General features: G+C 43.2%; 4 protein-coding genes and 1 non-coding gene across 15 annotated transcripts; 2 read left to right on the top strand and 3 right to left on the bottom strand.

Annotated features, from left to right (window-relative positions):
• Window positions 1-4,064: 4,064 nt before the first annotated feature.
• FAM83A (family with sequence similarity 83 member A) lies at window positions 4,065-17,787 on the bottom strand. 3 transcript variants are annotated; one of them, XM_031044437.2, is made up of 5 exons: window positions 17,299-17,748; window positions 16,506-17,109; window positions 13,460-13,627; window positions 11,277-11,401; window positions 4,065-6,201 (listed from the first exon to the last, which is right to left on the bottom strand). In XM_031044437.2, exons 2-5 carry the CDS (start codon window positions 17,073-17,075, stop codon window positions 5,655-5,657), a joined length of 1,410 nt encoding a protein of 469 aa, XP_030900297.2. In that variant the 5' UTR covers window positions 17,076-17,109; window positions 17,299-17,748; the 3' UTR covers window positions 4,065-5,654. The 3 variants fall into 3 exon arrangements, with proteins under 3 accessions (XP_030900297.2, XP_005143915.4, XP_030900298.2); XM_005143858.4 differs by having other exon boundaries at window positions 17,294-17,748; XM_031044438.2 differs by lacking the exon at window positions 4,065-6,201 and having other exon boundaries at window positions 11,273-11,401; window positions 17,294-17,787.
• Window positions 17,788-19,150: 1,363 nt separating this feature from the next.
• On the top strand, window positions 19,151-19,223 carry TRNAM-CAU (transfer RNA methionine (anticodon CAU)). Its single transcript has one exon. It is a non-coding gene; the product is annotated as a tRNA-Met (tRNA).
• Window positions 19,224-20,533: 1,310 nt separating this feature from the next.
• TBC1D31 (TBC1 domain family member 31) lies at window positions 20,534-46,411 on the bottom strand. 2 transcript variants are annotated; one of them, XM_031044439.2, is made up of 22 exons: window positions 46,257-46,411; window positions 44,205-44,351; window positions 43,625-43,740; window positions 41,702-41,880; window positions 37,291-37,442; window positions 36,716-36,875; window positions 36,267-36,467; window positions 34,916-35,089; window positions 34,001-34,080; window positions 33,752-33,898; window positions 33,355-33,488; window positions 32,237-32,370; window positions 31,485-31,664; window positions 30,257-30,489; window positions 29,489-29,641; window positions 28,211-28,346; window positions 27,183-27,275; window positions 24,928-25,068; window positions 23,665-23,859; window positions 23,087-23,237; window positions 22,062-22,178; window positions 20,534-20,908 (listed from the first exon to the last, which is right to left on the bottom strand). In XM_031044439.2, exons 1-22 carry the CDS (start codon window positions 46,331-46,333, stop codon window positions 20,772-20,774), a joined length of 3,237 nt encoding a protein of 1,078 aa, XP_030900299.2. In that variant the 5' UTR covers window positions 46,334-46,411; the 3' UTR covers window positions 20,534-20,771. The 2 variants fall into 2 exon arrangements, with proteins under 2 accessions (XP_030900299.2, XP_030900300.2); XM_031044440.2 differs by lacking the exon at window positions 33,752-33,898.
• Window positions 46,412-46,579: 168 nt separating this feature from the next.
• On the top strand, window positions 46,580-63,441 carry DERL1 (derlin 1). The gene is made up of 8 exons (XM_005143835.3): window positions 46,580-46,911; window positions 48,481-48,592; window positions 52,352-52,416; window positions 55,199-55,225; window positions 57,251-57,346; window positions 58,016-58,068; window positions 59,208-59,318; window positions 60,770-63,441. Exons 1-8 carry the CDS (start codon window positions 46,759-46,761, stop codon window positions 60,906-60,908), a joined length of 756 nt encoding a protein of 251 aa, XP_005143892.1. The 5' UTR covers window positions 46,580-46,758; the 3' UTR covers window positions 60,909-63,441.
• Window positions 63,442-77,985: 14,544 nt separating this feature from the next.
• ZHX2 (zinc fingers and homeoboxes 2) lies at window positions 77,986-153,310 on the bottom strand. 8 transcript variants are annotated; one of them, XM_031044441.2, is made up of 4 exons: window positions 153,126-153,310; window positions 121,122-121,193; window positions 84,623-87,314; window positions 77,986-79,257 (listed from the first exon to the last, which is right to left on the bottom strand). In XM_031044441.2, exon 3 carries the CDS (start codon window positions 87,123-87,125, stop codon window positions 84,627-84,629), a length of 2,499 nt encoding a protein of 832 aa, XP_030900301.2. In that variant the 5' UTR covers window positions 87,126-87,314; window positions 121,122-121,193; window positions 153,126-153,310; the 3' UTR covers window positions 77,986-79,257; window positions 84,623-84,626. The 8 variants fall into 8 exon arrangements, with proteins under 8 accessions (XP_030900301.2, XP_005143891.2, XP_033920745.1 ...); XM_005143834.3 differs by lacking the exon at window positions 121,122-121,193; XM_034064854.1 differs by lacking the exons at window positions 121,122-121,193; window positions 153,126-153,310 and adding an exon at window positions 152,476-152,550.
• Between the last annotated feature and the right edge of the window lie 135,048 nt (window positions 153,311-288,358).

Consider the following 288,358-nt stretch of genomic DNA (forward strand, 5'->3'; position numbering starts at 1 on the left):
GCCTGAGGGGCTGGGGATGCTTTTAAGACTTAACTTGTGTAAGTTTTCAGCAGAGACTGTCCATAATGTGCTGTAAATTAATGATGATGTTGGAGTCAACAGTCAACAATCTTGCAGCAAAGACACAGCAAACATGGAAAGCTTAGTGCCGGATGTGTCAGCAAACAAACGGAGCAGGGACTTCTCCTTTTCTTATCTGAAGGTTGTAAGTAGCCACTTAAGATGGCTCTAATTTGTTTTGCCACAGCTCTTAAGTAGGTTCAGTTCTTACGACACCAGAACACAGCTTTTGTGGAGCCAGGTCTGTATAGATATTTAATGGGAGCTCACCACATGAGCTTGCTTCACGGTTTAGAAGGTGGAAATAGCGTTGATGCTATTACAGCAGCAAATTAAATGCTTGCCAAATGCCATCAGTTTGTGACAGAGGTGTCCAAAGTACACAGTGGTCTGGAGACTCTTTGGTGTGCGTGCAGTGTTTGACTTGAGGTGGTGTCTCTGGCTGGGAACACAACAGTTAAGTCCCTGCTGGCTCTGCAGTGGAAGGCAAGCAGCAGCTCTTACCAACAGGCAGGATTTTCTCAAACATAACAATAAAGCAGAAATGTTGGGTTGAACTACTGCAAAGCAAACAACATGAATGGTGTTCTGAACGTGGTGCATAGTTACTGTCCCAGATAACCAGTGCTTATTGCACTGTGGCTATGAAATACTCCTTTGTTCCACTTGTGCCTGGCTATCTCTCATCTCAGCTACTTCAATTCCTCCTTTTTTGGCCTGCTCCTCACTTCTTTGGCATGCCACTTCCAGCGCCAGTTTTCTGTTTCTGGTCATATCTCACGAGGGGTTTTGTGTTTCTGTCTTGCATTTTGAATGCCTCATCGTTGCTTCTGTGTGCTGCATAATTCTACATCTGCCTGCAATAATTTCTTCATGTTTCAGCTCTTATGAGCCCAAATGATCTATGATTGCATGGTTATTGGTATTTGTACACAAACCAGTGCTCCGTGCTGAGTTAAATGGGAAATTAGAGTATTACAGATTGCAAGTGAGAATCCATGGACAGTTCCTGAGGTTTGATTTTGTTAGTTTAACACTTGCTCATGTTACAGATGCTTTGGGAATGACCCTCTGACGCTGGTTGTGATGCTTCTGAAATGGTTTCTGTGTACAAATACAATCTAATTGTGTCTTGCTTTTGAGTCTTTGAATGCTGCTGGCTTTGAGGTGAGGGAACACGACAGTGCTGTAACTAGTGACATTAACAGTTTTCTCCATCACAGAATCACAGGTTGGTTTGGGTTGGAAGGGACCTTAAAGCTCATCCAGTTCCAACCCCCGACCGTGGGCAGGGACACCTTCCACTAGAGAAGGTTGCTCCAAGCCCCATTCATCCTGGCCTTGAACACTGCCAGGGATGGGGCAGCCACAGCTTCTCTGGGCAGCCTGTGCCAGTGCCTCAGCACCCTCACAGTGGAGTTTCTTCCTAACGTCTAATCTTAATCTCCACTCTTTCAGTTTAAAGCCTTTCCCTCTTGTCCTATCACTGTGTGTTGAATTGACCATGACTGAGATGCTCTATCAATCCTCCTTCTCAGCACAACAGGGAATGAAAAAGTAAGATGAAAAGTAAGACGGGTTGAGATGAAGTCAGTTTAATACAGAAAAAAGCAAAGGCTGTGTGCTGAAACAAAGGCAAACAAAAATCTTCAACCCATACTTCCCAGCAGCAGGCAATGTCGTTATAAAAGTACAACAGTAGTCCTCAGTTTGCTTATCAGGAATGAAGACTTACAGCACAGGGTCCTGCTTGTATCCCCAGCCAACAACCACCTTTATTGCTGGCCATAACAAGGGGGTTGAGCTAGTGCCAACTTTGCCTTCTTTACAGTACCTGCACACACACTGGAAGAAAACAAAAACATAAGCAAATCTGAGACAGGACCTGGGGGTCTGCAGAGCCCCCTTCCCGACTGCAGCTATGGTGCAGGGGTGCTCAGGAGGGTAATCTGGCTTCTGCACAGGCCCCTGCAAAGCCTGGGTAAGGCCTCAGGGCACTCTGGAGGGGAATTAGCATCTTTTGTAGGTTGTGTCCCCAGAGCTGGATGCAGTGCTCTAAGTGGGCTCTCGCAAGAGCAGAGTAGAGGGGCAGGATCACCTCCTTCGACCTGCTGGTCACGCTCCTTTTGGTGCAACCCAGGATAGAGTTGGTTTCTGGGCTGAGTGCATGCTGCTGGGTCATCAATGACCCAAAGTTCTTCTCCACAGGGTTACTCCCAATCCCTTCATGCCACAGCCTGTACTGATACTGCGGATTGCTCCACCCAGGTGCAGGACCTTGCGCTTGGCCTTGTTGAGCTTCACTGTGCTCACTTGGGCCTGTCCAGGTCCCTTGGACACCATCCCTTCCCTCCAGTGACTCAACTGCACCACTCAGGGTGGTGTCACCGCAAACTTGCTGAGGGTGCGTTGTGCTGCAGTGGTGTTTGAGCCCTTCCCGCACGGCAGAGGGATGCAGTATGTCAGCATCATCAGCATGTATCAGTGCAGGGCACTGACCCTCCTGCCAGTTCATTCCTGTAATCACTGGGTGTTCAGCCTTGTGGGGGCTTGCTAGGGGTTTTGGCACAACTTGCTGAAATTGTAAACTCGCTGTTTTCCATCCCAAGTGAAATTCCATTCATGTCATGTTCAAGTTCAGCCATCATCTGAACTAGCACAAGCTGTATCCCTGATTCAAGGCTGAAGTCAGCTCTTCTTCGTTCACCATGTGGCTTGTTAGCTTGTCCCTTACCTACTTTTTATTAGCTGTGTTCTCCAATGTGCCTTGTAGGTAAATGATCTTCCCCCACAGAGATTAAGATAGAATCATAGAATCACAGAATAGTTAGGGTTGGAAAGGACCTTAAGATCATCCAGTTCCAACCCCCCTGCCATGTGCAGGGACACCTCACACTAAACCATGCCTCCCAAGGCTTTGTTCAGTCTGGCTTTGAACACCACCAGGGATGGAGCATTCACAACTTCCCTGGGCAACCCATTCCAGTGCCTCACCACCCTAACAGGAAAGAACTTCCTCCTTATATCCAATCTAAACCTCTGCTGTTTAAGTTTTAACCCGTTACCCCTTGTCCTATTACTACAGTCCCTAATGAAGAGTCCCTCCCCACCATCCTTTTAGGCCCCCTTCAGATACTGGAAGGCTGCTATAAGGTCTCCACGCAGCCTTCTCTTCTCCAGGCTGAACAGTCCCAACTTTCTCAGCCTGTCTTCATATGGGAGGTGCTCCAGTCCCCTGATCATCCTCGTGGCCTCCTCTGGACTTGTTCCAACAGTTCCATGTCCTTTTTATGTTGAGGGCACCAGAACTGCACACAACACTCCAAGTGAGGTCTCACGAGAGCAGAGTAGAGGGGCAGGATCACCTCCTTCGACCTGCTGGTCACACTCCTTTTGATGCAGCCCAGAATACGGTTGGCTTTTTTGGGCTGTAAGCGCACACTGCAGCTGGCTCATGTTAATTTTCTCATCAACCAACACCCCCAAGTCCTTCTCCGCAGGGCTGCTCTGAATCTCTTCTCTGCCCAACCTGCAGCTGTGCCTGGGATTGCTCCAACCCAGGTGTAGGACCTTGCACTTGGCATGGTTAAACTTCATGAGGTTGGCATCAGCCCAGCTCACAAGCGTGTCAAGGTCCCTCTGGATGGCATTCCTTCCCTCCAGCGTATCAACTGAGCTAGTCTCCTAGTCTCATGAAGATCTCCTTCATGAATTCCATGCTTCATAGGCTGCAGAAATTAAGGCTTCAGTGGCAGTGGTCTGCAAACTTCTCCCCATATCCCTTTCCCTGCCACCACCAGTTTGGCCACAATGGGATCAGTGAACTGAGCCAAGTTTAGAAGAATCTTAATTAGGCCGAGGGAACTCATCTGTTTAGTTCTGTTTCTGTTGATTTCAGAAGCAAACTGTGTTTCCTCTTCACCTGGGCTCGGACTTAAACTCATTTTGCTTTTGGAAGAGAAGAGAGTGGGGTGCATGAGTCAAGAGAACATGAAGAAACAAAGTGATTCTCAAAGGGATTTTAATGAAAGTCTCTTTTATTTGAATGCTTGCCATATTTAGATACTGAAGTAGAATTGTCACAGGAATGAAAATCAACTTCCCCTTCTTCCCAAGGAATCTAAAAAGTGTTTCTATGTACAGAATTTACAACTATATGCAGTAGTTTATTGTTACTCTGGACTCCAATATTTGATTTCAGAGGTAAATCCATGCACACCAAAGCTAGAGCAGGAAGTGCCCATCCTGTTCCTCTCATGATGTTCTGCCAATGTTACTGTCATGCTTTCAAAATGATTGCTCTTCCAAGGAAGAGAAACTGTCCTCACCTGAGACCTTGCTGCTGCATACAATAGTCATCACCCACAGCCTCAGTAACTGCCTTCCTTGAGCAGGTGAGAAGCAAGAGGAAAGATGTGCAAATGTGTTTTGGTTCCTGTTTTCTGTTGGAGTCAGATGAAAGATGATATAAAGTAGGTGTAAAAAAATAATCTACTGACAGATCAATGGATGTGAGGCATCTAACTACGAGATTTGGGTGGAAATCCTTTGTTTCAGGAATTTTCGTACTATTTTTTGCCTTTTACTTACAGACGCTTCCTTCGTTTTCATGGATTATTTGGTAGAAAGTTTCTCTGGTTTGGTTCAAGCTGCTGAACCTCTGTAATTCCCTCTGTAACTGTATTCAGTGGGCACTACAGGCACTCAGCTTCTCTCTAAACATCAGAAACCTCGAAGAACTCTGAAATACAGCACTGTTGCCTCTAATTTAACCTTCAATCAAATTACCATTGAGAGGTTTCTAATATCCACATGCTATTAAATGAATTGGAACTCAGTCCTGGTGTGTTACTTGTAGGACTTTGCTTCTTCACTCAGCTTCATTTTCCAGTCTGGATCTAGACAGCTACTCTGCAATAAGGAAAACTGCTCTGAGCTGGTGGGATTGGAGGTGGTAACAAAGTGAGCTGAAGGCACAGAGTGGAAGTGAGCTGCAAGATGTAACCTGAACTGCTGGGCTTGTGTTCACAGACCCTGTCCTAAAACCTCACCAAGAGCTGGCCTTGCTGCTGTACCTCAGATGGTGCAGAGGAACAAACTCCTTCCCCATCAGCCCTCAGGAGTCCTCCAAAATCAAGGTGCGATGACAGCACGGAGGTAGTAGACTGCTGCTGCCAGCACTGCCTTGGTTTGCTGCATAACCAAGCCTTCAGCCTCCTCATGCCAGTGCTACGATGCACAGCAATAAACTGTGCCTCACCCCATGCCTGGCCACCTGAAAACCAGTGACCAACTGAATCTACTGCTACACAGGTACGCTACCGAGGGCAGGGGATAGGCGGCAGCAGTGCTGCACTATGAGCAGCATTATTTAGATGTGTTCTTCCTGGGGTCATGATGCACCCAGTTTACACATTAGCAAGGCTTGGCTTTTTAATTAGGGAAACGAAGCATCCGTAAGCAGCAAAACAAAAACAGGAGGCTTGAAATCATCCTCATTTTGTATTATATAGAATTTCTATATTCATCAGTACAGGAGCGATTGCTAAACAGGTCCTCACTAGGCTTACTTGCAATTCAAACCAAGGTGGTTATTATGTAAACAGGTTAGCTTGGTGGAGGCATCTCCAGGGTGAGTTTAACCCTGTTCTATTTGCTTCTTCTTGTCTAAGTCTTATAGGCCTGTAAACGTTCATGTTGTTATACAGCACTGCGGAGTTATCAGCCACATAGGGCGGCTGGTAGTAGTTACCCTGGATGGCCTTTTGTGGTGATGAGGGTGTGAATGAGACATAGTTGTGGAAGGAATTAACTCTATGCAGAGGTGACTGTGGGGCTAAGTTGCTGCTGAATATGAGGGCTGTTGGATTCTGCTTGTTCTGGTGGTTGCTGCCATTGGAGAGGCTGCTGAAGGGATCAGACAGAGTGTTGGTGTTTTCCTCGTTGCTGCAGGGGAGGCTGCGCTGGGGGGCCCAGCTCCTGTTGAACAGGAAGGGCATGGTGCGTGGCGGAGAGTTTGGGCCCCTCACGGGCTTGGACAGAGCGTAAAGGTGTCGGAACTCTTCATCAAACAGCTCCACAACTTGACCCGTGAATTTGGAGAGGAGGTTGCGGTGAACCTGGCCACATAACCACGTGAAGCTGGAGGGAGGGACAAGGTAAGGGACAGCGTTAACATCAGCCACTAAGGACTGGGCATCCCTGCAGGGGTGGTGCGAAAGGCAAATGTGCTTTACTGCTGACGTTCTTGACTAAACACAGCATGAAGATGGTGTCACAGTTAAATTTCAGGTCAGTTTGCATCAGTGCTCTTTGGCTCGGATCAACCTTTGTTAGTGCAGCTGTCTCTAAGCCTTCCAGAACCCTTGTCAGGTTACACAACCTCCTAAAGCAAGCGGTGATCCAGATGCACTGCAGGTCTAAAAGTCAGGTATAGAACCCAAGGTTTGTGTGTCTGTTCCATGGAAAGGAGTTCAGACCCCACTTCTGGGTACCAATCTTCCAAGCACAATGCTTAAAGTTAGCTCTTATCATGTCTTATCTGCATACACATACATTGTACCTTCCCTGCAGTGCCAGGTGTAACTCTCACCCACTCCAAACTGACGTTAGAAAGACTAGTGCAAATAACCACTCATTGTTTCCATGTTGCCATACTTTTTCTGCACTGGTCAAGAGAAACATGTGAAGACCCAACCTTCCTGTTACATCCACTTCCACAGAACAAACCACCACACCTGGCAAATGCCCATTTTCTTCACTACAGAGAAAATGAAGTTATAAACATTTCCTACAGCCTTTCCAACAATAAAAATACCACTTTGCTATAAAGGAGAAGCACCACAGTAGTTTTCATTCTGGTAGTCCAGAGACACACGTGAGGATATCCCACAGCTTTTAAATGATTTTTCTTTTATGTGCTTTCCTAATCCACTTGGCAAACATAAAATCATGCTCTTTTACCAAACCACAAGCCAGCCTGATTGTGGTGTGCAGGCTGCCTTGTCAGAGCAGCAGCAATAAAATGAGCACAGTTGAGAAAATGAAATGTAATTACTCCCTGAGCTGATGGGGCTCGAGCTGTGCAGCAGAGGATACAGAGCAGCACTGAACTCAAACCTGAGGTTATTCTGTGTTTCAAACCTGAGGTTATTCTGTGTTGCCAAACTCTGCCCAAGTTATTCCTGCGTGACTTCATTAGCTACGCTGGATTTGCACAAGGATTTGGCTGTAGGTGTGTGCACTTCACATCTTGTGCTTGTCATGTTTTGACAAGAGGCCTTTGAAGCTCAGTGGGACTGACAGCCTGAGCTGATGTTCAGGGAGCAAAGCCAGAGGATTTATATCTGCCCATTCAGAGCATTCTTACACTGGGCTGGGTTTGGGGCACACAGTGGTTTTATACCGATGGCTCAGGGGCAAGTGGAGGAGTGAAGAAATCACTAATTCAATGCCACCAGCCACCCCTAAAATATACACTGTACATTTTATGACTGGACATGAAAATGTGCAGTAGAATACAGCTTCTCCTCATCCAGTTTGTTCAGCTCATTCTAGATACGGACAAAACCTTGGGAACCAAGGTGAACAGCCTAGAAATGTAACTCCCTGCTGTGTGGGTAACATAGAATCATAGAACCATAGAATAGTTAGGGTTGGAAAGGACCTTAAGATCATCCAGTTCCAACCCCCCTGCCATAGGCAGGGACACCTCACACTAAACCATATCACCCAAGGCTTCATTCAACCTGGCCTTGAACACCACCAGGGATGGAGCATTCACAACCTCCCTGGACAACCCATTCCAGCTCACCATTGCCTGTATTCACCAAGAACCACTCTCTAAACCATTGCATGTCCTTTGTCTGACTGTTCAGGAGATAATAAGCTAAGACCAAATACAAAACCACACACAATTAGTCTGGGATATCTTCATTGAAGGTTGTGATCTCATGAAAGGGCTGAGGTGTGGAGTGGCAGGTTTACACATGATGTGCTAGAGATATACCTAGTTTACAAAAGAAAATTTAGAGATAAATGAAAACCAATTACAATTATAAATGGCTTTTAAAAACCCCACAAAATCAAAGGAAAAACCTGTTGAGCCCAATTTTGATAGTTTACTCTCAGGGTAACTTCCTGGAGTACCTGGCAGACAGATACTCATTTGTTGCTCATTGACCTTATCCGTAACCCGAGTAAGCTGAGAAAGCTGGATCCAATCAACAGTCCAGAGATTCTCCATGGACTGGTGGCAATGGATCAGTTGCAAAGTAACGAGGTGAGACCTGTGTGATTTTAGACAAACTCTGTGTAGTGAGTCACAGCAATTTACATGCTGTGCTCTTTGCTGGAGAACAAAGCAGAACCTGAAATAAAGACTTCACAGGTTTCCATTGGGTTAATTTTATGAGGAATGAATTCATTGGTTAGGTTTTGCTCCTTGGTTTACAATTCCAAGTGCTCTTCAGGGAAAGGCTCACAGAAGTCTGTTGTTGTCACTATCTGCCCATAAGGAGCATTTTTGTACCAGGCCCCTCTGAGTGAAGCACATCAGAAAGGAAAGTACAAAGAGGTCCTGCCCAGCTTTGGGCCAAAGCTGTATCACAAATTCAGTCATTAACAGGTACATCTCAGCCACCTTTCCTTTTTGTTCCCAAACCTATCTGCTGTTCTGGATCCTGTCATTCAAGATGGTCTGAATCAAACCCCACCTCTCCTGTCCAATCTCCATTTGTGCTGGACTTGTTTTTACCCCTCTGCACCACTGCAGCTGCAGTTATTAGGGATGCTCCCATCCCGTGTGTCTACAGCGCTACAGCAACATGCAGTTACACACATTCAGCTTGAAACTGAAGGAGCAGGATTTTCAGCTGAGCCCAGGGTTGAATTAACCTACACCTTAGTGTTGCCTGCTGGTGGGATAACCTCATCATGAGAAACCTGTCCCACCTGAACGGAGGCTTTCAGCAGGGCACCACAGTGTTAGATGTTAGATGCCAGCCTCTGAGGCTTTCAGAGTGTCTCAGCTGCCCCTGGTGACCAAGTCCTGTGCTTTCTTCTGCTCTCATTCTGCCTTCTTTAGGAGCAGAGCTCATGCACTAACTCCAATTAATTAAAGAAAATGGAATAACAGTTACAGAGGATGGGGCAGAGTAACACAGAGACAGCAAAAAGAAATACTGCATCCAAACCCCACACCAGACATTGCCAGTAAAAAATCAGAGGTAAAACTGTAACTTAAAACACTTGCTCATGCCTGCACTTGTGCAGACACATGGGTGGAACAGCCTTCAGAAGCTTCTCAGCTCTGGTGTGCCCTGTGAAGCAGGACCACGGTTACCCACACTGACCCAAGCAACAGCTTTTTAATGTGGTTTTAAAACTGACTCCAGAGCAGGAGGTGCCACAGACTCGGTGTTTCCTTTGCCTCTAACTAGTTGACAGCTTCAGTCCTCTTTGTTGTCCATTAGGCAAATATATTTTGTCCCCAGAGAGCTGGGCAGTGAGCCAGGGTCCCTAGTAGAGCAACGTGTCCTAAAGGGCTGTTTTATTTCCTCAGCTTGTTCCCCTCACTGATACTACAAAGTCATGCAGAGCACAGCACTGATTAAATTTGCTGCTATAGTAGTTTTAAGATATTTTGATTTAAGTTCTAAGATCTGTTCCAGTTTGATTTTCAACAAAAGCATTGCAGAAGAGTTTGAGACTGTTTTACTCAATGTCATTCTTGTTCTGCAGCAGCTGGTGGATAAGGTATAGGGATAAGAGAAAATCTTCAGACTGATAAAGTGAGAGCTAGCAAGCCTACAGAAATGCCACATACTGACAGCCAGCCACAACCCATGTGAATATGAAAACTAGTGCTGAGCATGCTAAAGTTAAATAGTGTATAGAGTTGTTCCTCACCACCATCTCTGCTTACTTGTTGGATAAGGGATTATGTACTTTGACAAGGCTCTTGAGGTTAGAAGATACTGCAACAGCAGGAGAGAATGAATGGTGGAAGTGACTGCACAGGACTTCAAGGGGTTTTCTTTTTCAGGATTGAAAGAGAAGCCAAAAGGAAGCTAAAGAAAATAGATCTTGTTCTGTCCCTCTTCTCCCACACATCCCTTAGTTCTCCTCTCTCTCTAAATCTGCTGTTGGATTCCTACATATTTTTGGTGAGGGATTGAAAAAAAACCTGAAATACCAAGAAAACCGATAGGAAATCACTGAGTATTCACTCATTTTTGTTTTGAGGGTTCATTTGGAAACTGGACAAAAACTGGATGCCCACCTCTGGGCAGCCTTGCTCCTGCAGCCTGTGCTAACGTCATGTATTCACTTTCACCTTTGGTACTGTAGTTATGGCATCTTCCTGTGCCACAGTTTTATCACACTAGAGGCATTTAAGCTTCCAAATCATAAACTGGGATTAAGAAAAAATAATCTCATCCTTTTAATTAAATAATCACTTCTTGTCTTTTTGTATATGGATTTCCAGGACATAGTCATTTGTGAAGCTTATCTACATAGCCATGAGACTTAGGAACTTTATTTGATGCAAGCTCCGTCTCCTGAAATTCCCTGACTGGAGGATTTTGGACTTGAATTTAAAACCCTGTTGTTGAGGTACAACGTTCTCTACCTGAAATAATTATAGCAGCCCAAAAGTGGAGAGTTAGAGACTCAGCTCACAAACTGAGGAAACAAAAGGGAAGGTACAACAGTCATGTAGACACACACTGCCTACCTCTTAAACACAAGAAAAAACAGTAAATCTCTGAAGTATTTCTGTTTTACCTTTAATCACTAAACTTGTCACATGGAGAACAAATCCTCAGGTAAGCTGAGTGACATGCTACATTAAGGAATCCTGAGGGAGATGGAAATGTAGCATGTCTCATGATCACAGCATTCGAGGACCCAAACAATGAGAAAAGCACAATACTGAGCTCTATACATTCCTAGTGCTGCTCCAGGGATGCACCAGCTGTTTACTCCAGTTTCTAAACCTTTAAATTAAATACCAGGCTCCATAAAAAGCTAACATCAGCTTTAAAGCAAATTAAATGGATTATTGAGAAATGGCACCTACTGGAAAACCTGAGGGAGTTGTGTTCAAAAAAACAACCTCACCCATCCAGAAACTTCCATGGCACTCTTTTGGTGAAGGAATATTCTAAATCATGAAAGAGCAGCCGGCTATGAACTGCAATGGTTTATCTCACCTGTAAGAGCCGGAGAGCACGTATTTCCAGTCAGAGATAAGGAATTTTTCTCGTATTTGTCCTGAGAATTTCCTGCCTGATTTGGCACAGTAAACCTCTCCAGTAACGCTGCGAACTGAGATGTTCTGCAAATAAAGAAAAAGGAGTGGATGACATTTGTTTTCATATTAAATCTCCAAAGGAAAGGGCCCCATCCCCCTACTGCCCTTAGCTCTTCACTGTCACGGTGTCTGTTATGAGTTCTTTATGGTCTCTCTAATGTCATATTTGAAGATTTGGGGCTAGAGGAAACCCAATCAAACTCTCTCACCTGCGCCAGGGTTACTTCTTTCAAGAGGAATACAGAATCATGGAATAGAATAGTTAGGGTTGGAAAGGACCTTAAGATCATCCAGTTCCGACCCCCCTGCCATAGGCTGGGACACCTCACACTAAACCATGCCACCCAAGGCTCTGTCCAACCTGGCCTTGAACACTGCCAGGGATGGAGCATTCACAACTTCCCTGGGCAACCCATTCCAGTACCTCACCACCCTAACAATAAAGAACTTATTCCTTATATCCAATCTAAACTTCTCCTGTTTAAGTTTTAACCAGTTATCCCTTGTCCTATCCCTACAGTCCCTCATGAAGAGTCCCTCCCCAGCATCCTTTTAGACCCCCTTCAGATACTGGAAGGCTGCTATGAGGTCTCCATGCAGCCTTCTCTTCTCCAGGCTGAACAGCCCCAACTTTCTCAGCCTATCTTCATACAGGAGGTGCTCCAGTCCTCTGATCATCCTCGTGGCCTCCTCTGGACTTGTTCCAACATTTCCATGTCCTTTTTATGTTGAGAACACCAGAACTATACACAATATCCCAAGTGAGGTCTCATCAGAGCAGAGGGGCAGGATCACCTCTTTCGACCTGCAATATAAACTTGTGCTGTGTAATGGTAACTGATGCTAGCCTGACTGAAATGAGAAGTGTTCATAGCTGAACAGTCTGTAACCTCTGCTGACACTGAAGAGACACTTTGCTCTAGCTGTAAGCTTTCCTGTTTTTACATTAGGTATGGCACAATACAGCAGGGCAAAACCTCTGCTCTCCCTGTCCACCTGGGCCTGCAAGGTGCTGCTCTTCTGGTGCAGCCCAGATGAATGCAGTCCTGCAGGATCTGATGCAAGAACATGTGTGAGTGGAGAGGCCCATGCAATGCTCTGCACTGTCCCTGTACGTCAGCAAGTGCACTTAATGCAAGCCAGGCACGCAGACCTGACTCTGCTGTCCATACAACACATTGCAGGGCCTTAGTAAATGAGTGGCACCAAGGATTTGGCTCACCCATCATTGAAGCCTGTGTATTGCAGCAGCATACTTACAACAAATAGCACAGGCTTGTCCTTCCTCAGGAGTGTGTTTACACACATGCAAACACTGTTATGAGCATGTTTTATTAATTTCAGTTTCTTTATAATCTGGGGAGGAATTTGGCTGTTGAAACATAAGTGTTTAGTGCACATAAGATGCTCTCAGGTCTATTGTCTGCCCTCCAGCTGCTGTTCCAGAAGTCTGTTGCCTCTGTGACATCAACCATCCCCACAAAGATGCCACAGGTGCCCTACAGCATCTATGCAACAACTGAAATGGTCCCTAGGAAGTTTAAGGTCAGTTCCCTCTGGTAGATATGATCCTATGGTTGATTCTGGCAGAGGCGAAGATGGACTAAGCTAGCAGCCAGCTAAATTTGAGATATGATCTTTAAAACAGAACTTCAATGTGTTTTATAAGAAACCACTTAGTGCAACCAAGGTACTGCCATGCAAAATGGTTTGTGTGCCTGCTGCCAGCACTGCCAGACCATAGCTGCTGCACAGTAATTAAACAGAAACAACTGTAATGGTAGATAACTAGTTGCAATGTTAGAGAGCTCTACTAGTGGACTTCAATTCTGTTTTAAGATTTCAGGGACTAGATTAGATTCATCTAAGGACCTATGGAAATGCTTTACATTCTTATAACATCCACGGGAAAATGGAGGCTTCCTCAGAGAGGAATTAAGTGCACTAACCCTACCTCTGGAAATCCCTAGCTCCCTTTTAATTACAAGGTGGACCTACCCTCCCACAACCACGCTTGTAGCTCATAGTGCCTAAAGTTGTGCAGCTGAATCTGAGCCTGAATGCTCCACAGAGCCACAGTACCTTGAAGAGATCCTCAGAAACCTGCAACTTGTCGCACATCTCCGAGAAGAGATTGATACTGCCATGGTCAAGCAACAGGTAGACAAACACCATGCGCTTGTTGGCTGCCTCCAGGAGGTCACAGAAAATCTCAGTGTCTGTGAACACATCCATCACGACAGCTAGCACCTAGGGAAAAACAGCAGAGGCGTTATGAGGCCTAATTTACATAAGGTCGTCTGTGAGGCCACTGAAATGTAGTTTATTTGGTTTGTAATCATATTGCCACCAAGAGACATCTTCAGAGGATATTTCTTCTGGTTTTCTCCCTAAGTGCCTGAATCAGGAAATCGATGAGACACGTTGCTGCTTTGTTTTATTGCTCATCTAAAGCCAATATAACACACAACTTACGCACTTCAGTTAAGCTCTTTTAATCATAAAACACAAGATGACCCATGAATTTGCAGGTGAGATTAAAGCACTAGGAACAACATTGAAACCCTAATCGGGAGAATAATAAGGGCATAGTTAAAATAAGAGACTGTAGCCTGACTAGCTTTTGTGAGCCACATGCATTCAGCAAGAATCACTGCATCACGCTTACTGTTAGGACTTATACCTGGAAGGGTCCTGGCTGTAAATCCCCACTCTGTTGTTGGGTGGGGTGATGGACTGCAACAGCTCCATCTGTTTGGGTTTTGGTTTTTCTTTTGTTAATACTGACCTATAAACTGTTTCCCTGTAGCCATGCATCCATGCTTCTCAAGTCACAGCTGGCAGGACAGCATGTAAAAGTCTCAGGACTGGGCATAAAAGCCCAGCCAGCTACTTAAATGCACAGCCTTCAGCCAGTGTGGATCCAGGGAACTGTAAATGTGATATAAACCCACCTTCATGCTCCAGCCCCTATGCTCAGTGCTGGGCATGGCCTCTCAAAGGTGCTGGTGTTCTTCATTGATATCTACTGTTGTCCAAAGAAAAGGACATCTCTCCAGGGCAATCCAGCCCAGCTGATACCTTATCTTCAGAAGGTGCCTATTCCTCGACTGATGGAAAAGGGAACTCTTGATAATTGCACTCACTGGATATTACCTTCAATCAAAACAAACTTTACAGTGTCTCTGCAGATCTGTCTTACTGTTTACTTCCAGCCTGCTCTGAATCTTACTCCAAAGCCTCTTCCTACACCTGCCAGCAAGCTTTTTCCCTTTACCACCAATGGAAATGCTACAGGACCAAGCACATCCTGTGTGGCCAGCATCCTGTTCAGGCAAGCCAAATTATTCACAGAGAGCTAAGGATCCCACACCTTTCTCCTGCTGCCAAAGCATGGTGCTTCAGAAAGGGCCTTGCCAAGGCCAGGTAAGCGGCATGAGTATGTCCAATAGCTCACATCCGCTCTTCCTGCTGACTCACCTTGTCTTTCTAAACAGCACAGTCCTGCATTAAACCTCACTGTAGCCCCAGAGCACCCTCTCCAGCACTGCTTTTGCACCAGCTATTTCCAATTTGTATTTCTGCACCTGACTTTCCTCTTTCACTTGCAGAACTTCTTGCTGCTTTTGCCTGAATTTCATTTCAGGATTTCTGCCTGTTCCACAAATGTGTTAAGATTATTGTAACCACTCACTAGTTTGATATCATCCCCAAACACAAGTCTTTATTCTGTTGTGTAAATTGTTAAGGGATATATCAAATCCTAGGATATCCAGGATGGGTCCATATCAGATACTTATTAAGCCATGCTACCATTGAAAAACTGTACTCAAAAAGCAGTTGCCAAACTTATACAGTAAGTGCTGCTCCAGTTCACTCTTGTAATGTAAATTAGATGGTTAAGAAGGTCATGAGAACCATGGATTTATATTCCATTTCTCATCTTTTTCCCTACAAGTTTTCTCCTCTTGGGACAGAAAATCAGCCTGGGTTGATACTTTACCTAGTGCTTATTTTATTATTCCAGAGACATTTCTCCTGCTACTGTATCTTCCTGATGCTGTAATTTCAAATGACTGATCTAATTCCTCTGATGTGCCGAGCACTTGTGTCCTTTGACAGGGCAGTTGCCAGTGGGGATTCTTCTCCCCTGCCATTACACTCATCATCAGACCCAGCACTTGCCCTCGCAGGGGAATAATACAGTGAAAGTTCATAACTGCAGTGGGCTCTGCAGCCTGTGCTGGACAGCGGGAAGTACAGCCTGGTTTTGTTCCCGGCCATTCCCTGGTAAAGCTGCTAGTGCTATCTCAAGTTCATCCATGAGGAAACCTCCCAGATGATCATAAACACACCCCTGCAATGTTAAATAGTTTTTTCCAGGAAAACAGGGAACTGCCAGAACACACAAGACAGAAGCTTTTTGTCCCACTCCAGCCGCTCAGCTTCTGTTTTCCCAATGTGTGGACACCCTGGCTTGGACCTGGCACCTCTCTGCAGCTCCCCATCATCTGTCTGTCATCAGGGGCATGATCTGCACCTTCCCCATGTACCAAGTTACCCTGCAGTTTTCATACGGAGCCCATATGGCATTTTTAGTGACACTGACAGCATATTATGGATGAAAGGCCTTTTCCCTGAAAGACCATTCCCAGACATACTCAGGGGATGGCTGCTGGCATACCAGACACACACGCCCTTCTCTGGACTCCCCTTCATCCACATCCCACATGGATCCCCATGAACAACTGCTAATGGCTCAGAGCTCACTTTAGCTTAACTCTCATTACTGGTGCAGCAGGCTGAATGGAGCTCATCTTGCTGGTGATGCACAAGAGGGAACAGAGGCCATCTGCCCTTTCTACAGGACATTTGCTCTGCCGGGTTAATGTGAGTTTAAAAGGAAAGGGAATGCTTTTTTTCCCTAAAGTCACCAACATAAAAAGGTGTAGGTATGACTATAAAAGAAAAAAGCAGCACTGCCTGTGTTCAACAACAGGCTCTTTACAGCCACTTTCTAGAGCAAAGCTATACTACAATGCAAAAGGCTGGCTCAGATCAAACACCCTGTTTACATGATCTTTTTTAAGACAACTGGGTGCAGAGGGAACAGCAATTCTCTCCGTACCTGAGTGGTTTTGTTGATGTACCGGCGTATGATGTCTCTGATGTTGTTGTTCTTCTCTGTCTGGAAATACACAGTGGCAGTGGATTTTTCCTTCAAATAGGGCTTGTCTGCTGTAATCCATGTGTGCAGCAGAGCTGGCTCGCTGCTGTCAGAAATGGTGGGGAAGTAGGTCCCTGAAGGGAGTGACCCAGCATAGTTCTGCTTTGGCGCAGCCGCCCCATCTGTGGCCAGGGACTCCTCCGCATAATAGGACTCCCTGGCATTATCCTTGATGTACTGAGCTTCCACTGAGGAGAGGAAATCTACCTCACCTTCCTTGTGTAAAGTTTCCAGGTAAGAGTCTGTCCCACCATCCAGAAAGGCATCAGTGGCCAACCTTATGCTTTCGTTGTGGCTGAAATCCGCTTTTGTCAGCTTTGAGGACGGGCTCTTGATATCCTCCAGCCTTTTCCTTATCTTGCCCAAGTGTCTGGGGTTGTTCATGGCTCTTTGTCGCAGCAGATCTGCCGGGCAGGCACCATGCATATGCACGGGGTAGGCAGCCCAATCGTCCTTGTTTAGACACTGCATTGTGGCGTGAAATCACCTCTGCTGAAGGAATTAACTGTGAATAAAAATAAAGAGATCTGATTACCTCAGACAAATGCACACTCCCCGATTTCCTTGGTACAATTAGCTTTAAAAAAACCCGAAGCTCAGTTCTCAAGCGGTGTACTTCAACCACAGTATGTTTCCAGATAGGGCGCAAGAGCAAAACCGATTAGATCGCTTATCTGACAGGTACCCACCTCACCTCCAGGGCATAGGATGGATTCGAGTCCAATCACCAGGGCCGTCCGATTCGGTTGTACTTCTCTTCCTGTCGCATCCTGTGCGATGTGAGCGAGGAAAGCACTCAAGCAAAAGCAGGTAGGCTCCTAAGCATCGTTGCATAATCTTCAAAACAGCTCCAGGCTTCTCTGTCTTCCCATAGTATTCGCTAGGGAGCAAAAACAACTCTGACGTTGAACTGGGACAGAGACAACAGCCATGTCCATAGCTTCAGAGCAGCAGAAAGGGGCACAGGCTCTTGTCTGCACCTACATGCTACCAGGCATGCTTAAAAATAGACTTGAACTTCGTCACTGTGCCCCGTTCATAGTATGTTGCTATTACCATAGGCGATTCACTCATTTATTTCTTTAAAGCTTTGTGACTACGCCATCCTATTAAAAGAAAAATACCCCTTCCCAAACATCCTGAATAATACGCGGAGGGAGGGTTGTGAGCTGGCCTCAAAGCATCAGAAATACAAACACTCATCACTTGATTGTGCACATTCAGGGCTGGTTGGTTGGTTGTGTGTTTTTTTTCCTTCCCCGGCTGCAGCTCCTGCAGTCACGTTGTCCCTCTGGCAGCTCGGCTGCTGTGTCATTAGCAGGGCAGAGGCGCAGTTCGCAGCGGGGTGCGAGGCGCAGCGCCCCGGGGAGCCAGGCCGGCCGGTATGAGTGTGCGGGGGTGAGGAGGGTAGGGTGGGAAGGCTCCTGCCCGAGGTGCACCGTAAATACCTGTGTGCATGCCTGTACGCACAGGCACGTGTGACACAGTCTTCTCACGCAGGTTGGGTTTGTCCTCACCCTGTGTCGCTCTGTCTCCATGCACCGGTGGCCCACGGCTCCAGGGGGAGGGCAGGGTCAAGGGACATGTCAGCCTCAAGGGTTCTTGGATGGGGGTATGAGCTGCTGAGCGGGGAAACGGTGCTAACCAGTGCGCTCAGGATCATGAATGTCTTCAGCGCTGCACTGAGTGACACAGGCACAGGGTTTCCCAGATTCTGGGTCTGTGTCTATGTCAGATGCCTTATGGGGAGGCAATACATGTGGAGGAGACAAGTATGTAACAGATGAAAAAGGTCTGAATCGGTTTACTCCTGGATCCAGAGGCCGGGAAGCACCCACAGGGGCGCTGGGCAGAGGAGGCGGCAGGGCCCGTCCCCAGCTCCCGGTGTGGGGTTAGGAGCTACCCGTGCCCCCCCCCCCCCATCCGCCCACAGCTGTCAGACGCGGCCAACAGCCACTAATTATCCACTGACCTGGCTCTGCACAATTATGCCGGCAACGATGCCGCCTCATTAACCTGCCAGGCAAGATCGCGCCCCGCCAGCACCGAGCAGCGCCTGCCGGGGCCCAACAGGGCCAGCTCCATCACCTCGGGTCCCACACAGACCACCCAGTGTCCCACCATGGTCACAGCAGGGCCACCAGAGCTTGCCACCGTGGGGCTTCACACTGGCACCACAAGGACCCCCCATTGTCACTCTGGAGTCCCACACGGCCACCACAGGCTCCCACACCGTCACCATCGGGACACATGGGGTCACCCTGGAGCTCCGCGGTCACCACAGAACCCCACTCCGTCTCCACAGGGCCCCGCTCTGCAGCTGCGGGGTCCCACAGGCGCACTCCGAGGACCAGGCCGTCACCGCGGGGCTCTCCGACACGGAGGAAGGGCTGTGCCGTGCCGCGCTGGGCTGTGCCGTCCGTCTCACACCTTCTCTCTTGTGCGTGGGGCTGAGGCGGCCGCCGGGCCCTCAGCAGCCATGGCGGGGACAGGCGCCGGGTAGAGGCGCCGGGTCGAGAGCCGGCGGGGTGAAGTTGCATACAGCCGCCTCGTTAGCGCAGTAGGTAGCGCGTCAGTCTCATAATCTGAAGGTCGTGAGTTCGATCCTCACACGGGGCAAAGGCGGGCAGCTCTTTTGTTGTCGCGCTGGGACGGGCTGCTCTGATCTGTGACCCCCTCGCTTTTATGTGGGACAGAGCTGTACAAAACCGCACTCTTAAGCCCTGAGCAGTGTCGTGTCTGTAGTGACATGAGAAGCTGTAGTTTCAGGGCGGGCGGCTGTGTTTCTTGGTGTTGGGTTAATGTACATGTTTGCAATTTACAGTGTTCAAAATGTGCTGTGGCAGAGGCCTGTCTGCAGCCGTGCCAGCTGCAAGCCCACTGAGGTCTCGGGGATGGCGGCAGCCCCACTCCTGCAGTGGGCTGTGGGCCCCACAGCCAGACAAGGGGCAGGGCTGCCAGAGCCACAACAGGGCACGGGCTGTGCCTGACTGGAACACTGCTTTATACATTTACAAATGTAACCTTTTCCAAACCTAAGTGTGTAACACAGGGCCCAGTGCTGGCCAAAAGCTTCGTGGGTTTTCCCCTTTAAACATAATCATGTGCAAGCTCTGAGACAGTCATCCGAAAAGGATCCTCTGCTACTTCTACCTCCCTAAGACAATGGTTGCCTGTTGTGTTTTATTCTCTTTGAAAAGGAACAATGCTGAGGGTTCTGGTGAGATTTCTGTGAATCATGGCTGTTACTAATGTGACCGTTTCTGGTTCCAGACACAGAGGATGCTAATGTGAGCGTAACTAACCACGGCTGCACATTTAAGTCTTTATGTGATAAAGATCTGCTGGTTCAGAGCCACTGCCTGCGTCTGGCCTCAGCATGGTGCTTCAACACCCATGGGCCACCACAAGCAGTCCTGCTGCAATACTGCTGCCCCAAGGAGCTTCAGCCACCCCCCCCCCCCCCGGAAGTAGAACGAATTAAGTTCCAGGTCCTTGTATTTTTACACAGCAGAATCTACTCTGGTATCAGCATCATGTGGAGCAATTGTGATTCACTTTTTACTCTGCCTCATTCTTTTTTAGTGTAACACCACATAATGTTTTACTCTTGGTTCAGAAGCATTAGCCAGCAAAAATCAGCCGAGCAGCAGTGTCTTGATCTCCTCTCCCCTCTTTCTCATGAAACAGACCTGCCAGTACGTGCCACAACTGTAGGTTGCTCCAGCCATGAAGGCTCCACAGGCTCTCTGGGCCTTGTTCTCAGTGTTTGACTCTCAGTGGAAAGGATGCTTTTCCCCAATTGTAAATTTCCTTGCTGCCGCTCGTAGAATCCACTTAACAAATCACTGCGAAAACCAACTTTTTAACAGTGGTTTCTTTCTTCAAGTCATGGCATCTACCAGGCGAAATGATACAAATACCACAGGTGTAATAACTTGATGGCAAAAAATGAGTTTATTTGTAAGTAAAAATAGCATTATAGTTACTAAAAAAATTAGGTTACAAACAACACACATTTTTCTAGTCAGCATTTTTATTTTTATATAAAAATATTTCTGAAGGCCTTTATTATAAAGAATGTCTGATTCTTAACTGTACTATACACATTTAGCATTCCACTGATGAATAATTTGAATGTACAACTGAGGTCTGGAGCAAACCATCTCAAGGCGTCCATAGTGTAGCTGGGAGTCGAGCTGGAGGATGTCTGGTTCTAGCCTGTGAGGTCAGCCTTTGTCTGAGCCGTCGGACTTCTGCCATCAGTTCCCACTCTTGGCGTGCCAGGTCTTCTTGTCTCCTGTCTAAATCACAGAATGGTTTGGGTTGGAAGGGACTTTCAAGATCATCCAGTTCCAAAAGCACTGCCACGGGCAGGGACACCTTCTGCTAGACCAGGTTGCTCCAAGCCCCTTCCAACCTGTTTTTGAGCATTTTCAGGGGTGGGATGTCCACAGCTTCTTTGGGCAACCTGTTCATGTGTCTCACCACCCTCACAATGAGAAGTTTCTTCCTCATAGAATCATAGAATAGTTAGGGTTGGAAAGGACCTTAAGATCATCTAGTTCCAAACCCCTGCCATTGGCAGGGACACCTCACACTAATACCACCTCATATGTAATCTAAATCTACCCTCTTTCAGCTTAAAGCCATTGCCCCTTGTCTTTGGGACCATGTAAAAAGTTCCTCTACAGTTCTTTTGTTGGCACCTTTAGGAATTGCAAGGCTGCTCTAAGCTACTTCAGCCTAGAGAGGAGAATGCTCCAGGGAAACAAGAAACTCAAACTTAACATTGCAAGTAATGATTTTTCACAAGTACTGTGAATGCTTATTGGAAAGCAGATATTTCTGGCATAGCAATGTTGTTTTATTACTACCACTGAGGTGAAACAGCCCTAAGACCTGTAAAAGCAAGTTCTTTGAAAGCAGTGACTCTCTTTTGTTCCAAAAAGGTCTGATACTGGGGGGGGGTCGCTCGGGCCAGCCATAGATAACATGTTTCCTGTTATATACAGAGCTTCGTACCTAAGACACATATGGCTTAAAATTGTGCTTTCATTGGCCAGAGCAGCTAGGACAGCTCAGAGGTAATGACTGCAGACTCTAACTCTTACTAAGACTTCGATGAAAGATAGTTCTACATTTCAACATCCCCAAACCACACATAACTATGAAGACAAAAAAAAAAGCATAGGCAAAATGATCTGATCAGAAAGGATTAAGCTGGGCTGAGGTTTAATAGGACTGATGTGACACCCTTCAGGCACTTCCTATCTGTGCTGCCCCTGGTAGCAAAGACAGCTTTTTCAGAAGTGGAATAGAACACAACAATAAACTGGTTTACTATCCACTAAACACCTACACAACTAATAATGACTCAATTGCACAATGAGCTGTTCCAGTCATGCTTCTGAAATGAAATGTGAAAGAAAGGAGGGTCCTAACTTAGGAACTTACCATGTGATGATGACTCTGATGAGGACAAATCATTCAGACAAATGTTTCCAGACCTTGGCACCTGCTGGAGTTCCACCCCTCTCTCCATATGTCCAGTCTTTAAACCACGCAGTCTTTCTGTGGGAAATGGAGAGAAGGATCCTTCGTAAATAAACTGAAAGTGTTTAAATTTCTAGTGAATTTTTCTAGCTTGGGGTGAAACAGTTTTCCTCCAGGAAGCAAAACTGGAACACTCATTCACCCCAGCTAATGGTAAGTACAATTTGCTCAGAATTAAAAGTCAATGTTCCTACTCCATGGGTCAAAGCTATGCATCACTGCATTTCATTTTCAGAAATTATGGCTCCACATGTGCTGTTTCTTCCTGTGTAATTAATCTTCTGACAGAGATTATGCGGAATATGGCTACTCCTACAGTTTTAGGAGGAGACACCCATTTTAATAATTTCCAGTTGCAAATTGCTCTATAGTAAAACCATTAGGGAAATAAGGGCAAAGTCTGCAAATGTTCACCCAAAGCAATACTAATCACTAACTATTAATCACCAGTGTTGTGTGAGCCTTGTGGAGATGGGGGAATAGTAGAAACATCTGCAAAACCACACAAAATGCAGCATTTGAGAAGGATGTGCTGGCCAATGCTGGAAGCACATAAGTGTTTTTTCCCTGTGAATAAACACTTGGCAAAGTCACTTCTTGTTATAGTACTGTATGTCAGTCACCACAGGAGAATGTTATTTGACAGAGGAATTTTAAAGGATGTGATCTTACATTTGGTGTAAGCAGAGCTGAACCTGTGCTCCTACCAAAAATGCCATTTATATTGCTGCAACCAATAGATACCAAATTGAGATTCTTTTCCAGTTCTGGCTCTTACACTGGTTTCATGAAAGAATACTGCCAAAAAAGTACTTATGTAAAGGAGTTAAGTTTATTCCTAATATTGGACACTCAGTTCGTATTCAGTTGCTGAATGCTTCATGCCAACACCCACACAGGAGAACTGCCATTATCTATATGCACACCAAAATAGCCATCTTCTCTTCGCAACTCTTCGGCCACTTCTAATGCCTCATTCATTTTGCCTTCTAAAAACTGCTTCCTGTGCTCATCTGCAGCAGCAGCAGCCTTCTGCTCTTCTTCCAGTTGAGCTTTTTTCTGTGTAACTTCTTCCCACTGTGCAATAGAGAGATTAAATGTGTCTTCAACAGATGTGTTGCAAGGAAAATGCAACAAGTAAAACCATCTAGATTATTACAGATTACACTTCACCTTTCAATCAAAATATATGTTATTAAGCTGAGTGAATGTTTCTTTTTCAAAAATTTCTCATTCAAACACCTAGAGAAAGGTAAAAGGTCTTGGGTCAGAGAAAAAAAGAAAAAGAGAGGAACTAGGAAAATTAGCAGCGTCTTTTCTAAGTCTAAAATATCCTCACCAATTTGTTCTAGTGCCTCCAGACATTTCCAGACAAAACAGGAAAGGAGATTGTTAACAAAAGGTATTTCTTCAGTACCTTTCAGGTTTATGCACTACCATGTTATGGGCCAAAGACAGTTACATTTGTGTCAGTCCCAGCTAGAAAAAGCAATAATGCAAGTACCTTTTTTGATTCTGCTTCCTTCATGGCCTTGAGCAGTTCAGCCTCTTTCACCCTGTTGTCATGCAGGAGCTTGGCTATCTCTTCATAACGCTTCTCTCGGGCCTGGTCATCATGCCTTAGCTTATGCAATGCCTGCAACCTCCAGTTGGTGTCGAGGAGTTTCTGCTCTGCTTGGGCTAAATTTTCTTCAGCCACCTAATAAAACATCCTTCTTACCATCAATCCATTTAGTTTGTTTCAGATACACAACCTTACCTACAGATAAGGTAAGATGAACTGATATCTTCTCCCGTATCACTGTTAGATGCCCCTGCTGGGAGACTGCACCTGCTGTGCTACTCCTCCATTCACTACCGCAGGCTGTCTCATCTATCAGGGCTTTCTTCTGCTGCTTCATCCTTGTTATTCTTTCCCTTACTAATGGGTTTTGTTTTGTTCTGCGTTTTGTGGGTTCTGGGGTATTTTAAAATCTTTTGGAATAAAGCATCAACTTTCTCTGTGATTTTGGGAGTTTTGCTTTCTGAGCATGGATTTAATATGACTTCCAGGTGCAATTAACATAAGACTGATACCTGGATGCCAATACTTCCACCCACGTCCATCTGCTTCCAAAAATCAAAGGCTGTTTACAAAAATTCAGACCCATATGCTTATTTCTAGACAAAATATAAATGCAGATGCCAAGCATATGGGCAGTGGGTTAGCTGCAACTATTTTTCCAACTGTGCAGTTACAAGTTCTGAGCTTGACAATCTGAACAATTCCTAATGTCAAGCTAAACACATTCATTACTGTGATCTAGAAGACAGCTGAATTTCTACAGCTGAATTTCCTGCCAAGTACTACCAACTGAAAGTTCCTCTGAGGCTTACTTTTGTTTTATTATGGTTGCAAATAAAACATGTTCCTTAACAGGATGATGTCTTTTTTGAAAAACACTTCTGAATCTTACTTCTATATGCCTTATATGTCTTACTTACAAGGCCTTCTAAGTTCTAAGTAAAGTCAATATTCATGGCAGGCCCAGAGAATTTCAGTATTACATATAGCTGTTTGGACACTTCATTCAGGTCTTTGAAAACCTCAAAACTTTAGACGTATCATCATAATCTATTAGTGCAGGTATCTGGAAATGAAATGCCTTTAGAAAATATATTAATATTACCTTCAACTAGTTAATTGCAGTTACGATATTACCTACTACTACTTGTACAGTTAGCATACTAACTCCCCAAAATACACATTAAAACCCAATCATCTTACCATCTGAGGTTTCTGTTTGTCTTCTCTGTGTATTTTCATCAATCTCTGTACAAGATGATCTTCCAGATCCACCTTTCTTCGGTGGGCATCCACCTCTTCTTTCATTTCCTTTTTAGCTGTCTCTTGATCTTTGATTAGATGCTGCCAAACACACAAATGTAAGTTACTGTTGCTAAGCTACTAACTCATGTAATTCTGCCTCTTTAACATTTATTAAAATTTCATTAAACAAGTATTTGAATATATCCACAAATCTCATCCCACTACATATCGTAACTGTACAAGACAGTGATAGACCCTGCTGCTTTATCCACTTGGAATTACACTAAGCCTCAGTCATCACAGTGGTCTTCGCAGGTTGATACTGATGTAACTCCATTCCCTGGATTATAGTAGAGCATAAAAGCAGAATTCCAACTTAAATGAATTAGATTCATTGTGAAAATATTCTGCACTTTTATGGTACACTTTAGCCAAAACCTCAAAATGTTTCACACATACAAATCATGTTTCACGGTAGGAGGCCTTATAATGAACACATCCACAGCTTGAATGTAGATGATTTGCCAAAGTAGCATGAATCAGCAGTAGATCTAGAAATAGAGTTTTAGCTCACACCACCTTTTCTTCTCATTCATTTGGACATAATCTGCACAGTTTCCTGGAGAAGACACAACCCTTCTAAGGCCTGCAGGAATCTATTGAGCAGTGTCAGCAGGGTACTGAAGCAAAGTTAGCACACTCGGCCTTCTAAGCCTGAATACAGCTTCTCACTAACGGCAGAGAAACAGTTCAGGATGGGGCAGGCAGTGCCTGAGTACCCAAACTCTTGTGGGCAGATGTATATCCTCAGTTAGTTAAATAATTGCTACCTTTCTAACCTAAAGAGTACGATCACTGGAAAACTAGTTCCCTTAAACAGCTGACTTTACATGTACAGGAACACAAAGGAGTTCAGTCTGGTTTGCATTATGTAGCCACAGTGCAGCTGCCTGTGTATTTAATAAACACTAAAAGAAATTTAGCCCAGCATAGGTTACAAAAAGTCTACAGCCAAAAGCTTTAAAAAGCCAAGTAGAAACAGACACATTTCCGTATGAAGACAGGCTGAGAAAGTTGGGGCTGTTCAGCCTGGAGAAGGCTGTGTGAAGACCTCATAGCAGCCTTCCAGTATCTGAAGGGGGCCTATAGGGATGCTGTGGAGGGACTGTTCGTTAGGGACTGTAGTAATAGGACAAGGGATAACGGGTTGAAACTTAAACAGGAGAAGTTTAGATTGGATATAAGGAAGAAATTCTTTCCTGTTAGAGTGGTGAGGTACTGGAATGGATTGCCCAGGGAAGTTGTGAATGCTCCATCCCTGTCAGTGTTCAAGGCCAGGCTGGACAGAGCCTTGGGTGACATCATTTAGTGTGAGCTGTCCCTGCCTATGGCAGGGGGGTTGGAACTGGATGATCTTAAGGTCCTTTCCAACCCTAACTATTTTCAGAATACAGGTTAGCTATCTGTATATCTGCCTGCATTCTATTGGATCTATACATATGTGAGAGGGGCACATGTGAATGTGATTTTGAAACATGAAACTTACTGTTTCAAACCAAAACAGACATTACTAAAGCCTTCCATTGGCAGCCTTGCTTTTTAGTAATTTATAATAATTATTTATAACTAGTATTTAACTTTAAACAGTATTATTGATTAAAACCCTTTACTACTCGTTATATTTCTGAATTATAAGTCAGTCCTTTGAGAAAGGAACTGCACATTCCCCACAAGCCATCCTTTCCTTTTTGCTTAATGTTGTCAATTTGACATTTTTTCATCAACTACATCAATCTGCTATACTGTTCTCTCCAGAAAATGTAGACTATCTGGATATCACAGATGAAAACGTGGGAGTTTCTGGGATGAGGAACATATTGTTCTAGACTTAATTCTTATTTACGTGTTCCTCACTTTTCTCAACCAGCTTAACACACACCTAAACCCTGCAACAACCATGTGGTACCTGTGCACAAGAGAAGAATTAAATAGGGAGGATATGGGCATTTTTGTCTCAGAAAAACAGGTAACAGTGAGTTCTACCAATGCTTTTATCAGAGGGTTTCTTCTAAAAAAGGTATCGGCGAGGAAAGGGGGGTGGGGAAGGCCCCCTTTGTCCTCACAAAATCTGGTTGAATGAATACAACTGAATCTGAGAAATGTAAAGGAAGAACCATAAGATATAAACAGCTGTAAGGTTCCCTAATAATTACCTGCTCAAAAAGCTGTCTTTGTGATTCAAGTTCCATCCATCGTACTTCTACATCTTGAACAGCAGCAGCTGTTTCCTGCTCTCTCATGGATGCCTTCAGGAGAAGAGAAAACACATGAAAATACAGTAAAGGAGAAATTCTCCCTTAAAAAATAGCATTGGGGAGAATATCCAAAATCCCAAGCTATACCTTACTTCCAAGTTCTAGTTTACTGTCATACCATGAATATGTAATGGAATATATCGCATATCAAAAGTGCAGGGCAAGATGGGGAAGAGGCACAGAATAGTTTTGCATCCAGCCAGGCATGTTAGGGAAGTATCAGGCTTGATCTAGTGCTAATAACCTGCTAGATGCAGCTGCAAACTGAATAAGGGGTCTCTGAGCCCAGAATGCTGTGGAGGGCAGTACACAAGAGAGGGAAGTGGCCACTCTGCACGTGGCAAAACCTGTGCTGAGTTGGAGCTAATGAATCCTGTAGTGCCCTCACTGCAGAAACAAGCACACAACTGCACTGTGCTCTGCAAAGTGTGGTGCTGAAACACAAGGAATGGCTCTGCAAAGACTCAATTTATGCCCATGAGGTTAACTTCCATTCTCAGCATCTGCATGCCACGACACCTGAGCTGGTAACATGGGAGCAGAGCCAAGGCCTGGCTAGAGACCGCTGCGGAGTCTCACCATCAATGGCAGAGTTAATATTCAACCCGGACATACAGCCCACAGGCAGCTGAGAATTCACTAGTCCTTTAAAGATCTCATTACGCTTTTTATCACTGCCAATATACAGATGAATCTGGCTTTTCCCAGGAACTCCGCCAGTTAAAGCAAGCCAGTAGAACACAGTTAAGTGCCAAATAAAACTGTTAAATTATGTGTTTACCACTTAAAGCATTCCATCTGATGCTAAATACACCTCTGAGCTCACAAATCACAGCACATCAACTGAAATTTTAGTTATGCATTTTTTTCTTGCTTATTTTAACTAATAAAGCTTCAAGAAAATGGCTGCTTGAGCAATACTCAGCTTTTCTTATGATTTCATCATTAAGCCGGTTCAGTTCCATTTGACGCTGATCTTGCTGGTATTTCAGAAAACGCCTTCTCGAAGCATCTAGAAGTTGTAGTTCCTTTACTTTTAGTTCTCGTTTCACAGCAGCTAGTCTTCAAAGCAGAAACAAACAGAAACAAGAGAACTTGTATATATAAAAGGTCAGTACCACAGAGCACAGACTTGCACTGCAGATATCCATTAGTTAGTATGAGCTAATCTCTGGCTTAGAAAGCTTAGGACAGTTGCTTTCATTCTTTTAAGCTGTTCAGTTTCCATTTACAAGACAAAATTAAATTCACAGACACACATATCCTCTAATAGCAATGTACCTAATAAGCTTTAAGATCTGTGCCCTACTTTTGTTCTACTTTAATAAGCACTAGTTTACTACTTCAACCATCCAGAACTAGAAACAATTCCTTAGAATAATTGCCAGTGCCCTGGTATCTCTTTCTGCATAAAATTAGTCCTAACTTTACTTGAAAAATATCAAACACTTTCAAAGAACACAACTACAAACTCAAGCATTAATCTGCAAGAAAGGCTCACTGCCTTTTACAACTTACTCTGTAGGTTACAGAGGTTTAAGAGAAGCACTTGTAGACATAGCACTTATGGACATGGTTTAGTGGTAGAGTTGGTAGAGCTATGTTAACGGTTGGACTTGATGATCTTAAAAGGTCTTTTCCAACCTAAGTGATTCTGTGGTTATGTGCAGTTGATCTAAAAGTCTATGGAGATGTTGAAATTTCCTTAAACCTTTACAATTGCAAAATATACAAACTAACAGTTCAGCTTCAGAACTATAACAACTCTTTACTCAGCAACTGACACATAAAGCAGTGTTCTTTCTAATTCCACTAGAAACACAAGGACGTGTACAAACACTGATACTGTAAGGGACTCCTATATTTGCAATGTGAGTCTGCCCACAGTATGAGGCTTAAGTCTCAGTGTGCAAACACACAGCAATTGACTGTTTATGAGCTTTCACAATCCAAGGAGACTGACAAAAGGCTGCGAGCCAAGACAAAACTATGAAGTGACTTGGCCTCTAATCTGGTGTATTCCCTCAGGCAGGGCAGTAATACAACCCAGATCACTTCATTCCCACACCAAAATCTGACCCACCAGACCACACTGCTTTCCCACATTACAATTTATACAAATTGGCATGTATTTCTTCTTTACTCATGGCTAAAAATGTAATAACAGGGTGCAGCAGCCAGGCCCCTACTACTTCTTATAATACCTCTGTCTCTGTTCTGCCAGCTTCTCTTCTTCTTCCAGCAGAATTTTTCGTCTCTGTTCTTCAGCTTCTCGAAGCATCTCCTGCTTTCGGTACCAGGCTTCATCTTCTGCTTTATGTTCCTGCGCTTTAACTTCTAATTCATGTGCTAATTGTCTAAATGGAAGATGACATTAATAATTCAAGCCAAGCATCAAGAACTTACTTGATTATTTAGAATTTGATGACTGTACTAGCAAAGAATTGCTGAAATGAGATGTCATGAAGGGCTATGGCATCCCCTTTATGTACTGATAAAGTACATGAGAAAGAGTTACAATACTGACTGTTAGAGACAATGGAGAATTTCAGATTACTTCAGATATTTTCTTCTTCGCATTTGTAACAAAACCTATTTTCTAAAGGTGCTTTGGCATCATGGTACCCACTGATGTCAATAGCAAGCTAAAAACTCCAGGCCCTTCACAAAGTTGAACATTACAAGGAGAACAGTGGTTTAGGCTCTGACTTATAAGCTTCAAAGTTTAAAGACTTGTGGCCCAGTATTTTCTGGGAATTAACAAACAGGTTTTGTTTAAGAAAAGATTGCCAATTTAACCTAAAAAATGTGCCAAATCAGACAATTCTTAACCTTTAACAGCTATTTAAAGTCATCTTCCTGAATTTTCTTAATTGTCTCTCTTCTCAAGCATACACATTACAACAGAAAAAGGCAATTGGGTCCACTTGTCCCTCCCAGTCTGATAAGGTCTTCAACTTTCCCTTTAATACCTCTCTCGTAAGTATTCGATTTCATCCTGTCTGATCCTTTCCCGTTCCTGAGTTTGATAGTCCACAATGAACTTTGGATATTTATTAAATACAGGGTACTGTCCTTTTGTAAGTGGTATGAAGTCATCAAGCATACGTTGTGGATGGATATCTAGTGGTGTAGCCTCCATAAGATGATAAGCTTCCTTAATCACAACATTAATATCCAGGTTGTTACGATGATGAAAGAAATACTGTAAGAGACATGCTTACATTTACATTCTGCAGAAGATTAAGCAAATTCTTAATATGCCTGTATGGGAATAATTAGGTGAATTAGCAAGTTCTGTATTTCAAAAGTTGATTTAAAAGGGTTTATTGAGTTACCCCTACTACTTAGTAAAGTATCAATGGTTAAAATTACTTCACCTAAACCTCTTCAAATTGTAAAAATATGCTCTAGTTCTTTACTTTCTCTTCAAATCGGAGTTGCTGACGGGATCAAGAAAACTAAGTGTGAATTTCGAGTGTTCAACTGCCTGCAGAGACTCTTCTGCCACTGAATAAACCTTCCTCAACTTTTGGTGCTCAAACAGAAAGCTTCAAAGTTCCTCTTCTTGCAGGACTTCTCTTCCTGTCAATGACCTTAATTCACCTAGAAAATCTTTAAAGTAACAATAATGTTGTCTGTTTGACGTCTGTCGATGACAGACTCACAAGCACAGTTTGAAGGTGGAATCCTTTGTTTTGCCTGCAGAGATGTTTCGTATGAAAAACACTCCTCCTCCCATGTAAGGCTAAACATAAGCAAATATTTTCACATAGCTTCAGAGAATGTCAAATAATACTGTCTAATTTTGCAAATCTGGCAAAATAATGAAACATGACAGAATGACACTGCCTTGTCTCCATGGGCAGAGTCCCAGCAGATCCCCAAGACAAGGCAGAATTATTTTGTTGTTGATGAACTACTGATGTTTACAAAATGGCTTTCAGTGTCATTAGAAAGCTTATGAAAGCTTTTAAATATCTTGTTGCATGAAAACTGCAGGAAATTGCTCAACGTTTTACACAATTATTGTATATTTGTTGGGTACCAGATGACGTTACTTGGTATAATGTAATAATGTCCTTCTGTTGCGGTTACAGCTGAACCAAGAACACCTTCTCACCTCCATAACAACAAAGTTACACATGGCTCTGTAGATACACTTTCATATGGCTACTTAAATAGGAAAAAGATTTTTACCTCAAAATCTGCTGTTTGTTTACAGTGAAGCAAGGGAGCTCTGGAACATATGATATAGGCAACGACAATCATTAGAAAGTACGAAGGATGGTTGGAGAAGATATTGTCAAAGACTTTCAGCCATTCTTCTCTTGTTAGAACCTCAGAGAACAGCGTTTCTAGAAGAGGCCAAGCATAAACCTGCATTATTTGGGAAAATTGACAAAATAATCCATTAGTATATTTTTTGCCATTCCATTTAAAGAAGTAACATGATTTTTTCTTGCCTTGTAGCAAGAATGTATCAGTTTATTACAGAAACAGGAACTAATTTAGAATATTTGAAGAAAAGTTATATCACCCACTGCAAACATTCAAAATTAGCATGAGTAGGTTACAAGTCATTTTTTTATTTCACTGGATGTCTAAATCTTCCGTTTAGATTTGTGAAGCTGAAATAATCCCTAACGATAAATAAGGATTACAAAATTAATTCATCACTGTCCACTTAAAAAAATACAGTTATAATTTGATGAAGAGATTTTCAAGCGATGTGGACTCAAAAGCAAATGACTTCTATGATAGCATGTATGAGATTTATGATCACGGAAAATGCGAAGCTGCAGAAAGCAATGATGTATTCTCTACACTCCTATATAATCCACTGTTATTTAATGAGAACTCTCTCAAAAAGAACTATGTCAAAATCAAAGACTAGTGCACTATCATTCACTGCAGTCTATTGCATATACAAAAGTTGGTTAGAGTATTACCTGTGAAGTCACATTGTATTTTATTAAATGCTGAAGTAGTTCTTTGTCATGATGTGCCAAAACATTTTCCATCATACCAAGGACATTAACTGGAGGATTGGGAAAATACTCAAACCAGTGTTGACAAAAATTAACTGAAAGAGAATAAAAAGCCCAACACAATCCACTGTAATCCAGAGCAATAGACTCTTGACAACCTTAAAGTTTTGCTATAAAAGCTATGAATTTAAAAGGTGGTTTTAGGCAGCAAAACCTACTTAATTTACTCCCATCTCTCCTCTTTCCTTGCATTTACTCCTAAACCATGCCCACAGTTCACTGCTCCTCCAGCTGCACTAGCATGGGTGTTTATGTCAGTTCACTGTGAACCAGACTGAGGAACTAATCTGGCTCAAAAATAAAACTAAAAGAAGTCTGTGTGCTGTGGGACAAAGTGGTTGGAGGCAGATGGGAATACTTACACTGGTATTTGTGTCTCATGAAACTACAGCCTGGATCAAGTAATTTTTAACATCCTAAGAATAATTTCAGTAAACTTGGATACTTACTCACTAACAGCATGTGTTTGCAAAGTGGGTATGGATACTTGGCAGCACATATCTTCTGTAGACTTAGCAGCAGCTGCAACAACTAATTTAAGTGCAAAGCACTTTAATTTAGAATGTTTCTTCAGAGCACAGCCATAGCCAGCTTTCAGCCAAATGTCTAATTCGGAGTTACCACATGCTTAGGACAACTAAACACAGTAAAACCTTAACTGAGATCATTCCCTTTTGACTAAGAGCGGGTGAGAAGGTGGGTGGGATTACTTTTCCCACATCTTAGGGATTGCAGTTATTATAATTATACCGGATACACTTCGTTTTGCTGATCAGACTTTACAAATACTACTAACTTTTTTGCTAGAAACATTGCAAAAAGAAGCCTAATGTTTTGATTTATTTATAAGCAGAGTTTTAAGCATACAGTTGCTACATATTAATTCCTGGCAACACTTTCAGAAGAGAGTCCAGTGACCTCTTAGGAAATACCTCATTCATTTCATCAGGAAAAGCTCTTTCACATGGGAAAGCTTAAACATGTTGCAGCATAGTTGAGTTTTTTAAATCACTGCTTACCTACTACTGTAGCAACAACTTCAAAGCAGATCAGCTGGTTGTTCTGGAATAATTTTACAAATGGGAAGGCTAGCAGAGGAATATAAGGTGTCTCAGCAAAGACAGCAGACCAGTGAGCTAGAGCTGATAAGGTCCTGTAGGCAAAAGCAAACAAAGATATAGAAAACATCGATCCAAAACCAAACAAAATATAATATGCATTTTAGAACCACAACATGGAAAGACTGTGTAAATGACAAGGTAGATGCAGAATTGTATGAGTTACAAAACCAAAATTGCATAAGCACACTACTAGTTCATTCCAGAATTTTCCTTACAGCTGATTCCAGCTATTGGATACATTTCAGATCAGTATAACAAAAATCTATATTTAAGTAAATCTAAATATATATTTTACCTTTGTAAAACTCTCAGAAGTTTCCTATTTTTGATGGGATACTCATTCTGAATATTCACAAATGCACTGTGGATACCCTTATCTACTAGGCTACTGAATGCCAAGTGGTTTTCAGGAAGTTGTAATAAGGAACGCCAAACAAACATCCTGCAATTAAAATGCACACTTAGTCAAGCAACTTCTCTTTCATACGCCAGTAAACACAAGCACTTTTGTCTTGTGCAAGCATGAACACGCACACAGAAATACCTGTACTTCGCTGGATATTCTCCAAATCCTTTCAATAAGGCCTGCAGGCGTTTCTTGTTTAATCCACCTGGCAATTCATTCTGCAATACAGGGGATTGACAATAAGTGTAAAGATTTCTATCACATAATATCTTTGTTCACACTCTAATCCATGACAGTAGTTAAATGCTAAAGTTCCTAACACAGAATCATAGAATAATACAGATTGCTGTTATGTAACTCTAGGTATTTCAACAACAAAAAAGATAATTTATATCATTCACCTACTACTGGACTCCAAGAACAGCTACCACGGATTTCAGTTAGAAGCACGTTAGACCCAAGTGACTAAGTTACACATTACTAAATAATGGATATAGCCAAACCAATAAGGAATACTGACAAAAAGAATAGATCATATTGCAATGAATGTTACAAGTAGATATATATAGATACAGATATGTGTCTGTATAAATATATGTGTATATACATGAGAATATAGCTACATGAGATGCAATATAAAGAGAAGATGGCACAATGATGACAGAAGGGAAATAAATGTAACAGAAATGCATCTTCTAAATAATTAATAAAAAATTTAATGGCTTCTAGGCAGACATTTTAGAGGTGCCAGTTCACTAGCAGTGCATCAGATGTGATCTAGCAAATATCCAAATATATCACAGGCTGCTTGAACAACTTCAGAGGTAGCACAAGCTGACTGGAGGCAGCCCTGCCTGTGTCCTATAATACAGGAGTACGGGCTAAACAGAGAGAATAAAAGGTACTAAAACTCCCTTGATTCCCTCTTTGCTCAAACATCCAAGTGAATAAGTGCCTGAACTTACTCTTTAAAGTAAGAAACTACATACTATTTTTGCAATGAATTTTAAATACTGCAGACTGGAGAACAATATAGCCACAGCTTCTTCTCACCTCTTTATTTTCAAGTGATGTGTTCATTTGCAGTTTCATCACTCTGGTTTGAATTTTGCCTCCTTTGGATTTACAAGGCCTCTTCGACCTCCCTGAAGTCACTCTCATGGTCAATTTATTTGCCTCTGATGTATCCTTGGACCAATCTTCTACTTTGAACACGGGTGGTGAAGGCTAATATTGAGTGAAAATACCTCTGTTAAAATATCTCCACTGAAATCACTATAATTTGATGTTTATTCTATGTTATGCCATATTTTTGAGCTTGGTGGCCATAACAAGAGACACATTTATACCATAAATACATATATATGGCCCCTATACTCCCAAATATTATGGCAGAGAATAAAACTGCTGTATTAAACTAGAAAGACTGTGAGAGTTTTTACAGAGCTTCCAAACCAACCCAAACATCATGTTATTTCCCCGCTTAGCAAACAAATATAATTTCAGTGTGGTATAAATGTGTACCATATCCTCTTCAGGTTATTTACTTTTATTGTGTTTCTCAAGATCACTAAAATAGTTTGCATTTCTATAGCACCAGTTAAAAAGAATACAAAAGCCCTTTACAAACTTTAATTAGTCTCCAGTGTCAGCAAGGCATTAATTCAGTGTTGGAGATTGGGAAAGCAAGTAAGTGGATATCCCAGTTCATGTCAAACCGGCAGCAGAAGTGTAAATGGAATGCATGTGTGACATCTTTACACATCCTTCCCCCGCTCCAACTCCATCATTATCCAAAACTGGTTACTGTTTACTTCAAAGGCATGGTGATTAAAGATACATGGAATTCTGGATTTAGAAACCCGACTCCCATTAATAAATTACTTTAATAAAATAAGAACTGGTATTTAGAACATTTGTTACTTAGGAAGGATTAGGAGCATGATTGTGTCATAATGATGGATGCTGGTATCCAATAACACAGTAAGAACAACAAAATCATAGTGACAAAAGCACCATTCATGCCTGTGGTTTAAAAGAGCACCAGTTGCAAAACACCTCCTATAGGAAACGGAACAGGAGCAGCGTAATTATGCCGTTTCCATCTCCCACAGAACTTCTTTATAAAGATAAAGTGATCCATACAAATTGCTGTAGAAAGAAATACCATCTCACCCTCCACCCAACACCAGAAATTCAGTGATATATATACTTTAAAACATCATATTACTTGACAGGCTGAAGTAACTATGAAGGAAACTCTACAAACCACTTTTTCTTTATATGTAGTGTTAAATATGGCACTCTAACACATCTGCAAACTACTCCTGATACAAAAGCTATATAGACAAGTATCAACTTTAATGGGATTTACTGCTGTTTTAAGAAATATAAAACACTGTACCTTATTTCCTTCTTGAGTCAAAGCTCGGACACTGTATAAATTCAGGCTACCATTTTCCATTACTGCTGCAATATACCGCCCATTGGAGCTAATCGCTGCTGTACTAATTCCCTCTTCGTTACTCCCAATGTCAAAAAGAAGTTTGCATGTTTCTATGTTGATAAATCTCATAATATTATCTTGACTTAACACTCCAAGGACCTATAAATTAAAAGGATTCATCGATTAATATTGTCAATGTAAAATAAAGAGGAACGCCCAATTCAGCAATGACATTCCATTAAGCTAAAAGAGCAACTGAGCAAACATTTCACACAGGGAGTTTCTTTTGGCATGGTAAGGGCCCATATCCCCAGCATTCCCCAAAACTCCTCAAAATATATGCATTGAATCAACTATAGCCAACAATAGCCAAATATCCCAGTGTTAAGCTTTGTACATACACTGACCTGATTTGAGCCCCCATCAAAACTGTCAGGGAGGAATTCCAGATGACGGACAGCTCGTACTTTTGGAGGCATTTGGATTATTCTTGTCAGCTGTTTTGATTCTAAACACCATAAGTGAAGCTGATTTGATTTTCCACCAGCTACAAAAATCCGCCCATCTCTGGATCACGATGAGATAAAGTTTCCATCAGAACACTATAATTCAAGTTCATATTAGCCAAAAAGAGATTGTACATTTTCTTCTATGCCCTCAAATCGCTTTTGCATCTACATTATTCCTGTCCTACTCTCTTGAAAGAACAAAATAGCTCCTAAATAATAAAATTTGCTTTTGCTAAGGATAAACTTTATTTTAGTGGTCACTAAAAATCAGCTCACTCTATTTTGACTGCTATGGGACTGTAAAAAAGCTGCTATTGATCCATGCTGAAAATATCAGTCACAGCAGAATTCAAAAGCTTATCACAGTATATAGCTCCATACTTCCACAAAACATTACAAGAAAGGAAAGAAAACCTGTTCTAAAACTACAATTTTTGTAGTCTGCCTTTAGAACATTAAAAACAGCAATTTACCTGGTAACTGCAAAGGCTTTATAAAGTAATGCAGAACCTTCTACAGGAGTTGGCAAACGGTATTTACAGTGAAGAGTATCAAATTCCCATGCAAAAACAGAGTTATCTTTGAAACAGCTGAGGATGGTGTTACTCAGTGGAAGAAAAAAAACCTGGAAGAATACATAAAATTTAAAAAAAGAATGGAACATATTGTCAAGGAAATACCCTTTAAATTGGACCAAAGTGCACAGCAAAATAAAACAGTGAAGAACCATGACAGTCTGGGTATAACTGTAACTGTGCAATGCAGCTGCAATGGAAGGCTTAGATCTCCCCTGTCACAGCCTAGACAGACTCACTCTCCCTCACACTGGTTCAGATTTGTACCCTCTGCTAAGCCAGTTTAACTCAGAAAAAAATGGAACATATCTTTATCTGTATTATTTTTATGTCTGTTAAACTGTCTTATGGAGGTTTCGGATGAGTGCCAGAGAGGGCATAATATAAATAGGGGGAACATGAACTCAGGAGAAGTGAATGGGAAATGTGAGCCAGAACAGCTCACTGAATAACTGCTTGTTGCGTCCTCTATAAACCAGCTTCAGCATTCAGATACTGCCAGCAGTCCGTAAATGTACTCTATGAAGCATTCATCTTTAGATTTTAACTTCTTAGTTTTACATACAACTATTAAAAGTAAAAAATGTGGTAGAAAGTTTAGCAACATATCTCCAACTATGAAATGCAGATTTCACTGAGGATGAATGAAGACAAAACCAAAAAGCTTGTAAACATATATTCCTTAAATTAATCTGAATATGTTTATTGCTTGTGTGTAATCTGTTTCAATAAGAAAAAAAAGGATTATTTACATTTTTGGATGTCAGCAGATACATTCTTGTTTAATGATAAGTTAATGGTTTAGATGAGAGGTTCTATTTTGGCAGCAGCACATGCAGCTTCAGCAAATTCCTTGTACCTATAATTCCGAAGGCTAAATTGGAAATGTCTTCTGCTATGTGAACATTAAGGGCCTACCAGAAGTACTTACTGGCTGAGATTAAGAGTCAGTGCTATGAAGTTCAGAATTTTGGTCTGAGTGGTCTCTTGGGCCTTGAAAATCTGTAAATCCGGTTATGTGGGATGGGATTCATCTCACCGAATGTTAGCGACTGAAAGTTGGATGTTCAGTCCAAATTAGTCACTTGACAATGAGCAAAAGTTATCTGTGGGGAAAGAGTTACCTTATCTACCAGAGCCATTTATCTTCAGACAGAGCTGCCTGTCCTCCTGCAGAGACCCTGAGGAAGTCTAGACAATGAACTGAGAGCAGATGCCTATCATGCAGATGGATGAAGTTTGAATTGTGATAAACAGGAGTACTGAACAGTTGCTCATTTTCTGCTTTGCCCTACAAAAATATCACAGGATGTTTTCAAGCAGCTGTTGAATAAGCAGTGAAGCTTTGGAACTGGTCATTGTAAATGTCTTCTTAGCTCTCTGATCTCATTTTTTTTCCCAACTGCTATTCTTGCAGCATGCAGCCCAGTTTCTGTCTTTTTAAATTAGCTTTGCCCTGTGCCAGCTTAACAGAAGGTGTATGTTGGAGTGCAACTGGGTTTAAGTGAAGAGGCACCAAAAAGTACACTGTAGAGATTGATGTGACACTACTATGACAGCTCAGACAGCAAGCAAGAATCCAACTTTGGGCAGTTGAGTGTCAGGACTGTGGTTTAATAATGCAATCTTCAATAAAGCATTTATCTGTATGTCTTAAATTGTGGCATGGAAGTAAGTACCATTACTTCTCTCTACTCTGCTCTGCTCTCGTGAGACCTCAGTTGGAGTACTGTGTACAGTTCTGGTGTTCTCAAAATAAAAAGAACATGGAACTGTTGGAACAAGTCCAGAGGAGGGTCACGAGGATGACCAGGGGACTGGAGCACCTCCCATATGAAGACAGGCTGAGAAAGTTGGGGCTGTTCAGCCTGGAGAAGAGAAGGCTGCATGGAGACCTCATAGCAGCCTTCCAGTATCTGAAGGGGGCCTAAAAGGATGGTGGGGAGGGACTGTTCATTAGGGACTGTAGTAATAGGACAAGGGGTAATGGGTTGAAACTTAAACAGGAGAAGTTTAGATTGGATATAAGGAAGAAATTCTTTCCTGTTAGGGTGGTGAGGCAGTGGAATGGGTTGCCCAGGGAGGTAGTGAATGCTCCATCCCTGGCGGTGTTCAAGGCCAGGTTGGACAGAGCCTTGGGTGGCATGGTTTAGTGTGAGGTGTCCCTGCCGATGGCAGGGGGGTTGGAACGAGATGATCTTAAGGTCCTTTCTAACCCTAACTATTCCATGATTCTATTCTAAAGACAGGGAAATGAAACCTGGATAAACTGGATTATTTGCATAACCAGAAATGGTAGAGCAAAACAAAAAGTGCAGAGTCTTGGTTCCTAAACAGTCATTTGTCCATTCAACCACAGTCACTATTGTTTGGATTTAAAGGTTGTTTCCATACTGTAACATCCTGATCATATCAGATTCCAAGAGCTACTTATCAATAAGAAGTCCCTACACAAAGACAGATACTGAGCATTAGGAAAATCCTGTCCACTAAAGAAATGCAGCATCCTTGGAGGGAAGACATAATTATTTTAGCAATGTGCACTGCTCAACCCTTTAAATAAAACAAACAAACAAACAAAAATTGATTCATCGTCTTCCACAGTAATTGTTAGGTGACTATTTCAAGGTGACAAAATTTCTGCCTGACCTAGAACACAGTAAAGACACTTAAATGAATAGCCTTGTTCTGTGCAAAATCAGCATGGCTGCTTAGTGACCAGCAGGGTGAGAACTTTGGTTTGAAGTGGTGTTTGTAAGACTATTCACTGCAGAGCAGCACGCGTGTAAGCAAAACTCAGGTGCTGCGTCAGTATTTTCTGTAGTACTTATGCCAAAGTTTGACATGTGGTGGCGCAGGTAGACCTGTTTAAAGCAGCGTTAGCACAGACTTACTTAAACCACTCCCTGACACAAACATGTCACCTTTCTCAGCTGCTGTGTTGTTCCAGTATAAGCATGATGGAAAGAAACCACAAGGCTGAAAAGCAGTTATTTCTTTTTTGCTGAGTTACTTTTCAGCTTTGTTCCCATGTCCAGTGTTTAGCATGCATAGAAAGAAGAGCAGCTTTGGAACAAGCAGCTGAATGAGGTGAGGTAGGTGATGGTGACTGTCTGAAGTCACTATTATGACACTAAAACTGTTGTTTTGTAGTGTTTTTGGTTTGGTTTGTTTTTTGTTTTTTTTTAACAACACCCTTAAATCCCAGTATCATTTAGATTGGAATCACTCTCTGGAGGTCCTCTAAGACCACCACTGGTCAAAGCAGAGTCAATCAAAAAGACATCTCCAGCTTCCAGATTAAACTGAGTTAGTCAAGGTCATCCTACAGGGATCTACTTGGCTGGGGAGCAGCCCTGTGGAAAGGGACAGACAGCTCTGTGGAAAGGACATCTGTGGGGTCCCGGTGGACACAAGCTCAAAATGAGTGAACAGTGTGCAACTGTAGCCAAGAAAGCCAATAGGATGCTGAGGAACATCAACAAAAGCATCATCAGCAGAGATAAAGATACAAGTTTCCCACTCTACTCAACAATTGTCAGGCCACACCTGGAATACTGTGCTCAGTTTGGTCCCTGCTATACAAAAAAGATGTGAACAGGCTGGAGAGGGTCCAGAGAAGGGCCACAAAGGTAGTCAAAGGACTGGGAACTGAGAAGCCTGCCCTATGAGGAAAGGCTAAGAACTGGATTTATTCAGCCTTGAGAAAAGGAAGTTCAGGGGAAACCTTATCCCCATGTTCCAGTATTTAAAGGGTGACTACAAATAAGATGGAGGCTCCCTTTTAACAAGGAATCACATGGAAAAGACAAGGGGTGATGGGTACAAGTTACTTCTGGGGAGATTTCAGCTGGACGCGAGGAAAATTTTTCACAGAAAGAACAGCCACTGGAATAATCTCCCTCAGGAAGTGACGGATCCCCCAACACTAGACACTTTTAAGATTCAGCTAGGAACAGTGCTGGGATATCTAGTCTATGCTGTGCTTTACCTAGAAAGGTCGGACCAGAAAATCCTTGAGGTCCCTTCCAACCTGGTATTCTATGATTCTACGATATCCAACCAAGTTTTGAGCATCTCTAAAGATAGAGGTTCCTTAAAATTTCCCAGCAGATCTCTGCAACTATTGAGTCATGATTCCAGTTATCTGGGTTACATGACAGGATGAACATTAAGGAAATATACCCAAAAAACCAGAAAAGATTCAGCTGTATTTTAAAGAATATTTTCAAGTACTGGGATTTTAAAATGCAGTGTTACTCTTCCTGAGGTATGTTTGTTCACCCTTTAGCAACTGCTCTTTACTCACCTTCTGTATGCCCACAGACTGACGAACATTCAGCTTTCTTTTTCTTTGAAAGGTGTCTAGGTCCCACAGTTGTGCTGTATCAGTGGACGTAGTGATGGCATACCTGCCCGAGCCATGAACAGAGATGGAAGTCACTGAAGAATCATGACCTCTCATCCAACTAACCAGCTCCTTGGTTTCTGCAGGAGTTGATGAAAAAGAAATGAAAAGAAAGTCATTCAAAGTGAATGAAATTTACTCTTGATTGACAACACTGCTGTGAAAGAGACTTTTAAGCGTACCTCATATGTGCGCATTTACCATCACAGACAAGAAAAATATATCAGTCTTCATATAGCTTTAACACCTCAGAGAAATATAACCATCTCCTCATCTCCAAGTAACAATTTTCATAAATTATTCTCAGTTTCACACAGGAAACCATTTTTATAGAATCACAGAATGCTTTCGGTTGGAAGGGACTTTAAGGATCATCCAGTTCCAACCCTCTGCCATGGGCAGGGACATATTTAGCAAGATAAGGCTGCTCCAAGCCTCATCCAACCTGGCCTTGAATACTGCCAGGGATGGGGCAGCCATAGCTTCTCTGCGCAACCTGTGCCAGTGCCTCATCCCCCTCACAGGAAAGAATTTCTTCCTAATATCTAATCTAAGTCTGTTCTCTTTCATCTTAACACCATTCCCCTTTGTCCTGTCACCACCTGCCCTTGTAAAAAATCTCTCCAGATTTCTTGTAGGCCCCCTTTAGGTACTGAAAGCTGCTCTAAGGTCTTTCTGGAACCTTCTTTTCTCCAGGCTGACCAAGCCCAACTCTCGTGCGCAGACTTGTTTAATTTAACCTAAGAATCACTCTTCAAAAATCATGAACACTGTGATCAGGTAAGACTATCAGATTACCCACAGTAATCTTTAGAAGGTGAGACTGAATGTTCCAGTTAAAATTCTCCACTTGTTTTTACTTGTGGACAATATGTATGTATTTACAGGTACAAGGAAGAAAGGTGTAATGACAATGGGCTATGACTTTAGGAAGGCACAGTCAGAAAGCAACACCTCATTAATTCTTTTAGAGTTCGAAACATTTTTATGCTGTATATTGCATACTAAGGAAATGGTTCTTCTGACTACATTGTCTCCTATTTGTGACTGCATGACCACTAATCTTCCCTCAGCAACCAAGCTGTATTTGTGGCAATTACACTATTTACTCTGGGTAGTTTGTCTGACAGCCCATGGGGTGGTTGCAGCTGACCTGCTGCTGTGTTTAAAGAGAACTAAGTCCTTGAAAATATCCACCCAGGAGGCAATGACGTGGGATTAGAGAATATGGCTTCTACAGAAGGGGTTAAAGCCCACCAAGTAAGCATTATGTAATACACCTCTAAGGATAATTCATTAATTTAACTTCTAATCGAGACAGAGAGACACAGCTGGCCTGTAAAGTTCATTTTAAATATCTACAGTACTTAGAGAATACAGATCTACTTGCATATTGCCAGTTCTTTTAGTGTATACTGCCTCTTTTATTCAAATATTTTACTGTAAATATAGTTAATAACTGGTTCAATTGCAAACTAACATACTTCCAACTGATTTAGGGTTGATTTTACATGTATGTTTGCTCATTCTAAGCAAACATACCCAGAATGACTTAAAAAAAGGTAACATACATAATTGTGATCCTGTGCTAGACTTTAGTTAACCAGATGCCTGTGTGACTCAAGAAACTTTGACAAAGTAAAGGGCTCATTTACCCTCAGGACTATAACCCTCATGGGCTCAAACTTTTCTGGTTTTGGACAGATGGCATAAAATGCACAGTAAGCTTTCCATCAAAAATCTTACAAAAAATTTGACATAAACACTAAAATTATACATGTTTTTGTAGCAATCCAGATCATAAGCCTTCAAATATCTCCTTACCTGTATCAAAGCACTTAACAGAATAATCTGCCAAAGCCACCAGGAATTCTGTCTTTCTGCGAAGATTAAATGCCAAAGCAGTGCAAGCCTGCATTGTTCTCTGAACAAGGCTGAACCTATTTCAAAATACACATTCTCATTGCGTAAGGAAACTCTGGTTCATAACATCAAGTGAAGTAATAACTTAATCAGTTTCAATACATTTCACTGAGAAAAAACTCAAAAGGGAGCAAATAAATCATATCTCATTGTAATAAATCTAAAAATCAATGCTAATGTTTTAAAACAGTATAAAATTGAAAAGACTGATTAATATATTTCTGTAAATGGCAACACTAGGTCTAGATAATTAGTTCATGGCTCATAGGTACCATCCAAAGAATAACTTCTTGTGGTAAAGTTATATAAAATTGTCTGTTCAGCTTAAAGTTAGAAATTTCTGATCTTTTGGAGCAGCTATCTCCATATTCATGGAAAACTGAGGGGTAAACCCAGGCCTGTGGCATGATACCCAAGCAAGTTCCATGCCCCTGAATGTTACAGATGTCAAGACAACATGTCATGATAGAAATGTTCTTACCTGTTTCCACTCAAGTCAAAAACATATATATTCCCTTGGTAGTCTCCAGCAAGTAGAGAATCTCCAGCACTGTCAAAAGCCACATTCAGAAAACGTATTGTTTTTGAATGGTATCCTTTGACACTATGAATTATGTTTACTAGGACTCTGTGAAGAAAGCAAGCAAAACAACCATGGTTAGAATTGGTTTATTAGTATGTTTCTCCAAACCTAGGATTCCTAGTTATGGGTTTACAATTCTAACTATTCAGAATGTTCTATGAAAAGAAATCTTCCTTGAAAAAACACATATTTTAACATAAAAAATATACTGAACAAAGGAAGTTATTCACTGTATTAGACAGTAGTTAGGAGACATGTAAAGCAGATAGAGGAAATCCACCATTCACTATTCTTTTATGTGGTGTCTGGTTAGTAACAATAGCATATATGCTGATGTATCTTCTACCAGTCTAGAGGCAGACCCAATTCAGCACTCTGGAACCTGGAACAACAAGGAGCCTGGCTCTTCACTATCACTGTAAAGAAATCCACTAGAAAACTCAGAAGCTATAAATTACTGCAAGAAACCAGTTGGATTAGATGTGGGGGAAATCAGTTTTAAGTCCACTTTTTCCCCAGAGTCATCAAAAGCATGAAGAAAGGCTTTTTTATCATTATCCATCTAATGTAATCTGAGTTGCTGGTTTTTCTCATTCTATCCTTGTAGCATGCTGTCAGCATAAAGTGGAGCCTGGCACAAGAACCAAAGCCCATGTGCAGGCTAAGCTGTGAGAAGTTTTTTCAAGGAAACAGCACATTAGGATTTGGGAAATCTGCTACTCCTGCATTCTTCTGCTAACACTGGGAAAACCAATTATTTTCTATCAGCACTTGCATATTTAGTTATACTCTGAATTTACATCCAAAATGGTACAGGACATCTGCAGGCTGATTAAAGATTGCAGGGCTTTTGCCAAATACTGTGACCACAGCTATATAAGATGCTAATAGCTGTCTGAGACACCAGTTTCTAAGAGGGCAGAACACACAACCCAGCACTTGCATGAAACTGTTGGTGTATACTACAGAGTGTGAGTGAATATGGAAGAAGGGCCATGCAGCCATAGAAAACTAATAGCACCTCATTCTCTTAAGCCCATTCCTACCTGCAGTAAAAGGGAAGGGCCATAAAACTGAAATTAGAAAGATTTTAAACTACTCTAAATTATAAAGTTTAGCAATGCTAGGGTCTTTAATATAATAAAAAGCCACAAGTGAAGCATGACTTCTGAGTTTAAAAGTATCCTGAAATGCAAGTTTTTATCAGTGTAGCTACAGCATCTCCCAGGACTTTCTCAACATCACTCTCCGTCTTTCAAAAGTTCTTTGACACTAAACTAACCCAGGAGAATAAAGTTAGGAGTTCAGAGCAGCATCCAGATTCCCCAGTTCAAACAACATACAAGTACCTCAAAGCAACATTCACACGACTGCTCTTCAGCTTGAGCCAGACAGTATTTTAATTTATTGTCTAAATCACAGAATGGTTTGGGTTGGATGGGGACTTAAAGCTCATCCAGTTTCAACCCCCTGCCACGGGCAGGGACACCTTCCACTAGAGCAGGTTGCTCCAAGCCCCTGTGTCCAGCCTGGCCTTGAACACTGCCAGGGATGGGGCAGCCACAGCTTCTCTGGGCACCCTGTGCCAGTGTCTTCACCATCCTCACAGTGATTAAAGTCTGGGAACCCACCAATGGCATTTTGCCCAGTACAATTAAAAACAAAACAAAAAATAACTGGGATGACTGCCCACATTGTGAGCATCTCTGATTGCAGCCTCATTGGGGACCTGCTCCGCCTTCAACGGGAACAGCCTGCAGAAACACTCAGGTGGGCTCCGGACAGCCCTGCCCGCTCCGTTCCCTGCCCTCGGCCTCTCCCCTGCAGCGCAAAACGGAGAAGGGCCCTGGTTGCCGGCAGCCCCGCGCTGAGCCCCAGCAGCGCCGTGTGAGACTGGCCCGGCCCTGCCCCGCACCGCCCTCCCATGCCGTTGCCCTCCCATGCCGTTACCCCCGCGGTGCCGCCGAGCTGGCCTTGCGGTGCCAAATGGAGCCGTCCTGGCGGTCGCCTAGGTCGCAGCTCTCCATGCTCAACTCTACGCTACCGCTACCACTCCCGCGCTCGCCGCCTTTCCTCAGGGCTCCTCTAAGGGCCGCTACATAGGGGGGACCGCACGCATGGTACAGTCCGCTCCCGCTTCACTAATGAGAGCAGTAGGAAGGAAGCAGTAATTTCCCCCCTGCCGGGGAGTGGTACCGGCGGGATCGTCACCCGGCAACGGCGGTCCCCATCCTCCTGGAGGCGGGACTTCCGGCTCTGCAGTTGCCCGGCCGCCGAGGGGCAGGGCCGGAAGTGGCGGTGGTTCGGCGGAGTGCGGAGGCGCCACGTCTGGCGCAGGGCTCCCCTCCCTGCCTGGGGCGGCGGCGGGAGCAGCGAGGACGGATCCTCGGCTCTCCCTTCCCTCAGCGCTCTGTTCTAGCGAGGCCGCGGCGGCGGTGACAACGGCAGCGACATGTCGGACCTGGGGGACTGGTTCCGGAGCATCCCGCTCATCACCCGCTACTGGTTTGCTGGCTCCATCGCAGTGCCACTCGTCGGCAAGCTGGGCCTCGTCAGCCCCGTCTACCTCTTCCTCTGGTCCGACGCCTTCATCCACCGCTTCCAGGTACGGGCTGCACTACAGCTCCCGGTGTGCCCCGCGGAGCCCGCGCCGGGAAGGAGCCCGGTCCGGGGCGCGCTGGGTGTTCTGGGGGTTGTAGTAAGCGGCCTGGCCAGGGCTGTGGCGGCGGCTGGGCCCTGGCCGCGTCGCTGTCGCCATGGAGGGAATCACCCACCGAGCACCCCGTTGGAGGCACCGCGATCATCTCCAGCAGGAACCTGGGTTACTGCATAACCTACATAAGGCCTGCGGCTGAGCCCCGGCTTTAGCTGTTCTGTCTCTGCAGGCCCAGGGCTGCACACCAGGGTGACAGACGGTGGTGCCTAGCTCTGCCCGGGACCCTGGGTGGGAGAAAGAAAGGTTGGGGCCCTCCAGGGGCCCTGTAGTTTGTCGTCTCAATCTAGCATGTTTTTTCCCCCATGCTTTTAGGGGGCATTGTTTTGGCTGGCACTGGTGGTTGTGCCAAGGCATTCTCCAATCGTAAAATCTGTGGTTGTGACTTCAGGTGACTTGCCCAGCTTCTGCTGTGTGATTGTGAGTTTGAGAACAAGGGTTACAGGCAGACGTGCAACGGTCCCAAACCAGTTGCTCTGACACTGCTGAGGCAAGGCTAAAGAAGAGCATCTTTTGCACCGTCTTGCTGGGAATTTGAAAACGCTTGTGTGTTTGGGATTGTCAGCTTCTGTGCCTAGCTATAGTTGACATAAGCTAACAGCTGAAGTCCCGAGGTTTCAGATGTGCAGTGTTTCTGGGTGTGTTAGCAGATCAGAAGTGGTCACAATCTGGTTATAGTCTTCTTCCTCACACTGAGAGGTTACAGGTGCAGTGTTCTGGTTTGCAGGAGTGTAGGGAGAGAGCACCCATTGGTGGCCTGAAAATGAAAGTGAAGGAAGATAAAAGATTCCAACCTTTAAAATATATTATATGCATTCATTATATCTTCAGTGAAAAAGGCTGAGTGGGAAAAAAAAAAGATAGTGCTATCTGTAGTTAGTTTCACATACTGTCCCCAAAATTTATTCCTTCTGAAACTGTGAGGATCCCAGTATTCTGTCTGGAAGTGTTGCTGCTTAAAAAGCTCAGTCATAAATGGCCGGACATGTTCTGCCCTTGCTGCATGCTGCCATGCAGTTTGCTGTGCCCAATATTGATAGCTGGGAGACTCTCTAAAGCAGTGTGTGCTGTCTGGAATGGACCACTAAAGGCTATTGTGTGAATTCTTGGCCTCTTTTCAACAGGTAAGGATGGGTTCTGTATGGTTGCTTTTAAAACAGGGTAGCATCCTTGCAAGCCTATCCGTTTTCCACTGCAGTAAAGTCTCAATACTGAAGATGTGATGGAGGCAGTATGGGAAGTTGTGTTTTAATAGCTTTGCTTGTCAGATTTAAAAAACCCCGATCAACAGAATAAAAAGACAGCTGTAAAAGCTGCTGAAGCAGCAATAATTGATACTTGGGCTGTTTTAACCTCCTCCTTAATCTTCCAAGTAATTGATAGTGAATGAGAACACAAAAGCTATGCATATGTGTTCATTCTACAATATATAAATGCATCTTTCTGCTTTGATCTGGACAGATCTGGCGGCCGATAACTGCAACTTTCTTCTTCCCAGTGGGACCCGGAACAGGATTTCTCTACTTGGTGAATTTGTATTTCTTGTATCAATATTCATCACGATTAGAAACAGGTATGTTATCTGTTAAGTTGTATGCACATGCTGAACTCTGTCTGGAGCTGATAGAGACTATGTGCTATCAGAACTTCTGTTGGGAACATTTGTGGCTATGGCATTGTGGCTGATTTGGGCAGAATCATGAAAAAGGTGACTCATCTTTGTGCCTGCTTATGTTGGTCAGTGGGAAACTGCTCTGAAAATGGTTTTTCTGTGACTGGCTCATTCCCTTTGGCAGGGAGCCCGTTCATTTAGGATCTGAACTTGATACTTCTAGAATCATAGGATGGTTTGGGTTGCAAAGGACCTTAAGATCATCTAGCTCCAGCCCCCCTGCCACAGGCAGGGATGCCTCACATTAGACCGTGTTACCCAAGGCTGTTCAACCTGGCCTTGAACACTGACAGGGATGGAGCATTTGCTATTTCGTTGGGCAACCTGTTTCAGTGCCTCACCACCCTCACAGTAAAGAACTTCTTATATTTAACCTGACCTTCCCCTGTTTAAGTTTAAACCCATTACCCCTTGTCCTGTTGCTACAGTGACTGATGAAGTCCCTCTCCGGCACTCTTGTAGACCCCCTTCAGATACTGAAAGGCTGCTGTGAGGTCTACATGCAGCCTTCTCCAGGCTGAACAGCCCCAACTTTCTCAGCCTGTCTCCATACAGGAGGTGCTCCAGTTCCCTGATCATCCTTGTGACCTCCTCTGGAGTTGTTCCAACAATTCCATGTCCTCTTTATGTTGAGGACACCAGAACTGCACGAAGCTTCAATAGGAGGGCCTGGTGCTTTTTGTTGTTGGATTTCAGAAAATGGGTGGGGGAGGTTAAAAGATGACATTACCTCTTGTTTTCTTGTGATTGATGTCCTTTAACAGAGAAGGATGACAAAGCAGATATAACAATGGATATATCCATCTTGAGAAAATAACAATGTCATTTTTGTCCTTCTTTTAAAAGGGCTGCTTACCTGTGTTACTCTGTGTGTTATGTGTATGCTCTGTCAAACAGAAATGTGAAAAAGCTAAGGAACTAGATGGATTTTCAGTTAGGGGGAAAAATTAAAGAAAGAAAGAAAGGAGACCAGATAATGGATCATTTCAAAAAAAGGATTGTTGTTATAAGGTAGCTTTAAAACTGGTTTCATTTTGCATTGCATAGTTCATTAAAGCTAGAGAGAATTTTTTTCAGTGGAAGTAAATAATTAAATTACTTGCAAAGCCAAGCTCCTCCTGAAAGCCTTGATGAACAAGAATTTCACTGTAGTTCTAATGGCGTTTTAGAACTGATGATGTAAGTGGAAATGCATTGCACAGTGATGTTTGGGAAGTCCCACCATAGAGAAGAGATCCCTGCTAAGCCTGTCATCCAGACAGCATTGTAGAATCCCATGTAGGCTGTAATAGTAACAGTGATAGGGAGGAGTGCTGTCAGATTGTATTTGGTTGTTTTCTTAGTTTAAGTAAGTAGTAGTTTAATAGCTAGAAACAGTTCCTCCATTTCTGCAGTGTATTGTGAACACATGAGGGTGCTGGCTACTGTGCAAAGCTATGTGTAGTAAGAGTTCTGAATTAATATAAGCAAACTATAAGACATCACTGCTTGTACATATACTTACAAAATGCTCTGGTTGTCTGTGCTGTGGCAGAAGGCTCATGAAAGGAAGTTAGTTCTTTCAGCAGTAAATTGACATTCCTGCTGTACAATGCATCTGGATTTTGAAACCGGGAAGTCAGCTGTGTTGTTGTTTGAATCAATGCATTTCTTTTATATTATAGTCATTTTTCTGTGTATAAATGAAGTTCTTGATTAGATCAGTCCTCCCCTCTAAAAAGAGGCTTGAATCCTTTTGAGAGTGGGTGATGTAGAAGTTGCTGATAATATGTTCACAGGTGGAAATCAGCATGGATGTATGGGTCTATGCCTCCTTTTGTCTGTGAAACTGAGGAAGTGAAACTTCTATTTTCAGGGTTGCACATGGTTTTGAGCATACACTGGTGTTGCATGCTAGCTTCAAATATAGCTATCAAAAATACCCATATGGGTTTGTACTGTGCTTGTGCTTTCTGAACAAGCTTACCTGTAGCTTCCTGAGGAAAAGGAGTGTGGTGGGGTTTTGTTTTGTTTCTGTTGGAGCAGAACATAACAAATATCAACAGGGAAAGCAGAGTATGCACCTCACTCCCCAGCAGTATGGATGATGAGGTTGTGAGTCTGCAGCTTGCCCCTGATGACTGGATTATACCCTGGGCACTATTGAAGGACCTAGTGGGCTAAAGCTCACCTTGCCCTTTTGCTCAGCTTTTTGGCAGTTTGTAGCTCAGTCTTCTTATAAAAATATTGGAAAGCCAACTTAAATAGTTTGTCCAATATTATTTTTAGTAATCTCCTAGGTAATGAGAAGTGAAAAACTTTAAGGGGATAACATTTGCTTTGATTTCTTCCTGTTCTGGAGGAATTCCTGTGCTGAGTCTCTGTGGGGTTAGTTAGCTTCCTTTTTACTTGTTTCTATTTGTTGCATGGCAATGGTAAGGGAAAACTTCCAGTTTATGTAGTTCTTCAACTTTAAAACTTTTCAAATAATATTTTTGAAACGTTTTGGGTGGGTTTTTTTTCCTCCTGTCATGTAACTTACATGGCTGAACTTAAATAATAAAATGACTAAAATATGAATTTTGATTTACATAGGCTGAGTTCCTGTAGTTATTCCAAAAAGCTAATAAAGGTAGATTTTTCTTTAATTTTTGGGAGACATGTAAAATACCTGTAGAAAGTCAAACAGTACTAACATTAAGCAGTGGCCTTCTTCCTAGGCATTTTGTTTCCTTATTAGCACATAATTCAGCTTGTTTGTAGTGTGCTGAGTTTGCCACTGAGTGCTTTTTCAGCGGTATTCTCAGGCTTTCCTTGTCTGTGGGGGGCTATGTGGCAGTTGGTAGGAGTCTTGATCGGATGCTGAGGTCCATGGTGCCCTTTGCCACAGTTTGCAAGACTGAGAGCTTATGATTTTCATGTTTGCAAGGAGCTGTTGGGTGTGTGTTTGTGTGTGTGTGTGCTTAACCCTTATCTCTGCCAGGTCCCAAACTCTCCTGAGCATCTAAATGTAATTTCATGAAGTATGACCTGCAGGGAATGTTACTCTGGTTTTTGTCTGTGGGTGTTTTTTATATCTACTGTCCTGAAAAAATTTGACACACATTTGAAATAGGGAATGAAGCAAACAGTTCAGCTTAGAAGAAGGAACAGAATGATCTGCATGTGTACCCTCCTTGTCATGTACATGAATTTTTCTGGAGTATGAAAACTGTTGTATCTCTTGAGTCTGAGCAGATGATGCAAAGGGGATGCAATTTGCCTAAGTAAAGACTGGTTTTCACATGATTCTATTGTTAAACGTGGTGTCTCTGCCTTTGCTGTGCAAGTGTATTTCTTTATTGTGTGCTTCTGACTGGCAGCTTCTTACAAAGGATGGGGTCCAACTCTGTTTTAAAGTTCTATGAAGTTAAAACCACTTATCTCCACAATTAAAGTGTGTTCTTTTTTAAGTAGAAACACAGTGCACTTAATGCAGTAGGCTGAATATCTTATTTTTTGGTCTGTAGGTTGTTCTATTTTAAGGCTTTAAAAAATTAAATAGAAACCATAAACCACAGACTACATGCAAAGGCACAACTGTTATTAGCTGAGCTTTTCTTAGACTCCCTACAGTAAAAAAACCTCTTTTTTTCTTATCAAGATTTCAATATCTTTCCTAATAGTTCTTTTTATTTACAGGGGCTTTTGATGGAAGGCCAGCAGATTACATGTTCATGCTGCTGTTTAACTGGATCTGCATTGTTGTATCCTTCTGCTCATCATCAAACTTAGAATATTTTGGTTCTCCTGTTTCTGCCTGAAATATGTTCAAAGACCAGGTTTTAGCAACTAACAGTTTTGTAATGTTGCAAACGTTCACAGGTGAGTTTTTCATCTCTGGAAAGGTAGCAAGTGATTTGCAGAGAGAATACTAATACATGTGCTAATACAAGTATGTGATCTGGGGTGTAGTGTTCTACTTACATAAAGTTCAGCTTGTGTTGCATGGGATTCTGTGGTTATTCGCTGTGTTCCTTCATTTAACTACTTCTAGGGATTGCTGCCTGAGTTAATTTAGCATGTTTAAGCTACCCTGTGCAAATAGGTCTGATCTCTGCTATTCCCTGAGTTGGAAATTCAGGTGGCTTATGGAGAGATCCTTTACCTGCTGGGTACAAGTCAGTTGAGTTTGTCAAAGGAGTGCACTGAGCCAACTTCCTGAAGAAGCGGGGCTTGTTGGTTTAGGACTGTTGGGACACAGTTTTTCCATGAACTTTGCTGTTTTGCTGAATTTTCTTTTCAGTTCTGGATACCAAAAACTGGGAGGAGCTGTTGACAGACCAGATGGTTGTGGGACCTTTTGAGGCTGGAGAAATATGTTGGTAAAGAATCTCATGAAGCTTGGTAAAGGGAAGTTGTCCTGTCCCTGGGGAAGGGACAGCCCCAGGCATCAGGAGAGACTGGGGGACTGACAGTCTGCAAAGCAGCTTGGCAGAAAAGGCCCTGGTGTCCTCCTGGGCACCAAGTTGACCCTGAGCCAGCAATGTGCTGTTGTGGCGAAGGGGGCCACTGGCCTCATAGGCTGTATTAGGCAAAGCATTGCCAGCAGCTTGAGGGAGGTGATTGCTCCTCTCTGTTCAGCCATTGTGAGATGTATGGGGTGGCTACATCATGCTCCAGGTTCCCAAATACAGGAGAGACATGGACATACAGGAGTGAGTCCAGTGGAAGGTCACAAAGGTGATTAAAGGGTTGGAGCATCTGTAACATGAGGAGAAGCTGAGAGAGCTCTGGGATTGTGCAGCCTGGAGAACAGGAGGCTCAGGGGTGTCTTACCATAGAGTAGTTTGGGTTGGAAGGGACTTTTAAAAGTCAGTTAGTCCAAACCTCCCACCCCCTGCAGTAAGCAGGAACATCTGCAACTAGAGCAGGTTCTTCAGAGCTCTATCCAGCCTGGCCTTGAAGTTTCCAAGTATGGGGCATCTACTACCTCTCTGTAGGTGGTGTTTCACCACCCTCATCATAAAAGACTTCTTCCTTAAATCTGGCCTGAATCTGCCCTCTGTTAGTTTGAAGCCATTACCCTTTGTCCTGTTGCAACAGGCGCTGCTAAAAAGTCTGTCCCCATCTTTCTTGTAAGCCCCCTCAAAGTATTGAAAGGCTGCAATAAGGTGTTCCTGGAGACTTCTCCAGGCTGAACAACCCCAACTCTCTCAGACCTTCTTCATAGGAGAGGTGTTTCATCCTGCTGATCCTTTTTTGTGTCCCTCCTCTGGATCAGCTCCCAACAGGTCCATATCTTTCCTTCGCTGAGGACTCCATAGCTGGATGCAGTACTCCATGTGAATAAATACCTAATGTGGGAGGAAGTAAAGGACATGGAACCAGGCCTCTCTCACTGGTGCTCAGTGGTGGGACATGAGAGAACCAGCACAAAATGAAGCTCAGAAAAATCAGTTTAAATATAAGGAAAACTGTTTTTACTGTAAGGACAGTCCAGCACTGGCGTGGGTTGTCAAGAGATGTTGTGGGACCTCCGTCCTTCGAGATGCTCCCATTCTGTGCTGATGCCACTCCCTTGTAGCAGTTTTTGGTGGCACAGCATGTGGAAAAAAAGGAGGGGTGATGTCAGTGTGAACTGGGTAGAGCCAGGAGAGCTAGCCTGTAGAAATGCTGTTGCTTTTATCAGTAGGATAACTATCTCCAGTTGCATTCCTCTGTATGGAGGGAATTGCTGCTCCTGCTAGTCCTGTTGAACCACAACAGTAACCGGGCAAGCAACATGTATTTAGTTATGTAAAAAAAACCTACCAGCTGCATTGTGATTGCAGGCTGTTGCCTGTGAGCTATTAAGTGAATCTGATTGTGACTTGACTTTCAAAATGGTAATTCAGAAGCTTCCAGTTGCTTGTTCCCTATACGATATAAGGAGCAACCTGGAAACATGATCTGGAAAAATGCTTTGTGCTATTTTATATGCATTCATGAAGTGTTAAAAGCATTCTGATCATAGCAAAATTCTTCAGCAGTTGTTTCTGCTCAGCAGTTACTACAGCAAGTAGATCCTTTGGGTTCCAAGGTAGCAGAGTACTATTAAAAGCCTTCAAATTATTTTTTTCCCCTGTGACTCAGTGTCAATATATTGGTATTTTTTTAATGATCTGGTATTTCTTTAGTTAGAAAACCAACACTTTAGTCTTTAAAAAAATGAATGAAAGAATCCATCTGTTAAACTTGTAACATGCTTTTATAGATGGACTGATTGAGTTTGCAGTCAGCTGATTTCATCAGGGAGCAAAGGCCAGTCCATCAGCCCTTGGAGTAATGACTTAAGGTAGCTTGAAAAGCTGCTGAAAGCAGTTACTGAAACTAAGTGTGTAAATCTGTAGATCATTGGAGGTTTTGCATTTTTTCCAGTGGTTAACTTAATACTATACAGTTTTAAACATTAAAGGTTTTTGCATGTGTGTTCAATGTGTGTGCGCAGCTTTGTTTTGTTCTAGTCTATCAGGTTTTACTGCATTTTCCTCAATGGTGCAATGATAGATAACTGGCTTGGCAATGGACATGCAGGTAAGTGTGGGTCAATTTCTTATATAATAAGCTTATGGAACTTTCTGGCTGCTTAATGACTTTATAGAAGGCATTATTGACATAATTGTGGGATATAGTTAAGCTGGGCTGGTTTAGTTTGTATCAGAACGGACTGCTGTATGTGTATTGTTAGCTTTTAAGTTTGGGTCAGCCTCAGCTGGCATTACAAGCCTGTATCTGACTGCCATTCCTAACTTAGTTTGGGACTCAAGGAGTGAATACTGGCCCTTTGTACAATCAGGAAGCATTCAGTCTTTTACTAAAATGGACACAAGATGTCACCTATGCTCTGTTTCTTCTGTTGAATGTAGATCTGCATTCTTACTTTTTTATCTAAAAATGATTCTTGGGTTTCTTAGTCTTAAATTTAGTGTGCCTTTTAGTTGCCAACAGAAGATCTTTTTGGGGAAAAATGCAGCTTCAGATTCAGATCAGAACTGTGAAGTGCAAAATCCTCACAAGAATGATTAAAATACTAGTCTAAAGAACCAGTTTCTGTGAGGTAGTACTTATCTCCCCAGATATTAAGGGGGAAATGGAGGAGTGTTTCTTGGACACAACAGAGTATCAGATAACTGCATGTCTTCAGCCTGCCTCTGCTGTTCTCTCCTCATCTCATTCTGTCCCTGTCACTCAAAGCCTGCACTAATACCTTCAATATTCTGTACAAAATTATCTTAGAATTTATTAGATCACCTCTCAGGCTCCCCTGGTAGACAGAAATAGTGATTGTGCATCTGCAGTCAGCACTGAGCTCTGGTAAGGGCTGTTCATAAATTCACTGACCTTTTCTGCTGTGGGGAAGATGCCACAAAATTGTTTAAAAGTATTCTGAAGCCACCCATGTGTTGCATGAATTTTAGACTGATTGTATTGATTTGTATTTTTTTAAAGGTACTTAAAATGGTTTTATATCTGCATACAAAGTATTGCCTAAAAGAGAATTAGCTGATTTATGTGCAGATGTGCTTTTCTTCCAAATAAGGTTTTTTTATCTTGTATTGAGCGGCTTGCTTGAAAGTGAGAAGGTAGAGTAGGATAGCTGGGCCTCTGTTTCCATCTCTAATACTTTAAGAAATTAGATATTACTTTCTTTTCCCAGTAAAATAAAAATGGTTTAAACAAAGACCCAAAGGTGCTTGTGTGATGAGTCAGGCTCTTGGTGCACTGTAGGGTGTGGGGAAAGCTGGACTGGTGCCCATGTGCTGGCTTTAATATGAAACCTGTTGAATAGTGGCACCCCTGAAGGCATGACTTTTAACCTCTCTTCCAAACACATCAGCTGGCTCATAGCATTAAACCAGTTCACAGAAATGTTGCTGGCACAGTCTGTCTTCAGTTCAGAAATCAGCAGTTTAAATAGTGTTTTATATTAATTTCACTAGAAATAGCCCATCAGCTAATACATAGTCACAGTAAGGAGGTGTTTGAAATGGTCTCATCTCCTTGCATGGAGCATGGGCTAACTCCAAGCTCTTCAAGGTGGCTTTGCCAAGGCTGGCTGCAGTACTCTGAAGCAGTGATTTATGCATGCACCTTCCCTCTGTGGTGCCCTGAGGGGGACATAGCTGGCAATTTGGTGGAACAGGACTTCATCTGGTCTATTAGCTTAGCCCCAGATGAGTGTGTTTGGGTTAGTGCCCTGGGTTGTGATGGAAAGGATTGCGGCACAGGCACATCGCTGACTCTGGTGTAGGTATGCTATGAAGCAGCTGGGAGCAGAGTTTGCCACAGCTGCTCTTTCACTGGGTGCAAGTTGGAGCCCTTTGCTTTGGCATGGTCTTGCAAAAGAGAATGACCAAGTAGGTTCTTCCACTTAACTTTCTCAATACCTTTTGAACAGATCCATGACACATGATGGCAGAGATTCTGGGGCAGTCTTTAAAGCTTTTGCTGATGTATCATGCTTATAAGTAATTTTGAAGCTTATAGCTCCTGCTGTTTAAATTTCTCAGGCTTCTGTGAAAGTAATGGTAACTTTTTCCCTTGTTTTTGACATTGTAGTTGCTGATGATTCCACTCATCATGTCAGTACTTTATGTGTGGGCCCAGCTGAACAGAGACATGATTGTATCGTTTTGGTTTGGAACAAGATTTAAGGTACGTCAGACATGGTATTGGAAAGGTTTCTGCCCAGAAGATGCACATGAAGATGAGGAGTAAAACATTTATATTTTCTCTTATTAAAGATGTCCCGTGCTTTCACATAGCTGTATACTCCTTGAGATGCAACAAAGATGAAATTTCTTCATGGTCTTCCATACAGTGTGGCTTTACTGAAAGATGTCCTGACAGCTGAAATTTATCAGTCTGGAAAGAGGGAAAAAATTCCTGATAAATATTCAGCTGGATAAAAACTGAATATAGTGACACCAAAGTGACAAAATGTTGATACTTAAAATTGTTCCTGTGCAACCTCATCTGTTTCTGTCAGATCTTCCAGCGAAGTCTTTTGATCGTTGTTTCCAGGCCTTAAAATCAGAAATGTTAGGACTTTGAGATGTAAGTGTGCTGTGGAACATAGAGTGCAAAAGAGGCATGTACTTAAAACTTTTAAATGAGTGATATTTGTCTGAAAATGTTAGTGGTGGCTCAGTTTGGAATATCCTACCTTGTTAGATAGAATCTGCTTAAGTTAATATAAGGGTTTGTGTAATGCCTACAACATTGAGATGATAATTACACTTCTTAGTGCAGTGGGAAGTTGAGAGGGTTTATATCCTTAACGTGTACTTACAACTTCTCTGTCTTCATTACTTTCTTTTTCAGGCCTGTTACCTTCCATGGGTTATTCTGGGATTCAACTATATCATTGGCGGATCGTACGTATTTACTTATATGGCCAGATTGAAGTTATAAAAGCTTTTATGGCTATTGAACGTATTGCTGAGTTTAGAAGTGATATTAAAATAAGAGGCTCAGAGCTGTATAATCTGACAATGCTTAGTGTTACATGGTGGTCATTTAAGATAAAAGCAAAGAGGAGATATGCATGTGAGAACTACAGAATGTAGGTGAGGGGAAAGTAATAAAAATTTGGTTTGTTTTCTAGTAAGTTTGTGCATTAGGCCTTTTTCTCATTAAAAGAGTACTGGACAGTAAAGAAAGATGTCACCTTGTATGGCTAGCCATCATTACTAGTTTTAGAAACAAATTTAGCTTGATTCTGATAGTGCTGTTACTACTTTTCCTCACAGTCTTGCCTAACGTGATGTTTTTATCAGCTTGTGAAGTAAGGAAAAATGGCAAGAGTGCCATATTAGCACCTGCTGAATTCATTGCTCTGTCTTGGGTTTCTTTGACTAAACTCCATGGTGCACGAATCCTCTCTGTGCATGGTCTTTCTTATTGGTGCCCTCAATTGGTTTGGGCCTCTTGGTGCCGCTGTAACACAATTAGTGACAATAACAAATTACGTGATTGATTTATAAAAGGAGGAGATAGTACAGCAAAACCAAATTCCCTTTTCTGGCTGTGCCTCCTACTGACTCATCTGTCACTTGAGAAAACTGCTTGCTGTTAGATACCTACTGTTTCTATGCATGACAGAAGATACTCAGGGGCCTCCATTCAGCAGTGTCTTTGCAGAACTGGGAACAAAACGGTTCAGTACAGCAGGAGACAGGTTGTCCAGTGAAAACAGTAGTAACTTCTCAAGCTCAACAGACTATTATTTGAGACACTAATAGCTGTACGGTCTAATTCCTTGGTGTAAACAAGTATTTAATTGCATTTTCAGTGCAGACTGTAGAGAAGGCTTGGAAGGAAGGGTGGAACAGCCTGTGGATGTGTTGGCACAGAAGGTTGGCTCTTCTGTAGAAGTGGCTGTAAAATGCTGAGGGAAGGGAAATTTTCAGCAATGCCCATGGCAGGTGAACAGTAGTAACTGGCAGAAGATGGGCACTCATTTATTTTCAGAAAAGACACTTTGTGAAACAGTTCTTTTTCTTTTGCCTTGCAGAGTCATCAATGAGCTGATAGGAAATCTGGTTGGACATCTGTATTTCTTCTTAATGTTTAAATATCCAATGGATTTGGGAGGAAGGAATTTTCTGTCCACACCTCAGTTCCTGTAAGCTGGTTTTATTCTATAGCTCACTGTTTCTTTGGTCCAGTTGTCTGTGTTGTTCTTCAGACATATTTGCTGGGATTGTAAGGTGTGATATACTTTGCTGAATCAGCCTGCTTCAGGCTGTCATATTGACTGTATTGCTGAGTCATGAAAAATGTTGAGTTTCTTGTAAATGCCCCATGTGAGAGTTCTCTGTTACCTCTATGGATGGCCTGTGTCCTTTACCCACTCTGAAGAGTGAGAGTAAAAGTCATAGTTCTGCTTTTGAATTGAGCTGTAGTAAAGTGAACTCCCTAACAATTATCAGATACTACCATAAAACCTCCAGTTTTCTCCTGTCAGTGATCTTTTATCTGTATGTCCATGTATCATTACAGTAGCTACCAGTTCAGCAACCTGTAACAATAGTAGGAGTCAGCTGTAGACTTGTTCAGGTCTAAAATATGTATTCTGTTTTGCAGTCCTTACCAGTCACCTTGGGTGAGACTGCTTGTCTTGGTTTCTGAAGTGCTTTTTTACTCTTCTGGCATTTAAGGACTGTATCAGAAGCCAAAGTTTGTAGCTTCAGTTGCCCTTTTGGGGTTGTAAATATTCCTCCTGTACCAAACTTTACATAGCAACTCAGTTAACCCTTTTTTATAACGTAAACAGGTAGTTTATGTTATAGAAGGTGCAAACTTGAATTACAGTCATACTTTTTGTACAGGTTGTAGTGAGTAAGCAAACTTCATGCTTGAGTTTTCAAGCCCTTCTGGTAAACCACATTTTCCATAAAGATTAGAAGACAAAATGATTTTTTGAAATGTCTTTCAAGGTAATAACAGCTCTGAAACTGCCATCAATCTTGTTAGTGATGTGCAATTTTCTTGATTCTTCATAGGTGTATTTAATTTTTCTCTGTATTTGAGAAGCAGGAACAGAAGTACTGCAAATACCTCTACAAAGGGATAAATTCTGCCTTTGCACTCTAATGTTTTGTTAAAAAAAAGATGCTGTGATGAATTACAGATACATTTAATACAATAATGAGCAACTTCTATACAAGAATATTTTTCTTGTATAAAGGAATCTGGGTTTTGTGTGTGAGCTGCAGATTTTAGGGGTCAAATTCAGCAAGGGATTTGCAGGAGTTCGGTGTGTTGTAGAGCTGAAATGACTGCATTGGTGGCATCCCATGCAAAATGCAGATGTATGTTAGATCACTGTTTTTTCCCTTATGTTTGGATTATTCTATCTAACCATATCCCAGAGATGGAAGTTCCCCACAATTCTCATTTCTCATTGTGCTGAGGGCTTAGATTTGGCAAGAGTTCTGTGGTGAATTAAACTGTGAAAAGCCAGTATTATTGTGAAGTCTAGCAGCTAAAAGGAAGTGCATGGAAAAGTAGCCTGGCATTTACGCGCAGGTCACATTTGTTTCTCAAACTCTCTCCTCTTCTGGCTTGTCCTAGGTATCGCTGGCTGCCAAATAGGAGAGGAGGAGTGTCAGGGTTTGGTGTCCCACCTGCTAGCATGAGAAGAGCTGCAGAAGACCAGCAGGGTGGCGGAAGACACAACTGGGGCCAAGGTTTCCGGCTAGGTGACCAGTGAAGAACTCCTGCTCTTGGAAAACAGCAACTCTTCAGTTTTAATTGGACGTAGAACCGACCCTTCTTGGTGCAGAGCATGCTTAAGAACTGGGCTCTCTGTAGTACTGTTGGATTTAACTGATTAAAAAGAATATTTCTGGTTCAAGAGAAAATAAAAATCTCCAGAAGGGAAAAATGTAGATCTTACTCCGGGTTAGCTAGTAGTGTCCAATTTGATTCTGCCATTAAAAAAAGCCTTCTTTATAAAGTTATTGTCTGTGTCACAACAGACATCCATTATGCCATCTTATTCTGTGATGGGCTGGAACAAGCTAATGGTATGTCTCACTTGGTATATTGAAAGCTTTGTTGACTGGTAGGGTAAGAATCCAGTGTGAGGTGGATGATTCAGTCTGACCCCTGAGTTTAGGAGGCTGACTTATTCCATAGCTGTACTGGAGTCCCAGGGTCTTTGGAAACATTATTTAAGTGATATCTTCTGCATTCATAAAGCAAAGTGCTAATGTTTCATTTCTACTGTTAGGCTGTGTTTTGAGGGGAGTCTTTTTTCTTGCTGTACTGTCCTACTTGCTACAGCATGGGCTGGGCAAGACTAAGGATAAGACGGCTTTCATTTGAAATGGCAATAACATATTAACAGGACTGAAATCTCTGAACTCTTCATGGCATATTATAAGGCTTGCTCTGTTCACAATGAAGTTAGCTGGCTTGGTTTTTTTTCTCCTAAGATCTGTGAATTCTTGGCTTCAAGGTTTCTGTTTTGATTGCAAAATTGGGTAGCACAAATACTCTTAAGCTAGAACATGTAACATATTGTGGTTAATGTAAAGGGTACTGACTGCAGCATTATGTTTGTTATCTGAATCTTCAACTTTCTCTTAAAAGCTTTAAGACATCAAAGAATCAAAGCTGGAAATAATTTTTTCCAGGGTCAAGATACAGTAGAACAGTTTTTTTACTTCAGGACTCTTTCATTGTCAAATAAGACATCGCATACATTGTTTATTACTTTTGGTGAAACATTTTGACATGGAAAAGGGAATGATTCTGTACAGAATAGTTTTCCTCGTAGTGGGTTCCATGGGCAGAGCACAGGGTGAAGATCCAGGAAGCTGCAAGGTGAGGTTGTTACTGACTCGCTGCATGGACTTGATTAATTATCTCAGTTTTCTCAGCTGTAAGAAGGATTCATGCATGTCTCATGGCATTCTTAAAGGTAGCTGTCCTCAACTCCCCTAGGTGGGAGCTGCAAGTGAGCAAGCTAAGGCTTAGGTTCACATAAATGACATCACTGAAGGCAGGAACACAATTACTCTGAGCTTAACCAAGACTTCTGAGTTGGAGTATAGTTGGTTACTTTTTGGTTTATAGTTGCAGGAAGAAGAGCACTCTCACTAGGATGAGATTCAGATTTCCCTTTAGCAAGGTTGTTTTACTGGGTAGGCAGAGCACAGAAAGCTGTTCTGCCTCAACTTAGGTGTCTCAGGTATCTGTAAGTAAGTGAAGTGAATCTGGGCCAAAACATTTTTATTACTGCTTTGTTTCTTCGGTAAACCTGGGTTCTGAAGGTTGAAGAATGTGTCAATGCAATGTGATACAGAACTGAGTGAAAAGCAAGCAGTTGGCCTGGAAGTTTTTAGGTGGCTTGCCTGAAAAAATGCATGCTCCATTTCTTTATAGCAGCTCAAGGTTTTGATTTGGCTTCTCAAAAAGTGTAGAAGACTGGTAATGATCTCATTGTGTGTTTAGATTTTACAGAAACTTGGAGTTCAGAACTCACCTGCAATTTTTGTCTATTCAATTATGAGTTTTAACAATGCTCTTGTCCCTGTATAAAATGTAGGCAGAAGACTCCATAGTGTTGTAAATACTCATCAGTTATTGACCAACAGCTGTCATTTGATGCTCGAAGTGCAAAGTTTGAGAACCTTCGCTTATATAGGAGTTATGATGCAGCTGGTCATTTTAGTCATAGTAATATCACTGTCTCCAAAGCATTTGTCTTCATTTTGGGTCAGGACCTAACTGTTACAGGAAGATGCAATAGTTTATGACTCAGCTAAACCCCTGGCACACTCAAATTGCAGAACACTTTTGTAGAGAAGGCCAGAGGGAAGGTTTGAGTGGGAGGAAGCATGGCAAAAGTCATTGTTCTGGCCCAGTGCACTGTTCTGGCTCTTGCTTTCTAGCACATCCTGCTTCCCTAAATCAAGAGAAAGAGGTTTGCAAGGAAAGTAGACTTCTGATAAGTCTTGATTAGCTTTTGAGCTGCTTCAGGTCAATTTACATTGGTTTATGGAAAATTCACTGTGGAATTTGATATCATGAGCTTGGTTCATTTGTTTCTCACTTGTCACTTGACCTGAAGCACTGTTCATCCTCCAGTGTATTCTGACAATTATGGTCTCTTGTTAAATGAGTACCTCCTTTCTTTTGTACAGATAATTTCCCTTTTTGTAATCAATTTTTGTTGGCAAAGTTTTAAATTAAAGTTTTAATCTCGGTTGCTGTCTCTTTCGCTAAATCATATTTCAGCTGAAGTCAAGCCTTGTGATCTTTGTCTCTGGGGAGTGCCTGGCAGCTGCACTGTGACACCACCTCCTGCTGTTGAGAAAAGTACTCAAGAAAATGACCTGCTTTTGAGTGGGAGCAGTGTCTTCTCTGATCAGTTGCAAAATTGTAAAGGCATTTTCTGTTTATCACCATGGGTTTTGGCAGTCTGTGTCCTTCCTGGGCTTTTTACATTTTACAGCTTTTTTGTACACTTGATGATTCATCCCTTATTGTCCCCTGGGAGGAAACATCCTTCTACTCACCTCCAGACTTTGTGGGAATGATAGAGATCACTCACTTTTCCCGGCATAAGCTTGGTATTCTGCAGTATGCTCTCTCTGTCCAGCCAGATGTGCACAGCTGCTAGAATTCCTTTTGAGGTTCTTGCCTGATTTGGAGACTCATTGAGCATCCTCTCAATGATTGTTTTGGTACTCATTGTTCATCTGACTCCACTTGTCCAGTTTAATACCATAGAGTCACCAAAAAGAGATTGTGGACTTGAGCTTCTTGAACTGGAAAGTCTTTGTCCATATTAAGTACACCAGACAGAACAGTGTGGCATGTATGTGCATTTTGATTTTGATCCAGCTGCATAGAGTCAGAAGAAGAGCCAGGAATATGAAATCAAATGCTTCTAAAATGCTTCGTCTCTCATTCTTATCGCTCTGTCTTGGTGACAGCTTAACTTGGTAATGTGGTGTTGCCAGTGACTTCATGAGAAATGGAACCTGTTGCTTCATTCTGTCATCTAATTGTCACACTGGGAAAACTGAGAGGCTTTAATTTGAAGAAATGCATATTGTTTGAAATATAAGATTTCTTCTGTGTTTATATATCACTGGGTACCTTATTGGAGGGGGGGGAAAGCTGCTTTGCCTTGATGGTTAAGGTAGTGAGCTGGAGAGGTACACACTAATTTACAGTCTAAAGCCTCTGCTATAACAAGTCACCTAATGGCTTTGTAATTCTCTTCTGCATCCATAAAATGAAGATGATTCATAGTCTCCCTTGTTCCGTGCTAGGCTTAGGATGATGGATTAATTTGTACTTGCTGTAGTATGGCAGAGCACTAATTTTGGTGAAGGTGTTCTTCACCTGTAGTAGTAAATGGCTTTTCTTGTTTTGTGCTTCCATAGATTCTTGTTTTGCCATGGATGATAGTAACAATGTGACTTGGAATTCAAAATTGAGTCTATTGTCATGATTTTGTTCAGTTAAATGTGTAATACGTGCATATTAAGCAGTACTTAACATCTAAAAGGTGATACGTTGTTTTCTAGAATTTGAAAGATGAAAATGTTTCAGCTGCTTGTATTTTTCAAGCACATTTGGTTGGTGAAAGGACTTCTGTTCACAGCAGTGGCTCACCCTTTTATCACCTGGAACATGATCTAGGAGGAGAGATTACAGCACTTGTGAGCAAAAGTTGCATAAAAGGAGCAGTAACTGTGGGATGCTGGCAAGGCCTCTGCAGAATCTTCTTGATGTTGGAGGGGAAAAAGTGATTATGAAACCTTAACTGGTGCCTGAAGGTGGTTTGGGTCTTTTGGGTTTTTTTCCCCTCTCTCAAGCCCTTGTAAAATGCCGCTAAGAGCTCACATCAGCTCTGAAGGCCAGGTTTCTCTGCACTGCTAACCAGGCGTAAGTGTACCATGATGAAGACCATGGCAACTGGAGGCAGTGTTTAAATCAAAACCACCACAAGCAGTTTTCTTTCATCTGAATGTTTACATTTGTTTCTTAAAAGGGATGTGTGCATTTACTCCCTGGACCAGCCATGGATTAAAGGACAGTGGATGAATCACTGTGTTGATGGTTTCATTGACTTGTGGTAACTGGATATGTGAGGATGTTGCCTGTTGTCATGGATGGAGTAATGCACTTCACTCGTAAGAGAGAAGCAGCAATATGATGTAAAACAAGGTTTGACAAGATTTAGTGGCAAGGTACACTTGAGTATTTGCTTCATAGAGGACAGAGTCAGACAGAACTGTCAGGGAGACCCTCCTGTTGAGTCCTGAGATTCAGAAAGGAATGTATGTGTGTTGGTGGATGTATGAGGTAGGGAAGCCTAAGGTAGTACTTTTTGGAATAAAATATATTGTAAATCAATCCGGAAGGGGTCTAAAGATGCTGAGAAGTTGGTTTTTAACTGCACTTGAGAATGGGAAGAAAAAAGATTCTATCAAGGACCATATTGATCAAAGAATGTTCTGTGTTTTTCTGGGTGCTTTTTTCCCTCCAGTATGGGCTCAGAAAGTGGCAGTCTCTATTCAGGCTGAAAAAAGAAGCAGTGCCTGATGCTCTGTGCTCATGTACTGAATCCTCAACCCTACAGCAGGTGGAGGGGCTACATGAGACACTGTTTACTATTTGTACCTGCAGCTGAACTGTGGATAAACCTTTCTCTAGAAGGAAGTCATGAGCACCTGTCTGTAATGCTGCTTTGCCTGTTGTTTGTTGACTCTGTACTTATTGTTGTTATGAACTCAAGCAACTGCCACAAGAAAATGGCAATGTGTGTACCTTGGGAGTTGGCCTTGTTTGGTTTAGGGGCTTAAGCTGAATTGCTAACTGTAACCAATGTTAATGTCAGTATTTCACTTAGGAGCTTTTATGTACAATATGATTTTCTTTAAAGCTGATTTCAAGCCTGGATGCTAGAGAGTTTGGGTTTCTTTAATGTATAAACCAGTAGCTAAGTCAGTCTTGTCCTGTTCTCTGCTCCATCTTGCCCTTCGTCCCCAGGGTATGTAATTCGAGATAAAAATACAGATAATGTTGGAATAGTACAGCAAGATTTGGGGGCATTGAGAAGCTTGAACACCCTGAAGATTTATGCAACTGATGACATAAAGAGCTTGTATTGTTATTTTAGCCCTTGTGTTGTGTCAATTCAGAAAACATGAAATCTTACAGGGACTGATAGTCTTAGAAGGTCCTGGTCAGGTTCAATGAGCAGGAGAGCAAAACTGTTGCAAGAGTTCAGACTTCTGCTGAAGTCAAAGTGCTCTGCGTTATGCAGTACAGCAATATGTACTTTGCAGCTCTGTCTTAGCAATGCTCAAACCCAAGTGCAGTCTCCACTTGTTCACAGCAATGGATGTGCTCCTCTCTAGCTGTGTCAGCATCTGGTTTGGCTTTAATAGTCTAAGGTGTATGTAGCCAGGGGCTCCCCAGGGAGACCAGCACACCTACACACAAAACTGTGATCTGTGGGAACTGAGTTAATAGGAAAGAGAGTGTCAGGTGTGATCTGACAGTCAGCTTGCTTTATTTGAGTTTCCTGAGTTGGCTGTGTTGAGCTGATGAGGTTGCACAACCCAGAATGGAGTAGGACAGACAAGGATGCATATGTGGTCGTTCAGCACCTCTTGGGTGCAGACTTTCCCAAGGAGTTTCAGGGAAGCCTCTTGGGATGTAAACTGCTGTTCCTGAAGGCTGTAGAGGGGAAGGTGACTCCTAGTGTGAAAACAAGGGAAGATTCCTAGCAGGAGAGCAGACTTGTGTGTCCCGCACTGGAACTGTGTGTGTAGGGGGCAGATTTTGCAATGTGAGAATATTTCAATTGGATTATACTGGTGAGAATTAAATGCTTCAGGTTTTTACATCTAAAATAACTTTTTCAGCTAGGTTAGAAGATACAATGGGTTTTCTGTTTGCTTTTAGAGCTCAAATCAACCCTTAAAATCTGAAATCAGAGCCTGCTGTTTTGACTGGGGCAAAACACTTCTGCAGCCTTCCTTTCCAGAAATGCTGTAGTGGTGTCTTTTCACTGCAATAAATAAATCAAACATATATATGTGTCTCTTTCCTGAGATGGGACGTGCATGTTGGATCAATGTCAACAGGTTTCTAACTCCTTTGCTCTGTGAGCAAGGAGAACCTGGAGAGATTTTAGAGCATATAGCTTCTGGGCAGAGTTTCTGCATTCCTGCTGAAAGCTTCCTAGTGTGTCTGCTGCCCTCATTGGGCTAGGTACAATCCCACTTTCAGTTTTCCTGTATATTTTAGTTAAAGCAGTATTATTTCATTTAAATCTCCCTTTCCTCTTTCTGATCTGAAAATGCACTCAAAGAGTTAAGGCCAAATTTAATGTTTCTCAATAGCACAGGAGGAAGAGGGGTGTTTTCGGCTCTACTGCATTGTACCTGCACCCGCTGCGGGTGTTCTGCGGAGGCAGGGAAGACTTACAGAAACCATCAGATGCACCTGCAAAATGTAAATCCTCATCAATTTAGAAAGCCTGAGCAGGCTGTAACAGGGACTCTTCATCCATCGCCTCCTGTGACAGCCATGGTATATAAAGAAGCGCTCCAAACCATATTGAGAAGTTGGGTCTTGGTACTTAAGATCATGTGCCCAGTAGCAATATTGGTTTTATAGCAATTTATAATCTTTTCTTGCTTCCTCTGTTGGCTGTCATACAGGCAGTAAATTGCCAGTTCTTCTCTCTCTTCTCCCCCTTTCCTCCCCTGCAGGTGATAACCAGTTTAATACCTCTCCATTGCTTACATCCATCTCTGTTTTCCAGATATCAGCTATTTGCTCTCTCCAATGGCCTGATGAATGTAACTAGTTAAACTCAGTGTAATTGTCCTCAAATGCCATACGTCCTTTTAGAGCCTGTTCCTGCTATTTCAGAAGAGCTTTTGTGCTTTCAGTCTTGCTCATTTTTTTTTCTAGCTGTGTTAACTGAATGTCTAATGCATTCTTCATACCTTCTCCTTGTTTCTGTTCCCCAGAGTCACCCCATGAAGATGTGTATGAGCTGTTTTGGGAACAGAGGAGAGAGTGAAGGGCCATGGCAATAGCATGTCATTGCAAAGATGCCACTGTTCCCAAGCAGAGGGGACGCTGTTGCTAACCAGTGACCTCTGCTTGCTTCTTCCCTGGACTGTCTGGCACTAGGAGTTCCCATCAGGCTGTGGAGTCCTTGGATGGACTGTTGCCTTCAAAAGAGGTGGATTTTTGGGGTTCAGAGAGCCATGTGTTAAACAGCTTTTCTCATCTCTAACAATGCAGCTTCCCCTCTCTTGCACCCATCACTCTGCCTTTTTCAAACAATGAGTTCTCTGTAATGTATAATTTTAAAACAGAAGAAAAGGCAAGAGCAATTGATAACAATTTGATGTCATTTAACGTTCCTGGGCAAGGCGATGGAGGATTTTTCTCCTTCATTGCTACTATCAGAGGTGTACATGGTGTGGTGATAGTGCACGTGAAGGTTTAAATCTCTAAGAACCCTATCAGTCTAACTTCTTCAAAGCAGGCAGATAACAATAGGCCCTACAGCTGTATTACTTGGTTGAGTAGCTAAGTGGATAGTGGCATGCTTTAGCTGGATGCAGTCCCTGTGCTGAAGGATCTCAGATAGCCCTGTAGCTGCTATTAGAGCACAGCTCACTGGGACCAAATAATTACTGTATAATTTAATGCCAATGCAAACAATGTAAGCTAATGCATTTGCTCCCCTATAGAAATGTTTTGTCCTCTAAATATGCTCCTCAAAGTCATTCTACAGCTTTGCATGTCCCCTTGTGCATCTTAAATGAGATCAATAACTTCCTAGGCTGCCTCTAGTGGAGTGGCTCGCTCCACAGAGCTGCTTTCTGAAGCTGAAAGCAATGCAATCCCAAGGAAATCCTGCTGAGTAAGGAGAGTTTCTGTTAATGTGTAATCAAGTTGTGATAAGACTAGCTAATAAAGATAAGGTTCTCAAGAAGTGGCACGGGACAATGAGCAAGGAAATGGAGTATGGAAAACCCTGTGATTAATCATGACCCTTGGCTGCATTGTTCAGAGGAAAAAAAACACTCCAAAGAGGATGTGTGGGCATGTTACTTAAGGGGAGGGAAAGCAGGGGGAATCAAAGGGAGAAGAATAGCAAGCAGAAAAGCAGCTGCAGCTCTGTGACCCTGGGGAAGGCTGTCTAAGGATGCCTCCATAGTGGAAAGGCCAGAGGGAATTCAATCACACTCATATGGGTTGATCTGGGCTTTTAATGCATGGAGATGGGGTTGTTCCTGCTTTCCCTGTGGGGTTTCAGTGGGAGGTGAGGGGCCGGGCAGTGGAGAGGCTTGAGAGGAACACCCTGCCATGGAAGTGCTGGCATTGGCAGGGCCTGGAGCAGCAGGTCAGGGCTGTGCCTCTCCCTGCAGCCAGAGTAAGGGCAGGACAGTGAGGAGCCATCTCCTTTGTATTTGGTGCTCTTTAACTCAGCGCTGTTCTCATGGTCAGGATCACTCACACTGGGTATGCACCTTGCTGTATTGCTGCTGTTTGTTTGATCCAAAGTGAGAATTAATCTGTGGGTGAAATCACTTGCTATCTGGCCTAAAACGCTTTAATCTTTTCCGCTTTCAGAGGAGTGTCTTGAAATTGCAAGCTGTGTTAAAGTAAGTGCTTGAAGGTAAGTTTACTTACTCTTCAGTGTTCCTTGCTGGGCAGGGAACAATTGTGAACTATGTTGCTCAGATGAGGGCAATTCTGTGGGCTTGCATTTATTTCTGAGTATGCCACTGTGTGTCAGGCTTCAGCTTTGCTTCGTTTGCCAGAAAACAGCCACTGACTGGCACTGCAGCCGCAGTAAAGAGCTGGTGAACATGGGTGGGAAAGGAGAAGACTGGAAGAAAGTAGCATATTAATGCCCTGGATCTGCAAGTCCTCTTTCTGAATAGCAGCTGCAACAGATAGGATGGGCATAATTTCCTCCTCTCCCCCTGTATCTCTGTCTTGCAACCTGAATGGTGATGGGTTTAGGAAGCTGGTAGTCTGGATCATATTTGAAACATTGATCTAATGTGCATCAAGCATTAATGTCAATTAATGAATTATTATTTACACATGGTAATTCAGGAAGAACATAACCCAAAGAATGGCTGATCTTTCTTGTCTGTGAGTTTGTTTCTTGATTTGCTTAGGTGCTGGCGGCTGTGGTGCAGGAGCAGCACGTTGAAATCAGTTATGCAAGGCATGGGAAGTAGGGCAGTTCTAGCGTGCATCAAAAGATGGATGGTAAAACTTCATAAGCTCTGAGTAACTCTTATATTTAGTCTTATGCTTGTTACATTAAAAAAACCCGATGCTGTGAAGATGAATTAAGAACTTCCATGCAGGATGTTGAGGAGATACCGGGTTTGGCTCCACTGTTGGAGAACTGAGATGGGGCTTGCTGAGTGTGAACAACAGGCGAGCAGGAGCTGTTCGTGTATGAGCTACCCCATGCCTGTGTCCTTCAGTTCTTTTGCAACTGTTCAGGTAAATCAGCAGTTTCTGCCAAGAAACTGTGACTAGGAGGAGAGCTTGGAGTTATGACCCTGGCAGGCTGAGGCTGCAGATGGCCATAGGCAACGGCTCTGGGAGAAGTGGGAATGGCTCTTTTCCCAAGGAGGGGGTCAACACTGCAGTGAAAGTTGAAGCACAGTGTGAATTTTGCCTGTTGAAGGTCAGTACGGCAGCATCCACAGCTATTCTGAATTGGTGGGTGGTGCTTGTACCGAGCAAAACCATTTCTCTGCTGCCAAGGGCCACCTGGAAGTTGTGAGCAGCAGAGGAAACCTTCTGCACCCTGTATGACTTCAGTTCCCAAGGCACTTGAGTTAAAAAACACACAGGCTATTTCTAATCGAATAAGGGCTGAGTGTATAAGAAACCCAGGAAAGCAATTCAGCCCCTGAAAGGCCAAACACCTCATCAGTAACCCTGCTCTGCAGCATGACTTGCCTCTGCCCAGCAGAAGACATCCTTCAGTGCCACCACCCCACTGCCTGCTTGCTCAGAGAGGGCTGTACTTGGTCTTTGTTTACATGCTGAAATGCCCTTGAAAGCAAAATCCAATGAGAGGAGGTGGCTTGGAGATAAATCTGTGTTTGGGACTGCAATGTGGCAGTGTGATGGTAGCCGGCACTCTGGGATGGTGCTTAATGCAATTAAGCCACGGCCAGCACTGAGCGTTCTTCCCTCACACAGCATAAAGTTGATGACCGTGAGTCCAAAAAGAGAGCGGCACTGCCCAGGTTCCAATGCAGGCCAAGTACAAAGAAAACAAAACAAATCCTCAGCACCTCCTGTGATTTAAATGGGCAAAACTCCTGTGCCGGAGGCCAAAACCACGCTCTTTGGATAAGCGCTTATCGTTCCTGAAGCTGGCACAGCAGAGCAGAGCAGCCCATGCTTCAAAAAGCAAGGTAATTAATTCTCCTTGCTCCCAGCAGCAGCAGTCTCCATTGTGCAATGCTGCACCGCAACCAGGCATGGAGAAACTTTCTTTCCAATCAAAAGAAGTATTCATTTCTTTGCTCTGACAGAGCAGGGTTGGTCTTCCTTTCAATATTACTGAAGACAATGTCTGCCTTGCCGTTCCGTGACCTTCAGCGTGTGGCTGCTGTTGAAATTTCCATCCCCCCACGTTCCAATACTGGCATTAAAAAAAGAAAAATAAAAGATTAAAATTCCTTTTGTTTAAATCCCTAACAGGGAACCTTAGTGCATGCTGCCCTTCAGAGGAGGGGATGTGTCTTGGCTTCTTACACTGCTGGCACTGGGCTCTTCACCTGGGCTGTTTTGGCACTGGGGAGGTGGGTCAAACCCATGGACCCCCCAGCCCAAGTGCTGTGTGTCCCCTGTGTACCTAGTTGTGGTTGAAGTCTGGTGGTAGCTGAGTTTGGGCTGGAGGATAGCACTGTGGGTCCAGGATACTTCTAGTCACCTTCTGTATAGCACAGATAATGGTGCCAAAATCTCTGGTATTCTGTTTCTTTTGCAGATGCTCCAGATGTGTCCCCATGCTCTTAGCATGTGCAATGCCCATCCCCATCTCCAGATGTGTCACAAGTAATAACTAATAACTACATCCGTAGATCAAATTCAGTGGTGGTTTAAATTCCTGGTTGCAAGGAGCCTTTTTGGCTTTTATCTCCCCAGCTTTTGTGGGTACCATGGGGGGAACATGGCCCTCCAGGTGAGGCAGCAGCCAGCCCTTAGGGCTCAACAACTGAAGCTATAGCCAACCCAATTGAAGGTTGATGTTCAGAAGTGCCTTGGGAGAGCTTGGAGCAGAGCTGTAGACAGCAAACCCTCAGAGAGCATCCAAGTAAACCTGAAGCTGTGTGAAACCCCATTGCAATGAACAGGCCCTGGGGAAGATCACTTTATGAAAAGGTTTAACAGCTGGTGATGTGATGCTGCTGTTTAATGGGTGTCTAGGGAGCAGGTCAAGGCAGGAGGCAAAGGTGAATATTTCTGTGTCACTGGAGAACTGCACCATCATTCACCCAACACTGAGGTGGGAGGGATTGCCGTGGTGAAAACAACCCCAAAATATGTCAAATCTGAAACATTTAGGTACAGCTGTATGTTGAATGCCACTGTGTGGCAAAACACCTTTTGGTATTAGTGACTTTGTATGAATGGTTCAGGGAGGCCATAGAGGCTGAACAGCTCCATTCCTCTCAGGCTGAAGAGATAGCAATGTTCTTAATGCCAAGAGGGATTTAATCACACATGCGTGCTAATGTGTTATAAAGCACCCTGGGACACGCCACGAGCTCCTGCTTTAAAGAGAGGAGAAATTCCCACTGTGGGAACAGAAGAGCAGCTGCAGCAATGGGCAAAAAAAGCCAGCTGGGCTGGGGTAGAGTTAACTTTCTCCACAGTAGCTGGTATAGGGCCATGCTTTGGATTTGTGCTGGAAAGAGTGTTGATAATTCAAGGATCTCTTCCTTACTGCTGAGCAGTGCTTACACAGAGCCAAGGTCTTTTCTGCTCCTCACACCACCCCACAATGAGCAGGGTGCACAAGGAGTTGGGAGGGGACACAGCCAGGACAGCTGACCCCAACTGACCCAAGGGATATCTCACACCATATGGCATCTTGATCAGCATATATAGCTGGGGGAAGAAGAAACAGGAGGACATTGAGAGTGAAGGTGTTTGGCTTCCCAAGTAACCACTACTAGAACCATAGAATCATAGAATAGTTAGGGCTGAAAAGGACCTTAAGATCATCTAGTTCCAATCTCCCTGCTATAGGCAGGGATGCCTCACATTAGACCATATCACCCAAGGCTCTGTCCAGCCTGGACTTGAACACTGCCAGGGATGGAGCATTCACAACTTCCTTGGGCAACCCATTCCAGTACCTCACCACCCTCACAGTAAAGAACTTCTTCCTCATACCTAACTTAAATCTCCCCTGTTTAACTTCTAACCCATTACCCCTTGTCCTATCACTACAGTCCCTAATGAATAGTCCCTCTCCAGCATCCCTATAGGCCCCCTTCAGATACTGGAAGCTGCTATGAGGTCTCCACGCAGCCTTCTCTTCTCCAGGCTGAACAGCCCCAACTTTCTCTGCCTGTCTTCATATGGGAGGTGCTCCAGTCCCCTCATCATCCTCGTGGCCTCCTCTGGACTTGTTCCAATAGTTCCATGTCCTCTTTATATTGAGGACACCATGATGGAGCCCTCCTGTCCTGGAGATGGCTGAACACCTGCCTTAACATGGCAAGTGGTGAATGAATCTCTTGTGTTGCTCTGCTTGTGTGTGTGGCATTTGCTTTACCTATTAAAGTGCCTTAATCTCACCCCACAGGTTTTCTCACTTTTACTCTTCTGATTCTCTTCCCTATCCCTCTGGGGGAGAGTGAGAGAGCGGCTGTGCAGGGCTTAGCTGGGGTGAAACCATGAGAACCCCCAAAACAACAGTCACTGGAGATGGGAGACTGAGGGAAGGTGTTTATGGACAGATGTAAAGGTGAAAGCTTTGCCCAAAGACCTGCGCTGGGTAAGAGGGATGCCCTGGTGGGATCATGCAGGATGCAGATCCCTGAGGACCTGCAGTCCCAGCCTGCTCAATTCTGCCCTTATGTCTTTGCCTGTTGGAAAGGGAAAGGCTTTGGGTGAAAGAGTAAGAAATGCCAATGAAACAGCGATGATTTGATACTAATATAAAATGAATCTTCCCTGCTGAACAGTCAAGGCCAAGCTGACCTCCAGGTTTTGCCTTCAGCGTGTTTGTTCTGCAGTCTGGTGAATAATACATACATCTCTCAGTTTTGCTGTCCATAAACTCAGGTTAATGGCATTATTCCTTTGCTGTTTCATAGCTGTGTTGCAAAACCAATGATGTTTAAAGATTGTGGCATGTTGAATTTTTACACTATATGTTGCACTGGGATGATCTAGGCTTTTAAGACAGAGAAAAAAAGAGCAAGGAGAGGGTGATTTTATGTCCTGAAGAAGCTTCACAGATGTCTCATTTACTGTGCTTGAGCCAATTTGCTGGCTGTGTGGTTTTCACAGTAAGCTTAAATGATGAGAATTGTAATATAATTACAACGACCATTTTGGAGCATCAGGTCTGATGGAAATCAGAAAACCATGGAAAACCCCTGCTTTTGCTTAGTGTGCTCAAGATGTGTGCTGTGTGATTAGGTCTGACAATTACCCAGTCACTCAGCTTTTACCTCCATCCTCACTAGAGCTTGTAGTAATCTGATCGGGATATGGTTCAACTGTGCAACACGCAAGTTGGTGTTTTTATGCTGCTTTTTCATTCCTTTGTTGTGTATCTCACATCATCTTGCTCTCGATACATTCACTTCTGCTGTATTATGAGTTTCAGGATTATGCTCAAGAGCCACAGGCCCCATTCATAAACAATTTGCATTAGTTACTGAGTACAGAATTCTCCCTTCTGCTCATCTAAATGGTTTCAGGTCTCTTTTTACTCAGGATATGATAAAAAAGAGTTCATTTCCATCACTGGTGTGCTCCTTCCTTGCTATCAGGAAGCCAAATGACTTCCTACAATGTTGCCTTATGTGCCTTTGAAATGAATCCTTCCCCCCCTTCTGTAAGCTAGTAAGATTTCAGTATGTCTCTTTCTGTTACCTAACAAAATGTGAGGGCTACAAGAAGATGATAGGGAAAGTTTCCGTGGTTAAATTTTCTGCTAATGGCAAATAACACATTACCACTACTTAAATTGATTGCTTCTTTACCTGTATATTTCTCTAGGTTTTTAAGTTATCACCATATCATTATCATCATGCTGACAATTATCATAGTAACTCAGATTTCTTGCATAACTCAGCACTCCTCCCCTACCCTGTGAAGGTCCACATGTACTGGGATGAGAGAGATCCCTGTGGCTTCCGAGTTTCACCCTGCAGATGCATACTACTTATACTGCTCACTATCTGACTCTCAAAGTGATGCATTAAATGAAATTCCCAGAGGTCACTATTGGAGATGTGAGGTTAGCAATGGTGCCACTGCAGTGATGTGGTTTGAAAGTGAAAACCTTTCTTTTAACTTAAAAAACCCCCAGACAACCCAGGATTTGTGGAAAATTAATCATTTAGACTGCAGCGAGGTCAAATATGCATAAGTTTCTGCCCCAAAACTCCCCAAGGCCAGACTAGATGGGGCTTTGAGGAACCTGGCCTAGTGAAGGATGTCCCTTCCCATGCAGTGGTGCTGGAACTAGATGATCTATGAAGCTTCCTTCCAACCCAAACTACCCTGTGATGCTGATAATCTCTGCTAAGTGGTTTCTCACCATGATTACATTTAATAAGGTCTCTATCTGACCTGTCCTAAATTGTAGCTGTGTTATTACATGCTGGAGTCCTCAGCTCTCTGACAGCAGCATGGAGCTCACTTACAGAGCAGCACACTTCTCACAGACCAGGCAGGAGAAGTAATGTGTGTATACAATGAAAACCCATCCTCTTGCCAATGTGCTATCAGTCTCCATTAAGAAAGTAGAGGCTGCCTAATTTAATCCATTCCTGGCTTGTGAGTGATGGATTTTTCCTCAAGCCACATTTTTTTTAAAAAAAGGTGTTGCCCAAGTGCAAAAATGTGATTTTTATTTTAATTTCTGTGTGGTTTTGTGCTGATTTCTCTGATTACAACATTTCCATAGACCTGGCTCAAACAGTTTATGGGAGACGCCAATCAAAACCTGAGCACCAGGGGCTGCCGGGGCACCCTGCCCACCAAAGGCTTTTCCTGAGCCGCCTCCTCGCTGCAGGACTTTGCCAGGCGCAGGGGCAAGGGCTGTGTGGGAGGAAACTCGGTGTCAGCAGCCTATTTTCATCCATGTGCAATGAAACCCCGCAGCCAAGGCCGTCCCCGACGGCCGCCACGTACGAACAATGTCCCGATTGTGCTTCGCCGCTTGGACTCTCCTAGAAACACAGCCACTGCGGCCGTATTAATTGGAAACAAAGCCTGCTCACAGCGCCGGCCTTGGGAACCCGCTCCGGCAGCAATCTTAGCTTAAATCTGAGCAAACAGTGGCCGTGGGATCAGCTTTCCCCGGTGAAACCTGGCCTCGGGACATTTGGTAGCACACCACACAGCCTGCCTGCGCACAGCGGCTCGGCACCGCCGCTCTGCCAGCGCTGGCAAGGCTGTGCCGGTCTCTTGCAAGCCTGTTTGTTTGCTGGGGGAGAGCTTCAGCTTTATTATCCGTGCAATGACAGACTCCAGGGCCACTGCTATTGTTTTATTTGAATTGCAGAGATTTTAAAGAGCCCCAGTCCTGGGCCTTAATCCCACCGGGTCTGGGTGGTGGGGGCAAAAACCCCCAGGTGGGACTTGTTCTTCCTGAACACTCACTGGGAGCCCTGCTAGTTAAGCAAAGTAGGTCAGCACTCCAGACACGCAGCAGTACACACACATCAGACAGGAGAGATGCAAACTGGAATATTAAGCTGCCAAGTGGCTGTTAAAAACTGCACAAGGGCAATTAAAGTATTAGCATCCTTTCATGTAAGCAAAGCAGACAGAAGTGGCAATTAGTTTCAGTTACAACTTCAGAGTCCTGGAGAAGCATCCTCAGAGGCATTTTCTTTTTGGCCATCTGATGCTGGCATCCATCAATGTAACAACCCAGACATGACTGTGCAGGTATCTGCCTCCACATGTGCAGGAATACGATGCACAACACCCTGTGTACACCCACTGCCAGGCTGCTTCTGCTCGTGAAGGAGCAGAGGCTGCTTCTCCATCTCTTGCCACTGGCCTGCAACATGCAAACATAGCAAGTGCTGCCCCATCCAGTCATTCCTCTGGCAATGCACTTGGACAACTTCAAAGTAAGGAAAGTCTCTTGAGTGCTTGCTGCTGCCTACTGCAACCATCCCTTGATATATAAATGTTGTGCTGATGATCAGTAAAAGTAACTCCATGTAGGTGAGTCATGGGGATGGTTTCTTTCATTCATTCATTCAGGTTGTGACTGCAACTAAAATAAAGGTGTCCCCAGATCCCCACTTCCAGGTGCTATCTGATCCCTTCACACAGGGAAGAGCATTCCAGTACTAGAGAAGTAAACACCAGTAGTTCACTGAGTTCACTTTAGTGTTTGCCAAGCTGATTACTGCAAAACCAGTTAAGACCCTAACTGCAGTTCTAAAGACACTGAGCTCTTGTGCACTAAGGAAAACTGGTGGGTGGCCAAGTTTGGGTTCTAAATGGAATAAAATAAATAGAAACGAGAAAAAAGGTTACCAAAATGTTCAGCCTTTGTTTTATTGAGTTACAACAAATGAGCAACAAGTTAGAAAAGTTGGATTTATTCAAACTCCCTAGCATCCTATTTGTGCAGTGTACTGAAAGGTGGGCAAGGTTTCTGAACCCAGCTCGTCAGAGGAACGCACCAGACGGCAATAGCACCCACTCGCCTATGCACCCACAATCCCCATCTCCCTCCTCCTCCTCCTCACACGTGCACGGACAGACACCTCCACACAACCCCAAAAGAGCAGTATTGGTAGGAAAAGTGCACTCGGCAACCTAGGATTGACCTAAAAAATTTAGTGGCAAGGGTTAATCAAAAACGTCTTTGTGCGCTACAACATCTAAAGCTGGAGGGCAGGCTGCTGCCTATGGCGTCCATCATTGTACCAGCCAAAGAAATACAAACCAAGTTCAGATCATGAAGCATCTTAATTTCCTTGCTGCAACCCCTCTGGGGGCTGTTCTGCGTTTCTGAACAAAAAGTGCTAAAAAAAAACCAAACAAAAAAAGGCATCCTAGCCAAATTTTCAGAGACCCACAGCTGGGGCTGGCTTGTGAAGTATGGGAGTGAGAGAAGACTCGCCTTGAAGGAACATGGAAAAGCAAGAGATTTAAATACTCAACCAGTAGCTGGTGGCCATAAAACAAAACAAGTCAAAACAACAAGAAAAAACCCAAATCCCAACCACTCCAGAAGGACCCTCCTCAACCCTGTAACACTTTTATGTGGGCTGAAATGTAAACTGGGCTGGGGATCTGGGCTCAGATGCTGATCTGCACCAACAGGACTCCAAAACTCTGTCTTAAAACACTTTAGGGAAACAGAAATCTCCTCTCCCTTCCCCACAAAAGATACCTCCCTCCCCCAACCCAACCCCAAATTTTGCAGTGGCATTATATGCAAGATTAACTTGCACCTATTAAAAAGTTAACAAAATCTCCATGTTGTACAAATCTGGTCCAGAAGAGGAAGAGCCTCGGCAGGAAAGTGGGTAGGAGAAAAGCAAAGGAGAAACTTATGTACAAGGACCCTTTTCTCTTTCTTTCTTTCTTTCTTTATGCAGTAGTAGGACTTTGGCACTATAAACGATCCCATGATGATGCTCTGTAAGAGTATTTCTTGCTGTGCCTCCACAAGCAGGGTTTGAGACTTGGAGTCGCAACATGCTACCTCACCCCAGGCAGGAAAATAGAGTTTTCTTCTATTTCCAGACAGCATTTCCCCTTCATCATCGGGACAGTGCAGCTGAGGAGTACCCCTGCAAAAAGTATAAAAGCAGCATATTATTTTTGAAGGCACTATGAACAAGTACTTGAGCTGTCAATGAAATACAGCATCCAGTTTACATCCCTGCAATAGCACTGTACGCTGAAGCCTATCCTTATTACAGCGTGATGCTGCAGTCAGGTGCTGGATTTACTCCTGTAAGTAACCCACCTAATAACCTCCCTATATATTTCTGACAGGCACATACACCCCTTGATTCTGCTGGGCCCTCACTTCTACATACCCTGGGCAGATCCTCACTTACTCATGTTGCTCAAAGACAATGTGCACATGGGTTGGGGCAGATACTTTGCAACCACAGGATGGATGGGGCCAAAGGTAAGAATACCTCAGGTTTTTTTTCCCCAATGAAATCCTCTCATTAAATACTTTTTTTTTTTTTGCATGGTTTTAGAAAATAATTTGTCAAACTGCAAGACAATGGAAAAGATTGCATGTGCTTGTACTCTGCAGAGCAGGTCCCTGGCTGCACTACATAAAGACTGCACCATAGACTGGAGACTAAAAAATTAATACCCCAAAACCAACCTTTAAATACACACCTACCTACACTTATCCCCACTTCCCAGCACAGAGCAAGGCCTCTGTGATAGCCATTATGTCCAGTATGTTTTTCCCCATTGAGGTGTAAACGTGCAAGTGCGAGCACGCACTCAGACTGGAGCTGCACCCAGGGCAAGGTGGCTTTTCCTGCACCATCCTCCTCACCCATCCTGCAGCAGTGCTTACTGAGACCTGAGCTAACCTGTTATTTCACACCTTTTATGACTGTTGCTACGAGGTCTGTTATTCCCACAAAAGTCGTGAGCCCTGCCTGGCACCTGCAATGCAGAAAGCAGCAGAGTCAAGCTCTGTAAAAGGACATGGGCTTGCACCAACAGCAAAGGCAAAGGTCCTCCCCATCCTTGCGACCTGTCCTCAAATAGCCTCCTGCTCTTCCTAACCCATTGGAAAATATCAATTGCTGTGTTGGGTTCTGCTTCCCCTTCTGAAGTTCTTTACTGTGTTACATAGCTTGGGTCTCTGATACACCTCATGGTCTTCAGGGGGAACTGCAAGTCCTCCCTACTTTGGCCTCACTTCCTAAAATTCTTTAGGGTGACCAGAGTTCCACAAAAACCACAGGTCAATCCCACTCTGACCTCAGGATGGAGCCTTGGAGCCCACCACAAGCTACTGGCACTATAACTAGCCTTATGGTTGAAACTCTAAACCAGAAGAAAAATGGGAACTTGGACAGAAAAGGAGGAAACCTCCAGTGCTGTTCACTTTTACCAGTTTCAGACACCAAGGAATGCACTGGGCCACCAGGATCTCAGCTCCTACAGTGGTCCAGAACGGGTTGAAGACACCAAGGATTCAGACTGCTTCTGATGCCCAGTGTACACTGCACACAGCAGAAGCAAAGGGTGACTTCCTTTGGACTCCTTTTTCTGGTGCACAGCTCCCAGACATGGTTTTCCATTGGCACATCTCCACAGAGCAGTGGTCACAGCCACTGAGAGCCAGGGCATGTGTCTTTTGGGTGTCCACCTACCTCGCTCCACTGTGAGCCACCAACTTTGGTGCCTGCATCTTGCAGGGTTTGGGCTCAAAATGGAGATCATGAGATAACTCTAAAAAAGAAAGTTTATGGCAGAGAAGAAGGTGGTGGGGACAATAAGAAATATGCTTCTGAGAAACAGAACAAAAGCTCTGGGCTGAGGAAACACTGACCTTGGGAAAACCCCACAGGGAGACAATGCTGTGAAGAAAGCCAGTGGTAGCTGCCAACCACTCCGGCACGCTCTGGCCCCGCTCTCATGTCTGAGCTGCAATCTGCTGTATTTAATTTAGGATCAGCTGCTGTTTGTCAAGCTTGTGCAAATGGGGACAAGAAACCTAACTTTGACCAGGGCTGTTGGAAGGCAAAATATCTCTATTGATGGGAAGAAAACTAAACCATGCTCTTGACAGAGCAGTTGCAAGAGAAGTGCAAGGCTTCATCTGGAGCATCTTCAGTGATGGCTTTAGTGCATCCTACAGCAACCACCCAGAATCTTGAAGGCCCTGATACCCTATGGAAACAGGCCTCCCAGCCTCACTGCTAAGGAAACGTGACCTGCTCCATGGAATAAATCCAATTCTGCCAAAAGCTTCAGATATGTACTTAATAACAGAGCCCTTTCTTAGCCCAGGGATGGTATTTCAGAGCATGACACGAATCCTGCTCTTACCAAGGCCAAGCACTCATGAAGCTCCCACTAGCTTCATGCTCATGCTCATGGCCCAGCTAGTATATTGTACATCCAAACACACATCAGTTCTGAAAAAACTCAATTTTCCTAAGGCCTAAGTCTGTCTAGGCTGTAACACACATACTCCCTGATGGAGTTTCTGACACTCCTAAAGCTACACACCATAGCAGAGAGTGACCAACAAGGTCTGGAAGAGCTCTGGTTCTACAGAAGCCACAAATTCAGCCAAGCACAGGAGTATGGAGATCGATCACCAAAAAACATTCACTTTAAACTACACACAGATAAGAAATTAGCAACACTATGAATATCAAAGGAGGGTTCTGACTAATGTAGGGTTCAGCAGTGAACACTTCACATGTAACTGTGGCAGTGTGAGAGTCAAGAGGAGGAGAAATCCCTTCTCAACTTTCCAGTCCACCTCCTGTGTGTGACCAAACAATGGGAGCCCTCCAAGGTACAGAGAAGCATGATGTTAGGAAAAAAAAAATCAGACTTTTATACAACAACAGGCAGAAATAAGCTGCCAGGTCTTATGCACTCTTTGCTTTGGAGTCATACTCTGGATGTCACCTAAGACAACACCTTGTTAATTTAACACCACAGTTTTAGCTAAAACTCACATAGGATAGGCTTTGTGAAAGTAAGAGTGAAAGCTTATCCGGAAGGAAAAAGGAACCAGTAGTGGGGATTTTTTCCATGTGTCCCATTGGCGTGGGTATAAAGCTTTTGTGCCACAGTGGTTGTGACAATGCCTCCATGAGAGCATGGGAGAGCAGGCACTTGTAATACTGGGCTGAGATTTAGAGGGAGAATAAAGACAAATGAAAGAGAAAAAAGACTTCGGGCCTTTGTCAAGTCCCCTGGCAAAGAGCAGAAAACAAAGTGGTGCTCTGATCCCCCTGCATGGTCTGGGCTGTGGATGCCCTGCTCCAGTGGGTCTCTTCTCAGGCAGTGTACTTTACAACCGGGCACTGGAAAGCTCCTCATAGAATCATAGAATAGTTAGGGTTGGAAAGGACCTCAAGATCATCTAGTTCCAACCCCCCTGCCATGGGCAGGGACACCTCACACTAAACCATATCACCCAAGGCTTCATCCAACCTGGCCTTGAACACCACCAGGGATGGAACATTCACAACCTCCCTGGGCAACCCATTCCAGTCATCAAAAGAATAAGCCAGCAAAAGTTTAACCGAGATCAAAGTTCTTATTAAAATTCCTCTCTGACAACACTTGAGCACCTCCCTGGAGCTTTATGGAGAGCTTCTGTGTCATGGCACAGAGGCAGGAGGTTCACTCCAATGGACCTTACACCACCTGCAAGCACAAAAATGCACCAAGCCCATGCTGCTGGCAGAGGGTTGTTGCACAGCTTGGTTTCATGGTACAGGAGGTTTGTAAGAAACAGTGGTTTCAAGCAAGCCCCCTCTTCTGCCCTGCTCCCCATTCCCACAGCCGGAAGGGGGAATGATCTGGACTTAACAACCTTGGAAAGAAAGAATCTCACAATGCATTTATTCATCACACATTTCATTTTGAAAGGCAGATCAGATCCTGCCTCTCCTTTCTTATGTGGCTGCACAACAGCGGCACCCCAGCGTGCTGCCGGCTGATGTTCCCACCTCCTTCCTCCTTTAATCTCTGCCTTTGCCGCACAGGTAACACAACCTGCTCCTCACACCCTTAATTACCAACTTCTGCAAGCATAACAGAACCTTGCATTGCAGTCCTTTAAGATTCTGTAAGATACTTTGTGATACAAACACTGTGATTTCCCAAATTCAGACAACACAACACAATAGTTCAAAGTAAAACCAATGCAGAGTTTCCCTCTTCAACTCAGAGAAAACATCCAGGAAACTTTTGGACAAGTACTACACAAGGAGAAAGCGGAGGGTTCTATGCTAGCCATCAGGGCTTGCTAAGAAAAACTGCACCTCTGCAACACATAGTAGTTCAAGTACTGCCTGCTGCAATAGTAAAACTCTTCAGTGCAAGTGTGGAGGGACTTCTACAAGTCCTAGCTTCCCCCCCCCCCCAAAAAAAAAATCAATTATTATTTAAGAAATACTGAAGTATATTATACTTCTTAGACACCAAAAAGCTACAGTCTTTCTAAAATTGGTGTTCTCTCACTGTGGTTGTTAATACAGGAGTTAAGCTTTCTGGAGGGTATGTTCTAGCTTAAAGAGACTCCAGTCTGGGAAAGAGAGACTCAGTTATATTGAGCACAAACTGTTACAGGCTCCAGTGAACTCAACATGCAACTCAAGAAACGCTGACGGTGGTTGCTCCAGATTTATACCTGTGTAACTGTGATCAGAAACAGGTTTCAGGTCCCCAAATAACACGTCCTTTCACACTGTGAAAGATTGTATAAAACACCCTTAAAGAAAAGCCCTGCAGCTTGCTTTTAAATTCACGGTCCTGTGAAGAGGAGCTGCTAAAACACCCACACAGCTTAGTCTGGGGCATTTCCTAAGCCTCTGGAGTGAGCAAGAAGAACAAAGCGAGGTTGGAGACAGTTCTCACCTGCAAGAGGAGGAGAGCACACTGGTTTTACTTGCTAATGCATCAAGAAGCATCTCCATCCTGAGCCCTTCCCCTAGCGACCTTTTATTCTGAGCAGGGCAGGATGCTGCAAAGGAAGTACCTGAGGTGCAAAACCAGGCACAGCCTCTCTTCACAGGAGATCAATGATCTTTCAGCAAGGGGGCTATTAGCAACCAGTGTCACTATTTCTTTGCATGGCTCAGCTAGCATGTTGTACATCAAGTGCTGCAGAGGTTACATAGGTCAATCAAAGGCAGAAAATGTAATGTGTGATTCCACTTATTGGAAAAAAATAAAAGATCTCCCTTATCCAGGGCTTGACCCACAAGGAAACAACAAGGTAAATGGCACTAACCCCTCCCCTACCATGCAGTTGCTTTAATTTACAAGCAGGACGGGTCTCCCTTTTGTTCAGGCATCCAGCAGGCACAAGGATCCAGCAGGGATGGGCTCCAGGGATTTATACTGAAGAGGGGCTACAGGATGCTGGAAGCACACCCAGACAGAGGCAGGCTCAGAGAAAGAGGGCACCATCAGCATTACCTGTCTATACGTGGGCATTTTCTCCAGATATACTTTCAGAGTCAAAGTCCGCCAGCTCTGCCTGGCCCTCGGGTGCCGTTTGGCTCCAGCTGTCTGTACAGTCCGATGCAGCATCATCCTCACCCACCGTCACCTCCACCCAGTTGACCTCCGCTGGCTCTTCATTCTCCTCGCTGCCGTGGCCGTCGTGGCTGTTGCACTCCAGCCTGTCCATTCCCTCCACTTGATTCCCCAACAAAGAGTCTTTCAGTGGTTCGCAGTCTCTTTTCGTTCTCACCACTGGTTTCCCCCCATTCTCTTCATTCAGTTTTTTATGCTCCTGGTAATGCTGCCGAGACACCTCATTACCATTCTTTGCACTCTCCGTGTGTTTTGAGCCCTTTTTCTGGCTTTGCTCATTATTGCCATCAACAACATACTGCTTCTGGTACTGGTCTATCCATTTAAGAGACCCTGTTCTTAGTGAAGACCGGTTTTCCTTGAACCAGCGAACGATTTCAGTTCTTGTGAGCCCAGTCTGAGATGCTAACTGATCATATTCTTGGGGCGACGGCCACTGGGTCCTTGCGAATGTGCTTTTCAGCAGGTGACTCTGCTCTTGAGTTTTCTTCAACGTGGTGGAGGATCCAGATAAAGCACCAGGGAGCTGAGAGCTACTCAGCAATTCTGCTTGGCTTATTGCACCATTGGGAGTTCCTTGCTCCTTAATTTTTCTATATGATCCCATTGAGTCCAAGACAGCTTGCTCCATGCTGTCCCTTATCTTTCTCCGCTCAGAGAACCATGCATCTATCTCCCTCCTACTCAGCTTAGTTTCTACTCGAAGCCTGTCCAATTCTCCTTGGGTAGGAAAAGAGCATCTTAGGAAGCTCTCCTCAAGGGCCCTAAGCTGCTCTTGAGTTTTCTCTTTGAATCTTTGAGGAGCAAAATCTGTGTATGGGTGAAATGAGCGGCTGTGTCGACCAGCTGAAGGTGCTATTTGATCCTTCCCTAAAGCATCACCAGGGATGTGCACAATACCCCTTTGACTTCTGTACCTATGGTCACTGAACCACTTCTTGATCTCACTCCTGGAAAGACCTGTTGTCTCTATCAGCCGGTAGACTTCTGTATCGTCAGGAAACTGGCTTGCCATGAAACTGGCCTTCAGCTCTGCTATCTGCTCCTTTGTCTTCTTTCGCTCACTGGCTGGTGTCAAGGGTACAGCAGTCAGCTTGGCAGGCATCTCAGGCACCTGAACCACGTGAGGACGCTTGGCCTCTGGGGCACTTGATAACGTCTGTATTGCCCTCTTCTGCCCCTGGTTTGGGGCAACAGCAAGTGTAATTGGTGAACAGGAAACAGTTGAACCATTTGACACAGGAGTCAAAACCAGACCAGTCTGGCCCAGTATCTGACAAGGCAAAGCTGTCTGGATGATGGGTTGGGGCATTTTTGCAGTTGTCAAAGGAGCTGGCAGGACGGTGATGGTCTGGGGAACTGCCTGAATGGTACCATTGAACATCTTCTTTCTCGCCTCCTCCACTTCTTCAGGAGACCAACTTATACCGTGCTTCAAACGCTGCGTGGCAAACCAGATTCGGATTTGTTCTTCGGGATGTTTTGATGCTGCTGTCAACCATGACAATTCTGCTTGTGTTGGGTAAGGAAATTTATTAAAGGAGTTGATCATGGTTGCATTAGTGTCCAGTGCAGAGTTGTATTTGGTACTGTTCAGAGGTACCGGGACCTTGGGAACAAGGTTAATATTTGGTGGCAGCTGCACAGAGGGCATAACATGGGCTAGCACATCATGGAGAAGGTCTCCATTTATACAAGCAATAGCTTCGGTGGCTTCAGTTATGATACGGGGGAGAGTACTGTCCACATGGTTTTCCATAACTCCCTCTTCTGGCTTTTTGGGTCCCTTCTTGGTTTCCCCTTTAGGCTTTCCCAGTTTCATCATTGGTGTTTTATTTGCACTAATTCCCCCATGAAGTGAATCATCACACTCTGCAGTTTCTAGCCCACCGCTTGTGACAGTGACATCGTTAGCAGTGGTCTCAATAGACTGCTCTAACACAGTCTGATTATTGCGCTTAATTAATTTCAGTTTAAAGTTAGTCTCCCCCGGGTGGTATTTTGTGTTGTGGTCAGATAAAGAATCATATTTTTTGGTTGTGAAGTTGCATTCAGCACAGACATACAGGGGGTTCAGAATGACATTTGGATGCTGAGTGTCAACATGCTCTGTAAATTCATTTAAGTTTTGTGTTGAGTAAGGGCAGTATTTACACTCATAACCACCCTGGGGCTTCTTGGATTGACTTTCAGCTGGGGGCTTTGCCTCGACCACTTCGCAGTCTTTGACTGAGCTTTCTGAAGGCCAGCTCTTTTGAGAGTCCTGCTGTGGTGCGCCAGACTCCTTCTCTTTAGGAACCTCTGTGGCTTCAGCGCCTTCCTGCTCCATGACTTCTGAAGTTCGCACCATGCAGGGAGTTGTTGATTTTCTCTTGCTAGCCATCACAGCCACGGGCAGCACACTGCCGTCCCAAACGATGGCTTTTTTGACAGGGTGAGCTGTCAAAACTCAACAGATCTTGCAAACAGCTCCAACTTTCCGTGATTAGTTTACTCTGTTTTACTTAATGAAGACTTTCTGTCCCGGCTGTGACCATCAGCTCCTCCAGCAGACCTGTCAGCTGCATGACACCTGCAAAACAAAGCACACAACATTAGGCACTGGGCAATAAAACACAGATCAAGCAGAAAGCCACAGCTCAGGATATGTGCATTTACAAAGCCCATTTTGGACCATGCTAAATTCTTCTTGCCCCGTTATCAACTTAAGAGTTAAAAATCTCCCCACAAAGAATAAAAGCAGTGGGTAATTCCCAATGGAGTGTGCCACGGGAAGAAAATGGCTTTGAAACAAGTAAGATGAACAGACAGGGGATTTTAATCTCCACTCACTGTGTTTAGCTGGAAAAGCAAGAAGATGCTGCTATAAATACTGCATCTTTTTATAGAACCCACAGTTTCTATTAATTATTATTTTGAAGCCTGCAGATTTTAAATTGAGTGTGATTTATATTAAACTTAATTACTTCCCACTGTCACTTACCTTGTAAATATGTCTGCTAAATGATTGTGGTTACTAATGATGGGTGATTTCTAAATAAAGCTATAGGGCCTGCCTCGGTTGTAAAAGTGAAGGCAGAGAAAAAGATTTAATGCAAATCAACACTTTCAAAGCTCTGTGTCTTGATGAGAGGAGGGTTCAGAGAAATTGCAGCACATCTATGAGCCCTATCTAGCCTTTTCTTGAACTAAGGTTTCCTTAAAACACCACTTTCCACTCAATATTGACAGAGGTAGCTAGCAAAGGTCACAGAAGCCCTTAGATACCTTTCAAACAGGGTCCCTGCCTGTGATCCTGTTGATATTCTCATCAAGACCAAACTGTGCCCTTCACTCCCTACAGAATTAAACCAAATCAATTTTAAGCACGATTTATGCCCTGAAATGGTTCTGGGAGCTCCCAAATGCAACAATTCCAAAACACATTTGTAAAAGGATCTGAGATCAGCATCAGAACCACCACAAAGAAAAAAGTGCAGCAGCTGCTTTAGGATCCATTGCTGCTCACCAGGAGTGGGTGGAGGGAAGGAAGGGAATTTAGTTGTCAAACCAGTTTCATTAACTGGGGCAAAAACAAAAGGTAAGACCTGCACTGATTTTTGTGGAAGCGTATTAAATGGAGAATCTGAGCTAGAGATCTAATGAAAGATGTTCTAGCCCATGTCAAGGGCATGGACTAGATGATCTTTAAATGCCCCTTCCAAACCCAACCACTCTGTGATTCTATCATATCATGTCTAATCAAAGCTTTTCTCATTGTGAAGCCTTTAAGTGATAAAATGCATCCAGTACCCAGTACCCAGCAGACACAAAGATCAAATGAGATAAAACCCTACTGCAATCACATCTGGACACATATAACATTCGCAGACAGTTTATAGCCACCTCAGTACTGTCCCTTAAGGTACCCCTCTTCCTTGTGCACTGGCACGAGAGCCAGAAATAGTCACTGTGAAAGCAGCCACTAACTTCTCAGTTCTGTTTGCAGCTGATTAATACTTTGCAGGTCTCCAGAGCACGTTTCTGCCACTCTCCCCATCACAGATCACACCACTCCTGTACATATGGAGCCTCATGATACACTGCCAGAGGAAGCAGCTCCAGCTGAGGATAAGAGCCTGGATAGCAGCTTCCAGTCTGATGTACCTGAAACCCAGTGTGAAGCAATTCTTCATAAACTAAGAACTTCCTATACAAGTTCTCTATGAACCTTGTGAAATAGTAAGTGCAGCACAGGGCAGACTCTGTGCAGAGGTGCTATTTGTTATATTGTGGATACCCCAGCATAGCCACACAGTGCTCTGCATTCACAGCCACCACTGCCTGAGAGACCAGGGATGCTCCTACACACTTGCTCTGATTCAGCGAAGCACTGGAGCATGTAGTTGACTTTCAAGGGTGCTTTTGAAGGTTCTTCCCTGGGAACAGAGTATCTTTGCTCAGCTCTGTGAAACAAAGATGGGGCTGCCTCACTCGGGACAACACTGTGACATTTCCCTTTAACCTGGGATCACCAACATTGTCATTGTTATTCCTCTAAGCATCAGCATACCTCTGAGCCCATGTATCCTCTCATTTCCTTTTTCCCTTCTCCCTTTCAATAATAAACAAGCAGATGAATGGTGGAAGAAATGATGCCTGGTTTTCTACAGAGTTGTGCTGACTGATCTTAAAACTAGATCACACTGAATATTTTCTATTATTCCCCCATATTCCTTCAAACTTCCCTTCTACTTTCTCTCACAACCATCTTCTGGCAGAGTATTTTGGCTGTGATCTGTGGTTTGCTGCATCCCACTGCAGACACGATCAGAAATGAGAGGCAAACATGAAACTGTCCAAACACCTGTCTTCCTGGCCATCCGTTTCAATGATACTTGCAGAAAATTAATCATCTTTGAAGCTTTTTTCCTTTGTGCCTAATTTAGCTGAAACAGGCCAAAAGATAAGAGAAGGGGCAGAATGGGCTCTGTAAGCCTGGCTGCTCCAGAAGCAGGGTGAAGGCAATCAGGTCACCTCGTGCTCTGCCCTTCAGATCCCACTGTGTTTGCAACATTGACTTTCATAGATGAGGGAAGAGAGGTGCGAGGCAGTGCCTGGGGACAGGGTGGTGCAGGTGGGGATGGAGCCACATCTCCCGGGATGCTCCTCTGGTGATTGCTCTCCCTCCCAAGCCATGCAGCTGTACTCAATGGTCTGCTGCCTTTCTGATGTGTGACCTTCTGCAAAATTCATGTGGCAACATCAGCAAAAGGATGAAAATTCAAAAGACATCAAAGGCAGAGCAAGGCTGATTTATATTTCACTGAATATCCCCACACACAAAGGAAGAAAGAGACAAGAACAAAACCAGAAAGGAATGGGATAGAAGAGGGGAGAATGAGAAACATCTAGCTTACAACTTTGAATCAATCATAGGTTTCCTAAGAGGCAGACTAATGTTGAATTCCACAGTCTCTGGAAGCCCAGTAAGCTCCCTGCTGCACTAAATTGCTGTGCTGAGCTCCCACCTCTCACGAGGACATGACGATCAGCCCCAAGCAAGGATGCTCTGATAAGGAAGAGTGAAGGTCCATCCAAAACATGTGTCAATGGGTGGACAGATAAAAAATGCTCTCTGCTATAGTTTTACTAGAAAATTGTCAGACTGTTGCTTCTCCTCCACCTTCTGCTCCACAGGGCGGTTTTCTGCACATCTAATTGCTGGTTTGCTAACCCTACACTTTGCATAGTTTTTCTGCCACATGAGAATTACTGCCCACCACAGAAATCAAGCCCAAGTCAAATGCTTCTTTTTGGAGGGCAGTAACAAACCCAAACATGTTTCAGTCCAAGATGCACAGTTTGGGGAGTTTGTGAACAGCCAGAGACTGTCCCTTCAATCTGAGTCATGAAAGAGAGAAGAGAGCCAACACCTGCATGAGCAAGGACAGTGTATTGGGACCTCCAACCCATGTCCCCTTCAGGAACTCGGTAAGGATGTCATTTGGGAAAAATCAATACACAGTTGCTAAGGAGAATGGACCTCCCCCCATGGGCACATCTCTGAGAGTCACATTGCATATGTTTGCAGAGGCTGCCACGTTTAATCTGAGGACATCAGAGAGCAGCAGGAGCATCTCACAGGTGTCAAACGTGAGCCACTCGCCAGAACATCAAAGCCCCAGCAGACAGCTTTAGATACATGGTGTTCCTGATACGAATTCTGAACCAAAGTGATACCACTTCACCTGTAGATGGCTGTTCCTCCTGCTAGTGACAGCTACCAAAGTTTGCATGGGGGAGAGAAGATACCCTCAGCAACAGTGAAGGTGTGGCAACCTGTGCATCTGAATGGGAACCCAAGCCGCACATCATCACCTGAGCCACGTTCACAGCACACCCACCCTTTTGAGAGGCAAAATTCACATCTGGTGCTCAGTGAATGGAGCTGCACTATGGACAGGTCAACATCCACCCTTACAGCTGGCCTTGTTCACTCTTTATGTGTTGTTATAGATAGGACCCTGGACAACTGACCTCCTTTTTGGGTTGCTGCCACTGCAGGGTGCTCACAGGCATGGGGTGCAGAGATGCAGCCAGTCAGTCCCACCAGACATAGAGAAGGAAGGCAGCCCTCACCCCTGCAGCTCACCTGCTGCTTCTGCTGGTTTTGCCACACTGCGAGGCATTGACAAAAATCAAACCACCTCATTTTTTGATTTGATTTTTTAAATGAACACACAAAGCAGTAAAGGGCAACCAGCTGAAAATCAGAAGCGCTCAGCTCCAAGCAGACAGCTGCCACTGTGAACGAGGTTCAAACCAAACCACAGAGAGCCTGTGTGCAGGAACAAGACCTTTCGATTTGATTTGCTTCAGTAAAGCCACCTGGGACACGAGCACACAGGTCAGAAGCTGTGTGTTGTTTTATACCTGTCTCCCCAAAAGTGCACTATAGCAGTTATGAGCGAGGCCCTCCTCTGGTTTTGTTTAATTTGTGAAATCTGCTCAATTAACTCCATAACCCAGTCAGAACCCTCTGATCTTTCAAACCCCTGTGACAACGGCTCCATAGCATCTGACGTGAGAAAGAAGCGGGACCTTATTTGGCAAACCTTGCACAACTGAGGAAACACCAGACTGGTGCCTGGTCACTTGGCCCCAAATGGGGGAGAACCACACAGGGAAAACAAACCACGCTTTTAGACACTGGAAACGTCTGCCTGTGTAGCAATGCCACCTTCCAGTAGTGATAGAAAACTGTAGAGTTTAAACAAAGGGGTGGAAAAATAAATCACAAACCTCTCTCTTGCTGAGCACTGAAATCTCCCTTTTCACTTTCCCACCTTCCCCTTGCATACATGGCTAGTTTTATACCACTGACCTCCCAAAAAGGCAAATGTTTGGGTAGAGACTGAACTCCTTTTCTGCAGAGCTGTTCCCACATGGGCTCCTCCGTGGTGGTGTCAGAACAGGAATTTTCCATGGCAGCTGGGACACAGCCTGGTCACACAAAGCATTGGCCAAAACCCTGCGAGCTGTGGCTGGAGAAGTGGTAGGGCAGTGGAGAGACAGGGTGAGATGCTGTCTGTCTCCTCTTGTAGCCCAAAAACATTACTGAGTCTGAGAAAGGCTGTCCAAAGACAACCAAATTTGAAGAGACATCACATTAAAAAGCAGGGAAAACCTCAATTTTGGCAGAAAAGGAAAAGCACACCAGAACTATCACCACTTCATGCCGCATCTTGCTTCAGCCAAGGGCTGGAAGAAAGTAATATGAGAGAGAGGCTGGAACAGGCTGAATCCTCACCCAGTGCAAATGGATCTTTCCTTTTCACAGATACATCTTGCCTTATTATTCATAAACAAAACAGAAAGAAAACCTCTTTAGTGACACTTGTGTGCTTTGCCAGTGTATCAACCACCACCATAGGGATACCTGCAACCAAGTGCAGAAATATAGGGGCCTCATGTGCAAGGACCAGCTGATGCTTAAAAGTGTGGAAGCATTTTATTGTTTTTACTGCTTAGGAGCTCATGTCCCCATGAGCAGCATCCTCTCTGCTACACCAGACAAGCAACAGCAAATTACATCCTTGTAATTTCACACACCCCTGTCCCTCAAGAACCCTTCCCAATGTCTGAACATTATGTTTAGTATCACAAAGGTACAAACTCCTCCTTACAGCTTTCCCATGCACCTTCCTGTGTGATGTACTCTAGGTTACTCTGCTCTTGCAGGTGGGTTGGACTAGATGATCTTTCGAGGTCCCTTCCAACCCTTGGGATTCTGTGATTCTGTGATTCCTCAAGCTTGGGGATGTAACAGAGGAGGAGCTCAGCACAGCACCAATCAGAGCTCACCAGCAAGGACTTGTTGGACACACGTCTTTCAGTCCCTGTTTTTTTCTTTTTTGGGATATTATCCCACTTCATCATGCAGTAAATGGATCTCAGCAAACCTCAACACATGCCATGCTGTGCCCTTGGATGCCAGTCAGGCCCTCGTGCCCACCGCCTTGCAAACACTGCAGGTTGCTTCTTAAAGCAAAGACACCACTGCACCACTTCTTTCTTGAGTTGAAGAATGTGCCAACTCCTCCAGGACGTGTGACCAACCACACCAGGGTGAACCCCATTGTGTTCATTTCTGGCTACTTTCAATGGTCCTCTCCCTTTTGTGACCTTCCAAGCTTCCAGGTCCCTGGCTCCCCCCAGACCTCAAAAGCATGTCTCCCTATGAGCATCTCTGCTTTTAACACTGGACTCCAACCCAAGTGGCTGCCCAGAAGTAACATCCTTAGAGTTTAGAGCAAAGCAGAAATTAATTGATGTTACTTGACAGCATCGTAACCCCCACACAACCATCTACTCTTCACCCATGAAGGCTGCAGCAATGCAAACACATGCAGCACAGAGCAGAGCTCTCATCCTGCTCCATATCGCAGATGCTGAACTCATATTCATTAACATCATGGTAATACTATACTACAAATCCAAGGATGTGAGGTGAGATATGCATTTCATGCAAAAAAGGCACATGCCTAGGGTGATGTTTTTCCTTCCTTACAACTGCTTTTAGCATGCAGCTGCTTCAGTAATATCAAAAAGCACATCAGCTAGCACAGCAAAAAAAGTGCTGTTGCTCTCCACTGCGATAAAACACTTTAAAAACATTGCTTAATTATAGGCAGGAGAATAAGCAGAAGCAAACCAGGGCAAATAATTCCTGCGTGGTGGATCAGGACTGTAATGATTTACAGAAGAAAACCACAGAAAGGCAGGTTTTGTGAACTAGAGCAGAGCTTTTAGAACAGCGTTTAAGTGAGAGCAGCCTAGAGCGCTGACACTTCCGCAGCTCTTTGTAACCTGAATAGAACACAGCTAATGGGGAGGTGTTCAGATCATTACAGCAATAATTTTTGCAAACATGTAAAAAAATGTATTTGAAATTCCTACACATTTTCACATAGGTCAATGTAGACATTTTTAATTAGAAAATAAAACCAACAAACCCACGTAGATGTTTACAGCAGGGAGCCTTGGCCATGAATTTTTGCCTACAGAGAAGCAGCAATTCATCATTTTTCTTTTATTAAAGACTAGAGGCTCACACCTTTCAAAGGCAATCAGCAAATCAAACTGCCTCCAGGACTCCTGGCTCCCCCATCAATGGGTCCTGTGAAACCACATGTAAACACACCTGAATGGGGGCAGAAACAACCCCAGCACACATCCCACCTCTGCCTTGCACCCCTACAGCACGGTCACTGCACCAACACAGAGATAAAACAAATGTGAGGGTTTCTGGTGGAGATTGGCTGAGGGGAGGATGAAACAGGGTTTCAAAAGGCACCAACAGTAGTAGAAATCTCTGGAGAACTGTGTGCCTAAGCCAATCCACATGAAAGTGGCCTCTTTACATTAACAGCTCAGCTGCAATGTGACCACTGTGTAGAGATAAAGAAACTTATTCCAGAAAACAGAGATATTCTGGAATAAAAACCCCCATCCCTGTAGGCTTTACCAGAACAGGTTGTGTCAGGCAGTGCCACACAAGAGATGCATTTCAGAGTACCCCACTCACAGGCTATTCTTTTGAACTGAAACCTTCACTGCACAGCTAAAGACATGGGCAATATGGTGGGGTATCTGTGCCGCGTGTTGTATGAACGCAAGAGGCCAACCACTTCCCAGAAAAGGGGAAGCTGAACATTGTGTGCTGTGAATTTTCTATTATAAGCACTCATCTGCAATCACTGGCTTCTTGGGTTTGGTTTTTTTTTCTCCCCTTTTTTAAATGCAGGCTTAAGTTTAGTTGCTAAAAACTGGATTAGACCTGATTTTAGTGTTTTCAGTGGAAAAATGATAGAATAATCTACTTGGACTGCTTCATGCCCTAAAAAAAATATATTCATATTGCAGCAACGATCATTTGTCCCAGCCAAGACAGTGGCTTTAACCTCAGGGGAGGGCTTTAACCTCTAGAGGAGGGCACACATCAGAGTGGATGGGGCACACAGCAGGCAGGAGGGAGAGCACCAGAGTGCCAAGGTGGGGACAAAATTCCAGGTTTCCTTTCATCCCAGCCAGTGCCTTCTTCTCCCAACAAATAAGGGCTGGTAACCCACAGCCTGCACATGAAAAGGGGCACAAAGGCAGCCAAAAGGGCTGCAGCTCCCACTGGTTCCTGAAGTTGGGGCAACCTGGTAAAAGCCTTTTTCCTTGTAGTTGCTTGCTCCTGCCAAAGGCACCTGCTCCGGTGTCTGCTTGTGTCCTCCACCTGACATGCAGATGCTAAGGAACAGAAATGGACCCAAAATCCCAATGGCATCTATGACTGCTCAAAACCCAAAGGGAGCTAATGGGTGCGACTCCTGGGACCTTGCTCCCTCCTTTGGTAAGGAAAAATATAAACTGGCTTCTTCCAAGCAAGAAGATCATAGAATCACAGAATAGTCTGGGTGGGAAGTGACCTTCAAAGGTCATCTAGTCCAACCCACCTGCAATGAGCAGGATCAGGTTGCCCAGAACCACATCCAGCCTGGCCGTGAATGTCCCCAGGGATGGGGCATCTGGGAAACCTGTGCCTCACTATAAAAAATCTCCTCCTCACATCCAGCCTGAATCTCTCTTCTTTTAGCTTAAAACCATCACTCCTCATCCTATCTGAACAGACTGCTAAAAAGTCTCTCCCCATCTTAACAACTGAAAGGCCACAATGACGTCTCCCCAGAGCTCTCTCTTCTTCAGGCAGAACAACCTCAACCCCCTCATCCTGTCCTCATAGGAGAGGTGTTTAATCTCACTGACGATTTTTGTCGTCCTCCCCTGGATCCTCTCCAGCAGGTCCATATCCTTCCTGTTCTGAGGATTCCAGAGTTGGACACAGTACTTCAGGCGGGCTCTCCCCACAGCAAAGATGTTTGAACCACCCATGCAAGATACAGCCAGATACACCATCAGATATTCTCAACACCTGCAGGGGGGCTGAACCTCTGCCCAGCTCCCTCCATCAGTGGCTTTCAATGGCAATGAGCTCCAAAGATGAGTCACGTACCATGTCAGAATCATCTCCTTTAATCAGTGTGTGTTTACTCCTAGGGTGGGTACTTGCATGTTCGTAAGAGAGAAATAAAGACCAACAGATTTCTTAAGAGAGAAATAGCAACACTATAAAAACATTCATTCTAATTAGTTTAATTACTTGTCTGTGCAGCTCACTGAATCCTCATCATCGGACTGGATTAAACTCACTAGATTGAAGTAGTTCTTCTTATTGAGTTTTTATCCACACCGTGTGGTGGGAGGACGAGATCGTCACAGACACAAACCAAAAATGATCTGTAGGCATTATCTTCAGCTACATGGGTAAAACCCGGATGTCCCCCATCTACAATTTTAGGCAGGAGGAAATAGTTTATTCTATTTGAATGTTCAGCTTTATTTCTTTTCAGATATGTTTTGAAAGAGTGAATTATTTTTATTCCTGGGAAATGGAGGGTGTTGAAAATGTATTCTTTGCTTAAACAAATTCCAGTAATCATTTCCCACTTGTTCAAATCAAACATCTTAACAGCAATGTCTAGTCCCCTTTCTCCTTTGCATCATCCATCAGTCCACGACACTGTCACCTGGGCAGGTTACAGCTTTTTACATTTCCTATAATAAGATGTATTTGATAAATTATAACATATTCTTTCTTCAGATTTATTGTTATTATAGGGACTCTATCAGTTAAATACTTTCAAAACAGAAATAAGAGGAGCTATCACAGAACCAAGTCATTTGATTTCTTTACTCCACATGCTTACAAAACTTAAACAATACAGAACTTTTCCTGCTTTAGTACTTCTCCCACTGCTTGTCTCCCTGGGCAAACTCTCCTGCTCTGGTAACCTCCAGCACCCTGCCTTTAGTCAGCTGAGGGTCAGTTTCTTCCAAGTCAAATTATCAAGGCACTCACGAATGCTTCTGCAGGTGAACTGCAAAGGGGAAACCCAAGTAAAAATCACACGCACATTCTGGGCACCTCTCTTGCATGGCTGCAGGGGAGAAATGAGCTCTAACTCTCTCAAATAACAAGCTTTCACTTCTCAAGAAGTAGCCCCTAAAGCCCCACATCTCTTGGCTCAGGCAACACCGTGACACACACATCACAGCAGGAAAGAGAGAAAAGCACCCAGAGGACCTGCCCAAGGGGAAGGAGTAAGGGCTGAGGCCAGGGGATGATTTGATGACCCCTTCTTAGAGGGGTTTAGATTTGAGGGAAAGAGGAAGAAATTGGCCACCAGGATGTCATGTCCTAAGACAGGCAAAACATGCAGACTTACAGGATGTCTAGCCAACTCTATTTGTCCAATCTAGGGAGCAGCCTTAGCATCAGCCTCATCCAACACAACAGCAGCACTGAAGGAATCTACGGAGCTCCCAGAAGAGAGGAAGGAGCTCAATAATTAACACAAAACATTAGTAACCTGTGTGTGTCTATAGCTGCACACCTCCCCCTTTGACTCATTCACGATGTGTGAGGAAAACGCAGATGGTTGTGATTTATAAAGCTGATGAGTCACTGTACCTCTTTGCTTCCCCCCCAAGGGCTTCTCTGTATCTTCATGCTCCCCAATGAGGAGTATGGATCAGAGGATAAAACACTACAAAGCAGACTAGCGTAATGTCTTCCCTCCCACACGATGGTTTTAACTGCGTCCCCTGAACACTGCCATTCTTCTCTCCTGCCCCCATTTCCCCCTCCACTCATCTATGCTCCAGTGAACTCAGCCACTATCACTTCAAGCCATCCAGGTTGACACTGCTTATGCAGTCTAAACCTTTTGCATCACCGGGGAAAGCTTCAGTACACAATATTTTCCCCTTTTAAAACATGGCTTGTAATTGTAACAACTAAAATTATCCACTTCCTGAATGGGAAGTCTTGGGCTATGGTGCCAGATGCTATCAAAGGAGGCCAAAAGCTGGGTTTGGAGTATGGAAGAGCATCTCAAGCCTACCACACTGAATACTTGCACAGTGATGCAATGGAAACATTCATCTGGACATTTCCAGAAGCAGGAATTTCAACACACCTCCTTCAAAACCAAGCCACCTCTGGACACTGCCAGACTGATTATCACAGGACCTGAACACCCAGGGTCCTCCTAACACAGCCAGAGGATACCAAACAAATCTGAAGTCCACAGCACTTCAGGACAGCTCCCATTTTAAGCACATGAACAGTCAGCTGTTGGCCTAACTCACACGGTTCAGCCCCCTGACGAACCAAGGAGGCAAACCCCAAGCATCCAACATCAAAAAGGCCCTGTTTCTGTCTGGGGGTGTATGTGCTGGCTCAGGAGAGCACACTGCAGACACTTATGCTGCCTGTGCCAACAGCCAGGTCAGGTCTCCCCTTCCCAGCCAAATTCAGATGAACAACCTTGAAATGCTGGCAGATGATACACATGCATTTCCCAACCCAGATCTCTGTTTAGGAGACTCCTGTGATACAAATGAGCCCTTGTGTTGCCAGGAAAATACATCTCTTTCCTCAAACCTGACCCTATTTCTTCCCAAATAGCTGGTGCCCATTCTCCCAACCAAGACAGAGATGAAAAGCAGGTGTATAAGGTCAACAGGACATCTCTGCCATGCCTGCACATAGGAAGGTGCCTGATGCTGGTTAAGAGGAATGAGGTGCTCAGGTGACTACTTGCCTAATGCAGTGCTTTGCATTGGTCTGATCCCCTCAGCTCCCTCTGCCCTGGTGAAGAGGGGATTTGGTTCTGCTGATGAGCTTTGGAAGTATCTTGGTGTAAATAACATTCAGTGTCATCGCATTTAGCATTAAATTTTATTGTGCTCTACTTGCTTAAAGGAAAGAGTGTTTCAAAAATGGCCTCATAATAAACAAAGAAAGACACAGTTCCTCATTTGGAGGGTTTTCCTCTCAAAAAGCAATAACATGCCTTCCAGTAACTGTAAAAGAGGTATCTTTTCTGGGTCCTTTCCCCTCATGTAGGAGTCTGCCTCAAATACTTTATGACCTGTGGTGATAAGAGGATCCCTCTGGACCAATATTTGGAGGCTTTACAGCTGTTAAGCCACCGATCCTCACAGCAGACCTGTGAATTAAAGCACTGCTATTATCCCCACTGCTCAGATGGGCAATTAAGGCATGCAGACAGCATGGCCAAGGCTTCGTTCAACAGTCAAGACAATTTACACCTTTCTGTCACCAAAAGGGATGGGGTAGTGACAGTGCAGAAATCATGCCTTACCCAAGGTCTTCAGCAGGGCAGCCAGTTTTTCTGTGCTAAAGGCTACTGCTCCATCCTCCAGTAAATTCAGGTTATCCTCCCGTCTCTCAGGTTCAAGATATTTAACAGCCCCTGCTAAAGGTTAAAGGTGCTGGTACTCTTGGCTTTGGCAAATCTAATCCCTCAGCAAACCAGCACTGAAGTCAGAAAACCAGCACAGCTCTCACCCGCAGGCTCATGGGAGGAAGCAAAAGTCTGAAGATCAAAGATCTGAACTATCTGCTTTCCTTCAGAAATCACTCATCAGGCCAGGTGCACACTCACAGCAGAGGGGCCTGTCTGCTTTCGACGATGCCAAACCCCCCTCCCTTTTAGCTCGTGTCCTTACACAAGCTAGAAGTTACCTTCCTCTGCAGCAAAACACATTGGTAGCAAAGCTGCACTGATTTTTCCTTGTCTTCCTTTGCCTGAACATTACAGTTCAATAACTCTTCCAACCACTTCCTAAATTCTGGGAAAATTTAGTATTTTAGGGAGGGTTCCCATGTGATAAAGACCTTCTTATGACAATCCCATCTCATTTGAAGTCTCTGGGTACTATCAACATATTGTTCTCTCTCTGGCTCTGCAGGCTGTGGAAGAGTTGACCCACACCTCTTTCAGTCAAGCGCATAGTTTTTTCCCTGCTGTTGGCAATATGAGCAGATCATTCCTACCATCACCACATTATCCCTTCATCAGCTCCTTGGTCAGCTCTGAGGTCAAATACTGAAAAAGTGACCCTCTAAAGGATGCTCTGCTACTCCGTTTTCCATCAACCTAATCACATGCTATGGCTGCTGAAGTTGTTTTATTACATCTGCTGTACTTCATCTTCTGCAATTCCCACTTAGATCACCTCTGCACATCATTTGCCCCTTATTGGTTTCAAATTGTATCTCAGCACTTTGTTTTCAAAGCATATTTAAATATCTCTCCTTCCTTTAGTAAGCACCCAGACCTCATACTTCTACAAAACACTTTGGTTTAGTATAATCCTATTAACTGTGTGACAGAGAACCTACCCCATGTTCAGCAAAAGAGGCAAAGACATAATAAACAGCAAGTCCAGCAAGATCCTTTGAAACATCCACATGCTTTTGCTTCACTGAAGGTCACAAAACACCTTCCCCGGCTTCCACAGCATTTAAGGCATCTAATGCAAGACCAAAGGCCACCAACAACTGTCTTTATGGGAAATTAGAAGCCAGCTGATGTTCCAGATGTCTATACCATCTGAAGCGCTGAATTCATAGTTATTTGTAGCTGAAGGTATTAATGAAGTAACACTGCTCTAATAACTTCTGTCGTCCAACAAATATGCTGCAAATCAAATATTTATCTTCCTTATGAAAATCACAGAGTAAGACACAGAATTTTTACATTAAAAAAAAAATAAGAGAGAAACAGAGCTAGAAAGCCTTTCAAAACTGTGTTTGTGTATGAGGCCTGTCTTTCCACGTGATCCCTCTGAGGTTTTAGGTGGGTGTGCACAGTTTATTAATCATCCCTACAGGCATCTATTAGGCAGTGCAAACAAATGTATTTTGCCCTTATGGATCACGGGACCTGTAAGCTTCCTCTTCCTCCTCTCAGCACGCTGTTGCTGCTGTGATTTGTCACAGGGCAGAGCTGCTGCCCTCTGTGCACAGTAACAGTTCTGCTGTTGGGAGAATTTGGCACAGCCACAAAGGACCTTTGTTCGTGCCAGAAGTTGGGCACACAATGCAATCCTTCCCCCTTGTCACACAGAGTTGGGTTTCCACAGCTGGGTTAGAAACACTCCCTGATGACTGTAACCCACAAACCCAAATACCGTTCCCATTCTCAACATGAGATCCTTCTTCCAACATTAAGTACTGCAGGAAGGAGAAGAAAGAGGGGAGCAGTCACTGCTTTTTGGGGCACTAACTCCTGTGAACTCTAACCAGACTTGCAGCAAAGATGGGTCTGGCAGACTGCTGATGCCTCTTTGAAGGGCTTACTGCTATCTGGATACTACAAGACCACCCGAATATAAGGATCTCCAATTTCCAGGTATATTCTTGTCCTCAAGAGGTCAGAAACCTGGTGGATAGAACTGATCTAACATCAGGTGATTCCTTTGTACTTAATCTGACAGCCTGTGTGTGCATGTGTGTTATATTATTACATATATATATTTATTTCAGTGTAGCAGCTCTGGAGCACTGCTCTGAATCCAGCCTGTCCCACCTTTCCCTCAACTGGCCCTTTCAACAAGGCTCCCTGAACCAGCAACCAGGAGCTCCTTGAGAGGATGCCAATAGAGGGCAGGGGACAGAGGGTGAGCACATCCTGACACGATGCTGTTGGAAAAAGAGTGGGATTCTGTGGGATGCAAATGTCTTTCATTTCACCCAGTCAATAGAAAGAGGAGATGATTACTGGATCACTCACAAGTTAATATCTCAGTTCAAAAGAAGCAGTGCTTCTTTTGGAAACATGCAGAAAATGATCTCTGGAAGTAAACGAAGTTTTGTAAGATCTGATTATGTAGTAAAAACTAATAGCCACACTCGTAAATACAATCAGACCAGCACAGTCCATGCCTTTGCAGACTTTTGCCACAGAATGCATCACAAAGGACACTTCCACTTCTCGTTTTAAGCACTGAGGGATGCAGAACAAACCAGTTCCTGCTTCCAAAGTTGAGTTTGATCTGGATCATCCAAAGCTTAGATGCTTTGGCATCTGCTTGGAATGCCCCTTATGCTCCCAAACCACAAAAGGGACCATGTTGCACCCAGACAGATTATTACTATGCTGGAGAATAAACTGCCAAGGGAAAACAAACAAACAAACAAAAAAGAATTGGCAAAGCCTCCCATTCATTTGCTTCTTACCAGTGGAAGCGTTTACCATCAGAACACCTTAAAGCGTGACAAAGTATGTTTGGCAGTTGCTTCCTCCCATCTCCTCCCACACGTTTTAATCTGGGCATACTCACTACTCCCAGTACAGGGCCAGAGTCATCGCAGGCATCGCATCTTTGTCTTCCTGGTGCCTGGAATCCCCCCGGGGCTACTTCATAGCACGTCCAGATGAACAAACTGTAACAATGATGCTTGAGCAATACTTGAGAAATGTAGAAAAGGAGGAGAACTGCTCCTTAAAACAGTTTCTTACTGAAGAGAATTTTCTAAATCCCTTTCCTCCTCCCCCCTTTTTCTCTTAAACTGGGTTTCTTCTCCCATTCTGGGGAGGCCAGGACCAGGTCTGCAGCAGTGTGCCCAGGGCTTATGCTTGCTCCCACCCGCGCCAGCAAACCCTCTTCCTTCCTACCCTCTCCTCTGAGCTGCAAAACAGGCTCCAACCAACCAGTCATGAAAACCCAGAGTGACACTAATATTCAGTATTTGGTTGCCAAAACACATGTGCGCTCCTTCCAAGGGAAGAAAGAAAAGAAAGAGACATCCTTAATGATATCATTTTAAGAGCCACTGATTTTGTGACCAGCTTGCCTTAATTTAGTTTGTCTCCTGGGTTTGTAATGTTTGTGAAAATCCCTCTCTCGCAAAGAAACAGCCACCAAACACCCCACTATGAACTCAGTGCAATGTGGCAGCTCTTTCCATGGCAACCCACCAGCACTGAGCCTGCTTTTCTGCATGGACTTCGCTGCACAGGGAAGGAGGGCAGGGAAAGAGCCTGCTGAAAAGCTCCGGCTGTCGACTCCAGCCTGGCAATCCTGCCACCCCAGGGAACCAAATGCACCAGGGAAAGGCAGCACTTCTACAGCCTTGCTGCTAAAACCTGTCTTTGCTCCAACTGTTAACCAGCTGCTCGGTCATTTGCAGGTTGGTTGGTTTGCCTGCTTTGTAAATCACAGTCAATGTACTCTGTTCCCTAAACAGCATGGAAAATTACTTTCTTTAGTCCCAAAATCATTCTCTGCACTAGAAGGGAATGGAATTAGGCAACTGGGCCATGCTCTCAGATGCAACAGCAGGATGCTCACTGGGGATATCTCCTTTTGGAGGAGAAGCTGTGTCACTCCCAGCACTGGCAGGACAACCACACTGGACCCACCACTGCTGTGGGCAGGCAGGGTGCTTGTGAACTCTCTCACTGCCCCCAGTAGCCATCACTGGATATTGTGCCTGATGTTCTGCTAGGACCAACCTCCCATTGCCATTCCCATGGCATAGCTATGCCACAGCATAACCAAACATGGGCCCAAGCTTGTCTCTGCAACCACAAGCTTTCCTCCAAAACACACCCCACCACCCTTTGATGAATACCTCAGAAATTCAGCATCACCAGACATGTGGGAGCTCAGACCTCCTGTCACATCACGTCTTTGGCTATTCTTCAACCTAACCATGTAGCTAAACCCTTTGTGTAACTAACTCAGAATCCAAAGCTGACACACAAGCCACCTCCCAAGAATTTTGCCCCTGCCCTTCCCTGCAGCATTCCCTCCCTGTCTTATCACCTGCTTAAGACTCTGCCTTAGGCACTATGATTACCCAGACTGGAGCAATCCAGAGTTATTTCTCCTGAAGTTTATGTGAAAGTTTAGCTGCACAACAGCTTCTGAGGGTTAGGAAAAACCACGTTACACAGCAAGAACTGATGCTATTACTGTAAGTCACTGGACCCCAAAATCCAAATAAGAAGGGGAAGGGGCAGAGAGAATAGTCTGGTTGGTAAGGTTGGAGATAGCAGAGATCTGAAATAGCATCTCAAAGAAACATTCATCAGCCACCACCTCTCTCAAATCCACTGTGGGCTTCAAGCCTCTTTCCCAACAAAAGCACTGGCAAACCACATGTTTATGTGAAGAGCTTCAGTTCCAGCAGACCAGCTGCCTTCTGATGGGGAAACACTTGCTCAGGAATATTTCCTGAAGCAACTCCAGCCTCAGGACTTGTGATATTCAGGGAAATAGATCAAGACTTACTGCTTGCTCCTCACGTGAGAGAGGAGCCCAAGAAAAAAACAAAACAAACCAAAACAAGAATTCTTTAATTCCTTTTGGTTTTTGTCTCCCCATGAAGTTCCTCTTCATGATTTCTTTGTCTCGTGGTGGTGATTTGCTTCTCCTCCAATGCCTTTTGCCTTCTCCTCCACACTGAATTGTTCAGGGGTGAGGGAAGATCAGCAGAAAGCAGACAAACTGCTCACATAGCTCCCGATTTGTGTGGCCTCTAGAAATGCTGCTGAGAGACAGGCCCTGTGGATGAGGGCTACTTCTGGCTAGGGGAGGAATTGAAGCCAGTATGACCCAAAGCATTTAATTCCCCTGGTATCTTCTGTGGCCCCACAACAGTAAATTAAAGGGTAAAAGTCAGAGGGAAGAAAGGCAACAAACAAGAAACCATTAAAATCTTGTGCTCCTGGCAAGCCACAGGCCCCTGCTCTCCTGAAAACATTCATTTCTACAGCAAAGTTATCCTGTGCATGGTACTGCAAGAGGAGGAGAGACAGCCAGGGAGCGTGGAAAGGCTACGGAGCCTGTAATGGAAAATCCTCACTCAGTAACTGAGCAGTCCTCTCATAACACTTATTAAAATAAAGCGAATATGATGAAACACAGCCTAATTGCACACGACGCTGCTGAGAAATTGGATCCAGCTGCTGAAATCGGCTCCCAAACCCCTCCTCTCCAAATACTGGTGGTTCACATCAGTTAACCGCATCCAAACCGCCCCTGGGCAAGAAGGTATGAGAGAGACAAAACAGGATGGGCACCCCCTGTTTGATTCACCTTCAGAGCAGGGATGGCATCTGAATCTTCTCTGGTCTCTTTTGTCACTTGCCAAGGTTCAGACACAGCATCTCTGACTGTTCCCTGATGATGAAGGGTGGCACTAACTGAAAGGGTTCAAGGGCAACATCCATGGGACTTGGTCTTAAATGTGAGTGAGAAAGAAGCCTCAATATTAGGACTAGGAAAGCAAGTTAAAAAAGGGCCTCTCAGTTTTCTTCTCATCATTTGCTTTCAATTCTAGATCTTATTCTTCAAAACTGAATTCAAACAAGAATAGACATTTTTACTCCTTTTATGGGATAAATCAGCCTAACTGTTGAGGTCAGTGTTTTCAGACCAATTCATAAAGCAGAAGACCCAGCTGAGGAAATTCAGTGCTGGCTGATTCATCCTTTAGAAAGGATAAAGAACAGCCATCCCAGCACGTCAAGTTTGTTCTTTGAAGGCGAAACAATTTAGTGTTGGTATTAGATGGCAGGAATAGGGGGGAAAAAATGCAAACCCTTTCCAGAGTGCCCCGAGGTATCTTTTCAGGGCTTCAAATGTTAAACAACAGGGTAGGCCCCATGGTCCATTGAGCTTGCAGTGAACCGAAGCGATGTGAAAGGCATCCTTCCCCATGTGCTTCTTGGCATGGCTGTGTCTCCTGCCCCAGACATGCATACAGAGACTGGGGCAGCAAAATAAGAGGAGAACCGTAAACTACTTTACCCATAGAAAGAGGTTTTAGGTGGGGTCCACACCTCATGTTTCAGAGGAACCAAAGCACAACCTGAGGCTTGCAGAAACAAAACCACCATCAACACCCCAAACCCACACAGTGAAAACCCATCAAAAGCACACTACGAGAGAAAAGGGAGAGGACTGGGGGGAAGTACCATGATATTTCATTCTGACCTCATGAAATCAAGAGGGTGTTTGTGTGGGGGAAAAAAATAAAGTCTCTCCTCCTTGGACAACCCTATTTCAAGATGCAGGTGCATGTACACACAACCTGTACCAAGCTACACAAATCCAGCACTCGCCACTTCCTTAGGGTGTAAATAGCACCAGGAAAGAAACACCTTTCAACCTGGCCCTCTGTTTGCTTGCAGTCCCAAGTGACTCAAAGGAAGGGCTGTCTGAAGATGCTCTGTAGTGGGTCAATCTTACCCAGCAGGTAGCAGAGCTATAAATCAATTGCTTTAAAATAAAAAACCAACAAAAACCCCTGAGGCTTGCTGGGAAGAAGTAAAATTGGGGGGAAAAAAGGTAAAGATGAAAAGCACCTGTAATGTCTTTAACACAGCACTGAAGTTCTTCTGAAGAGAAAGCACAGAAGTGCTAAGAAAAGAAAATAAAGGGAAAGAAAAAAGCAGCCCATTGACACCAGCTACAGATATATATTTTTTTAATGGGTATTAGGTCAGCAGGGCGTTTTCCATTTGCCCTGCTTAAACTAGAGCTTTGATGATGTTACATGTGTGACTTTAATACAGTATTTATCCTGTCAGGACCGAAAGTTTATTCTTTGCATGTGCACATGCGCACAGATGACAGTGCAGGGTTTTCCTGAGGGGAAAAAGGGAAGGAGAGTCATTTATAGGCAGATGAGAAGACAGTAGGTGTTGGGATGCACCTCAACTGGTTTTTGAGTTGTTGCCAAGGGGAAGGGGGGAGGAAGAAACAAACAGCATGTTGGTAAAGGAAGCAATGATAAAACACATTTTTTGCTGGGTTTTTTTGTTTCTAGATTTGTATCTACACATACATGAAAACACCGGAGGCTTCCTCCTTCAAAAAGACTACAAAAAAAGGAAAGAGCATGAATCCACATTCTCCTTTCCTTTCAAATTCCACAGCACTTCTCTAATCTAATTCAATAGACTGTGTAAACAGACTGGAGCCCCGTAAGAGTTCCTAGTGAATTAGCTGCTTGACTAACAATGTGGAAGTTAAAGAAGATTAGCTGGAAGCTGAGGTCAACATGTTTAAAACACAGACTGGGGACAGACTGAGCAGGTTTGGAAGCTAGCTTTCAGAAAAGCCTACCCTACAACCTCAGCAATCTCTTTAATGTAATTACCATAGTATTAGGATAGGTTACCATAATTAGAGTAGATTATATTTTTTCTTAAGGTGTATAAGAACCCTGGAGAGCACCACCATTTGTGCTGACTCACTATAATAACTGCATGCAGTGTACTTAGCTACACACAATACCTTTTATAGTTCAATATAGCCTATAAACCCCAAACAAGCCTAGAGAATTTTTCTTACTGCATTAGAAACAACAGTGGTATTATCCACTCTTGAACAGCTGTCCGACACAAAGACCAAAGCAGAGGACATCCATATCTCTATGAGGAACCTCCACTACATGGAGATGGATGTAGTGATGATATAGATGCATGGATTCGCTTTGCCCTTTGGCAGGTGATGTTGGGGTAGGAAAAAGGCATACAAGACCCAGCAAGAAGCTTAACATTCAAAAGTTGCTGTCAGAACAACTAAGGGGTTAACAACTTCCAGTGGTTTTACTTTACAAGGGGCAAGACAGAAATGGGGATACGTTTTCAAATTTAATTTCAGAATCCCTGAGGATTATATTCCAGGAAATGACTCTGTTATGTGAATATTGTTGCTGCATGACATTTTGGTCCCATTATCTCAGACTCTTTTTGGCATGTATGTCAGATGTGATTCACCATATGTTTAATGACATGCAACACATTGGTTCAAATATATCCTACTAACGCAACAAGCCAAGAGAACCTTTATTTTCTTATGCTTCAAGTTACAACTTAACTCAGAAATGCTTCAGTCACACAGTCCCCATCCAATTTTAAGATCTCCCATGTAGATTTATGGAACTTTAACCAACAAAAGAAAACCTCCTGAGACAGATAAAACTGTTTTTCATAAATCCGAGAATGACAGGATATGGTTTGACTGTTAGCACTAGAAACATCCTGATCCCAAGACCTTCTTGAGCATTTCTGAGCTATTCATGTGAAGCAGTTTCTCTATGACTGTTAGGCAGGATTTTTATAGCAAGAAGGTTTTCCCAGACCAACAGTTTCCCCTCAATCACAACTTCAGTGCTACAAAACTAAACAAGTCCCAATCCCTGTCCCACTAAACAAGTCCCAGTCCCTGTCCCAAAGGTGTTACATGGTATTTCCCTGCTCAAAGGGAGTTAGGAGGATTATTAGCTGTGAATTGCTTTGAAGGTAAAAAAAAAAAAAGAAAGAAAAAGTGCTAAATATTGCTGTCTCAATGAGTCAACAAATATGCTTCAAAACTCCTTACCAGCCATTTACATTATGATGAAAATAGCAATTTTGAGCAATAAGCTAGATGCTTTACAATCAGTAGCTCAAGAACAACAAGCAACACAACACATTACTACCTCTGTCAGTAGCCCCTTGCAGACAAATCCGTTTTAAGGTTAAACCTTAAACTCATTCATTTCAACTCATGCAGTCAGCCAAATTTTGGTCAGCCCCTTCAGGAAAAGGGCTGAGTGTGCTTCTGCAGAGGACAAAGAGCAAGAGGTGTCCACCAGAATGTGGTCAACCTTTGCGAAGGGGTAACTACCCTCTTGGACTTCCTATGAAACGTGGCTTGCCTCAGGTTAACCACTGCAATGCTGAAGGTGCAAAGAGCAACGTGGAACCAGCCCCAGCCAAAGAGGGTCTCGGATAAGGGGATAAGGAGCAGCAGAGGAACACCAGCCACCCTCCACTTTCCACACTGGAAAGGATGCACAGGCTGGCAGTGTGCGTGGATCTAGCCACGTTATCAGTCATCCTTTTGAACAAGTAAGACAACAATCCACCAAATTTACCCACAGGAATACAAAGCCTCCCCCTCCTGAGCTTCCAATTGCTTGGATAAGATCCAGCCTTTGTAAAGCAGCCACAGACTAATATTTAGTTGTGTCCAGTACACAAATCTCCAAACAACTTAATGGGACTCTCAGTAGTTCAGTGTCCCAGAAAAAAATGGAAGTCCTACGCATTTCATACAGGTGTCTGACCCAGCACTGGTGCCTAAACCCTGACCAATATGTCAGCTATGATGTTATCTGGGTCTGTGGTGCCATCCCAGCCAAGGCTCCCACCAGCAGGAAGAGCCAGGGAAAGCACGAGGACATACACCAAGGTCTTTACATAATGCCCTGGCTAGCCTCACTGAAACAAACTCCTTCACTCAAGTACATTAGGTGGTATTCCCAAAGGAAAGCACGGCTAATTACATGAACTCTTTGAACAGCAGCATTTCCTGAGAAGCATCCCTGCATAGAACGTGAACACGCTGTAATGCTCAATGCACCCCAGGAGCAGCCTCCACCTGAGCAGATACTACACCAGAACCAGGTGAGGCCACAAACACGCATTGCAGAGGCAAGAACTGATGCATTTTGAAATCATCATTTATTACAAAACTCCAGGGTTTGAAGGCAGCATGAAAGCAGCATGTTTTAAGGAGGCTTTCAATAGCCAGCGGGCAGTTGGTATGGCATCACCTCGGCACTTAGGGTGTTGGGAAGAGGTCTTGGACTCTGCAATTTTCCAGCAGCTGTTGTGCTATCGATGCCATATGTGGTGCAGGGCTCATTACATGGATGGTACTGCCGCTAAATTTACAGGCATATGTTTCAAGCAGCCGTGGAAGAGGACATGACACTTGAGCCCAGTGCTCTGTCCCACTGACATATCACACAGCATAGTAAATAGACCAGAACAGAAGCAACAGTTTCAACACATACCTATGAGTGGCCAGAAGCCTGATGGGCACAGCTATGTATTCGCTGTGAGACAAATGACAAGTCGAAAGGCCATGTGTCAGAAGCAGGGACTGCGATGTGCAGGGGTAATTCACCAGCTAAACCTACTAGCTGGGTTTTGATTTGTCATATTTGCTGAATAGGAAGCTCCAGCCACTGCCAGTGTCACAGTAAGGCCCCTCCTGCAGACCCAGTGCCTCTGGTGTAAAGCCAAACCTTCACAAGCCTGAAGCAAACCAACACACAGCAATGACCACATGGCTCCATCACTTGTTAAGCACTGTGCTATGCAGCATGCCTAACCCCATGATGCTGCTCGGGTGAGGCTGCAGCCTAGAAGCTCCCCATCCTTATAAGTGAGTTTATTCTATGTTTACTCCTTTTGCAACTAGCTTATGAAACCCTCAAAATATCTTGCTAATTGCATATGCTGATTTGGAGTCACCCACCCTTTTACCAAAGCCAAGAGCAGCTAAAACACTGTTTTCTTCCTCACTGCCACCACAGCAGCTATTTGGATGTCTCCATCTCCTTCCCCTCCATGCATCACATCCCCAAACACAGATGTGCATGGACCAGATATATCAAGACTTCAGAGCAGCACTGAGGGCATTATGGGGGGATGAGCACAGGATTTCTTTTTGTCTGCTGGCCTCAGGCTTAAGGACACATCAAAGCCATTCTCCATAGAAAGGGAGATGCAGACCATTGTCCCCTTGTGCCTGCCTGTACTACCACCATGGACACACAACATATGTGAGGGGACGTAAACCCAACTTCCAGCCTGCACTGTCTGCTTCCCATGATCAAAGTCTCTCCCTGGCATCCCTGAATGTACATTACAGCTGGTTTTGGAAGCTTTTAACACACAGGACATACCTCTGATTTCACCATCACCCCAGCGGTCAGAGCTAGTGAGAGGCTAAGGAGACAGGAGCTCATCCAAATGACACAATCACTCAGCCAGACTTGGCTTGAAAGACATGCTCAGAGAGCCTCATAACATACATGAAATGCACCCTTCAGGTTTTCATAGACAGCAATGTAAGGTACTTTTGGATCTTCTTGTATCCCAAATGGCACAGTTTCTAGAGTGACAGACCAATACTTATTGCTGCAACAGGCAATATGGTACATTCCTGTAGCAGAAGTCTGTTTTTGATAACATGCACCAAAAGAACCGTATTCATAATGAAGCAACACCTATAAAGGGTGCGCTCCCTTTTCCCAACAGGCATAAGGGCTGCTTCTCACCTACTACTCTACCCAATTAATATATACCAATTAGATAAGATTATAGAAATATATATAGCTAATAGAACATAGAATCATAGAATAGTTAGGGTTGGAAAGGACCTTAAGATCATCCAGTTCCAACCCTCCTGCCATGGGCAGGGACACCTCACACTAAATGATGTCACCCAAGGCCCTGTCCAACCTGGCCTTGAACACCACCAGGGATGGAGCATTCACAGATTCCTTGGGCAGCCTATTCCAGTGCCTCACCACTCTTACAGTAACATGTACATCTATTATCAATAACAAGCAATAACAATAAATGCAAGACCATTCCCCATCGTACTGGAGCTCAAGTCTCCTCCTGTAGTAGATCCTGAGTAAAGCACTTGCTCCTTACCCTTCTACACACACTCACAGCAGCATCTGAAACCCAGAGTCCTGAGTGCTGCAGGGTTTGATTCATCCATAGCAAGCCTGGCTGCATTGCAGAGTGCAGCAAACACAGTTACAGTCAGTGTTTGAGGCATGCAAGCAGAAGACCATGCTCAGAGAAGTGCAGACAGGAAACATGCCAGATTGTTTATACCCAAGTCATGATTAATGTTGACAGTGAAAATCAAGACAATTCAGAGAGCACTAATGCGCTCAGTGCCTATGAGATGCTCTTCCCTAACTGCAGCAACAGTAAAACTGGGACGAAGCACACATTACAAGTATCATGGCTGCATTGCATGAAACTGTTCATGATGTAAAGCACATGATGCTCATCCCTCTCTGTATTTGCTGGGTTAGGAGACAGGAACAAGTTTTCAACACATGAGCAGCCTCACAGGTTCAAGCACTCCTGCTTTCAGGGTATCAGCCTTCCCGATTTTCCAACAGGCACCCCAGCAAGTGAGCAGCCACTAAGACAACACTACCAAAACCTACTGACAGCACAGAAGATAGAAGAAAGGTCTGGAACAGGTGGAAATGGGAAGCTCCAGGAAAGTTCCCTGCAATTTTTGTTGCTTTCGATCTCTCTCAATTCACCCGACTCACTCCCATCCTTTCATGGTCTGGTTTACCAGAGACATGGAAGTAGCAGTGTGTGTTTTAAATCAGCTGTAACCAGTAAAGAAGAAAGCTAGCAAAGCCTGGGGTAGCTTGAAAAGTAAGCAGTGAGAGTTCGGGTGAAGGGAACAGACCCCATGCTTGACTATGTGGGGCTTTGGGACAGATCACTGACTTGCAATACCAGGTGCATGCATGGATCCCAAACCTCCGTAGAAAAAACAAAACCAACAAACAAACCAAAAGGCCCTCAGGCTTCATTCTGGAAAGTCCTTGTTACTGCAGTACTCGCCTGGGAGAGATGTGCCCTTTGCTCCCAATGCAGGGCTTTTTGCCAGCTTGGATCCACCCTTAACCTCAGGGGTGGGAAAGTCAGACCTGCCAGAGTGTGCATTGCACCTCTCCAGGGGATGTGCCAGCCCCAAATCACTGTACACTGAAAATCCATATAGCACATTACACCCATACAGAGAGGCTGAGCTGGGGAGCAGCAGGTAAACTCTTTTATACCAGCCTGTGTTTGCAGTGGAGCTTTTATTTCCCTTTGCAAAACACATTTCAGCTTTTCCAGTACCCGTCTACCCAAACAAAGACATAGGCTCTTCTGTTCCATCCCCCCCACCCTGGACTAACCTGATTTCCCTCATTGGGAATGGTTTTCCAGGGCAGATCTGACCATGCAAACCTACCACCCACTGTGGCACTCAGAAGCAATATGCATCAGGGATTCCCTGAATCACTCAGTGCTGGGTCTGGTCCACCACACAGGCTCCTGGCACAGCCGTCCCTCCCCAGGAGCCCACTGCTTGCCTCTGTGCCACCTCTACTCAGAGATGGCGGTGCTCCTGACCTTCCCTGTTTTCCCATCTGCTCTACTGTCCGGATTTTGGCTGTTAGCCACAGGTCTGTCACCAGTAACCTAGGAACATTTCTCTTACACCCCAGCACTTAGCCCAAGCAGGATCTCTATCCTGAGGCATTTTTCTCTGTATCCTTTCCAAAATTTGGCCACAAGATGAAAATTCCAAACAGAAACGTTATTTCTCTGCCTTCCACCACAATTCCCATTTCAGCTACTTAACCATTCACCCTATGGTACTCAAAAGCATCACTGCTCAGACCCCTACCCACATTAGTCACTGTCACCAAACCCTTCCGACCTCCTCCCAGGGAATAGCTCCCCTTGGCCACAGTGTTTGGTTCAAACCTCTCAGCCCCCCTTGTCCCTCTGCAGTTGCCTGATGGCGTTTGTTAACGTCGCAGCACTCGCCTCCTCCGCTCCACCAGCAATGCCAGCTTCATCCATCTGCTCCTCAGCTTCCCCCACAACAGTCACTGCCATCCCTCACGCTGCCCCTCCGACACGGCAGGTCCTCATGCCATCCGTCTGCACAGCCCGACCTGGCCTGCAAGCCTCATGGAGACCCGTGTCCGCTATCAAATCAATCCGATTTCATTTCTGCAGTGCATTCCAGTTCCTTGCTGGTAGGACCTTCCCAGACCTACTGAGAACCAGCCTCTGACATGGGTGGCTCCAAGAACGTGCTTCTCTATGGTTGCCATTATCCACCCAGAGACCCTGCTCCCATCACATTCCAAGATTGCCTTCAGACTCCTTGAGGTTGCCATCAGCTGGCAAAAGGGTTTAAACAGAGATAAAAAAACTTATTGCACTAAGAAGCACTGGATGTAACTCAGAAGAATGCTTTAAGGAACTGCCTAACACACCCATCCTGTTTGCAGTGTTACGGCAGCAATATATCACTATAATTTCAGTTGCAACTGCACACCTTCAGCATAAATAGGAAGAAAGGCTAAGGCTAGCTATCTTCCTGGCTTGCAGAAGGAGTTTGGGCAAATCTTTTCCACCTTATCTGACTGGGTTTGCATCTCCTTCTGTGCTGTTCAATCCCAAATGCCAACCCATTAGCCACATGTGGCAGAAACTGGTTGTGCTGCTTTGGAAGGAGGACCCAACATTGCATGATCAGAGCCCTGAAACGGGTGAAGGCATCCTCCCACCTGGGAAACTGTTATGGACCACCTACAGAAATGGGTACAGGTCTTTGGTGTGGGATAGTACTTCTCTCACCTAATTTTTGCCATCTAGTTTATGGCTTAGAGTGACTGGGGAAGAGACGGACAACTGAGGGTTATGCCTGCAACTTGACTCAAACATTTGTCCTAAAGCAGGATGCAACATCTCTGCAAGTGGTGCAGTCTCTGAACCGATGCCAGAAGCAGTTACACAGCTACTATCCCACTTACAAGATAGGATAACAGCACCATGCCAGACTTGGGAGAGCAAGAGACCAACTGCATCAGTCCCAAGGACCTGGCACAGTGACACGTGATGGAGGTACCTATAGTCTCGGACTCCTCTGCATAAGACAAACATTCAACAGCCTTTCTCTCAGGAAATAAAGGTGTTACCTTCCAAATAAGGTTTCGATACGATATTAAGGAATGTGATGTGAATAGAGATTAAGTGTGCAATAGTGAATTAATCACAGAAAATAGGGGCTGGGAGGGAATCCCATGAGAGCGACACATTTACTTCATTATTATATCACACATGACATTAAGTATCCACCAAGTCCCTCTAGGCACAATTCTTGCATAAAAAGCATCCTCGCTTACTAAGCACAATGGAACCTGCAACCACTCTGCAAATAAAGGGTATTTACAAAGAGAGCTGTTAAATATTTATTTTTCTCTGGAGATAGAGATCTCTGCTCACTTGTTTCCATTGCAGAATCAGGGAAGAGAGGAGCTCACCTAAAAAAAGACCAGGAACCAGTCCAGAGCCTGATCCGGACACAGCACCAGCCTTCTCAACAAGCTGGCGAGTGAAAAGCATCCAACCTGACACAGAGGGAACATGAAGCAAACAAAATGGGAATGATCTCATCCAGGAGGCAAAGGTAGAAGAAGGAATGCCAGTGACAAAGCAGCACTTAATAAACACTGTCACATCGCTCTGTCCTGATAGAGCTGGCTTGGCACTATACATTAATGAAATAACAACCTTCAATTGTGAAGGGTAACTGCAGATTTGCATTACATTTGCTTTCTGTCTTGGGAACAAGCATGGGTTTCTCAACTAATAAATTAGTGATTTTTATTTCTTTTCCACCTTTATAAAAATTTTTGTTTGGAAGCTGACCATTTTTGGGGAGGGAGGAAAAACCACAACCAAAAATCCATGGCTCTGAATTACACTTCATTGCTAACCCTTTGTAGTAGTAATTGTAATAGTTCCTACTCCAGCTTGCCAAAAGCTGAGTTTTAATTAAATATTAAAAAGCTATTTGTTAAAATAATGTTGCCATAGCAACTAGAGAAAGCTAAAATACCCTGGCGTTTCTGACTCACAGCATATTAATCAAGCACCAGCCATTATATAATGAGCACCCCCCTGCAAGCACCCACAGCACCGAATGCCTGAACCCACAGCCCCAAGCTGGGTTCTGCTCCTGGATGGACTCTGCTCACCTGCAGGGCCTGGTAGTTATCCAGGCTCAGCCCAGGAATCACGTGCCCAAATATTCTGGTGAAGCCATTCTGGAGCACTTGGGGTTGGCATACCCATATACCATATACCCACTGGGCAAGGGCAGGTTTTGGTGAGGGACACAAGGATGGTGGCTCCCCATGTGCCTGCAGCAGCAAGGAGCTTATGTGGCTCCTTCCCAGTGAGCCCTGACCATCCGCCTCCAGAGCTTGTCTCTCAAATGGGATGCTCACACCAGATCTAGTTCTGTAAAAATGATTGTGTTTTTAATTATTGGAATTATTTCCTCCAGCAGGTGCCCTCCTACCATCAGGCCAACTGCAAAACTCCAAAGACTATAGAATCATAGAATGGTTTGGGTTGGAAAGGACCTTAAGGCCATCCAGTTCCAACTCCCCTGCCATGGGCAGGGACACCTCACACTAAACCATGTCATCCAAGGTTCTGTCCAACCTGGCCTTGAACACTGCCAGGGATGGAGCATTTATCACTCCTTTGGGCAACCCATTCCAGTGCCTCACCACCCTCACAGTAAAGAACTTCTTCCTTGCATCTAACCTGAACTCCCTCCGTTTAAGTTTAAATCCATCACCCCTTGTCCTATCGCTACAGTCCCTAAAGAAGAGTCCCTCTCTGGCATCCTTGTGGGCCCCCTTCAGATACCGGAAGGCTTCTATGAGGTCTCCACACAGCCTTGTAACCTTGCAAGATTAAACCCTGCAAGTGCAAACCAGCTCAGCTGCCCACCCAGAATAGCTTATTTACAAATTTAAACCAAAACAAACAAAATAACCCCAAACCTCATCCCACCCATGAAAAAAACATTCTACACTCTGTCCACACACCACCAAGGATGGAAACCTCAGCCATCCATCCAGCTGCCAAAGCTGGCTGACCCATGGCAGTGGCACTCACTGCCAGCCTTGGGGGAGGCTTTTCCCAGTGGACACAGTTTGTGTCAGAGGCGATGGGGCTTTTCCCATCACTTTCATCCATGCTGTGGCAACAACACATGGTCTGCAAATATGGGAACTGCTGCAGGAGGGAGCCAAGTGGTTGAGGTTCAGAGCAACGCTGGCTTGGGGGAACTGAACCAGGAGGCAGAAGTGCAGCTGGTTCTCAAACAGCTGGGGACAACCTTCCTCCCCCTCAATGATTCAATTTTGTGCTTTTAACTCCCCTTCCTCTTTTTGATTTTTCCAATGGAAAATAAGTGCCTAACACACAGTTATTAACCAAAAGGAATGTGATGAATATTACAGCATTTGCATGCCAGCTTTGGTTTCCTGCTGCTTTGTTTGGGTGTCACAGGCTGTGACTATGACAACCACAAGCAGTTACTGGACTGATGTCATTTGTGACATCATGCTTAATGGAAACAAAAAGGAAGAAGAGACACCATCAAAAATAAGGAGAATGGAACAAAACCTGCTTTTGCCTCTTCAAGAACCATCAACTCCTGTTTATGGAATAATGTCCCAAAGGATCACCACATTGGGGCTGCTGGAGAGCCAGCCAGCAGCAGCCCTGTCCTTACCAAAGCTCAGGCAGTGCTAAGCACTTGGGAAAACCTGCTCTCTTCCCTCCTTTGGCTGCAGGATGAACTGAGAGTCTGCAGTTGCATGGAAGACATCTCACCCCTTCCCAGCTTGGAACCACTGGCATGATCCAAAGCTTAAGCCTGGCATCCAGGTCTGAGATGAAGGAAGCAATGGAGGCTTTTGGCTAAGCCTCATCTCTCCTGACTCAGTTTCTCCTGCTCTCCAAACAACCTCCCCTCCCCTCTCTATTCTCCAGTTACAGCAGTGTTCCCCCCTCCCTTTTAAAAATACAGCACAGTCTGTCCAACACTGCTGGAGAGCTGCCTGGCTGAGCACAGGGAAACGTGCACTGACTGCGAGGAGTGCAGGGCTCAGAGAGGTGGCTTTCCTGGTGACAAGCACAAGTGATGGTTTCAGCCCTACAGGGCTGCCCCAGCTGGAGCCCAATCTCTCACCCCACCTAGGAGCAAGGAGGCTGCACCACTGCTGTGCTTCACAAAGCCATTACTGTGAGCAGCACTGGTGCCCGTAGGACACCATGACTAGGACTGCTGTCAGAGCCTTTCTGTGCTTTGATAGTAAATGTTTACAAATTCACTTCTCAAGCTCCAAGTCACAAAAAACCCCAAACCCTGAAGCTCCCATCCCGTCTATATCTTACCTAGCAGAGAACAGTCCACTGCAACAAGTGTCTCCATAGGTACACATCCAGAAGCCTTGACACAAACCAGCTAATTTTCCCAAGTTACTTTTCCCAACACATGGAAAGTGCTCCTCTACCCTCTCTGCTCTTCTGCCAGACCCACAGTGCCTCCACAGCACAATGCTGCAGCCTGCCCCAGGCACTCCTGAGGCCCCACTGATCTGGAGCCAACCCTCCAACCTGTCCTCACATACAGTGTCCCAGAGTGGGAGAGCAGCCACACCACTGTGCTACAGCTAAAGATGATTCTCCTCAAGCACATACAACCTGAATCCTCCCAAAGCTTGGTCCCCCACAAAGAGATGGCTCTGCCTTGCACTGCCCAGAGAATAAAACTCCATCAGGGGGATCTTGCCCATTAAAACAGTGGATATTGCTTTTAAACAGCAGAACAGAGTTGCTGCCTTACAAACGGGAGGTGGATAAAGCCTAACAGGTAAAGCCATCACTGCTCTCTGCCCTGCCTCTTTGTGCTCATCTATGTGCCCAAGCCCCCTGGAAGTAGCAGGAGCTCCCCCAGGAACACCATTCTTGACTGCTCATAACAGCACATCACTTGGTCCTGGTCCCCTCTGTGTGGTCATCAGCTGGAGCCAACCCCACACTACTGCTGCATCCCATGCTGCCACCCCTCACAGGGGACAGCACCTCCAGGAGCAGCCACAGGGAATTTTCACTGTGGGTATTGGGTGGGAAATGGAGAAAGGGAATGGACAAGCAAGCCTCCTTTCCCTTCTCACCATCAAGTCTCCCACTGAACACCTGATCCTAACACATTTTCCAGGACAATACTTGGAAAGGATGCAGAGAGCAGATGTACAGGAATAGAGCTCCTCCAGCTCTATTAGTCTCTGAGCAACTAAGGACAGAGTTTCTTGGTCGGCATCACCCCAGTGCAGCCATCTCTCACTCCCCAGTTCATCACTCAGGCTTCTGCCTCCAGGCAGAGCATTATGAGACAAGTAAATGGGAATTTACAGTCTCCTTTCACTGCTGAGCAACAACTATATCTTGCTGCAACAATTTCAGAGCCATCTGAAACCATACACAAGTCACCTGGGCAGCCTTCCAGGCAGCCTGCTCATGCTTTCTTTCTCACCCTCTTAACACAGCTGTATCAGAGGCACCCCACAGGCTGCATGCTGCCCTCAGCATCACTGCTTTGCTTTAACTTAACAACATAGTCAACAGCTACCTGGGACTAGCTGCCCACCTTTGAGGAGCAGATCCTCTTGTTTATTCCTTCTGTGGAAGGCACCACCAATGGGATGCATTAATACACAGATCCACTAGGATCTCAGAAAAACTCTCCAAATTTCAACACTGCCTACTTCAACAGAAAAACAAGCAAACTTTGCTTTTCAGATGAACAAAGAGCATTTCTGGCACATGGATATACTTTGAGAGACACAACACATACACGTGGCATCTTTCTGCTGAATTCTCTTCACCTAAATAAGTATCTACTGTTCCCATCAATTCGGAGACAACACAGCTGTAGAAAAGAGACCAGAGCCCATCCTGTGCAATGCTTTGTGACTGAAAAAAATAAACCCCACAGCTCAATAAACAGGTCTCATGTGACAGTTTAAACACCAAAGAGTGAGAAGATAATGTTTGTGATTCAAAGGGAGAATATAAACCATGGACCCTAGTGAGGGAGGACCAATACAAAACATCATCCTAATTTCACATCCCTTTTCTCCCAGTAACTACACTCACTGCCTTCACAAAAGGCTGAAAGCAGGATTCCTTACTCAATTTTTTTTTGCTTACCAGTTTCTGAATGCTTGTTACATATTTATTAAAGACTTTTTACCACATCTTTACCAAACACTGATTGACTCAAGTTTCTCCCCATTAATGAAACATAACCCTTTCTTTTTTCAGGCTGATTTCAATTTGGGGTTTTATTCTACTCTAGCCCAAACAGAACTGTACTGCCATAACAGCAAACAGGCTGTAAGCCACTGAAATAAAAATGGAAACAAAACTCTGCTGATTTCCAAGTAACCATAGATTTCTATCACCACAGAACAGGGTAAAAATGGGATGAGAGCTGAGCTGATTTTAAAAACCTCAATCCCCCCACCCCCATATTCAGCCCCTTCTGCTAAGAAATTACTTACAGTAAAGCAACAAAGCCCAGAGCGATAGCATCCAAACCTCCAAACCAAACTGGAGCTCTGTTATCCAGCTTTGCACTAGCCCAGAAGAACTGCTTCAGGAGCCTATGCTGTATTCACAACTCCAACCAGGGTCTATCCAGGCTAGTTTAGTGAAGCCCTGGCTGATCCACCTGGAAAGCTGCAAACCATCCACAGCTGATGGGAAATCACAGCCCACACCTTTAGCAATGGAAAACACCAGGGTGAAGTTGCTCCTTAAATGTACCCTTCTGTATTTATACATTCATATGCACACTTTTATATTTATACGCTTATATATAAAGCTCCTGGCCAAGCTGCTTTGGAGCAAGGGAGGGAACCAAGCATGCAGGTGTCTCCTTGTGCTGCAAAGTTCCTCCAGTGTTACTTTATTACATCAGGAAAGAGCTTAGTATTGGATAGCTTTCTGTTTTGATGACAGGGCTAGGGTGGTGTGCATGCACACAAAACCGAACCTCACAGCCAATCTGTGCTCTTCTCCCCTTACAGACTTGCTTCCCAAGGAATGCCTTCCATCAACTCTCCAGCAAGATTTTGTTTCTCAATGGCTGGTAAAACTTGGAAACAACAAACAAGCTTCAGATGGTGCTAATGGTCCATTCTGCTGACCATATTCTCAGTTAAATGCATTCATGTGGTTCATATCTGCAGCGAGATAATTATTCAGCCTATGTGGTAACACAATGCTGACTTTATTTTGTGGCTTGCGAAGAGGTGCCAAAGGCACACAACTGGTTCCAAAAGACTGGATTTGCTTGCTGTAAACATTTCTTAAAATGTCTTAAAAAAAAGAAATGAAGAAAAAAAAATCTCTTCCTTCTGTTCAAGTGAGCTTGTGTTTCTCATTTAAGGGAAAAGAGGGGAAAAAAAGCTACTCACAGCACTGTATTTCTTACATCCCCGGAATCTCAGTACTTATACCTCTCTGAAGGCGAGCAGAACTTCTGATACCTACAAAAGGGGAAAAACTATGTAAGCTGGGGGGAAAAAAGGAGGTGAAAATAGCAGACATCTCTTCCACTCTCTGACTGGCAATGGTGTTCTTTCCGCCAGCACCCAGGAATGCCGGCTGACAGGAACTGCAGCGATTCCCTTTCCCACTGACCACCACTGACAGAAGCAGAATCTGAAAGCGCTGGTCCTCCAGCCCTGTTACAGGAACACAACAAACCTGGGGACCTCCTGGGGAAAAAAGAATCCACATTTCTAAGGCCAAGTAGACAGTGGAGAACACTCACACACTCATGTCCTAAGATACCGCTGCAGTGGTTTGGACTGGAAATACCCACAAAACATCTGCTGCTGCAGACATGCACCAGGACAAGCTCTGTTTGACTACTGGGAACTTGGACAAAATGCCATCCACATTGCCTTTCTCCTTCTTAAAGGGACTCACTGGCTGTGTCCCAGAGCTATATGGCTTTCCTTATTTTTTCCCTAAAGAAACAGGAGGGGAAGGTTTAGCTACAGCAATTGCAACTGCAGAACTGATCCAAAAAATTTCACCTTTCACACCTGAGAAACATCATGCCTGAAGGTCTGTAAAGAGAAAATAAATGGTCATGGGACCTGAGTAAAACACACACAGCAAAACACCCTGCCAGTTCCTCAAGAAAAGAGGCAGAAGCTTATTGATTGCTTTGGCAGCACCAAGAGCACAACCCGGATTTTCATCTCAAGCTGAAGTACCTGAGTTTGAAACTTCAGGCTCTTGTTATCTGACTAGTGGAAGGGCAGATTCCTCCCCTGGAGTCTTTTACTCCTTCCTAGCAGGTATAGTAGGATGTTTTTTGGCTCTTTTCAAAAGAAGATACAACTTGATTTCCTGAAAGAACATCATGGCTAGTAGAGGAGCTGGGAGGCCAGGAGCTGTTACACAACCAAAACCATCTTTTAAGAGCTTAGAATAGAAAAAGCTGCATGTTTATTCATAGATAAAAGGGAAGCTGCTTCTCGCTTTGCTCCATCTCACAGTAAGGCAAAAAACTGCCAGTTTCACTGAATTGCAAAAGAGAAATAAATATATGGGATAGCTGCTGATTTTGTGCTATTTACACCTCCAAAGCTTTTGGACTCAGCTGGCCACTTTCTGCTGCCCTTCCTCCCTGTTTTGGGCTAAATCCTCCATTCTCCCATTGTAGGCTGCAAGCCTGGAGCCAGGTTGTTCCTGTATTTAATGGACTTAGTCCAGTTATACCAAAACCACTACCTGAAATCCTGCTTTCTCAGTGCTGTGTCCAACATGCAAAAGTGACCCTACATCTTGCCAACAATACCAAAACCATCCTCAGGGATAAAACACTTTAAATGAACAACAAAATCACCTGTAGTGCAACACAGCCCCATCTTTCCCCTCTAACCTCTAAGCAGATCTCTAACCTCTGCTTAGAAAGTTAATTAAAGTAAATACGTATGTATGGTGCTTTTGCTTCTTAGGACTATATAAGAAGCCTTACAATTTTTGGTGCTTTTCCTAAAGACTCAGCTGGTGAAGTTTCTGTGATGATCCCTGCTTTCAGAAATGTAAAGCAGAAAGACATCTCCGGGGTTATTAAATCCAGTCCCTTGCTGGTGTACTTGTACTGCACAATCCTCTTCAGAAAGCGTGTAAAAAGTTTCTTCTCCTTGTGGCTATGAGAATATGATTTGGGTTTAACATAACAGCTCAGAAAGAAGTTGGTAATATATGTGTATACATATATATACATACATATTTCACATCTTTTAAACAATTTAATGGTTTTGGGAGATCTTCTGCTTTTGAAAGCCTGGAGTTAGGCAACAGTGAAATTGTATAATCATAGAATGGTTTGGGTTAGAACGGACCTTAAAGTCATCCAGTTCCAACCGCCTGCCACGGGCAGGGACACCAGGTTTCTCAAACCCCTACTCAGCCTGGCTTTGAACACTGCCAGGGATGGAGCATTCACAACTTCCTTGGGCAGCCCATTCCAGTGCCTCATCACCCTTACAGTAAAGAATTCCTTCCTTATATCTAATCTAAACTTCCCCTGTTTAAGTTTAAACCCATCACTCTTTGTCCTGTTGCAACAGTCCCTGATGAAGAATCCTTCTCCAGCATCCTTGTAGGCCCCTTTCATATACTGGAAAACTGCTATGAGGTCTCACCACATTTCATAGAGAAATGCAATTTTATTTTTGCAACAGGTATGTAATTACTAACGAAAGCTCTTGTGCAAGTTTATTTGTCCTGAGCATCCCTGTGTTGGCAGCTCTTGAGCAGTCTTCCATGAGGGCATGCTTACTCCAAGCCAGCTCAATGCGGAGAGGGCAACTCTCCTTGCCATGAAAGCATCATGTCCCTGAAAGGCATCACAATTCTAGGATCAGATGAATTCAGACCAGACCTTCCCACTCCACAGGAGAGCATCCATGCAGGCATCATGTCCTCACTTACACGAGTCATGTCACACAAACACCTGCACACTCACGGACAACAGCCGGGAAGATCCGTATCTGCTGGTCCTTGTACACATACAAAACAGATGATGGCGGTTCATGAATCACCACACCCCACCTGGTTCACAGGAATTGCTTGTGTGTAACAATACACGGCAAAACAAAGTGAAATGAAGACTTTTTTAAACCACTTCACTCAAGTAGGTAACTTGAGAAACACCGGCACACGCACGGGTTCTGCCCCAAGAACACCACAGCAGTCACCACCTGAAAACAGGATTCGTTTGCTTGGTTCGCTGTCAAAACTGCTCACAAAAAAAAAGCCTGCCAAGATACCTTGAGTGAGCTAAAATGTAAATCTCGAGCTGCTGTTAGGACTGAGAGGAGAAATAACGATACTTTTTAGCTGCTTGACAGAAAAGTTCCTTTGAGACTCTCAACCTACAGAAATGATCAATTTTGCAAAAGAACATTTTACAGAGAGAAATGGAGTTGGGAGCCCTGAAAGCGCTTCGCTTTCCCCAGCTGTGCTCAAAACGAAGCAAAACAAACCCCAAACTCCTCCCCACCTCTTCTCCTGAAAGATGCCAACGTGGTGGTTTAAACCCTGTGGTCAGACAAAAGCATCGCTGCTGGGCAGGTCATGCCAACCCTCTGCACCTCCATGAGGCTTTAGTGCTTCCTCCCCATCACTGCCATTGACCTATCCCCATGGCCTGCCTGGCCCAATGCCCAAAATGTGCTGGCTCAGGCAATGGTCAGGGCAAACTTTCTTCATTAAGCTAGTGAGCCTGGGGATGCTGCTTTCCTCTGCTGCTCAGTGGGGCAGGAACAGCAAGGCTGGCAGCCACTCGCCACGTCCCTGCTCCTCCTAGCTTATACCTAGATTTCCCTAAAAGCTACCATGATCAAAATTACCACCTTAGCAATCTGAATTACTTCTAACACTAGAGTAGAAATGCCTTCTATTGAATTAAATATGCACAGCTGTGTCGGAAATGGGGGGTTTGCAGCCCGTAGACTGCAGACTGTTATTACAGCATGATTAGCAGATACAAGTGTTCCTGAAAGTCGTCTGTCTCCACATGCTGAAAAACCCAGTTATCCCAACGGATTCTGAGTGCCCCATCAGCTCCTGGCTGCTGGTCTGGTCCTTGTTAAACATTCACCAAACCTGGCAGACTTAGCACAAGGGAGCAATGTGCTCATGAGCATCCTTCCCTTCAACACCTTTTTTAAAGCTAATAAAATGAATCCATCCCTGCCCCCACCTCTACAACAAATGCGCAAAACACAATCCAGAGATTCCATCAAATACCTAAACAGACAGTGAGAAAGCTACTAAAAAACCCTGAAGTGAAAGCACACAGAACTCATGTAGATGGTGATGCCTGGAGAGGCCCGGGGATATCCCTTACCCCTCTCCATCTCCAGCACTTACCCCTACCCCACTTGGTGCTCAGGGACCCTTCTCCAGCCTTCTGAACGGAGCTGAAACAGGGATGGGTATTACCACCCCACGGTCTGGGAAAACCACTGGGGCCAACCTGGAAAACACAGAGTAGGAGGTTCCTGCCATGGATCACCGTCTCCACCTCAGCAGTGTGACAAGCACTTGCATGAGGTCTTAATCCTGCACCACTTGCAGGTACCTGTAAGCAGAGGCTGTCACAGGGAGTCACTCCAAGGCCACAGCACTCTGCAGTTCCCCAGCCTCTGCTTCCCCCAGGAAAGCATCTACAAGCTACAGGAATGGACCAAACCCCTCTTTGCAATGCCTTCTTAATGTCACCAGCTGCTTTTGGAAGTACTTGGAAGCATAAGTGAAGACCAAGTAACAGCAAAATAAGAGTAAATGAGAGCTGAGGCTGTACAGCCTTTCTGTACATCAGTTTCCATTGTTAAATTTAGTTAATCGGGAACCAGAGCACTGACCAAAATGAAAGAAAATGGGAAAGCATTGCTCAAAGAGGATTATATTTGCTCTTCAACACATCCCCCAGCTCTGGATATCAGCAGAGAAAGGTATACTGCATTCTTTCCTATCTCCTTAACTGTTCTTAGCTTCCTTCAACAAATCAAAGTGCTTTCTTGAGGGGTGAGAAATCTCAGTATCGTATATTATTTTGGCAGCAAGGGCTTTAAAGCAAGGAGAAGAATGCTTGATCATAAAAGAAAATTCAACCAGAGAGAGTGAGCTATGTCCTGTACGGTTCTGGCCAACAGAAAGTTCATCATTATTTTATCTGGCTTTTAGTAGGGTTGAACTATTTCACGTTATTCCTCTTAAACCCTGCATTTCAGACTGCCACTCTCTGCTTATTTACCTACTTGTCCATAGTAGTAAGCACATTGGAAAACAGTTGTTAGACCCTTCTCTGTCAAAACCATGACTGATAACTGTTTTCCAACACAGTGGTGGTTACAGTAGCACTGCTGTAGGACACTTTTGCTGCCCCATGTATGTACAGCAATAACTCTTATTTTCAAACCACCAAGCTGTGGATCTGATCATTAATTATCAGCATCGCAGGATGTCCAGTCTTACAATCATAGAATCATTTACTTGAAAAGGACCCGTAAGATCAAGTCCAACTGTTAATTTAACATTGCCAGGTCCACCATTAAACCACATCTCTAAGCACCAAATCTACTCACCTTTTAAATACCTCCAGGGCTGGTGACTCCATCACTTCCTTGGGAAGCCTGTTCCAATGCCTGACATTGAAGACATTTTTTCTACTATCCAACTTAAACCTCCCCTGGTGCAACTTGAGGCCATTTCCCCTCATCCTATCACTTGTTACTTGTGAAAACAGACTGACCCCCACATCACTACAACCTCCTTGCAGGGAGCTGAAGAGAACAGTAAGGTCTCTCCTGAGCCTCCTTTCTCCAGACTAAGCAACACCAGGTCCCTCAGCCATTCCCCATCACATTTGTGCTCCACATCCTTCACCATCTTCATTGCCCTTCTCTGGCCACACTCCAGCACCTCAATGTCCTTCTTGTAAGAGAGTGGCCCAGAACTGAACACAGGATTCAAGGTGCAGCCTCACCATTGCTGATTACAGGGGGACAATCACTGCCCTGGCCCTTGTGGCCACACTACTGCTGATACAGGACAGGATGCTGTTGGCTTCTTGGCTGCCTGGGCACAAGCTGGCTCATCCTCAGCTGCCCATCAACCAACACCCCCCAGTCCTTTCTTACGGGCAGCCTTCCAGCCACTCCGTCTTCCTCAAGCCCACAGCATTGCAGTCCCTGTATTCAGATCCATCCAGGTGTCATCGTACAAGTTTGCTGAAGAGAAGTACTGTAGGCTGTACCCAGGGGACATAGCCAAGAATCACCCTCTCCTTCTCTCCCCTTCAAATACCCTTACTCACAACAATAGCAGTGCTATAGAGGAAAAGACCAACAGAGAGAGAGACAGAACTGAAGCAAACAATACAAAAACATGCTACCCCACATCAGGCCCCATGGTCTAAATGCATGTGCCAATTTGGAAAGGACAGAGGTCATCATTCCAGACTGCCTATAAGAGGTGTCACCAAGGCTGATAGGGCAAGCGAAGCGAGCAGCAGCCCATCAGCACAACTTCATGTGTGCACAACGCTATTTAACCTGGACTGCAGCCAGAAACATCACTAACTACATTCACTGCTTAGATCCACCGTCACAGTGACACAAGTTAAAGCCTCCCAGTACTGCTCCTAGGTTTCTCCTGGTGTCTCCGGTTTCAGCCTGATTTCCTCACCACATGACCCAGCCCAACAGCAGACACTCTTTTCTTCTCCTCTTAATTCATTCCCTCTTTTGTTTCCCTCAACCCTCCAGCTGAAAATCAAACGACAACTTAAAAGGAAAAACAAAAAAAGACTGATCAAGGCCAGGCAGTGACTACATTTTGCTGTTATAAAAATAAATACAAGAGGAAGGGGTTTCCCTTTTCCGGCTGCTTAGACCATTCCTACTTTTGGCTGTAAGCACCCATGTGTTTGCAAATTCCTGCCAAACACAGCAGCCGTCAGTGAAAAAGTGGTACAAGAAACGAAATGAGCACAGGGTGTAAATATAAAGCAAGAAACCACTTTGCTCCTTTCAAATAACTGTGTTTGTGCTTCATTCGCTTCTGAAGGCCAGCACCGTTCAGTGTTATTGAGTTTCTTATGTCCAGTAAGAGCGTTCATATGCCCGTACCCGGAAGTTAAGTGAGATACACCTGGGTCAGCATCCTCTACATTCATGCCAAGTGACCTATTTTCAGCTGCAAGTCATCAAGGAGGCATGAAGAGACCATAGGAACGGTTGATGGAGTCCCCTACATGTACATTGCCACACAGTCCTGGTGGGTGCTGAGTTTCAGCTCTCTCCTCACTGCAAACTCCTGAAGCAGCCTGTTGGAGAGGAGCCTATCCCAGGTTATGTGCCTGCCTGCTGCACCTGCTGCCCATCCACATAGCCCACAGTGCCCACACTTCAGTCCCACCCATGCTCCAGTAAACACAGCCGAGAGGGAGAAGTTTGCACACAGCAAGCACTGAACAACAGTGTCCAACCCCGAGGACCGGAAAAGCATATGGAAATCCCCACAAAGCAGCCGGTTTGTGGCATTTTCTCCCTATCCTGAGGATAGCCAGCACAGCCTGATCGCTGCAGCTGCTTGTTCTGTTAAGACTCAGTAGATTTAGGCCCATCCTTCCCCTCCAGCTAGACTTTAACAAAGGGATGGAACACAACTTTCTCCTTACAGCCTGCCAGTCTCACAGTCCCACAAATCTGTCCTATCAATTTACTGCCTTCACTGTGATTATGTCTGCATTGAACGCTGATGTGTTACGGTATGCTTCCAGATCCACAGCACTGAACAGCCTGGGATGGGGATGTTTTTGGAAGCCGAAGCAAAACAGATTCAGACACTGCGTATCTGAGTCCTGCAGAACCAAGAGCTATACTGGAATCAAGATTTGGGTCCTGTGTACACTGGAATACATCTATGGCAGCAGATGCTTTTTACAGCTTTCTACCTGATTCAGGATCCAGGGCACAAGTACGTTTCTGAGAGTGAATCCTGCTATTGGGATACACCTTTGCCACTCACTCCAATAAGAGCAGATTTGAAGCAAGAAAGATAAAATGCAATTCACATCCCACTGTGAAGAGCTGTTCAGGAGAAATACACTTTCACCCTTTAAAAATCAGACAAAACCAGATTTCATACAAAATTTATCCTATCCTTCCTCATAACCAGCAACGTGACATTGATTTCTTCCACCTCATGATATATTTAATGAGGGGGAAAAAAGGTTCATGTGCACACCCCTTTCTCCAGTGCTCCTTGTTATTCCTCCAGAACAATTCTTCAAAGCTGCCAAGATCACTGTATGTTACCTCCTTTTTGAAGGATCACATACATTGCATCAAAAAGCATGCAGGAAAAGTTCTAGGGCATGAAACCAATTTTTGTGCACTTTTATCTGGGTCAGCTTTTCCATTGATTCTGCAAATACCACATCGGTTTTATTTTTTTCTTTAAAGCTACGGCTTTATTAGTTTAAAAAGAAGAGAACATAAAAACTTGAGTCAAACATTCATCTGAGCCAAGGATTAGTTTTGTTGGGTGACTCCAAATCAAGAAAGCAGATATATATAGATATAGAATAAAGTACAACTAACAGTGAAAGAGCATCTGGGTTGATTTCTAAAGTCAGTAAATGCCCTCTCCCCATACTGCTTCTGTTTTCAGTAAATACTATTTAACATCTTTGCTGTTAGGTGTACAAACCTTAGACAGCTGACAGCATCTAGGAAAGCTAATGTGTGACAAATGCATTAAAATCACTCAGGCACGTTTTGCCATTAATTCATCCCTCCCTTTCTCTGCCCCTCTGCCAAGTTTTCCTCCATGGTTATGAACTATTTGGCACAGTCTTCAGCTTTGCTTTATGTTGTTTCATCAACCCAATGTGTGTCTTGAGGCGTTCTGAAATAGAAATAATAAATAAGAACTGATCTCTTGTGACAAAGGGCTGGATCCTGTCTTCAGAGATGTCTTGTTGCAGGCAGGATAAAGGTCTCGTATCAACTTCACCTGTACACACAGGTGGGAAATGGAGAAAGGACACTTCTAGAAGCATGCCTACAAACAGGTGACAGTTTGTAGTAAGAGAAACTCAGACAATTTGCTTGCAAGCCAGATGACAGCAGAAAAAAACAAAGTAGTAGGGAATTCTACTTAATTTCTGGGGAGAACAAAGAGCCAATGAACTGGCTCTCCAGTGTGTTTCCAGGAGTCCTTTCACTTCTGAGAGATGCTTTTGCATATTTTGGTGGTGGTGTGATGCTGGCAATAGCAACACATTGCCCAAGAGCCTGATTAGCAAGTGTGCTGGAAGCCGGGCATCCTCTTTGGCAACACCAAACACAGGGGCCCAGCACATGGTGAGCGGGGCTATTTGCACTTCCCATTCAGAACCTGAGAGAAGTCTGACTAAGCTGAGCATTGCTTTCCTGGCTCTGGGATGCCCATCTGGCACACTTGAGATCCAGAGGATCATCAGGAAGATCCCTCAGCCTTTTTATATTCCATTTTCCCAGCCTGCAGAGCTGGGATGGAAAGATGAGTAATCATTTCCACTGCACCCATTGTGTAACACAAACAAAACCCCCAGCCTGACAGACTTCTGATACGCAAACGATTAAAGCCAAACATTTTCTTGCCACAGTTTTACCCAATTAAGCCTTGCTGTCATTAGGGGCACTGTGCCAGTCCTGCACTAGGCTGCTGGATGCTGCCTCCAGCATTGCACATCTGTAACCAAAGAGCTGCAGACAACTGAGCTGTGCTCACTGCAGCCCCCTCACTCAAGGGGATCCTCCTTGCAGCATCCCACCATGCTGTACACCATCCACTGCTGAAGTGTAGTTCTTAATATACAAGAATTGCAAGAATTATTGCTATATTGCACCTCAACTTCTCTCCTCCCCCATGCATTAACCGGATGCTTGAAGCTTTGCAACCTTTCCAAGAAAATGCCTTGAAAAATAAGACAGGGGAGCTCATGTTAAACAGGGAAATGAAAACTCAGTTCTAGCTACCCCGGAAAACTAGGCCAGGCTTCTCTCGACCAAATCTCCAGGTATCTCTGAATGGCACAATTCTTAAAATATGCTCAGGCTGATTAAAGGCTGGCTCGCAGCTCTTGCTACACTTGGAGCATTAGCAGTGAATGTGAAACCAAACAGGCACAATCATTTCTGAAAGAAACCTCCAAATGCAGGGCTGCTCACTGAACCCCTGCCCTGGCTTGCTCTCCCATCCCAAAACACACTGAGACATCACCTTGGGAAAGCCAGAGGCACCAAACTTGGTACCAACAGAGGTGCCAACACCTCTTTCAGCCAGTGCTGAAATTGGCTGCAAACTTCAAATTCCCAAGGTTTCTGTCTGCTGGCTGCCATCCTGCTCCTTCCCAGGGCTGGGATCCAGTGCCAGCCTTGCTAGGAGATGCGGTGCGAGTATCAGAGGGGAAAGTGGAGGGACAACCGGCTGATGGACCTCCCTGCTGGGGAAGGCAACCACAGAGCAGATCTTAACACAAACACATATCCCACCCTAACAGGACTTCCTGGGGGAATGATTCTTTTCCTTGTATGCCACATCCCAGGCCCTTTCCCTTCACTTGCTCCCTTCATGCTTCGCTAGTGGTGAGGAGCCAAGCTCTGCCCCCCCTCCTTGCTCCAGCCAGTGCCCATAAAAAGCAGGTCTGAGTAACCAGCAAGTACTTTCCCCTCCTCTTCTTCACACTGGGGGGAAACAAGGGCTGCTTTCCTTTAGCTGCCTTCCCTACCTTCCTATCAAGTATCACCTCCCCATAATGAATTTAAGATGGGAAGGGTTTTCATCCTCTTTATGGAGGAGGTAAAGCAAGACTGATAGCTTGGATTTATTTTAGTTACCTAATTTTAAACTAAGGCTGCAGCTTTGCAAGTTTGTACATCCAGCTTTGTTGTGCACATCACTCAGCTGAAACCATCATGTCCTAGCAATGCCAAGTGCTGAGTGGTTGTGAACCCCTGGCAGACCCCAGTGGTTGGGCACCAGTGCCCACCAGTGTATCACCCCTGCAGTCACTGGTGGCTGCCATTTCTGCACTGGGATGATGGCTATGGTGCTGCAATGCCCATGGGTACAGGGTGGGCTCCGGCTCCCATTGCCACCAGGTCACCCTGCTAACTCACCCCACACCCTCAAATGTGCATTTTGGCCTGCTTAGTAACACCTAATTTAAATATTGAGGTCACTGTGCATGGTTTTGTGCCTGTGCTCTTGCATGTGGGCTTCAATGAACAGGTTCTGGTCAGCATCGCATGACAGCTCGTAATATGTGAGGCACTTCATCCTCTTCAGTGGAACTATAAGGCAAGTGAGTAATGCTTGAATAGGCTGAACCTGAATGGACTCTCTTGAGCTGAATTCAGAAATTACTACAGGCAAATATAGTCAGAGATCACTGGAGAAAGTGAGTGGTAAAGCCCACATTTATACAGAATCATAGAAGAGTTTGCCTCAGAAGGGGCCTTTAGAGGTCATCTAGTTCAATTCCCCACATACGTACAATCTCTCAGTGAGGAGAACAGTGATTTTGAAGTATTTTGTACAGAGCAAGTTAAATAAACACCTTTAAATAAAGCTGAGCAACCCTCCAAATACAGGCAGGGTCGTTTGTCTCTCTTTACCCTGTCCTTTGTGTATTGTCAAAGTAGTTTGTGAAACTGGTCGTAAATCTACCACTCCATTTCTTTTCTTCACAACACTTTAGGACAACTTCTGAATAACTGGGAAGCAGCACAGCAGCATCAACCAGAACATTCTCTGCTGTCCAAAGGCAAACTGCATGACTTGGATTTCATTTATATTCATATGCTTGCATTTTCCATATTGAATATGTGGTCTAAGCAAAAATCTCAGCCAGAGCCTCCACTGCCTTCATCCAAACTCAGCCATGAGCCTACTGAAACAATCAGGATCCCACTCAGGCCCCAAAATCCCTTTTATTTAGAGCACTTTGCCCTACAAGGAGCTCTGTAATGCCCCGTTCAGACACGCACAGTGATCAGGCATTTTATTCTTGATGGAAGCTGTATTAAAATGTTTTTCTACTGTTCTCAGCGGGGTTTCACATTTTGCATGTGTGACACTGCAGACATTGTCTGCAAGAAGCTATAAATCTTGACTGCATAAAACTACCCTAAAACTAGAGCATCCACAGACCAAATTTGACCCCTAGAATCAAGATGCTCAAATCATCTCTACTGCAAAATAAAGGCAGCATTTGGTCCTGGAAGCTTAAGGTTGCTCCTCAGTTCACAGCAGAGCCTAACTGGAAATCTGTCAAGTTTCTAGTCAGCACCTCAAATAGCCTTGTCAAGTTGTACAATCAGCAAGAAGCAGCCAAGGCAGAGTTTTATTGTCAGGGCATGTAAACAAATAGCAGGCAGCGCTGCTCATCTATCTCAGGTTGGTGCATATAATTTTAATTAAATCATTTATGTAAATACAGATGCAAATTAGGTTCAGTATAGCATCTGGCTATCAGATGCTACACTATACTCTCAGAGTCCTGAGGCTACTGGCAAATTATCAGCATGAACTTTCATGATGTAAAAGCACCAAATCCAGTGTTGGTCCAAACGCTGTATATTTTATTTGGTTCAAACTGGCAGTAAAACACCATATTGGTCCATACATAAGAAGTTAAATAGCTTTCTATTTGTAAAAGAGCTCTTAGGAGGTAAACCAATATCATTAGAATCCATCCTTTAGACAGCCCATGTCTAGCAAGAAAAAAAACCCTTTCTGCATTTTTGCAACACCTATCAAAGGAACTCAAAGCGCCTCTGGAATGTTAATTAATCCATACTCTTCCCAAGGGAGATCTATTTTAAAGATGGTTATATGGAGACTGCATTCATCTCTCATTTGCCAAAGGCTCACAGGAGGGAAAGCGCAGAGATGAAACCTGGACCTAGGAGCCTTGATTCCCTGCTCCTCCATGTTCTTATCACAAGATGTCCCTCCCCAAAAATCACAAGAACTCGCTCACACCAGAGGTGCGAACCTCTTTGGCCTAGATATCCCTGCCTCAAAGTAGTGTTAACTTCAGAGCCTTTTTAAAACTGCAAAGGCAACTACATGACAAGAAAATTAAGGGAAAACAAAACATGGGGGGAGAAAAAAAAAACTAAAACCAACTTTTGAAAATTGAAGGAATCTCTGGATCATGCTGGAAGGGTATCTCTGGAAAATGTAAAGGGATGACCAAAATAATGTTCACAGCAATATCAGCATCAACTTCTGCTGACTATTCCTTCCCTTAAGGTGCACTTCCACCTTTACAGACTTACAAGTAGAGATCAATTTGCCTTCTTTCAGAACTCTCCATTAAGACCAACTTTTGGAAAGAGCCAGTAGCTCCTAAGGCTTAAGAGCACACTTAACTTGATCAACACCAATGATGCTTAAGCACATGCATAACATTTTCCCTGCAATACCCTTGAAAATTTCCCAGGATATGGATTTCCCACCGGCACTGAATGAAGTGAAATCACATTTCCAATTTATTCAGAATAGATACAGAATTGCCTGGGAACAATTGCTATTACCATTGACAAAGAATAGGAGGAGGAAGCACAGTAAGGTTTGGAGTCACGGAGGTGCATTCACAGCGTGACAAAATGTGACACATACGTGACATATCATTACTGTGACAACATTGTTTGGAAGACGTGTCACCACTATTTTGTAAGCATATGGTCATATACTGGCCCCTTCCTGGGCTCAAAATTAAAAACAAACCAGAGGGACAGGAGCTAAAGGCATCAAGCCACAGACTGGCCTGTTTGCATTCCTTTGCCCTTATATCAGTTATAATGGCTGCACATTCATTTAAATGCTTTGCTTATTGACTTATTTATTTTATTTGCCTTTAGCATTTTGCTTCCAAAACCAATCCCCAACAGACAGGTTAAAAAGAGCATGTGCTGGTTTCTAATGCTGGCTTGCCGGTGTAAATTCCTACAGTAATGGCGAGGTCTCGGCTGCTGAGTGAGTGTGAAGACGAGGAATGGGGAATGGAGATGTAATTAAGGACACTGCACTGAGGTCCCACCTCCTGTGATCTATTGGAATGGGCTAAACATAAGAGTTTATCCCCTGGGAAGCTGGGCATCCCTGCTCTCCATAGCTATGAAGAGAACTGGAATGTATATACAGCAAACTTGCTGGAGATCAGTAACATTTCAGGGTCAGCTCCTCTATAGCGTGTTTGCATCTTGACTGGACCCTGCTCTAGCAAAATCATCTCCCCCTTGCAGGCAGAAAAAAATGCCAAGTTTCACTGGGGTGGGAAGCCTGTTACAAAAGGTGAGACACCATTCTTATTTTGGGAGAAAAACAAGTTGAAATCACAGCCTCGCCATGTATTTGTTTCAAGTCAGAACCCACACTCCTCATGGAGGCCAAGGTGGCCATCTCAATGCTTTCTTGCTTATAATTGCATCTCAACAGATTTTATCTGATCATAGCCTTAATTGGGCAATTCCAATAGAATGAATGATTGCACTGGTTTAGCAAAGGCAGTAACTTTAAACATACAAGCAAACAGATAAGTAAGAGGCTTGCAGGTCTGATGTAGCTGTTGTCATCTGTGGCACTCAGTTGGCACATCTTTAGGGACCCATTCAGAAACTGGTGTATTCTACACGGCACTGAGAAGCCAAGCTATTCAGGCAGCAACACATAACCCAGGGACACGGGTACACCAGAGGAAAAGGAGAAGCAAGAGGGTATGGTGCCAGCCAGGCTATGGAAAAGGAGGTTTTAATTCTCTGCCTGATCCTGCATAAACCATTTTTATTCTTCAGTGCTTCTACACCTAATTCTTGTAACAAAACTTTTCAATACAATACTTCTATTTACTATTTATTTTTTGTATTTCTATTTACTAATATTACAACTATTAGGATGCAAAAGATCCAAGCAGTTATCGGGTGCTTGCATTTTAAGAGAGATGGGATAAAATAAGCACCAACAAACTGCTCTCTTCTCTGCTTCTCCACAGAGGCTGGGGATGACCTTCTGTTTTTCTCAAGCAAAGAAATGTGTAACGAAAAGGCTGGGGAGGAAGAGAGGAGCAGTTATTTCACCAAAGGACCTGTAGTAGCAGTGTAACAACGTAAGCTCTTGAAGGGAAACAAGGATTAAAACGAACTGTGGAACGACAGGGTAGATGGTAAAAACCCAACAGAGTTGTACGTCTTTTCTGACTCAGGGGGTGAATCTGGGCTAGGAGGAGGGAAGGGGGTTGCTCTGCCCAAGAGGTAAACTTGTGCCTTGTTTCCTCTGTCTGCATATTTTTCCACTTTTTATTTTTGGATCTTGCAACATTATCCAGCATGAGATGGCACAGAGCTAGAATTGCAGCTGCCGTGCCCCGCTCCGGAGCACGTCGGGAACATCAAAACCACCCTGCAAAGGAATGATGAGAGAGGACCTGCAACATTAAAACGTGCCTTTCACCTCTGCTTTATTTGAGGAGGATCTGAAAACACCCTGTTAAAAATTCACAGGAATTATGACCCCAGAAGCACTCCGGCAGCAGAGGAACACCCGTGTAACCTTGATGAAATGCTACACAACAGATAGGGTTATAGCAGCAAAGCTCTGGGCTACAAGAACCCAGCAGGCTGGAGAAAGGGTGGATTCCCCAGCGTATGTACACCGTGCCTCCGTGCCTTAGGGCTGTGCCAGCACGGCTGTGTGGCTCAGGAATCACACCTCTTCACACTTCCTGGCCAGTACAGCTTTGCTGGCAGAACTCTGTAGTGTAGGCATGGCTTAACCCCAAGCTATTTTCAGGAGAAGGCGCGATGCGAGCTAACTTCCCAGCATACATGGCAACCCACGTAACACAAAATCCAGCCTTTGTGCCTTTCCACACAGAGCTGCGCGGTCCACTGGAGGTGGAGACCATCAGATGCTGTCAAGCAAGTTACGATGCTGATGCCCTGAAAGAAATGGTTTTATAAGAAGCCCAACAGGGCAGTTTTCACTGATCTGCAAACTCTAGATGAGTGCTGTTTTGGTCCCCATCACATCATGTTAGTGTGGATGGACCCAACTATGCAAGCATGGCAGTTGCAAGGCAAATCTGCACTCCTTAAGCCGAAGTAAGCACAATACAAATAAACAGCATCAATGGCAAAAATGAGAAAATAACACATCCCAAAGAACAATTAAATTCTTCTGAAAAGTCCAAGGTTAGCAAGTCTTGCAGGGCAGCTTCATCCCAGACTCATCCGAGCGCAATTTTATTTGGCTGGTTGTCCTGTTCCCCCCATTTCTACCCATAACTATAAGGCTGGTTTTGCCCTTTCTTCTTCTTAATTTTAGGCTTAGATCACATTTTCCTGAGTCAGAATTTACCCTGAACCAAAGTGGCTGCTGGCTGGAGTACCCACCAATGTATGCACGCGAGAATTTAAGCTACACTTCCAAACCTGGGTACCTCCCCCCTGAGAACACAAGATGCAGCTTGGTTTCAACCAAGAATGCTGGAGACCCACAAGTCCCAGTGAAGTACTGATACCTCACTGATCACTTAGATGCCAAGACATCATTGTAAAGGCTAGATTTTAGAAACCACTATTCATAAATGTGAGCAATCATTTTTGTCTTGACAAGACATGAGTACACTGTCAGGAAAGGAAAACAAATAATGAATTGCAGTATCCTCTAAAGCACGGTCCTGTCCTCAGACCAAACGTGTTGAAATCAGGAATCTGCCCAAGACTGCGAACAGACATGCTTTTTCCTTGGAAACGTAGCCCACAGCTGAGCAGAATACAGAAGACACATCTGGAACTTCTCACTGCCAGCAGCTCTTTCAGGTCACGTTATGACACCAAGGAACCAAAATCACATGTTTCTATATAGAACCCCTCCCTCTTCCAGTTATTTTGTGGAATACAGTGACCTTACTAAAAAGGTTATTTATCACTGTATTTTCTCATGTCATTGACACTTGATCATTGATGCCTTTAGCAGAGATAGACACAGCCCCCAATATTCTGAATTACACTGGTCTGCCCTCTGCTCAGGAACAGACATTTTCCAACATTCCTCACCTGTGATTCAACCCCAAACTGAGAGAGGAGAAACAGGGTCTGTTTGGGCAGAGTCCTACTAACTGACAAGGAAGAAGCGAGGAAAGGGCTCCTAAAACTTACATGGAGCTTCATGGGATGAGGGGGCAGATCTTCCATAAGGAAGAGAGCAGCTCTGCAGATGGAGGGGTACCAGCATCACTGGTAACTAATAATGACGATGTGCTCTGCAGCCTCCACTGCAGCTGTCTCTTCAAGAGCCAAGGGACAGGGACTCAACTCCTGCCATCTACCCATTTCCTGGGTAGATGGGTATTGAAGCTATTGAATTGCTTCCACAACAAGGGTTGCTCAAGATCTGGATGCTATTCTTGCAGCAGCAGAGTCCCAGAAGTCTTCCCTAGAGACCTGCTAGTTTTGAGGGCAAAACCAGATGGCATTCAGCACACTGCCGGGATGTTCCTGGAGATCACTGTGCTAATGCAGTCCCACCAGGCCCTGCTGCAATCATACATGGCGCAATATGACCATGTTCTACCACTAAGCTGTGGCTACTACCGAGCTACCTGAGCAGGTTCTTCCTTCCCCTTGTTCTAGCAGCATGAAATGAAGCTGTTAAGATAAACCCTTAAACGCTGTTTCGGTGAAGGCCAGAACAAATTCTATCCTGGACCCACCATAACTTTGCTCTGTCAACTGAAAGGAATGGCTCCAGGAGAGAAACCAAGCATCCCTTGTGATTTGATTCAATGTGGGATACAATATTCACACTCTGTAAGAAATAATGAGAAAGTTGTACCAGCAAATGCTTCTGATATGGATCTACTTTGCTGCCTGGCTCCACTCCGGTGCTACCTGCAAACCCAGAAGCCAAAGCAGCATTAAAGGGTGGTCACTCCTGACACACCCTGCATCTTCCAAACACACAGGAGCCTTGTTACTCTAAAAGCTGGCTGCATATGGAAAAGACATTTAACTCTGTACAGACTGGTCCTCACTCCTGGGGTCATACCTTTCTCTTTAAAGCATGTAGCCCTACTTTACAGAGAAAAACCTCCCACATGTATTTACCCTGTTTTTTGCTCTGCAGATGGTTGTGGGAAAGAAATATAGATTTTAATCTGCCTGGTGCACCACCAGCTGAGCTGCAGTTGGGATTTAGTGGACAGGATCTGTATTGCTGTAGATGAAAGTGATGGGAAGAATGCAATTTTCTCTCCAAAATCTGGATGGAGAGGAAAAATAGCTTCCCTGCTGCTTCTTGGTACTGGAGGGAACTAAAACAACTGGCACCTTCCCAGGGAAAGTGCTCCTCAGTGCTCCTCTCTGCAATCATGCAGGAGCTCTGTTTGGGATGGGACAGGAATGACTTGTATCAGTGTCTTCAGATGAGGCTTGGTGAGTGTTCCCCTCTTTCACATTAACCAGACTAATCAAAAGTAACATTACAGTTTTGGGCAAAACGACTTCCATCCTCTGCAGGCTTCCCATCGCTCAGCTCCAGGCAAACTGTTCAACTTTTGTGCTTCAGTTTCCCCACCTATTAAACAAGAGTAATAAAACCTCCCCTGGAGGTATCATTTACACCTTGGTGCTTGTAGAGCACAATGCAAAGGAAAACACTACAGGAACTATGAATCATCAGCAAAGCAGCCACGGCTCTGCTAAGAAGACAGAAGACCAGACACTAGAATAGTTATTCTAGTTATGAATCTGATGTGTTACAGAGGGTTGCTTGCAGTAACAGCTTATCAAGGGACCAAGTGAGCCACTGATGCTTCACCAAACCACCAGCCTGCTCAACCCCTACAGCCAGACATGCAGCACAAGCTCAGAAAGCCAAAAAAAAAGAGAGAATCTGTCATCTTCTTCATATTCATGAGCTCTTTAATAATGCTCAACAAAACTTGGAGGCATGTTCTCTGCTGTTGCTCCTGCCCTTTGCACAGTGAGCAAGTCATAAATATTTCAGTGGAAGAAGTCCAGAAAATTTGCAAGATTGGTCCTAGCCTTTTACAGCATTAATGAGCAGGCCATTAATAGTTAATGAAGCAGCTGCTGGTGATCTCAGAGGTAAAGACAAGATGAGAACAGCAGTGTTCACCCATTCACTGCAATGTGATAATGTGAAGGAATGGCTTGATCCTTTTATCAAATCCTCCCCATCATGGCAAGACCCAGGAGCTGATCACAGAACCTCCAGCAGAACTGGCCCCAAACCCCCAACCCTGCTGCTGTCACCCAGGAGGGACAGAGACTGTTGCACAGGGTTTGCACCAACTGTCCCGATGCTATGGGCACATCTGTGAGAATGCAGAGGCCTCAGCACTGCATCTTAAATACAACTGCAACATCCCAAACACCCAGGTAGGAGCACACAATGCATGTAGTCATTTATGGCAATAAAAAGAGTGGGGTTGTTGGGCCTTTTAAAGGTCTCATCTGTTTGTTCAAAGCTGCACCCTGAAAGCCAAATTCACAACACAATTAGGCAGCCAACATCAAAGAACAGCTCCTGTGATTTCAGCTTCACATTCAGCGAAAACTGCAGTGAAAAGGTGTTTTTGCTATACTTACTCTATCATACCTCTGAATTGACATCACTTTGCCTGTATGTGTGCAGCCAGGAATGCACATCACCTCTTTGTACCTTCACTTGCTGGGACCTTTACTCAGGAAGGGCACCAAGAGGCTGCTGCCTGCCAGTCAGGCTGCTGGGAGCAACTTCAGTGCTACAGCCCAGGCAGGGGCAAAACGAAAGGGGGTGACAAGAAGAACTGGGTAAAAGTTTAGTCACTGCCAAACTCCATTTCCTTCTTTTTATCCCTGCCAGCATCACTGATTGTTAAGGGATTTGTGACATTGGTTTCCGTCTGCTTCCACGTTCATGTGGGTCTATCAAACCCAGCACTACAGTACTTTTTATTTGCTGGCTAAATGGTTGTCATTTGACAGAGGTGAAAATCTTGAAGGCAGTAACTTCCTACTAGTCTCATGAAAACAGACAGGGTGTGTAGGAGAGATCCCCATCACCAGGCTACAAAGTGGAGAGGGGTTAGTCTCACCCCTCTTCAAGTGTATGCAGGAATTCAATCTCACTAGTCAAACACACTGGAAAGTGTTTTGCATCAGCTCCACTGGCCTCAGGAATAATCAGTCTCCTGGACTTCAGGTCACATCACATTTGGCTTGTCACATGTGAAGCTGCTTCTGCTCAACAACTGATAATGGTCTGCACAAAAAGCAAGGATTGGTAGCAAAGAGACTCCCTGAAGACCTCCAGGTGAATAGTGACAGCACAGACCCATCTTCTTCAACAGCAAGCCCATGAACTGAGTGGGGTTGTATCTTGCTTTTATGCAAGTGTCCTTAGCACAGAGTGCAGAAGTTTGCACGTCAGCTGCTAGGGCTATAATGCTCAGAGCTGGCAGTCAAGAGTTTTGCTTTCTTCAGGAAGAAGAAAAGGAAGCGAAAAGTTTAATTTCAGAGTTGCAGTCTTAATTCCACCTTTCAAAACAGAGATGTTAAATAGAGCCAAGAGTCAAAGGCAACTGAGCTCCGGGCCCTTTGTTAAATAATTAACTATGACTTGCCTAATCCAATTGCAGGCAGTCACTGAAGAGACAAAAACTTCCCTACCAACACCCAACACTCACCTAAACAGTGGGCTTCCAGCAAGCATGTCCTCAAATGATGTGTTCTGATTTTTAAGAGAAGTGGTCCTTGGCTTTGCTTGCCTTCAAACAAGACTGCCTGCCTGTTTTCAATGCAGATCAAAGGTGACCTTAACAAATCCTCTCTGTATTAAGACACTGTATCAGTTACCTATGTTAAACTTCAAGTAATTATTTTATTCTATCATTTTATTAAAAAATATAACTTGCCCAACATGCCTTAGAAAAAAAACCCCACAACAACTACTTGGACTTAATAAAGCACATAATTAGGAATGAATGTATAGTGCTTCCTTTTAAAACCCGTAGCACGTCACATTCCTTCATGCTTTAAGTGGGGAACATCTTAAAGTTGTTGTAAGTCTTGATTTAAAGACTTTATTACTATTACTATTGAACTATTTAAATCACATTAAAGATGTAACTTCACATATGAAGAACCCTGCCAAACCCAGATGTGCACTGGGCTGTTCCTAACCCTCATACCATTTATTTTACATAATTTAAGAATGGATATTTCAAAACCAAAGACAAGTGAAAAAAAAAGGTTAATGATTAAAAGACCCCTACTCGTCTTCAAATGTGTCTTAATCAGATTCCTATTAGCTGCCTACTTCATTTAAAAAAGAAGGAAAAAAATAGTAATTCTTGATATTTTTCCTCCTCTTTTCTCTACATTGTGAAAGTTTCAGTACTAATTGTGTGTTAAACTTGCTGCTTCCCAATTCCCGAGTACTTATTTTTCACTGCTTTTTAAACACATCAAAGGGACAAGTGCCACTCATGTGCTAGCCAAAAACTAATCAAGCGGCAACCCCAACCAAGCCAAGTGGCCACAGTGAAAGGTGAAGAGTGTTTCAAGATGAGTATCTAGGCTGTAAAAGACCAAGAATACAGGGTGGCAACTCCACTGCAGGCCAGAGATCATGAATTTGAGCAGAAGGCTCTCCTGGCTGGTCTGTGCCAGAGGTTCAGTGCAGGAACTCTTCTGTAAGATGCACAAACCAAACCCAAAGCGACAGTCACCTTGTGACGCTTGGTAGCGAGATTCAATCAGGGCAAGAGTGAGAAGGAACAAATAAACCCTCCATCTACAGAGACATGAACAAAATGGAACCAGGTTAACAATTAAAGTACAATAACAAAAGCACTTTGATAAAAACACAAGTCATTTTGAGCAATCCTGTGAGAGCTTCACCTACCAAGTCACTGCTTGTGCCAGGGAGAGTCAAACAGGAAAGGATGTACCGAGTCCAAGGCAGCTAACTGAAAAATGTGGTCAAATTCTAACCTTGGCTGCAGAAATCAATACAGAAAGGAGGCTCTGGGAGGAGTTCAGCTTTCCTGCACAAACACACCAAATGCAGCAAACTACACCTCACATTGTTGCATATAAGACATCTAAAAGAAAAGGTGAAAGCATGGCAGAGAAGGGGTGATAATCCCCATCCTGCTACCTTCTGTAAGTATAGCATCCTGCAAACAGCCACAGATTCTCTGCTATACAGTACTGCATATTGCATACATCACTACCAATTTCTGGATGCAGCAATGCTAATGTAAAATACCCAATATCCTCCTTGCGAAGTACCTGACACACTTTTCAGGGGGTTATTCACATGTAACAGCACATTTCAAAGCAGGTCCCTCATTCCATCAAGCACAAAGCTCTTTCCTTGTGGATGGAAAGGAGCCTTCCCTTCCCTGCAAGCACCCTGCTGCTGCAGGCTCCCTGCTGGAATGCGGACTGAGCCCTCTGAAGTGATGGCATGGTGGGAACAGGCAGGTGAGGGAAGAGTGAAAGCAAGAGGGTACTGCAAAGAAGTTAAAAATGTAAACCATGCTCTCAACAATGTACTTCCTCCTAAACTGGTGCTCACCACGAAGCAAGGGCAGAGCAAACAGAAAGGAGTTCAGAATACAGGAGATTAACTTTAAATCTACCAGCTTGGTGCTCTGATCTGCTGATGGAGAAGAGATGGGTCTGAAGCTATCAATGTATGAGATCTTTCTGCCATAAATAATACCTTACATCGCTCCTCTTCTGGCTCAGACACACACTGAATATTTGCATGCTCTCCTGGACCACCACACAGAGGGTAAACATGTAAAAATAAGGTAAAACATGAAATAAGGTACTTATAGATAAGGCTAAGATCCAGGATAACACGACAAGCAAACAGTATTTAAGGCACTTCAAGTATATTTAGGCCTGAAAGCAAAATACTTTAGAGAGCTAACTTTTCTTTCCCCCTGTATCTGATTAACTGCAGATTTTGAAACTTGTGTTTGCCTTCAACAGCATTTTTCAAGCCACCTCATCCCCTCAAAGGCAGGCAGATGAGATGCCAGCAGAATTGCAGTGGAGGGGCGTCCTGTAAAAACTGTTTTAGCAACAGCAAAGCTGAGGATGCTCTAAGTCTAAAGAAAGAGAAGCTGCCAAGTTAACAGAAATTAAGAAAACAGTTCACTCCAAACATATCCTTCTTCCTCATCACTCCAATTGCTTCAAAACTTATTCCTTCCTTAAAGATGCTGGAGAATCCCAGGCAGATGGAGGAAGGTTAAGGCTTCCTAAGGAAGCGGGTTTCTCTGAATTTACTCATCACCATTTGTACCTGGAAACTTCCTACCCATTGGGCAAAATCCTGCAGGTCCTCAGTGGCCACCAGCCCCTACACACAGCATCCTGGCATGGCTGCGCTGGGGACTCTGCTGCGTTCACCATCTCTCATGTGCAGCATACCAACAAACCTTCCCTAGTTCAAACAGCCCACATGAGACTTTGTCAGCATCTTATCACTGCTGGCTTCTCAAAGAAAATTAAACCTGACCCTCAAAATGGTAACACATCTTCCTGGCAAGATGCCTGTACCTGAACACAGGCTAGGGAGATCTGTTTCACAGGCTAAGACAAAGGTAAAAGGGTTTTTTGCTCTCAAAAATACCTGGCTCCTGAGTCTTAAGTGATGAGAAACAGATCCCAAAAATGTGCAACTGCGAGGTCATGACTCCTCCTGGTATCAAGCATGACATGACGGCAATGAAAGGCAGCACCATAACTGTGACAGGCTGCAAGAGATGTCATGGGGATGCCAGACAGTGACAAGTAAATAAACGAGTGATAAAGAACTCTGTAATCACCTTTTGCTGAAGAAAAGAAGGGTGTTGGTGCAGTGATCCCAAGGGTGGGAGTAGCGATAGCCACATGGATATCCAGCCAGGCAGCTAAGCACTCTCCTCAGGAGGGAGGCAAACATTCAAACAACTTCCTTGCCTTTCAATCATATGGAAATAAATAGGTGTGATCCAACACGGCTCTTCTCAGAAGACTGGGAAGGAAAGTCTAGTTGGAAAAATGCAGAAAAGCCTCAGGTTCAGAACTGCAATCCTCTGGGATAACCCCATCTTCCACAATTTTCACGGAAAATGTACCGAAGCCCAGGAAGATGACGAGCACCGAAACCTGTAACAGCAGTGTGCTCCCAGCATATCATTTAAATAAATCAGTTTCTGGAGAGACAAAAGACAAGGAAAAACTCCCTGTGGTGCCTGCCAGTTCGTGCTGAAGAGGATGCTGAAAAAAAAAACAACCCCACAACAAAACATATTTGCTTTAGAGGTGGGAGGCAGGAAGAGAGGCGGGGAAGGCATCTCCTCAAAAACACTTCAGGCCAGAACCATCAGGACTTTCCTTTATTTCTTGCGAGAGTGAATCAGCAGCGCTCTGCCAGCAAAGCTCAGCGATGCTGGCACTGTCTGCTTTGTACCGGCTTCCCCCGGCCTGAGAGGATCCAGAACCTCCCCACATCGCTTCCTGGGGCCTCTGTCCCAGTGCTCTGTGAAATCCAACAGAACTTACTACCTCCAGCTCTTTACTCTTGGATTTTCTTCTTGCAGATAAGATTTTTGACAAGAACAAGCATTTTCCCATTTCTGCTATCCGAGTGAGTGCAACATGAAGTAACTGAAACTAATAGGCACAAAATTAGGTTGGGATATATATAAGAAGTCCAAAGCTTGAAGAGTGAGAAAAAGGAACACGTACACCAGAGGCAAGGGAAGGAGCATGGAATTCTTGAGAAACACTGGCATGTTATTAAACCCACCCGAGGGTGCCTTTAAGGAGCAGCTCAGAACCTGCTTCTTTCGGTCGCTATTTAAAAAACCATCAACCACAGAAACACAAACAATGAGATTCTGTTTAAAATGGAAACATAATTTTCCCCATACAGCTTTGCTCATAGGACTTCCTCCTTCACTCATCTGACTGGACATTAGGTTAAATAACCCTGAACTTGAGGCTGCCTTAGTTATGATCACTGACTGCAAACAAGTCAGAGAATCTCTTTGGGTTGGTGTTTAGAGCTTGCTTTGTTCGTTTCAAGCTCCAACCAGTGAAATACTGCAGTTTTAACACTTACTAGAATACTGTGGGAACAACAGACAATTTAAGACAAAAGAGAAGCCAAAACTGACAGGTAATTTGAGGTTGCGAGTTAAACAAAAATATTCAGTATTTAAGAGGAGAAATAATGGCAGGACAGGAAAAATGGGGGGAGGGGGGTAGGAAAACTTAAGATTTCAGGCCCATAATGGGGTACAGAAACCAGTGAGAGAAGCTCCTGTCCCACTCCTCCCACTGCTCCCATGAAGTTAATCATCCCCTCTCCTGGTGCAAACTGGGACCACACCGTAAATCACATCACCAAAATACCTCAAGTTAAAAAACAGTACTAATACAGATCTATGTATCACTTGAGAAAGAAGGGACTGAAGCAGAGGGATGGTTCTCACCGAGATTGTTTCCATGAAAACTCATAGCTAAGGGGACAGGGAGTGTAGTACCACAAGGGAAATAACTTTGGTTTTCAGCTTTGACACATTTTTCCAGGAGAGGAGATGAATTTTAGGCTCTGGAGGAGTCTCTCAAGTGGGAGATCTGGGAAATCAGATAACACTGGTCTGGAGGGAACTCTGTGATGTGCACAGAGCCACCTGTGTTTGGTCCAGGATGCACCCGCTTCTGTGCTCCAGAGCCCCAGTGGCTGCTCCTGCAGGGAGGACTGGGCTTAACCTGGGCTTAACTCAAGCAGTAAAAAGGGTTTCTCAGAAGAAGTGTTGATGTGCAGACATCAAGAGCTGAGCAAACACATGACAGCAGACATCTCTGCATGGGAATGTCTCAGGTCTGTACCACTAACGCTTACCATGCGGTTCTATCAGCCCAGGGCAGGATATGTCACTGATGCAGCTGTGCTGGCAAAACCCATGAGCAGAAGGGCTGTTATATCAGCAGAAGCACATATTTTGCTATGTCACTTATCAAACTCATCAGGCAGGGTTGGGATGATAAAACTACAACCAGCAAATTCACCCAAGGAGCAAATTTGGTGTGCTTGTGGGATGCTGACCTCACCAAAGCACTTGTGTACTCCTAGGATCTGGGTATCCCGTGCAATGAGATAGCAAGTAGTCTGAAATATATCCATGCTCTCTTTTTTCCAAAGCCTGTAGTAACGGGATGAGGGGCAATGGTTTTAAATGGAAAGAGGGATTGGACATAAGAAATTTTTTACAATGAGGGTGGTGAGACACTACAACAGGTTGCCCAGTGAGGCTGTGGATGCTCCATCACTGGCAGTATTCAAGGTCAGGCTGGACAGGGCTCTGAGCAAAAGATGTTCCTGCCCGTTGCAGAGGATGTTGGATGAAATGATCTTTAAAGGTCCTTTTCAACCTAAACCTTCTATGGTTCTATGATCCTACAGATGCTGCTGCTGCCCTTTAAGCCAGACCCCTGAGGGGTGGGCAGCCAGCAAACTGCATGGCTGTGAGATGAAGGGCAGCACAAGACAGAGAAGACCCACCCCACTTCAGAGCTTGTGAATGGTGTGGATGATAGCTGAGCCCAAGGGTGAGCCCTGATCACAGATGTGTTTAACCTGTAGTCTATGGCTGGGTGGGGGATATGCAATTTGCTCCCAAAATGTGTGCAAAAGTTAATTTGAGAGGCAAGCAAGTGATGAGCAGGATTTGCTTTCCTAGACCAGGTAGGTCCCTGCTGGAAATCTGACCAGGGGCCACAACCTGAAGAGGCCATAAACAGTAGATATAGCTGAGGAAGTTTGCTGCCAGAGTGACACTTAGTTCTTTGCATGTGCCCTGCTTTCACCACCCAGCACACCGGTGTGCACACTGCACACTGGGCTGATCCACAAAAGGCTGTCAAAACTCATTGAAACCCCTGTTGTTCATGTCCCCCCTCACTTCCAATGTCTGATTTCTAACCACGCAGGTGTTACAGATCTCTTTCTTCTCCATTTGCTTCCCAACCCTTCATCCCTTCTCCATCAGCCCTCCACATCCAAATGCTGCCCTCCACCAAGCACCAACATGAACCTTCCCATGGCCAGCCCTGCCTGGGGCATCACTTGCTGCAGGCAGTCTGGACACATTTATCTCATCCACGAACTCAAGGGCACGTTGCACCACAACCCATGTCCTCAGCTACCAGAATAACCCCAGCCCCAGGAGGACTCCTTTAAAGTCCCCTCCTGGTTATCAATGCCAAAACCTCCTTTGCTTGCCTGCATCATTCTCCCTCTGCCCACTAACAAAACCCACCCATCTGAGGCTTCTTCACTGCTAAATTCACAAAGCCACTTCACACATCTCCCTCAGTGTGACCGGATCTCCTGGTTTCACCAGCAGACTCACCACGCTGGCCATTTTAGGTAAACTCAGCTTAAGGAAAATCCAGTTTTCACTTCAGAAGCACATTTTGCCTCTTGGTTCAAAGGAAAGCTTGCCAAGGGCATTGTCTTATATCCAAACCCACAGCGTTTCTTGAAACAACCCCAAGTGCATCTTTATAAAAACAAAACACTCAAATAACCCTTCTGACTTGCAAAGGTGGTGTGGGGGAGGGAGGGGTGGGTCGGTGGTTTCTGAACGGCCTCCAGATGGGAAGGCTGGAATTGAGCTCTTGTCCCTTCATCTTCCAAGGGCCTGACTCATTTCATTCCCATATTGCTACACGTTTGCAAACCAAACTCTCAAACACTGCTCTGCTTGAAAAGTGTTTGCAACATTATGGAAATCAACTGCTTTTCCAGCTTTATTCAGAAATCAATGCAAAGTTACCGTGTCCTGGGACTGAACCACATCATGACACCCAGTAAACTTCAGACCCACCTATTTCTGAGGGCTTGATAAAACAAACTAACACCACAAATACTAGCTCCAGCTGAAGTGACACAGGTAAACACACCTTGACAAAGGGGTAGCAATTACTTTAATGGCTTTAAGTTAAAGCCTTCATAGATTATTCAAATGCCAACTTTTGTTTATTACTTACTTTCAACAGGACCAGATACCATCACGCAGATGTGCACATTGCAAACTTCAGTCTGCAATAACTTTCAGGGAAAGCAACACACTTGCTGGATTACCCTTGTACTTGAAGTCAAAGCTATGATTTACACTTTCTCCACCTAAAAAGCACAGGCAGCTTTATGTCAACCAGACAGCCATGGTAACATCTCAGGCAGGTAAGATCTCAGTGTCTCAAGTGACGCTGTCCATTTCTAAACAAATTATGATCAAAATGATATTTAGATTTATTTTCAGTGGATGTTTTCACTCCTTAAGTGGCCACACTTGAAAATTAGACATGGGTCAAAACATCCCAATCAGAGAGACTCCAAATAATATTGCTGAGGATCATCTGAGTTAGAGCAAAGCTAAAAGGAATAACACCCAAAGATGTCGCACATGCAAATACAGCAATGTCATGCCTGGCATTAAAATCTTCGTCTTGTATGAGGATGAGCAAAACCTGCTGTGCTCTCACTCCAGCCTGCAGCAGTTTGAAACTGGTTTGAAAATGTGAGAAGCAGTAACTTTGCTATATCGAATGTCAGCTTTCTTTTTTCAACTTTTAATAAAAACTCAATAAAACTCCCCCTCTCTAACAAAAAAGAACCAAATGTGATGCTGCCAACTTAGGCTGTCTCATACAATGGACTATTGGGTTTACAGACACTGTTCAGAAATTACTGATTGTAACTAGGGTAAAAGACAAAGAAAGTGGTACTTTGAGAGACAGTGGTTGGAAGGAGCACACACCTTTTAAACACCGACAGCAAATATGTCCTGTGGGATGAAACATTGACAGGAGAATTTTTGGAGTGGCCAGGCAAGACAAATGTTGTTTCACAAAGGTGAGTAATCAGGCAGGCTTTGGGCTGATAACTGAGCTATACACATCTATAAGTGCTTTCCAGCACCAAGTTCATCATAGGTACGAGAAGAGAGGATGAACACGGGAGAGCTTTCTGCCATTCATTCTGCAGAAGCCTGGAAGGGGATGAACACGGACCAGACGACAAGTTTAAAAGTCCTGTTGCTTTTTAGCATTTATATTCTCCCTGTTGGCCAGTACCTTGTATTCTCTGACCCGGAGATTAATTTGCAATTCTGTGTTTCAAAGAGCTGCAGGGTTCATACAAGAGACTGAAGCCACATCTACATGAGAAAGGCTTCAGCAGGACAGGGATACATTACACAGGCAAAGCACTTCAGTCACAGATACCTCTTAAACAGCAAAATTACTCCTCTGCCGGTCTAGTGAAACCACGGCAGCACACAGCAGTGCTACTCATGCCATTTCCCATACGGCTGCATGCAAGAGGTTTCTGCTGGAGACATCAGATCCTGCGGGTCACATCTGTGCCTTCACAACCATCCCGGCCCCAGCCAGGAGGGACAAACCCTGCTATAAGTTTAAAACCAAAACCAAACAACAAAAGACAACTGACCAACTACATGTGGATTATTTGTAGGTGAGCTGGATGGTGAAGCAGAGAGCAGTAAGGATTTACCATTATTTGCTGTAAAAGAATTGCATTGAGACATTTGACATTTTAGTTTTCAGCCCCAATTTTGAAAGGTTTTCTTTTTGTTGGGATGACTGCCATTGCTGCACTAAAGGATGTGCTAAAATCCGTTCCTGAACTTGGATCGTGACACCTGTGGGACAAAAGAAGATCTAATAGGAAAGAGCAGCTTTGCCTAGCTGACAGCGGTTCACTGCACCCCTGGCATTGCTGAGAAATCCCCGTGGTGCCAGAGCTGCTGGCTCACAAGGAAACCCTTGGTTCACTCACCACCCTTGTCTGCTGCTCCCCTCGCTGCTGCCTCAGGACCTGCTGGCAGGAGGTGCTGACCCCCATCACCAACTCACCTTCCCACACACCAAGTCATTCTCTTCCCTCCCATTTCTACTTCTTTGGATGCTTTTTCCCTTTCTGCTCTCCACCAACCCCAAACTTTTGCCGAGTTTCTCCCTGCCCAGCAGGGCCCTCACAAGCTCCCATGGTTTAGAAGGAGCACCTGCCCCGAGAGGATGGGCATCACCATTAGATCTGTCACCGGAGAGGTGCCTGAGCAGCCCAAGGGGCGAGGAAATCAGGGTCATGTCCTCTTCCAAGGCTGCCTCTCCCTCGGGAGGAATTCCCATGCGCAAAGTGAACTAAAGGGCTCTGGGAGAAGCCGGGTAGAAGGATATCCCGAAGTCAGGCAGTCCCATCTCCAAGTTTTATTCCTAGCAAAGGGGGGAGAAAAATCTGTGTCTTTTATTATCTCCCTCATCCCAGAGGGACAGAAGGAAGGGAAAGAAGGAGACGGTTGCGTGATGCCTTCGGAAAACAGCTAAAACAAAAGGAAAGTCACCCCTCCTCACCAGTAAAAGTGGATGCAGCGCTCCACGGGCCGAGCTTCCCCAGCCTCCCCATCCCGGAGAAATAAAACGCCACAGGAAGGCGCTGGGGGGGTGACGGGGGGAGGCGGAGCGGGGAGCCCGGCTCTGCCCCGCCGCGGTCCCGGCGCGGTGCCACCCGCCCGCAGCTCCCTGCAACCCCCGCCAGCAGCCCCCGAGCCCGGCCACGGCGTCACGGGGGAACCGGTAGCGGGGAGGATCGGGGGGGGGGGGGGGGGTAGAGAGAGGAAAGGGGGCGGAGAGGAAAAACATAATCACAAATTAAAGCAGGAGGAACCGCTGCCAAGTGCGGCCGCTGAGCCACGCGTGGCGGCGGGGCCCCTCCCGCGCCTGCGGCACCCCCGGGCGGCCGCGTCCGTGTGTGTCCCCCCCCGGGAACCGGCGGCTCCGGTTTTAGAGCCCGCACTGACAAAATCGCCCGGCTCGCCTCTACGTAACGCCCTGTCGAAAGCGGACGCCATATTTTGTGTTGCTGATGTCGACACAGACAAACGTAGACATGTTTCACCCCCCCTCCCCTTCCTCCTCCTGCTGCCTCCCCCCCTTCACCCAAACTTGCGATCGGGAGCGGCGGGGAGCGGGGAGGAGGGCGGGGGGGGTGAGGAGGCGGCATGCCGAAAAGGTTAAACATAGAGCGATAAACCATGAAGAGCCCACCGAACAACCCTCCCGGCTCCCACCCCCCGCGGCCCCCCCGCTTCCCCCTCTCCCGGCCGCCGCCGGAGTCCCGAGAACCGGACAGTTTGTGCGGGTGGAAAAGTTGGGTGCGAGCGGCCGGGGCCGGAGCGCCCGTGTGCGGGGCGGGGGCCGGCGGGGGGAGCGGGAGGTTAAAGGACGGGGGGGGGAGAGGGGAGAAACCAGCCTGGGAAGTTTTCCTACCTGCGCCCAGGGCGGCGGCACCGCCAGTCCCGTGCGGAGCGGCACCGGGGCTCCGCGCGCCGCTCCGCGCCCCTCCGCGCGCCGCCGCGCCAGCCCGCGGGACCCCGCGCCCCCGCCGCGCCGCGCGCAACGCGGTGGGGGGGGGGGGGGGGGGAACACGCGCGCACCGCCACGCGCGCGGCGCACGGGGAAAGAAGGAGAGAAATTTTTTTAAAAAAGGGGAGAAAAGGGAAAAATAAAAAAAGGGAAAAAAAAGGAAAAATAATAAAAAAAGAGCCCTCGATCGGTGGGGATCTACGCCAAAACCCACATGATCTCTGACGTCAGCGTGCGTATTTGCATACGATACCACCGCCGGCGCGGCCGCCGGGGTCCCTCGGCGCGGCGGAAAGTTGCGAGCGGGGCTGTGCCCCCCCCCACACCCTGTCCCCTCCCGGCTCTGGCCGCTCCTCCTCCGGCTCCGCGCCGCGGGTTTACACGCACCCCTTGAACACCCCCCCGCCCCCCGACCTGCACCCTCCGTGCCCGTCCCGGCCGATGTCATCACCGGTCCCCGTAGCACCCCCGTCCGGGTTGCACGATCCTCCGGGCGGAGCCGGGGGTCGTGGGGGGAGCGGGGGTGCGGAGGGGCGAGGTACGGCTCCTCGGTATAGGGGCTGGGGGTAGAACTCTCTGTCCGGGATGGCGTGGGACGGACCCCTCCTAGTGGGGATGGGAGAGGCTGGACCCTCGTCGTAGGACGTGGGGAGTAGGACCCCCATGTTAGCGTCCCGTTATCGGGACTGCGGGGGGCTGGACCCCGGCTGGATCCCCGCTATCGGGACTGCAGGATTAGAGCCCAGTTAGAAAGACGGCAGGGTCTGGACCCCCGCTGTCGGGACGGCGGTGAGATGATGAAGGGCTGGAGGACGCTGTGCCGCCTCCCTGGGGCTGCCACCCCTCCGAAGCGGGGCAGGTTACCTGGGGAGGTAGGAGGCATTTCTTCATCTCGGCTTGTGATAGAGGTTTTCCAAGCCTCCCGGTTTTGGTGGGCTTCAGGCGATGGGTGGTTTATTGCTTTGCAGAAGGTGGTGTGTATTTCTGAGGGATGCTGCTGCTGCTGCAATCTCTGCTCTGCTGCATCGCAGGAATCCTTTCCCCCATTTAAAACTGTCGCTGAACTCTTGCACCTCTTTGCCTGTCTGCCAAAAAGATGTAGACATATAGGACCCAGGATATTTTCTCTTTGCTTCAATGAATTAATTAAAATAAATAATTTACCGATTGTATCTTGCTTCTAGATAGCAGATCTTCCAACAAGTCCAGGCTAATAGGATTTGTGAGTAGCATAATCTCACCGTAACTTCAGGGGTGTGCTATCTGCCACGCGGTGTCTTTGATTAGGGCGCATTAAATCAATCTCTTAATTGTAGAGTTAAAGCTCCAAAGGCTTTGAACCTCCACTTGCTCTCGCTTTGCCCCGGATCACCAGTGTGCCGTCAAAGCCGGGCTACAGACCTCAACCCACCTGGGTAACTTCTATGGGCAACGTTTTGTTTCCCTTCCCCGAGTAGGGCTGGGGACTGGCTGGTAGGAGAGTGTCAGCAGAGGAGCTCCAAGTTACTGCAACTGAATAATCGCGGAAGAACGTAAATATGTCAAAGCAGTGTCAAGAGATTTCTGTGCAGGGATACCCTTATCTGAGTAGGCGTGTTTTTGACTGCCTGACTGAGTACAGTTTCTGCAAGTATTTGATAACAGAATAGATTCTTTCCTAGCTGCCACCAGCTCCGAGATTTCCACTCACTTTTCCTCTTAGCTGTTAGGAAGGGACAAGCATGGGCATCCCCTCCACGCTTGCGGGGCACACAGAAGATGACATTAGAGTTTGCTGATGCTCATGGAATTCAGGGTTTTTTAATGGAAATTCGTTTTCTGTTATAAATATTACAGAATATATTTTGTTGAACTCTTCAGTAGCTGTTCAGCCCTGGCAATAGTTCTGAATTTTGAATACCTGGGAGAGAAAGAAAGAAAGAAACCAAACCAACCCAAACCTATTTTAGGGGGCAGAGATATTTCCCCAGGACACTCTTTTTTTCCTTACCGTCTCAAATTCCGTTTCTATGATTTAGAAAGAAAGGAAAGCCGGAGTGTTTTAATAAGGCTACTATGCTTATGAGTATCAAATACTTTTGAAAGGGCAGATCAATGGAAAGCAGGTGAAAAATCATTTCTTGTGCTTGGTCTAATTGACACTTACTTTAAGGCCTCTTTAACTTCTTTTGCTTTGCCAAATGCAAAAGGCTCTTTGATTGATTGGGTGATACGGCAGCTAATGCTGCCTTTCAAGTGCAAAACAGGGCCGTCAGCGGGAGCCGGGTCCGGGTCTCAGACTTAAAGCCCTGGTTGTAACAAAGACAGTCCTAACCTCAGGTCCAAGTGTTCCCTGCAACAAACAAGGGCACCAGTGGGGCTCACCTGCCTTCCCCCATATCCTGGATGATGTCACACAAACTATGAGCTGAAAGTTAATTGAATATGGGGCATAAAACACTGTATTTAAAGTGAGGAGGTTGTGGGTTTATAATTGCACCAGTTACTATTGCCATCCTAAATGAACAAACTCAGGGCATTTCTCTAAGCAGCGTATATTCAATGTTACTGCTGGCCAGGCTGCTCAGGCAGAGGAGATAAGCCTAAGGATACCTGCTTGTCTGTAACTGCATTTTCCCACATCGAAGTGCAAAACATGGCACACAGGAATCTGTTCTGTGAATGTTCTTTGACCTGGTCATCAGATTCCTTGAGCAGTGGGACCAGGAGGCTGCGTGGCATCTCCACCCAGGTGCTGTCTTTTAGGATGCTTGTGGTTAACCAGTTAGCTCCAATTCTGTTACATTTAATTGAAGTGAAAGGATCAAAAAGTTTACTGAGGGGTGAGAGAACTGTGTTATGATAAGTCTTTATAGTTACAAAAGCCTTGATTCCTTAGGAATTTTCCCCCCTGAAAAACAGAAGTACCAGTGATAAATGCAAGGTGAATAGTCTTGCTGAGTCTCGGTATGTAACTCATTTATAGAAACCTAACATTAAAATGATGCAGGGTAACACAACAAAATGGAAACTGCTTTTACAGAAGGAGATGCAAAAAGGAAATTTGCAAATTTAGATTTCTTTTGCATAAGGCCTCTCTTTTTCATTAAGAACACAAACGGAAGGCAGGCTGATTACAAAGCACAGTGAACGTGCATGCACGATTCCCCAGGAAAGTGAGGGCAGAGCACTTGCTTGCTTTAAATCTAGTGCCCTCTCAATTTCCTCGACACACTTTCTCTAGATTTAAAGTGACATCTGTTCCATAAAGCCCTTCGAGGAAGTTGCAAGCTTGCCTGTGAAATAATACCTTGGTGAGAGATAATGAACTGTGTACTGATATATGTTATGGATGTATGTGTGTCTATATATTTTATGGTGAGGAGGTGAGTGTCTGACATATGTACTGTCACATATGTCTCAGTCTTCTTCAGCTTAATGGTTTCTTTCTGACTGTTTAATCCTGTGAAATTGCAGGCTGAGTCAGCATTACAGATCTAATTCCCTCTCTTGGAGTTGCAGTTCTGAATGTCGATCTGAAAAGACTGAGTTAAATATCCTCAAAGGGAATGTGCATCCTTTAAGAGCCAAAACAGAGATACATAAATAGAAGAACTGGAGAGTCATTTTCTGTTGAGTGTGTGGCTATATGTTGCTCATGTTTTTCCTAGCCTAACACCGTGGGATCAAGTGGAGTTTTGCCTACACGATGCAACAGCAAATGGGTGGGCTGTGAGCTTCAGGACGTGTTTACTTCTGCTGGGCGAGGTGAACCAGCCCAAGGCTGTCAGGCCAAGCTGCTGCCTTAGAGCTGGTTTTGGGAAAAACCAAGACCAGCCTCTATTGCTAATTTTTACAGCTTGTTTCTAACTCCTCTTTCACCCTGTTCTTCCCACCCTGCACAGGTATGGTGATTCCCCAGCTCTCATTTGGTGCTGTTAGTGACAGCTCAGGTAGCGTTAGGCCTTTGATACAGGCATCAGTAAAAATTAAGGTGAAAAACTAAATAAAAAGAAGTCAGCACATGAACACTGCTACATTTTTTTCCCTCTTCTGTGGAGATCTTGATCTCTTAGCTGAGGTCAGGAAGCAGTGCTTGGCTGGTGGTCAGCATGGGTTGTGGCAGAGAAACAAAGCTCTTTAGATGTGTGTGTTTGCCATTCACTTTCCAAACTGTGTGTTTTGGTTTTTTTTCACCCCCCCAAAAAAACAACTTCCCAGATCAAGCTTTCTCCTTTGCTAAAGATCTTTGTTGACCCCACTAGTGTTCTCAATCACTGGGGTTTGCAAATGCGAGCTCAGGTAGTAAGGACTGATCAGATGTGCTGTCTGCAAAATGAGATGTTAGTATAAATGCACAGAAGAGCAAAGCAAATCAAAGTCTGATCCAATTATAAGGGCTGATCTTATGATTTGTAGTGCCCTTAAGCTGGGAGAAGCTGTCAGAAGGCAGGATGCCTCTCCTTCAGGATGCAGGGCTGATGGGGGAGATTAGTTGCTAAGCCTGAAAGGAGTGAATACCCTGAGCGCAACTTCCCTAAACATTTGCACTCATTGCCTGAGCTTAAGATGGGTCCTGGCAAGAGGCATGCAGGCATCTGTCTTTTTCTGTTTCAAAAACTCCAGGAGAGCTGATCACTTATCACGGGAACCATCTGGCTTATTCTTAGAGAGATCAACAGTTAGTCACTGAACAAATGAGGAACATGCTGCATTGAAGTCTGCTCTCCCCATTAAATATGAGGACTCAGCCCAAGGTCCCTGAAACACCACGTGCATTGACTGCTGCAGGCAGAGGGAATGAGATCTAATTCTGCCTTGAGGTTGCTGAGCTGCTGTGAAGTGGAAGAGAGCTGCTGCAGTGAGCTGGGGGATGCTGGTGTCTCTGCAACAGCCATGGTGACCATGGGGATGGGGACCTGGGGCTTTTCTTCCTCAAGGTCACTGCCAGGGATGGAAAAGCCTGAGGAGGGAGCAGGGCTGCACCATGGCTATCTGGAAAGCTTGACACCATAGGCTTTGCTTCTGTTTGCTGTTGATCTCAGTTCCCAAGTTCAGGAGCAATAGGTGTGACTGGGCTATTCTGCAAGAGAGATGCTGAGGATGCAGGGCAAGGCCACTGTGGAGGGTCAGTGCTGAGAATTAGGAAGCCAAGGGGTTTCACTCTCACCTTTGAGGGGTAACACTTCACCATGTTCCTGACAGGATGCAATTGCAAGAACACCGTTGTGACTCTGGGCTCCTCACGTGCTGTATTTAGAGGAGCCATAGAAGTACTTAAGCCAGCTCCTTACTAAAAACTTCTGAAGCCAGGCCACTGCACCTCCCCTTCCACTGGGCAGTTTGTGTCTTAATAAAGCCTGCAGCACACTCCGCCTGCCCTCTGCTATTCCTAACAGGTCCTTGTGAAGGATGGCTGGCCCAGTACCGTGCTTTGAAATGCACTGGTGTGCAGGGGGCTTCCATTGCCTACCACTGCACCAGGCCTCCTGCAGCCAGGAAGGCTCCAGACTTTTATGGATCCATCATCGATCCCAAGAGCTGGGTGAACTCGGAGCAGCAGCTTGTCTGTCCTCCCCTGTGGACAGCCTGCAGATCCCACGTGAATCTGTAACCTTTGTTCAGAGTGGCTGTTTGGGGATTTTTCTTTTCTTTTTAATGTCTTTTTCTATTGCTCTTGCTAATTACTAAAGCAATTTTTAAAATTTAAATGAGGGCTTCCTCCCTCACAGCCCATCTGCTGTGAAATCACAGCGCACATCCTTTGTGACAGTTCAAGCATCACCATGGCAACGTGCTGTGATGTGATCAACCCTGAGTTATGACCTCACTGCAGGACCAGGCAGGCCAGGCTGCTTTGGCAGGAGAAATGAAAAGCAGCTTCTGTGTTAACAAAAGTGGGATCTCTGCTACAAGCTGATGGGATTTGTCCTGGAGCAGACAAGCTAAAGTCCTCCCTGGAGCTTTTTACAGGACTTCAGTGCTAGGGCTGGGGGCATCCATGGAGAAATCAAGTATTTTAATCCTTAAAGAAAATTGCTTTCATTAAGAAGTCTTTCCTACCAGTTTATGGTACTTCTTCAATAGAAATCCTTGGCATTTTTAAGACTTTTTTCCTTCCCTCCCCTGAGTATCTGTATATTGAAAGTGCTGGAGACCAAACTCTCTTTTTCCTGTTTGGAGGAAGGTACTGTATGGCCGGTGGCAATGCATACCGCAGCTATGTTCTCCGGTGACTTAGTCCCTTAGTCCGGACCCCATCCAGAAGATAACAGGGCTGTGGCTGAGTGGCTTGTTCTTGGGAAGCATTCATCTCACACCTCCCTGCTGAGCCTGGTATGAAGGGTGACAACTGTCGCAAGTCTTTGTGGACAACTGGAGGGGATTAGTGACCAAAGAGCACCCAGCAGGTGTCATAGCCAGTGTTATCCATTTCCAATTAACCAAAGACTTGGTTCAAAGCCTCTGGTTCAAAGTAAGGGATTTTTTCTTTCCTTTTTTTTTTTTTTGTGATTCCTGTGGATTTTGGATGAGATTTTAACCATCAAACCAAGCCTGCTCTTCCAGGAAGCTCTTCACACATGTAACTAATTCACTGAGACAGCTTGTATATTTATCTGTACTTTAGTATGTATTTCAGAATGTCTTTATCTGTCCCTTACTTTAGAATATAGCATCTTTAGCCTGGGGATGCAAACGGAACTGATGGGCATATTTGGCAACTCTAAGCGGACTGGTGGTACAATTTGCCACCTCTCTGGGGAGAGTTAACAGGCAGCCTAGTTTGACTGTGTTATTTGCTGCTGAACAGAAATGGTACTCTTTACGAGGACTTAATACGTGCCTATTAAATGATATAACAAAGCTGAGAGGTGTTTTGGGAAGGGGAGGTGAGAATCTGGGAAAAATGATGCAGTTCCTCAAGTGGCACACTGTGCAGAGGACAAGTGTTAGACCTTCATAGAATTAGACTTTCAGGTATTGAGGCTGTGGAAACTTTTATATGATGGTAGGGTATAAGGGACCACAGTGGGTCTGCTCTGCCCAGGTCTGTATGGTGATAGATGAGCACACAGCCTTTAGCTGCTATAGATTCCTCCATCCCTTATGGTGGAGCTGGTGCATAAGGCTTACAGGCCTCACACATCTCTTCCTCCCCTGTCCCTTTTTGAACATACATAATCAGAATAGCCCCAGCATTACTAATCAGGCCACTTCATTTTGCCCTGAGGACTCTCTGCTTTACCTGTCAAGTAAGAAAGCTGGCAAATGGTGGCTGCAGCTTTGTATTTAAGGCATTTTAGAGAGACAACCTTGAAGACCTCCATGATTTTTTAGGCTCACAAGAAAAAGGTGATGTGCATGCAGGGAAGAAATCAAATTAGTTACTTTCTCCCTCAGAGATTGGCTTTAAAAATACTCTGTGGCTTAGTCTTTTTATGCCATTTTACAGCCTCCAGCAAGTTTTTACAGCTGAGCTACTTTCCAACCCCACAAAATGCAGTGCAGCCCCCAAACTATTGAAGTGCAAACGGCTTGACCGTAATCTAGGGAGATTCAAGAGAAACAGGCCAAATGTTACATTAAACACTTATGGCAACATAATTTAACAGCAGGAGGATAGAAACATGTTTATCCTGGGCAGGTTTAATGTGAGAAGATGAAAATCTCTTTTCTGAAGGTGAATGCAATCAATTTACTGGTCTCTGCTGTCCAATACTTCTGTAGCTCCATCCATACCATGGTGTCATGGTGCTTAGAAGATTAACTTCATAAGCTTTACAGCATGCTCATATTATCAGCCCCTATGGTTATTCTGATTTACTGGTGGGAAAGGGGGGCTTGGGGAAACTGGAGATCAAGTTCTTCAGTGGCTTTGGCTATGGCCAAGCATTCATAAAAATCAGTGCCAGCGCTGGGACTGTTGTGATGTTTGCTGACTTGACACAAGGAACCCATGTTCAGTTTCCCTGAGTCTAAACCCATTGGTTCAGCTATGCCACCCATCGTTCACCCATCTCTGGCTCCAGCAGAAAGGCTCAGGTTGGGTCACTACATGTCATGGTAAATGTTTGTAAGACTCAGAAGACTTCAGATCTCAGCAGTGGCAGTAGGAATTCTCCTGCTTTCATAGAAACAAACTGGAGTCTTTATCCAACCAGGGCTCAGCCAAGAGTCCCTATCATCTTCTTAGTAAGAGGTCTGCCCTTAGGTCCTCAGTGCACAGATTTCCCCTGCATGCTGGGGTAGCTCCAGGATTTTGTTTTGCTGCTAGGCCATGCTAGTAATAACTCCTGTAAGTTTGGGAAAGCTGAATTTGCAAGGCTAGCTGTAGGAGAACATGCTAAATTACAGGTTAGGTTATGTGTATTTACTGCAACTAAAGGGAAATGGGTTTTTTCTGATCTTGACAATCACAGAAATGGAGCTCTCTCAGTGCAAAATATTTTGTCACAGTAGCCACCTTAAATGTCACCCTGTTTCAGTGACAAATTTATGGTGACATTTTTCAACAGAGATGGTTAAACTCAGCTCATGTGCTGCCTGTAAAATACTGATTTCCCTGCACTCTGCGAGTGTCTGGGGGAAAAAATGATACTGTATGTAAAATTTGATTTATAAAAAACATGTGTCTGTTTTTTCAACCTCTGGGTATGTTTACATTACAAGACACAAATTAAATTTAACATCATGCTGCCAATAACTGTGTTTCATCCAGGGCTGAGCAGACAGGAGGGGAGCTAGAAGTTGCAATAGGCAGGTGGCAATAGAGGGAGAAGCTTGGAAAAGGCAGGGAGGGAACACACCAACTGAGAAAGGCGTATATATCTATAAAGATATGGGCATGCATTTTGCTGGCTGTGAACTAGAAATGCCCATCTGGTTTCAGAACCATTCCTTTAGGTATTAAAGAATATGAAGATTAGGGATCCCTCTTCCCCAACCTATTGAATGTATTTGCAACAGTTTGTAGATTTTATTAATGATTTCCTTAATGCTACAGCATTCATGCTTCAGAGAAGTGCTGGGATCTACTGTCTGGAGGAGATGTGGGAAAAGCATTGCTCCCTGTCCAGGTCCTACTCACTGCTTTTGCTGATGTCTTAACACGTTAATGAAATACATTTAAAAATAAATGGTATGCTAAGGATGGTGTGATGGATACTGAATCTGATGGATAGTGATACAAATGAAGATTAATATTAGTCATATGTGGATGATTTAATGAAGGATATAATGCCACCTGCTGTGTGGTGAAAACAAATTACTGTCTCTTTAGTTGATTTTGACTAGTTCTGGAAAGGAAATGAATTTGGACTAAACTAATTTCCCTTTAATGTCGTATATGTGTAGTTAAAGATTAATGTGTTGCAACTAAGCATAAGTACTGTGTAAAATCACGTACAGGAAAGGCCTACAGTGTTAACCCACCAATTCCTGGAGGGTACAGCACCCAGCATCTTCTAATTGAGCTCAGCAGCAGTTTTATTTTCTTCTTTGGGGACCTAGAAGACATCCTCATACACTTCCCTGCTTTGCTACAGGTACAAAAGAAATCCCCTTGGGGGCAATAATGTCCTTTTATTATAGAGCAGTTCCAGATGGAGACATATATTTATCTGCTTAGTGTGGGCAGCATACTGGATGGGCTCGGATTCAGGGCCATGCTGCATTGGTACATGTCTTTGGTGGTTGTTGCATCAGTGTCTCTCAAGCCAGGCATGACATAAGAATCCAAAGAGGGACTGATGGTGCTTGGAGCAGGTGTCTCTGCTGGGTACAGACCACAAGCGGCATCAATAGAAGGCGTTAAAACCCATCAGAAAGCAATGGCTTGGACCTTTGCCACTGTGGGCTTTTCTGAGCAGCCTTCCAGTACCTAAAGGGGCCTACAAGAAAGCTGGAGAGGGACTTTTTACAAGGGCATGTAGCAATAGGACAAGGGGGAATGGCTTTAAACTGGAAGGGTTTAAATTTAGATTAGACATTAGGAAGGAATTCTTTACTGTGAGGGTGATGAGACACTGGAGCAGGTTGCCAAGAGAGGTTGTGGATGGCCAAGCCAAGGCCAAGTTGGATGGAGCTCAGAGCAACCTGGTCTGGTGGAAGGTGTCCCTGCCCATGGCATGGGGTTTGGAACCAGATGATCTTTATGATCCCTTCCAATACAAACCATTCTGTGATTCTATGGTATGACTTGGTGTAACTTGTGACTAATCAGTTATTTTGGAGCTCAGAACATCCAGTCCAGCCAAGCTCCTGCACTGGAGCATGCTTTGTCTTGCCGTATCTAAAGGCTGAATAGCCTACCTGCTGGACAGCATATTATATAGGGCAGACTGGCAAATGGTGGTAACAAAATAACTTTTCCCCAACAAAGTTAATTGAATGAGATTTAATGTTGCTAAGAGATTTGGCCTGCATCCCTCAAACTTGAGGAGATTAGGCTGCCGAGCAGGAGGCACTGCAGCGGGGCTGGCGTCGTGCCAGTAAACAAGGCTTTATCAGGATGATATGTTAATATTTGTGTGTACTGTAAAGTTAAAAAAATAGAAAAAAGGGGGCAGGGTGGTGACTGCCTCATCTGCTGCTCTGGCAGAGCTATTCCCATTGAAGCCGATGGTAAAACACTCATGCTTCAGCAGTAGAGACAAGTGATTGCGAAACAGCTTGATCGCAATGGAAAACAGATGCCTAATGCAGCCAGTCCACCTTCATCTGTGGTCCCAGCAGATCGTACATGGAGAAACAGTTGACTTACGAGAAGGCCCAGAGTCCCAGCTGAAAACAGAGCTGAGTTCTGCAAGGGGCTTCTTCAGGATGCAGTAATACTGACTCAGCATGTTGAGGAGTGGATGCAAGCTCTCTCTACCCAGCCATGCTTTGGGTCACCATCACTTGAAACCTTTGTGATCAAGTTAGTGTAAGACTGCACTTTAGGTAACAAACCATGACGAAAAACTCAGGCTACAGAAAAAATCCTGCAGTGAACTAGCTGGTAAGAAATGCAGGCAGTGGTGAGACTCTTGGTTTCCTTCATCTGGCACAATATGGACAGAGAAAATGCTGAGAGTGCAGCAGTGGATCTTGCAGGCTGAGAAGGTGGTCCTGAATTTCACCTAAATTTTGGACAGTTGAAACGTTTAAGCTCATCCAGGATTTCTGTGAATTAATTGCTGGAGAAAGTTGAAAGATGATGAAGCAGATGCTGAAGAGAAGAAACAACAGGATGGTTAGGAGGGAATGTCCTGTTGGTTTAGCTAGTGGTGTGTGCCAGGGTTAGAAGAAATCTTTTCTGAGCATGGATGTGTGTGAGAGGTTTAGGGTCCCTAGCAGTGCTCTTTCCCAGTCCTGATTGCTTACCACTACTAGGTTCTCAGCTTGGAGGTTTGGGGAACCAGAGCATCATGATCCTCATTGATACTGTGCTGATTAAAGTTTTTCCGTAAATCATGTCTAGGTTGCTTTTAAGTCTTCTTGCCTGCTGTTTCTTTGCCTACCTTCATAAGCACTTCACCTGGAATACTGGTCCTAGTGGAGCAAAACTGCAAATGTCTCATGGACTCCAGTGGGACAGGAACTAATTCTCAGATAAAATGACTGTGCACTGGCTATACTCTGAACTTACACACCCAGAAATCACATAACAACACCACTGAGGTAATGTGAAATTTTGTGTAAAGCACGTGACTACAATTTGTAGGCTGATGCACCTTATCTTTAGATCAGTAAAGGGATGGATAAGGCTGGGGAGCCTTATGTAGCTTCAGCCCAGAGAGAGGTTCAAGTCCAGCTTGATTAAATGTTGTCATCTCCACAATGTAGTTTGGATGTGTCTGCCTGGATTTAGTAGACAAGTTTTACACCTACAAGATGTTTCCTCTTTGCCAAAGCATCCCCCAGCACTGGGGTGAAGTACAAACATGACATTTGTACCATTTCTATAGCTGGGCTACAAGCCCACCAGTTGCTATTAACATTCCCTGAAATACCCAGACTCCAGGAGAGGGGGATGAAGAATGCATCAAGCATTTATTGGCTTTGCTGCTGATAAGTGGGTGAAGATAAATATTTGTGCAACGGTATGTCCCACTATCTGGCTCTGGGAATAAAGTGATGATTCAGTCCAAGTGCTTTATCACAGCTACATATCAAAGAACAACTATACAGAAAGCTTATCTCAGGACTGTTTTGGCTTTTGTAGATCTGAATAATTCTGTGATTCTGGTTAGTTTTGTATTCCTTTAATGAGGCTTTTCCATCTGAATAGTCAGTTGTTCACACAAAGAAAAATCCTCCCACTTCTTACTGTCTTTTATCGTTCTGGGCTCCATGTGTCAATTCATTTTTGTATTCCAGAAATCATATCTCTGGTTATATTTCTGGGGATTCAGATTGAGTTAGGACCTGCCTTCTTGAGTGCTGGGGAAAGGTACAGGTTTGCAGTGAGCAACTCAACCCAAGTGTGTAACCCAACAACAGAAACTAGGAAGACTATAGCTAACCTCAAATTCATCCTGGTGGAAACGCTAGTGAATGAACCATATCACTGAAGAGAAAGCTGGGTTTACCTCCAAACTCCGCATCTCCCGTTTCCTTAGGACTTCAAATGAGCTAGTCTTAGCAACTTTAAGTGACGCAAGGTGACCTTCACTCCTTTTCTCCTGTAGATTTTCTCCATTCGGGTGTCTTTCCGCATTCAGCTGGCAGCACCCACCAGAGAGGGTGGAAAATAACAACAGCAGTCACTGCGAGAGCAAAATGAAAGTGAGCAATCTTTTTTGTCATGTCCAGAGGGGAAAAGATGAAAAGACTATAAGCATAGGAACTTGTGTGTGCTGAGTTTAATCTTAACATTCCTTCTAAGACCTGATGTTGTAGTTAAAGGAATCTCTAAATTGGTGAAAACAGGCTGTATATTAAAGGTATTGTTTCTCGTTTAAAAACCACTAGTGGAAAGTGGTTTTGTTGATATTTTCCTCTCTCTCTGGGCTGCAAGAATTAATTCGTCTCTTTGAGCATAATGGTGGTAGCTGAGACCATCACAAGAGCTGGAAGCTCTTCATTACTCCCCTGTGTACTCGTCTGGGAAGAGGCTCACTGGCCCCATGGGGAGCTTGGTCCATCATTAACAGCCTCCTTCCGCTGGGGCTTCAGGAGCTAGGGGAACATGGGAGAACAGAGCAGCCAAAAATCCTTCTCCTTTGTCTGGTTTTAATGTCACTTACGAAGGAACTATCGGAAGTTCTTAGTTTCACATTTTGATCTCATTTCCCATTCGGCAGCTTGGTACAGATGTGGATTTTCCAAGCCATCTGATCCGTTTGGATAATAAAAGCCCGTTAGGTCTTTTGGGGAAAAGCTGATATACAGTTGCCAACATTTTTGTAGATGTTTTCCAAGCACATTTTTCCAATTGAACCCCAGAGGGTAGGCAGGCTGGGAGCTGCTGGAGGGCTGTGTGCTCATTTTCATCCATTTTTAATGTGCTTAAAAAAGAAAGAAAGAAAACAATGCCCTTTCCTAGTGACCAACTTCTCTAAAATGATACAGTTTTGGGGGGTTTGTGCTGAAGACTTTCTTTTGTAATAAAGTCTTGGTTTATATCTTTTAATCTAGTTTTGTGTTTTTCTGCCAAAACACTGAAGAAGTAGCAATCCCTTCCCCATCCACGTAATGGTGAGAGATCCTCACATGCTCTGAATAAGGAAAAGCATATTAAAATCCTATATTATGTTTTTCAGAAAGCACTTAGAGCTGTTGGTTCCCTTTGAAATCTGATGATGGTGATAAACTTGTAGCACCTCTAGAAATAATGTCATGGATGCTAATCCGTAAGCTCCCAACATCTCTCCTGCATTTTGTGGGCTACTCCCGAGCTGGTAGTATTGCATCCACCACCTTGATGAGCCATCCTGGAGCATTCATCTTGTGGGACTTAAAGTGTCAAAAGGCTCTGAATAAGTGTGTTGACTCTGGACTCCCTACTGTTGGGATGCACTTGGAACTGATGGTGGGAGACCCAGCTGATACCTGTGGGGAATGCCCAGGACATGCTCTGCAGTGCACTGTGTGCCACTTTGCAGACCTGTGGTGTGATGGGCAATTGGCTGATATACCCTAGTTGTCTATGCTGCATGCCCTCTTCTCACTCCCTTCTGCTGAATACCTCTACTCTTTCTATGAGAAATATCCTCTCCTACTGAAATGGATCCTTTTCCTTTCAAGTTTCTTCTCTTCCTCTGTTTTCTGTAGTTCTAAAAAATAAAACAGAGGAATGTGAATTACTCCCTCATCTTCTCTCCCTCCTTTCTTGTAATATACCTTCTCCTGCTGAAAGTACAAGTGCAGTCTGCTGCCAGGTCTTTGTAATTGCTGTTCATGAGCTGGAGAACTTACATGCAAGGCTTTGCATGTGGATGTAGAAACCAGTGCGACAAAGTGAACGCAGGATTCAGGAATACAGATTTATCGAAACTAAGATTGAAGACACCATTGTTTTATAAAGCTTTGTGCAGTGAGACCCATCAGAGGGCTCTCATTGACCTCAGAAGGTGAATGCAAGCCTCATCTTAGTAGAGCAAATGGCATAAAACCAGGCTTCTGTTCTCCAAATCTGCTTTGTTTTGATGTTTTTTGAGAGTTGGAGACTCTCATTTCTGTTACAGAGAAAGGAATATTTATTGTTTAGAAATGCTAAGATAATCAGAATATTTTTTTCTGTTAGAAATTGAAGCCAACAAAGAAGCTTTAAACAGCAGGCGAGAAGACTGACACAGGTGACCCACACATGATTTACAGAAAAGCCTTAATCAGCACAATATCAATGAGGATCGTAATGCTCTGGCTCTTTCTTTTTCCCTGAACTGTTCAGTTAATGGCTGGGCTAATTGGTGGCTGTCAAGCTTATGCTGAATCTACTGGAGGTTTTTGAGATACTGCTCTGTCTGCTTGAAGGCAAGCGGTGTGGTTTGGGTCTGGGGAAAGTGTCAGTTAGAAAGCAATTTCCACACATTCACAGCTTACTCAGAGCATTATAATTTCGCCTGATGCTTTCCATGCTGCTTTCTGTTTCAAAGCTGATCTATTTATTTCTGTTATCTGATTCATTGTAAACTCCCGGAAAACAGACTGTCTCCTTTACTGAATGCGCACAGAGTGCCTGCCGTGATCTGGCTTTCCTTTTTGCTGGGACTACAGGTGCTGCTGCGCTTAATGTGAGGATGGAAAATTTGAATAACCTCCTTGTAGCTGCTCTGAGTGATGAATGTGTGTGAGGAAATCTCCTAGGACTTTTCCTATAATAAAACACTGCTTTTTACTTTAACAGTTCCAAAATAGCTGATCTTTGACTTGGACTTTTCAGTGCATGTTTCCCAGCATGTATGTTCACTAAGCAGTCCTGCTGCTGAGGGTGAAATTCTGGCTTCTGTGAGCTGTACACAGTCCCAGTAAACAGTGGCCAACTCAGCTGTCTTTTGCTGCTTGAATTTCAGGGCCGAACCTTACATCTTCTTTGTTTATACCTCTTTAGCTTTCAGATCATACTATAGCTTGAGCACATCCCTCTAGGAGGCATTTAAAAACACCTGGCTTTGAAGATGCTTCTCAAAGACAAGTATTTTTAATTGGTCAAGATAAAATTACTTATTAAAGGACAATACTCTTTTTACAGGTATGTCACAGTCATGGTGGTGTAGGGGTAATGCTGGTGAAGATAATGGCTTTTTAGCTTCCTTTGCAGCTTAACTGTGAAGATGAAGTGTTGGGACAGGACTTTGGAGAACTAGGCTCTGAAAATAACCTTATCTTACATGTTTGTGGCAAATCACTCTTAGTTTCTTGCTACCTGAACATCTTCTCTCTATACTGGGGATTGCAGACAAGAAGCGTGCCATCCTGGGCTGCCACTGCTGCTTCTGAAACTGCTGTGCTACCAGGCCCTGGAGCCAGGGATTACATAGGTCCTACCTGTCTGTAGGAGTGAGGGGCTGTGAACTTCTATCAGTTTCTAAGGCAGAGCTTGACAGCTGGTGGATAGAGCTATGTGGTATGTCTGGCGAGGGCACTCGATGGATGTCTCTACTAGCTCTTTGCTTAGGTTGCAACTTGTCTTACCTGCACAGTGAAGCAGCTGATTTAAGCAGGTTTTGATGCTTCACTAAAACAGTGCAGCCTCATGGTGAAATATATTGAGTGATTCTTGCAATTATTATCCTCTCAGAGCTTCTTTCTCAAAGTATTCAACAAGGGCAGGAGAGCATAGTAGAACAATTGCCTGAAAGGAAGATTGAGAGAGGAGGTGGCTGATCTCTTTTCCCAATTAACAAGCTATAAGACAAGAGGTAATGGCTTCAAGCTGGACCAGGGGAGGTTTAGATTGGATATTAGGAATAATTTCATCACTGAAAGGGTGGTCAGGCATTGAAACAGGCTGCCCAGGGCAGTGGTGGAAGTGTTGGCCATCCCTGGGAGTGGTCAAAAACCATGTAGATAAGGCCCTCAGTGACGTGGTTTAGTGGTGGCCTCCTGGGATAAAAGTTGGACTTCATCTTAAAGGTCTTTCCAACCCAGCTCATTTTATGATCCTATGAAATACAGGGACATTTGAGAGCTGTGGTTGTCCATACAGTTTGTTCTTGGCACCCATTTAATGTTCCTAAACTCTGCCTAGATCTCTCTGCAAGACCGTTGTAAGGTATCCAGTTAATCTGCAGAACTACATAATTTTCAGCCATTTCCCATTGAAAGGCTGAGAAAAGATGAGATGAGAAAGCCCCTTTCCTTCAAGTCCCACAGGTCAGACCAAATTTCCAGCCTCTCTAGGTCCCTCCGAACATCATCCCACCCTCCAGTGTATCTGACTGCCTGGTCTGGTGCCCACAGCCTTTGGAGTTTGCACTCAGTTCAGTCACACAGGCCATTAGGGGAGACAAGAAGCACCACTGGTCCTAGGGCTGGTCTGAGGAACACCGCCAGTTCCTGGCTTCCAGCTGGACTTTGCACTGCTGGTAACACCTCCTTCAGCCTGGTGGCACAGCCAGTTTTCCACCCAGCTTATTGTCCTCTTACCCAGCCCGTATTGCACCAATCTGATGATAAGGACACTATGGGAGACTGCGCCAAAAGCTGTGCAAAAGTCGAAGGGTACAACATCCATTTTCCTCTCTTTGTCCAGAGTGCCTGCCACCTCACTGCAGAAACCAGGTTTTTCCTAGCTCAGGCATGGTTTAACTTAGGCACAGCATCAGCCAGCTTTGCACTGCATTCTCTCCACCCTCCGGGCTGTGATGTTAGTGGGGATCAAATTCGTTCAGTCTCCCTGCCTCCCCTGGAGCTGACATACCTTCAACATACACTCATGCTGCTGTAAAAGCAATCGAGTGTAGTACTGAGCAATCGAGTCCCAGATATTCCCTCCAATTATCCAAATCACTTTGTAGTCTGGGAGAAAGTGCAGATGATGGCATTCAAGATGGAATAATTATGTAGGATAATCTTGCAGTATTTACGTGAAGCATTATTACACCAGACCTCCAAATGTTAGCAAAATCACCCCAAGTAAACAGCATGCAGGGTTTGCATGTCCATCTCCCACTCTCATAATGCTCACTCATGTTTATGTGCAGACTTATTATAGGTTTTTATTATTTATCTTTCTCATTAATAGCTTGCTTGAGTTTTATGGTATATCTTTTTGGCACAAAATCGATTGTGATCAATTGTGAATCAATTTTTGGCACAAAAACAATTACATTTCCGGATGGAAGATGCTGTTTACATCGTGTTGCTCTGTAAATCTTGGACAAAGAGATCTATGTGGGAGCAACAGGCATGCTGCTGGGCCAAAGACACCAGAGAGTTATTTGCAGGATGTTTGTGGCCAAGAGGACAGAGTTAGCTGCCAGAGTTACAGTGTCTTCCCTCAACTGCATGCAACAGCACGACCAGAGCTACAGAAGGGACAGGAACTTGGAGCAGTGTTTACCATGAGGCACTGCAAATTGGGAAATGCATGAGCAATGTGGGATTTAGCTGGAGAAGAGCAGGAGCATTATGGGCAGTGATGGCAGCCCTGCCTGCCCTTGCAGAGGTGGGACCTGCCTCAGTGCAGAGCTCTTCCCACACTTGTGAGGCCTGGTATGGGCACACTTTGTGCAATGTTAGGCAACATGCCACATGAATCACTTTTCAGAGGCTGGAAAAATGTAGCAACATATGGAGCTGAGTTTGGGGAAAGAATTGAAAACAAACCTTATAACTTGAATGGTTTCCTCCCATGGCAGCTGTTCACATGTGCTCTTGATGCTCAATATGGGCCTCTCTGCTCGCTGGGGAGATACCTGGAAGTCGTCAGTGAAGCACTTGCTCTCCAGAAGTCTTTCATCACCTCTGTTTGCAGCTATTTGGGATAAGGAGTAAAAGCTGCACTAACCTGAGGATAACACAGTATCTGCTTCCCTGCACAAGCTTCGTGAACTTCTTGGACAACATCTCCACAGCCTCTGAGCGAGATTACACACAAACCCAGCAGCTATTAAATAATCTGCATTGAGGGTGTTCAGCACAACTTGATGAAAAGCCTTATAACCAGGATGGAACCAGTTTCTAGTGGATGCAGCATAGCCACATCCATGTCTGATTAAAGCACCGTAACTCCAGTGCAGCCCAAGCTGGCATCACAGGTCCCGCAAGGAGATTAAACTCTTTCACTAACAGTCATGAAACCTTGCAAGCTGAGTAGAACCCATGCTCTAGTTAAGATATCATGCGGGTAAAGCTCAGGAGGAATGGGTTATATCTGCTGCTACAGAGTTCACATGTGACACTGGCTAGCTAGTCTCTATGGACCTCAGCTCTCTAGCTATAAGAGGACAGAGAAGTAGTACTCTCTGCCTTAGCTGTTTGCACTTTGACTTTTACAATAGGCTTATTACCATACGCAAAGATATCCAAGTCTTACCCCGGGGACAGAAGCTGCAAGAAAGTTAAGCCATCTTAGAATAAAGCAACTTCAGTAGAGAAAGGTAAACACAAGAATTAGAATAGAATAAACTCACCTGAAAGCAGAAACTCAACAGAGTTTGATGGACTTAACCCACGACATTGCCAGTGTTAATGTTATATCTCTTTAGGGCTGCCAAGCAGTTCCCATTGGGGCACGTCTTTCAGTCAAGCTTTGGATATGCGTATCTGGCTTTGTTGTCTCTAGCCTGGAGCCCTGGCACTCACAGAGGCAATCCTAGTGCTGTAGGAAAACCATGGCTAAATATTTCTTTTCTTGTCTGGTTTTTGCATCTCTCAAGGCATTGGTATTGCATTGGGCACTGAATCCTATCTAATAGATGGGGCTGCTGGTTGGTTTATCACCCTTTCTTATGGGCTAGTTTGAAGTGTGGGTGTCCTCAGGGGCAAGTCACTAATTTTGCCATCACAGACTCAGTGTTGTCGGGATGTCCTTTCCTTTATCATTTCTCATCAGACTGAGAGGCAGTTTCTGGGACTGCCACAGGGTAAAGGGCTGGGAAAAGGAGACGGGTAGATGGGTCTCCATCTCAGCACCGGATGGGCAGTACAAGGGGCAGAGGTGTCTCCCAGGCTGTGCTGTTGTCTGGGGGCCCTCTTGTGGAGGAGCTGTCTTGCACATCTGGGGATGCTAGGATTAGCTCGCTGGCTTCTCTTGAGCATCAGAGTGGCTTTTACTGAGAGGCAGAGATTTTTGCTCAGGTTGCTCCCCAGAAAGCAGTGGGGCAGCTCCAGTTTTCCTGGGTCAGGACAGATAGGTGTGGTGTTCATCCCATAAAGACACTGTGTCTACACTGAGCTGTCCCCTATATAATCGGCTGAATGCTACTCAACGTGTTGTACGATGAATTCCCCAGACAGACTTCTAGAGAGATGAGCTGAAGAGCAGTTCAAGAACACATTATCTCTAATTCCTATAAAAGGAGTTGAAGGTGATAAGCAGATGTCAACAACTGTATTGAAAACACGTGCCATGGGTGAACTGAAACCCACCATTGTGCCTGAGAGCTGAGCAACTTTCACTCGTGGTCCTTCATGTGAGGGGCCCTGCTGCAAATTGATTTTGTTGGCTACTGCTATAACCGTGAGTATTCTTACTCATTAGGGGCCCTGCTCCAGCAAAACTTGAGTGTTTGTTTAATTCCTAAATGGGAGTGGGGTAATTATGTACTAAAAATTACTTTGAAAATGCTCTGATGGAGCAAGGGGTGCACAAGAATTAGCTGTGAGGTTGGTTGCAGTAGATATAAGCCAAAGTGGAATCTGGCCAGGGATTCTCTCACTCACTTCCTTATCCCAGAGCACTTCACTGAGCTTAATGGGCAAAATATGGCCAAGACTGTTCTTTCCATAGTCTAAGATTTCAACTTAAAATATCTGTACTCCAAGTACTTTTTCCTCTGATGCCGATAGGCTGTGCCTTCTGCCATCTGGGACATGTACAGACCTGGTAACTCTGATTATGGCTGCTACTTATTTTCCTCTGTTTGTTAATATAAATCTCTGAGTTTTTTTTCTTCTTTTCCCCAGTCACTTTCTGTGCCTGAAATGTATATTTGTGTAGGAAGATGTTTCACCGTGTCCTTTTGGGATAGGGCAGAGCTGGCCCTTCTGGTGTCCAGCTCAAACAGTTGGAATGACTCCCACCACTTTTTGCAAGGATGGCTCATCCATCCATGCAGCAGCAGCTGAAATGCCATGAATTACAGCCTGATGTACTAAAGATTCCTGAAACTGAAGCCATTTTACCGTAATACCAGTGCTGCAAGTGGTGGTAATTCATTCTCAACAGCTTATGTAGCAGCTGCTGGAACTTCACGTTAGGACTATGGTTTGCTACCAGGAGAGGTGGTTTTGCTTCTTTCCCACCTATCCACTGCAGCTGCCTGTTTTGTACTGCATGTGCTGTAGCTGCAGAAAGGGAAAAGCTTACTGGCTCACCAGAACTGCAGGAACTGTTTTACTAATGCATGAACAAACATCCCATATACAACAAGGGGAACATGTCTGATAACCAGTGGGGTCTGGTTTAATGCTTGTGAAATTGGCTTTCACAGATCTGCCTCTTCTCACAGGCCTGCATTGGCTTCAGGTGTCAGTGCTCTGCTGGTGTAAAATGAACAGTTATTGCACCAGAGGCCTTCAATCTACAAGCGCAAATGTGACATAAATGGGTCTAATGTGCATGTGGCTTGTAATGGGTGATAGCTTAAGAGCCGCACTTTGAAAATATGGTCCTCTGTGTCCCATTTTCTTTACTTGGCTTTTGTTTACTTTCTCATACATGTGGGGGAGATTACGAACAGAGCACTCACTGCTCTTGTGCAATTGTGCACTGCTGATGCTTGCTCATTCTACACTAAAAAGAAAGCGAGGGGTTCCACAGAGCTCCACTGCGGATTAGCTGATATGCTGCAGGAACAAGATTCATGTTTCTTTCTTCAATGCTGCAAGCTGGTTTGGGTGATTTTTATTGTCACCTGAAGCTGGAAATCCATTCACCTACAAAATAACAGGGGCAGACTGTTAACGGTTTTGAACGGTGCTCTGCATACACTGTGTGCCTCTCTACTGACTTTTGAGCATCAGTTAAGGGAGCACTGAGTGAGAAGGGCCAGATACCTAAAGTGTAAGGTTTTCTGAACACTGCAAACTGCCTTTACTTGCTGCCCTGAGTCTTGCAGCAGGCACATGAGAGCACTGTGCTTTAATATACATCTGGAGACTTTTCACATGAGGAAGGGGAAAGAGTGAAATGTATTTCTGTAAGCACTTTGCGGGTGTGAATGAGGCAAGAACAGTATTTAATTGTTCTTGTCCTCATGTCATGTACTTAAAGTTACTTTTCCTTTTCAAAGACATAATTTCAAGCTGTCACTGGGTACACTTTCCTAGGAAGGCAAATTTGCTGAAAAGACTGAAACTACATGATGCCTTCTCACTGATGTCAGAACAGCTGTTTCTCCTGTCGACAGTCCTTCCCCTGCCTTTTCTTCCTGGAAAAAGAACCAAACACAAACATTACAAGCTCGTATTACTTGCAGCCAATGAGAGGAACAGCTTAAGAAGGTTGTATTGGTTTTATTTTTGTGCATGCTAGTGGATGGAAGCTGTTGATCCGAAGAGAGTTATGACCATCTTTCACAATACAGAAGGAAACCTGCACCTATCCGGGGAGGATTTTCTTTTGTAGGTACTACAGCCCCTGCTCCTGTCATTATGGCCCCAGTCAAACATTAAACTGGGCAGAGTATCGGGATGAAAGAATAGTCTGGCTGTTCAATCATTGAAGCAAAAGGTAACAGTCAAGTTGATGGTTTGAAGCTCTGGAGGTCTCCAGTGCTACCTCCTTCTCAAAACAGGCCTGTTTTAGTCCAGGTCAGCTGTGCCTTTGCCTGAGTCTTGAAAACCTCCAAGGACAGAGGTGCTACAACCTCAACAGCATTGTCCCATGCTGCCTACTGTGCATCACAGTCCAACCTGATCGTCACAAGCTTGTCACCCTTGTAACTACCCATCAATTAGCTACTGACCTGTGCTAGATTATCCTTTAGACTCCTTTTAATCAAACTGAGCTAGCCCTTTTTCCTCAGCATCTCCTTCTACATCTTGTTCTTTAAGCTCTATGACTGTTCAACTGCAAGGCCACAAACCATACCCTGCAATCCAGTACTCAATAGAGGGGGGAAATGTCTTCCCTCGATTTGGACCCTTGCTGCTTCAAATATAACTAATAATGCAGCTTGTTCTTTTTCCTTGTGACAATACACTGCTGGCTCATAGTCAGATGGTGTCCAGTGTAACTCTTGGGTCCTTTTCAGCAGTGCCCAATTGATGATAGAATCAATCAATTTATATTCTTAGCAAAACATGGTTGTGCATGTGCTGCCATGACTGGGATCTGGACTAGATCCAGTCCTCTAGGAAGAACTAAATTAATTCCCTTTTTTCTATCAGAACATGGATAAAAGCAGTGAGTTTCTATGTACTGAGAAATCTTTTGGTATTCCCATACACTAGTAAAATCCATGGACTATAATCTGATATGAAATCTGGAAGCAAAAGCATTATCTCTGAAAATCCCTGAATTTTCAGGGAATTGTGTTTGATTCAATTTGGTGGTAACTATGTATCTTCCTGGTTTAGAAGTTTTTAAAGAATCTCCACATTTTTTGTTGTTCTGTTCAGTAAAATTAGTGTTATTCATTACATTTAAACAATTATTTACTTGCTATTCTGCTTGGTAATCATCTCTTGTCCCTTAGGAGTACATAAACAGACACATTCGTAGTGCATAAAGACCCATGTCAAACTTACATAAGTAAGTAAAAGAAGTGTAGTGGAGCTGCTTTTGTGAAACTCTTAATGACTGAAGGACTGTTCTCCCACTCACAAAAACATCAAACATGGGTCTTGCAACAAGTGCTAGGTACTTCTGTGGAATACTTCCACTTCCTGGAATACAGAATTTGTTCAAGTGTTTGAAATTATTTACATACAGATTTACATTCAGCATTGAAATGCCCATTTTGATGAGCTGGTGATGAGATGTCATTATTTGTTCTACTGTCAACCTTCCATTCAATAATTAGCCACCCCACTCATAACATTTTTCTTGATCCTATCAAACTTGTATTCACTTTGATTGGATATATTCATTGGCAGAGGCTGTGAGGAGGCACAGAACTCTATTTATGTTCATCCCTTAATCTATTTCTACAGTTTAAAGGATCTAATAATTCCAACTTTCTTTCACTCATGATTGTAACTTAATTTAGTAGATTCTCATGCTGTATTTTGTGAAAAATTTGACTTTCACTGCTGGAATGAGCTTCTGTATTTCTTACAGGTAAGAAACATTCTGCTAAATGTAAGGTATTCACACCTTTTTATGATTAAGAAATATTAAAGCTTAAATGAGCCACTGAAAAATTAGTATTTTTTTGTTCTCTACAGGAAGAATAAAATCCTCCAGGAAAAACCCTGTAATATGAGGAAGTGCCGTCCTTGGAGTGTTTCTCACCTTATCAGTTGAAGATGTTGACAACATTCATATCTGCATCCAAGCTCATTGTCTATAGCCCCTTCATACTCAACAAATAGCAACAGACATGTCCATCATGCGATTCATGTCACCACAAAGAGCCAGTCTGAAGTAGATGGCAGAGAGATATCATTTGTCCACACATGTGCATTGAGTGCCATTGAGATGCTGTGCATTTGACATACCTGCATGGGCTGGCAGATGTGGTGTAAGACCTAAAGGAGACCTGTTCCCTTCTGGAACTGTAGCTGGAGACAGTAATCTCAGGTAGCACTAGGTGTGTGTGTGTTAGGTAACCAAACATGACAGACTGCATAAAAATGGTTCAGGGTGTTCTGGGCTATCAGTCTGGGGGATCATGCTTAATCTCTGACATTGCTCAAGGAGGAGCTGAGCATCTCATTGGTGCAGTGCTGTCATCCAGCCCTGTGTAGATCTCCTGGATCACCTGGAACATATCAAACAGCATGAGACAGTTGTATTTGTTCAACAAAATCAAATCCTGGAGCTGACTGCAGTGTGAGTTTATCCTCCTAGTGCACATGTGGACAGCTATGTTTCTGCCTGTGAATCTGGAGCTGAATTCCACCCTAAAAGTTAGGTACCTCTAGTTTCCAATCTTTGTCACAGGTGGTTAGTGTTCAGGGACAGGTATGAATGAGATCCTTTCATTGATCTTGCTTCAGAAAGTGTCTGTTTGCCTAGTACAGCTCAGTGCAGTGTAGTGTAGTGTTGCTGACATATCCTTTCCACAGGAGAGATGCCTGCAGTCATTCTTGGGTGGTGACTCATAAAAAGACTCTGAATTACCACAGTTGAGACTATTTGTCTGTTTAACGTGAAGATTTGGAATTAAACACCTTAAAATAAGAACAGAAATCCTCCCTTAGGATCTGCTGGAGGCTCTTACGCACAAAGGTATGCATGAGTTGTTAGCTTTATTGCTGGTAGTGGTCCCACTCAAAACAGAGGGACTATACGTAGAACCTCTTGAGCAGGAAGGTAGGAGAGAGGACCCCCAAAGGTCCCTTCCAACCTCAGCTATCCGCCATAGGATTCTGGGATCTTATGATTATACAGAACTGGACTCTGCTCAGCTGCAATGGGGTCAGGAAAGCTGGTGTTTAAAATCAGGTACCTGTATGAACCTTTTCTGAATCAGGATTTATCCAAGCCCAAGTGGAACGTAAGACTTCCATGAACTGGTATAGCAAAGCTGTGCCTGGCTTCCATTTGGGTGCTAAGATCTTGCTGATTTCACTGAGATTTCTGTATCTGCAGAGCAGTTAGTACTGAAAATGCTTCTTTGGATCTGAATCTGAGATGAGAAAAGATGACAGCTGGAGCCTACCTAGCTTCCACTAATACTCTTTTTATCCATCACTACTAAATTGGTTTCTACATTAAAGCTATTTTAATTTTTGTTCTCTTTCTGAGATTTTAGAAGTTTATCACTAAATCTTGCTCTTTTGGGATAATCCATTCTTTAAAAATGAGGTTTAACACTGAGGTTTAATGCAGTTCAATCCGTATCTGACTACTGTGTGATATTTTTAAAGGTTTCTTCTGAAGTACATGGGACTTGCTGTGCTAAAAATCCACAGGATAGTGAGCTAGGTGGATCTCTAGTCTGATGCAGGACAGCAGCCCTAGGACAGTTTTTGACCAGCCTACTGAGCTTCCTTGTATATCATAATTATAGCTTAATATAAAAATGTGGCTTATATGTGGGTCTGTAGTCTGACTGTCACTTTGGTAGTCGAAGGGCAGACCAAAAAGATAAATATCACCTGCATTTGATTCACAGTAGTTTGCATGGGATCTAACACTGGTATGTACAACCCCCTGAAGTAAAGTATGGGTTATAAGAGAGACATCATGGTGACTCCGACAAAACACATCCAGGAGATGGAAGTAACAGAAGTTAGTAAATGAACTCTTACTTTTCAGACAAACCTTCTAAATTAACAGCTACTGGCATTGATACACCAATAAATGACTTTTAAATGAAAAGTAGTGGAGTATAAAGCTAATGCAATCAGTATATTTACGCAGTTTCACCTAAAAAGATTTTTATGTTCACTTTTATAACATTAAAAATAAAGCCTCATACAACAGCCATGTTAAAGAGAGTCATGGCACACTGCAGCTGATGAGGGATGCTGCAAAACCTGCCGTGCCAATTGGTTTGGATGGAACACTCATGTGAGAACAGTGAAACAGTCTGCCCGGGGAGCTTGTGGAGCTTCCTTCTTTGGGGAATTTTCACAAATAGGTCACAGAAAGATGAGCTGGGAGGCTTCTTAGGCAGGATTGCTTCTCCTTCATTGTTTTGTCTCCTGGGTTCCCAATGCCTCTCTGGGAGAGTGAATCTGTGCAGTTTGCAAAAGGGCTTTTGAACGGTGATATTTATTTGAATTGGGGTATCCTGTGGTGGTGGAGCCCCCAGACTGATAACCCATTGAACATAATTAGTTTCTATTGCAACCTTAATATTTAATGAATAACAAATTATTTAAACATTAAATTTTCTTTAATTTTACTGCCATTGGACTTAAGTTTTACAGTATAACAGAATCGTGGAATTCTTTGGATTGGAAAGGACCTTAGGATCATTTGGTTTCAACCCCCCTGCCAGGGACATCTCACATGTGCAGCTTGGGCTTGAACACTGCTAGGGATGCAGCATTCACAGCTTCCTTGGGCAACCCATTCCAGTGCCTCATCACCCTCACAATAAAGAACTTCTTCCTTATATCTAATCTGCCCTTCTCCTGTTTAAGTTTGAATGCATTGCCCCTTGTCCTGTTGCTACAGTCTCTGATGATTCCCTCTCCAACATCCTTATAAGCCCCCTTCAGACACAGGAAACTGCTATGAGGTCTCCACGCAGCTTCTCTTCTCCAGGCTGAACAGCCCCAATTTTCTCTGCCTGTCAGCATGACAATAGCTTGCTGCAGCATGCTGTTTTCTTAATTGTTTTCAACAGCTGCTTGTACTAACACTTCAGTGGACTCCTCTGATGCTCCCTTCTTACACCACTGTCTCGTCCACGTTACACTTCTGTAATCATACCCCTGCTTTGATGACACTTTTATTTTGGCTTTTAAAATTAGGATATGAGCATGCAATATCTCAGGGAGCTGTGAATAAGAGTACAAACATGAGCAAACCTGCTGATTTCAGTGGGACTGTTTGACACCAAGCACCCTGGGAGCAGGCAGGAATCATGCTGAGCCTGAAAATGCTTTGACCTCATGGTCTGAGCTTTGCCTATGGATTTTTCTGCCTCTGAAGACACACTGACTGCATGGGGACCTGTCTGAATGTGGGGATCTCCAGGCACGTGCTGGCTGACAACAGTGGGCTCTTGTGAAGAGAAACTGAGGGAGGAATGCAGTCCTTTTCTCGGAGAGGGTGCTTACTTTTAAGCAATATACAAAATCCATTTTCTCTGAACTTTGAAAGCTTGGGCAACAAGAGGCAGTGGCTTTTGTTTATGAGCCACATGCCCTTTCCCTCGCGCTTCTGCTTTCTCTTTTATCTTGTCATGCTGGTGATGTTTTTTCAAGTTGTATCCTTTGCATTTGTGTTCCCTTTGATCTTGCTGTTTGTCTGCTTAAAATATGCACGTTCACACAAGAAGAGCAAGTAAAACCCTTTTGTCTTTTGTACCTGCTTCTCTTCTGGGTGATGGCAGATGCCCTGTTTAGGCTGGAGGTGGCTATTGTTTCAGTGATCCATTCCCACAGAAGAGCCTTTTTCCTTACAACTCCTAGAAAATCAGGTAATTGCTTTCACAAACCTTTTAACCTAACACATAATAGTGAGGTTCAAAGAATCAATATTGGCTCTTATATTGAAATATAAAACAATATAAAAATTTACTAAGTTCTTTTGTAAATTCTTTACTGGATTTCAGCTACTATGGAAGTTAATATACCTATTCCAGGGTATAAATTCTAAAGCTTATTTAAGTAGTATAGTAAAACATAATAATGGTGAGAGTACCTTGGGGTTTGCAACAGAAACCCTCCAACACATTCAGTTTAAGAAGTGGTCACAGGCTTCAGATTTATTGTAGGTGTTTATAGCTCTTTGTGAATTTCTGTGGAGAGAAGAATGGTTATTACTGCTTTGCTGACACTACAAAATGTAAAACTTCCTCAGGGTTTTGAAGAAGTTCCACTTTAGTTTTTAAATCACTCCTAAGTTGTTCTGGATGAAGCACTGAATATTTTGTTTAATTTCGTTATTCCTTGGGACTCCCAATTTGCTCTGATTGACATTGCTGGAATTTCCAGAGATGAAATTACAGAGTAGAGAGAAGTATGTAGAGTGCTAAAGGGATGATGGATTTTGCTCTGACTCATTTAAACAATTTTCTTTGCCCTGAAATCTTAGAGTGAATAAAAATGGTGATATAGCTAATTCTCCTTAGGAACTGAAATCAGTGAGTTGTCCTGATTTATGCCTATGAAAGAGCTCTTTTGAGCACTTGCAAAGAGCAAGAGGAAAGTCCTGCTATTCAGGATCAGTTCAAAAGCACACTGCAGTAGTGAGGGAATTTGTCATCCTATAGCTCCAGAGACCACCTGGAAGTTTTCCCAAGTACATGAATTTTAATTTACTAAAATTCTGGGACAGGGAAAATATTCTTGAAATTATCCAAGGGGAAAACCATTGTCCCTCCAGTCTAATCAGAGAAATCACTGCCTGCAGAAGGATCCAGCAGTCTGTGACAGTAATAAGCTTTCGACTGTGTCAGGACTGGTTCTTCCTGTGTTACTATTGATCATTTGACAGTCATTGTCACTTTCAATCAGGGCAGCCTGCCTCACTTGGTCACCTTTAACCCCAGCCTCAGTTCCATAGGTTTGCCTGTTTATCTAGGAAACATGGTGAGCAACAAGCAGTCCTTATACATGCTGTATAGGAGTGACTGCAATGGAAGCCATTATGGTTTTCCTCTTGTATATTGGAGGGTTAAATTTTCACTATTATCTTGTTGATTACCTGTATTTTATTATAAGTCTACAATAATTTCTTTCATTGGTTTAGCTTTTTACTTCTGTGCTTTTCAGACCTTTCCCAGTTGCATGCTGTGTATATTGGATGTTGATTCTTGTTCCTTCTTTCTTTGACACCAATTTTCCCAGTACAGTGAGAAACTGGAAGAGAACTATGTTTGATATAGCAGTTTTCTGCTGCTTGGGAATCCATCTGCTGCTGGAAAAGATTAATGAAGGCAAAACAAACTTCCCCTGTGTATAGCACTACCTGTGAGCTGTGGATGTGGACACTTAGATCAGCTCATTTGGGAATGGCAACATGCAATCTATCATTAAATGGTCTTTATTCTGGAGTCTAAGGAAGGTGAAGGTCTCTCCCCAGGGATCCCAGTAGGCTGTGTTGTGGCATGGAGGTAGGACAGCAGGTCCTGGCTTAGTGCTAGTCTGGCTGGTCCAGATCCCTGCATCAATAACTGCTGCAATATGAGCTGATGGGATGGGGTCTTGGGGTTCTGTCTCTGTGGGATTCATACCCCAGCTCCATTCCGCCCACCAGGGAGCTAAATGATGTCAGATGATTTGTGTGAGCTAAAAAGCGAATATCAGCTTACTGCATGGCCAGTGGTTAAGTTTTCACATGTCCCTGCAGGGAAAGAGATATTAAGTAGATGAAAGGGGACTTTTATAGGATGGCTGTGCATCTATCTACATTACTTCTTTCTGGTTTCTTTGGCAAACTGCTTTCTCCCCAGTGCTGGTTCTACTTCTCCACTTGTAATTTATACTCCACTCAATGAATATTGGTGTTTCAGAATGAATGCTACCTGTTTGTTCCTCGTTTTTATACCAAAATGCTTGGAGGCTTGGGGAATGTCCCAGTGTGCTTGTGAAGCTCTGGAGGAGGAAAAGTCCAGCGCTAAGAAGACAGATGTGCCAGCGAGCCCCAGGAGCCCTCGCCGGGATAGGAGCTGCTCCATCTACTGGAACTACCAAGGGAGAACTACTGCAACCCCTTAAAGAAGGAGCTGGCAAACTTCAGTATTTCTGTGTTCATCACATGACAAGGGATCCTGTTTGATCAGTTTTTCAATTGCTGTAGTGGAGTGCAGAGACATAATCCTTCCTCTGGATAAGGAGGATCCCCACTAGGATAAAAAGCTCCATTCTCCCGGACAAAGTATCCACCAGTGGCCTTTCCTCTTCAAGCCACTCTGCCAAGGTTGGAAGCCTACATGCCTGGTTAGTATGAGTCTGCAGAAAGGTCATTTTATTTGGGCTGCCATTTAGTTTTGTTTGCCCCAGACTTGGCCCTGTAACAACTGCTGCCTGTGGCAACGCATCATTGATCTTACTCATACGCGCAATTAGACTTTATTATTGCAAGTGTTACCTTGTGAGTTGTCCATTGGTAGTGTCACACATGACAAGGATTTTGAAAGACAGCAACAGCCCAGCTGGAATGACACAAGAGCTGCATTCACAGCAGCACAGCTGACATAGCAACAGTGACACAGCCAAAATTAAATCAACACTCCAGGAATACTTGGCAGCACAAGCCCAGAATGGAAGAACCCAACAGGCCTGGTGACATCACAGGTACTTTTTCCTTGTCCTAAACCACTCAAGAATAATGCGGGATTCTTATTTCATGGAATGTGACGTTCTTCAAAGTGTTCTCCCATGATTCATTTGTTTTGGGTGTGGTAACAGCCCTCTTAGTTCCCTGTGTACTTACACACTCATTAATCTTTTCCCAGTGGAGAATTTCTGTCTTCCTTGTAATTATTTGGAGATGGAAACAAAAAGATTCCGCATATGTCATCTAGCAGGACAACCCCTTACTGACTGAGTAAAGGGAAGAATGAGACTGCAGAGTGTTGGCACTGTGTGATCTGAAGCCTATCAGTGTCAGTGAATTCACTGACTTAGTTGTGCAATGAATCTAACCTTCTATACTACCTGGTTTTAGAGGTGGTGTATCTAGCAATTATACTTTCAGGATCCTGGTAAAAGTGACTTTTGGAAGTGTGTCCTTCTGAGACAACTCAGAGTTTCATCACGTATAAGGAGAGCTGGGCCAGTATCTCCTGATCCAAGGACAACCCAGCCACTCTGCTTTGTAAGATTCTTTAGGGTTCTGGTTCAAAACTTCATTCAAGGTCACCAATACCATCTGCAAAAGTGGCTATCCCCTTCTGCCACTGTTGGATGTGATCAGTCTTTTGGTGCCTAACTGTGAAAGCTGGGTGTTACTTTCTGACATGTTGGTTTGGGGGTCTTCTGATGGAGCAAGGCACTGGGAAAGACCCATCATTCAGATCCACATGCTCCAGTGTGGGACTTAGCCCGATCACAGTGACCATAATACTGTTTTCATGTGGATGAAGCTTTGAGCAATTTTGATATGGTTTTGATTATTTGAAAAGCCTTTCCTAGCATTTTTAAGCACAGTTGATGGCAAATAGTATGGGTGGAGATGAGATCTTCTGTTTCAAGGAAACTCTGATTTTCCATTCCCAACTGGAAAGGAAAAACTACGCTTTCCAAGTAAGTGAAATTCCAGGAAGGCAGATAAATGAGACAAAGTGTTTGGTCTTAATTTCAAACTTTTGTAACTTTTCTAATTCTATTTCAGTTTGAAAGTCCATGTCAGGAGAAATAAAATCAGAATTGCTATTCCAAAAAGACAAAATAAGATACATAAACTTCACAATGTGTTGTTCAATTTCTTTCTAGGGCAAATACTATCAAAATGAATGGGTTTTTTTTGCATTAATTATGACAAAACCGCTTCTTTTTTTGGCATCCAAAATAATGTGATGAAATCTTGTCAACCACCTGATACTGTAAGTGTACCCTTGGGCTGAACATAAAGGCATATCTGGAATGAGCTTGTCAAATGCACCTGGAGAGTCTAATCTTGATGTCAAACCAAGCAAACAGTAGCAGAGTTACATCAGACCAGGATATTCTGGAAAAACTCCACTGTTTCAAGGAGGGTTCAGCTACCATTAAGGCTGGATCCTCCTTTTCAGTTTTTGCTTTCAGAAATTGTTATCCTCCAGTTCTCCTCTGTAACTTCCCAAACCCAACTTATATGGCTGCAGTGGGGTAAGGATTCTCTATCATATTGATTTACATTAAAGAATGGAGATAGAAAAGTTAACAAGAAAATGAATAATTCAGTTTCTAGTAGAGTATGCCGTGATATATGATGGTCTTTTTGTATAACTTCTTACATGGACTTTAGTACCAGGTACCTCAAACTGCCTGTCAGAAGCCAGTATGAGCATGGGAGACAGGAAAATGGGGATTTAAGTTACCCTGATGAACATGGTCAGAACTCTGTCAGATACAGTGTTCTGGGTAGGCTGAAATTGTGAGATGGAAGCATCCTTTCACTTGACTACTTCTTGACTACTTGACTACTTCTTGTTGTGAAATAGAGTGAATCTCCTTTGCTTCAAGCATTAACATCGCCTTAGGAATATACAAAATCCAAGACTATAGGTCCTTAAATCCCTTGAGTTTCTTATTTTGGTGCCAGACTTTTCCCAATATTCTTCATGTTTGTGCATGTGTGTGTGATGGTGAATTACACGTAAAATGACAGCAGCAGCAACCCAGATGTTAGCTTTGGTGATCAATTTGGGAAATGATTATTTATTTGAGAGCACCTGAAAATAAATGAGGGTCGTGAAAGGAAATTGTATGGAAAAGGAGATTACAGTGCAACGAAGGATTTGACACTTCAGTGAGGAGAAAGTGTGGGGAAGAAAATGGGTTATGGAAATTGGAATATGTGGTTACTGAAGCTAGTGTGGGTGGCTAGAAATAATTTTGCATGTGAAGTGTATGTATATCCTTTTTCTGAAAAGCATGTGAAAGAAGGGAATTTTTATTTTAAGGATAAAGGCTTCTCTTAGAAATGTTGTTTGGGATCTGTAGATGAATAAGGACTCAGAACTGTTATTTACTGAGGAACAGAGTTTTGGGAATAGCCAAGTAAAATTCACTCCTCATGATTGCTCATCCTGATGACTCCACAGCTTTTGTGTCTTGCACTGACATTTTCCCTTTCTTTATTGGACAAAAATGTGAGCAGCTAAAGCCAGTTGGAATATTCCTTTGGAAATACTGCTTGAAAAGAAATCACTTCATTGTCAAAATAAAAACTGATGTGGAAAATGCCTGGTTTTGCTGAAACAAACAAGCAATCAAAACAATGTAAAAGCAAAATAATGATTTCTGTTTGTTTCATAATAATTGAAGGCCCAAACATATTTTCCTGTCTGTGAATTAGGTTGAAGGCCAAAGATTTCCCTTTTTTCAGAGGATGAAACCTGAATCTTTTTGTGAAAAATGAGGTGATATTTCACTTTGTAAGAGTGCAAACATTTGGCTGTCCCAATAATGCAAATTCTTATGCATCCCCTACAGAAATGGGTGGACATGGTCATGCAAGCAGACAGATAACCTAGCAACAACTGTGAGTGCAGAGTTTGCCTGACACTAATAACTGCTAATCAGACAAATTCCTTTACTAAAGATTTGTTTTCGATGCCACAAGGACCATAAAACATGGTGCAAAAATGCTTAACTGTGTCTTTTACATTTTGGACACGTTGAGATGGCTTTTAAATTTCAGTGGATTTGAGGAGAGCTGTGCATGCAGAGCCCTCAGATATGCAGTGCAGGTCTGCCTATGCCAGATAATATTAATCATATGTGAGGAAATTGAGATTCTTTGCCCATTTAGAGATCATCCATCATTTTCAGAATTAAGCATCCCAGCTCTTCTCACATGGAAGTTAAAGGAGAAGGAGAGTCAGCATAATAGTATGTGATTTCAAGGTAATGAAAGGTGCTGGGACTCATTACTTAATTACAAGAGGTCTATCTGCCTGCCTCACAGGGAAAGGTCTTTGGCATCCAAAGCACTGAGACAGATTGCTCAGCCCAGGGAGCACAATGCCATTCCTCCTCCGTCATTCATGAAGAGCTCAAGTGCCTTGTGGTTAACGGACCAGAGACGTGGGACTGGCAGTTTACTAATGTAAGAGCAGGGCTGCGTGAGGATGGGGATGGTGCCTGCAGATTTGAGTCAGTCTGGGGAGCGGGTTGGCTGTGCAAGCCCCATGCAGATCTGGAGCTGATGAGCCCTGATATCACTGATATGGGTCTCTCTGCACTTGCTTAAGTGCATCCAGTGGATGAGGTAGGACCAGACACAGGCACCCCTGCACCATGTAAACTAGGAAGGTAGAGCCTGGGGGGGGCTGAGGTGCAGGGACAGAGGAGTTGCCTTGGTTTGAGGAGGTGCACCTAACTTGTCAGGTGCCAGGTGAGTCTCTGCTCAGGCTGAGGGATATGTCCAAGGTGAGATCAACCCCACACACCTGAGGCAGCACCTGTGACTGTCTGCCTTAGAAAATTAAATATCTAATTTTTACAGCTATATATAGGTTGATTGTTTCTCAGCACACACAGAACTGCAGGGCTGCAGCTTTTGTTTCAGATTTTTACACCTCACTTAGAATCATAGAACCATAGCATAGTTAGGGTTGGAAAGGACCTTAAGATCGTCAAGTTCCAACCCCCTGCCATGGGCAGGGACACCTCACACTAAATCATGTCACCTAATGCTCTGTCCAACCTGGCCTTGAACACTGCCAGGGATGAAACATTCATAACTTCCTTGGGCAGCCCATTCCAGTGCCTCACCACCCTTACAGTAACGAACTTCCTCCTTATATCCAATCTAAACTTCCCCTGTTTAAGTTTCAACCCATTACCCCTTGTCCTATCACTACAGTCCCTAATGAATAGTCCCTCCCCAGCATCCCTGTAGGCCCCCTTCAGATACTGGAATGCTGCTATGAGGTCTCCATGCAGCCTTCTCTTCTCCAGGCTGAACAGCCCCAACTTTCTCAGCCTGTCTTCATACGGGAGGTGCTCCAGTCCCCTGATCATCCTCGTGGCCTCCTCCAGACTTGTTCCAACAGTTCCATGTCCTTTTTATGTTGAGGGCACCACAACTGCACACAATACTCCAAGTGAGGTTTGGTGAGAGCAGAGTAGAGGGGCAGGATCACCTCCTTTGACCTGCTAATTGACTTGATTAATTATATCAACTTGAGTAATTATATCTCTTTGTAATGACTGATTAAGCAGAACAGCCATTTGAGGCATCTGGTCAGACAGTTGCAGATGGTGTAGCTCTTAGCCTTGTCCCCACTGTCACTGTCCTGTGTGTGATGGTGCAAAGGACAGCTTTCCCCTTAGGAGCTTTCCAGCACTTTGTGGCTGTCGTTCACCTTAGCTGCTCTGGGACTAGGCTAACGCCCAATAAATGTTGGTAGCACACAGTAGAATGGCTATTACTTACTAAATGTTGTTGTGAGGACAGGTACAGGAGATCTGCATGCTGCCTCCAAAAAACTGTGTGCTATGTATTGCACTTTGGGAAAGGGCAATGCTGAGATAAGACCAAGTCAAAAGCTTTCTCATCACTGTTATTCACAGTGAAGAGCTTTTTGTTATGTCTTGATGCATGTTTTGCTGACACAATTTTAACAGATGGGATCAAACTCCATTTGCCTGAGTTTGACAAATGCACATCAGTGTCACAGGTAATGGGGTGTAAATCTCTGGACTGTGATGGTCTCTGTGTTACAGAGCTGGGACTAGTGACCCATTTGCTAGCTTTTGAATCTCTATCATGACTAGCTGACTGTTAGGGAAAAAGATCCTGAATTCAGGAAGAGCAGCATGCTACACTTCATCATATCTAGACATGAAGAATCTTAGTGTTTAAATCTCCCAATAACTGTAAAAGGCAGCATTGCTCCCCATTTGGGCCACAAATGAGGTATGTGAACAAATAAAATAATAATGATCAGTAGTTATCAAGTAAAGAGGATCAGGGCCACTGTCATTCAAGAGCTGTATGATTTGTGACAGTTACACCCTAAGCACCTTCTCATCTGGAGGTTCGCAGCTCACATCAGGGTGAGTCTTCCTAGCCCATTGCAATATGTAGAACAACCACTTTCTGGAAGGACCAGAAATGCGCATCCACACCAGGGCCAGATAAGGTCTCTCTGCAGGAGCTTGGGAAATGCAGAAGCATTTTGCAAGATCTGAAGGACTTGTCTGGTCATGGCTACCTAAATTAGACAGTGCAACCAGCTGTTAAACAACTGGTCCTACAGCTGATTGCTTTAGAAAAACCCACCTCCAGCAAAGGATGCTCTTTTCTCTCCTCCAGATGTCCAGAGACGGCTCCAATGCTCTCCCCATTCTCAAGAATTTTCTGAGCACTGCCTGCTTTCCTCTAACAGCACACCCCTATCCTGAAGCTGAATGGGGACAGGGCCCCTTACAGAATGTCTATACAAGAGATGGGGGTGAGCTATGAGGCTGGATGGATGACTGGAGCTGCTTGCTTTAACCATCAGATGTGCTTTAACCAGGGATGTGCTTTAACCATCAGATGGCACCAATTCAAAACAGAAGCTGGGGTGTTAGAGGTCCCCAGATCTTAGCCCTTTCCCCCTTGTGCATATGAAAATGAAATGATGGTGAGTCCAAACAACACTTCAGTGATGAGCACCAGTGAGGAAGGTTTTACACAAAATTGTCTATACAGAACCACACAGTGATGACATGCTTTGCTCGGTGAGTATTTTTATATGAGCACTTTTTCTTTGATGAACACTTTTGATGAGTATTTTTGCCTCTATAGAATCATAGGATCATTTAGGTTGGAAAAGACCCTTAAGATCATCAAGTCCAATCATTAACTTGGTACTGTTAAGTCCACCACTAAACTATATCCCTGAGTGCCACATCTGCACATCTTTCAAATACCTCCTGGAACTGTGACTCCACCATTTCCCTGGGCAGCCTGTTCCAATGCTTGACAACCTTTTCAGGTACTTTTAGAGAGCAATAAGGTCTCCCCTTAGCCTCCTTATCCCTGTGCTCAACAACTCCAGTTCCCTCAGCCACTCCTCATAAGACTTTGCTCTAGACCCTAGTATTTCAATTTTGCAGGCATAGACAAGTTAACTAGACCCTAGTATCTCAATTTTGTAGGCATAGACAAGTGAAACTACTTCCATGGACAATGCAGCAATATCAGGGACAGATAAGAAGTCCTTACACTGGGCTTAATCCTTCAAATCACAAACCCTCCTTTTTTAATCCAAATAAGAACACATTCTACAAGCAAGTGGTCACAAACCTCATCTCTGGGTTGGAAACAAGCTGTGCCTATTCATTGTGAGCTACAGTTTTATTATTGACTTGGGACTGGCATTCAACATGACCACATAGCGAGACTGGGTGCCAGGTCATCTTCTGGTTTGCTTTTGCTGACAGGTATTCTAACTTCACTCTGCTTAGCTCAGACCCAGTTTGTGGCAGCATGCAGTCCTGTAGTCCTGTATTCCTGTCAAGGTATTATATTATCACTGCAACAAACAGCTTTTTGCTGGCACTTAGCAGTGGAGCACATGCCAGAGATTCATGTGAATCATAAGGAAATGGTTCCCACTACTGAGTACATTAAGTTAAAGGAGAAAGCTATTTCCATAGTAACCACATATGGTAGGTCAGATGGTGACTTTCCAGATTTACCACCAGTGGTTTTGATCCTGAATTATTTATACAGTGAATTTAGCTTCTCCGGTCTTCTTGGCATGTTGCCTGTGAATCTCCATGTTAACATGTGGGAGAAAAGAGAAGTTTTCTATGTAGTGCCAAAAAGCCTTAGACTTTATGTTTTTATTCATAGATAAAAGATATTGCCATTCTCATGGCAAGTATCAATGCAAATAATAGTGGAAATACTTGGGCTCACTAATCTACTTTTTACTGGCGACTCTGCAGTATACACTAATTTGAACATGTTATAGGTGGAGCTGGTAGCAATTGCTATGCCTGTATTGCCAAACATTTTTCCACTATAAGACCTGCTTTTCTCACTTCAGACTTCTCAAAGCTTAAAATGTGTTGGCTGAAGTTCATCAGTTCTCCTGTTTCCTTGGATTTTTGAGGAGGATTTCAGCCAATTGCAGGTTCGTGTCAAAGTTTTCTTTAAATTGGTTTGCTGAGAAGGTTGACTACTTTTAGTATTGGGGGCAAACACCTAAAATTGGACAATAAAGTCATCTTACCATCATGATTTGCCTTTATTTGGTCCCAGGAATTATAGCCAAATATAATTCTGTGAAATTATAAATTTTTTTTCTATAGAAAATGAAAGTATAATTTTTCCAGTTCTCTGAGCTCATTAAGGCTCTGTGGAGTCCAATCTTTCAGCTTTTACTAATAGCAGACCTGGAAGAGTGAGGAACGTGACATTTTATAACCTTGTGGATGCCCCTTGTAGATTCTGGTGCAAAATAGTCCTGAAACCCCTCTGTTTTTGGTGGTTATTTCTGAAAACCACTGTCAGAGGTCCTATCAAATGTCCTGTCAGATATCACCTCTAGGTCATAAGGACTCAGTGCACAGCTCCAGCATGGCAGTCAGTTCCTTTGTCAAGGAGGTGTTTGCTGGGGCCACTCTCAGCAGGACTGGCTTCTCTCTTGTACAGAAAGGAGACTGAAGAAGTCAAGAGTCTGGTGTATTAAATGCATGGGAAGCAGGTGCTCATCTGCTTAGCAATGTCAGATGTGCCTTTTCTAGTCCCCCAAACAGAAGGAAAGGGGTTAATTGGGTTCATGCTGGCATTTTTTATTCCATGGCAGAAATCCTCTCTTTCAAGGTCATGTCATCAGTTCACTTCACTGCTTCAGCATGACCTGGGTAGGGAGGTGATGGGACAGCAGTTTCTGGTCGGTGGCTTTGGTCACAGAGAGAGATGTAACATTTTTCTCTTTATGCCTGGAGCAAATTCTTGTGACAAAGCAAAATCCTGGAGTTATTCTGTTTCACTGTGACACTCAACTGGTATTTGAACAGCTTAAAACCAGAAAGAAGCTCCTAGGGCCTTTTGCTTTCCCATCGATGGCCCAATACTTCCTCCACAACCCTACAAAGGCAGTCCTAACACTGTCAAGCACAATATGTAGCAGCTTGTAATGTTGTACACAGTAATGTTAGCTTACTTCTTTTGACTTATAGCTTGGTTGGGTTTTAACCCTTGGAGCTGCAGCTTTTCACTGGGAATTCCTGTTCAAGGTGGAATATTTTCTTCAAGGTTTGGCAGAGATTGTTCAGTTGTACCTGAGATGAGAGAACTGTCCCTTCCTCAGCCCTTGCCTAAGAGAGGAAACACTCATGCAGCCAACTACTGAGGACAGTCAGCATCTTGCCCTGGAGAAAGGCTGGTTGCTCTCTGGGCCAGGCTGTCCGTGTGCTGGGCTGACCGCTGTGGAAGCCTGCCTGTGTCTGGTCATAAAAATCGTGGTTTGGCAGTAGACAAATCAGTGAGTTTTCCGTTTATTTCAGTGGGAGCAAACCCAGGCCTGTAATTCCCGACAACATCATGTAGTCATAAAATACAGAAGAATGAAGAAATAAAGAACACAAAAATAAACACACAAACCACCCTTGTGTCAAGCAAGTTTGCCAGCATTTTTTTTAACAAGTGATTATGACCATTTTGCCCCTCTGCCTGCAATGCATGAAACATCGACTTCCTCCCAACCCCAAATCTTATTATTTCATTTCTAAACAGCAGTGTAACTTGATTTGAAGCATGCAAGAATTGTTCTCTGGAGCTGCTGAATTGCTGAGGGGAAAGTGTCACTGAATTCTTTCATGTGTTAGTTTCTTTCTTCAGCAATGGTTAGACAAAGGGTGATTCAGGAAGGTTCAGACTGGGTTGCCACAATCCTAATGAAGGTACCTAAGTTTAGGAGGGATGAATGCAGACTGACAGTTGTCCTTCAGATTCTGGCTCTGTTCCACAGTCTCAGATGTTTGATTGGTCTATTTTGCTTATTTCTCATATAGTTACTGCTCCTTTTCAAAATCATCTTCATGAAAGCAGAAGCCCAGATGAGTTATTCAATGGGTGAGAGATGCAAACCAGAATAACTTGGATTGAGAGAAACCTCTTGACTTCAGCTGGCCCAACCTCCTGCGCAAAGAAGATTTGACTTTCAAATATCAGAGCACATTGCTCTGGACCTTGTCCAGCCAAGTCCTTGATATCCAGTGCTGAAGATTCCCAACCCTCTCTGGGTACTTTCTCTGCTGCTGAAGTCTGCTCATAGTAAAACACTTTTTTTCCTTGTGTCTGTCACGAATTTCCCTTGTTTTGGCCGGTGTCTGCTGCCTTAAGCTTCTTCACTGTCCATCTGAGCAGAGCTGGACTTCACCTTCTTTGTGTCCTCCCCTTAGATAGTTGTAGGCAGAGGTAAGGTCTTTGCTGAGCCGTTTCTTCTCCAGGCTCAACATTCAGCTTTTCCTCCTTTGTCATGTGCTTTAGCCCCCAACCACCTTGGTAGCCCTCTGTGGAACTTAATCTGTTCTGTCAATGTCTGCATTGAGTTTGGAAGCCCAAAGTTGTCCACAGTTTTCCATCTGTGGCTACACCAGTGCTGAAAAGAGGGGAAAGATCTCTCCTGTGACTTGCTGGCTTCCGTCTTGCTACAGCTCAGTATGAAGCTGGGAAGGATGCATTGCTGACTCAGGTTCACTTAGTGTCCAACAGGACACCAGGTTCTTTTCTGCAAAACTGCTCCCAGGCCAAGTGACTCCCAGTCTGTACAGCTGCATGGGGCTGCTCCATCACCACACACCCGAATGAATGGAAAAGGTGTATACTGCTATGTAGACAACCAGGAGGCTGTGAGGAGTGAAGTCCTTCAGAGCATGGGAGTGGGGGGATAATATTTGGCCTGATATAATCACAATAGCTTAATTTATATCAAGCTGTGGTGTGACCTGGTGCTAAATGGGGAAACAAAGATGCAGAAACACCAGTTTCAAATTGAGCAGGCCTATAACAAAGCAAATCTCATTGAAGTTTTGCAGAGGTCTTCGGGCTTCTTCCTTTTTCCACTAGAGGGACCCAAATGCAAATAAAAGCTTTAATTTGTCAGCTGGGGAAAAGCGTCTGTGGGGTCTGGTATATTAGCATTGAATGAAAGACAGTATTTTCTCCTTCTAGTATTTGCATTAAGAACCTGATTCACCCTTCTTTGAGTTTGAGGTGGAAATCCTCAGATACTTCAGGTTAAGTCCTTGGATCCCTATTTCAGAATTGATCTGCAAAGCTTAAATAAGTCAAATATTAATAGCTAAGATAGCTGTAAGCCAAAGACAAACCTTTACCATTAGTCAGAGTTTGTCCTTTTGTGGGCAGTGCATATATCATTTTCTATGTCCAGTTTGCCAGTGACCTCTGTGATGTGGCTCCCTGACACTGCTCTTTTCTGCCAGATGACGGCAGAGCATGGTTTCTGTTTCAGCTGACTGAGGGGAGGGAAAAAAGAAATCACTGCTCTTCACTGAGTGTTTGAAAACTATTAGAAACAAAAGGGATGGGGATCTGGATATTCTACCCTGGCCTTTGGAAAGAAAAGCAAAGGGAAAAAATGCTGAGGGGAGAAAGATGGTAGCTGATATTTTGGGGGGTATCATAGTGGAAAAAGCATACGATTAAGCCTTCCTACTCCCACCCAAACTTATCCATAACAAGATTCACTTACAAAAGCTGCTCTAACTTCAAAACACTGCTGATTAGCTCCAAGTCAGCTGAATTAATGGCTTGCCGGGAAAACCAAATCTGAACAAGGTACTGGGGAAGGATGAGATAAAGTCTTTATTAAAATGCTGAGCTTCCCCCTTTTCCCCTCACTTGGAAAAAGAAATGGCTAAGCACATGATCTGGCTTAACCTTACACACCCACTGGCTCTACCAAAAAACAACCTTGATGTCTTCTAACTACAGAAGTGTTTAAGAAAGGAACAGAGATTTACCATTGCTTGGGCTGCAAAGCCAGTTTGACTGCAGAAAGCTGTGACTGTCTTGGTCCAGCAGGATTGCTCAAGGGTTTTCCTTAGAACAGGATCTTGCTTGGAAATGACTTAGTTCCACTGGAGGATGCTGGGGCAAAACCCATTTGGAATGTCTAGGCTTAATGACCAGGCACCTTGCACACAGGATGACCCATTGCTTTCTCATTCTTCTGTCGCTGGCAGGTTTCTTCCTGTGCTCCACCATCAAGAGCTTCACAGCCTAGCCATTCACTTCTCTTCTGATCACTTCTTATCAAGATTAAAAAGGGAAGGTGTCAAAGTCTGCTAGAAGTAGGTCTTCTGGGGTGCCTTCTTCCTGTCTGCCATGCTATTGAAAACAAAGCTCCTTTCTGTTCATCTTGGCAGGGCAGAGAAGATAACTCAGATGGGAACTACATTGAAGAGGAGGGTGCTGGCCCTGTGATCAACAGTACAGAGTCTAGAAAAGGGAAGAGGTAAGGGGCAAAAGCACATGTACCTTATGGTCAGGCATGGGTCTACCATGCCCATTTTCACCTGCCATGTTGTCCTCACTCATGGACAAACTCAGACATAAGAGTGCTGGAGCCCTCTGAAGGAAGGGCAGTGCCTTCACGCAGCCCCTGCTCTTCTGTGCTGAGACCCAGACCCCATCCCTGCATCAGGGAAGGACTAACATGGGGGCTGATTTAGTAAAATTTGGACCTAGAGGCAGAGTCCACCAGCAAAACAGGAATTTGGGATTTACACAGTTTTCCTAAATTCCTGGAGCAACAAAAGTTCTGGTATTTTTATGCTGGTAGGATTGCTATGGTTTTGCCAATAGAGAAATGCTGTAAAAATAGCACCAAATGTTGGTGTGATTAAGCTGGCAAAAATGCCAACTAGTGATCTGGCCTCGGTACCCAGACCCACTGCTCCTTCTTTTGTTTTCCTGCAGAGCTTTGTATTTCTTTCCTGCCTTATCGTTACCTGTCCCACACACTTCTCATAATCTGCTGCTGACAGCTTTCTATTAGGCATAATTTCCTGACCATCTTGTGTATAACTGGGACATGCTGTAAATTTAGAGATTTATGTGGAGTCGTATGAGCTGTGCTCTTGAGACACTTGAAAGAAAAACATTGAAATGAACAATCTTGGCAGGAAAAGTACAGTCAGAGAGCTGTAAGACCAATCCAGAAGAGGTAGTTGAAGCTAGTCAGTGTGAGCTGGTTAAGATGAAACAGGCCCTCAGCTTTATCACTGCTTGGGACTGAGCCATCAGTGACTGTAAGTGCTGTGATGTGATCTTGGGTGAACGCTTGACAAGAAACCCCCCTGATTTGCAACATATTCCTGCATAAAGATCACCAGTATCTGGAAGCCAGGTGGGCTCAGAGAATCCTGAGCAGCCAGGCTCAAAACTGCAAAGTTGAAACACCTTTCAGTGACAATAGTGAACTCTCATTTCGAGGCATCCCTGCCTTAACAATGGCTCTTGTCTCTTCATACGTCATTTTTTATTTCTGAAAGTATGCTGGTTTGCAGAAGAAGCTGAACTCAGCAGTCATGGATGTACAGGCAGACTGATTGCTCACCAGTAAAACCAAGCAAGTCATTAGTGGTTCTGGGTTTGGGCTTATAATCCTAACGACCCCCAACCCCCAGATCTGCAGAGCTGCTTGGTGCTGAGGTCAGTCTGGTACAGTCTGGTAGTGGCACAGCCCTAGCTAGTGTGCTATGCCTGGTCTTACAGCAAAACACTTCCTTTGCAGCTGAACTCTATCAGCTGGTAGGTCCCTGATGCCAGCTTTGCTAACCCATGCAGAGAGAGGGTAGAGGGGCTGATGATACTGGTGACTGTCTATAGAGTCTCCTTAGATACTGTGCAAAGGAGAGCAGTGTCCAAAAGAGAAGAGGAAAAAAACTCTGCTTTTAAAGAGGAAAAAAATGTTAAAAAGAGGGTCTTCTCAAGAGCCATGGCCATGCAGAAGCCTTCATTACACACAGTCAGCCTGACATCTATGTCTTTGCGGGTGGATTAGGGAAAGAGTCTGCGCCTAATTCATTGATCAGCCCTCACTGCTCCTTGCTAAAGTAGAGCTGACAGACATGCAAGAAAGACAATCTGAATAACTCAATTGGTGTGACATACAGGTCTGTTCTTATACATGGAAAATGTAGTTAGAGGCTGACAGAGGTACTGAAAGTACACGGTGAAAGCTGAGGTTGTGTGATGTAGTATAATTCAACAAGACAGGGCTCTCTCTGACATTGCTGGTGCCTGCCCTTCACATAATATCTGAGATTCTGTATCTCTAGCCTTCTGCAGCATCTCAGAAGCAGAGTTGAAAATATTTATTGCTAATCTACTCGAAGGTTTCTGCTGAAAGCAGAATGTATTGAGTTGTTTAAAGAATTGGAAAGCTTGAGGTGAGTTATTCCTACTTAGGTCCATGTGATGAGTTAAATCTTTGGAGCATTTTTCATGCCTGTGGTGATACAGTCATGCTGCTGTTTCATTTGTGGACTGCAGTGGGAAGTTTTCTAAGATTCGTAGGGTAATTTACCTTTGTCCCAAAACTCTACATAATGTATCTTTAAAGATTTAATGCCAACTTCAACATACCTGTGACTGGTTTGATATTATGGAGAATTTTTTGCCATGGACAGGAGTTTGGCTGTTTTCTTAAGAGAGATCTAAACTGCATCAGACATCTTTTTACATCAGGGAAGATTCAAAACCATCAGACCTTGGTAAGAACAGCAGTTTAAGACATTCTCAGGACAAAGACTTCAACATTAAAGTAGCCAGTTAGTAATACAAGCTCCATTGTCAAGTGGTTTTCTTTCAGAAAATGTATATCCTATGGTAATCCTCATAATTTTCACAGTGGATGGTCTCCCATGGAGGACGGCAAGACCACTTCCTGGGGGAGGTAGACAAACCCAGAACAGGCAAGCAAGCAGGAATCAATAAATTAAGATTTTTTGATGTTCATCAAAGTGGAACATTTTCTATTTATAATGTTGTCTGTTGATTGCCAAGTACTGAAGTTGGTTTTATTTAATGTGGTTACTTGTATTCTCTCCTTTTCAAGGGTCATCTAATGAAAAGAAATCTTGAATTTCTCTTTTGTTGAAAACAATTTTGAACTCTCTCTTGATCTCACTCAGAATAGAGTGAGCCAATATTAATTCCATGTGATAAATAAGTACAAGAAGAGAACCATGAAAATGGTTTGCTTTGGGGTTCTGACAGAAGATAGTAAATGGTGACTGATGTGCTGAGGTCTGGACCATTGTATATGATGCCATTATATTCCTTTTATTCCTTACCTGAAAGCACAGTAGTATTCGTGTGCTTGAGATCCTTTATATCTACTGCTGTAAGTAGACAAGGAAAAAATTATTGTAGCTTCTCATAACTGAATGCCAGGAGAGATATCAGAAATTTTCATTTTGTTGCTGCTTTAGATTACAGAACAAAATTAGTTGCATATGTAATAAGGCTACTGATGCCATGAGAAAATGATTTGTGACTCATGAGAAAACTTCTTAGCCAAAAATATACAAAGATAATTGGGAAATGATTTTTTTTTTCCCTATGTGGCAAGACATGTCAGCCATGTATTTCTCACCACATAATTGGCAGGAAAAGAAAGCAATTTTATAGTCTTGTATTGTGCTACAATATGTTGGTTATTGTAAACCTTTGCAATCACCCAATTACAAGGTACCAAAGAGAAATGAGATTCAACAATAGTTCAGGATTCTACTCAGCTTATAAGTACCTCCAAAGCTCTCAAAGTATCCCACTTTTCACATCCACACATCTATTGCCTTTCTTCTTTGACAGTGGGCAGATTAAAAGAAGTGGGTCCAACCAAAATATGTTAGGTTTAACTCTGTGTGCTTAGAGCAACTCCTCATCACACATCCACTGCCTATTTGTCCAGAAATGTCCATAGATGGAACTGTAGTCATTAAATCACTTTAAAAGTACTAATCTTCCAACCTAGACACTGGCAGATGTGTTTCTTTCATTTCAATAGAGAAAGAACAGTCTAATCCACCCCTTTGCAACAGCTGACCTCTTAAATCTAGCAGAAGTACCAGCTCAGTGCTAATGTTACCAGTCTTTGGTTGATGTGGGAGGCATTCTCTTTCCACCAACCTAGGAAATATGTTTGGGTTGTAAAGTTTTTCCTGGCATTGCAATGCTTTCCTGCATGCAATGATGGCATGCTCTTTCATCAGGAGGCTAGTCTGATGATTAGCACCACAGAAATGTGAATAACAAGAAAATAAGATCTGTATGATGCATGTATCACAGTGAAAGTTCAGAACTTAATAAGGTTTTCATAGTTTAAATTTACAATAAAACTAGTCAGTTTGACAGTTGCAGCCAGCTGCAGTGACTTGTAGGCTTGAGTAGGCTTGAAGTCCTCATGGTCATCTGTTGCGAAATTCAAACCATATTTTCTCTTATTAGGATAGATATACATAGTTATTTAAACTCACAGTAATAACGCTATAGTTCTGACAAAGGGGAACTAATCCATCTTAGGATAGGGATAGTTAGCAGAAAAAAAATATGCCCCATCAACTATTATTTTCTTCACAGAACCCTTGCTACATACAGTGTGTAGGGTGAAAAACATTAACTGAGATGGGGCGGGACAAAGGCTGTTGTCTGTAAGGTCCCAGCCTCATTAGCTACAGATTTTGGGAAGTGTGGAAAGAGCAAATACAGGGATTTCAGAAAGAGAAAGTGGGGCCTAATATTTAATGTAGTCAAATACCACCCTGGAGAGCTGGATTCTTGCCTAGCCTCTGAGCTCCTATGTGACACTGAACTGAGCTTTCCGCAGGGGGGAAGTGGCCCTGCTGTTGGTGTAAGAGCTGGATGGATGTTCGCCAGAAGATGAGATCCTGGGGACTGGGTCTTCCTGCTGCTTGAGAAAACTGGAAACTCCACTTCCCTGATCCCAGGGTGATGGGATACAGAAGGGGAAAAGGGAGCTCTGTGGCACATTCTGGTGTTAACCCACGATGTCACGGAAACAAGCCTGCTTAGGTCAGTGCCATGGATCCAGAAAGCATTCATGTTGCTGACCCGCCATCAGGTAAGGACTGAAACATCAGAGTCGGTGTTTAGATAGGGCTAACATTTCCTGATGCTCAAATTTTGGCACATTCTTGCTTGGAGTAGTGATTTCTACCTTGCTTTTTGGAGTGTCTGATTCTCTCCAATCTTTGGCTCCCAACTTTGTTGATCCGTCATCCAGCTGGTGACAGCTTCCTAATCCTTAGGTGTTGTGATACACTGAGTCACCAAGAGCTGTTCCACCTCTGGGCCAAAGAAAATGTTTGGCTTCTACCTCTGCTCATGCCAGGGGTCTCCCGCCACCACCCCTGCCTCTAAGCTGGCGCCACACTGGAATCCCCTTAACCTGAATCCCCATTTCTCTTCTTTTGTTGGAATATTTCAACATAGCATGTAGCAAGACTGACACAGAGCATCTTAGCCTATGAACATGTGTGGGTAAGGAGGCGAGTTGAGGTGCTGGAAAACGGAGGAACTGCATCATGGTGCAATAGATCTGGGAATTGAGGCCAGATTTCCAGATTTTCTCTTGCTTGCCCTTGGAAAGACAATCTTTCCTTTAAAAAAATGGTCCATGGTCTGTGCCCATGCAGCACCTTGCAGTGGATTCAGAAGTGATGGCACTTCACCCCCTCATAGCACGACATTGCACACTTGAAGGCTGATCATCAGATATATCCAAAAAGCCCTCTTTGCTCTGAATTCTGCTTCATTTTTCTGAGTAAGCGGAAAGTGAACTCCTCAGATTGAATATTAATTAAGCCAAATAAATGTGAACCAGAAGGGAAACAAAAAAAAAAGTGCTAGTGAGCATCATCCACCAGTCTGTGGTTGGATAATATGTTTGGAGAGCATTGCTTCCTGAAAAGAGCTAATGAAAGACACCAAGACACCATTCGTGACTGTGGCTCTTATGTTGAGAAGTCAGCAAGCCCTCACTATGATTTATTCAGGAAAATCCATGGGAATGGTGAAGAGGGGGAAAAGGAAAGAACAGCTTAAACTTCTGGTGCCAGAGCTCCAGGAGTTCTCTGGCTGCCACTTGTATAATTCTGTGGATATCACATAATGTTTCTTCCCCCTCAGCTCAGCATCATGGACCTTGCGCCTACTCATTTTACCTTGTTCCTACTTCTGCTTTATCTTCACACCATTTCTCTTCTGACCTCCACCCACCTCTGTAAGGGAGCAGGTCTCCTTAAACAGAATGTCCATGTATTGTTGTCTTTTGATTAACACCTTTTCCTGTGACCCTGCCTGTCCAGCTGAGCTCAGCTGTCAGTTCCTTGTGGCTTCCAGAGGACATTCCTTCTCCACGAGCCAATATACTCCATGAAAACTGGTTCAGTTTACCTTAAATTAGGCACCCACTGTGTGGTGAACTGAATTGCTAAATCAAGCATATTGTCAGGAGCTCTCTCCATGGGCCCACAGTTTTGAGAGGCACCTGATATTTGAGGGAATTGCTCCTGGTCTCCATTTGCCTGTCCGCTGTTGGTCCTAGATCACATCTGCTAGCAGTTTGCTGGCATCTCACATGCTCCATGGCAACTCCCTTGTCACAAGATCTCCATGTGTAGGCAGCTGAATTGCGGTCTAGATACTGGTTGTTCCTACAGGAGTGCTGTAGGATGCTGGTCTCCAGCTCTGCCACAGCTCTTCCCTGCCCAGCCATGGGTGCCACAGAGCCCATTCCCATACCTGTGGTTCTGCTCAGACACTCCAGAGCTTTGCCTGACCCTGGTTTGCCTCACTGGTCCTGATCCTGGTCCTGACCCTGACCCCAATCTATGTCTTAACACCCCAACATGACCTTGGCCTCATGGAGGTGCCTTATGCCTGAGGCTGTGGGCTGATCCCAACTTTTCCCCGTAACTGACTCTGCATCCCCAGCTGGAGAGTTTGCTAATGAATTATTGCATGCTTTTTGCTTGGTTGGTTTAAACCAGTGTTGTGGTCCATGTGGTGATGAAAATAAGCTGTAATATAAATGGCCACACTAGAAACGTTGGCCTCAAGACAAGAGTCACAGATTTAATCACAAATCACATTTAATGGGGCTGCATAGAAGCCAAATGGAGATAAACTGAGCAACTTCTGAAAAAAGGCAAGCCATTTCAAATAGAGCAGTTGATTTATTATAACTCATTTTCTGTGTACATCATTGAACAGGTTTTGTGTTTATGAATTCTGTTTCAAATATTTTTCTAATACTGGGAAACAGGCCTAACCCAATCCTTATATTCCAACATTCCCACAATTTTAGCAGTATGACAAATGTACACCTAATTTCTAGTTTTCTAAATAACCACATCTTTCCAAAGGAGGGAGGCAGTATCCTAGATCCATACAGCCCTTAATCTTCAAGTGTGCTAAATTTCGAGCCAGCTCTGAAAGCGACTACTTCACAGCAGAAGTCCTTTTTCTTCTTTCTTTTCTTTTTTTGTGTGTATGAATACAGTCCAATGAGGTGTAATGAATCTAACACTTTGCTGCAAGGAAAACAGACACTGCCAGGTGCAGGCTGAATTCCTTCTCCAGCTCAAAAGCTCTGGTCCTCCACTGCTCTGCAGAAGGGCAATGTTCAGTTTCTTAACATATGAGATATTCTTAAGGTGTTTAAATGGATCTGTGACACACAGTCCTAAAAGAGACTCAGGCTGTTCTGGAATGGTGCCTGAGGGTCATGTGGAGTCTCCTAGGGTATTTCTAAGGGCACCAAACTGAGCCCTAGGTCATTATTAACTTGGTGGATGTGCTATCCCTGGGAAACATTCAAAGCCAGGGTGGATGTGGTTCTGGGCAACTTGATCTAGTTCAAGATATCCCTGCTCATCACAGGGGGTTGGAATAGATGACCTTTGAAGGTCCCTTCCAACCCAATCTATTCTATGATTTTATATGATGCTATGATACTATGATTCTATCTAGTGCACATGTAGTGACATGGGGACATTTATCTTCCAGTTTGAAGCTGAATGTCCCCATTTGTGCTAAATGAAGTGAGTTAGAAGGGCATAGGCTGGGCCAACTTGGTATGATGCTGCACAGAAAATGTCCAAGGAAACAGCCCAGCAGTGGAGGGGAGGCTGTGGGACAGCCACACTCAGCACAAGAGGTTTGACAGGACTGTAACTCATTGTCATCTGGTATGAGACATGATTTGAACATGGGCTGTTGTAACTACTTAGAGAAATTGCAATGTGACTGCAGGCCAAGCAGAAAAAACAAGTGATGTTCAGATGAAATTGATAAGCCATTGAATTGTCTTTTCCTGCATCGTGAATGGATGGAGCTTAAGAAATAATTTTTTAATGGGAAACATACCCATGCATTGCAAACAGTTCTGAAAACTGTCAGGCTGGAGGCCAAGCAAAATAAGTTTTAGGATTTTCTCGGCTCCATAACTGTGTTATTACATTGTATGATAGAAATTGGGCTGTGGCATTAATTCTGCTCTCAGACATTAAAAAGAAGAGGAAGTATGTCTTTAATTGACAGCTGACATTTCATTCATAGTGTATTAGCAGAATTAGCTTTTTGTCTACTGAACTCTCTTCTATATTTCTGATAAAACGATTTAACTATGGCACTAAGAAACTCTTTTATTTGTGAATCACTAATTTGTATCAAGCAGAAAAGAGGAAAAGTCCTGGGAGACAGAGAAGAACTGAGATATTTTTAAACTGGGGGGATAAATCTATTGGTCTATATTTTATCTGAAAATCCATTTTGAAAAAAACCTATGACCCTTGCAAGCAATATTTGGACCCCCCTGAATGCCCCATAAGGGCGAATGACATTCTATGCTCTCCTTGCCACTGGATTCACCTATTTGCATCCTGTTTTCAGGATCACAAGTTTGGGATGTGGTGGGATGGGAAGCTAAACCTGTTCAGGACTTCCCTGAAATCAGTGTCTGAAGGTTACTGCTGGATTGGTGCTTAAGTCTCATGAGCAAGAAATACTTTCTCCTGTGCACTTAATATAGTTTACACATTTATCATTATTACTGTCTTCATCTAGACACAAAATCCTATGTTTGCAGTTTTGTTTTGTCCAATGAGGGAAACAACCCCAAACAAATCTTTAAGGAATCCTCTTTTTCATGCTATTTAAGAAATTAAGCTGGGGTCTGTGACAGATGTCGTGTAGATCATCCTCCTTTAGGAATATACAGAATTTTGGCAAAGATCTTGTGAACATTCCACACCATTTCAGTGGTAGTAGGAGGGTCAAAGCACCTTGAGCAAGCATGGGTAAGTTTCACCTCCCAGGAGCAAAAGTTGTGGGAAAACATGAATTTTCCCTCACTCCATCGCCCATTGATGCCCCAGCCTTCTAAAGGCTGTCCAGATAAGTCCTTCTACCATGGGCAATGGACGGATATTCTCTCTCACAGTCAGTGCAGCGGTGTTGATGAGTTTGGTGGGAAACACATGTTCACTCCTGAAAGATATTGGCAACATGCTGAGGTTATTGTATTATTTTATGAATGCTGCAAATTGCTCTGAAGACAGAAACCCCAATTGTCTCTTCTGCCCTTGGAGATAAATTAACCTGGAACGTCAAAACAAAATCATTGGAGCCTCTAATCCTGTCACCAGCCTGATTCCCTATGTTAATTATAAAAACTGTTGTTGATTGTTTCTGTTTCTCACTTTTCCTCATTGTGATAAATTGTCCATTAAAAGATAAAAAAGCCCACCCAAATGCATTATGCTGATTTCCTCTTCCAGCACACTGGCTAAGGATAGTAGAGAAAGGTAATGACAAGTTGTATAGCATCTGTTCTTGTTTATAGAGCGCTCAATTGTAGCTGAATAGCTTGCCAGAAAACGTGAACTATAATCCATGGAACTGAACAATCCTAGTAAAAACACCCCATCATCTTTGTTGTTACTACTCATACAAATATACTGTGGAAATGAACCAGAGCTTAAGGTTTGTTTACCATTTGGTGTCCCTATTCTTTTCCTTTAGCAGAGGTAGAGACAAATAATTTAACAAGGGCTGGAAAGCAGCATTTACAAGGCAAGCATCTGAACATGGTGTGCAGATGAGCAAAGAACAATCCTTGCTTCTGATGGGTCATTAGCAGATTAAAACATCTTAGCTCTGACCCTGTCTATGCGGTGTGAGTGTTTTTGAGGCAGTGCAGGGCTGTGTTCTTCATCAGTCCTGGACAATGAAGATGTCCCCAGGCATATTGCAAGGAACATCAGTTCAGACCCCAATTCAAGAAGCGTGTCATGTCTCACTGCATTTTGCTTTGTTGTGTAACCCCTGTTTAATTTAGTGAAGTGATGTTCCATGGTGCTCAGGACTGAAAATGGAAAGAAATCTTTGAATTACAGGAGCTTCGTATGAGGTCTCAAAATACAGATTTCATTAACTAAAAGCAATTTTTCTGCTTCTCAATCAAATTGGGAAACCAAGAGTTTCTAGTGACATCCCTGGGATTTGCTGAGCATTGCCATTTAGGTGTGCTGAAGTGAGTTAGGAGTTTCTTTCCAGACAACCTTTTCTGACAGAAATGCTGACGACAGCTCTTCCCAGTGAAACATCACCACAGAAGGACAAGCCAAATTCCTGCAGTACTTCCCATGTCTTATCCTGAACTACTTTTTGCCTTATTTTGTGTTTGTGGTTAAACAGCTTCCAGGCTTTACCAAAGAATAACCGCCACTTAATGCAGGGCTATGTGATATATGTTTAAGTGCTTGGGGGGTCTTTTTTACTATAAAGTACATTGAAATGCAAGATACCATATCTGGTTATAGAATAGCAGTGAGTGTATTAATTGTTCCCCAAGATGATAAGCAATTGCTGTTATTTTAAAATCAGAATACAAATTTATCTACCCCTTAAGTTTTGAAGACAAAGCTGAGTGAAAATCTTCGCAACACTACATAATATTAATTCTTATAAATAATAATTATATATCGCTACCATATTTATTTTGATTAAATGCATGCTGAAATTGAACCAGTGAGGTTCTGACTTGAAAAAGGGGAAAGTATTTTCACATGAGGACAGTCAAACATGGGAGCAATTTGCCCAGAAATGTGCCATCTCCATCCCTGGTGGGTTTTTAAAGACCAGATCGGATAAAGCACTGAGCAACCTGGTCTAGTGTTATGAGTGTCCTTCCTTTGAGAGAGGAAGGTCCTTTCCAACCCAAACCATTCTATGATTCTGTGATTCTATTATTTATATATCCATGGCTTACAGCCAGGAGGCTTTAAGCTGGCTCACCATCTTTGAGAGGAGATGCTGCCAGACCTACTGCCCATTTGGAGATCTCGAGACAAGGTAAATGCCAAAAGACCATGTCTACATGTTTGCATGGTCCTTGCTGCCTTGGCCTTGTGTGTCCCCATGCAGAAGCAGACAGTCTGTGTGTGTTATGAGAGCTGAGGAGCATGGCTTCCTGCTCACAGCCCTGCCATCACCAATTTCCCTCTGATGTGCTTATACTGCTTTCAGAGTCAGGAGTGTTTCCACTGGCTCACATGGTCCTGGCCCCAGAGTATCTGTACTGTGGTGGAAATACAAACATGGTAAGGGAGTGTTGCTGCAGGGGACACTTTACTATTTGTGTGTGTGTGATTTAGGGGGTGAACCGATGTCCAGTGTCCCAGTAAAACTGGTTCAGCAGTTGCTCAGCTTGTGAGTGCTTCTCCTAAGTAAGTGCCTCCTGACAATAAATACCAAATTGATTTATTTTTGGTTTTAATTGTCTCTGCAGAATAAGTTTAGGCTTAAAAATATATTGCTATGTGAGACTATGCCTTTTTTCCTAAGCTACAATGCTTTGAATTCACTACTGATCTTTGACACAAGTAACACAATACTTAGATTTCATTCTAGATTCTGGTCATTTACCTTGACCGACTTCAGAACAAGTTCCTGCTAAAAAGGAAGGTCACCAAATCAAAAACATGTCTGTGTACCTTAAAGTGTCTCAAGCACATTGTTGACTGCCAGGTTGGCTAGGAGAACAGAACTGGTCCTTGCAGTTAACTGCATAGTTTCTTCCTCACTGATGCTTTTCCAGAAGGGGTGTTAGCACAAAGGAACATGAGTTGTTGAAATGCATAAGCAGTGAGCACCAGATGCAATGGGGTTGCTTGACTTTTCTCTCCCCCATTGTGCCCTGATGAGTTTGGAGTGGGGTCCGGTAATTTAATTTGTGATATCTTGAAGACTACTGCAACAGCTCAAAAGCTGTGGACAGAGGCAAATAACATTTTGTAATATATTTATTGAAGGGTAATGCAAACCAGAGAAACCTATAAAGAAGGGAGGAAATCATATTCCCTGTCTGGGAGGTACTGAACTGAATTTTAAACCAGAGAACCAGACATGGCTGAGACTGAGAAAGGAAGGGGGAGAGTTCACCCGACTTTCCCCGTAAGAAATAAATTACTGGTGAGACCACACAATATTCTTCCAGTTTTCTGTCCTTCTGATCTCCCCTTACAAGTAGACATGTTCACATTGTGATGATCTTCCCCATTTTTGGAAGTATTGCCCTTGATAAACGTTTACATAAGTTTCTTTCATTTTTCTCCCCAGAGGGTGAGTTGTTCTTGCAACTGAAATCCCTGCCAGAAAGTCCTACCCTCTGATTGCTTCTAGTATGTGGAGAGTAATAGGACACTGAGACAGTCAAGCTGTTTTTACTGTGTTAGGCAGCAGTTTCCCTTCATATACCACCATTGCTGCTGAATAGCATAGAATGAGAAAAAGTTCAGTCTCTGTAATGAAGTCAATAGCTCCTCATCTGAAGAATAAGGAATTTCAGCCAAGAGATCAGAATAGCTTGCTTTCTCTTCATTTCTCATTTTAGTTTCTACTTTGTGTTCCTCAACACGTACATTACCCCCTTTGTTTTGCAGTCACTGGGGGATAAATTAGTCCAAGATCCTGCTTACTGCTACTTCAGCACTTATACCATTTCTGATCAGCCTATACTTAACACGTAACCTATACCCCTTCTGAATTTGTCATAAAGATTTCCATGGGAATTGTGTTCTCCAGACCAGATTCTGCTTTATTATTTCAGTGTAAAAACTACAGCACTTCCACTGAAATCCTACCATTTTTTATCTCCATCCACATCTATGAAATTTGTGATTCCCTGGAAGAATTCTGGATTTACACTAAGGTAACTAATAAGTTGAATATGGCCGTAAACAAATTTGTTGTGAAGATTTACTGCACCAAATAACCGCTGTGGTTATAAATCTAAATTTCAGGCAAAATGAATTTATATTCTGATGCTGGTGTTTGAAGGCACAAGGTTTGGAAGCTGGTTTCAAATAGATCTCAGGATTACTGTTAGGTACTTTTTTCTTATTACGCTTTGTAATAGGCAGACTAAAGTTCTGCCTTCTGAATTTTGCATCATAAATATAATTGCATAGAAACTTTACCTTTGAATAAAGTGTGGCTTTCTTGGAGTAAGAAGAAGCAGAGATTACAGGTAACTACAGATGATGACATTCAGAGTTTCTAGCACCATCATTCCTCAAAAGATCAAATTATCCGGATCAAATGTTCAAAACTCCTTGAGGTGTCCAACAAAATTTTCCTCCAGAGGAACTGCATCTTCTGCCCATTAGTTTTATAAAACTGTTCCCCATTCATTTTTCATACAAATGCACTCAGCTGAAGTTGGATCCAGTCAGACTAATTCGGTCAGGCACATTTTAAGGTAACACCTATATTTTGAAAGGGTGTAATTTTCTCAACAGTCTGGGGACAGGCTTGGACAACTGAATAAGTTTTCTAAGTCTGATTTTTGTTTGTGGTAGAGTCAGGTATGTTAGTTCATAATAATTTTACATTTTCTTTAATTGCTAGTCTCTATTAGTCTCTTTTAGTACCACGGCTGCTCTGAGGTATCCTCATCCTTCGCATGTAATTTTGGGAAAGTGAGTTCCTGGAGTCATGGTTGCTGGTTGTGTTTTCAGAAGACATCACATACCGTTTCTAGTGGGCTGATGGTGTGCTGACAGCCCTCTTTGGTTCCAGCCCTGTGTGAGCAGCATGGTTTCCAAGTCCCTTTAACTTATTCTGAAGGGATTGTCCCCAGCTTTTGACTCTGGCCCTGCCATCATGATGTGTTTGCTCTGTTTCTTACTGTAAGGTACATCTGTGACTTTGGGAGCAAGGCTTTGCTATATAAAGCTTGATCCTCCAAGGCACAGACACTGCCCTAGATGAAGTACATGCCTTAACGTAAGTTATGTACAACAATTTTTGTCCCATCCATCCCACATGAATAAGATGTAAATATGTATTTAAGCATCTTCCTGACCTAGCCCAGAATGCTCAGACTTTTACAGTCTGAACCCATTTCCTATCATTTGTGAATCCCTGTGGTCATAGTTTGTACAGCTTAAGCTGTGATGGTCCTCAGCCTCTGGCATGAGTCACTCAGAGGAGAGGTAAATGAGGATGCTGTGGGTTTTGGAAACTCAGATCCCTGGAAGAACAGTTATACTTCATTCCTCTGCCTGTACCACACAGATCAGCATGGTGTTGAAACCACACATGGGTTTTGCACGGGCTGCTGAAGAGCCAGAAAAATACAGTGATGTGGTGCTCTGTGTCCTGGTGCTCTGGGAATTAATAACAGTGTCCTGCTGTCATCCCCACACCTGCCCAGCAGCAGGGCCAGGCGGTATTATCTCCTTGCTCCACAGTATGTGAGATGCAGCACTTGGCTTATCATTGGAACTCATGGTAATGAAGGAGAATTCTCCTCACTGATGAGAAAAGGTCTGGATGATCCCAGGACTGACATGTGACAAATGAAACTTCTTTCCATTTATTTATCAGCTATTTATAGTAGGATGGCCAGACAATGACCTAAGAATACTTCTTTTCAAGTCCAAAGAGAGTCTGCAAGTACAGCTCTGAAAGAGACTGAAAAGGTTTGGGCACCCCCAACTGTCCTGTATTTACCAGCACTTTACTCCTTCCACTTTCTCTAGGGAATATTCCCATTTGAAGCAAGTTGGCTGGAACTCAAAATTCATAATGCTCCCTGCCCCTTACAGCTTCTGTTCTTCAGCTACAGACAAAGTATTTTGTTCACACCAAATCCAGGCCATGTAATCCTGGGACCTAAATCTCAGTTTTCTGTTCCATTTCTCTCTACTGTTGGAGGTTCCTGTGCTGAATTGAGGAGTTAGATTACTCTGCTATGTAGGCTCAAATCACCATTTCACAGGCTATGGATGGATGGGTATTTAAACTGCTTTGCCCGAAAAGGGTCTTGGGAAATATCTGTATATCCCAGGACAAGATGGGTAATGATATAAATGAAGGCAGTATGAACCATAACTGAATGCAAATTGTATTTGAAAACTGACTGTCAAGGAGGCGTCCTAGGGAAATATAAAATAAGTTCAAAGTTTACCATTGGTCATTAGCAAAAATTATTTGAAAGCACAATCTAAGCACAGTCCCAAAAGTGGTTAAAGTACTTTTTAGGGTTTCCTTCTGTGGCATGGTTTGGAGGTGACCTGCATTAAGCTTGTTTTGAAAGTCTGGCACAATAGGAGTTCAGTTCCTGAGAATATATTTTAAACCCCTAAATTTGTGTTTCTTGGTGAAAAAGGTGGCAGAATAGAGTCAGATTTACAGCAGAGTTGTGTGTTGATGTAAACTCCTGAGGACAAAACTATATTTCTAAATCCATTTCTGCAGAAACAACTTCTTAAAGATCCACTGTTGTTATGAAAGTGTGATTGCCCTGTATGTGGTTAAAAAAGGTTAAAAAATGTACAATAATCATGGAGAGCAGCAGACAAGAAAGGAATAGTTGTATGTTTGCTTGTGCATGAAAATGCTCTTTTCCAAAAACCTTGCAACTAATCTTTTTAGCCATGGCAGGAATAGGCAGAACTGTAGCCTTGAATCAATACCTGTGGGAGATGATGACTAACAGACTCAACGAAGTTTTCTGTTTGTAGGGGAACGCTTAAACTTTTGGAGTTGGTACCAGCTGTTCCTTTGAACAATGCTGTACTTATGATTCAGAGCAGGGCGGTTGCGTTGTAAGCAAGCAAAACTGATTATTTCCCTTCGTATGCTTACTAAAAAAATATTTTTAAAAATGGAAAGAAACTTTAGGTGGGCCCGAAAGATAGAGGAGCCTCTAAAATACTCGTGAATCAGTTTTCCTGGGATAACTGCATCCACATGTGAATTTATTGAAAACACATGTGACTTTGATAAAAGATTACATTTAAAGAAGGGGCTAGAACTGGGCTATAGACAACAGGGTACTGTGTTTCATCAAACACTGAGCTACACATTTTCGAATGTTTCATGTTAAGAGAAAATGTTTAGATGATTTTAAACAGCGCACTACTCCATTTCAATTGGCCTGCTTATCGCAGACCTCTTATGAGTGTTTCTGTTACAGAATAATCCACCAAGGCCATTCATCTGGTTGCTTGCTTGGGGGAAGAAAATCGAGTTACAATATGTTTACTCTAAGGAATGGTATTATGTATTTGCAAGGTTTAGACCTGGGTGAGCCATCTGGGGAGAAGAAACAGCAAACACAAAACTTGCCTGAGATTCATCATCATCATTAGCTTGCCCTGCATTTTCAGTATATGAACTGATAATAACTAGCATGTGCTACAGTTCATATTAACAAAATCTCTAAGAGAAGCTGATAGTTATGCATTTAAAAACAGCTGAGATATTTTCAAGGTAATTAATAGAAAATAGAGAACATGATCCAGTTTTGGGAAAAAAAGATGTTTTATATAACCAAAACTCAGGTCATGGAAACGGTACTGTAAATTGTATATTAGGGTTTAAGTTGCACTGTGGTTTTAAAACAAACAAAAATAGTCTTGGGGCTGGGTTCAGCTTTCTCTGTGTACACAGAGTGCTTTGAGTATATTATATATAGCTAGATTCCACATGTATTGAATCCTCTGTGATTTCAAAGTCTCTCTCCTGCCATTCTGACTTTTATAATGAAGCTTGAAGTCAAAGCCTACACAAGACCTTTGGTCTATTATTGGTCCAGACAGGTTGGGCTCTGTAAGTAATAGCTACAGAAATAAAGCTTGAAATACATCACTGCCTTTGACTTCTGCAACCCAGTTATGAAGTGTTTCTTCCTGGAGGCAGTGGTGTTAAGTAGTCTGCAATAAGGCCTGAAGTCCTGACTTGAGTAATGCTGTTTGCTACTGTACCTTAGTGACAGTGATACGTGTGGACATTTTACTCCAGAAGTGCAAGATTATTTTAGACTCATAAGCAACAGCCAATGCCAGTCAAAATTAATAGGTAATCTCATTATTTTTGTACTGTGTTTGGCAGTTTATTCTATCTTCAGGAACTAATTCCCATAATTATAAAATGATTTTCTGCTGTTTAGAAAGGCTGCAGCTCATAATGCCACCGTTTCCATAGTAGGAGATAAATTGTTTCAATAGACCTGGCTGTCTAGTCACATGAATGTTAAGGAATGTAACAGATTTGAGATTTCTTCCCTTCTGTGCAATTTGGCTTTTAGGCTCTGAAGTTATGAAGGAGAATAGATGATGATATTGTATCATTACTCAATCTAAAAATAATAGTTGCCTAAATTAGATGAAATACAATGAACAACATTGCAATGCACTGGTAGCTGGTTTGTGAAGGTTTGATTTCCAGTAAGACACATGACACAAACTGGAAGATTTGCAGCAAGAAGAAGGTAACCTTCAAATCCTGAATTTCAGTTTTCCTCTGAGCTGGAAGAAGGGAACCATCCACATATGTGGTACTTGATGGATTACTCCCCTCTGTTTATTATATCAGTTTTGTTTTCAAAAAGTGTGGTTTATGATTATTTGGTTTGGATAGTAAAGTAATCCCTGACTCTTGAAAGCCTCCAAAGTGTTTACCGTTAGCAAACATGATGCTCATTAGAGGTCCTTCTTCAAATGCAGAGTGGATGTTGTTGTTTTCCTTTGTTAAATGAAGACACTGCCTTCAGGGCCCCAGTTTCTTTCACAGTCTGCTTCCTTAGGTTCAGTGGAGGAGTTAATTTTCATAACTAACTAAATAATGTACTTTTAATAGACATTTACAAAAGGCATATAAACCAATAGAAGTATAATAGACTTTGTCATCCAATCTTCTTTAAAGCATGGAAACAAAGGGAAGTACTTGCTTGTCCTTTATGTTATCACTGAGTGTATTCACGTAACTACTAGCTCTGACTTTCTTCCACTGGCTGTTGAGTATCAGGTCTTGTCATATCTTTTTATGCCTGAAGATCTTTCAATTGTCTGTGGTGCTGTCCTACTGGTATATTCTGACTGTGAGTTTCCTATTAGCATCATTCAGTGTCGGATATGTTTTCGCTTTGTAAATAGCTGCACAGTGTCCTGCATGGTCTTAGCTACACTGTATTGGCCAACATGCAAGGGTATCTGTGTTTAACAAGGACAGAACTAACAACAAAAATAAAAAGACCATTATTTTCACTCTTTAGTGGGGCCCTGAGGAGCCCCAAGTCTACTCTTCAGTGGCCGACAAGCCTGATGTGCCTGCCCACAGCTCATGCTATGAAAAACTTCTTCATTGGGCTTGAAGGGGCGGAATGTTTTGGCATTGCCTACTTTCTCCCCACCAGCACATGCTGCTACTATTATTTCTAAGTTTCAACCAGCCTCCTAGTGTCTGTTGCTAGGGGATGTTAAAGATCCTGCACATAATGTGGTCTACAGACGCTGAATTGAATTTTTCAGCTTCTGATTTCAGGAAAAATCACTGCCTTATATTCTGGCTATTTTGGCTTGTCTATACTAGTAACTAAACTAAACAAGACGGGGGCATAGGGTGAGAGCTGTCCTACAATAGCCTGTATTGTGTAATATTGGCATGCTTGTTGGCATGGTTTTGGCCCATGCCAGCTGTATTCTCCCAGACAGAGCCCTGGCATGGTTCAGGAACAGGTCAGGAACTGTTTCTAATAAGAAAATCAGATTAATAATTTTTTTTATTTTTTTATTTTTTTAGGGAAGAATAGTGTAGCCATACGGATGCAAACTGTGTTGTGCCACTGCATGCAATGCCAGAGAACAATCCTTGTCCATTGTTTTAACTAGATAGTTGTAGCTTTTTATGCCTAAGAAGCAGACAGTTGCAGTTTGTGGAGCCAGGGACTGTTTTTACTTCTTTAATCACAGTGTAATGTTGTACTAACTGAAACTAGACAGAGCAGCATGTTTTTCATGAAGCAAACCTGGAGCAAGTTCTATTGCCAAGAGATTCCCACATGTGATGAGCAGCGCGGTGTAACTGAACTTGTACTTGAAACAGAACTACATCAATAATAGCATATGATCTATGTTTTATCAACAGATCAACATAAACAGTAGTGTGCTGCTTACTTAACTTGTGATGGCTAAGATTAAACTATCACTGTATCATAATACCCTTTTACACTGGTCTCCTGAAGGTGTAAATTGAATAGGAGAATTACTCTGATTGGCAGCAATCCAGTATTTGACAGGTAAGTGTAAAAACGTGCAGCATAATAAAGATGCTGGCTAGGTCTATAATTTCCATTACATCTACATACATGGTAATATTAATCTCATGTAAATTTGGTCACCTAAATGGTAGATGCTCAGTCACACTTTCTAGTCTGGCAAGCACCTCTACAGGCTGATTCACACCATACTCAGAGAAGTGTTGGGGACAGGAGGAACAGATTGCGTTCTGCTGAGTCCAGCTTTCTGTGATGATAGAACCTCTTTGGGTTGATGTTATCCAGACATCATTTATCATGCAACTCTTTGCTTTTTTACTCTGTGCTTTATATGTTGTTTTCCAACAATTTTCTCTTAAATTTCTAACTGTCATAAGACCAGATATTTATTTTCCATCTTTGTTTCTACTGATCTTGCATGGCTTTCACTTATTCTCTCACAGCTCAATAATTTGTTTCAGTAAAGCTGAGTCAAGGGCACACCAAAATGATTAGTAAAAATGTATTTTGGGTTACACATCTTTAAATTTCTTCAAACCTTCATGAGGTTTCATGAAGCTCATTTCCACAGCCCATCGAGGTCCCTCCAGATGACAGCATGACCCTCTGGTGTATCAGCCACACCTCCTGGTTTTGTGTCATCAGCAAATTTGCTAGGCTGTACCCTGCCCCATCATCCAGATCATTAATGAAGATTCTGAACAGAACTGGACCCAGTATTTGGTCACTCCAGCTTACCATGGTGAATCTAAATTTATCAAGAGTGACCTCACGTGGACATCTGCCACGTCCCTCAGCACTCATGGGTGCATACCATCAAGGTCCATGGTGTTATGCATGTCCAGTTTGCTTAAGTATCACCTGATCCATGCCCTTCACTCAGAAATACTATCTGTCCCTCCCTCACAGAGCTGCTTATTGCTCTTTCCCTTCCCCATCATTTCTAGTTTAAAGGTGTCCTTATGAACTCATCCCTCCTGTTAGTGAAAATAGCTTTGCCCTGCTTGGGGAGGTAGACCCCATCTCTCCCAAGCAGATGCTGATATGCAAACAGGGTCCTGTGGTCATAGAATCCAAAGGTCTATGCCAACACCAGTTCTGCAGCCAGTTACTGACTTGTCCTATTAATGTCCTTCTTCTTGCACCCTTGACCCTCACCAGCAGGATTGAGGAAAACACTGTCTGGGTCCCTGTACCCTTCATTACTGTCCATGGAGCTCTGTAGTCACTTTTGTTACTGTTCAGGTTTCTCCAGGCAGTACCGTATGTGCCCACACGCAATAACAGCAGGAGCTAGCAGTCAGTCATATTTGAAAAATCATGGCAGTCAGATGAAGTTCCTGACAACTGGAAAAGGGAAATGTAACCCCCATTTTCAAGAAGGGGAAAATGGATGACCTGGGAAATTACAGACCAGTCAGCGTGCCCTCAGCAAGTTTGTCGATGACACCAAGGTGTGAGGTTCTGTTGATAGGCTGGAGGGAAGGAATGCCATTCAGAGGGACCTTGACACACTTGTGAGGTGGGCTGATGCCAACCTCATGAAGTTTAACCATGACAAGTGCAAGGTCCTACACCTGGGTTGAAGCAATCCCAGGCACAGCTACAGGTTGGGCAAAAAGGAAATTCATGGTAGTCCTGCGGAGGACTTGGGGGTGTTGGTCGATGAGAAAATGAACATGAGCCAACAGTGTACACTCACAGCCCAGAAAGCCAACCGTATCCTGGGCTGCATCAAGAGGAGCGTGACCAGCAGGTCAAAGGAGGTGATCCTGCCCCTCTACTCTGCTCTCGTGAGACCTCACCTGGAGTATTATGTGCAGTTCTGGTGTCCTCAATATAAAAAGGACATGAAACTATTGGAACAAGTCCAGAGGAGGCCACGAGGATGATCAGGGGACTGGAGCACCTCCCATATGAAGACAGGCTGAGAAAGTTGGGGCTGTTCAGCCTGGAGAAGAGAAGGCTGCGTGGAGACCTCATAGCAGCCTTCCAGTATCTGAAGGGGCCTACAGGGATGCTGGGGAGGGACTATTCATTAGGGACTGTAGTGATAGGACAAGGGGTAATGGGTTGAAACTTAAACAGCAGAGGTTTAGATTGGATATAAGGAAGAAATTCTTTACTGTGAGGGTGGTGAGGTACTGGAATGGGTTGCCCAGGGAGGTAGTGAATGCTCCATCCCTGGCAGTGTTCAAGACCAGGCTGGATGAAGCCTTGGGTGGCATGGTTTGGTGTGAGGTGTCCCTGCCCATGGCAGGGGGTTGGAACTGGATGATCTTGAGGTCCTTTCCAATCCTAACTATTCTATGATTCTATGATTAACAATCATCATTACATAGTGGGTGTTGTTCTTTGAAGTGGGTATTAAAGACAGTATTTTCATTCAGCATAAAGTGTGTTTTTTGAAGAAAGCATAAGCTTCCAGGGGAGAAGATCGGGTGATAGGAACCTTCCAGCACATGGAAATACAGAAACTGAAATCTTCGAGTTGAAACAGAAACATCTAAACCAATGATAGAAACAAACAACAGAAACATCTAAACCAATGATAGAAACAAAATACATCAAAGAAAGAAAATGAGCCCTGTGAGGCAGAGTAAAAGAACAAACATCTAATATAATCCCATTTTTTTTCCGTAGCTAGGAGGCAGGAGAGTGAACAAGAAAAGGCCGTAAGACAATTTGGTAAACTGCTATGGCAATTGCTATAGCAAGCTCATAATGAAACTCTGCAAAGTGAAACAAGAGAGGGTCCCAGTCTTACTTGGCATTCTCTTTGCTGATTGCCTGCATTTGTTATTCATTTCAGAAAGCTCTTTGAATAGAAATTAAGACACCCCCCACCCTACAACAAGCAAAACAAACCCTGCTGTTTATTCCAGCTAATATATAGAAAGCCAGAGGAAGATGTAGGAACACTATGAATGCCAAGTTAGACATTAAACTTGTAGTTTAGTTGGCTTTAGCATTTTAGAAGATGACATTAAAATGTCATATTACTTTAATTTAGGGCTGGGAGCCTATATTTACAAGAAGGCCTTAAATAGAGCATTCATTTTAGGTTTGTTTAAGTCTCTTGCTCTCTATTTTTTGAAGGAAACAAGACAAAGCACTGGCTATAAGTTTCCATTGAATATGTCTGTTCTGTTACTTTTTGTATTGCTAATACTGATTCCAAATATTGCTTCTTTCCATTGCCATTTTGAATAGGAAAAGAAAGCAAAGATTTAATTCCTCAAAAGGCAACTGCTTTAATTTCATCTTTCTTGCCATAGTAAAAAGGTTAAAATGAAAGACTGATGACAGTTCTCAGGTTTATAGTCTCTTTCAGAAGCCCTGGGAGAGATGGCCTCATTTTGCTTTGCTTATTCAGGTGAGTAAACTCTTGCCATGAGCTGTTGACAAGACCCACCAGTGGTCAGCAAAGAGTTAAGACAGTGTGAGAAGTGGTATGGCTGGGGTCCTTCCCCGACACAGTGAAATCCACCCGCTTAATGCCAGACTTTTGCTTTAACGTTAGCTTTACTTTAAAATCATTATCTAAAGGGTGGGAATCAACCTCTTCAGCTTGTAAAGCAGAAAGTTTGGTTGGAAACAAAATCCAAGCCACTTTGGTAGGCCCGATTCAGTTACTCTGATTCATCAAGTGAAAACAAGCCATTTGCCATCTGGTAATTACCTTGGGGACTGAGGTGTAAATCCCTGTTCCTTAATCTTCTGCTCTTTAAGAAAACATTTTCTCCTAGGTGGTCCAGATGGTGAGAGGCCTTCAGACAATGCATAGAGGTGACCAGTGATGGGCTGCTCCAACGCAGCAGGAGGTCCCCAGGATGCACACAGTGAGGGAGGGAGAACTCTCCTTTGCAAATGGTTTGTCAGACAACTGACAAGCGCCATGTACATGTGTGTGAGAAAGAGCTTTGCAAGATTACACAGCAACCCTATGTGAAGCAACTGAGTCCCTAGGCTTGTGGGGACAGTTGGCAAGGATGGGACCAGGTACAGGCAGAACCAAATGGTTTTTCTTTCTCTGTGTCTCTATGTATGTATCTAAACTACTGTTGAAATGCCTCTCTCCAGGGGTACTGATTAAATGACAACCGTATCCATCCTTACCCACTCGGTTCAAAGAGAATTGCCCTGTTTTCTTTAGAAATCTAAGCTGCAGGGAAGAGAACTCGACCAGGCATCTGAGCTGGCCATCACAAGAAAGAAGAAACAACATTATTTTAGAGACTGATTAGCTATGGTATCTGTAGCACTTCTCTCCAAGAAAGAGACTCCTCCTTCTCCTCTTGTGACTTTAGAAATGGTCAGAGGCTAAATTAGGCCACTGAAGAAGGAGGCTGCTGTTTCTCAGACTGTGACCTGGGTTATTCACATAGTCCTTGGCAGATGTCAAATAGCTCAGTATAGGTTTTTAAGTCTCCTTTTAATTGCAGCTCACTGGGTTTGGGGTGCAGGGCTTTACCAAGGGAGTACCACCTGCTCCATCATTGCTCTGACTATCAGGCAGTATTACTTCCTTAGCTCTGAAAAGGAAGAGGCAACGCAGCTGGAGCATGGACCATTTTTTTCCTATGCTCGTGTCTCTTGTACACTCATGGCTTTAATTTCCCCCTTCCCTGTTTTCTGACCTAGAAACAGTCACTATGCAGCACTGGCATGAACTAGCAACTGAGCTAACAGGGAGGCAGATAAAAGTATTTTGGAGAGCTGCTGCTGTCAGATGGGGAATTAAAGCTCCTTTACTTCACCAGGGTGTGTATCAGACACTGCAGATGACCCAGCCCTCAGATAATCCATCCTCTTCTACAGGAACTACAGCTGAAAAATGTCATCATATAACCTGCACCCACAGATAACCTTTGGATAACCTCCATGCCTCCAGAGCTGCTGCACAAAATCACAGATGAGAGCAATGAGGCATCTCAGGGCCAGGGGAGCCCAATAGGAGCAACAAGCAGGACCTTGAAAGAGAGAAAAGAGAAGGAAGGCAGGAATGAAGAGTAAGTTTCCTCTCCCACTAGCCCTCAAATGGGTATAAGCCACATGATGCAGAAGAGCAAGTTTTCTTAGAGGCATTAGACTACAGGGTGCAAAGGACTTAGCTAAAAAATGTTGCCTGAAAGAAGAGTTAAGACCCAGGCATACCTGGGCAGCTTTAAGATCTCAAGAGGAAAAAGACAGAGGGCTGATAGTTATGCCCCAAACTCATTGCCCTTTCTGTTCTTCTCCACCATAAGCCCAGGTGCTCAGAATGAAAACCAACCAAGTAGGACACCATTTTATCCCCTTGCAGAGATCTTGGCAGGGGCAAATTCTACCCTGAGTAGTCTGTGCCCTTCTGGCGATGTCACAGTGAGGTTACACAGATGGTATCCTTTTGGATATTTGGATATTTTGCTTCAGCCAGTTTCGAAGTATGCTTTTCCTGCTCAAATGTCATTTTTCTTGTGTGTTGCTCACAGAAGTGTCATATCAGAGCTATTCACGAAACCTAGCCAAATCTCATTGTAAAAGTGCCACAATTTGATTCCAGTGAGCAAGTCCATGGGCTTGAATAGGGCAATCCCCATCCATCATCCTGGGAAAACCATCGATGAACACAGTTAAAAAAAATAAATAAAAATCAGCTAGCCTGAGCATTCAAGCTGAATTAGAAGTTGTTCTTTGGTTTTGAAAAGAAATTAACAAATTATAGTAGTATCAACCCTCTTTGCTCCTGCCAGAAGTGTAGTATGGAAAGTTTTAAAGGCAATTCTATCCTGCATGAGTTGATGTTGAACTTGAAATGATCTAAAACCAAAGCTATTTTATGAGATGTAGGCACTAGGAGGCAAATTTAAAGCTGCGTTTCCAACTTAAAAGTTTACAATTTCCTGACTTTCCCCATTCCCCATTATTTTCCCCCATCCTGTGTGATATACCTTGAAGGAGCAGAATGTTTCTAATCTGCATGGATTAAGCTCGATTGTACCTCCACTAACATCAGTAAATGACCATACTTTAAAAAACCAAAAGAACTCAATTACTTAAACTTAATTTTAATTTCTAAATAATTTTCTTTTAAAGAAAATTTCTTGGCTATAAGTATAATGCTAAGGAATGAGTTATAGCAATTAAAATCACTTAGGACCACAGCTGTACTTCTGATTAAACATTGACTACTGAGTCTGAAGTCTGAGGCTGAATTAAGTCCCTAAGTAATGATCTTACTGTTGACTGAGATGTGCAATTGACTGAATTTTGACTGGTGATTATGAAAACAAATTATTTTTTCTGTTTTCATGGCTGTCTCCACATCCTTTTAGGATTTTTTTTAACAGATATATGGAGTATGGCAAATGAAAAAAATTTTGCTATTGCTGGAATGAAAACAATATTCCACAATGAAGGGCTAAAAAAGGCTCATTAGAAAATGCTGAAAGAAACTGTTATAATTATAGAGAAATGTTTACAACTGTTTTTGCCAAAAGCTGGTATCTTGAATTTAGCTGCAAAACTCTGTGTTGCAATACTGGGGAAGTGTATTAGATGCCTCTGAATTTTGCCACAAATCCACTCTTGACATGACTGCCTATTCCAATAGCACATGCCAAAATGGACTTCTGTTGTGGAATACCAGCCACTAATTTGGTCTCTTCTCCAGTTTCCCCAATAGGATGATGTTATTTCACCATTCAAGACTGTAAAGCTCTGGTACACTGTAAGATCGTTGCTCTACTCAATTCTACCTACTTCCCATGTGGCATTTACAGGTACAATTTCCTCATCCTTGTACAGTTTCTTACAGAGTTCATACATGTGAGTCTCCCTGGCCTCAACATCCAGATGTGAAAATTATTAGCAAAGTCAATGTAATTTCATGAAGAATTCAAAATCTCAAGCACAAAAACCTGTCCATTGATATTTCACAGAACCCCCAAACCAGTTTTCAGCAGCCAGCTACGAACACAGTGTTCGTGGATCATAGACTTTTCTTCCCATGCAGTGTTATTTGTTGCTGCAAAGAAGCATCTTAGTTGCCTGCACCTTTGGAAGTATGTGAAGGCCCACATGCACTTAGGAATGCTAAAGCTGCATTACAGACAGTAATGCAATGCCGATCACTTGTTTTATGAACAGTCTCATTTTTTCTACAGAACTTTTGCAAATCATTTATCTCTCTTGAAAGGATCACACAGTCTGAACTGAAAGGAGGGAGCATGATATTAACCTGAAGGCTTGTTAAACTGCACTGTGGTTATAAATTTTGTGGAATTCCTTTGTATTTACTGGAACTGCCAAAACAGATTTAATCCTTTAAGGCTTCACGATGTGCATTTCTTGGCTTGTGTGCTGTGGCATTTTCATACTGGAAAGTGATGTGTATTTTCCATATACACTGTGGGCTTCTTAGAAGAATGGATAAAATCTACTTATACTGAGGATAATGTAAAGACTGAGCAGCCAGGAAAGAGAATAGGAATTCAATGGGATGATTGACTCATGTCTCAGACATTGGGATATAGGCTGTGTGTGCTGAGAGTTCACAACTATGTGTGTCTGAGGCTTTGCCTGAGCACAGAAGACTTTCCCTACAGCCATGTAGCTACAGCAAACCCACAGAATCAATGTGGGGATGGCTGTACTCCTGTGAGCGTGCTTATGCCCATGCAGCTTATTACAGGGTCTATAAACATCTATACATAAGTACAGTGCTAACAAATGCAAAGGGACCTTCAAGAGCTCAGAGGTGAAACAAGACTCATGCAGAAATTAAAACGTAGAAGGAAAAAGAAACTGAAGTAAAAGAAAGCTACAGGTTATTAAATTGGTACTATTTGTGGATTAAGAACTACAGGATTGACTATGTATTAAAAGTCTCTTACTCTGCAAGAAAACGAATGATTTGCAGTGCCTTTATTTTTATTTTCTCAGCATGGTGAGGGACAAGACTGGTTGAAACATTCACATCTTCCCTTCTTATTTGCATTTTTAAGGGGAGAATGTTTTTACTTAAATAAAAATAGGCACAAATGTGTAACTATTTCTGTTGATTCCACTAGGAAGATGGTCCTGGTTCCTGCTGGAGTCAGTGAGAGTTTGGCCATTGACTCTATACAGCATAGATGCAGGATAAACACTGCATTTGCATTGCAAGTTCAGGTTGTTACAATTACAAGTGAGTTTAAATGCTTGTGTTTCACTCTGCATTGCAAGTTTCCAAAAGTCTCATATTGTCTGAATCTGTGATTTTGGTTTGGGCCCACCTCCAGGGCAGGGAGAGGCTGATTAGCTGTAGAATCCATCTGAGATCTTGGTCAGCGATATTTTTACATTTTGTGGTTCAACCGATGTGTGCTGTAGTATGAAAGCAATGCTTTTCACTCATTAATCAGATTGCAGAAAATGGGAAGCACATGATAACTAAACAAACCAAAGCATAGAGATGAAGACAGGGGTTATGGTAACTTAGCCAGTGTGAAAACCTTTATTGGACCAAGGAACACAATCAGGAAAAAAATGATTCCTGATGAAAAATTTCATTGGCTTTTTGCTCTGTTGATATTGGTTGTTTTTTTTTTCCCTCAGAGGTATTTATAAGGTTTTAGTCTAATAAAAAGAATAAAATATTAGCTATTACTCCTTCAGTAAGAATAGCTAAGAAAGGAATAGTTGGTTTCTAAAATCTCTGGAAACAAACATGCACATATTAATAGAATTCTTACAACAATGTTGATATGTTGTTCTATTGAAGATGACTATTATTTGCTCTTTAGGGCTTTCACAACTGAGGTAGAATATATTATGTTAAAAGACTCAAAACCTAAGAAACTTCACCTCTACTTACCAACCATAGCTTGAGTTTAAAGTTTTGGGATTTCACTGGCAGTGAAAGGATTTAAAATAATGTGGCAAAGGTATCTCCCACTACCCTAGGATGACAGAAGCAGATGCTGCACTAGAGAAAATAAGTCTCTGACTGCTCCTTTAAGTGATTTTTTCCTCCCTGCTTCTCACAGCCAGTGTTTAAGGGATGTTTTTAGCGGGCATAGGTAGCTCCAGGAAGTTTGAAGGGTTTCTTTTGAGAAGAAAAGTAGTGCTTTCAGGCCCCACACTCCTCATTGAAAGGAATACCACATTTTGCCCATGCACCAGGTAAAAAGTGCTTTCTTCAGGTTTGTTTTAAACCTGGTGCTTGTTGACTTCCTCAGGCACCCTGAAGCAATGGCTTTAGGAGAAATAAGCAGCATTTACTTCCTTTTGGATATCATCAATCCTTATTTATAGTCTTGTCTACTGTCAGCCAAGCTCTAGCTCAGGCTCCAGCACCTCTGCCATGCCTGGGCAGAGACAATCTCAGTACATCTGCCAGGGGATGGGGCTGTGGTAGGCTTAGTCCTGTCTGTGCCTGAGTGAGGCAGATCATGTGGAAAGAATAACAAGGTGTGTGTGTGGCTTTCCTTTGGGAGGTCATTGTCATTTCTCTAGTAGATATGGAAGAGCCAAGTTTAGGAAAATGGGTTTAAACTAGCACATTGAGTATGAACATTCTGTCAGGTTTTGTTTTGGAATGACAGTAAATACTGCATCTTTTTTTAATGGTAGATATTGCCTTTCTTTGATTCCTGTTTTATTACCGTGTGCTCTTGTCTTGGTTGTGAATAGTAACACAAAAACACCCCCAGCCCCTCCATCTACAAACAAAAAAAAGGAAGGTGTCACTATCTGTGAGGTTCCCAAAGGTCAAGACAAAACAACTTCCACTGACTTAGTGGGGGGAGAGTCTGGGTAGGAACCAGACGGATATACTGAATCAGCTGAGAAATGATGGAGGACAAAGAAAGCCTTAAATGAAAGGAGGAACTGTGAGCATATGTGTGTGTGCACTTGTATCTGTAAAGCAAAACTCCAAGTTCCAGAGTGATTGATTTATTTATTTCCAAGCACCTCTCATTTGGAGAGCTTCCTGAGCTGTTCATCTCATCTTCACCCTGCTTATAAAATGAAGAATGATATATAAGGCTGCAAGATGAGGAAATAAATTTCTTTGCAGAACAAAGCTTAGCCAGGATGGCTCACCACAAGACATGCTCTGGCCACAATCATAAGGACTGTAGTCACCAGGAATATGAACAAATCATTAGGAGATAGCATGAACCTTGAAATGCAAGGATGGAGTGGTACACAACATTTGGTTAATAGGCAGTCGAAGTATAATAACATTGACTTTCCTAGGGAGAAAGAAGTCTTAAATTCTGTGTGCTCTGTTACTGATGAATCAACGTTCAACGTGAATTTAAGGCCTCAGTCTTCAGGGTTGACTATATTAACCCACATGTATCTCTGTGCACAGTTAAAAAGTTAGAGGTTACTCTTTGTTGTATTGTGGCAATGGGGTACTGTTGTCATGACTTCTGTGAGAAAAATACGTGAATCTTAGAATTTGATTTACTGACCCAGACATCTGGGTAGAGTGAGCAGTCATCAGATTTAATCAGTGCATGTATGTTTTTAAACTGTAGGTGACACATAGATTGCTATACTTGTTTTTTACCACGATTGCATGCCAGGGTAGTTTTGCCTTGCAAATTTAAAGCTATCCTTGTATTTCAGAATAGTCGAGCACTTAAAACACTTTATAAAGCTGTTCCATGAAATCCTGCCAAATATCAAACCTGGCACCCCAATTTTTAACTTTCAAAGGAAACAGCATTCAAGTATTTGGGTTGTTTTTTATATTTATGCAAAAAAAATACAGTAATATATCCTATGAATTTTGAGTCTGAAATCTGATTATTCCATGAGGTAGACTAATGCAGTGATATGTTTATGTGAAAATTCAGCAGTCATTCTTTCACAGGGGTGCTTACTGTATTTTTTCAGTGATTTCCTTCCAAAATAATTTTCGGCAATTGCAAATATCTGGCCTGAAGCTGTCTCTGTGTAACAGTTGTATTTTGCAGTACTACAGACTGGCTCCAGGGAAACCGCTGTGGTCTCTCTGTTCCCAGGGTTTTAAAACTCTATTGATATGATAGACCATAATGAGTCAGAATGAGGATTATGGTCTATCAGTAAATAGCATGGTATTATGCAAGTACCATAATATAGTTACTATGATTTTTTTATGACATATTCCTGGAAGACTCATTCATTTGTGTAATAATAACTCACTACAGCATAACTTATGTGTAAAATGAGCAGAATTATGCTTTGGGAATGCAAATAGGAATTGCATCAGTGCAGGTTGGAGGTGCAGAACAGTGGAAAGCAGAGGCTGCATAGTTCTTGATGGGAAACAATAGCCTACACATTTTATTCTGAGTTTATCTTTTTGTGTTCTTAACAGCACAATTCTGTAGGACTCCTGAAATTCAGGTTATGTATAAATATGAGCTTCCAGAATACAGAGTAGAATGCAAGCCAAAATGAATTGCCATAGTTCCTTTTCCTCTCAACTTCCCTTTGCCCTAGGGAAAAAGGCCACTAAACCAAATTCAATCTTATCTTATTCATAATTCTATTCCTTCTCTTTGGCTTTTATACTTGCACTGAATATAGTAAAGAACTTATCTAATTTCAGGTGACTTTCTCCAAATGTGAACAAATTTCCTATTTGAGAAGTCAGAAGCAAAAAAGTGACAGAAGGTGTTGGAGGTTTAGGATTTCACCACAATGGAGGGAAGGTTAATAGGACTTAGAACAAGCAGAAGCTCTTGGGTATTACTTTTCATTTGTAATGTTCATGTATATCACAATATACTTTTGAGGGTGATCTCATGGCTCATTGACACTAGCAGGAAGAGACTTCTGATTTTAGTTTGTAAGGGTACTTTCCTCCATGAGATGGGAAGAGTCTGTTGATGCGTCAGTGAAGTATGTTTTACAGAGAGGGTATATAGCTGTAGTAAAGAGGTAAGGAAAAAGGAAGCTTTGATTATTCTTTTCTCTATTTAAAGAAAGAATGAACAGGAACACTGGCTTGTGTATTTCTTTTTTTAAAACAGGAATGAGAATTCAAACCAGAAAATCATAATTGTGGATGAAATAAAGACTGGCTGGAACCATAATCAGAATGCAAGTCAGAAGATAATGCCATGAAACCACAGAGCAGACATTTGAGTGTACACAATGTTTCTTGGTGGCTGCAGTCACTACCAAGAAACGAGAAGAGAACCTTTCTTGCATTCTTAACCTCACTGGTCCTTACTTCCTTCTAAGGTCAGAAAGAAGCAGTGTTTGCAGAGTCTTGATTCCAAGTTTCCATATACAGAAAGAATATATAATTATTTCCAACCTGCATAAATTATTGTATAGAAAGAAACCAATCTAGGAAAAAGCGTATGATGTGCAAATGAGAGCTCAGCATTTATCCATGTCTTGTCTGCAGCCCTCTGCCCAGCACTGCGTAAAAATATGGCTGTTGCTGCCCTCATCAGAGATCTGTATAGAAAAGAGGTCAACCTCACATTGCAGCTCTTAGCATGCTCTTAATGACTGGAAAGCTAAACTCAGTTACAGTTCAGCCAGAGAGAACAGTATTCTGCATGATTTATGTGACATTGTGTGTGGTAAATGAGTGTGTTAATGTATTTTTTAACTCCATATTTATTGCCTGGCCAGACTTCTCTTGTTCTGACCATGTGCTCTTCTCTGACAGATCAGGAAAGTCATAATAAGCAACTGTTCCTTTTCTACAAACACTCTTGCATTTGGAGCCTTGCAAGATCAGTCTTCCCTGTTTCTCTTCCCATCGAACAATGTAATGGAGGAGACACAGAGACCATAAGGAATTGTGACTTATTTTAAAGATGCTGGAACATAGTGTGCAATGTCCATCCTCTTTGATAGAAAACTCTTTTGCTTTCAATATTTCTACAGCTGAAAATGGACATGAAACAAAACCTATTGCTGTGGTATGCCAAGTTGTTTCTCTGTGGAGAAACAGCTTAACAGCTGCTGCAGCTAATCAGGATGCAGAGAAGTGCAAAAGGAAATCAGGATGGCTGAGCCTTCAGACATGCATCCACAGTCAATGGAGTCAACAGAAAAGGACAAGGACCTGAAGAGTGACAATCTTTCACTAACCGATCACACACTGAATGATATTTCATATAGAAAAGGCTGGCCTTTGGATTATACATTGTAGATGTAGGCTTGATCTCCTATGATAGAATTCAGCACTAAATCTCCTGCTGAAATTATCCTGAAATATTTGGGTGTAATTAAATAGCATTTAACTTGAAATATGAGCTGTTGTGCAGTGGCATCTTACTGCCATAGTGACAGCATAGGCTGAAAAATAGATGCAGTATGCTAACTCAGTGCAATCTAACAGACTTATTAAACACTATCAATAAATACACATCCACTATTCTATGTGCATGGAAAATCTTTTCCTGTGTAGGTGTTATCTTCTTCTCAAAGGAGAAAACTCAGTGCCATCTCATTTACCATTTGATGCTGCCCATGTAATGTGTCTTTGTGAGATAGAGGTAGTACTTTACTGTCTGTAGTCAGCATGTTTAAAATATATAGTGGAGACACAAGTAATAAACGCATTATCAAAGGCTATCACAGTAACACTATTTGGACTTTCACAGAATCACAGAATCCCAAAGGTTGGAAGGGACCTCGAAAGATCATCTAGTCCAACCCCCCTGCAAGAGCAGGGTAACCTAGAGTACATCACACAGGAACTTGTCCAGGCGGGCCTTGAATATCTCCAATGTAGGAGACTCCACAACCTCCCTGGGCAACCTGTTCCAGTGCTCTGTCACTCTTACAGTAAAGAAGTTCTTCCTGATGTTAACATGGAACCTCCTATTCAACACCAAAGAAGGACCTTCTGGGCAGGTTTCTACTCAACGTGAAAGTACATAGACTTTGGTGTGTATTTGTGTGATTCCTCTTGTCATAGGAGACTTAAGGGCAGGAGTCAATTGCCTCTTCATAGGGTTTTAGCATACCTGAGATGTCCAGGGTACCCTTGGTGTATGAATGGTACTCTGAATAGATACAGATCTGTTCATCAGCCCTCTATGGATGTTTCAGACACCACAGGGCAAGTCAAATGGCACCACACTTGCTTAGGCAACTGAATCACCAGCTGACTCAGCTCTGTCATCATGGCATCATTCAGCAATAGGGCCAGTAGCTGTCTCCTTCTTGATAAGGTAAACTAGTATCTAAATTGACCAGAGGTGTCACTCAGTTGTTTTAGGCATTAAGTATTGTTTGAGATGCCCTCAGACATTCTGCCTTTGTCTGGCCTCCATATGTTGCTCTGACTGGGTATAGATCTCTTACAAGCTTTGTGTTGACACTCCAAGCACACAAAGGCCCAGATATAAGCATCTTTGATGGCAGTAAAACTGAATGTTTGGGCAACTGAATTGATCACTGGATCTCCAGTGACTACAATAGGATTTCTGGCTCACAGGTAGGTATGTGTATGCAGATATCTGGTGTTTTACTCCTGAACTGCAGCCTTCCCAGAGGGTCAGATTTTGAGCCTCATTCTCCCATGTTAAGCTGAGCACATTAACACCTGGGAATCTGGTCCTGACAGGTCTGTGAAAGATGACAAAGCAAAGCAGGTATATTCATATCAGACAGCTGTGTAGATATGTGAAACTTTTAAAGGGTCTGCATCAACACTGGAGATTCAGCAGGGCTCCACATATCAAGGTGTTTACAAAACATGGATTGAAATTTTAGACATCCTAGTGTGTGGTGTGTGCATGCTGCTGCCTTTCCCTACCAGGGCATATACAAACTTTTGAAGACAGAGGTTTTGCCTGCATGGAATTGTTTAGCTAGGCTTAATTAACCATGAATAAACAATAACTTAAGAAACACTATACTTTCTAGAGCAATGGTCATTCTAGTCTAGTATTTCATCACCAGCAGTGACAGAGAAGATTGTTTACTGGGACACTGTGTAAGTCTAGTCCTTTTAATATCCTTGCTAGTTTTTACAGAATCACTTTACAGACCTGTTTTCTATAAATTTATCTAATCCTTTTCTGAACCTGAGTTTACTTGTTTTGCTCTATACTGAAAGCCATTTATCAACACACTGTAGTCAGCTGACACCTGAACAGTCATGTGTGTTGATAAGCTAGTATTTAACATTTATATTTCAGGCATATCTTCTGACCCAAGAAGTTCTCGGACTTAGGTGCTAGACACTGTAAAAAGTTGGACTGTCCATAATACATCTTTTGTACAAGGATTTGTTGTTCTTTTTCTTTTTGTTCCAGGAAAAAAATAGCATTTAAAAGGAATGTTATCTTTGTGATTTGGCCTAATTTTTTTTCCCATTGATAAAAGGAAAAAAAACATGAATGCTCTTATTTAAAAAATATTTGAGTGGAACATTTGTTAATGTTGTGAAATACTGGTAACTTTGAGTCACCATGTACTGAGTTGAGATATTCTACAGTCGCAATGAGTATCAAGTCTGTCCTTCTGTTCTAATTTTTGTCTGTGCCCATTTTTCATGTTGACTTTGACAGGATCAGGATGTAGACTTAGAAATGCAACATTTGTCTTGCAGTGATAAAGTTTATGCCTTTAATGTTACCTTTCAAGGACAAGAGAAGTCTGACAAATTGCCTTGGTAGTCTCAGGGTTTACTCGCTATAGTGCTTGTTGGTTATGAGTGTTCCCCATTTATTTCACACAGCTACTGAAGTTCCAGTTCGTTAAAGCAATTTAGTCATACACATTTCAACAGGACCAGACACCTGCTAAGAGTTATCCATGTTCTTCTGAATCAGTCTTTGGCTGGAAAGCTGTCAGGGGCCATCTATGTTAACTATGGAAAAGACAAATAGGGATCAGTTAGATCCCTATTCGTACTGAATTATTTTGGTATGTATGTACTACACTATACAAAGTAATGCATCCTAACTCAGGCTGTCTGCTTCCATGGTATTTGTTCATGAAAGCATGTTCTGATAAGCAGACTCCTCTGTACCCTCATGTTTTTAAAGTTACTCCTACCTGGTACATGTTTTGAGTTTTCCTTTCTTGTTCTATGAGGTCAAGGCTGGCAGAATATCACAAATTTCAGCCAATATCCATGGTAAGTTTTGGGAACAAATTGATGTGCTCTTCCTTTTTCTCGTTTTAGCTTAATAAAATCTTCCCTTGTGCAAATTCTCACTAATGACAAGTTGACATTTTCCAGATGATGCAGGCATAAGAACTAAGGACCTGTTTCTTCTTTTTAAGACAAAAAAAAACCAACCCAACAAGTAAAGAAAGCTGGGAATTTTGCCATCAGGAGGTGGACCCACAGAGAGATGAAATGGGCAGGAGGCAGAGAAATGCAACCATGCTGCCAGAGAGGCAACTGAAGGGGCAAGCCTAAGGAAGAAGAGCTCATCCTCTAGTCAAAACCCAGAGGTGGTGAGCATGGTTTTATAAAGTCTTCACCCAGCAGAACTGGTAACTAGGTCAATGCCTTTGAAGAAAATGTTGATGTTCAGCAAAACGCTGCAGTGTTGCAATGTGATTGTCTCAGTGAATCTGCCTTCTGCCTTCACATGTTGATGGGGATCTGCACACAGTGCTTATGGGATGATAAATAACTCACGAACGAAGCTGATGTATTGGTCTTAACTTGAACAGGAACAGGGACCTTCTCTCTTTCCTTTTTTCCCTTTTTTTTCTTCGGAGGGTAAAGGATGTGGCTTTATCTTGGGCACTCCTTAACTTCTGTCAGTTAGTGTCACAGCTGGAATGTTATTTAAATCCAATTTCTTTTATCTAGAAGTATTTATGTGAGCAGATAAAGCATTAAGCCTTTATCCTAAAGTGCCCTGCTCCACTTTAGTGCTCCAGATAACATTGACTTATGCTGGAGCTGACACTTTGCGGACAGGAAACCAATTCTCTCCCCCATTCTCCACTTGATCTTTTGTGGTGGATAATGGGGATGTGTGTGTGATGCTACTGACAGACCTCAGGATGTAGTCCATTAAAAGGTTAAAGGAAATCTCCTCTTCAAACTGTAGGAATCTGCTTTTTTTTTCCTGCTGGAGTTTTATTTATTTGAGGCTGGGAGAAGAGTAGGACAATTCAAATCTGTATTTACTGCCTTTCTTTGACTTGAAACCTAAGTTTAAAAGCCAGAAGGTCTCCTCTCACTCTTCTTACCACTCACAAAGAGCTTACTCAAGCAGGCCTGTTAATGTAGCTGAGAGAAAGTACTGTCCAGCATGAGTGAAAGTGTCAAGAACTGTCTTGAAGAGAAATACATGAGATTTATGGATTTGAAATTAAAAAAACATGAGCTGAAATGCCGTGAAGTGCTTTCCAGGACTGATTGTAGAACCCTTTTCAGGAGGAAGCAGAAGAGTTGGGAATGAAGGACTGTTAAGCCTGGAAAAGGGGAGTGAGGGGAAAGGCATTTTTAGTTTTGCTTTTGTTTCTCACTATTCTATTATATTTTTTTTTTCATTGGTAATGAATTATTTTTGCCCAGATTGAGTCTGTTTATCCTGTGACAGTAATTTGTAAGTGATTTCCCTGTCCTTATCTCAACCCATGAGATTTTTAGTCTTAAAATCTCCTGCTGCCCTGCTGAAGAAGGGGAGTAAAAGAGTGGCTGGGTGGGCACCTGGCAGCCAGTCCAAGTTAAACCACCACAGTCACTCCTGCACATCCTGGGGTTAGTGCTAGCAACATCTATAGGAAGTTCTGGAAAGTGAAATGACACTTGTTGGGTGGGAGATGGGAAAGATCAGGTTGGATTAAAGCATCACATGGAAAAGGTCTTCTGGACACAGAGACTCTTGTGGTTACACCTGAGTTTTGTGAGTGCTCCTGATGTTAGTGGAAGAAGGATATGTAACATGTGGTGGAACCTCTGGTAGAAACACAAAGAGGAAAATGTGTAGGGCAAATGAGTCACAAGTTTAAGAATGAACGTATAGAAAATGTGCAAGATCTAGATCAGGAATTGGTGTGATCTAGAGCAGACTCCATGAGTCTTCTTTTGAGGAAATGTATTACATGGGAAAAAGGGAGTGAAGGTTTGCTGAGTCAGAGGGGTAATAAAATTGAAAGGAAGTTGTGACATACCCTGGGAAAACTGTGCTGCAATGCAGAAAGTCTGTAAATATGACACAGTGATCCCAAACAGCAGCAGGTAGGAATTAAGCTGTGGGTTCTAAATACTTCATATGTTAAGGACAAAGGCAGCATGGGTTCAAACTTAAACAGGGGGAGTTCAGGTTAGATATAAGGAGGAAGTTCTTTACTGTAAGGGTGGTGAGGCACTGAAATGGGTTGTCTGGGGAGGTTGTGAATGCTCCATCCCTGGCAGTGTTCAAGGCCAGGTTGGACAGAGCCTTGGGTGGCATGGTTTGGTGTGAGGTGTCCCTGCCCATGGCAGGGGGGTTGGAACTGGATGATCTTGAGGTCATTTCCAACTGCAGCTGTTCTGTGGTTCTATGGTTCCATGTGCTGTTTTTCTGATGGACACATCACTTTAGAGGGAGAGTGTCCTGGACCTCAGAGCTGGTAACGATGTCTCCGGAGAAGGTCCTCTCTGGCATGGCTGAGGCAAAGTCTCTCTCACAGCTGCTCTGAAGAGTGCATTTACATGTGTGCCACTTTATTCACTTACAGTATCACCCCTCATGGATTAGGAGCAGAGGGGGAGAAGATCGAAGTGTTGAAACTTGCTTCCTCAGGAAGGATTTCTGCAGGTATGACTGCTAATGCATCCTCCCACCTGAAGGGAAAATCAGTGACTCTACAAGAGCCTGATGCCATCTGTAATGGTTTGATGTGGATGTGACTATACCTTGTTTCACTGCCTCAGGGAAACACCTTTGCTTTGGACACAACAGCTCTCTGAAGTCATGCAACAGTCATAATAAGGGTAACTTCTTTCCTGTCTAATACTGCCTTTTTTTCTTCTCTTCTGTATCATAAAAGAGTAAAATTCAGCAGTTAAGAGTAGTTAAGAGCAGTTAAAGAATAAAGTATCAGCAGTTTAACAAAGTGTAACACAAGGCTCTGGGCAGTGAAAGTAGCTTATTAAACTACTGTAATTGACAGCTGGATGCTTTGAGGTAAATCTGACAATGAGCAGAAATATTTGTGACAGTGAACACTGGATCTGGATGGTTCATTTCCTGGCACTCCAAAGGAGTCTCCTGGTCCTCTTCCAAACTGCTCTCACTGCAATCTATTTGGATAAAAGGAAGCCAACAAAATAGATGAAGCAAAACTGTGTATAAGAATGGTGGTCTAATTGCTTAATTTTTGTACTTCATTTGTTAATCTTCCTTTTCTCTGGAGTATTCTTCTGCAGCCTCTTTATTTCTTTTCCTTTCCTGTACAAGCTCTTGTTCTTCTTGTAGCTCATGTGCTTGTGGACACTACGGGCTCTCTAGAAATCCATGTATGTTGCTTTGGATACTTTGGGAGCTTCATCTTCCACTGTAGGAGTGACCAACTGCCTCTTAGGAGTGTCCTAGGAGTGAGTGTTGTCCTGCCATGAACTGACTCAAGAGTCAAGATGCTGATGGGGGGTGTAGCTCTGCTCCCCTCTCGCTCTAGTGTGAGCTCCCACTGCTTCCAGGGCAGACAGCTCCCTCTGGGGCCCCAGACAACCATCTTTATGGTTGATCAGCCAGCTGGCTGCACTCCCGTCGCTGGAGCAGTGCTAGGGAGGGACCATGGTAGAGAACAGGCAGGAGCTGCAGCCAGGCTGTGAAAGAAGAACCACTCTGCCAGAGCCAGCTCAATGTAGTATTCAGCTCAGCTCTGTGCATCCTTGTTTCCCTGCATGTGTCTATACATGCATGTGTAGGATTTTTTTGCTTTTTAATTATAGTTAGTAATCAAAAAGAAACAATTAAAAATGTTATTGTATGAAGTCACAAGCTGACTTACCTTCCTTAGACGTCTGAGTGATGCGCTTAAATTGCCTTTTCAAGCCAGTGGAAAGAAATATTTCTGGTGTCTGATGAATCTGATCTACCACTTGGAAGAGATACAAGGAAACAACTTTTAATGCGGGTAATGAACCTCTGGAACATGCTGCTGTTGCAGGGCACGTAGTGTCTGTGAGCACAAAAAAGGCTTAGATGTGTTAATGGACAAAATGGATGCTATATGGAATAGACAGTGTTGGATCTCCCACCATGCCTAATCCAGTGACCATGGACACTGGTAAGGTACAAGGGCAGTGGCCTGCAGAAAGTGGCCAGGGCTTTTCCTAGCATCATCCTGTATTACTGCTGCTGCAAAGAAAGCATTGGACACAGAAGGACATTTTTTGTGTTCTGATACTCTCTATGGCCCCAGACACTGCTGCTCCATTTTCACCCATCTCTGGACACTGCTTCCTCTTCTCCTCACCCTCCCAGGTCCAACTGCACTGTACGTGTCACCCTAAAGATTTACAGACTGGGACATGAGGATGGAAAGATGAGAAAGGATGGATAGACCACACTAAAACACAGATATTTCCTTTTTTTTTGTCTTTTATTCCTAGGATACTTTCTGAGGATACTCTGCTTGGAGAAATATCTAGATGTTGTTTTAGTTAGTTACAAAGGAACAATTTTTTGTTGAACCGGTAACTGGGAAAGTTCTTCCTACCTAACAGCCTTGAATATTGTCCTCAGCCTTGAGTATCTCAGCCTTGAATATTTCTTCCAAATAGTTAATAAGCACAGCTCTTACTACTAAGGCTGTGTAAAGAGCAAAGAGCCACTTAAGGGATACTCTTGTTTCATGGCCAAAACTGGAATAACTACAGCCAAACTGAAGAGGTCTGTTTGGTTGGAGTGGAAACAAATCTGAAATAACCAGACCAAAAAAACTGTACATGCCAGCCACAGCTCAAAGGTGCTGCAGTGTAGCTGAGTAACACTTGTTGCTGCTGAAGAGCAAATTCTGCAGAAAAGGGCAGGTTAAAGGGGTGGTATTTAACTCACCTACCTTGAAACATCTGCATGTTGGAGGAAGCCACCTGAGCTAGTTGCTTAGATTACTTTTTAAGTCAGTAGGAGAAATAGGTGCTTCTGGGTTGTGAATTGCCTAAGGTACTTCACACTTCTCTGCTGGCTTGAGACTTAGTGGGATGCAGATGTCTTAAAGGTGCCTATGTTTTGGCCAGAGAAATCCCTACCCCAGGTACTGAAGCCAACAGTGTGGGTTAAATATAGTGAAGAATTTCTGTCAAAGGTGGGGAGAGTCAAGAGGAAATGGTCATGGAAAATGGCACCAAGATTCCTATCAGTGTTTTGAACTTGCCATTTTTAGGCAGCATTTCAGTTTCAAAGTAAACATATATAGCAAAAGGTGAATAAAAAGAGTGAAATAAATAACTTTGCTGGAAAACAATGCTCTTGTTTGGACTGAGTAATACTTTTTGCGTTTTGGTCCAAAGCTCGCTTTTCTAATAACAACAAAATAATATTTAGGCTGAGGTGCTTGTGTGGACTTAATCACACAACCAAAAGGAAAAAATCCATCCCAACCTATTACTTGCTTCTAGATGTTAATTTTCCTACTGCAATGGGAAATAGTTGAGGTTACAAGGGGAACTTTTCCTTTTTTTCTGCTTTTACTTCTCCTGTTAAACACTGCCATGCTGGGAACCAAAGATCACCTACAAACCCTATCTGCACACAATGTACTTGATTCCTCCCTTTCACCCTACTTTACGTGCAGATGTTGTCTGTACATGTGCATGACTCAAAGTGACAATGGTGAAGCTCTGGAAGGATTTTAAGAGAGCTGAGATCAGCTGCTGACAGCAACTTTTCCCTGTTTTCTGATTCTGCCTATGCATGGAAACAGACATGTGGTGCAACCAAAGTCCTTGGCATATTTTGGATCCTACTGACTTTCAACACAAAAAGCAATTTTTTGTGGCATATTAAAATAAAAATATAGCCACTTGCCAAAAATCAGTTTTGCTGATGTCTCATGAAATTAAACAGAAGAATCTTTCTTCTAGATTTTTTAGAATAAACACATTATACCCTGGGGAGAAGATGAGGTTTATGGTGATTTTTTGGCAGCTAAATATTTTTATGTGCAGCTTAGAAAAAATTTTCTTGACAAGCTCTTTATTAAAATCAATATATATCTTGACACAATTTTTTACTGTGTTCTCTAGAAAATAACTTTTTTCATAAATTCCACTTTTTGGAAAGGAAAAGATAAAAGTATTTTCCATTTTTTAGTTATTGCCAAACCCAGAAATGCATTGATTTAGCAATGCTGCTTTGGTGCCTTATCAGATTTTGTAGCTGAAATGTGTAGTTTTTGCTTTCTTTGCGAACTGAGTTCCCCTGCTGGGCTCTCTCTTTCCTCACCATTCCCTACAAGGTCAGAGTCCCATAAGGCTTTTCCTCCCTGAATCTGAAGAGAGGAGGAAGAGGGTCACTGTTAGTCATAGTGGCTGTTGTGCATGTAGGAATATGTGATATTAAAGTAAATTCGTAGGATGAGGAGCCCCAACTTCATCAAAGTTGCTTTTGTGAACAAAATATTTAATTCTTCACTGAAGTATGCAATTTTTTAATTATTAGCTCAGAAGTATGAATCTTTCCCTTTTATTCCCAGCTCAGTTTTCAGGTCATCATTCATAATAAGGGATTGTCTTATACTTCTAATAATGGGGCAAGCAGCACAGCCCTTTTCTGTGGCTGAAGAGAAACCTGTGGAAAAGATTATTCCTATCACACTTCAGCAGTGATTCTTTCTGCAATACTAAAATGGTGAATTGCCTTCATTTCTCTGTGAAGTAATGCAGAATAGCAACAGTTCTGAAATCCCCACAGGTCTCATGAGGTTTATACTGAAGTCTGGCGAGAGTCTATCAGGGCATCAGTCACTGCTACCAGTCAAAAGCATGAATACTTCGTAGGTAACAGGCCAGGGCCAACCCACTGCCATTTGTGATGGCCAGATGGACTTCAGTTTAACACAGAAAAGCCCAGAGTGCATTTTAGTGCCTAATCTTAACTCCTCAGAAGCATCAGATGTTTTGGATTTACATGGATTAAATTTTATGATGTGACTCAACTCGCTTTGTAAATCCAAGTCTCTTCATGAATTAGTTAAAAATATGAATTTACCTGTTCTTAATTTATGCCTCATGCTGCAAACTTTTGCTGTTCCATCAGGAAGTCTTTGGGAGGAAGGAGTAGTTTCCTTCAAGCTAATCTGACTCTTAATTCCAGGTGGAGGGTATCAAGGTTCAGCTTCTTGATACTGTTTCAGTTGCTCTAAAGTTAACAAATGACCTTAGCAAAGAGAACTATTCCTTCCCTGGAAAACTAGTAGTATTTGTGGATAACCCAGAGAGGTTTGCCAAGCACTTCTACTTTTTATATTTGTCAAATTAAGGAAATTAAGGTGTGCTATTTCTACATGACTGAAGTCTAGAGACCATTCAATATATTATGTACATGCTCGCCTGTTTCTCTCTAGTCTGATGATTCTTATAGATGCTTTTGTCTGTATTATTCGTTATCTACAGTTGTCTTTTTGGTGTTTTATTGCAGTTTGACAGACTAAACAGCTGTTTAAGTACAAGTATATGTTTTTCTTGGTCTTTGTTCAGAGTTGCTTTAGCTCTTGTGAAACACTGATTTCCAGCTGGGAGGCAAAGCAGTTTGAAATGTCTGCAGCAGACAGCTAAGGATACAGTTTAATTAGCCAACTTTGATCTTTTCTATGGTGGCTGATGATTTACTACAGCTTGAAGCATGGTGAGGCAATTATATTCATGGTCATTATGACAGCATCCTTTGAGCCAGAGTTACCGTAGAAGTAAGATAAATTATAACGGGATTTTGTGGGGCCCAGAAGCCAAGATAAAGTAATGTTATATTCAGAAGAGAGCAATAAAGGAGAAATTCATAATCAAAATATTAAGTGAAACTGTGTTCCAGCTGAGGTTAATAGCAAAACTCTTTGTAACTTTAGAGAGGAATTTATTTGTAGGGTATGCCAGACATACAGTAATTTGGGCAGTTTTCTGGAAGATCTTAACTATGTCCTCCTGCTTAGGCTGATGCCATTGTCAGCCCAAGATATGGTAGCAGTGCTATTCTCCATTCTCTTCAGCATTATATTTGTCCTTATTCTAGAAGCACAGAAGCAGACTACAGTAAGATACACTGATAGCTTTATTGTTTTTCTTTCTTTGCCTTTTGTTTTTTTGTTTAAAACACTTCTCAAGTTATCATCCTCAGGTCCTCTGCTGCTACTCTGCCATGATGGGAGACATCTTTTAGGGGAATCCATGCATCACAATGCAGTATGTCAGTGTTGTGTTTGTAAATATTATGACTTTGGTAACAGTTGTTGATGTATGCCAAGAGAGACAATAAAACTGGCCACAGGCAGAGCACAGCTTCTGCCTGCTTATTGCCTATGAGAACCTGCTCATCCTCTCTTTCTGTCTCTTTCCTTGGGCTTTCCCTGCCACGGTGCTATGTAGTTATCTTCACTGTTTCTAAATAAAACACCTGGTTTGTACAACAGCTCTTCAGGGTTTCTCAGCAAGAGAAATAACACAGGCGGGTGTTTGCATGTTGTGTTAATGCAACCTTGTTTGTTCTGCTTCTCAAGGAACCTGTAAAAGCCAAAGGGGAGATTTTGAGGGGTCAAACCTCAGTGCAGTATCTGGTTTGAAACAATAGCCAAGGCAAACATCCAGGAAAAGTTGTAAGAAGAGAAAAAATGTGCATCAAATTGCCCCCAGCATAATCTCCTAGCCTGCGGTAGCCTGTAAAGGTAGAGATTTGCTGCTAATAGCACTTATAGACTTTTATTTCATGAATAAACCCCTTTTTTCCAGCCCTGTTTTAACCTCATGTAAGCCATTTTTACTATACCTTCTCACTGCTCAGACCCAATGCTGAGCCATGCTCGGGAGGGCACCTTCCTGCCAGTTGATGTTCTACCCCACCTGCCAGGGACCAACTCTTTGCATGGTCTGGAGCATTTCTTTGCCATGAATACCAGAAGTTCTTGAAAAGAGGAGACTTATACCTGAAGCTGAAAATACTGAAATGAATGGGCTAGATAAGCCCATAAAGAGGACAATTGCAGTGTTTTTTCTCTAGATTTTTATATATTCCTACTATTTGTACAAGTAGTTAAATATTACAGCACAGTAGGGAAGAAGGAAGATGGAACATGGGATGCTGAAAGTGAGAATTGGCCAGTGGGCTGCTCTGCTGCTTACAAGAAGGTGAGAACTCACCTTTACCACCCAAGGGAGACAAAAGTATGTGATTTAGTGCAGCTCCTGGCTTTGGTTTTTGTTTCATCCAACCTTTCTACAAGTTTCTCCATTAAAGCAGGCTGCTGGTGACTGCCAGACATCACCTTGGTGACTGTGATTGGCCTGCTGTGCTGGTCTGGTCACTGCCTCAGTACTGATGCACTAACACAAACTTCAGTGTCTTGCAGCTTTTGCTGCAGTTGGACCCAGCTCTTTCTGTCCCCATGTCCATGAGCTCTGCCAGCAGCTCTCAGCAGGAGTGTTGGTTATGGGAGGGCTGGTCTCCTCCCTCCCTGCTGCTGCTAATGGGCTGTCGGCTCCCCAGGGTGAGCCATTGCCTCTGACTTCGGAAGAGGTCTGGCCTCACCAAACACAGTTTTCCCAGGAGCTGCTGCATTTTGTAGTTTCTTATCAGCATGTGACTCTGTCCTCTCTTAGTCACTGATAACAGACGGTTTTGAGATGTTTAAGGCCAAGGATTAAATGGCCATAAGGAATTAAATGCAGGAGGCTTACTGCTACGGCAGTAGTGCAGCAGGTTTTGCTCTCCCACTGTTTGTCGTGGAACAGCTATATTGCAAATTCTTTGGCTTCACCCATTCATACCACTTCATTCAGAACAAGTAAAAATCCAAAGCTTCTGTCTTTGACTGCGTCTGATCAAACGCCTGAGAGGAACCCTTTAACATTTCAGACCACATGAACAGTCATGGGTTAAAACCTCCCTAGGTAGACGGGAGCTGCTAGAGCAGCCCCAGTCAGTGACCCTTGGATAATGAGGTCACAAGGAGATTTCAGAGCCATATGTTTGCCCCTGCCCAGGTGCTTTGAGGATGTGTAGACATGTGTCAAGGATATGTCAAAGCTCACGGACACTTCCACAAAGCTCAAGCCTTCCCAGAGAAACCCACTTACCACGCACTTCTTTTCCATGTGTTGGAGCTGGGTTCAGTGTGGCAGCTTTGATGACGCTTGTGGAAGTGTTTTAATTTATAAATGGATCCTTCCTGATCAGTTTTAAATGTGCTACATTCTTTCTGTGGATCTTATAATTTAAAAGGTATAGTTTTAATACTACTACTACTACTATCATCATCATCCTTACCATCATTATAGAATTACAGAATCATAGAATAGTTAGGGTTGGAAAAGGTCATAACCATTATTGTGCTTTTATTGCGGCTCCTGGTAACTTCAGATGTTTGTAGTCAACATCTTATTTTCCTATCAGCTGTTGATACAGATGAGTTGCTAGCTTTCTCAGTACGGAACTACACTGCACTGAATTGTGTGGTTGCCCTTTTGTCTTCTTTGGGTGTTACTTTTGTCAGTCTTTAAAATGTCAGGGTCTGTCTGTGCACAAGGGTGGTATTCCTATCTTGAGGGTGGTAAATATGTGCAAAATGAATTCTGTGATGTGGACAGGGGGTCTCAGTGCATTCTGCAAAGAAGCTGGCTGCAAATCTCAGATTCACAGAAATGTCTCCATCACCTACGGCTTTATTTTTAAACACAGAGAATTCCTGTAAGAGACAGGGTTTCCAAATGTACCTTACAATCAACTTCTACTGCTTAGAACAGAGTGCTTCAGGTATTAGAAAGGACTCAAGCCCCTAACTGCTCCTCACAGGAGTGGGAGGGGTGATTCATGCATCGCTCTATACTTAATACCTCCTGTCAGCTCTGTACACTGCTAAGTGTGCAGGCCTTTGAAGGCGTCCTCTGATGTGCCTAGATATACCCCAGCCCTAGAGGAGCTGCCTAAGTGCTCAGTATTCCTTTGGGGTATCACTCTGGGGATTGTGCTTTGACAGTGTGATGTTGCCCAGGAAGGAGGGTGGTGGCACGTACCTACTTGCATAATCTGGGCCCAGCAACCCTTGCAGAACTGGTGTATAACTAGTTTTGAAGACCTTCCCCTTTACAAACAGCAAACCAGAGAAAGATTTAGAAGGATGAGGCTTCAGGCTTACACTGATAGTGAGAATTTTGCCAGACTTGCCTGCAGGTGCAATATGGACTGTTGTGATTTCCATAAACACCCTCCACTCCTGCCTCGCTCCAATGACAGCTCTAATTTTTCATGCTGTTCTCCTTGGAGACAGGGTGGTCCTCAGTATCCTCCACACGCTATTTGAAACCCAAAGATCTTCCTCCTACTTTTCTGTCTCTTTTGCAATTGGTAAACTTTGCAAAAGTCTTGCAGATAGATCAGTACCTTACAAACCTGCTGCCAAATATTAATCGAAGACTGAAACTCCTCAAGCAGGCCCCAGTGAATGTGGTCTTGCAATATAATGATAATAATTATTCTTCAAATCAGACTTTGCACTCTGCAGTTTTGCTCATTGCTTTGCCTCTGTTGGCTAAGTGCCTGAAATAAGAAAGGCAGAAATTGTCTGCAAGGCAGTGCTATAGCTTATTTTAATAACCATAACTTATGGCTTTATTTCTTTTTTCTTTATATTTCTCAAAGAAAATCTCTGAAGAACCCACTGGTTTTGACCATATTTTACAGATCTAGTCGACTGCAGAAGAATAAATAAAAAACATTCATAAGAAGGTGTCGTGGGAATGGGTAACACTTACATGCCTGCAAGGTGACAAAATCTGGCTACTGTGTATACATGAAAGGAGCAGGAAAAGTGAGCCTGGAGACCTGTCCAAAAGCAGTAACTGGAATGGGACCAGGTGGTTTTCCTTGCTGCTTGGGTAGCTCTGCAAGGGGAAGAAAATTCCTTCTGGCCCCTGCTTGGTGATTTGGGTTACTTTGGGCCTTTCATGCACCAAACACTGCTGGAGGGGAGCATGGTTGTAAACCCAGGAGGGATGGGAAGAGGGGTACTCTGTAAGATGCTTCCATTCAGGTATATCTGGCTTTAGGAGGTGAGTGTACCAGCCCACTAAGGCAGTGCAGCTAGTAGTTTATTTTATGGGGTTTAGCACTCAAATAGAAGAACTTCTACCTACTACTTTGCAGGCACCCAAAAGCAGTAGGCTCTCTTCACAGATGATTACTGTTAGGGCTGAAGAATAAGCAGCCTTTTGGGTATCTGAAAACCTGCTCACACCAGGCTCACCTTACAGAAAATTTCCTAAATTACATCAATCTTTGTAGGTCCAGCAGTTACCTTTATGTCAGATCCTTGCATCTTCTTCTTCCACACACTATTTGGGAATCAGGTACTGGCTGTCTGAGCATCCCAGAGAATTTTTGAGAACTTAGGTTATTTTACTTTTTAAAGTTTCCAAAGAAGAAAATGTGGTGTAATTACACTGTCTGTCTCTGTAATTCCTGATGCCAGGAGCTGAATTAATCCATATTTACCTGGATCAAAGGAGAGTTCAGTTGTAGTCTTTTCTGCTTGGCAGCACCTGGGTGGCAAAGTGGCAGGTATGGCCTGAGGGCCTCCAGAGCACCCTCAGCAAATGCTGCTTCTGCTGGAAGAGTTGTTACAGAAGAAAAGGATACGGCACTGACATTTAAGGTAGAAATGCAGGCAGCACACTCCTTAGCACATCAGTGAATATGAGTAGATGAAATTAAGTATCTTAAGGCTTTTTTTTACCAAAAACAGATGTAGAAATAAGAGAAAGGGTATGACGATGGAAAGATAAAATATGGAGCTCAACTATCTCTTCTCTCTTTATTTTCTTCTTTTTTCTTTGTGTTATATTCCAGCTCCTCTTCTGTGACATATTCTCTGCTGATATAGGACAAATATCTTCCTGCATCTGGTACAGAGCTTCTGATTTTTCCAATAAGATATTATAAAAATCAACATCATCTAATGACTTGTGCAGCCTGGGCTATTTCAGACAATGAACACTTGGCAGTGTAGCAGAGGTGTTGGGGCCATAACTATTAGTGAATGAATTCCAGCCATGTTTTGGAAGTGTTCCTGCTTTCAATTGGCATTCACTCTCCTGTCTGATTCTCTGCTCGAGCTCTGTTGCATATAAGCAAGGCATCAAACCGTTACTGATTTTTAAAGCTGGTTCCCTTTGGCACCAGTTGCACTTCAGCTGACTCCTGCAAACAAAATGTTTTTCAAAGCTTAGTGGAAGTTTGGAACGAGTCTCCCATTCCCCACTGCCTGCCCTTTGGAAGTAAAAGCACTGCTGTATTTCCCCCTACCTGACCATGAACAGGCTTCATCTTTTCTGGAGCTGACAGGTGTTTCCTACATGTGATTCCACATGTGGGTTGCCTTTCAAATTGTTTTCCCCTGTTATTGGATAGTCTCCCAGTTCTGAAATAATCAGAAAGACTTGAATTGTCAGACTGATTTATTTATTTGTTAGGATATTTTTATTTGGGCTAATAAATAGATATGAAAAAATGCTGAGTGGCTCCTAGCAGCTGTGTTTTGGGTTGATGGTTTTGAGTGCTCACTTCTTAAGAGGCTGTTTTATCTACATGCATAGATCTGAAGGCAAAGGTCTGTGCTGAGTGTCTGTATTAAAAATCCTGGGCATAATGTTATTTTATTTCACACAGTCTAATAGATGGGCATATTCCAGATGGGGGGTTTAATGCCAGTGTCATGAGTCTGATGCTAAGCTCATGATAAAACCTTGGCCTTATAATTGCTTCATTCCAGCTCTATTCCTACAAGGAAACCAGGAAATTTTTGTTGCTTTAGAGCTCCAGCTTTCTGTTAATTTTCCCATATCTTCTTTTATTTACTGTATATTTTCCTGTAACTATTATCATAACAGCTTTTCATCAGGGTGAAAACAACTCAATACGACTGCAGTACAAACTACAAACCTGTTTTACCCTGCTCAGCAGACAGCCCATGAGCTGCCACATGGACAGAGCTAATGGCAGTTTTGGGGTAGCTAGAAAGTGTTGTGCCATGGTGCAAATGGGATGCATGTCATAAAGCTTTTTAAATCATGTCAAAATTGCTTAATAATATTTATCTAGAGAATATTTGATAGAAGAAATCTAGAGAATTGATCCAGAAAGACTGAGTTTGTAAGATGCCACAACATTCTCCTTTGCTGTGAGCTTTCAATGGAAGGCTTCCAAAATCTACAGTTCAACCAGTAACATGTGATTGCCTCCTGCTGAAGGTAGAAACTACTGATTCTGGGACCAGCTTTTCTTCCTAATTTCAAATAAATCAGACAGTGTTGCAGGCCAAATGGTCAAGGGCTGGGGAGCTATTTTAATGAGTATTTCGAGCATGGTGCTGAGCCAACCAATACAGGGATTCCCAAGGACTGGTGTGTTAGATGGAAATGTGCACATTCTGAAGGAGAGGTGACTGCATATATGTGTCATCTTTGAAAGAGGTAGGCTGCTTGGAGAGACGGGGGGCTTTCCATCCTTCGGAGATATTAAGAAATTGACTGGTGACGGCTCTGAATCCAAATATGAAGTTAGCCCTGTTTTGGGTAGGAGTTTGTACTAAATGATCTCCAGGTGTCCCTTACAACCTGTTAACCTCCTTTTTTCATTTTTTTTTTCTTTCCTTTATTTTTGTTTGTTTGTTTTAATTGTGTGTGTGTAATTTCCTAGATTGTCTAGGTTGCAGCCCTGTCACTTTGGTCAGTAGTGAAGTGGCACCACAAAGCTACCAATAGAAAATATCAACAAATATTTCTCCATAATGGGTCCTAGAAAAGAAGATGTTGAAATGGGAAGGGGAAGACTGTGAAAGTTTTTGTAACTCAAAAGTTTGGAGGAGGAGAAAAGGTAACTGCAGGGAACAGACTTCTGGAGTTATGTCATAAGGTTAATTCTCTCATCTTTTCCCTATCACATCTCCCCTTTAGTCACCTTGATACACAGCACCCATGATGTAAGCTAACCAAGGTCTTAGGAGAATGTATGAGCTCAGTGTTTTTCCTATCATATTTTCTCTGGCATTGGTAACAGAGGGGCATTCCTACAGCTACTGTCTCCACTGGACCTCCATGAGGCAAATGAAACAGCTTAGTTCTTCAGGTCACTAGGGTTATTCATTGCACAAACAAATAACAGCTTTATGAGTTTTTCCAAGGCAGAAAAGAGCAACTGGCTCTATTTGCATGGAAATGTTGACAATTACATTTGTGAGAAAGTCAGAGAGACTATTGAGAGCTATTTATTCCTGGTTACTTTTTTCCTTGAGATTCATAGGTTATAAGGTTGGAAGGGACATTAATGTTAATCTAGAACAATGTCCTGTGTAACACGTCACATTCCCTGAATTAGTTTCTGTTTGTAGATTTCTTCTGGGAAAGGCAAATGGTGATGGAAATGCTTCCAGAAAAAAGAAAGCAGTAAACTCTGGGTTTAGTTATTTGGTAGCCACTTGCCTTTCTGGTGAAAAATCTGTCTTTATTTTCTAACTTGTCTAGTAGACTTTGAGCTATTAGAACTTTGTTCAACATCTGCAGAGGTTTCCATCATCTGCTTTTGTTCCCCATAGAAGTAGTTATTAACCCAATTAAACAATCACTTTGACGAACCAAGCAGTTGAAGCTCGTGCATGAACCTTCTGTCCCTTCAGAGTTGCACCTCGTCAAGGTAGATGTCAGTCTGTCACTGGATATACGGTTATATGATGCAAGTCTCCTGTGTCACTCAGATGATATTAATTCTGTACCAAAAACTTCTTTTACCAATCTCCTTTTTTATTTTGTTTTTCAAACTTGCATGCTCAATACATGGCTTTTTAAGCTATTGTAATTGATTTCTTAAGATGCTTGTAACCAGCAGAGCTTACAGAAATGGGAACATACTGTGGCTGCTTTTGTTTCTGTTGGTATTGGCATTTAGAGCAGTTGCAGCATCTATAGAGGGGTAAGAGAGCTAACAGGGGTGAACCTCTGCATTAGTGTCATAGCTGCCTATAAAGATGTAAGTAAGTCCTGCTAAATTCCTTAAACATCCAGGCCTTGACCAAGCTCTACTCAGATCTCATGACCACCATGTAAAATGGCCATTGATCTTTCTGAGGCACCTGGAAGTCCACAGTCTTTGGGAATCACTGTTTGAGCTCATAGAGCTCATGCAAAGCAAAGCAAATGCAAAGGAACAAGGAGCCACGTGTGCTTTCTTACTCAGGTCTGTGTTAGGACATGAAAAGTGTCTGGAGATTATTTTTTTCAATGGCTTTCCAGATCCGCTTTTTGTGTTGCTTCCCAGTGGTAGGAATAATAAATTTATAACTATTTTCATTCTTTTCAGAGGAATCAATGTAGCCATACTTTATACCTTCCATGCAGTTACTTTAAATTTGCCTCCTGGTCTTGCTTAAATTTGCTTTTAGGCTTGAAGGATATGAAGGACGGTTGCCTTTGCTCTACAGAGAGACACAAGGAAGAGGGAATTAAAAATAGGCAGACTGAGAAGTTATTACTTCTTGACCAGAGAAACATCTCCTTTGGGATGTGAGGGGTTAGGGCTTGCATGTAGTTGGTGTAGGGGTTCACTCCTGCCTGAGCAAATCTGTGCAAGAGGTAAGAGAGGTCCCAGCAGCAGAGAGCACAGTTCCTGGAGGCACAGGCAGCTTCCAGAGAAATGGGCACACTTCAAAATGGTGCTTCTAACTTCTAGATTAGCTGTGTGGGTATGGAAAATATTAAAGTATGGATAAGGAGTCTTTCCTACAAGGAAAAATGTAGGAGCTAATGGAAAGTAAAGTATAGCTGCTTGAAAAACCCCTCAAAGTTCTTTTTACTGGTGTCTCCCTTTCCTGTGCATTTTTACTATGTGTTTCTCAGTAAACATAAGACATGATTAAAAAACCCTGGCCAGATGGTGAAATCAGTATTGTGAAGAGGTATCAAGTGAAGAGAAATGAAAGAAGGAGGGGAGTTCTTCTTCTTTGTTAATTTATCCAGGGAATAAGACTGAGGCTATTGCTGTCTTTTTAAGAAGATGATATAATTCTCAAAAGTTGCGGCTATAGGGGAATTGAAAGATTAAACCAATATTCCCAATACTGTTATCAAAAGTGCTTTGGTAACCTTTGAATCAGGTTGCTTTGTTGAGAGTTTTGTAAAACTATGGTGGCAGGTCATGTGCTGCAAAAGGGTTTCTTGCTTTTAGAAGAATAGTTGGTATATTATAGAGATTGTATTTCTTGCATCATTTTCGGCTTGTGTTCTGTAGTGATAAGATTTTTATTGTTTACCAAGAGAAATAACCATGTTTTATGTTTGCTTTGTTACAGAATTGGAAGACTGTCTTATTATTTCTCTGGATGATGTAATGGAATAGGAAAATGATGACAAAGCCCGGCATATGGTTGTTAAAAATAAAGTTTGAGTGTTCTGATGGGATTCTGTTCATGTACATACGAATGCAGTACAGAAGTGTGTTGAGCATTATAGAAATGTTAAATATTATTAAGTTTCATAGACTATAGCACCACATGAAAGACTTTAAGTAAAGGAAGCGAAGTAACAGCAGAGATGATACAGAAAATATAGACAACATAACAAAAAGTGTCAGAGGAAGGATGTACCAGGGCAAATACTAAGTTGGAGGGAAAGCAAATGAACAAACCCTGCCTTTGAAGGAGTCTTTGGAGGTTCAAAAACCTTTAGAGTTTTAAAATGTCAATTATGATTAACAGGAATCTCTTATTATCCTTACCCCAGAAAAGTAATTGGTAATTTTTCAATGGGAATTTGTTAGGTAAAATGGGTGTTGCTGTCAATTCTGATCTCTTGGATATTGGATGATCAGTAGCCAAGACCTTTTTCTAGTATATGCTTCTTTTGGCTGTTTATGATCACAAAGCAGATTTCCAGGTTCAATTATACTGTTTTATATAACTTAGTCTTCCTTTTTCTTAGCAAAGGTATGTATAGGATCACAGAGGAGAGGACGGTCCTGCAATTTATACTAACACAAGGAAGAGGGAGAGCTATGGCATTGAGAAAAAGTTAATGACTTTGTTAGCAGATCCATAGCAGTGTGTGCACCTGGAGTCAATCTGTGACATGTGAATGCAAGTTGAAAAAGGATCTTGTGGGGACAATCAAAAACCAACCAACCAACCAATCAACCCGCTGAAGGAAAAGGGAACAAATAACGTGCTAAGGCTGCACTGGAGGGGAACTAAGATGCCATACCTGGGTGGGTGAGCACTTTAGATGGCTCAGTTACGGGGCCGTTCTGCTACTGAGATGCACTCACTGATTTTTTCCAAATGAAAGAGTCTACCTGAGTATCAGGGACATGTTCTCCCTTTACCAATGAACCAGGCATAATTGTCATGACTGTAAAACCTGTTTAGATTAGGGAACACTGTCATTTCCATTTATCTTCCTGAGAAGGATACAGAAGCAGAAGGAAGGTTGTAATTTGAGCAAGGTTATACAATTGATAAAGCAATTGGCTTCAAAGAGATGACATTAACGCTGAAGAGAGTGGAATGCTATTCCTGGCTAGGTATTAAAGAAAACAAAGTGTTCAACAAAATTAAAAAAAAAAAGAACGGGTATAATAATATTTAATTATTTCTTCTCTCAATAATTTAGTCAAATAACTTCTTGGGATAGTGATGCTGTGTTGGAACTCAATTGTGAGAGAAGGGTATCAGAGATAGCAACAGGTATGGGTAGATACCATAACAGTGCTAAGCAGATGGAGACTACTGGGGATTTTGTTAAGCATTATAAAATACCCTAAGGTGTCTGGTGTAGGCTGGAGGACAAGTGGTACTGATGACAGCAGGGCCCACGTACTCCAGGGTGTGAGCAGCCACAAATTTCTCTGCTGAAGTGACAGAATTCTGTGTTCCAAGCACAAGGAAAATCTTGCAGAGAAGCTCTCCAGGTTCAGTAGGATAAATAACTGCCTTAAGAAGGAGATTAGAAGAGAGTTATTTCAAAGAGTGGAAAAAGGGCCATCAGCAGCCACAGAGGTCAAAATGGGGTGGAATGAAGTGCTAATTGCTAAATGCCAAATGAGACAGACTTAGCAAAGGATTTTAAAACAAAAAACAGAAAATTCTTGAGTTGTATAGGGTGAGAAACGAGTCTGTTCTGCAGTGAGAATTTTATGAGGGTTAAGAATAATAAAATGTAACACCAAAATTAAATATTTAGATTCATTTTTCAATAGCAACCATGGTACTGGATCTGAGGTAAAGTCATAACAACCAGTGGGAAAGAAAATAAGTTTCACACTTCATTATAATTTCCAAGTAAATGGTGGTTGAAAATGAATTGTGAACCTTCTCCAAAGTGAAATCCTGTGGCTTATCAACTTTTTATAAGACCACCACTCTTATTATTTACTTAGCCATCCTTCTAGATCCAACTGAAATACTTTTCTGGAACAGAGAGGTTCTTGGCTAATGACCATCTTTCCTTTCTCCTTTACTGTCCCCCTTGTGAAAGTGGGACATACTGCCCATGGCAGGGGGGTTGGAACTAGATGATCTTGAGGTCCTTTCCAATCCTAATTATTTTATGATTCTATGTGAGGGAAGTCCTCAAGGGAAACATCAGAGTTTTTTGTGATAAGGAGTTCTATTACTCCATTGACAAGCAGGTTGCTTGTATAACTTTTGGTATTTTTTCTAAACCAATGGAATATTTAGGCTTTGATTATAGTTTTACATTGGGAAAAAAAATGAGATACTAACACATTCCAATATACTCTAATAAACTGAGAATGGGAAAAAATGCAGTAGGAGTTTAGCAAAGATGCGTAGTGGGGGTGTAACTGGATAGGCTTCTATCTAAAAAAGAAGAAATGTATTGTGTCCTGGACTCCAGATTTCTTACTGAGCCCAGTCACACTGCAAGAAGAACAGGGGGCTTCCAGGCTGGATGAGCTCCCGTTCAGGCAAGACCAGATGGAACATGCACAGAAAGAGCAGGGTCTAGGCAGCAACATTGTGTAGTGTGATTGTATTAATGACCACAGGATAGAAAACAAGTGTGTGCTAATGACATCTTTAATTTCTTGAAGCTGAGAGGTATAGAAGCATAGAATCATAGAATAGTTAGAGTTGGAAACGACCTTAAGATCATCCAGTTCCAACCCCCCTGCCATGGGCAGGGACACCTCACACCAAACCATGCCACCAAAGGCTCTGTCCAACCTGGCCATGAACACTGACAGGGATGGAGCATTCACAACCTCCCTGGGCAACCCATTCCAGTGCCTCACCATCCTCACAGTAAAGAACTTCTTCCTTATATCCATATTTCCCCTGTTTAAGTTTCAACCCATTACCCCTTGTCCTGTCACTATAGTCCCTAATGAATAGTCCCTCCCCAGCATCCCTGTAGGCCCCTTTCAAATACTGGAAGGCTGCTATGAGGTCTCCACGCAGCCTTCTCTTCTCCAGGCTGAACAGCCCCAACTTTCTCAGCCTGTCTTCATATAGGAGGTGCTCCAGTCCCCTGATCATCCTCATGGCCCTCCTCTGGACTTGTTCTAACAGTTCCATGTCCTTTTCATGTTGAGGACATCAGAACTGCACACAATGCTCCAAGTGAGGTCTCACAAGAGCAGAGTAGAGGGGCAGGATCACCTCCTTTGACCTGCTGGTCACATTCCTTTTGATGCAGCCCAGGATACGGTTGGCTTTCCAGGCTTCAAGTGCACACTGAAGCTGGCTCATGTTCATTTTCTCATCGACCAACACCCCCAAGTCCTTCTCTGAAGGGCTGTTCTGAATCTCTTCTCTGCCCAACCTGGGAGTGTGTTTAGGTGCAGGGTGTACATGCCCAGGTGTAGGACCTTGTGTTTGAAAGAGCTCATTCAGAGATGAGCTCTAGCAGAGGACTGCTACAAATAATTAAGAAAATGGTAATCTTATGAAAAAAGGCTAAAAGAAATTGTCCTACTTTGTTTGTAACATTGACAGCTTGGGAGACAACAACCATGAATATGTAAAAAAGAGGGTGAAAAAAGGGCACTCTATTGTACGTAAATGGGGGTCAAGTGAAAATGATGGATACCTTTTTCCTGGGCATGAATTCCTAACCCCAAGAGGTATTAAAATCTGGAAAATAATTGAAAAATAAAAAATGTAATGACTTTCAAGATGAGGTTGGAATTTTCTGAAATGATACTACAACTTCAATAGCGAAGGATTAGCTTAAGGACTATTTGTCCATTGAAAATCCAAACACAAGAAAAGATGAGAGCATCTTTGACACACTTGCTATTTTTTTCTATCTCTGAAAGCTGCCAAATCAATCAAAATGATAATGAATTCAATTAATTTCTGTTTTTTCCCATAAGTTTGAGGTATTTCTGAAGCCAATGTCAACAGTTACACATAATTTAGTTGAAAAGTGTGTATTTAATAACTGAAACTGTGTGACGCAAGGAAAGAATGATGGATAATATTTCCTTTTTCCAAAAATAAAAGTCACAATATGGTGCAATGCTGCTGGTCATCATTACCAGCAATAAATCTCTACTCATGTTTAATTACGCATTGACATCTTGTCATCTTGTACAAACCTTGCCAACATAGGATTAATCTTCATTTTGTTTCTGCCTCTTACAGAGCTCCCTCACCATGAGCATATGTGAGTGCTACATACACATTGCAGTGTTTTTTACTAGCTTCTCCTCCTCCTGAAAAAAGAATGTGAAAGGGAGTATCAATTTTATAATTGTATTATTAATTTGATAGATTTTTATGTTTTGTTGTTTTTCCAATGTATGTTTTTCTTTTGTATACAAGAGAGGCAATGTCCGGGAATCTTGTGCTTGGAGTATACAGCCTGGTGAGGGATATGGTGGTCTTCTGTGTTTGTGGTGCTTGTTTCACAATTTGGACAACCCATGAAGCATTTACATCTCCTGAGCTGTACCAAGGGCTACTGTAGATCATAGAGGTTTTTTCAAGAGTTTCTGGGAGAGGTTCATTAATATCCTTTTAAATGACATAACCCTTATGGACCCGGGTTATAGCTATCCCGCACAAGAGAGGGAGGAACATAATGCTGTGAACAATTTTCCTCTTACCTTTTTTTTCACAGCCAGGGTGGAATTCATCTCACATTAGGAGAGAGAGCCACCTTTTAGTCCTCTGAAGCTGCGTGAGACATCGAAAGTGCAATTGATTTTGTCAATAATGTCTTTGCAGTCAGTGACAGGCAGCCTACATAACTCTTATTTTTATCCTAGTGAAACCACAGAAGAGAACACAGTGAACATCTTTGGGGGAGAGTTAGGAAGAAAAAGTGGGAGCACAAAAGAAATGGTACAAAGTGAGGACAGAAAGAACACCAGCTTCTAGATCCTAAATGCTCGGGAGATAGCATGTTTGAAGAGGGGGGAAGAAGACAGCCCTTAGGAAGACCAATTTCCAGAGATAATGTTGGCCAACAACACATGATCTAAAACCCACAAATTGTCAAAAGAAGAGGCAGGTACAGTATGACTTTCCTTGAGGGAAAAGAGACTTTGACTTAAACAGACTGCAGAGCCAGGATGGCTGAACAGAAGAGGGAATGGGGGAAATTGAGGGCAGCAGCAGGAAAGGTTACACAATTCCCGTAGATGTGGGAGAAAATGCATAGTAGAAAGCATATGACAAGGGGAAAGGAACAGCAAACACAAGAGAATAGTCCCAGAAGGAGATAAAGCATTAATGGAAATAGTAAGCATATGTATTTCTATAAGCTGCATGAAAACAGAATTTGCATGTGTGTTTATTATCACTGGAAATAGAAAGGAACAAAAATGGATAAAAAATGAATGAAAAAAGGCTGAGGTTCTGAACCAAGATTATAAAGAGAATATCCAGGTATAATGCATCATTTTGAAATGCACATTTCTCTGAATTTCTTCATTTTTCAGTTTAAAGTTCACCTGTTAGTGGGCATGCATTGATATTTGCAGTTTGACAGTCTGACTAGCTGTGTTTTGTCAATCCAGAAGGGAGGAATCCCTGTTAAACTTTGTGGAGAAGGAAAAACTATGCACAAATCACATCACACGAATGAAAAAGAAGGGGAAAAGTTTCTTTTTCTCTGGCTTTAAAGGAACCTAGACATTATGAACACAAAATTTGCGGTAAGCATAGTTGGAAAGGGAAGAACAAATACAGGCAGGGAATTCTGCACTTATTAAGGCTGTGAAAAGTGTTTGGAAGATGTGATATGATATATTCCTACAGGTAATAGGCAGATTAGCAAAAATATTGGAAAATAATTGGAAAATACAAATTATGGTAAATGTTGTTTAAATATGTAGCAAATCTGTGGAGCAACATTTCTGTTGCCTGAAGAACTTCTGCTTCAGGAGACTTGTTGATACTTTCTTTGTTCTTTTTTTTTTTTTCATCCAGAAGCATAAGTACATGCATATTTTTAAGCCAGATAAGGTTGAGATTCAGTACCCAGTTTTGTCCCATCAGGTAAATTATTCAATCCTAGCTAGTCTATTTGAATGATAAATTAGAATAGTAGAGAATAGAACTTTGTCCAAAAGACCAAAATTCTTTGAAATTGAGGAAAAAATAATAACATATTGCTCCCTCATTTGTTTGCAGATTGGTTTTTGTTGTTTGCAGTTCAGCTTTCTTTGTTTTATCTCAGTCGTATAAGCTTTCTTCCTGATCTTTTTGTCTTAATAATTTACTAGGGCTTTCTTCAGAAACTCCTGTTGGAATAGGAGTTTCCACACAAAATTATTTAAAATAGAAACATTTAATTCTTTTCCTTTTCGTTGCAAATTAAACTTTGCTTACTTTATCTCCCAGATGAACTTGAGACATTTTTCTATGTCAGGAAAGATTATTTTACCTCTGGCCCATTTTTAAAAGAAAATTGTAATAGAAAAGCTAAGAGTAGCATGAACAAAGGACATCTGGGTGTGCTGGCACCTTACAGAGCCCCCAGCAGAGAGGTGCTCCCCGCACAGCCTGTGTTAATGGCATCCAGATTAGCAGTTCATCAAGACCCCATCACATCCACCTGCAGTTTCATGATGTGCTTGGAAAATCCAGCTTGTAGAAAGGAGATCACTGCTATGCAATTCAGGATTGTTATGTTTAACAATTATTTCTTTTGCTTTCTAGACCTGATGAGATAGTTTTGGGAGCAGTTCCAAAACCAAGGCTTTGTTGGGGTTCTGCATTGCACAATGTGGTTTTGTTACCTTATAAAAATTTAAGAAACTGACAATAACAGCCCCAAATCACGCTGCACACACTATGGTTTTCAGAGCTCCCTCTGGGAAGAACTTTGTATGGTTTTGCTGTGGCAACCAGATAATAATGAGCAGCCCACATAGTGAGTGTTTCTGCAAACTGTTGACACAGCTCACAACAAAATATATGCTTGCTTGTGAAAGATGCTGCACCCAGCAGCATAGGGCCAGAAAAAATTAAAGCAATATTGGGCTATTGCTATTAAAGCAATAATTTACAGTCCTCCCTGTAAAATACCAATGTGGGGAAGGTATTATTGATGAATACACAGTAAAAACTTGCCTTTTAAAGAAAATTTAACTTTTAAGAAGCTGTGTTTCAACATTGAACTCTCAGGATAATTAATAAGCCTTAAAAATAGTTGGAAGGAAAATTTAAGTGAGATTCAGGCAGGTGATTTTTTATGCTTGCAGGCTAAAATGAGACCTGGTTGATAATCAGCTATACCCAGAAATATGAGTGTTGGACTTGGAGGTGTTGGTTGATGAGAAACTGGACATGAGCCAGTTTCAGTGTGCACTCACAGCCCAGAAAGCCAACCGTACCCTGGGCTGCATCAAAAGCAGCGTGACCAGTAGGTCAAAGGAGGTGATCCTGCCCCTCTACTCTGCTCTCATGAGACCTCACTTGGAGTATTGTGTGCAGTTCTGGTGTCCTCAACATAAAGAGGACATGGAGCTGTTGGAACAAGTCCAGAGGAGGCCACAAGGATGATCAGGGGACTGGAGCACCTCCTGTATGAAGACAGGCTGAGAAAGTTGGGGCTGTTCAGCCTGGAGAAGAGAAGGCTGCATGGAGACCTCATAGCAGCCTTCCAGTATCTGAAGGGGGCCTACAGGGATGCTGGGGAGGGACTCTTCATTAGGGACTGTAGTGACAGGACAAGGGGTAACGGGTTAAAACTTAAACAGGGGAAGTTTGGATATAAAGAGGAAGTTCTTGTGAGGGTGGTAAGGCACTGGAATGGGTTGCCCAGGGAGGTTGTGAATGCTCCATCCCTGGCAGTGTTCAAGGCCAGGTTGGAAAGAGTCTTGAGTGACACAGTTTGGTGTGAGGTGTCCCTGCCCGTGGCAGGGGGGTTGGAACGTGATGATCTTAAGGTCCTTTCCAACCCTAACTATTCTATGATTCTATGAGTGTTGCTGCAGGTTCCCCTTCACTTGGAATGAGTGAGCTCACTTGGGACTGGCAAGAGCCAGGTGTCCATCAGAGGCAAACACAAGGCAATTGTATAAAGAATTTGGCCAACACTACTGAAAAAAAAGGGTGAACAAGCAACCCTGGAGCATCTTCTGTATTCCCTGCAGTAGGTTTAATCCATTCCATTGATTACAGCATTTCCAGGCAGCAGTGTATGTCTGATATCAGTATAACCTTTATCTCACCACAGGTGGTGGTCTCAAGTGCCTCTTGTGTGAGATAACCAATGACTGGGAAAGCAGCTGGTAGGAGGTCATGCACTAAAATATGGGTCATACAGGTTGAAAGCTTGCTGCAAATAGCCCAGACACAGCAGCAACTGCATGTAGTATTCTGAATGTTATGCATTTCTGATTGTCACTTAAAGGGATATCATGCTGCTTCTCTCTCTGGTGGAGCTCATCATGTTTTCTGCGCAATTTATGCCACTTCCCTGTCAATCTCCAATGCAGATAAAAACAAAAAGAATAAATGATTGAGATTAGACTTGTTTTGGAGATCTAGTTTGGCTGTGATGATGTGGTATGTAAACTTCTTTTGGTGCTGAATAATTTCTTCGACAGTCCTACAGATGTTTGTCCTGACACGAGAAACGATCAGGTGTGACTGAGCCACCACTTGGGCAGAGCTGAGGCACACTGGCAACAGCTGGGAAAGGCTATTTCCTGCACAGTGTTATCAAACTTGGCACTGGATGACTGATGCCAAATCATTTTAATTGGAAAGGAAAAAAGTAATTTTTCATACCAGTATCAAAGAGTAAACTCTCTGCTCTTCATTTTGTGCTGAATGCATCAATAAAACCATTATCAGCTTTTGGTTGTCCTCATGGTGCCTTCTTCTTCAGCAAACAGAGGGCAATGTCCAAACACAAGTCAATGGTGTGAGGAAAAAGGAGAAATGATTTGAGTGTAAGAGGCTATGATTTTTTTCAGGAGCACTTCAATCCCTGGAAAGGTTGAAAGAAAACTGTATCTCTACTACAGGACTGCAGAAAGGTTTAAGGGAATTAGAAAATAGTTTTTAAAAGTAAGTCTTTCTACAGAAGGTTTAACAAGCCTGTGATATTTCTATTATTTTATTCTTATCACATAGTGAAATACTTTTCCATTAGGGTGGAAATAAGATCTTCTTGTTGCCGTTTTTGTCCTACCTCTCATCTGGGCTGTCAGTTCAAACAGCAGGGCAAAATAAAAGCATAGTGCTGCCTCTGGGAGGGCCCTTATCAGAGATATCTGAGGGATTATGAACCAAGTGAACTGATTTACAGAACAAATCAAATAATTTCTCTCATGAAAATGTCTGTAAAAATCATTAAGGTCCCTTTTACACAGTGGAAGACCAGGAAGGACTGTCAGAATTGTACATTCTGCCATTTTTGGCGTCTCTTTTTAACACTAATTCCAGTTTAAGTTAGCAGAACTTTTCTTTGCACAGCTGATCTCAAAGGTCAACAATGCCTACCCTGCTAGCAGCTCTGTGTTGCCATAAATCATGTGGTTATTACACCTCAGGGATGTTAAAAGCTGTGTCCATGAAGACACATTAATATACGAAAAAAGTCCACAGTTTAAGCAGTCTATGTGACAGATGGATTCTGTCTCTATAGGTGTCAAGTAACTACTCCATCACCTAATAGTTTATTATAACAATAATCACTATGAAGATTTCCCAAAAAAAAGCTTTAATTTTTCACTTCTGAAGCCACATTGAAGGAATTGAGTCTGATTTTAGTATTCATGTCTTCTCATGAACTGTTCTCTGCATCTTTGTGCTCAGAGATGGGCATGAATGAAAATGAAATTAATGAGTGCTTACTGAAAAACAGACTGTAGTAATATAACATAGGTGGTGGGGGTGGTAAATTAAAACACTCTCAGTGACTTCTGGTGGCCTGAGAAACGTGTGTGGGATAAAGCCCTGAACACACTTCAGTTGTACATAGGTTATCTGAGGAGAAACCATGCAGAGAATGTTTTCTTATTTTTAATATTTCATAGCCATGAGCTTCTACTGCTGTATACAGATGTGCTCACTGCAATGCTGACCAATAAAGACAGCCTGGTCTGAGCTGCACCTGCAGGTCACAAGATAATGTGGTGCATTTGCTGGCTCAGGTATTACTTTACAATGGGGTAAAGCCTGTGGATTTTGTGAGTGCCAAGCACAGGGTGAAGGATGCTTGGACAGCCACAGGATTGGGCTCAGAGATGTCTTGAGGCAATGCAGGATGGTCCACTGCACCTCCAGAGCTGCTGTACTTGGGAGCTCTGGTTCATGTGAATTCAGGGGAGGCTCAGCCACTGATTGAAGGAGGGTGAGGGTTCCTCCCTCCTGAAGTGCCTTGCAGGGTCCACAAGTCCCATGGGAAGTGGAGGGTTAGCAACCAGACTCTTGTACGAGTTGTTCAGGGCTTTTCTTTGGCAATTCTTTTATAATGCGTGGATATTAATGTAAACTTTTTAACATCCATGGTCTGTCAAGGCCACCTTACTGCCATAACATGGGGTCAGTGTTCCTTTCTACTGCAGAGGAAGACAAATACCCTGAATGTGATATTTCTTCTTTGGCAATCAAGGGTTTAGTGGTCTTCTATGAATAACTACCTTTTGGAATTTGCTTTTTGAATGCTTGCTTGTGTGAGTAGAAAAAGGTACAGACTCATCCTGCTGACTCATTTGTCCTCACCTAGACGGTGGTTGTGGGAGAGATCCACTTGTACTGTCGGCTGTGTTTCAGCTCATGGGGGTTCACATGCTGTCAGTTCACACTGGAACCAGATTTGTGCCAGTCATTTAAATTTTTAAATACTTGGCTTCAGTGGGAGCACATTTTGACAATTTCTTTGAGAAGAGATTATGGGGATATTTTTCTTTCTTTCCCTTTGCTTCCCTTGTGTATCAATTGATTCATAAGTTGTCATCAAAACCCCCACCTCACCTGCTCACAGAGAGCTCACTTCCTGAGAATTTAAAGGCCACTAAAGAATAGTTATGCACTGTTATTTTATGTTCATGTTTACTGCAGTACAGGCTGAAATACATGGCTTTTCCCACAGAAGGTTAATATCCCATTGTAAAAGTGCAGTTGAGTGAACAGAGCTATTGGTTAAAAATGAGGGGCAAAGATTTCAACAACAAAATCAGAGAATTTCTTAACTGAAGGGAGAGGCTGCCAGATCCCCCTGGAAGCCAGCTGGAAGCCAGTTCTGCTCTGTAATGGAGTGGCAGGTCTCTGATGGGGTCCCAGTGCCTCCGGCCTACAGCCTCCTCCCAGAGGTTTGACTTCTGTGAGACTACGTATGGTGGGTTTTGCTTGATGACTTCTAGCCATACAGAGCTATTGCTGTGTAGTTTGTGGGGCCAGGAGGATTGGCTCTTCTTAGTCTCTCTGTTGCCAACTCCCTCCACTATGTAAAATATATGAAGTTTCCTGGCTTCAGTAAAATCTTCCAAGGAGATCTCAGTGGATACATCTTAATTTAGTGGCAAAACCATCAATTTACACCATGCTTTATCTCTCAAATTCTTTAATACTGGGATTATGGGAACTAATAATTTTGATTAAAATGCATCATATTACTGAAAACCCTCTTTTGCTCTGCTTGGAAGAATAGCTTAAACCACGACAAGAGACTAAGGCTCTTCCCTTACTGAGGCTAAGGGAAAACAGGATCTTCCTATTTCCAGTTTAAAAAATGGACTGTTAGATGGATCAAAAATGGTGTGGACCACTATTCCTAAAGGGTGTTAATCAATGCCTCACATTCTATCTGGTAAATAAAAAGTGAATTATTTCAGGGACTGACACAAGTGGCTTGGAGATTCATCCTGACCCTGGCACTGGTCAGATGTTCAGCTTTGCAAGAGGAGTGAATGCATTTTTGGAAAGTACAGCGATAGCACTAGATTAGAGGGAAGGATTAATGTGGGAAATTGAGAAGATCAGATTCAAAGTGAATGTGAAGGATTTTGAGGATTGGATTGACAGAAACCTCATGATTCTCGTCAGAGCGGTGTCAGGCTCAGCACATGGAGCAGGATAGTCCCCTGCACCAGCTGACCTGACTGGCTGAAAAGTCACTGTGAGAAAGGACTCGGGGCTGTGATGGATACTAGGATCAGTGTATTAGCCAAAAAAATGCACTTATACAGGAGAAAAGGTAAACTGCCCACTGGGGTCCATCAGAGGTAAAAACCAGAGGACCAAGTGGAATGTATGTTCCCCTTTGTTCAGCACTGAACACCTAGCTGTGTGCTCCCCAGCTCAAGGGAGGTAGGTGAACAAAAGAGGCTCTAAAGCATGGTTCCCAAGGTGGTCAGAGGCCCTGTGGAGAGGCTGGGACCCATGAGAGCTGAGCATGTTTGCTGTGGTGAAAAGGTGGCTTCAGGGTGATCAACTAGCAGCCCACAGCTGCTCAACAGGGAATTAAGGTGATGACAGAGCCAAACCACTCTCTGATACAGCAGAAGGAATAATGGTGAGCAATGCCAAAACTGCCCTTGGGGAAGTTCAAACTGGGGATAAGCAAAACCTTCTTCATCAGGACAGCAGTGCAGCAGTGGAGCAGGGACCCAGGGAGCCATCGTTGTTGGAGATTTTGAAGCTATAGTACAACTGACATAACATTAACAGTTACTGTGTTTTGACAGGAAGGATGCATTAGGAACCTACTTAGGACCTGGGATTTGATCTTGCACTTACAAAAGCTGAAGGGTTAGAAGCTTTTACAGTATCACCGTTCAGCCCAACTGGACTTATTGCTGTTGCTTTGGCTTTTGTGTAAAATCTACAATTATTTTATTGTGCTTGGGCAGAATGATATGCATGCTTTAAACTCTGCAGATCCTGGCAACAGAGTGTCAGATTTGGGAACTGAGGTATACTGCAGAGTTAATGATTTTTGAAGGAGGGAGAAGAGGCAGGGTAAGTTGGGAGAGGTAATGAGGGGAAGGAGTGAGCTGTGTTGAGGGGAAGGGGTAAGAATTATATAGAGGAGGCATAGATATAAAGAGGTGGGATGTACATGGGGCATAAAGAAAACCATTACTCTGAACCAATCCTGTGGGAAAAATGGGTTTAAGATGTGTTAAAGGCTTTGCAACCTCAAAGTAATACTTGTGGCCAATCTGGAAGAAAGACTTTTGTTCCTTTGCATATCAGCTTTTAGTAATTATAGATGTTTCTCTAAATTTGCTGGAGCTATTCATATGTAATGGCATGTTGCAGAGTTTCACAGGGATCTTGTGAAATACACTGTAGTATCATATTATGCCTATTGCAAGTCAGAGTTCAATGCTGGCTTGAGGAGCTTAACCTAGAAATTAGTTAGTGGTTATTGGACACAAGGCTTGGTGAGGTTTCTGGGAGTGCTGTGGCACACCTCTGGAGGAGCAGATATACTGTGTGAGCTTTGGATGGGAAGAGACAAAAGGGTTGAGACTGGGAAAGGCAATGGCACAGCACCGTGACCATCAGTGGGGCTGTGCTGCTCCGCGCGGGCTGAGAACTTGGCGCAGGCTGCGGTGGTGGCTATTGTGCTCTATGAATGGCTGCTTCATGCTAACCAGTCTGCAGTGGCTATTTTTAATCCCAAATTTTAACATGCGGGTTTTAGAACAGCGTTTGTCTCGAATGTGAAAGAAGCCACAGAGCAAGGGACTAAAGGGCTGTTTTGAAAAAGCTCTGGAAGGGAAGCCACACAGACTGGAAAGCTGCCCCACTAAAACCCAGCTTCAAATTAAAAAAAGAGGGACATCTCCCAAAGAAAAGGGAATAATCCTTTTGACGGCTGCCAGCCAAAGTCATGGATTCAAGGCTGGGTCAGATGCTTGGGTTGATCCTAATTATGTATACCGATGTTACATTTTAATTATAATCTTGTTAACCCAAGATTGCCTTGACCTAGATTAATAAGGAATATAGTGAGAAGTTAATTATAAGTTAAGGATAACTAACCAACTCTGTGCTCTTTCAGAGCTGAAGGAGGAAGCTGTAACCTGTGCAACAACTTGTGTGTAAGAGAAATTCTTCAGTAGCTGTGTAAATGACTGTGGTCCTGACAAAACCACATGTTGGAAGTGGAACCCTTACCTTGTCCTGTTGGCCAAGAAGCTCTTCTGAAGCAGGCTGCAGGCACCCTGGCCTCATTATAGTTTGTTAAATATTAATGAATCCTTCAAACCCTTGCAGAAGTCTTTGTGAAATTCCAGCCCTGCTTGGGAATACCTGGGTTGCAGCAAGATGAGACTGAATGGAGAAATATGTTGTTAACATCCAGTACTGCTCAATTATGAATGTATCAGCTTTGCTCAAAACTGATGGGCATGAGCTTCAAATTTTTCTCAGATGCTTTTTCCTTTTAAAATTCAACAGCTAAATAAGCAGTGGTCACAAAAAGAGATTTTAATATTTTTCTCAAATGTATAAGTGGGCAGAAAAATTATTGTCGTGAATACAAGAAGCTTGACTGAGGCATATCTGGCACATATGTGTTAGTCAGGGGCATCTCAGACTGCTGCAGAACTTTCCTATTTACAGTAAAAGAGGCCTTGGCCCCAAGTGCTTACTAACAGCCTTAACAAAGAGTGTAAATAGCAGTTACTTGGATAACTCGGTCAGACCTGACTGTGCTTGTAGCTTTTAATGTTCCTTTTTAATTAATCCTGTGTATTTTTTTTTGTATGTGACATCCCAAAAGAAGGTAAAAATATGCTATGCTTAATATTGTGTAAACATTACTGATTAGAAGAGCTTTTCCCCCTTGCCTCCAGGCCTGGGGTTAATCCTTACCTCCCACAGGTTTGGATCTGATTTTTTTTCCTACAATTCCTTAGTGATAGTCCAGTATTTTGATGCCCAGACTCAAGATACGACAGCATCTTACAGTAAGAGGAAAAGAAGGAATTAATAATTTTTTCCCCCTATTTTTCTGAAGAGCACCATGGCAAATGAGACTGCTTCAAAGAGAGGTGGAGAATAGTGCTAAAAAAAGAAACATCTATCCTCTTTGATAAATGGAAAGGTCTCTTGAAGAAAAGCTGAAGTAAAGAAGGCATGATTGAAAGCATGTGGAAACCACAGAGCAATGCCACAGAGCAACTTCCATTGCCTTCACTGGGTTTTGATTTAGGCTCATGGAGTGTCCATTACATTTTTATTACCCTTTCTGGACACATAAAATGTTACTTTTATTGTTTAAGAAAAAGAAATCATGAATGACTTCAGCATTCATTGGAGTGAGTCATTGACTTGAGACAAGTGTAGTGTGACTCAGGGGCTCAAAGCAAATCCCAACAGCCCTATCCTCCGCTCCACTTTATGAAGCTCCCCTGAACAGCTGCCCTGCCAGCCGTGGTTTGCAAGCATGGGCCTGCAGCGCAAACAGAATTGCTCATTGTTGTGTGTTCATGCCTGGGCATGATGGGTAAGAGACAACACAACACATTCCTGAAAATCATTTCTCCTGGTGACATAGAAAACCTTTTTTCTGGTGATCTCTATAACCATGAATGTGTCTCATAGTAAACGTGGAGGACCCCAGGAGAGAAATTCTATCCTGGCATAGAAGTTGCTACCAGATGAGGCTGCAAACATAGGCTTTTTCCTTGAACTGGATTTCCTGGAGTCAGACAATCATACCTAGAAATCAGAGTCTGTGTATATGGATCTTGCCACTTCCATTGCCAACTAGTAGATTGATAGTAGGCAACTACAGATCCTCACTACATTGTCTATTGGCTCCTACTGCATGGCCATACGCCTTGATGGTGCATTTGCTGGGCACAGTGGGTACTTGTATGGCTGACCTGAAAGGGTCATGCTGAGTTGTCCTTTTCCTCTGAAGGTGAGAAGAGGATCAGGGACCAAACCTCCCAAATGCCTACTTTCCCATGCCAGTGCACATGTCTGATGCCCTGTGCTCCAAGGATGAGGGCAACAGTACCAGTAGAGCTGAGAGCTGTGGAGTCTCTGCCCACCACAGGAAGCTGTTGACTGTGCTTTGCTTTCCACGGAAGGCACAGTCAGATCTGTAATTTACTGTGGTTTTACAAGGTTTAGTACATTTTGCTCCCTCCCCTGATAAAGGAATGCCACTACTTGTGGCCAAGTAGAATTGCTGCTGTTACCAAGTCCTTTCTGTGGGAGGGTTTTCTCAGGGCTTTCTCACAAAGCTCTGCATCTGTATAGCTCTGTGTCCTGGGAATAAGTACTGATTTAGTGGAGCTCAGCCATATTTTTCTTAAAGCCTATTCATTTTACTTTTGGTCAATAACCCTAGATAGTCTTAGGAAGGGGTTAATGGTTTGTTATTGAGGACAACTATGGCATGTGGAGAAATCACGAGGTTATTTGTTAGAAATAAGCAACCCCTTGAAAGGTATTAATTTCCTCTGAAAAGGATAGAGAGGTGAAGGAAAGTCGCTGTGTTGTGTGCACAGTTAATACTGGACATAGTGCGTTAGCATTGTAGTTCACTGTCCCCTTCACTGCTGCCTGTGAAGACTGGCTATAAATTTTTCGTGGTAGCCGTTTGTTGTGTGTCCATTCTGTGCCCTGTTGAATGAAGTGTCTCTCAATTAAAAGTCTTATACTCCTGCTCTTATGCAAATAAATAGTAACAAGATAAATAGTTGTTCATGAGATAATTATGGCCTGTAGCCAAAGCACAAAACTGCACTCTAGACATACAAGTTGATATTTGTCATGGTACAAGTACATCACAAGATGGTGTACACCACAGACTAAACATTGCTCTGGGGGCTGTTGACCCCTCTTCTGATCAGCAGCCCCTGTTGTGGTTTCTGTGCTGTATGATGATGACATCTTGGATCCATCCCCATCATGATTACACCCACTTCTGCATGTATGCAGGAGATGGTTAGGCTGGAGTACCATAAACCAGGGACTTGTGGCAGCTCCAGGCTTTGATCCAATCTAAAGAACCTCACTGACAGCCCAGCTTTGCTTTTTCCCTAGGTGGGTTGGTGGAGCTGTTGCATTGTGATTTATTGTCATGGGAGAGACCTGCAGTGTCAGAAGATGGTATCAGCTCCTGATGGATACTCACACGTTAGGTCCCCAGAATAAGTGCCTCTTATCTATCATTCTTACACAAATATGTGTTTACACTGACGTTTATGGTTGCAGTCTTGAAGTGCTGCCAGACCACTGAGCTTATTCTTGGGATGATGAACATATGGTTCCAAAGCTTCGTTGTTGCAACACTGGAAGTCAATCAGTCTTCTTTATCTGGTTTGTTTGTTGGGCTGGGAGCATTAAGGTAGTATTTTTAATTTCTGAACTGAGAAATGCCTTTCCTTTTGCTCCTTTGCTCTACTTTTTAGTGCTATTCCAATATTTTTAGAGCTTTTCTAAAGAATTAACTGAGTTATGGTCGAGGGTTTGTTTTAACTGTAGCCTCCATATTTTAGAGTTTTAGATACTTACGATATTTACAAGCGTCTCTGAATCTGGTGCATGTGTTCAGTTGGCTATGCATGGTGCTATGCTAACTCATTGACATACTTTGAATGTACAGGTCCAGCCTTCTGTTGTGCTTCTTTTCAAAACCTCTGTCATTTCCATCCCACGTCTGTTCACCATCTGGGGCCACTGTTTATAGGGCAGAGGAGCCAGAGCATGGTGGAAGGCGGCATGGCTTAACATGTGGATAGAGTTGTGAAATAATGAGCACCCGGATTATGCAAACACAGACAAAGGCCCTTTAATAGTCCCCGTCATACTTCATTTGGACACATTGAACTGGGGTTTGTCCTGATCCTGGCTCTGAATGAACAACTGAGGGGCTTGCAGGTAGCTTTGCCTTGAGTCCTCTGCAAGGGGCACCCTGTAATTGCTCAGCCCAAAAAGCAGGATTTTGCATGGTGTGATCAAAGCAGTCTCCTAATCATGCCATTCCCCAAGCTTTGGCTGAAAACAACAAACCTATTCAACCTGTGAGGAGTGAATGCGTGAGAGATTTTCACCTGCTTATGAAGGCCTGGTAAAAGCACTTGATTGCATGTGTTACAGTTCAAAGCTGGCTTAAAGTTTTGTCCTTTGTTTGGAGTGTAGAGGTGCCTCATCCTGCCTTTTGATGGCTTTCCCATAATTTCACTAAGACATATGAGGTTGGTTGCCCTGCTTTCATCTGTGCTAAATATAAATGGAAAAACAAACTGAACACAGCAAGGTAAATAAAGAACAGGAAGTGTAAGACAGACCTCTTGAGACTCAGTATTCCCACATGTTTTATGTTATAAACCAGCAGGCTAGCACCAGCCTGCCACACAGGTGGAAATGTGTGTTTGTAGGCCACTGAACACTGAATATTTACCCTGTATCAAATGACAGGAAGGGCTGAGGGAAATAGCATTGTGCTGAACCACTGTGAAAGGCTGTGAGATTTCCAATATTCCCCAAATTTCTCTAGGGTGGGCTAGTGCTTACATAGTAGCTTACAGTGTGAAAACACTGAGGCAGTGGCTCACACTACTAAGAGAGAGATGTTCTTTATATTGTTGGTAAATAGAGGTGCTGCTGAAATCTCATGAGCTTTTATTACTAGGTAAGAAATTCGGGGTTACACTGTGGAGCAATTATTAAAATTAACACGATTTTATGATGAATAGCTCTCTCCTCCATCTGCAAGGTCAAGCATTATCTGACATTAGACCAGCTGATGCAACTGGACAAAGCAAAGCAGGGTACACTTCATTTTATGGACAGGACAATCCAAAGCATGTCAGTAGCTGGTTGTTAATTTTTTAAGGGCTTTCTCCTAAAGGTTGTCACAGCTCCATAAAATTGGTTACCTGAGAGACAGATGAGATTGTCGTTGGAGCTGGCAGCAATGGAAAGTTGTCAAAGACTGAATAAAGATGCAGGTGTTGAAAAGACAAAAGGGAAGAAGCAGTAGGGGGTAATTCACCATATCACTGGAAGTTTCAGTCATTTCCCAGAGTCTGACCTTCTGTCAGTGAGATGTGAAGGCCTTCAGCATTTGGCAGGTTTGGGTCTTTAGTGAAGGTTTCTGTGTTTTTGCACAGGCAAGATATGATGAGGGTCTGATGTTGGAATATTTTTATAAGCATGCCTTTTCTAGGAGGTCTGGAAGGGTGACAGTCTGCCAGGGTAGAGGTAACAGTGTTCCTGTTTTCCTAAAAGAGCTAGGATGTACAGGTTTTATCAGATGTCCCTGGCTGTTCTTATCAGCTCTTAGGAATCAGTGGAGGACATCTAGTTTTCACAAGGTAACATCCCTGAATAAAATACTCAGGCTTTGTCGAACACAGAATCTTACATGACACTTGCAAGTTTACTCAGGCTTGCTAATAGCAGTGAGGGGCTGTGAATAAAGTCTTTGCCTTGATTGCAAGAGTAAGGCTTTGGTTGGTTGTTTCATGGCAGTGGGAGGTGTTCACTCAACCTCTGTGGCCTTTATATCTGTGTGTGTGCTTGGAGACCCTCCTGCTTCTATTAAATTTATAATCAACTAGGAAAGATAAAAGAAAGAATGATTCTCTCCCCAGGATAGATGGGGAATGGATACATAAGGTGATATTCACCTCACCTTTTTTTGTAGTTACAACAAAAGGGGTTTCCTACCATGACCTAGCTGTATGGGTCCTCCCTGGAGGCCATGCTGAGAAGAGGCAGGTCCATTTTGTACATCACCAAGAGCATCACCATTTCAGCACTGAGCCTACAAGGGAGACATGTGACTCTCTTACATGAGATGAGACAAATGCCACCCTCAGCAGCTTGCCCAGCTTAACACAGCTGTAGGAAATTAGCGAGCTGAGTTGAGTGACTTGAAGAATCTCCAGCATCCATGCTCTGTTATGCTAGTCATCCTTCCTGTACACAACTTGCAGTAGGAATCATAAATAAGAGGTTCCTGTGAACCTTGGCACGTTCTGCTGCAGATATGAAGAAGGTAAAGCACACAACACTACATGGATAAACAATTGTTATATATTTCTAGTTTATACTGCAAGTAGTTAAAAATTTATCACATTGGAGATCTTGGTGTCAGCATAACATTTCTTCAGATCCAGTAACTGAAATAGTACATAGGAACAATACAATTGTACACTGCCCTTTTTTATCTGCCTCATTCCCCACATCTGTGGTAGGAAGATGAAGGGAGTTTTCTAGGAAATGTCCATGAGGATTTGCTCTTTTGTTTTTCATTGCTCATCTTTCTCTGAAGTGCATTTTTTCCCCTTTTTTTCGGGAGCTGTGTGTGTTACAGACCATTCACATTACATTAACTGTAGATTACTATGGTTGTAGTTGGATGAAGTATTATTAGGGAGATGATTACATGCTGCGGGTAGCTGTCAGTGCTCCTGATAATACATTGCTGAGGAGTTCACACAGAGCACAAAGCTGTATCATGGGCTTGCTTCCACAAACGGATTATCCATACAGAGCATCTATTGCCTTGGACTCAAAGTGACTGGAAAAGAGATGGAATTTTTCCAGTTTTCTATGAAATCCAGGGAAAGGCCTGAATATTTTGAATGGTTGTTCTCTCCTCTTCATGCCTTTGAGATTTGGGTACTGTTTGGCTTTCTTTTAAGGGAAAATTTCAGCAGTTTACTGCAAGGTTGCTTGCTTTGGCACCTATGTCAAGGGCCTGAACTTGAGCAAAGAAGGCAAGCATGTTCTTTGTATTCTAGTGTCTGAGATTTCAGATCTGCACGCAGGAAGCAGGCAGCCCTTGGGCTGGAGAATGACTTTGCACCCAGATATGACCGGCACAGAAGCAGGAACCTGATGGGGATGTTACCAAGGGTGACGGTTCCCCAGCTGCCCCCACGTCTGGCTGCATTGATGCTCATGCTGGGTATGTGCAAGGGCACCGTACCAGAAGGTGGCACTCCAGACCCTCTTACAGGTCGAGTCGCCTCAGCACACCCCAAAGTTGCGGTTGTGTTGGTACAGACACATCTGTGCTAGCTGGGGGCTGAAAGCCCTTTAGCTGCAGACACAAGCAGCTCTGCCCGGGCTTATTCTCTTATGCTGGGAAACACAAGCACATTCCAGACCCCGGGGTACATATGTGTGCCTCTTCTAAACTGGGGTTTGAGCTCTGTGTTGGGACTATTCTTTCTGCTTGCTTGCATGCTCCCTAGAAGAACTTTGGCTTGTGCCTACTGGTGTTGTCCAAGTGTCCTGCTTTTGTCTGGGATAGACCTTATTTTCTTTCTAGCATCTCATAGGGCTGCATTTTGCATTTAAGGTGACAATAAATGTTGATACCATACTTACGTTTCAGTTCTTGCTGAGCAAGATGTACTGGAAAATGTGGGATGTTGGCATGATGTAAATGGCATAGAATAAAACGTGGACACAATGCTCCTGCCAGACACTCTCCGTAACAGGCCTTGGGGATGCCTTGTTTTTGTAAGGGGGAGAGTTTCCCATTGTAGAAGCAAGATGTTCTGTCCTGCTTGCTTGTCCTCCGAGCCAGTGAACCAGCCTTGCTCTTTTTTAATTCAGTGTTACAAGAAGGAACTGCTAAAAGTGCTGATCTTGCTTGCGTGCTGGGAAGAGTGGCTCTGGTAGGTTGGTCTTGCTCTAATAGGCAGAGAAACATAGACATTTTGAAAGCAATTACAAAGCAAGATGCAGACTCAAAAGAATTAGTGGGCTATTAAAGATTTGAACTTAATAACAAGCTTGACTACTTCTCTACCAAAACACTCTTTGCCTCTCTGCTTTTCCCATCCTCATGCCTAATTAGTGCTGCCACCTTTACACTCAAGGGCAATGGCCCCTGTCTTTCCCTCCCATGCCCTTCCTGGCAGTGTATTCTGAGCTAGCACTGGCATCTTAGCATTTGATCATCCTGCAATCTGTAGGTATGTGGAAGGTCTGGCCAGTTGATGTAAACTGTCCCTCAACTGTCTATCTGGTGAATCAGTGCAAGGATCTCCACTGCCATGCAGAGAGCTTTGTTGTCTGGGGCTACACAGGGGCCCTGAGTTTCCTAACCTGTGCAGTTATTTACCAGGTCATCGGACCTGCTTCATGAAAGATGATTTTTATAGCTAAAGTTCAGCAGTTCCTGGTTATGCATGCTCCTTGGGAACCTGAAGGAATTGTACCTATTCAGCACTTTGTTGTCACTGAATTTTTCAATTGCTCTGATGCACTCAAGGTACACATAGACCTGATATAAATATTTCCATAATTTCCTGTTAGGGGTATGATGCAGATACTTCATTGTCAAAAAGTCTTTAACAACAGCCCTCATAATGGATTAAGTTATAATTTAACCCCCACCATCCCCCCTTCCAAAGATGAGTGACTGAACATGGCTTGCTGGAATGTGATTAAATGAGGTATCTCTGATAAACCTATACATGTTTCCCTGGAAAGCAATTTCCACTTTGTTATATTACAGTAGCCGGTGCCTCATGAAGTAAAGGAAAACATTTGTCCAGCAGGACATCATAAATTTCATGACAGACTTTAAATTTTCCTGGATGAAATGTTTAAAGTGGAGCAGACTGATCTTCTAAAAACACACCGGCCTTTCCTGAGTGCACAAGAAGCTGCTTCGTCTCCTCCATTCAGAGGTTTGAAATCCCCTCTGCAGGGGAAACGTGGTGGTAGACGGAAGCAATATAGGTGCTGGCTGGGTTTCAAACCCAGGGAAAACCAACACCATCTGAAAGCCAGTATTATAAATAATTAGTTGGGATCATTTCTGATAAGTTGATTGTGCCCCATAAAAGAGGGATTGTGGAACCCACCATATCCCCCGCAAATTGGACATAATCCAGTTTTTACAGTGGAGCAAGATTAAGTTAAATCGCTTTTCCAAATAACCATCATTTGTTTGATTTGCTTTCATGAGGGCTTCTGGTTATGTCAGTAGTTGTCAGATGCAGACTGACGCTTGTGATGTTTTGTGCCTTTCAACTTGAGAAAGTTGTATAAACTTTGCTGCCCTCCAGTTAGAAAGAGCAATGGTCTTTTGAGAAATGAATGAAATCCTTTAGCTCTCAGCCCTGAAATGTGATGCTTGGGTCAACCTTCAGTGTTGCAGGAAGTCTGTGTGGTGATGTTTTACGCTGTAAACCTACCTTCTTCATATTAAAGGCTTGAGAGTGGTACTTAAAAGAATGACTGAGAGCCTTTATGTGCAGCTGCATTCTGAATTGCTGAAGGAATCTTTTTCAAAAGACACTTAGGTTCATAAATGTACATCTTTTAGTGGTATTGGGAAGCCTGAAAGTTGATTTTTGGTGCTAAAAAGTGGGAAGTACAATCTAAATGTACTAATCAAATTTTAGTCTTGACATGCATTTCAGTGGATGAGTGTACTCTCTGCATAAATTACTATGGTCCAGAGATTTTTCCTATTAAGGGTGAATATTATGGCATGCCACAAGGTACATGTTGCCAGGAAGAATAAGAGAAAAGAAAGCAAAATAAAGTCTCATTTGAAATGAGAAATTGATACCTCAACAACAACAGCAAAATACAGCCCCGCATCATAATAAAACAGAACTCAGAATAAACAAGCACAATCTTCCAAATAAGAAACCTTTTGCTTCAGAGAAATGTATTTTGTAGTAAATTAATGAAAGCTGGGAGATTTTGAAAGAAATTAAATGAAGGAGCATTTTCTAATGGAAAATAATTTTGATTATTTTTTTTCCAGCAGCTGATAGCTGATCCAGGCCTCTGATCCCACCTGGGTCTTCTTGGCTCTACTGAAATCCAGCTAATCCCTTGTGATGTTAACAATGTACAGGGCATACACCACAAAACTTCTGTTTAACCAGAGAGCCCAGAATATGACCAGTCTTGCTCAAGCTTAAGCAAAAAACCAGAGGTTTAGATTGGATATAAGAAGAAATTCTTTACTGTTGGGGTGGTGAGGTACTGGAATGGATTGCCCAGGAAGGTTGTGAATGCTCCATCCCTGACAGTGTTCAAGTCCGGGTTGGATGAAGCCTTGGGTGATATGGTTTAGTGTGAGGTGTCCCTGCCCATGGCAGGGGGGTTGGAACTAGATGATCTTAAGGTCATTTCCAACCCTAACTATTCTATGATTCTATGGTTCTAAAAAGAAAGAATAAGTCTTTCCTTGTAGTCACCCATCAGAATTTTCTTTTTAATAAAAAATAGTAAGAAAAAAACTAAAGAAATGTTTCTTGCAAAGAAGAACTGAAGATTTCAAAGAGCAAATTTGAGGCTCTTGAGATGTGGGAGTCCCAAGTAAAGTCTTACTCCAGATGCTGTCTGGGGACTGTACATGGATGACTGCAACACATTCGTTTTGCCTTTATTATTCTTGCACTGTAACCTGACTTTGGTTCAGGAAAAGGAAATCCATGGCCTTAATTGAAGCCAATCAGTGAAAGGTCATGGGGTAATACTTAACAGACAGGGATGGGGGAAAGGAAAAACACAGAAAAGGTAAGGTCTCCACTTTCTTCAAAGACTCAGTTGGATCCCGGAGACAGAGCACACCTGGAAGGAGAATGTGCTTGCACCCCAAATATACACATCAACCGGGAGTCATAAAATTAAATGCAGTTTGTTTAGATTATTTTCTTCCCGTTTCTCCAGTGACCTGTGCAGCAGTAACCTCGGCGTGGGGAGGCATGGGTGCCTAGTGCAGGCGTTCAGGTGTTTATTACCATGACGTGACTGTATGGATAAGAGCCTCAGTGTTTCTGTTAAGGACCAGATGTGGGGTTCTGTGATTTCAGATAACCCAAAGGTTAGATTTAAATGAAATACTGACAGACACTATGCCAGAGTGTCGATAGCGACTTCTGGAGTTTATTTTGGGTTTTTTGTTTTGTATTTTTGTTCCCACCAAGATCCACTAGTATCAGAACTTTGTCTTCATTGAAGGAGAGCATAATTAGCTTTCTAATTTGTTCCAGGGATTCAGTAGCCCAAAAGTCGGAAAGCATTTTGTGACGCATAAGCTGTATTTCCTTGTATTTTTGCAGTCTCTTGCTCATTCCCTCAGCTACAGTGGACATAGAAAAGAAATTTTTTTACTGTTTATTTTTTTAGAGCTGGTCTATGTCTAAGATGGTCGTGGTCATGATCTCTTTTAGTCTGAAATGGACATGGTAACGGTCTGGTCTAAGATGGCCATGGTCTCAGTTTGAGTAGTCCAGCATGAACTTTATCAAGTTCAAAATATGTTTGAGTACACCCAAGTCAGTTAGGTGCTTGCTTAGGTTAGCAAGTATACACATATATATCCACAGGCTGAAGTACTTTAGCTGGATTCTTCATCATCTACTGGGTTTATTCTGCTGGTCTGTTTACTGTAAGTTTAGCATTTCTAAAACTCACATCCTTTTACGCTGTGAAGTGTGCTTCCGAAACATCTGGTCTATGTATGCCTAATGGAGGTGTTGGAAATGCCCAGGCTAAGAGAAGAGTGAAACATCCTAACCAGCCTTTGTCCAGAGATGACAGATACACACTTTTCTTCAGGACTTCACTTACACAGGACTGCATAGAGCAGTGTAGGTATGTTTTATGACAGACAAATCATGAAAGCCATTTTTTGGAACATGTTTTCTTGTCATAAATATTTGTGATTCAAATCATAAGACCGTAGCTGTTGTGCTCATGGTGTGAAAAAGAAAAATCCCTTACAACTGATCTGGAGGTCAAGCCTTTGTCCATGGACACCCAGTCAGTGTTTGGAGAAGAATTGCTGCCTTTGTGCAGACAGATACATTTGCAGAGAAAATCCAGGACAATGATGTATCCTCAAAAAAGAAGTCCTGCTTAAGTCTGTGTAAAGAAGCATCTGTTTTAAACACTGAGAGATACTGAGTATCTTTAGAAAGCTATTTTTAAATGGTTGTGAGGGATAAACAAAAGGAAATGTGCCATACCAAGAATAACTATCTTTGTTCTAAGTCTGAGGCTACAACACCAATAGGGAAAGTCCTTGTCTTTTCCCCACAGCTGACAAAGATTTTCATATTCAGCATTTTACTCCCTGTAATGCAGATTCTGTGGCCTCTGTAGCAAAACTGCACAGCAGGATTAAGAGTACATTGTGTGGGTAGAGCCAGATCATCCAAAAGAAAAAAGACTGAGGGAATATTCCTTGGTTTAGACACCTACTGACAATGATTTTGCTTTTCTAAAATATATGTGACACCAAAACCCAGCTTCCAGAGCTGGGCTGCTGAGATGCTCCTTGATTTTCACAGATTTTTAGATTATAGCAAAATTACAGTTATTTCCAGGCACAGAAACGTACACCTGTAATTTTTATCGCTCCTATTACTGCTGTTCTTGATACCATTGCCCTATTTCTTCTGTGCTAACAGTAAGTTTTGTCTAATTATAGGATAGTTTATCCTATATGTGGCAGCTCACTGAACTGATTTTGCATGAGATCTCATCCTGTGTCTGGTGTCTGGTGTCAGTATCAGCTGTTCTAATCACAAATATATCTTTGAGAATGCATCTCTAAATGTTAGTTCCTGATTTCTGAAATTAAGGTAACAGCTATTGTGCTTCTCCTAGCTGACACTGTGAAAAAAGCTTGGGACAAGGTTGCATCTGCCCTTGTTTGGTATAATGGTAAACTGAAGCCGGACATATTTAGGATAAAAAACAATGCTTTGATCTACATTACATGCTGCTGTTCCCGAGTCTGGGGAATAGCTTGAAAGTTATCCCTATGGCCTTTTGTTGCAAGATTTCTACAAATATTATCATTGCTGCCATAGATGGTAAAAAGTTAAGATGGTTGATAAGTTCTTTTTCAAATATGAAAAAGAAGACACATTCTTTTTCAAAGCCAGGTATCACTGGATAAAACAGACTGGAAAAAGCTTAGTGAAAACCCTACACAACTGGAAATACTCATCTGCAAAATACCTGTGTTCTAATAGGAGCAAAACCAAAATGCTGCTCTCAGACTGTGAAGAGTAACTGTCACTTAGGTGTCCCTTAGAAGTCGTGCAGTGCCTGTAGGGGTTCATAACACTTTACTGAAGAAGTGTATAGAAAGTGGAAAAACTCAAAATAGCTGGAATGCAAAGTAATGACAACAGTAGCCTCCAGGGATATGTTAAGTACTGAGAGTGCTTACCACAGAAAATTTGTATGGACATTTGCTTTACTTGCATTGGCCAGGCCTTATGGTTGTCATTTTCAGTATTTATTAGAGCAATACCACATGCTGATTGCTTACATTCTTTGAATGAATTCCCACCCAATGTAGTGAGATGGAGCTCTGAGTCTTTTCAACAGTTATCATCGTTTCACTCACTGCCAGCATGATTATGTGATACTGAATTTTAATGATGAATTGTGTAGCTGTAAGTGCCCCATATACCTACAGGATGATTCCCAAGAGGAACAGCAGAATAAGTGGTTGTTTAGAGTAGACTCTGCTCATTCAGTTCAGAGCATGAGCTGGAAATCACAAAACAATGTTTCATCAAACCTGCCCAGCCCAGAGTAAGTAGTGGTCTTTGTGAGCTGCAAGTGGGTAGTGGGAGGAAGTAATCATTGCCTCAATTTACAGGTGAGATATGGAAGACCGAATTAGTCTCCACTGCTCTGAAGGCAGCAGAAACTGTAGTCTTCATCAGCAGACATATTGTTTTGATGGATCCAAAGTCCAAAGTACTTCTGCGTCCTGTAGCTGCTGTTATTACTTTATATGTCCCTCATAAGTGGTCATTTTTGGACAGTCCAAAGTGGCAGGTTCCTAATATAATTATCTTGAGTGCATCTTCATTTTGGTGTACAGATCAACAGTGGTTTGAGGACAGTTCTTTCCCTTGAACTCATCAGCTTAGATATCTCCAATAGCCCTCTAGGCCTGCATGGCCTGCTTTTGACCACCTAATTTGAAATGTCTGTTGTAGTGCCCCAACTAGCAACCCAAGTCAATTTATAAGTCAAGGGACAGTGACAGTAGCCTTCAGTGATTCATACTGCATAACTTTTTGAGCTATTTCCTACAACTACAGGAGAGTAGGCATAAGTACAACAGTTGTGTGCCTAATGTTCATTACTGGAAATACAACCTCAATGACACATGAACAAGTGGCCTCAAAAGGCTTTCCCTTCTGTTACTGTATTGTGTCATCTCTTTTGTAGTCTACTGTGTCTGCATGACAAATAGGCATCTACCCACGATATGAATGGTCGCTACTGAGTTTTCACGTTCTCACAAAGTTTGTCACATGTATTTGAAGTTTGTAATTGCTTTTTATTTCAAAACTGGTTTTCTCCCAAAATCCGAATTTCCCCGTATTCTTTCACTTCCAGCAAACTTCACTAGGGACACTGTCAGAGATTTTGCTCTTTGTTTGGAAATACACCCTTTTTGGGTCAGGCCAGAGTAACCAGCTTTTGGGTTTAAACCCTGGGAGGTAACTGAGCCCCACACACTCACTCACCAGTGGGATGAGGGACAGAATCAAAGGGTAAAAGTGAGAAAACTCATGGGCTGAGGCAGACAGTTCAATTGGTAGAGAAAAAGCTGTACATGTAAGAGAAGCAAAATAAGGAATTCATTCACTGCTTCCCATTAAGAGGCAGATGTTTGGCCATTCTCAGGAAATCAGGTCTTCATCATGTGTAACTGTTATGTCAGAAGACAAAAACCATCCCTCTAAACATCCAATCTTCCTTCCTCTTATCCCAGCTTTTATTGCTGAATACAACATCACATGGCATAGGATATCCCTTTGGTCAGTGGGGGTCAGCTGTCCTGGATCTTTGCTCTCCCAGTTTGTGTTGTGTACGCCCAGCCCACTGGTGATGGCGTGGGGTGAGAAGCAGAAAAGGCCTTGGTGCTGTGTAAATGCTGTTCAGCAATAACTAAAACATCAGTGTGCCATCAGTTCTGGTTTTAGCGCAAATCCAAAACACAACACCATATGAACTACTATGAAGAAAATTTATTCTGGCCTCTACCAGTACACCAGTAAAGCAGAGCATGCTGCTTGAGTGCCAAGTTGGCTTGTGATGTGCTAGTAGTACTGGAAAAGGTTGTGAGGCTTTATTGTCCCAGCATGTCACAAAAACTAATGCGCTAATGATGTGTACATCATTTACATTTATTACATTGTAATAAAGTAAGAGCAGGGCTCCTCTGAGCCAACAAAACTGTGTGCACCAAAGCACCTTGGGTCAACAGCAGTGCTGTACGTTGATGTGCAGGGCAGGCAAGTTCTTGGAACTGGTCTGCAAAATTAGAGATGACAGAAGTCCTTGGAAAAGGTGAGCATTTCTCTTGAGGGACTGTGTGGGAGATGGGTTATGTATATACACCTTACCAGAATTTGAAGCAAAGCACCTCTTTAGACTACATATTCCATTGAGGAGAACCATTGCAGCGTATTGGCAAGTTTCTTGTCTAATATCCTCCTGAATACTTAAAGAAATTTTTCTAACTGGTCTGGGGAGGATATTTAACAGTTTTACACAAATTATTGTATGACATTTTTCCTCAGCCTAAAGTTTTGTTGGCTTAGGTTTTACCCTGTTGTGTCTTGCTATGTCACTTGAATGGCCTTGAGCAACATTTTTTTCTTCCTCTAAGCTTCAGCTGTGGTAATGCTTCACATTATTATTAAGATAACTATGCACATGTAATTTATGGGCACACACACAGAAGAGAACACTGTACAAAGGCCTACCAGTTTCAGAATGGAGCCACGAGTCTTTGTTTCTGGATGATGACTTCATCAGCTTTGGATCAGGCCCATGGGGAGCCACAGTTAAAATAATCACTTAAATAACCAGAGTTAATGTATAATTCCTTCAAATCCCAACAGTTTTTAGAAGCCAGCTTACTACTGTCTTGGCTGCTTAATTCATTGTTGGTTCTTTTCTCTCCATTTGGAGATGATCTGGTTTTCTGAAGATCTCATTTGAAAAAGGCTCAGTGCAATTAATCAGTGCTGATGGGATGGTTTTCTGAAGTGCTTGTTACGTTTCAGTCATGTTGAGCTCCTTTCTGTAACGCCATGTAAATGCATTCCAGATTTAGCACTCTGTCTTCTTTTCAGGATCAGCTACACTTCACAGCTGAGGCCAGATGAGGTAAGTTCATGTAGCACCATTGGGACAAATGCTGTCATTAAGGCCTAGACCAGATGGGGACTGAGCTTCTAGTTTTTTTCTCCTAGACAGGTCTTCTGCAGGGTCTGTGTGAAGAGGAAGGCTCCTCTCCTTTTGGCACTCTATTGGCACTGGAGAATAATAATATTGTAATAATTTGAATCTAAAAGCACATGGGCCCTCACCTCTGCCATGTGCCAGGCACCACACAGAAAGAGAATAAAATGGGGAATGTATCAAAGAATTCAAATTCTAAGGCAATTAGCAGATTCAGATAAAGAAATGGAGGTAGCAGGTGGAAATTCAGAGACAGAGCTGGTCATCCTGACCTGCAATGCCCTTTGCCACATCACCCTATCTGGCTGTTGTCAAGATACTTTGTGGGAAGTTACCATTCTTCTCTTAGTGTGGAAAACTCCAGGCACTTTTTACTTTACATCTGTAGTCCTTCTGGATGAAAATGCAAACTCCTGACCCAAGATATCTAGCGTGGCTGTGTAGTCATCACTGTTTGAATGAGCAAATCAAGAGTTTCATGACATAAATTTTCCTCAAAGGGAGGAGACCATGGCTAGTACAACATCTGGCAATGCTGACATAATCTACTGTTTAATTCACATCATCTGTTGCCAGCCAGAGACATCCAGAGATGCAGCGTTGTAAAATGTAATTGTTGTAAATTGTGTGCAGAAAATTTCATTCTGAAGGTTTTGGGAAAGTCACTTTTCCCACTGTGCACACGTGACACATCATCCCTCTGGCTCAAACTGACTGTCAATGTCATATGATTTGATTGAACATCATATATCATATCATACCATGTCATATCAATCATACTCCCTGATAGGCATCTGAAATGTGGCTTGAAACCTTTTTACACCCACTGAGATAAATGAAAGAAGGTAAAGGTGTTTCCTCTGATTTTAGCTGTGTGAAACAGTCATGGAATGCAGAAGCCTTTCTGTGAGTTGTTGTCTTGCTTCCACTGGCCTGCTGGTTTGCATTCATGTGATGCTAAGAGTTTGATCTTCCACTATTATTTAGGGAGTGGGGCAGAACTCCTGCCTTGGGGAGGGACTGACATGACACATGATGATGTGTTTCTGGAGTTTGCATTGTCTTCATTATGAAAACTTGGGGTTTAAGATCATACAGACTTAAGAAAGATTTGAAAAATGAGATCTCATAAGCGGCATGATAGTAATGAGAAGAGCCTCAATGAGGCAAACTGCAAGAAACATGATGCCAAACATGGAATGGTCTGTAAATAGAGGTAGGGAGGTAGTGAATCCTAACCTTGCAATCAACATCATGCCCAACACTGAACACTGGTTGTCTTTAATGAGAATTATTTAATTTTTAATGAAGATTAGCTCATAAATGCCCAGTATTACACCATCTTTCTTTGAAACTGAGACCCTTGAATCCCTTGTCAGTTCTTCATTCCTTTTACTGATCAGTTTTGTCATGAATCTTGTTTTTCCAGGAAAGAGTAGATAAAGGGTATTTGGACTGAGGGTGTCTAGCTTATTTTACTTGAAAATCTCCAGGGCTTAGTGTAATAAAAGGTTGCGGGGGTTACAGAGTTTCAGCCACAGAAAGAGCAGCTTTTACATTGGAGTCTGCTTTTCAAATCCTGCCATACCAGTCCTCTCAAATAACTGATGGCCTTGCAATTGTCACTTCTAAAGAGAGCAGATAGAGTACATCTGAAGAGAGGAAGAGAAGTATTACCTAGGCTGGAGATCAAAGTACACATCCACTGGGACCAAATCCAGTTAATGCTGTTTACTTTAATAACCTCCAAGGAAGGGTACCTATCCATTTCAGTCTCACTATCATTTATGAAAGCCACCAAGGAGGAAATTACACATTCGTAAAGTCAGCTGCAGGAATTCATCAAGTGCCTATTCAAATAATGGCTTACTGATTACTGAAGCTTTCATTTCTAAACCAGAAAAAAAAAATCTGCTCTTTGAGGGCCACATGGAGGCGTATGAGATATAGAAGAGCACTCCTGGGTTCAGCACTGATTTAATAGGCTATTTAAACAGGCAAAATCTACTTCCTCCTCCTTGTCAGCTTCTCAGTGCACCTCTGACTGCAGCATCTGACTGTCCTAGCTGTTGCTAGTGAAATGCTGTGTGCTGTACATGTGGTGTGTGACATACATGCAATTTGGTGGGCAGCGTAGGAGCTCTTCAGGGCACAAAGGATGCCAATGCAGCATCTGAAGCTGACTGCTGCTTCTGTAAACAAGTTATTAATCCTAAATACATTTCCAGAACAAACTTAGAGACAACTGCTCTGTGAGTTTAGTGTGGTTTTATGGTGTGTTCTGTGAGGAGCAAGTGATCTAATCATTCAGCTCCATTTTGGATTCAGGCTATGAGTGAAATTAAGCCTTGGCTACACCTCTGCTATAAAAGACAATAAGTCAGGTACATCACAGTATGACTCATAAACATATGACTAAACTCCTTTTTTGACATGAGGGGGTCAAAGCTGCCTGTTGGGATGACTGTGGCCAGAACCATTATTTGGAGTTGATGGTAAAGGTGGTCATGAGATAGCATTCAAACCTGTGTCCTGTCTTGGGTAAGTTTACCAGTGTAGATGTAGGCAGAAGGCTGGGTTTCATGCACTAGTGTTGAAGGAATTTGACTGTGCTGACTTTATCTTCCCCTCTCCTTACCTATCCTTTGTTTTTTCCTGTCTCTTTGAACCAACACAGACATAGCAAAAGCTGGTGTTGACAATTAGGGCTCTCTGGTGATGGCATCTGTCCACTTCTGAGAGCACACCCATGTCCTGCACTGAGAGGAGATCATGCTACAAACATGACAACTTGGAGCAGACACTTCCCAATTGAAGATACAGTGAAGAGACCTCATGAGGCCAGTGGGAGATAGCCAGAGAGTTGAACCACCTTGTGCTCAGGTAGTATGGAGGAGCCCAGGCCTGGCAGAAACTGAGGTCCTGTTTGGGGTACCAGCTTCTCAGTCACAATGGCAGTAGTAGCTGGCTGCTATATGTCCTTGGAACATCTAGCGTAAGCTGTCAGATACTTCACTACAATGGTGGCTATCTTTCACATAATCCTCTTTTCCTTGGCACTGTTGAGGCACAGAAGAAGGGAGAGTTCTGAAACAGGGTAGATTATAAAGAGATTTCTCAGGAAGTGCTCGAAGTCCATGCTGAGGGTAGAACTCAGGTCACAAGTTGTCCATCGGAGCCAAAGGAATCTTGTTAGGGACTTGATCACCGGAACAACTGAAATAAAATATTTGGTTAAATGAGACCATTTGATATTTTCTCTTTTCCTTTCCTAGTCATAAGTAAGTATATAAAAATGCTTCCAGCAGTAATCTTCTCCAGTTTGTTGTGTTAAACGCATACAGCTGTGTGCAGAAGAGAAATAGAGTAAAAAGCATTATATAGGGAGACAAAGAGTGAAATTACACACAAAGCATATGTGGGAATAAACAAAAACATGGATTCTTACATGGTTTAGCTTTATTTTGTGGTCACAGTTGGAACATGTGCACAAGAACAGTCACTTTTTTATCAGTATTCTCACACGCTAACAAAATGTTGGCATGCAGGAGATTTGGTCAGGAAGACCTGTTGCTTTTGCCACTGTAATTGTTAACATGCTTGTTATAATGGAGATTAGAGAATCTAATAATACTGAAAGTTCCATGGATTATGGGAAGTGAAATATTTTCTGTTTTCACTCCTCCCTATCAGGATGGAATCTCTAAGTATCCCATTTTAAAATCTTTAAGTGTATTAATTTTCTTATTCCAAAGCTGAGGATTCTCAGATTTTATAAACAAAAATGCTTATTGTCAGGTCATGGGTCAATAGTGGAACATATCTCACACCAAGTGTAACTGCCTGTTGCTTTAGGAGGTAGTAACAGACAACAAAAATCAGTCCTTTTGCAGAAATTCAGTGTCAGGGACTCCTGAATTGTAAAAAGCAGCAAACAGCAAGGTCCTTGTGGAAAGCAGAAAAGGCTTGAGGCTGGGCCTTAGGAGACATGTATTTTATTCTTGGTTCTTGAGCAAATTGTTCCAACTCTTGGCTTAATTTTCCTTTCTCACTCCCTTTTCTACCTGTTTATTCATGGAAGCATCTTTGTTGTGTGTTTGCACATGTCTGGAGGTTTGCTGGTGTTTGCTATTGTGCTGCTTACTGAATCTATTTCCATAGCTATTGCTGTAGTCACCCATCTGAAGTATCTGGGAAAGAAGGTTTGTCCAAGTGCTTGTTAGCTGCTATCTGACACTTTATTGTTCCATTGCTTTTTATTCAGTGTCTGCTAACTGTAAGTCTATTTGGTACAGCATTTTTGTTCCGTGACACTGGCTTCAGATTTTGACATTTGGGGTTAGTATCCAGTCATGAATTAAAATTTGCCTTTGGTATTTCAGCTGGAAGAGTTTTTTACTTTCTTTCAGTGTCAGGAATGCAGAATAACAGTTATCAGGGTGGAGCCAAGAGTACATAACCTAAAAAACAATGTTTTCACTTACTTTTCTTGCACATGAATTCCCAGTTTTCAAACATCACTGAGTTTTTAGCTGATTATGTGATTGTGAAGGGATTCAAGGAGACAGGCATGACACTGAAGTCTGCCACTCAGTTTATTGATAGAGCTTAATATGAAGCTCATGTTATTCAGCACATGCTTTATGTCCAGTCTGTGGGAAATTGAGACTCCTCTTGCATTCATCTTTTTGGCACCACTTGTACCAGATAAAGAATAATCCAGCCACATGAAGCTTCCAAATTCCCTTGATGACTGGACCACAAGAATCAATGAACATACTGGAGATGAGAAGAATAGATTTTCCTGGGAACCAGCTAAGACGATAAAGAACAATGCTACCAAAAATATTGCTTAGTCCTTTGAAAATAGATATCTTTGGCCATTATTTTTGTCACACTAAGTCCTAGATTGCTATTTTATCTGTATTCTTGCTTTTTGTGCTTCTATTGATCCCCACACCTCCATTAGAGAGCACCCATCAGCTTCTGCATGGAGAACTTGAGGAGCTGTTTAGCTCAAACATTGTCTTGTTCACCATATTCCACACTATTTTTCTCTTCTCCTTCCAGACACTGGCTTCTCCTCTTTATTCCTTTACTCCTTCCAACACCTGGAAAATTTCTTACCTTTCTTCCACCTCCTCAGGCTCCTGCCAGTCCACTGCCATGGTCTTGTAGCCTTTTCTGCTTGCAGAAGCACTACTCATGGCAGCAGGAGCTAGCAGGGCATGGTGATGCTTAAAATGACACCTTTCTTTGGAAGTGAGATCCCTTTCCTAGTTTTGTTGATGCATTGCTGCTGCAACACACATTTTGGACAAAAGTGACAGTGTTAAAGCGATGGCACCAAGCTGCTGATGCCTGCTCAGAACCTGGGAAAGGAAGTATGTAGGGCAGAAAACTTCTGGTTGGCAATGGGCTGAATGTGGGTGAACTAAAAACTGGTCAGCAAAGCTAGAGTGCATTTAAATGCAATCCCAAGCATGAAACTAGCGTGTATAGTATCTTAAGTATTTTCTCTTCCTTATATGTCTAACCAGGAACAGTGATTTATTTATTTAAGTGGTACTTAAGAAGTCTACTTAGGAAAGGGTATAGAGTGAAGATTCATCCACTGGCACGGATTCTTCTGATGCTACCACTAATCACAGTGCTGCTTGCGGTGAGTAGAATCTCCTTATTTCCCACGGATTAGTATCTGTCTCAGCTCTGTAGTGCTCTGTGGTATGTGGCAGGATAGTTTATGTGTGTGGGATGATGGCAGTGCTGGCTGCTCATTAACTTCCCTCATTTTCTTTGATCATAAAGGATAATGCAATACCCTGAAGTCCTCTAAGGCTGATTCAGCAGCACTTACATTGATTCAGCACCAGTTCTTCACTTCCTCAACATGTTCACAGGCAGTGCAGTTTTGTGTCACTGGGACATAAATACCTTAGTTGTATTATGATCAATGAGTTAATGCACTGGGACATGTTTATCTTTCTAACTTTGTGTTTTAATGTGCTTACTCATCTGTCACAAGCATAATTTCCAGAAAACTTGCTTTAAATGTACACTTAAAGAACAATGTGTCTGAATGACTTGCACAGGAGCTCTGCATACTTTAAAAACATGTTCAAATCTCTTACCTGCAGCCTAAAAAAAATCTGAAAAGGTTCATAAAACATTGCATAGAACTCCAAGTTTTGGAAAATCTTACTAATAGTGCACTTTGAAGCAGCATCTCGTATTGCCATTGGGCTGACTCAATGGGACCTATTTTAAGTTCTTAATTAAAGAAATTTCCGGGAGAAGATTGAGAAGGGAAGGTTGGAAAGATCACTGGAGAAGGTGACAGAGGGGGGGCTCACTTGGCCCAATCTTAGCAAATGTCCTGGATAACAGTGCTTGTTTAGCCTGGGAGTTTACACAGTGTGTGCATAGATCAAGTACACAAATCTGGGAGGGTGGTTGCCCAAATATGCTAACACTAAAGAAGATGAATGTCAACTGGATTAAACAGTAGCTGGGCAATTACAAAGACTTTTTTTAAACAAAGAAGGCTTCAGCTTGAAAAGAAATCAAGAACAAACATTTGTGATGTGGGAGACACCCTGGAGAGGAAGCTGCTGCAGCAGCAGTTGTACCCGGATTTGACACAACCATGGGTCACCCTGGGGCCTAACTGCTCTGCTTTGTTCTTTATTTGGTACTTAGGCAGAAGATGTGCTCCCTAACATCTTTAACAGCAGAAGCTGACAGATGAGTCATGTAGTTTACACCAAATCGTTCTGTAGGCAAAACTCCCAGTTGGATTCCTCTGGGGATGTGAGGTGGGAATGATCCCTTTTCCATCAGTAAACCTCAATTAGGTTAGTTGTAGGGTGGGATGAGCAGCCCTTTGAAAGTGTCAAAATCTCCCTGCTGAGAGAGACCTCTCTTTTTTAAAACTAAGGACAATGGTAGTACAAAGCCTCAGGTTCCCCTCTTCCCTCTCTCCCCACTACAATCTGCTGTCTTTCCATTTAAGGGTTTACTGAGTGCATCCAGATAGCTGCAGACCCACTGGCTTTGCTCTTAGAAAGATTCTTATAAATGGCTTCTCTGGGTGGCGTCTTTAGAAATACCTCCCTGTGTTATACAAAGAGACATGATTGAAGATGGAACTTCACAGCTTGTTCTCCTTTCTCTTTCTTATCTGTTCTATAGCACATGTGACAGCTTCATTTAGCAGAAAGTATAAGGGGTTTATGTATGCTGAGCAAATTTCACTTTTAGTATATTATGCATTTAAATGAACTGTGGAAATATTATTATTCAATATCTGTATTTTTGCATCTGTGTCCAACACAATGGTACTTAGTAGTAGAAAGTAATTATACACATGATTTTCGGGAATAGAAAAATATGTATGATATAGTGTATTTTTGTGTGTGTGCAGGGAAGTAAAATGGAAGAGTAAACTCCAGAAACCTTAAATCATAGAGTATAGGGAGACCATATGGAACTGATTGCTGACATATTACACAATAAAACAACAGTAAAAAAACCAAACCCAAACCCACAAGTGATGTTTTTTGGACAAATTATTTTGCTATAAAATGATTGTTTCAAGAAACCATGTTTGAAGAAAACCAGCTTATACTAGGAATTTACTCTGACTCTTGCTCCCACCATAGATTTGTAGCTAGGTGATCTTGTTTAGAAGTGGATTCTTTTTCCAGCTGAAGAACCAGTGCTGTTTTTGTGCAGCAAGTTCCCCAGCAAAGAAGAAAGATAAAATGCCACATTAATACACCCATAAATCCTTTCCCAACTCTTGTGTAGCTGCTCTACAGTGCTTTGGTTTCTGAGCATTAATATAAACTATCTTTAACCTCACTATGTGTCCTAAACACAGATGTGCATGTGTATTGTTTGTTTATATCTGTTGTTTCAAAAATAGACTTGATATATTTAATTTAGCAAACAACAGAAAATTTCAGCCTCCCAGGAATAATTCTTCCACCAAGAAAATCAGGATTGGGTCTATATGATTCACTTAGGGCTGGATGCAACCTGGAGAAGGTGTGAGGAACACTGGCACACCTCCATTGCACAGAAGAGGATGGCAAGGACTAAAGCCATTGAGTCCCCCCTTAATGTCACATCACATGGGGCTACCATATAATGGAGTTCTTGGATATAATTTCTGTGATGAAGAGAATGAGACACTCAACAAAAACAACCTAAGAAGGAGCAAGAAGGGAGGAAAGGAGGGGTAAACAAGGGTTATACCTTCCTCATTTGATCCATATACTTTATTCTTGGAGATGATACCAGATGTATCAGAATTACTGCTGCTGTATAGCCAGCAGTGTTCATTTAGTATAATGCTTTTGCTGATATGCAGGTAGTGTAACAAAGATCAGGTCCAGTTAAGGAGTGTGGTCAAAAGGGCAAGTGGTCACACAGGCAAGGAACTTCTACTAGCTAAACTCCTATCTGTGAGAGAAATGTGCAGAAAGAAATAGCAACCTAGGAGAGCCAGACCATCTCTTTCACATAGCTTCTTCTCCGTGTTCTGGCAAAGCTTCAGGAGTGAAAACAATGAATATATCTGCTGTATATCAGAATAGTATAGCTGTGATAGCAAGACGTGGGAAGCCAGAGAATCCTGATCAACTATATGCTGAGCTGTGTCAGAGGGGCTATATGATGTGTCACTCTGAACCTCTTTTATGTGGGATAAAAGGCAGTTAGGTAGATGTGCCAGTTCTTGCTTTGACCCTAATATTATTGTAGCAGCACTCTCATTATCAGTGGGTTTTATTGGATGCAACTTATTAGGCAGCATAGCTTATGGTTATAGGTAACAGCACTGACTTGTAGTGTCTCTGTGGTAGTGGATGTTTGTTGTCTTGTTTAGGATACCCCTGCTGGGTAAAAACAACAGTCAGGATTCTGTGGTTATGTGTTTTAAAGTGACACCTAGAAAAACAATTAGATATCTACACATATCCTACAAGTATACTTGTCTCAATGACAGATGTTATTCCAAGTATTTGAATGACAACATAACCTCTATTTCAGTGTTAATTCAAGAGATGTTTCTGTTTTATGCAATTAAGATGTGCTCTGCACAGGAGTGTTCCTAAAATTTTAGTACCTGCGTCAAGGAGAACCTATAAAATTTTAATTCCGGTTTCAGGGCTTTTGAAAGATGATAGTGCTACCACCCAAGAGTTTGGTGTGAATATACCTCTATAATTTTCTTGTCTGAGGCTTAAAAGACATAGATGCTAGGATGCTGAAAACTTCAGCTGTTATTGAAACATACTGCTAAATATAACAGACAGCCCTTTTCATGCATATCTCTCTTTCACTAAAGCCACCTCACAACTGGTGCTCACACATGGCTTTAGACAAAATCTACAGGGAGAAGTGAACTGCTATTCCATGAAAACTTGGCTAGATGACAAAGATAACACACTTACTGCCCTAGAGGTCCTTGTCAGACTGAGCCTTTGCCACCACAGTCTACAAGCATTTTCCTCACATTTGTTATTTGATAGGGAAATCACTGCAATGCCTCCAGTAACACATATCAACCTTCTGTCAAAGGCAGCTCAAGACAACAATCAAAGGATCTCCTACGATGACTGGAGCTGACTGGCTAGTGTCTGGACATATCAACTTTTGCTTAGTTTTGGCTTGGAAGCAATTTATCAGTGAGCCTGGTTATATGCAAGCTTCTTCAATGTCTGTATTGTCTGAATATTCTTGCTTGCAGATATTAACACTGCAAGCTGGTCTGTCAGCTAGTTTGACTGTTCTTCCTGGTGCAGTATACAATCTGGCAGATTATTCTATTTCTGATCCACAAGGGGTTTGTCAAAGAGTTATTTTTGTGCAGCTAGGAAGAACTGAAGGAACTTCAGGGATTCATTAAAAATATCAATATCCGGACCTTGGAAATTAAGGACAAGATTTGCTGTATTTTGAATTAATAAATCAAAATGGTTATAGTTCCTCAGGCAGGAAATCCCTTACTGCACAAAGCAGTGATGGGTAGGAGGGGTAGAAACCTCTCCAGTCATTTTCAGACCCTAGGTGCAGAGAGGCTGTGGAACCTATACACGATTTCCACGCAATCAGGGTACTCGTGGCGTTCTGTGGCTCATACACTGGATGAAAGCAGGGCATAGTCTTGAAGCTCACCATGTACAGATGGAAAGAACAGTTGATATTCAACATTTAATAACAAACCCAGATCCCATCAAAAAGCAAATTTGTGCCTCCCTTAACTACCACAATGTTTCTAGCACTTTGTGGCTATGGAGTCTTTAAAATAATGCTTAAACCATTGTAAATAGCCAGGCCACTTCCAGAGGGTACTCCGATTCTTAAGAGACATAATTGATCCCGTCTGTTTTATGCTCAGATGTAAGAGTCTCCCTTGAATCTTTCCTAGTGCTGACTGGAAAAAAAAATTCTATTTTCCCTTTTAACTGCAGAAAATTTTAACTTTTCACATACCCAAAAGAGGAAGAACCCAAATGAGAGCTTTTGTTCTCAAAAAAGGTAACTGTTTTATTACAGAAAACCTAAAATTCTCCATGGGAGATAGATATTTTCAATGGAAAATGTTCATATAACTCAGTTTTCTGCGGAAGTGTTGACTTTCTGCACACTCTTGACCAGCTGTAATCCTTCAGTCTG

This window comes from Melopsittacus undulatus, chromosome 1 (genome assembly GCF_012275295.1).
Source record: "Melopsittacus undulatus isolate bMelUnd1 chromosome 1, bMelUnd1.mat.Z, whole genome shotgun sequence".
NCBI lineage: Eukaryota > Metazoa > Chordata > Aves > Psittaciformes > Psittaculidae > Melopsittacus > Melopsittacus undulatus.

Bases quoted from the DNA above. Each gene is read 5' to 3' on its own strand.
- FAM83A (XM_031044437.2), bottom strand. From the start codon at position 17,075: ATGCAGTGTCTAAACAAGGACGATTGGGCTGCCTACCCCGTGCATATG. The intron at 11,402-13,459 runs GTACTGTGGCTC...CTTTATTTGCAG, and splicing joins TTTCTGAGGATCTCTTCAAG to AACATCTCAGTTCGCAGCGT. The intron at 6,202-11,276 runs GTGAGATAAACC...CCCTCCCTCCAG, and splicing joins GTGCTCTCCGGCTCTTACAG to CTTCACGTGGTTATGTGGCC.
- TBC1D31 (XM_031044439.2), bottom strand. From the start codon at position 46,333: ATGGAGAGCTGCGACCTAGGCGACCGCCAGGACGGCTCCATTTGGCAC. The intron at 44,352-46,256 runs GTAACGGCATGG...CTTTCTTCACAG, and splicing joins AGCTCGGCGGCACCGCGGGG to AGTCCTAGTAAACATAATTC. The intron at 34,081-34,915 runs GTGAGAAGAAGC...CCTGTATTGCAG, and splicing joins CATCACTTGAAAATAAAGAG to AATGAATTGCCAGGTGGATT.
- DERL1 (XM_005143835.3), top strand. From the start codon at position 46,759: ATGTCGGACCTGGGGGACTGGTTCCGGAGCATCCCGCTCATCACCCGC. The intron at 52,417-55,198 runs GTATCCTTCTGC...GTGCAATGATAG, and splicing joins TTAACTGGATCTGCATTGTT to ATAACTGGCTTGGCAATGGA. The intron at 58,069-59,207 runs GTACGTATTTAC...TTTGCCTTGCAG, and splicing joins AACTATATCATTGGCGGATC to AGTCATCAATGAGCTGATAG.
- ZHX2 (XM_005143834.3), bottom strand. From the start codon at position 87,125: ATGGCTAGCAAGAGAAAATCAACAACTCCCTGCATGGTGCGAACTTCA.